This window comes from Lepisosteus oculatus, chromosome 12, assembly GCF_040954835.1.
Source record: "Lepisosteus oculatus isolate fLepOcu1 chromosome 12, fLepOcu1.hap2, whole genome shotgun sequence".
Classification (NCBI taxonomy): domain Eukaryota; kingdom Metazoa; phylum Chordata; class Actinopteri; order Semionotiformes; family Lepisosteidae; genus Lepisosteus; species Lepisosteus oculatus.
In genome coordinates, this window is record NC_090707.1 from 37,454,754 (window position 1) to 37,696,561 (window position 241,808).

Sequence of the window (241,808 nt, forward strand, 5' to 3'; positions counted from 1 at the left end):
CCAGAGCTCTTCCTGCTGTGGAGGTGAGCTGCCCAGCTCAGGGACGTGACCAACACCTGCAAGAGCTCAGCGACTACAGGCTCTGTAAAGGATTATACAGACTGGGCTGGAGCTGACCGGCTCTATGCTACCTCTTCAGAGAAAGAGAGGGGTAATCTGGGTTTGTCCAGACCCTTCCCAGTACCTGGGCCAGCGTGTGTTTTTCCACACCTTGACATAGCCTTTTTTTCTGAGCTTATAAAAGCACATCTTGTAAGGCTGTTAGGTGTGGGACACCTGCATGCTGTCCAGAAGAGGTCAGTCCGATGGCCACAGTCTGAACAGCCTCCTCCCTCTCTCGCTCTCTCTATCTCTTCCTCCTCTCCCTCTGCCCTCGTTCCTTCTCTTCCCTGCCCTCTCCCCCCCCACCTCTCTTTCCAGTTCAGATCACTGTCCTGGCTCGGCTAGCGCCCACCATTTACAAGCTACAACAGGCTCTGGAGAGGCTGGGTCTCCTGTTGGGACAGGAGATCACTGCCTGGGCTGCAGCTCTGCCGCGTTTCCTCCCCCAGTGGGACCGACGGCTGTTCTGATTCTAGTTTTTTATTAATTTGGAGCCCGTTCTGGCGGGCCTTGTGTGTTCCGGCGTGAATTCTAAACAGGTGCAGTCACTTAAGCAGCCTGATTTCTAAATGACACTTCCTGTATATACTGTATATTCTCTTAAGGCGTTTTTCCGGTTGATTGCACGAGATATTTACTATGTTAAACGTAGCTGCCCATAAATCACCTCGGAGACGGTTCAGAAGTATTGCAATTACGTAGCTAATTAAATTGCCAATTATGATCAGCGACGCAGCTGAGAACGTGGGTGGAACAGACGCTACAGAGCCCAGGCGCTGCAGGAGCTGGGCGGCGAGGGAGAATCCCCGACTGTCGCAGAGCAGGTTCGGGCTGTGTCTCTGTGCTCCTGCCCGCGGGCTTGGGGGAGGTACCTGCAGCTTCCGCGTGTCGCCGCCGAAACCGCCGAGCGGAAGGAGAGAGGGGGCGCGCGCCCCCGGCCCCCGGCCCCCCGGCGCGCAAACATCCTGCAGCGGGTTCGAGGCAAAGAATCGCGCGCGTCTCTGGATTTAAGGTACAGAGAGGAATCCGACTCGCACCCTCGACTAACCTCCAGGCAGAAGGCCTGCAAAGACCCCTCCTACCTGATTGCAAATATTTTTTTGGGGGGGGGAGTTCGGGCTTGAAACTAGACAAAAGCCCAGAATTCATTTTGGTCGGCTGTCCTAGAAGACCTGAGAGAATAAGGTGAGGCGATGGCGCCCCCTTGTGGGCAGCGATAACGGCGCGGGTCACAAAAGTCGAAGGGCCGAAATGCGTTGAAAAACAACGGTTTGCTTTTTCGAAACCTCCAACGATCGGAGTCCAGCAGGTCCCTGCCGGCGGCAGCGGGCGGACAGGAGGGTTAGAAACCGGCTGCCGCCGTGGCGAGGGCCCGGGCTGCCGGGGGGGGAGGCGTGTCATCCCCGTGTTGTGAGAAATGTGTCCTCTTGAAGATGTGTGTGTAAACTCTGCTTTTCTCGCTCGAAGCGGGTCGTTAACACCAGCCCGGAGCGCACGTTGCACCGTCAGGCAAATTAATGCAGCGTTTGGAGCTCGAAACGGGGTAAAACAGCGCGTGTGTCATCGGTGGGTGTGTGAGCCTGCCTTCTGGTGCACCCCGCCTCCTGGTGCACCCCGCTTCGTGCATGTAAACTGATCGTTTCGGAAACTAGAACTTTTTCAAAAGAAGTTACATGTATGGTGAAACTTGTACCCAGAGGCTATTTTAAAATAGATCACACAGTGGAAAAGAGAACTGGGACTTCTTTTTTTTTTTTGCAGTGTGACAGGGAGACTGTGCCAAGTTAGGTGGGCGAAGGGGCGCCAGGGAACACATCCTCTAGGGGAGTTGTTGGGGGTGTCAAGCAGAAGTGAGTTGCCTGGCTTTATCAAACAGGAGTGAACATGGTGGGGTGGGTGGGGACCATGCAGACTCCACACAGAAGGTGCCCCCATGAGGCTGGCTGTGGCGCACAGAGAGGTCCACACTGCAGGTGAGCAGGCCCCTGGTGGCTTTGTACTGTACCCCAACCCCCCCCGGCAAACCCGATTCGATTCCCGGATTCTTTGCGGCCTGCAAGAGTGGGGCCGCAGGCCTCTGGGTAAGCACGAAGCCTCTGGCCTGGGGGCGTGTTCTCCTGCCCCTCTCCCTGGGCTCCTCCCTGGGCCCAGGGCGCCTCTCTCCTGACCTGCCCCGCGTGCACTCCTTGCGTGCAGGGAGGGGGAGGAGGGAGACGCCAGGGGGCGAGGGAAGCAGAGGGGGTCTCTGTGGGGGTGGTCCCAGCCTGCAGTCGTGCTTCCTCTGAGTGCTGAACGGAAGGGAAAGCAGAGGGCAGCCTGAGGCCCCTGCCCTCTGCACGAACGTGCCGCTGAGGAACGGGCACTTGGTACCAAGATGCTTACTGCAGTTTTTTTTTTGAAGGCGACGTTGCTCCTGCTTACACTTGACGAAGCTGGAGAACCCTACAGCTAGAGTACACACTCGCCAGGTGTTGGAGACACCGCCCTGTATCTCACAATTTAATACAGCATATCCTAACTGTCCCGGGGAGCAGCAGGGTGGCCCAGTGATCATTGCTGCCTCGCCGCGCTGGTGCTCCAGGCTCAATTCCCAAACCTGGGGGGGGGGGGGCTGTCTGTGTGGAGTTTGCATGGTCTTCCCTGCTTTTTTTTTCCCCCCGTGGGTGTTCCCCTTTCCTCCCGCAGTCCAAAGCCCTTCTGGTACTGTGGGTGAACTAGCATTCTGGGAAGACTGGCCCTGGCGCGAGTTGGTGTTTGTGCCCTGCGGCGGACTGCCGTTCCGTCTGGGTTGTATCCTGCCTTGTTCCCGCTGCTTGCTGGGATAGACTCCCGTTTTCCGCCACGACCACCCTGACTCGGAAGAAGCAGATAGAAAATGGATAGAGGGGCGTGCCTGTCTTGAGGGACGTGATCATATCCGCAGTACATCAGAAACCACCAGTAACCAAGGTACCTTTGCACTTTGTTCTTAATGGACTAACCAGGAAAAATGAAAGAATAAATGTCCCGATTAATTTAAGAACTTTCATTCATTTCTTTACTTTCATCCATAGTCATTTTTTCATAAATATGAATGAATAACAACCGCATTACTTCAAAATTCCATTTTTTTGCATGTTTTGCAGCAGAACGATCATGTACAGTGTAATCCACTAGTAAGCTTGGTGTTTCCATCTCTGTTCTATTGCATACATTTGAAAATAAATATAGTGATAAAGATTTTTATGTACAATGGAAATTATTATATCTTTCTGTACTTTAATGCCTATCTACACAGAAAAAAAACAGAGCTTAGAAACTTCTGAAAGTCAGGGCTTCATGGACAAGGGCTTCATCCTGACAGGAAAGAGTTCTGGACAGTATGTCCTGATGCCTGCTTTCTTTTTTTGTAAGAATGTTTTTCAAACATGTCTTCCAGTCGTGTGTGGACTGGCTGTGGACAAGGTCTTTCAGAATTGTCTGGCCAAAATACTCTCTTTGGTAAAACCTCAACATGATCTCTGGGCTGTAGAGACTCATCCTGGACTGGGACCCTGGCTGTGATCTCCGGGCTGTAGGGGCTCATCCTGGACTGGGACCCTGGCTGTGATCTCCGGGCTGTAGGGGCTCATCCTGGACTGGGACCCTGGCTGTGATCTCCGGGCTGTAGGGGCTCATCCTGGACTGGGACCCTGGCTGTGATCTCCAGGCTGTAGGGGCTCATCCTGGACGGACCCTGGCTGTGATCTCCAGAGCAGATGACTCGATTGCTCAAGGAGACGATGTAAAACAGTGGTTTTCACAGTTTAGCACCATGAACAAGAGCTGATTCCTCTGGGCAAGTTTCCTGCCAAGACGGGTTTTGTTTCTTAAGCCCAACAGCAGAAAACAACATTGCGAGAAAGTACAACGAGAGGGAAGAGTCTAGAGGTTATGCTACATTTTTTACAGCCCCTGCTCTCCTATGTCCTGTATAGTATAGTCTCTGTACAGTGACAGTGTGAGAGAGACATACTGTACAGGAGTCCAGTCTAGTCCCACAGTGCCAGTCCAGTGGAGGTTCACAGCCCCTGCTGTCCTCTGTCCTCTACAGTATAGTCCCTGTACAGTGACAGTGTGAGAGAGATGCAGACAGCCCAGGTCGGTCCCGCGGCGCTCGGCGAGGGGAGACGCGCACGCCTCAGTCTCCAGCCACCTGATTGATCACTTTCTTCTTGCGGACCGACACCAGGTCGTAGAAGGGGTCCTTAGAAATACTGGCCCTGGGAAGGAGATGGAAGGATCACGTGTTAGGAAGAGGGCGAGAGTGAAGTGGGGTGGGGGGGGGCTTTTTGGAGGCTGAGCAAACGCCTGACTGGAAGAGGAAAGGAAGTTGTTGGTGTTGCACAGCCTAAATAAGCAAAACCTTTTTTTAAAACGGAGAATTGAGTCATGGTTTTAAAAAGGGCTCTCTTTTATTTTTATGTCCTGAACATATTGGCCAAGACTATTGTTTGTCGGGGAGAGAGATTTTCCAGACGTACCAGAGGCTCAGTTCTCTGCTATAACAGCATCGTGCCGCCACCTCCTTACAGAGTCTGGCCAGCTGTCCTAGCCTGATGAAAACGATGCAAAGCCGAGAGCGAGGTCTCGGCAGACGGCCCCGTTTTCCAGCGCCAAGACAAGGCGAGAGCCAGCAGCCGCGTATCCCACGAGTCATTGCTACAGCTGAAGAAGATGGCCGCCTGGGGAGGAGGAAGAGGGGAAGGGCGCTGGCGGCGAGGAGAGCTGCAGTGCTCTCGCTCTCTCTCTCTCTCACCTGATGGCCTTGATCCAGTCGTCCCTCTCCTCGGCGGAGGCGGCAGAGATCTTGTAGGACTGGTGCTTCCCCTCCACCACCCGGCCGTCCGTCTCCGTCTTGCAGGCCTTGATCTTCTGGCCCTTGCTGTTGGGGTTGTAGAGCTCCAGGCAGTACTGCGGACAGAGCAGAGGAGCCACTCAGAGCCGGCTCACCGGGCAGGGCGAGAGACCCGGTCACACCCCCCCCCCACAAGACCCGGCTCACCGGGCCAGGGCGAGAGACCCGGTCACACCCCCCCCCCACAAGACCCGGCTCACCGGGCAGGGCGAGAAGCCCAATCACACACACCCCCCACCCACCCCCCAACAGGACCCAGCTCACTGGACAGGACGAACAGTCCGATCACAACCCCCCAACAAGACCTGGCTCACTGGACAGGACAAGCAGCCTGGTCACCCCCCCCCCAACAAGACCTGGCTCACTGGACAGGACAAGCAGTCCGATCACACACCCCCCAACAAGACCTGGCTCACTGGACAGGACAAGCAGTCCGATCACACACCCCCCAACAAGACCTGGCTCACTGGACAGGACAAGCAGTCCGATCACACACCCCCCAACAAGACCTGGCTCACTAGACAGGACAAGCAGTCCGATCACACCCCCCCCAACAAGACCCGGCTCACTGGACAGGACGAGCAGTCAGATCACAACCCCCAAACAAGACCCGGCTCACTGGACAGGACGAGCAGTCCGATCACAACCCCCCAACAAGACCTGGCTCACTGGACAGGACAAGCAGCCTGGTCACCCCCCCCCAACAAGACCTGGCTCACTGGACAGGACGAGCAGTCCGATCACACCCCCCCCCACAAGACCCGGCTCAGCGGCCAGGACAAACAGCCCGGTCACACACCCCCCAACAAGGGTTAACCTGATGGGCTACCCTATAAGCTATTTAAAAGCACAGGAAGGCTCTCCCCAGGCCACTCCCCTGACCCGAATCCCAGCAAGGGGCTCTGGTCTGGAGCTGGAGCTGTTAGGGACTGGTAGACAGTGGGACAGTGCTAAGGACTGGACTGGACTTGGACTTGCTCTGTCGAATTATTGAGAAGACGGGCTACAGAGCCCAACCCGAGACCATGCCCGCGGTCCTGAACAGAACATACCGGCTTCCTGGGTTCCGCCACCTCTCTGACACACAGGTTCTCAAGTGGAATGATCCCTCTGGGCTCCTTATCCTGGGGGAAAAAAAAACAGTGTGTCATGAGATCATTCCCGAGACACGCCTAAACCAAGGTGCCTGTGCAGGTCTGAATTTGAGCAGACACTGAGAAGGAAGCAGTGTGGACCCATGCACTAGGGACAGACAGAGACAGCTGCAGGTGCATTACAGCTTAGCTGTCAGAACAGAACTACACTGTGCATTAGACTGGGGAAGTACAGCAGCGCAGGACCAGGCCCACAGAAAGAGAGAAAGAAGTTAACACTCACTGTGGTGTATTCAAAGTAGTAGAGGCAGTTGTCAGTTAAAATAAACCATCTTCGCTTCCAGGTTTTCACTCTTCCGCCTTCAAGAAATCAAGAAAAACAACTCTTTTAGATTGCTGACGTACTCTTAGCAACCTGAAAAGAAGAATTGCAAGTAATCCAGTCAACGTTTGCAGATTAAAAATAGCCATCTATTCAGAAAGTTCCTTCGTAGGGGTCTTCCAAAATGAATGATATAATACAATACTCCAAAGGACAGGGTGAGCCCCTACAGGCTAGAGATCACAGCCAGGGTCCCAGTCCAGGATGAGCCCCTACAGCCCAGAGATCACAGCCAGGGTCCCAGTCCAGGATGAGCCCCTACAGCCCAGAGATCACAGCCAGGGTCCCAGTCCAGGATGAGCCCCTACAGCCCAGAGATCACAGCCAGGGTCCCAGTGCAGGATGAGCCCCTACAGGCCAGAGATCACAGCCAGGGTCCCAGTCCAGGATGAGCCCCTACAGGCTGGAGATCACAGCCAGGGTCCCAGTCCGGGATGAGCCCCTACAGCCTAGAGATCACAGCCAGGGTCCCAGTCCGGGATGAGCCCCTACAGCCTAGAGATCACAGCCAGGGTCCCAGTCCAGGATGAGCCCCTACAGCCTGGAGATCACAGTGAGGTTCCCATGCAAGTATATCACATCCTTGGGCAGAAACATTCCACTGAGCTCTGATCTGCTCGGATCTAGACATCGGGATCAGTTGGGAATCTGCTTGGCCCAATCAGTTTACAGCCCAGCACTGGAGAGGGTAGTGGTGATAGCAAGTGGGAGCAGGGACTGCTTGTCTCACCCAGTTTCCACAGCCAGCCCTCGCGGTCGGGGTTGAAGAAGGTGTGTGTGACGTCATCCCCGTCGTCCTCTGGGATTTTGAAGGGCTCGTTCCGGATGCCCTCGTACAGCTTCTGCTCAGACAGACGGAGAGAGGCAGAAATAGGTCCACATGCCTAACAACTGTGTTTTCCCATCAGCCTGCGCGGGGAAGGGCACAAATACCGCCAAGCCGGAGTAGGGAGATCCCAGGGCATGTTGACTAAGGCTATCTTAAGGAGATTCTTGTCTGGACCACATTCCCCAGGAAGGCTGTGGTCCTGCTCTCCCAGGCTCCCGGCCGCGAGGGGCCAGCTCTTGACACAGCGCGGTCCATGGGGGCGAGGTGCTGCTCTTCCTGTCTGCGGGGGGGCGAGTGGGGCTTACCGACAGCAGCTCCTCGGGCAGGTCCCCTCCGTTGTTGATGCCCCTGTTCATGATGATGAACCTCTCCACTGTCATCTTGTCCTTGACGTTGGGGTTGTGCAGGCTGGTGTTCAACATGATGACGGCGAAAGACAGGATGTAGCAGGTGTCTGAAATTATAGGGGGGCATAATCTTAGCTGGGGCAGTTTGTACTCGAGAAACCTTAGTTTAAAGTGGCATGGAGGGGCGGGTGATTATTAAAAACCTGGTGAGGGTCAGAGGCAGGCTACTTCACACCACCTACATCCTGGTCCTGGACAGTCCTGTGTCTGCAGGTTTTTATTCCAGCTCAGTTCTGATTGACAAAAATCAGCACATAATTGGCTTTACGAGATAAATTCTAGCACCGTCTCCCAGCTCTGCAGGTGCAGCTGCTTTAAGGAGACTTGGAAAAGTTTTTAGTGCAGCACGGTGTCAATCAATTAAGTCATGTCTGAGACCCTGAGAGGGCAATGGGTCCAGATCGGTTGGGGATTCTTGTCTGGACCACATTCCCCAGAATGCCGTGTGGACTGAGCGGCTGCCCTCTGTCACCTGACTGCTTGGAGCAAGACGATTGGTCAGGCATCAATTTAAAAGGCAGGAAGCTCAGAGGTCCTATAGTCAGTTACCATTTTGCCCTGAGGACAGAGGGCAGATGCATCTCTGGATATGAGGAAAGTAAGTCGGAGACTGGCTGAGCACCTATAAGCTGGAATCGTTGAAGAAGTGCACCTGAGGAGGCCCAGAGCTAGACCAAAGTATTGAAGAGTCTCAAAGAGTAACTGAATGCTTTCAGGTTGGTAATAGGTGTCCAATAGGTGAGTCAGGGACATTCAAGTAGTCTAGCAAGAAACTCAAAAGGAGCTCTGGGCTTTTGTTTGGTTTGTGTCAATTTTGTTTCTATGCACTGTAAACAAAAGACCGCTTCTTAAACGATTCCAGTGCGCAACAAAATCATAGATCACCGTAAAGCCTATTACAAAACCCTTTAAAGTACGCCATACTGCCCCCTGGTGTTACGGAGGTTAGCATGCAAACCTGTAGACTGGAAGACACTAGAGTTGCATTCACAGTAGCGTGTGGCAAAGGCCTCCATCATCCTGTCAATTTTCTGCGCCTCTCCAGGGAGCCGGAAACTCCACAGGAACTGCCTGAAATGAGCAAACGTACAGGCAGGTTAGCTGGAGGCTGACACCGATACGACGGGTATGACGACATCTATTCCCATTCCTGGGACACATCGGGGCCACACTGATTACTCAAACCACCGCCCGCACTGCTACTGCAGGGGCTCCTCATTATTCCTGGTGGATGACTGACAGGAAAAAACAGTATAATGAACTTATTTCCCATTAGAATTGACGAGTATACAGATTCAGCATGATAAATATTTAGAATAACCTCGCCGTGTCTCTTCACAAAGACGAGAGGGTCGAGAGGGGAAACGCTAGGCATTGTGGGAAAAGAGCTGGCGTGATGTCACGTCCCCCACAACCGAAAACGGAGCAAAGACTTTTGGGAGCGCTCTGACCGTGCAACACGACAGTGCGTGCGGTTGTCGGCAAACCCCCCCCCAAATCCGCAGGGATCAAAGGGTGTTGAAAATTGTTCCTTAATGGAGGATGGGCTTATACAATAAAGAACACAAAAAGGGACATGACTAACGAGTGCCGCCTGTACCACTATACTGTGACTGCTCCACTTAGTTCCACAGGGATAAATACCACTATCCCTCAGATAATTATGTATCTGATTGTCAGAGTGTTTGTGATCTTACAGAATTTCTAGTTCTGTAAAAGTACCTCTTCTGACGTATCTGTTTGCGTGTGCCGTGTGCGCGATGACCCACCTCAGTGCCTGCACTAAGTTGAGGTCTGCAAACTCGTGGAGCTCCACAAAGGCCTTTAAGATTTTGAGATGCATTTCCTCCCTGTGAAGAAAGCAGAAAGGAGACCATAGGAGTGGTTTCTGCTGGGAGGAGCCCCAGCCAGTGCTGAATCACGGATTTAATCCCTCCGTGTGCCATCAGATCCCAGTTTCGGCTTCAACAACATGGTGCAATGGGTTCTCCCAGGAGCTCCTGGCTGACGTCAAGGAAACCCCCCCATTTACAGTGCTACATGCACCTGTTCTCAAATTCCTCACTGGGAACTTCATTCCCTTTCTGATCTAGGAGCAGTCCCCCGAGATGATTTTTGTCCACGCCTTAATAATAATAATACCGGGGACATTTGGAATGCAAGAATGAATACTGGTGAACCCCTGCTCTGCTCAGTTTTGCAGAGGTCCAGTTCCTGTAACGTCTCTGTGTTAAAGGTGGAAACGCATATAAGATGCAGAGAAGATGAATTGGGGTGCTGCTGTTAATGGTGTTGATGGTCCAGTAGGTGGTGCTCTTGTCTCTAGGCTACAGCTTCCAATCCAATTGGACAGTAAGGTGACAGGTCATAAATAAAACCCATAAATTAATCAGGGTGTTAATCCCAGTGTCCTGACTAAAGTCCAGTTGGATCCTACTCAATGTGCCCAACTTAAATTTCCTCCTAAATTGAACTAGTGAAGTCATTTCCTCAATCCACCAGTTGATCTGCTGCGCTGTGGGACTGCTGAGGCAGAACATGTGCTTCCATTTCCAGCTGGCTCTTCCAAGAGGAGAATGAGCCCTGGCCTATAGACCACCTAGGGTGTGCCCCAGCACTATAGCACGTTGTCATGGTTACCTCTCTCCCAGGAAGTCCCCGATGGCTGTCTTGTTCAGCCCTTCCTCCCTGTACAGGAAGTCAGCCACTGTCTGCGGATTCCACTCCAGGAGTTTGTTATTGATCAAGTACTGGATGCCCTGGACAGAGGGAGAGAGAAGAGAGAAAACAGGGGGACATATTTCGTAAGTCAAGCTCTCTGCCTGCAGCCTGAGACAAATCAAACCTGTGCCTGCCCAGTGTAACTCCGCAAGCCCTAGGAAAGGTATCGCTCTGGTTTAAATCGATGATTCCCAGTTTCGTTGGGTGTTCCAGCAATATTCTGGCTTTCCTTCCAACAGAGCTCTTAATTTAATGTAATGAACCTTTTATTAAACCAAATAATGGCTTAACGGTTTTCTGGACTCAGGGCTTAGTCTGACACTGGATCTTCCATGACTGTCATTACCACCATGCAGTGAAACAGCAGCTCCCAGCTTGACAGATCTCTGCACAGCCCCACCTGTTCAGCAGTGAATGTAGTGCAAACACACACACATGTGCACGCGCGCAGACACACACACACAGGTGGGAGAGATGCTGTCAGACGCTCTCAGTGCTGTGGGGCCCCACTGGTACTGTTCAGCCCCCTCACTGAGCCAGCCAGCCTGGGAGAGAGGTGAGCAGAGTCCCAGCGCCTGGCTCACCGCTGCAGCTCGGGGGCCTGATGGGCTCAACTGAGAGAGCTCCGCTGGACTGAAAGCCAGAAGACACAGGACTGGAGGAGACGGGTGTAAAAGACGAGGCCTTCTCCACTTGGATCCTCACCCTGGACTCCGAACCTGCACAATGACCTTTCTCTTGCCAGGAGACACACCTCCCACAGGGTGCATGACTTCTCGATACAGCACCTCTCCTGAGAAGGCAGATTCACTGGCAACCACACGTCAAACAAATGAAATACGAGCCCGGCATGGAAAAAAAAAGATTTGGTTTTGTTTTGTTTTCCCCCTAAACTGTCTAAATGAATGCACAGCCGGTGGGGGGAAGAGAAAGGAAGAAATCTCTGTGTGGGAAGCATGGGCAGGCTACCCTTTAGTTACGTAACGCTGCTGTCGAGCACAAGCCTGCTCTGCGTCAGGTCTGCTCCGTGTGTTTTACCATCTGTCCAGCGTGCTTGTCGAAACGCAGGGCGTCTGCCTGTGAGCAGCTGAATATCTGCCTCTGCTCCTTCACCGCAGTCCCACACTGAGTCAGAGCGCTTCCGAGTGTCAGTCAGCAGTCACTTCCTATCCAGCAGAGCAGGACTGATCAGACGTGATCCTCAGGCTTCCCGGTGTCAGTCTCCACGTGGGCGAAGATCTTTGATTTCGCAGGCGACGCTCGAAAAAGAAATCTCTTCTTCGAGGGTTGTGGCGCGAAGCAGCAGGAAAGCGGTTTAGTCTCCCAAAAACACAGCCCAGTGAGAGAGAACCGGGCCGGACCCAGAACCCGAAGAACCCGCATTCAGCCTTTGTGGCTGGGGGAGGCAGAGTGTCATGTCGCCCGCCAGCCCACAATGCACAGTGCCAGGAAGTTCTCTGTTTCTGAAATAACAAGTGGCTGGCGTGCCTGCTGTCCTGCCGACGAAACCACAGCGCCTCAGGCCCGCGGGCCCGTTCATGCAGAGCGAGGTGATGTGCATCTTCCTTTCTTCTTAGGCAAGACCCCCGCAGGGGCAGAGAGAAACCGAGGCACAGGGCGCCGCTCCACTGCCCTTCACCCTGCGGCGGCATCGCTGCACAGAACCCACACACCAAGCCCTGCGGCACCCTGCCACCTCAAGAGCAAGACGACAGCACGTAAAACCCGCTTATCAAACCAAATCTGAAGCACTCGGCAGAAGCTTCGCTTGGCGTTCGTGACAAGATGACACACAACTAACAGACATCACAAATAACATCCAGGAATAAAACCTCTGGGCTTTCGGAAGGTTGGAAATGACCGAAATTGTTTTAGGAACGTCTCTCTCTTCCCAGGACCGCCTGACCTGGGTCACGTACTGCGACCCTGAGCTCGAGCGGAACGAGGGAGGAGCCCGGAGCATCGTGGGAAGACACGTGCAGGGAGCAGCGACATCCCTCCGGAGGGAAATAAGAGCAGGCGGAACGAAAGGACAGGAATACCCCCGCTCCCAGTGCAGGACAAACCGCCCCCCCCCCGACCAGGGGGAACTGTGGGACCGGACCTCAGGGGAGGAAGGCAGAAACAGCAGGAGGAAGACCGAGGAAGCAGGGCCAGACGGCTGTGTGGAAGAAGCTGGGGCCGCCCCCCCCCCCCCAGCGGTTTATCGATAAAGGCAGAAACGGGCGGGAGAGATGGGCGGCTCGCCCGACACACGAGCGGACAGGTGTCTGGCTGGGGAACTGGAAGGGCAGACAGACTCTACAAACGTGGTTACTGGGCTCGCCCTCCCCTCTGCTGGGGCGCAGCTTCCTCTCGCTCTGAGCAGGAAGGATGTGGCTCGGCGCTGACAAAGCAGGTGAAGTCCTCGCCTGCCGTTTGCTGACAGCGGCACAGCGAGAGGCTCGTTTCGCTCGAAGATGCAGCCCGTTGCGCTCACCCGCCCCCACCTCACACACACACCCACGTCCACACAGATAGGTCACGTAAAGGTCTTGGTGCTAGCACCCTGCCACCGGGACAAGAGCTAACCGGACAGGCCATCCGCTCAGCCCGGAGGTTTCCGGAAGTCAGGGGAAAAGTGCGGGACTCGGAAAGCACAGGCGCGAAGAGGGAGCACGGTCGGAACGCGAGCTGACCTTCTTCGGGTCCATGTTGAACTTTTTCTTTCCGATTGCCACTTGCTTCTCCCTCTCGATCGTTTTGCTGGAAACAAAGAGAAGCAGGTGAGCAAGTGAACAGACCAGCGGGCAGGTGTAGGGAGGGACAGACAGGTGTACAGACCAGCGGGCAGGTGTAGGGAGGGACAGACAGGTGTACAGACCAGCGGGCAGGTGTAGGGAGGGACAGACAGGTGTACAGACCAGCGGGCAGGTGTAGGGAGGGACAGACAGGTGTACAGACCAGCGGGCAGGTGTAGGGAGGGGCAGACAGGTGTGCAGACCAGCGGGCAGGTGTAGGGAGGGACAGACAGGTGTGCAGACCAGCGGGCAGGTGTAGGGAGGGGCAGACAGGTGTGCAGACCAGCGGGCAGGTGTAGGGAGGGGCAGACAGGTGTGCAGACCAGCGGGCAGGTGTAGGGAGGGACAGACAGGTGTGCAGACCAGCGGGCAGGTGTAGGGAGGGGCAGACAGGTGTGCAGACCAGCGGGCAGGTGTAGGGAGGGGCAGACAGGTGTGCAGACCAGCGGGCAGGTGTAGGGAGGGGCAGACAGGTGTGCAGACCAGCGGGCAGGTGTAGGGAGGGACAGACAGGTGTGCAGACCAGCGGGCAGGTGTAGGGAGGGACAGACAGGTGTGCAGACCAGCGGGCAGGTGTAGGGAGGGACAGACAGGTGTGCAGACCAGCGGGCAGGTGTAGGGAGGGGCAGACAGGTGTGCAGACCAGCGGGCAGGTGTAGGGAGGGGCAGACAGGTGTGCAGACCAGCGGGCAGGTGTAGGGAGGGGCAGACAGGTGTGCAGACCAGCGGGCAGGTGTAGGGAGGGACAGACAGGTGTGCAGACCAGCGGGCAGGTGTAGGGAGGGGCAGACAGGTGTGCAGACCAGCGGGCAGGTGTAGGGAGGGGCAGACAGGTGTGCAGACCAGCGGGCAGGTGTAGGGAGGGGCAGACAGGTGTGCAGACCAGCGGGCAGGTGTAGGGAGGGGCAGACAGGTGTGCAGACCAGCGGGCAGGTGTAGGGAGGGGCAGACAGGTGTGCAGACCAGCGGGCAGGTGTAGGGAGGGGCAGACAGGTGTGCAGACCAGCGGGCAGGTGTAGGGAGGGACAGACAGGTGTGCAGACCAGCGGGCAGGTGTAGGGAGGGACAGACAGGTGTGCAGACCAGCGGGCAGGTGTAGGGAGGGGCAGACAGGTGTGCAGACCAGCGGGCAGGTGTAGGGAGGGGCAGACAGGTGTGCAGACCAGCGGGCAGGTGTAGGGAGGGGCAGACAGGTGTGCAGACCAGCGGGCAGGTGTAGGGAGGGGCAGACAGGTGTGCAGACCAGCGGGCAGGTGTAGGGAGGGGCAGACAGGTGTGCAGACCAGCGGGCAGGTGTAGGGAGGGACAGACAGGTGTGCAGACCAGCGGGCAGGTGTAGGGAGGGACAGACAGGTGTACAGACCAGCGGGCAGGTGTAGGGAGGGGCAGACAGGTGTACGGACCAGCGGGCAGGTGTAGGGAGGGGCAGACAGGTGTAGGGAGGGACAGACAGGTGTACAGATGAGTGGGCAGGTGTAGGGAGGAGTAGATTGTAGGTATATACAGTAGAGGAGTTGGTGGGTGTATACTGTAGGTGGGTAGACTGTAGATATACTGTATACAGTAGATGGGTAGGCAGGTGTACGGAGGGGTAGATACTGCAGTCGCATGGATGGGTGGGTTAAATTTATTATTCTATGATTTCAAACAAGTATATCACATCACATTAGTTCACAACCCATATTTTCACAAAAAAGAATAACCGTTCGCAACTGTTACTCAACTAATGCATCTATCACAGCCTCATCATCTATTCCAGAACTTCAGACTAGAAGGCTAGAAGACCTCTATCCACATCAGCTAGAAGCTAGATAGCTGGCACCACTGCCTTCCACTTGGTAGTGTTATCATAAGAGCCAACCAGAAGAGTTATCAGTACAAATTGTGCCGTTGTGACTTTGCGAAATCACATAACGTTTTCTCTTTGAAAACCGGCACAAGTTCAGTCACTTCCAGCAGAAATGCGAAGACTCGAGACAGAGTCTTCCCCGCAATCAAGCCTTGAATCTGAAGCCTGTCCAGACAGCTGCGCCTGTTCCTCTTTTTCTGCCCGATTGTGACACACTGGGAAGACTTAGTAAAAATAACTAGAGATCTTACTAGCAGTTTCCGTCACCTATTTAAAGAACCGCAGTGGTCATGGGCATTTCTCAGAGACAGCATGACTGCTGGGTTAGTGCATCTATGTTTCAGTCTTACGCACTGATCTACACCAGTTCCTCAGCACTGTTAATTGGAATTAGCCTCTTGATAGCAATGCAGATAGGGAGAAAAAAAATCTTATTACGTCATCAGGATGTATTTCAAAAGCCTTGCACATCTCCTGCTAAGGAGCCGATACATGACGCTCAACACAGGCCCTCCTAGAGCATTCTGGGAAGTCACGTCCAGGAGGTCGTTGTCTCCAATGACCCAGCCTCCTGACCGCAGGGCTGGGGCTGTGAGCCTCATTTCGCTGTTCTTTTCAAATTTAGCAAAATTGAGGCGTCCTGCACCACGCAAGTTAAATTCACATCAAACCGCCTTGAAATCCGTGCATAAAACAAACGTAACTTGAACCGCCTGGGTACTGTCTTCCTGAACACAATTTCCAGCAATTTAAATTGCTTTTAATGCTTTATGTGGTGTAATGTCACCTTCAAGTACTTACTGTTCACCCAGCCTGACACTTCCTGAATTATTTTTTCTACCGGCCGTGCCATCTCACAGATTTTGTCATTTGTTGTTTCAAAAGTCATAATGCAGCAGTTAATGTCAATTTGATATGTAACTCCATATCTGGTTTTAGATGACATTTTACCACATAAATCAGGAGTGGATTGCCTGACCTCCGTGCTGTGACTTTCTCAGGATGCACTTGTCCGCCAGGGAGTCACGCTAAGCATCTGAGCAGCAGGAACAGGAAGTCCCGCTTGGTCTGCACCCAGATGAGCTCATTTCTTAATTCGGTCCCTTACGACACCCTACTCACTTCTCCTCCTCCTGCTCAAAGCCCTCGATCTCCGCGATGACGTTGGCGATCTCCATCTTCAGCTTCTGCAAACAGACGGGAGGCAGGAACATCAATGTCAGCCGCTGTCAATGTCAGCCCCCCCCCGCCAGCTCCTCACCCCTCTGTCCCGACAGAACCAGAAGCCCCAGAGTGGAAGACGGGCACCTCGTTCTTCACACCGAGGAGACACCTCCCGGCGCGAGGCCTCTGCTAAGTTTCGGAAGGTCAGGTGGAGGCCACACGCTGGATGAGTCAGCCCCTCCTGCCACGAAGCCCCGGTGCTGGCCAGAGGGTCACGTGACTCAGGGACTGTGGCTTTGGCAGGCAGAAACACAAGCGAATCTCTGCCCATTTAAGCCTGGCTGCTTCTCTTTTTCTAAAGATTTCGGGCTGTCAGCATCCTTTACTCTGGGGACCAGATGTCTCGCGGTGTGACATGAATTCCAAGAAGCCTCCAGCCCACACTGTCCATCCCAAGTGAAAAAACAGCTCCCCACAACCTACCCAGCAGAGTGGGAATCGGAGCACTTTTTCCCCCAGAGCTTTATCGCACGTGTGCGCAGGGGTCAGCATTCCTTCCTAGCATAGCTTGTTCAATTCCAGACCCGGGCGTGCAGCGCGTGCTGTTGCTATGCTCTCCCCGTGTTTGCATGGTTTTCCTCCCGCAGTCCAAAGACATGCTGGTGGGTTCATTGGCCCCGGGGTGAGTGTGTGTCTGTGTGTGGGCCCTGCGGTGGACTGGCGTCCCGTCCAGGGTGTGCCCTGCCCTGCGGTTGTGCTTGCAGTGATGGGCTCCCCCACGGCCCTGAACTGGAGGGAGCAGTTAGAAAATGGATGGATGGGTAAAGGAAGTGAGCATGGGTTATTAATGGGGGTGCCCCAAGGATCAGTCTGAGGTCCTCCTCTCAGGGCCGCAATGAAAAGCTGCAGAAACACTGGCCTGCCAGGAGCACGATGGGACATCCTGGACTTAATTGCAGAGAATACTAAACTAGAAAGGTGAACATGTGGCAAATTACATGTTAAGCAGGGAACTGCATAAGTATGACAGGAAGGAAACGAGAGTGTAAGATATGAATATCACCCTGAAAACAGAGAGGATCTGTGAACGGGGATCTAGGTTATGGGGTCTATGGGGTTGACTCATTGTTGCCCTCTCCTCATCGAGACCGATGTGGAACTGGTAATAACTGCTCGCAGCCCATCCCTGCGCACCAGCACGCTACGAGCAGCTGAAAGCTCCCAGCAGCCCTTGCAGTTGCACAGCGGGACCTGCATGTTACCTGGATGTCCTCCAACAGGTCGTGTTTGTGCACCTTGATGTTTTCGATCTCCGACCTCTCATCTGCCGTCAGTGTCAGGGGAACTGCAAGAGATCCGATGACAAAACCAAAGGAATGAATTAAAAAAAAACCACAGGTACGACTAAGGAACTCAATCGGTACAACACAGAGCACTAGTTGAGCTCTATAGCTTGCAGCTGGTTACTGGTGCACAAGTAGCACTGGTTTTGGGATTCATTAGCACTACGAGGGCCCGCGGCAGTGCTCGATGAGAGCTGCAGCAGTCCTCTGACAGATACTTCAGCCAAGCTGCTGGTACACTGGGGCTCTCCAGCATGCCAACGAAAGAAGTGACAACAGCGCACTCGTGGTTGTCCTAGTTTCCACTCCGTTTACTAATTAATGAACTTAATTGCCTGTTCCAAAACTCACAGCGGGGAGGGGGTGAGGTTGGGAATAATTGAAAGTTGGAAATTACGGAAAGGGCAAATTCACAATCGAGCCGCGATATGGAGGTCCTGTCTTCAGTCGGCCGCAATCTGCAACAAACTCGAGCTTGGCTCTGCAAAACACAGACACTGGCCACCCCTGCTGGAGAAAATGGCCTGGCTTCGGTTCCCTTTATCGCTGCAGATGCAGCTGGAAAAACACAGACGATACTCCGCGTCTGACCGGACACAATGTGAGACATCAAGGGCCCTCATTCAGCGAAGAAGCACTGGAGCCGAACCCCCAGCCCTGTTGCTGAGGGCGACGTCCCCCACTAAGGACCTGGAGGAGGAGATTCTCCTGCGGCAGGAGACTGGCACCTTTGGCTGGGCTGGGATGTGGCACGGAAGCCAGCGTCGGCAAAACCAGAGCTGGGCCACAGCCATTACTGTGTGAGCACTCGTGTAGACTCTATTCTTTCACACGTCTAGATTAGAGCCCGGGCAGTATGTGCACATTAAGTTTAAACCGTTTAATTAAAGTTTGTGTTGTTTAGAATAGACAAGATCAAAAATACTACAGATGCAAGTGTTCTGTATCTGACATCAACGTACAGTATGTGTGTCTTTCAGATCCTGAAACAGGTCATTACTGTTCATTTAAAGAAATCCCAGGTAGCACTGAGGGATAGTTCTGTTTTCTCTTCTGCTTGAGTATGTAAAGCACGGGCTTTGTGACCTCTGTTTTGTCCTGTTACTGGGTCAGGAGATAGGGGCACGGAGCGTCTCTCCATCAGCTGCTCTCCAGTTTGCAGCTCTTAGAGCAGAGCGGGGTTCTGTTCATGGGAGACGCCTCGTGGACCCCCTGTGGCGTTGCGATCCACAGCAGCTCCAGACGAGGGTGCCTAGGGGAACGTCTGCACCCCCTTTCTAGAGTCACGCATTCTGTGGCCTCACAGCCCGAACTCCAGATGCATTCAATCTGAACTGGTTTTCCCTTTACGCGTGGTGAGACGCAGTCTCCTCCAAGCCACGGACAAACGCTCAAACATTTGGAAATGTTTTTTTTTTAAATAAAAATCTACATAAATGGGTTGGATAAGCATGCTCCCCCACTTAGTAACAGCACTTGCAAATGAGCTCTTGTGTAACCAGTTGTCTTCCAAATCACACAAGGGGCTAAGGAGCCTCCATCTGTGTTAAACTGTAGTGCTTCTGAGGACTCCAGCATGCAATCCACTGTTCCTATAGGTCCCCTCTGCTGCGGACTGCATCTCAAAATAATCAACAAGCAGCTATCGAAAGACTATAGGTACGGGTGTAAAGCAATGTTATTAATATCCTCCCACATCCTGCCTGCCCTGTTCCCCTCTCTGGCAACCTGTCTCATGGTCTATCGCCCTCCTGCCTCTTAAAAGCTGCAGAGCGCAGCCCCCCCTCCCACACACACACACCCCCACACCCCTCTGAAATGTATAGGCAGCGCTTGTGGGTTTCACAGCAAAGAGCGACGAGCTTCGCAGCAGCTCATCTGTTCCCCTTGGCCAGCCCGCATGACACTAACCCATCCCCCTCTCGGATCTGCTCCGAGCCGCGTCTGGCCCGTCGGGCCCCGTTTCGCTGCGAGCCCGTTCCCTCTCTTTCCTTGCCTCCACCTGCGAGCGGCTCGCGGTAGAGGTGGTCTCTGGCTCAGAGTGGGTTTCAGCTGTTGATTAGCGGAGCACAGTGCACGACAGTGAACCAGGCTGAGCTAGTGGATGACACCTGGGAGCCTATTCCAGGAGCACTGGACACGAGGGGGGGCCTACACCTTCGGCTGCACGCCAGTCTGTCAGGGACAATTTAGATGAACCCAGCCAGTGGGCCTTTGGGAGGCGGGAGGAAAGCACTGGGGTGAAAACCCAGACATTAGGAGGGGAACATGCAAACTCCACGCAGAAGGTACTCCAGTCTTGTATTGAACCCAGCACCCAAGAGCTAATCGGCTGCTACAGTGCAACAGACTAGTAAAGCAGAGAAGCAATATTTAATCTCTACTCCCACCTCCTAGCTTTCAATCGCCCTGTAAAGAAACAAAATGGCCAAAAGCATATGGGTGCAGTGTTTCAAGTGTCATGTCCACCATCGTGGAACAAAAACCAGAAGCCAAGATTCAAAATGCAGATTTTCCGGCTATGCCAGGCAGGATCACCCTGAATGCGTTATTCAAGAGTTTCCGTTCTCGATATCACCCTCCTACGGGATTCTCTTCACTCTCCCTCCGACCTCAGCAGGTCAGACTTTCCAGTGAGCGATGACAACTTACAGGAAGACGCGCTCGCACCACGGGCCTAAAAACGATTACCCAGAAGTGAACAAAACCTCCACCACAGCCCCCGCTTCTACGCGCTGTAGCTTAGAACTGGAATCGCGCTGGTCAGCTGCGCCGAGCTGCAAATAAACGCACTTCTCCATTGCTGTGCAAGCTCTGCACAGCTAGAATTGCACCACAGAGCTCCAGTCAAAGACGACAGCTACTTCCTCTTCATTGTGCAGGGGCCCCACACGGCGGTCGCAGATACAGATCGGGCCTAGCCCTCGCTCTCTGACCTGCTGCAGTTCTCTTTCTCCTGCACCTGTGGGTCTCAGCCCTGCAGGGCCCCAGTTTCACAAGCCCCAGAGAGCACTGCTACTCCAGCCCAGGGCCAGGCCTAGACTTCGGCTTGGCTGACGGTGTCTGTGCAGGCGTGACTCCTTCCATCTCGTGACCCAGGGTCCTCAGGTCATTGCTGAACGCACGTCTTTAAACCCCCGTGTGGTTTGTTTTTTTCCCATAAGGTGCTGCTTCTGTGCTTTTCATTGCATTGGTAATGCAGGTTCAGGAGGGATGACCCCCCCCCCCCAGGTCCCCCTTGATGATGATGGTTGTTATCATCATCATCGTCATCTTCATTTTATATGGGCCCCTTTAAAAGTAACTTCTCAAAAGTGAACCGAGAGGTAACAAAATTAGCCCATTCGGTTTAGAAAGCAGAAGAAGAGCCAGGGGGCAGATTAATGAAAGCCCTTCTGAAGAAGAAGGCTTGGAGGCTGGATTAGAAAGTGCTTGGGGGAAGGTGGCTCCAGTTTCCTCCCACAGTCCAAAGAGATGCTTCGGATTCATGGGTATCTTGGCCCTGGTGTGAGTGTGCGTCTGTGTGTGTGTCTGCCCTCTGATGGACTGGTGTGCTGTCCAGGGTGTGTGAGTGTGTGTGTCTGTGTCTGCCCTCTGATGGACTGGTGTCCTGTCCAGGGTGTGTGAGTGTGTGCGTCTGTGTCTGCCCTCTGATGGACAGGTGTCCTGTCCAGGGTGTGCGAGTGTGTGTGTCTGTGTCTGCCCTCTGATGGACAGGTGTCCTGTCCAGGGTGTGTGCGTGTGTGTCTGTGTCTGCCCTCTGATGGACTGGTGTGCTGTCCAGGGTGTGTGCGTGTGTGTGTCTGTTTCTGCCCTCTGATGGACTGGTGTGCTGTCCAGGGTGTGTGAGTGTGTGTGTCTGTGTCTGCCCTCTGATGGACAGGTGTCCTGTCCAGGGTGTGTGAGTGTGTGTCTGCCCTCTGATGGACAGGTGTCCTGTCCAGGGTGTGTGAGTGTGTGTCTGCCCTCTGATGGACAGGTGTCCTGTCCAGGGTGTGTGAATGTGTGTGTCTGTGTCTGCCCTCTGATGGACAGGTGTCCTGTCCAGGGTGTGTGAATGTGTGTGTCTGTGTCTGCCCTCTGATGGACAGGTGTCCTGTCCAGGGTGTGCATTATGCCCATTACTTGCTGGGACAGGTGACCCCAAATGGTTGAGTTGCTTAGAAGATGGATGGATGTTCTCTGTGCATTGAGTTGGTTCTCCTTTGCACCCCTCAATCAAAGAACTGGACCCTCTTTTTTATCCTCACACACACATGTTGCAAAACAGGAAACCAAAGTCAGCTAAAAACGTGAGCAGATCCTGCCTCGCACGCAACACCATGACTCATGGGATGACAGGATGATGTCAGATTGATTTATTTTTTATCCAGGACAGGAGAACTTCTGCAATTTCTGGGGACATCCCCATTCTGCAAAATTAGCTCAATCTGGGGTAGAGGGGCAATGGGATAAGCGCTCTGCACGCATAAGTCCCACATTACAGTCATGCTTTCCCTACGGTACGTCTTAAACACCCTTCTGCATGAGCATCTGGTCATGCTTCTCGCAGAACAAGGAACAAGTTACCCTAGATCCAGCTGTGTTGGTGTGTGCTCCATTTTGTGCACAGTGTTGTGTCACACTCATCTTACCCCTTGGTCAGCGCTCCACATGAGCGATGTGTGTGGCAGCCCTCTAAAGAGATGCACTTCTTTCCCCGATGCTTTTCCTTTAAGGAAAGGGGTTTTTATTTTGTGCATGGCTGATTTTGACTCAGGGGAAACACTCTTGACTTTGGGCGCCAGCGGTGATTGTTCTGAATGCAGTTCTGTCTGCTCATTACATCAATATGACTGGACACCCTGTTGTCCTTGTCTCTAGGAGAGACGGGAGGTTGGGGGTGGGTCCTTCTTGTGTTTGCTGCAGGAACGTCCTGTGTTAATAGCACATTTGACGTCTGAGCTTGAGGTAGCTCTTTTCAGGACTTTTAAGATCTGAGTCAAAACTCCCACAAGTCTCTCCTATAACTGGTTAAGAGGTCACATTCCCTTTACTGGCTGGAGTATAGATATAGGCTGACGCACATTGAGAATGTATCCGTTTTCACCCTGCTGAGCTTTTTCCAGTGAAGCAACACCTTTTTTTTGGGGCAATGATCATGCACAAAATAGAGGTTTCATATGTCACCTTTGGCACAAAGATAATGCAAACGAGAGAAAACACCAAGCTCATTAGAGAGCACACTGAAACATGCTTGCACAGGGTATTAGGTAGTAGCCTTGGACATTTTGCATCAGCAGGACCTGATGCACCCAAGGGCTAATACATTTCAGCATGTGCATTCAAGCCATGCCTGCAACAGAAATATTGTGGGCAGTTCCAGTTCGGGGTTTAGTTTGAACCTTGCCTCCTGTGGCAGTTTCACAGGCCACAGCTTCCGAACTCAAGCACTAACTTTGCGTGTTTAAAACCCCTCCTCCCAAAAGAGCACAAGGTCATCTTTAGCACCTACAAGCCTACAGAGCAGAGTACCGAAATAAATGCAGGCGAGCTCGTCAGTAACAGTTCAGTTCAAGGTCTGTCTGCACCGCACATCGCAGAAGCCCAGGCTAGCCGATGCGCTGTATAGATCAGATCAGATAAGTTCTCTGGAGGGCCAACTGAAACTCAAGTCTAACACATGCAGGCAACTTCAAACACTATCATCCGCTCGGTGTAATTCTGAAAGTCTGGCTCACTGAGAACTCAACACGCGCTGCCCCAGTTCAGCAAAGAGCTGGACGCCTACACTCCACTGCTGTATCCAGACAGCCAAGGGGAAGAATAGTCAAATCACTTGAGCTTCGTGCATCACTTCAACTGACCTCTCTGTGTGTACATCTTTCATCCTGCTCTATCAGCTGCAGCTCCCAGCTGGCAGCCCCACTGGAGCCCAGCAGGGTGAGCCTGGCCAGGACCTGGAGGGGAGACTCCTGGGATCAACTGAGGCTGCTGCTGGGAGAGGTGTGAGTGGGGCCAGCAGGGGGCGCTCACCCTGCGGTCTGTGTGGGTCCCAATGCCCCATTATAGAGATGGGGGACACTACACTGTAAAAAAAGGCACCGTCCTTTGGCTGAGACGTAAAACCGAGGTCCTGACTCTCTGTGGTCATTAAAAATCCCAGGGTGTTTCTCAAAAAGAGTAGGGGTGTTACCTCTGTGTCCTGGCCAAATCTCCCCCTGACCTTTACCGGTCATGGCCTCCTAATTGTGTTCCCTTCCCCAGTGCGTTGTGTGTATTGTATTATTTATTTGCACTATCTGCCCTTTTGTGCATCCATAGTGTATCCTGTCTACAATGTCTATGTCAGTGTCCTGTCTGTCCTGCCTGTATTTGCACTGTGGACGAGAAAGAAGGATATTTTGTTCCACTGTATACTTGTATATGGCTGAAGTGACAAATAAACATGAACTTGAACTAATAACCCCCCTCTCTGAACTGGCTTCATCACTCTGCTCGCAAACAGCACTGCTCTGGCTCGGCGACTCCAGAACTCTCCAGCGCAGCGCATGGGAAACACTCCGCTTCCCAGTGGCTCCCAGTGCCGAAGGACCGAGAGACCCGAACCCGAGACCGTGGGCCTCGATCGAAGCCGTCCCGACAAGCAAAAAAAAAGAGAGAAGCGCAGACGGACGGACCGAGGAAACCCACAGAAGACCAGGGCGAGGTGAGGAAAGAGGAGGGGTACGGTGCGGCCACCTCACCGACTCCTTCCTCTCGACTCTCGGCAGGATTTGAGCACGGAGGAAGGCGCGAGTGAGCTGGCCCCAGCGATGACAGACACCTCGTTGCTTGCTAAACGGAGGATTTTCGCCTCTCTTGGCAGTACGCGGCGTTGACACGCACACACACACCTACGGGGCTGCTGCGTGGAGCAGAAGGTCACAGCGCCCCGAATATTTCGCATTCGCGCCCGGTGTCTTATTCAATCGCGCTCATATATCGGTTACCCGTATCGTGAAGCTCGCCTTGCGCCTCTGTGGGGTCGTCCATCCTGACTCTTCCGAAGATGCCGGCTCAGACCATCTGACCTCTGGAAGCTTTGAATGACACACACACAAAGAAAGAATAAAAATCAGCGATATCACTTCCCAGACTTGACGTGTTTCATTTGTTACGGTCGTGAGGTAACTAGTGACCGGTCCAGGGTTAGTTTTAAGGTCGTGAGCAGCCAGGACTGATGACCGGGATACGATAGGGGTGCCGCAGGAGCCTTCAGGTGAGTCTTGTGTTACAGGCAGGTGTTAAAGACCCAGATCGGACCGTTACCGGCAGATTTGGATCAGCTTTCTCCCAGCTGCTCAAGCGCTAAAGCTTCCAAGCGACCCAGGAGCACCGCGGACGCAACGGGCCAGCCGGAGAGGTAACAACTTCAAATCGGTGTCTAACGTGACTTAGGTCAGTGGCAAACCCTGCGTGGACAACGTCGTTTTCAGAGAGCAGGGTGCTCTTATCTCGCCGAGCGCGAAGGCAGCAGGAACAAAGCTAGAAATATATGTCAAAACACCCCCCCCAACAAAAACGCAAACGCCTGTCAGTTCATTACAACCGCTACCAAACTTGGTTCGTTTGTTTTTCCTGACAAACCCAGGGTCTTGTACACGCGGAGGGCAATAAAAAGATCACTGCCGGGGAGGGCGGCGGGGGGGACTCGGCATGGAGGACCGTAGAGAATATTCTTCTACCCCGTCCCCCCAAAAGAAATAATACAACGTAAAGCGACTCCAGAGATGCGCCTGTAAATGTATCTAAACAGAAAGACAACTTACCCGGGAGGCAGAATTCCGTCATTTACGCGCGTTCCTGCAGCGATTTTATCGCGTGTCCGGCGAATTAGCAAATAAAAGTACAAATAATCGTTACCGCTCTGTCTCTTTACAGGACGAAGCTCTCCGTCACAGCGCTCCGCGAGCGCCCGCCCCCTCTCTCGCATTGGGCCCCCGCGTAATTCTCAGTTACCAGCTATCAGTGCCAAAAGCAGAAGCAGGCTCACTTCCCCAAACCGAGCGAGCTGGAAACGTCGACAAGTCCTTCGCTCGCTGCCTCGCCTTTAATTTTCGGGACCCGGTCGCTGAAACGGTGGTTCTCAAGACTGCGCGCCTGCAGATGTTGGCAGGAAAGGAGAGATTTTCCCCCCACACAGGTGGAAATCACCAGGGATCCACGCAATAGGTTTTTGGGGCTGGCCGCTTGCTTAGTTTTTCATGTTTGCATGCTTGTTTATGAAATGCACGGGGTGTGGCGGCCCCGGCTCCGTGAGGACCACACTTGACCAGACCTGAGGAGAACCGACACGGTGTTATCCTTCATTGTCGAAAAACAAACGGGGCGTCTTCTTTTAAATGTAAAAGCAGGCGCAGCACCTGGGCAAAGCACTCAACGCGCGCACTTAATACAAGACTGAACTCAACCGGGGCGATTTGGAAGGAGGGGTGTCATCATAATTAAGTCCCGACACTTATACAGTATAGCGCTTTTTCTGGACACCCCACTCACAGCGCCTGGACCCTGGACAGGTCATGGGGATCCCCTCCACCCCCACCTGGATGATGCTCCAGTCCGCTCCCCACACACCAGCTCTCAGTGGGGAGGAGAGCAGAGTGATGGAGCCAGTTCAGAGAGGGGGGTTATTAGGAGGCCATGACTGGTAAAGGCCAGGGGGAGATTTGGCCAGGACACTATTCTTTTTTAGAAACACTCTGGGATTTTTAACGACCACAGAGAGTCAGGACCTCAGTTTTACATCTCATCTGAAGGACGGTGCCTTTTTTACAGTGTAGTGGCCCCCTCACTATACTGGGGCATTAGGACCCACACAGACCGCAGGGTGAGCGCCCCCTGCTGGCCCCACTAACACCTCTCCCAGCAGCAGCCTCAGTTTTTCCCAGGAGTCTCCCCTCCAGGTACTGGCCAGGCTCACACCTGCTGTAATTAAGCATGTTCAGTGCTCAGACTGTACCGTCAAACTCAGCATCGCTGCCGTACAATTTTCACGGGAGTGTTACAAAACGTGTGCTTTTTAATTTCAGCGCTTACCAGGTTAATTTAATAAGGGCTGTAGCACCAATATGTGTCTTTATTAGGACTGAAGTATATAAGCTCGCAACGACGATTGCACAGAAGACGTGGTGACTTAAAACATACACTGGGTTGACTTTATGACGCATATAACCTCACGATTGAAATATCCAGCAATCCTATTCATTTTCTAACCACATTATCCAACACTGGATCATGGAAGAGTCGGAGTCTATCCTGGCAAACAAGGTGGGATACACTCTGGGTGGGATGCCAGTCCATTGCAGGGCACGCACAGATACACACACTCACACCTGGACCAGTTTTCCCAGAAGCCAAACAACCTACCAGAATGCTTTTTGGACTGTGGGAATAACCCATGCAAACCTCGGGGGAACATGCAAGCTCGCCATAGACAGTGCTCCAGGTCTGGAATTGAACCCCTGCGCCACCGTGCCTCCCCGTTGAAATATCAGCCCCTTGTTTAGCACGGGCTCTGTCTCCCCCGTGTGGCCATTCTGTGTCTGTGCCCCAGGCCCTCGCGTGCTCGGCGCACAGTATCGGAATTAATAATAATAATAATAATTGCTTACACTTATATACCGCTTTTCTGTACACTCCACTCAAAGCGCTTTTACAGGTAATGGGGATCCCCTCCACCACCACCAATGTGCAGCCCCACCTGGATGATGCGACGGCAGCCATAGTGCGCCAGAACGCTCACCACACATCAGATATCAGTGGGGAGGAGAGCAGAGTGATGAAGCCAGTTCATAGATGGGGATTATTAGGAGGCCATGATTGGTAAGGGCCAATGGGAAATGTGGCCAGGACGCCGGGGTTACACCCCTACTCTTTTCGAGATTTTTAATGACCACAGAGAGTCAGGACCTCAGTTTTACGTCTCATCCGAAGGACGGCGCCTGTTTTACAGTGTAGTGTCCCCGTCACTATACTGGGGCATTAGGATCCACATGGACCGCAGGGTGAGCGCCCCCTGCTGGCCCCACTAACACCTCTTCCAGCAGCAACCTTCCCAGGAGGTCTCCCATCCAGGTACTGACCAGGCTCACACCTGCTGAGCTTCAGTGGGTTGCCAGTTGTGAGTTGCAGGGTGATATGGCTGCTGGAATCGGTACCGAGAGCCGAACAGGAACACATCTACCCGCCTGCTCACCCGGTCACGCACTGTGTGCGCGTCCAGCCGGAGACGCTGCCCATGTCCTTGCCGTCTCTCGCCTTTCAGAATCGTCTCTTCATGCTTCATGGTAGTGCCCAGCACACAGGCGGGAGACGGGGAGGTCCTGGCAGTAACACCAGGGGTGTGTACACCCGTATACCCTGTTGTTCTGGCTAAATTCCGCGGCTCTGGGCTTGAACTGTCTGAGCTCCCTGAAGTCCCCTCTTATTCCAAAGGCTGACCAGTTCACCAGTCCGCCTGCTGTGCTGTGCAGTGGGGCTTCTGGTGCAGAATGATCACTGTGGGTCTCCCAGGAGGGGCTGCTGGTGCAGAATGATGACTGTGTGTCTCCCAGGAGGGGCTGCTGGTGCAGAATGATGACTGTGTGTCTCCCAGGAGGGGCTGCTGGTGCAGAATGATCACTGTGCGTCTCCCAGGAGGGGCTGCTGGTGCAGAATGATCACTGTGCGTCTCCCAGGTGGGGTTACTGGTGCAGTTCCCTCCTATATGTCTATTTCTTTGTGATCCCCCGGGAGATGTAAATCATTCTAATTACCTGTGGTTATTAACAAACCCTGACACGTTTGCTCCTGTAAAAAGGTGGAGTTGACGCAATTCGAGACCGAGACCGAGAACAGAAGTGGAGGAGAGAGAGAGAGAAACAGAGCGAGAGAAACGCCACCCCGCACGAGAAAAAAAAACTGTTAACTTATTTCCTGTATCTTGTGCTCAGCTCGCTCGCTGCCTTTCTACATTCGCCTCGGATCTGGAGGTTTGTCAAAAGCCCGAGAAAGCGAAATTGAGACAGCGAGATGCAGGCGATCAAATGCGTCGTAGTAGGCGATGGGTAAGTGGCTTTTAAATCTTGTTGGTGGAGTTGATCACTGAGACTCCCGTGCCGTGCCGTGCCCCGGACGATGCGGATCAATTCAGAGACGGCAGCTCCTTCGAAAACTTTTCATCCCTCATTGAAAAAGCGCCCTTCCTTCGGGTCGCGGGTGATGCGGCGCCCAGGCCGGCGCTGAAAGACACCGGTCAAAACGTGGTTAAGTCGGCGCCGCGGGCTACACGGTAGTGTGTGAAGTTCACCTAGGACAGTCGACCTACTGTAGCTTCCTGTGAAAAGCGCAGATGTCCTGTACAAGAAAGCGGCGCTCATAGCGAGAGAGGACGGAGCCAAGCGAGCGGTAAACCTAATTTACCGGGCATAATTAGGTTTTTGTATTGCGGACCGAGCTCGCTGCCCTGCTGTAAAACGTGTAGCGCACCCCAAGAGTGGGAGACGGCCTTCCCTTTTAAACTGCGCTGGTTTCTGAGTACAGAAGTTACTTTTCGCCGGAGGAAGGGTGGAAGAGGAGGAGGTGGGGTGGGAGTATCGGTTGTAATAACGTTTTTTTTTTAGCGCTCGCTTTCAAAGCCGGTGATTAAACAAAACAAACTTTGAAATCCACGCGAAACGAGGGAAAGAGCGCGGCGCGCAGCGACCTGCACACGCGTGCTGTCGGAGAGGGGCACAGATACAGTGGCAGGTCCCGCAAAGGAACATGAAGCCGGCTGGTCCTGTGCAGCTGGACTCCTCCGGATCAGAAACAGACTCCATTAACCCGATCGATAGATCGAAAGGCAAGCGGTGTAGATCAGATACAGCATCACGCCAAACCTTTAAAACGATAATGTTTATCGGGGAACGGTCAATATTTGTGCCGAGATTGCCGGCGCGACTTAATTAAGTCTGTCTCAGAGCGACATTGTCAGTACAGTTGCTGGCTCAGTTTTTCGTCACGTATTTACTTCCTGATGGCAACGGAACGGATATATCATGTACCCTGAGAAAGCCCTGTTTTTAAAACTCAAACGGCACAGAACCTGGGTGTTCAGAAGCGTGTTCCCTTGCGCCAGGGCTGTATTCTCTATCGTGGTCGAAGGAGGAGTGAATTGGCGATTTCGGTAGTGTCCTGGCTCTTGGGTTTTACGAGGCCCGGCAGGTCAGCGTGTCTTGCTGAAATGCTCTTTTAAACGAGTAGCGAACGATCGAGGAGAACACAGATCTGGCTGTGCCTCCGGACATCACCACAGGCCTTTCAGACCCAGAAAGCGCTGCTGGAGCCAATCTGTAACTTTCCGAATCGGTACAGTGCATTCTCTCCATTTCTCCTTGCTTTGACTGGCTCCACAAGAGAATCATAAAGGTTACTTGGCCCATCCACCTGTCTGGTCGCTAGTAGCCCACCCAGCTGTCCTGAGAGAAAGCAAGGTATTGGCTTCAACAACACAGCTCCATACTCCCACCACTCTTTGTGCAAAGCAGTGCCTCCTGTTCTGACTTGAGGGTCTCATCCAGCTGTGCCTTTAAAGAAGCCAGGGTATCGGCTTCGACAACATGGCTTGGCAGCTTGTCCCACACCCCCACCATCCTCTGGGTAAGCAAGTGCCTCCTGTCCTCAGTTTTAAATGCATTTCCCCCTAGTTCCTACTGGTGCTCTCTGGTTTGTGTTTCACTAGTAATTGTGCCTTTTGAGAACCGTGAATAGTTTAATCAGGTACCCTCACACAATCTTCTCTGGCCAGACAAGGACAGAAGAGAAAAGGGTCCAGATGAGAGAGGTCATTCAGAACATCTGGCCCGCACTGGTAGCTCCTTCACGGTCCACTTCTTGTAGAATCCCAGCAACTCGGCCACAGCGGCATGGCTGGGGATGTCTGTTCCAGACACCCACAACTCTCTGTGCAAAGAGTGTCCAGCTGATCCCTCTCCTTAATGCACCTGGCTGTCCACGTTCCACTCATCTTCCCAGTGCCCTGTTCAATTGCTCGCATTCTCGACAGTAATAATTTACCTGCCCTTTATCTAAGGTGACTCGTATTTTATTACATTAATTTATCATGAGAGTAGTGCGGTGCTGCAGAGAATTTATTTAGTGCACTGTTATGCACGTTGTTCTAAGATAAAGGTCAGATGCAACATTCAGCTTATTCTCTACAGTTACACAATGAAGCAAAACGTCACTGAGAGGTGGGGTAACTGTGTCCGGTGAGGTGCATGGTTACAAGACGGCTCTCCTGCAGCAGAGCAGAGATCCGGGCTCCTGAAACTAGAGCATGACGTCGTACAGTTCAGCTCATTGCATTTTGCAAGGCATAAAGGCATAAGCAGGAGTGTCACTGACACGCCAGTGATATCAGTGGATATGATCCGAGAGGACTGCAGTCCCAGTCAGTCCTAGGTAACTTAAAAGTCCTCAATAAGAGTGTAAAAACCTGGAAGCAGTGGGAATAAGGACTGGTCAGGTGAACAGCTGATCCAAATCAAGTCATCAAGAGTCCAGGGTGGAGTGAAGACCAGGAGACATGGCGCCCCCTACAGGGCTAGGAGAGAACATCACCTCCTGCCACCTTATTGCTCCTGTTCCACCAGCCCATCGTTGCCCCGGCAGCGTCTTGTGAGCTGGAAATAGTGTAAGGCTTACTGTGCACACTTACACCCAGGAAGGTTCAGGGATGTTGCTTGTGAAGCAAGGAAATGACAACGTTTCATCCACCCAGCTGTTGCTAAATGTCTTGCTAAATATGGTGCTTCTGGCAATGGGACCTCAGGACCTCAGTGAGGTGACATGATGGAGGTGGCCTGTGGCAAGTACTGCTCTCTCAGTGGAAGAGCAACCTGGCTTTAGGAAAGCAGGCAAGACTGGCAAGGAAGATCCCCTCGCCCACACTTAACTGCTCAAACTGATGGATCGTGGTTCTGCTGAACTGGATCTGTTCACCCCTGGTCCCGGCCCAGATATGGCCCGGTTCTGACCCCGGAGCTCAGTGGCGGGAAAGCCTCCCTACTCTCTCTGCTGTGCCTCATCAGCGCTGACCATACCGTTAGCCCGGTGCCAGGCCTGGATCGCTGCTCCGCTGTGCGCACACACCCAGTATCATGGCGAAGGGCTGCAGGGACTCGTGCATCACATTCGAATGCTTCCCGAGAGCGTGAGAAACAGGCACTAGGCTCCAGAGGCGAGCGGCATCCGAGAGGCGTTGAGCAATTTGACATTAGTGGCGTGGAACTCCTCTCGCCCACCCGCGTGTCCAGAAGCACAGCGGCCCTCTGCCGAACAAGGCGTCTGCAACAGGGGCAGGCAGCGCTGGCGAGAGGGAGACCCCTGCCCCGGAGAGAGGGGGCGGCCCGACTCGGAACTCAGAACCGGGGCCGGCCAGGGAGTCCTGGAGACGGACCCGGAGCCGGGCGGGAATGAGACCTGAATGGGAGGCTGGTTCGTCAAGGCCACACCAGTGCCACCGGCTTACAGAAATCAGACTGCTGCAGGGGACAGGCCAGAAACGGGACAGAAGACACGAGATGGCGCCTTATCGCGCGCAACAGCGCGATCTTATCTGCGTGCCTGAGATGGAGACGGAGCGAGGAGGGGGCGGCGGCGGCGGTGAGCTAGATCGTTTTGAAAAGCGCTTCCTGTTTTTTTGACACGCGTTTGCGAAACTCTTCAGTTACACTTCCTCTTCACCCTCTGCTAGCTCGCCGGGCTCTGCAAGTTCCCCTTCTGCGTCTCGGCAGCACCCTCCTCCTCTCCCGGGGGGGGGGACAGCGTGTTCACAAAGCAGACCAGCAGACCTGTCCAGGAGAGGGGTGGTGGGGGGTTTTATGATTCACTGCAACTCAGAAGCACTGAGAACAGGAACATGGCCAACGCGTTAGTGGAGGAGGCTGGGAGTGTCTCATGATTTGCACAAGAGTCACGACGCTATTCATGAGAGAAAGAGTGGATGTGTGATTAACCATGGCAAGGGTTCCACAGAGGACTAGCCAGGAGGGAGGCAGGGAGAGCCAAGTCTCAGACCCTTGTTTATACACTGTCAGTTGGTTGCTGCGCACTGCCTGGACTGGGACCCTGGCTGTGATCTCCAGGCTGTAGGGACTCATCCTGGACTGGGACCCTGGCTGTGATCTCCAGGCTGTAGGGGCTCATCCTGCACTGGGACCCTGGCTGTGATCTCCGGGCTGTAGGGGCTCATCCTGGACTGGGACCCTGGCTGTGATCTGGGCTGTAGGGGCTCATCCTGGACTGGGACCCTGGCTGTGATCCGGGCTGTAGGGGCTTATGTTGGACTTAGAACCTCCGAGTGGTCCTGAGAATGGCATTTTTGCATTTGGTTCTGTGAAACTGAGAATGGATGGAAGTTAAAGATGTAGCCTATTTACTGGGAACGGTGAGACAGGTTCTGCTTTTTTCTCACTTGACTGGCCAGATCTTTACCAGCAGGTAGTATCGGACGCAGACGAGTGGAAAAGGTTTATTATTAACTACACAGTGTGGGGAGTTCCCACTTTGCGGAACCACACAGTGACACAATGTTTACTCCTAATCTTAAACTCTTCTCTAAAAGCTATTCTATATGGACACTTTTCCCAGAAGAAAAGAGGAGAGCGGTTTCCTTCTTGGAAGCATTGGAAGAACTCGGGCAGTGTCCTGACAGTCCACGCCGGGAAGGGCGCCCTCAAGAAACAAGAAATCCCTCAAGATTGGATGACATCCTCCAATCAGGGCAGCAGATACTTCTTTACGCAAAGAGTGGTGGGAGCCTGGGACAAAGCTTTTTTCAGGGAACAGCTAGATGAGATCCCCCAGTCAGGACGGGAGGCACTTCTGTACACAAAGGGCGGTGGGGGTGTGGAACAGAGGGCTCCCTGGCTCAAGGCAGAGCTGGTTCCTCTCCCAGGGCAGGGATTCTCCTCAGAGGCTGGGCAGAGCCACTGCCACTGCTGGGGGATCCCCTTACGCCAAAGTCCCTCGGAATAAGAACTCCCCGATTAAACTGGAAGTGAAGCCAAAGTCCACGGTCAGGACAAACAAGGCTGGTGGGAAGAGATGAGGAATTTAGCCGAGAGCAGGAGATCAGGGGGTCCCCTGCGTGTCACAGTGTCAAACTCCCACACAGCTGGGAAGCAAGTGAACTGGTTTTCCTTCATTTCGGGGATCCCCTCGGGTCGTCTCACAGGACCGCCCCAAGGGTCCTGGGACCACCGACCCCCACCGATCAGGTGGGCCAATAAGCGATCACCAGGGAAAATGTGCCGTTGTGGTGGTGGCCAATACTCTGGCTTCTTTCGGGGAACAAGCTGGAGGAGATCCTCCAGTCAGAACAGTGGATACTCCCTTACACAAAGGTTTGTAGGAGTGTGGAACGAGCTGCCCAGCTATGTCGTTGTTGAGGCCAGTACCCCGGTTTCCTTCAAGAAACAGCAGGAGGAGATCCTCCAATCAGGACGGCAGATACTTCTTTATGCAAAGAGTGGCGGGGGTGTGGAACGAGCTACCCAGCTATAGGCTTAATGTCTGCCTCACATCTGTAAGTGACCTGTATCTCTGTCTCTTACCTTCCCTGTCCCCAGGGAAACCAATCTGGTTCCACTCGTCATGCAGGGAACTCAGTTCCTTGTACAGATGGAAACGGCAAGCAGCCCTTTAGGCAAATGTTGTACTGCTTCCCTGTAGCTCAGCAGGAGTGCGAGCTGGCGTGACACTCCTGCTCTGAATCAGGGGTGGTAACGGATATGGCTGTGTGGCTTCCTGGCTGCTGAACGCCACGATCATGACGCTCAGAGATTCGGTTTTGAAAACGAGCTTGTGTGCTCGCCTAGTTTAAACCCAGCGAGCAGCGCAAGCAAGCGCTTTTGCCGAGGGAACTGAAGGTGCCTCTCACACTTTCCAGAACACAACGTGAGCGTTATCTGCAGTCCCCGCTGAGGGCCAAGCAGGACAGCTCAGCTGCTCTAGTTAGTGATCAATCTTCTGTCATCGTTAAGTCCCTAGCTCTGTTGTGAGGGGAAACTAGAGCACCTAGAGGGAGCCCACACAAACCCCGGGAGAACATGCAAGCTCCACACAGACAGCTCCCAAAACCCCTGCGAGGAGGTCGCCGTCACGCCCTGTCGTCTGTCCGCCCTGACACATCTTCTCGCCTGCGTCTCGGTTTGGTTTTGTTTTTTTTTTGAAGAGGAAATGCAAAACCCCCAGCCTGGCTTCCTGCAAGTCACGTGGGCCCGCCTGTTGCCACGGTTACCTTGGCGGCCGGGGGGGTGGCAGGGGCCGAGAGACAGCGGGGGGGGCCGACCGGCAGCGCCTGTGCCTCCGGCGCCGGTCCAGCTCCGACCCGCGGCAAAGCAGAACCGCCTCAGGCCCGGATTTAGCTCGGCGGCTCCTCTGCTCCGGTTCTGCTTTTTTGTTTTGTTTTGTGGGTTAAGAAAAACACTCCACGTCACGCCCTTAGACAACCACCCCCTCTGGGAATTCTGTCGCTGGCATGTGTGCCAACCTGGGGCACAACGAAGACGGGCCCCGTTGGAGCCCCTGAGCTCGGTGGTGCCACCCAGGACAGCCAGTGCTGTCTCTCTCGCTCCCAGTGCAGCGAGGCTGTGGGCGTCCAGTGAGCTGCCTGACTGGTCAGCGGTCACACACACACACACACAGTACAGCCGACAACACCACACGATGTCGACAGGTCATCACACACACATCATCAATATGTAAATATGCTCAAGCAGGGAGCTGCATCAGGCTGCAATGGCAAAGGGTTCACACCTGAAGAAGGCTCCACGGCTGAAACGTTGAGCTTCTTCTCCTTTAAAGCATGACTTCAAACCTGTACTTGTTCCATCGTGCGAGTATGCGTCGGTAGAAGGTAGGAGGCGGTGGTGCCAGTCCCAGGGGCAGCAGGGCAGCAGAGCTGCGGGCTTATTGCCCCCAGACATGAACGGGTGTGTAGCAGAGGGGGGGCTGTTCGCGCTCACAACGCCACATGAATAGCAGAGCGCTGTGAAGGCACGGTTAACGCGGGGGGGAGAGAGAGAGACACACACAACAGCTCGCAGCTGCAGGAAGTGAACACGGGGGGCGGGGGAACCCTCTACCTCTCGCGCACGGCACCTGATGTTCCGCCAGGCGAAATTCCTCTCGCGTCACGAGCTCGACGCCACCCGGCAGGAATGCGTCCCGAGGCGCCGCATTCCGCCGCGGCGTGTCCGCGCAGGCCGGCCGGTCTCTTGACCCGCGGGGAGTCCTCCCCACGAACAGGAGAGAGCTGCAACAGGTAACGGAAAGTCCCTGCCCCCCCCAACGCCATCTTCCTTATTTCTGGTGTCCGGGTTTAACCCTTCAGAGGCCGAAGTTCTGTTTTTGTTACTAAAGAGTTTCTCAATAAAACGATAATTACGAGAAGTTAGAAGTTCTGCATTCGTGTTGAATATCGTGATAACAGGCGGTTAAAGGAATGTTTTAATCAAGGTGTGCAAATACTTTTCCCAGATTGCTAAAATTATCGGGTTTTTTTACGTTTTGCAAGGATGATAAGTGAGATGCATTCACAGACGATACAGCTAGAAACAACGACTCGAGTCAGACGGGAAAAAAAAACACATTTAGGTGTGGAGAGGCTGCAAAAAGCTTTCTTCTTTCATTCGCTCATGGGAGAACTTGGCGGAGAGCGCAGCGTGAATGCGGCCGAGATTCGGCGTTTTTAAATGGCCCACAGTCCACACCTGCTCTGCGGGAGACGAACTGACCAGGGTCAGTCTCGCCTCTGTAGCGATGCCTACATTCACAGCTCCTGGACTCTTGGCCACTCCGGGCCGGACGTTCTCGGTCCCGCGTAGAACGTTAAAGCCGAGCCGAACCAAAACCGAACCACGTCTTCCAGTTCCAAGTCTATAACGTCCGCAGTGGTCTTTCTCGCCCCGAGCAAGCCCTGCAAGCGCCGGTGGTATAAATCTGTGACACTCACTTTCAGGACGTCCTCTTGAATTTCATCCAGCAGAGCTGTGTCCTGAGGGCGGCTGTCCCGTCTCTCGCTTACAGACGTTGGATGGGTGCGCTCCCCCGACTTCTTAACACGCCGAAAAGTGGCTTTTAAGCGATCGATAACGAAGCTTCCGGTACATAAAAGTCAGCCTTCCGGTTACCGGGGACTCCCTATACAGACGCGACTTAAACATGCTAAAGGTCTTAATTTTAACCTCAGACACAGAGACCAGAGCTCAAAGCCAGTAGCCGGGGGCTGTACCAATAGTAAAAGACTGTGTTTAAAGTTTTAAACTTTTTTTTTTTCCCTTTCAGAGCTGTGGGGAAAACTTGTCTTCTCATCAGCTACACTACAAATGCCTTCCCCGGAGAGTACATCCCCACTGTGTGAGTATCTGATCGTTCAGTTTTGATTTGGCTGAAGCTTGTATCCGAGCCAAGTCACGTTTAACAATCGGCCCTCTGACTGGAGGGACCAGTCTGACGCATGCAGTGATCTGCTCAGGGGCACGGCAGCAGGTCCCTCTCCTGGGATTTGAACCCACAGCCTTCCAGAGGGGCCTGGACTCCGATCGCTGCTGACAGCCCGGACCTCAGCGTCGCCCGCTTGCTCTGACTGAGAGCAAGACGCCCTCTGTTCTAATTGGATAATTGGCATTCAGGGGGAGTGAGACTCTGCACTCAGGAAGAGGAGCAAATCTAATGAATCTAGTGGATTTGGTCACTCTCTTGACCTCATGGGGTGGGGTGGAAGAGCAGTCGGGGGGCAGGAGTCTGGGCAGGGCAGGAATCAGGGAGCGAGCCTCGAAGCGAGGGCGGGCAGTCTCGGTAGAACAGCTCAAGTCTCATCAGCAGGCGGGAATGTGGCCTCGGGCTCAGAGAGGCCTGACGTGTACCAGCGTCGCTGGCCAAACAGGATCAGCTGGCGCAGACAAGAAAGAAGAGCCGGGGCATTTTGCAAGGGAAGCGAGGAGAGATTTGTCCTGTAGGGTCTCCCAGGCAGGGGGATCTGGTGTCTCATCGTGACGCATGAAAGTGCAGATTGAAAACTGTTTTTTTTTTAAAGCAGCAGGTCACAGGTGAGTCTGGGGACAGCCCTTCCCCGTACTGGGAAACTCCAGCTTGAAATAAGACACCTTTTCACTCAGGTGCTAGTGGCGGGGGACGTGTTCAGCGGCTCTGCTCAAGGACACGCAGGAGGGGAGAGCGTCACCCCCGAGAGGTCACGACCCCCCGGGAGGCGTGGCTGACTGAGGCTTCCTCCCTGCAGGTTTGATAACTACTCCGCCAACGTGATGGTGGACAGCAAGCCGGTGAACCTGGGGCTGTGGGATACGGCCGGACAGGAGGACTACGACCGACTGAGGCCCCTCTCGTACCCGCAGACGGTAGGGCCCGCGGGCTCCCCGTGCAGCACAGCGCACTGACCGAGACGGGCTGGCCCCCCGCGCACACGCCCCGGCCACATCTGGACCCACAGCTACCCCGTCTCAACCATCCCCTCTGCCCCAGTCTTGTAATACACCACTGACCCTACCACACTGCAGTCTGTATCACCTCGGGTCCATATCCCTTACTGGACGTGCTCCACCCTGGAGACAAGATCGCTACAGCCTAGCTCCCAGTTCCTTCTCTACCCTGCTGTTCCTATAGGATTTATATACTGTGCTCCCAATGCCCAATTCCCTCTCTACCCTGCTGTTCCTATAGGATTTATATACTGTGCTCCCAATGCCCAATTCCCTTTCTACCCTGCTGTTCCTATAGGATTTATATACTGTGCTCCCAATGCCCAATTCCCTCTCTACCCTGCTGTTCCTATAGGATTTATATACTGTGCTCCCAGTGCCCAATTCCCTCTCTACCCTGCTGTTCCTATAGGATTTATATACTGTGCTCCCAATGCCCAATTCCCTTTCTACCCTGCTGTTCCTATAGGATTTATATACTGTGCTCCCAATGCCCAATTCCCTTTCTACCCTGCTGTTCCTATAGGATTTATATACTGTGCTCCCAATGCCAAATTCCCTTTCTACCCTGCTGTTCCTATAGGATTTATATACTGTGCTCCCAATGCCCAATTCCCTTTCTACCCTGCTGTTCCTATAGGATTTATAAACTGTGCTCCCAATGCCCAATTCCCTTTCTACCCTGCTGTTCCTATAGGATTTATATACTGTGCTCCCAATGCCCAATTCCCTCTCTACCCTGCTGTTCCTATAGGATTTATATACTGTGCTCCCAATGCCCAATTCCCTTTCCAGAGATTCCCCATGTCTGTGTATTGTCAGCCTGGGTGCGCTGCCATTTCACGTAGAGAAGGTCTGTACTGTTTTATATGACAGTGCAGCGATCACCACCTGTACTTTTTCCTGCGTCCCGTAGGGGGCACCAAAGCTATCGCTGCCCAACTTATTGAGAAGCCCGAGGGCCGGGTCAGATTGGAAAAAGCAGAATCCCATTCACTCGGCGCGACCTGCTGATCAGCTGCACGGCTCCAGTGCAGTGGCGCCCCCTGGTGCCTGAGTCTTCTTTCATTCTCTCCCTCAGGACGTGTTCCTCATCTGCTTCTCCCTGGTGAGCCCGGCCTCCTACGAGAACGTCCGGGCCAAGGTGAGTGACCGGCGTGCCCTCGGCGGCGGCTGCATCTCCTCCTCCTCCTCCTCTTCTTCCTCTCCGCGGGTCCGTCCTCCACCCAGCCCTGTGTGCTGGAGCTTCTCCCCGTCTTCGAGAGATCCCCCTGGCAGACCAGTAGCTGACTGACCGGACGGTCTGGTGAGGCCGGCAGAGAGCTTCAGCAGCACAGCTGGGCAGCTGGTTCCACGCTCCTGCCCGTTCCTGTGCCACTGTTCAATCTGAGGAGGGTCTTGACTTTGTGAGCACCTCGGAGCATTATGGATATAGGCATCAGGTCCCTTCTCTTTTCAAGACTAAAGAGACTCAGTTCCTTCAGCCCAGAAGCGTATGACACTCCTATTAGACTAAAGAGACTCAGTTCCTTCAGCCTGTCAGTGTGGGACACTCCCTTCAGACTAAAGAGACTCAGTTCCTTCAGTCAGTCAGTCAGTGTGGGACACGCCCTTCAGACTAAAAAGACTCAGTTCCTTCAGCCTGGCAGTGTGGGACACTCCCTTCGGACTGAAGAGACTCAGTTCCTTCAGTCTGGTGGTGTGGGACACTCCCTTCGGACTGAAGAGACTCAGTTCCTTCAGTCTGGTGGTGTAGTTCATTCCCAAGAGCCCTGAAATGTACAGTTTCTGGTTGCTCCTCTCTGGACGGATTCTAGCACAGCCATATCCTTTGTCACATGATCAAATGTGTACACAATATTTTATACCAGGTCCTATTAATGCATTATAGGCTACAATCATCTTTATCACACAACAGATCATATCAGCAGCCTGAATTCCGATAGTTCTATTGCCTCACAGGAGAGGGCAAACGAAGGCAGACTTTTAGACTCAAAACTGCCTTCAAGTAAATATGCCCCGGTGGGTCTGGATTGGAAGAGTCCCTGGTGCAGTGCGCTTCCCGAGTTTGTCACTGGTGTGGAACAGGTGGAAATATTTGGTAGTACTTGTGCTAGACACTAGGTGGCAGTGTGTGCACACTCCAACTACTGACGATGAGCTACGCCTTGGTCCGCGCCGAGGAGCTGGCAGTGCGCTCCGTGAGCAGGCACGCACACACTGCCTAGATCACGGGCTGGACGGACCGACAAACCGCCTGACGTGAGCGACGCGGCGGCTGGGTGACGTGTGGAATCGAACTCTGCTGGGAGAAGTCGCGCAACTAACAGACGTTTCACAAAACCACAACTTAGACTCAAGTCGTGCAAGTAGGGAGCTGCGTCAGGCCGCGAGGGGACCCGTACAGGTTTATTCCGCGCTGAAAAGAGAAGAAAAGAAACGCAACGTTTCGGCTGTGGAGCCTTCTTCGGGTGCCCAAACAGCCGAAACGTTGCGTTTTTTTTCTTTTTTCAACGCGGAATAAACCTTTTAACTTGTTCCGTGGAATAACGTCTACGTTAAAAAAGTTTACCTGAGAACAATTGATCAAGAGCTAGTGAATGCGCAATAAACACTTGTTCACGGTTTAGCTTTTCCTGAACCAGACTCCAGTATTGTAATACACGCGTCACTCCGGAAACACGGATCTATAGTGGATATGAGACCTCTACCCACCCTTATGGAAGTGGCAGGTTTTTGTGATGTAAGGCCAGAGACATTATTCATCTTGCTTTCTGGCTTCACATCACAAAAACCTGCCATTTCCATACGGGTGGGCAGACGTTTTATATCCACAGCACGTAAACGTCCCGGAGCAGAGTTTTACTCGAAAGGTCCGAGTGAAACGACTTGCGTGAGGGCAAATACCACCACCACCGTCTCGGCTAGGAGGCTGGGTGAAGGAGCGAGGGGCGCCCCTCCTTTTTTTTTACCGGTTTGACCGATTTCAACCAGCCCCTCGACACCACGCGTGTCCGCGGCGTGAAGCGCTCCACTCGCGCCACCGCGACCAGCTCCTGGCCGCCCGGGACTGAGCCAGAGGGCGCGGGACGGGGTGTAAATAAATAATAATAAAAAAAACTTAAAACCTTGAAATCCAAATGAATGCGGATACCGGGGCAGCCGGCACAATCGCTCGACGCGTGAACTGAAGCTGCCAGTTCACTGATTCGCGGTGGACACGGCGGGGCACGTTTTCGCCTCCGATGGGATGCGCAGCGAGCAGAACGAGTAAATTGCAAAGCGCGCTCTCTCTCTCGGAAGGTGGGAAACGAGACCTAACCTCTGTGCTCCCCCTGGAAGACGAACCGCCCCGGAGCGACGTGACAATTTCACACTGCCGCTGGTTAGATCTCCCTCTGCTGACGCTCGCTGTGCCGTTGCGTGACCCGAGCGGCGTCAGGCCACCCGGGTATTCAGCGCCTGCGAGCGCCGTGCAACTCTTCACCTCCCGCACACGCGATGCTGCAAGATTCATTTTTAAATTAGATTCGCTCCTTTGACTAAAATCTCTTGATAACTGCCCAGGTCCAAGCAGAACATAAAAAAGCTTATAAATGAGAGGAGGTCATTCTAGACTCGTTTAGCCCTGTTTGTGAGTCAGTAGCTAATTGATGTGAGGCTCTCAACCAGCTGCTCTTGAAAGAAGCCAGGGTTAGGCCTCAACAGCAGGGCTGGGCAGCTTGTTCCACACCCCCACCACCCTTTGTGTAAGGGGTCCGTCCGTTTCGTATCCGGAATCCAGAGTACCGTGTCCTCAACATAGCTGAGCAGCTCGTTCCACGCTCCCACCACTCTTGATGTAAAGCTGGGTTGTCCCCTATTTAAATGCGTGTCCCCCTTTGCCCAGTAGTTTACGTGTCACTGTTCATTCTGAACTGATGAATGGGGGGGGGAAATAAGTTAATGCAGGACGCACCTAGATACAATTAAACTCTCGCCGACAAAAGGCCAGTCAGTTGTTAGAAAAGGAGACCATTCGGTTCGTCTCTCAAGGTCTTCAGCCCGTCCAACAGGCTGAGAGGTACCCCGCGGCTCGCAGGCCTGCCAACAGCACCTGACTGACAGAACTGCACCCATGCTGAGCCAGAGGATCCAGTCCTGTCTCTTCAACGTCAGCCACGCAAATCAGTCCGGCCCAGTTTTTCACAGCCAGACGGCCCCTGAGAGCAGAGGGGGAAAAAAAAGACGTTTTCAAAAGTCCAAACGATAGCTGCTGCCCTCATGCGAAGTCATCCCTCTTTCCGCCCCCCAGATAAAAGCGCAAGTAGCCTTTTCCATTGTAAAAAGAAATTCCGTAGCGTCAGACGTGCAGAGATGGAAATGGAGTATCCATGGTAACCTTTCCAAGGCGCGGATCTGGTCCCGATGGTCATACCTCCGAAGACGCGGAGCTTCGTGGGAAAAGCAGGCCGTGCTGAAACAGCTGTCGATATCGGTGGTTTCATCCACTTTTAATCAGTAGTAGTGATGAGTGATGATGGTGATTAGTCTGATAATCGCCATCAGAAAGAGGAGACCCTTGTCCATGTAATTACTTACAGAGTAATTAATTACAGAGTATCGCAAAAGCATTGTGGGTTGCTTTGCTCCTTATTTATGCTTTGTATTTTGCCTGCAGTGCTCTGCCCTTATGGGGCAAAACTGAACAACACACACGACCCGAGTGGTCATCCTTGACACCTGGCTCATAGGCCATTGAAGGTCTTCTCTCCAACCAGTCCTTAAGTATCAGAGTGCGTCAAAGTAGCGCCTGGGTTCGTTAAGCAATTAAGGACCAATTCAGGTTCAAAGTCCTGCAATGGCAGAGATTCCGGGTGCCCAGCCTTGCCACGCCCGCAGTAACCGGGGGCAAACTCACGAAACCTTCAGATGTAAATGATGGCTCTCCAGTCTTAAGAGTAATTAATATAGATATCAACAAGTGGCTAATTACAAAACACCCCCTGGTCATGCTTAAAGATTATGGCCATCCTACATTTGATGCTAGTAGTATTATTGGTTTGACGCAGCTGGCAACAGAAGAGGAGGTTTCCCGGATGTTTGTTTAAAACAGCAAGAGGGGCCCTCATTAAGGTCTAAATTGGATGCCTTTTTTTTTCCTGCTGCTGCTGCTCCTCCTCATCAGGATTTAAATCGGCTCGGGCAAGCCTGGCAGAACAAACAATCGAGCTTCAGTTTTTTCTCAAGAGGCCGCAAGAGCTCAGCGTGCTCACTGGAATGCGCACATCAACGCGGGAAGGAAGACTGAGAGCCGAACTGAATCGGCCCTCCAGGCGGTGGGGCTTTTTCTTGTAAGGAAAACGGGCATTTGTGAAGGTCAGCGATGATCAAGACAGGAGCTGCGCAGCGGTACGCGGCCCAGTGTGTGTGTGTGTGTGAGTGAGTGAGTGAGTGAGTGAGTGAAGCCCAAGGTCCGTCCGTCCTCAAGGCTCTCCGGTCTTTGTTCTGGCTGACGTTGGCCTTCCTCCGCAGCAGGCTAAGAAAGGACAGAGACGTGTTTGGCTGTGAAAAAGAAATCGCGCGGCGAGATGCACTTGTGGCCAAACAGAGCCGCTGTTGCCATTGGTTTCAGCCTCTGCAAGAGCAACAGAGCTGACAAACGGCAGCGCTGTCTTCGCTAAATGACTTCATTCTGCAAAAACAGACACAGCGGCTTCGTGACAGGCTAGATCATTGCTCTGCTGTAGCTGCTTCATTACTCTCTTCTCAGAGCTTTGTTCCTCTAGTGTAACAGCACCACTCCTCTGGTCCAACAGCACCATTCCTCTGGTCTAACAGCTTCATTCCTCTGGTCCAACAGCACCACTCCTCTGGTCCAACAGCACCATTCCTCTGGTCTAACAGCACCACTCCTCTGGTCTAACATCATTCCTCTATTCTAACAGCACCACCCCTCTGGTCCAACAGCATCATTCCTCTATTCTAACAGCACCATTCCTCTGGTCTAACAACACCGCTCCTCTATTCTAACAGCACCATTCCTCTGGTCTAACAGCACCACTCCTCTGGTCTAACATCATTCCTCTATTCTAACAGCACCACCCCTCTGGTCCAACAGCATCATTCCTCTATTCTAACAGCACCATTCCTCTGGTCCAACAGCACCACTCCTCTGGTCTAACAGCACCATTCCTCTGGTCCAACAGCACCACTCCTCTGGTCTAACAGCACCACTCCTCTGGTCCAACAGCACCACTCCTCTGGTCTAACAGCACCACTCCTCTATTCTAACAGCACCACCCCTCTGGTCCAACAGCACCATTCCTCTATTCTAACAGCACCACCCCTCTGGTCCAACAGCATCATTCCTCTATTCTAACAGCACCACTCCTCTGGTCCAACAGCACCACTCCTCTGGTCCAACAGCATCATTCCTCTATTCTAACAGCACCATTCCTCTGGTCCAACAGCACCACTCCTCTGGTCCAACAGCACCACCCCTCTGGTCTAACAGCACCACTCCTCTGGTCCAACAGCACCACTCCTCTGGTCTAACAGCATCAGTTGTCTGTTCCATGCCCTGCCATCCCCCTCCCCCCCCACATCCTATCGACCTTCTTTGCATTTTGGTCCTTGGCCCAAAAAACAAGTAACACGTTTTCTCAAGCCGACTGTGTGTGTAGTGACTCACTTGCAGCAGTTAGAAAAAAAAAAACGGTTTTCTGAATTTCACCGACAGCTCCCCAACCCCCCGCCCCCCTTGCATAAAAGAATCTTTCTTTGCTAAACTCGCTGACAAAGAGAAAGAGCTGATAGGGGGAAGAAAAGGCTGTATAGATGACACTCTGTTTGTCAGAAAGCATGCCGCGGTGCTGCTGGGGACAGCATTAATGAGATGAGGCTCTGAGGGGAGAATTGCTAGATGCTGAAATTTCAAACAATGGGAGCTAAATATAGGATAGGAAAATTGTGCCATATCACTGTTGGCATTAGTGCATTTTTGTCTCCTCGTGGTGCTTTAACTCAAAAACAAGGCGTTTTCTTGTAACTTCCTCTCTGCCGGTTGCCATAGTGCCTCACTAACTAACTTAACTAGCGGGGCCTCTTTAGCTGATGGGGCTCACCCCAGTGTAGGCTGGGCTGTAATAAACAGGCATCGTGGGTCTGAGCCTGGTTCCTGGCCTGTGGTTGATTATCGAAGTAGCTCCTGGGTTCATTAAGGAATTCTAAGAACCAATTCAGCACTTGTTGGAAGGTTCAAAGTCTGTAATGGCAGAGATTACTGTGGCAGAAAAGCACTACATTAGTGTAAGGAATTATGATTATTTCTAGTAGTTCAGGTGGGGAGCTGCATCAGTGTGCGTAGGCTGCAAAGGAACAAGTTAGAGGTTTATTCCCTGCTGAAAAGAGAAGGGAGAAAACACAACTATCAGCTGTGGAGCCTTCTTCGGGTGTAAGAAAGATAGGGCGGTCAGCAAAGATAATATAGCAGGGACAAATATAGGGAGAAAATAAATTTGACCCTAGTTGTTTTGGAGGCATTTCAACCAGCAATTTGGGATGCCGTAAATGGGAGTCTTGTCCAAGTAGATTGTGCATCAATACCAGAAAAAGCTTTCCTTCCTGCACAGATAATTACTAATGCACAGATTGCATCGCCAATACATGTTACAGAGACCAGGACAATGGGAAATGACAAGACTCGGCTCAGTGCTTTGAGAGAGAGCCACTTCGATCGGCCCTTTTCTTTTATCTCCAGGACGCGTCCACGTCCAGTTGACTGAAAGAGGCTGTAAAACGCACAATTGCAAATCTAGTCAGAAACAGCACGGCCAAGAGGAATTAAACGATTTTCTTCTTTCTGCTGCTCTCAGACGTGTGCGAGAAAAACCAGCCAGGGGGTTTATGGGGAGTTCGATAACAAGGGGCCAATTCTGAGAGCCGGGGCTGGGAGTTGGACTGGTCTGCTCCGTTCACACCCTGTCCTTGGGTTCTGTCGCCCCCTAGTGGTACCCGGAGGTGCGGCACCACTGCCCCTCCACCCCCATCATCCTGGTGGGCACCAAGCTGGATCTGAGGGACGAGAAGGACACTATCGAGAAGCTGAAGGAGAAGAAGCTGGCGCCCATCACGTACCCCCAGGGCCTGGCCCTGGCCAAGGAGATAGGTGGGCATCTTCCCGTGTGTGCGTCGGGCGACCAGGAGGGGGCGACGTGGGGCTCGCGTAGCTGTGAAATCGGGCACCCTGTCCTCCGCTGCCAGGTTTGATGGGATTCCGTTTAGGATCCGTTGGGATGTTCTGTTGGGAAGTACCGTGCCGCAGAGCAACGGCAGGGCCTGTCAGACACAGGGGGTCCACGGCGGCCGGTGGGCAGTGCCCGCGGCGATCGGCGGTCACACTGCAGGGCTCCCGTGAGGTCAGGAGGCCACAGGGGGGGGCGCTTGGGCAAGACGGCTAGCCAGAGCCCCCCCAGCGCCCCTCCCCGTTAGCAGGAGACAATTCTGCCAGCCGGGGGGCGGGAGAGAGCCGGGGACACAGCTCAGGTCGGACTGGCCCGCTCCGTTCACGCCCTGTCCTTGGGTTCTGTCGCCCCCTAGTGGCACCCAGAGGTGCGGCACCACTGCCCTCCCACCCCCAGAGTTTTGCGCCGCTGCTTCGGCGATCACTTTTACCCCCTGACCTCCGGCATGACCCAGACCTGGGCCAGTGCTGTCTTAACCCTTTCAGGGGCCTGTTCAGTGAGTGTATGTGGCCCGCAGAAAGATCACAGGTTTTCTCCCGGACCTGAGAGAGTAGGATGCACTGAACTGCCTGAGTCTGTGGCTGACATAGGGGCTTTGAAGATGCCATCTTTCTTCATGCCTCCCGGTGTGTGACTCGTGTCGCCACCAGATGGCGCCGCGGCTTCGAGTGGCTCCTCGGTTTGGGACGTCTGCACGTAGGTAAATAGCCCTGGCAGGCTAAATCTTTAAAAAAAAAAAAAAAAAAGCTTTTCCCTCAGCAGAGAGCGATTGCCTTTTCATAGTTGAGACATTACAGCAAACAGACTGATACTAATTTGATTTATTTAATTAGATAGTTGATCTGAGCTCTGAACCAGCAGCTTTACTGATTGGCCGATCCTGAAGCCTGCGTGGTGACTAATTTCTAATTTTCCAGTTAATGCTCAGGCTTGAGGGATGTTGTATAAACATTTTTTTTAGAAACCAGCTCCTAAATTGATCAGTTTTACAGCATTATGAACAGATGACAAGCCACCCATTGCGAGCCACAGTATTTGCATTTTGAAGATAGTTTTCAAAATATTTTTTTTCTCCATTTCTTATGCTCAAAAGCACACGACACTGCCACGTGAGCTCTTGGGGTCCTGGGTTCAAGTCTGGCCGGGGGGCACCTTTCGGGTGGAGTTTACACGTTCTTCCTACAGCCACAGGGGGGTCTGCTGGGCTTGCTCTTTCGAACCCCAAAGACTGACCGATGTCTCTAAACTCATCTCGTCCAGCTGTCCCCTGAAAGAGGCTGGGGCGCCGGCTCCCACAACATGGCCGCACAGCTCGTTCCCCACCCCCACCACCCTTTGTGTAACAGCTGTCCTGCCGACCTCGGTTCTGAAGGCACCTTCCTGTCGTTCTGGCCTTTAGTGTCTTTTGGTGGGCATTTCCTTCTTCTTGCTGGAGAAGTCGGCAGGGCTGACGGAATACTCGGATCAGTTCCCCTGGGAGTCTCCTCTGTCCGTGGCTGAAGGGCCTCAGTCAGGAATAAGGGGCTTTCAGATGCTAGAGGGGTGGGAGGGTGGCGATCCTATTCCGAGAGAGCCCTATAAGCAGAAGAACGTCAGACCAAGTCCAGCAGAGCAGGGAACAGTCCGGTGGGCAGGAGGCGCTGGACGGTGACGCTGTTGTGCCCCGCAGATGCGGTGAAGTACCTCGAGTGCTCTGCCCTGACGCAGCGAGGGCTGAAGACCGTGTTCGACGAGGCCATCCGTGCCGTCCTCTGCCCCCAGCCCGCCAAGGTCAAGAAACGGGGCTGCATGCTGCTCTGAAGGTAAGAGGGAGCAGGGGCAGAGGGCAAGACAGGGGAAGAGAGAGAGGAGAGAGACGAGGGGGAAAGGAGAGAGGAGAGAGACGGGGGGAGAAGAAGAGAAATGAGAGAGACGGGTGAGAGGAGATAGACGGGGAAAGGAGAGAGGGAGAGGAGAGACACAGGGGGAGAGGAGAGACAGGGGGAGAAGAGAGAGGAGAGAGATGGGGAAGAAGAGAGGAGAGACAAGAGGAGAAGAAAAATGGGGGGAGAGGAGAGAGATGAGAGAGGTGAAAGTCAGGAGGAGTGGGGGAGCGGAGAGAGAGAGAGACAGGGAAAACAAGAATGAGAGAGACAGGGAAGAGGGGAGAGAGACAGGGTGAGAGGAGAAAGATGGAGAGAGGCAGGAGGAGAGCGATGGGAGAGACAGGTTGAGGAGAGAGGAGGAGAAAGAAAGAGGGGGAGCCTGGAAGAGGGGGAGACCGCGGGAGGAAGAGGAGGCACAGACGAGAGGCCGAAAGAGAGGGACCAGTTGTGTGCTCTGGGAGGGTGACAGGAGTTTTGTAACTCTGAGTGAAAAGAGGAAAAACATTTAGATGGGGGGGCGGGGCGGGGGGGGGGAACTAATGATCAATTCATTTTCTTTTAAAAAAACCGGCTACAAAAACCCATCAGCGAGGCGGGTTACATTCTGCGGCCCGTTTTAATGAACCTCGGCCGACACATTCTGCCGACGCCTGCGGAGAATGTCGATAAGGAAACTAATTATCTGCGACAGGGCTAGAGCTCGGCCTGTTGCCGGTGTAATCAAGAGGCAGGGAATGCACTGGATTTAAGGCCTGTCCTGGACTTAGCCAGTACGAATACATTAAAAAAATAGACCACTTGCCCTGTTTTCTAATATAAAGGGGGGAGGGGGGGAGGGCCCTTCACCCCCATAAACGTTGTGTGAGGAGAGGAGAGGAAACAAGCTGTGTCACCTCACCGCCTGAAAAGCAAGGGACGTTGTTTCTGGCTTGGGGACAGTCAGCCACCCACTAGGGGGCAGTGTCTGCGAGTCAGCCCTCTTTCTCCCCCCGCCCAACAGGCACGTGGAGCCCCCCTGTGAGGACCAAGCCCATCGCCTCCCCGGGAGTCTGCTCTCTCTTCTCCACTGCAGTTACCTTTCTCATTATCATCTGTCTACTTTTCCTAAAAACAAATTAGTGTTTAAAAATTCAATTTATTTAAACATTTACTAATAACTAGTAGTAAGTAGCTAGAGAACAAGGAAACGGTGTCTTCTTGACATGAGCCAGTATCCTACTGTTAATGTACAGTCCGCATAGCCCTTGGACTGTAACCCACTAAACCCGACACCGAGTAATTATCAGACTGGTGTGTGCTGATCCATTTGTATTATAAGGCTGTACAAGAGAATGTACTGTAAAGTCATTAAAGTATGGAAGCATTGTTTTTACGATCATATCTGGTTAAGATGCTATTTGGCGAGAGATGCACAGTGTGTTTACGCATTTTAAATTGCAATAAAACTTGCTCTTTATACGTTTCGTTTCCTGCCCTGGCTCAAATCCACTCTGAGTTTCTTTGGGTACATTCTTACGAGGGTTAGCGGATCTGAACGGATGGCGATCAGGGACCTTGAACTGAAGGCCCCCAGGGTCCAGGTGTGTGTGTAACAGGTATGAAATGTGTTAGGCTTTGTCACTGGCAGATTTATTTAGATTTAGGCTTTATAGGAAACTTCAGCACCTACTGGAAGTGGGAGAGGTTCTTGAGGGGAGTTCGGTCACCTGGAGCTCAACAGGAGTGAAAAGGCAGGGGCTCTCCGGAGCAGTGAGCTGTAGCTACAAGATACAAGATACAAGCTACAAGACCAGGGATCTCTGACCCTAGTCCTGGGGAGCCCCACTCCAGTCAGTCTGCCAGGTCTCCCTAACTCGGGGGTCCCCAACCTCGGTCCTAAGGAGCCCCAAACCAGTTCGTCTTATAGGTCACCCTATATCAGGAGTCTCCAACTTTGTTCCTGTGGAGCCCCAGTCCAGTTCTTCTTACAGGTCACCCCTAAATCGGGGGGTCCCCCCACCCTGGTTCTCTGGAGCCCAGTCCAGGTATAGTTGGTATCATTTATTTTGACTCAACAACACGCCTTTCCCTAGGACATAGAGACGGGTGGAATATGTACTGTATATAGCACAATGATCACAAGTACAAAACTGTACATTATAATGACTCATGGAAAAACATGGAACCCCCAGGAGAGGAAGGAATACCCTTCGCTAAACAGGGATCTAAGGGAGGTCATGAATGCCCGCTGCCCTTGAAAGGGAGGGGGATCCTGTTGTGACGCAAGACACACATTCTGCTGTTCCTCATTTCTGTTTTGCCTACAATACAAAATAATTTAAAACCGTTAAACAGACACACACCAACATAGTATTCCTGAAAAATCACAGGGATCGACGAATATTTCCCGTCGAAACCTCCAGTGTCACAGTGAAGAGCCTGTAGAAACAGGAGAGGCTTCCTGGAGTCAAGCTGGATAGCTGGGAACGCTGCTGGATTTCTCCGATGAGACGCCTTCTGACCGTGGCAGGTGTCTTAATTATTCTTAAGCGGGGAAGACTGGCGCTTTAACAATTAATCACGACAATATTGCTATCTTTCGTGTTAACCCCTGTGGCTGCCAACGTCAGATTGTTTTTAAAAGACCCAGACCATACAGCAGGTTTACAGGCAAGAGGAGCCCGCCCAGCTCATTTAGTATTTAGCACCTCGTTGCTGTGCTCCTCTGAGGATCTCCTCCAAATGTGTCTTGAAAGAAGCCAGGGTGTCAGCTCCCACAGCATGGCTGGGCAGCTTGTTCCACACCCCCACCACTCTTTGGGTTAAGAAGCGCCTCCTCCAGCTGCGTCCTGAAAGATGATAGGGCAGCTTGTTCCAAGCCCCTACCACCCTTTGTGTACAGTAATGCTTGCTCTTTGAAACCTTTTAAAGGTTCTAGTCCACCTAGTAGACTAACGTTGGCTATTTTATTCAAAAAGTGTAGACCCCTGGTATCTGTAACCTGTTCCTGGCGAAGTGCTGGCACTGACTCACTCTCAACAACCACATGCAGATCTACAGAGCTTGTGCACTACTGCCCTGTGTCCACTGCTTGTCCAGCTCCCATTAGTCTCACTGTGTCATTAATTTACCTGTTGCACCTTTTAATGACCCGAGTGCCCACCTGAGTGCCCACTCTGCTTCTCTCCTGCTCCCGCCTCTTCTCCACTCCCAGCTTTGTCTCCCTCCTGCTTTGTCAGCTGCTGGCTTTCCTCTCGTCCTCACGTCCGAAGAAGGCTCCGCAGCCCGAACGCGTTTCTTTTCTTCTCTTTCCAGCCCGGGATAAACCTTTACTTGTTCCTTTCGCAGCCTGACGCAGCTCCCTGCTCGAGCCCCCTTTTAATCCTACCTCATTCCTTGACCTCAACGCTTCATGCAAATGGTCTGTAAGTCAGCTCAGCTAACCGGATCGATTGGTGAATTGACCGCGTGGTTGATTGGCTGAGACCGAGCTGGCCTGCAGACCCAGCTGGCAGGGCAGGTCATGAAATAGGAGCCTGCGGGCTGCAGCTCGTTCCCCGGGGGCATGTGGGAGTAACCCCTGCCTTCTCTTCAGCCGGGAGGCTCACGGCCGGGGCAGACAGGAGCGTCTCTCCAGCCGAGAGACGGAGACTTCAAAACCCCCTGACCCCCGCCTTCAAAGACCCCCCGCACGCCCGCCTTTCAACTCTCCTCCCGCCCCCCGCGGCGCGGCCATCGGGCGCTGGGCTCCAGCCGCTGCTGAGTCACGGGCTCCGATTCCCTGGGACGCAGCCAGGGGGATGTGCCGCCCGGAATGGGAATGTGGTGGCCAGAACTGGGAACCGTACTGTTGTGTTTACAAACAGCAAGCCCTGGGGTACAGGAATGCATTTCTAAACATCATCGAACCCTGAACCTCCTGCTCCTGCACAGCCCCACCCCCACCACTCTTTGTACAGCTGCGCCAGGGCAGCCCCCCAGCGGCATTGTGGGAAGGACGCGGACAGCAGCCGCGGGCCGGCGCCGGATGTCAGGACAGCGCAGGCGGCAGGGGTGACACGAGCAGGCGACAGTCATGCCCGCGCTGCCAGGGAGGGGGGCAGCTCGACTGAAGCCCCCCCCCACCCCCTCCCCGAGTCCTCTTCCTGACACCCGGCCTCTCCGCGCGACAAGGACAGCGGCGGAGGAGAGAGAGCGGTCCTGGCCTTTCCAGTGAGCGTCTCCACGGCGACGCGGCCGGGCTGCCATCGTTTTTCCTCCCCCCCCCAACTGGGGAGACGGCCGCCGCATCTCACCTGGCCTGCACACCCCCCCAAACGTGCCAGACCCTCCCCGTGGAAACAATCAGAAAAGGCACGGCCACTATAGTATGATTCTAGGATTATAGATAACAGAGTAGTCAGCATTGTTGCCTTACTGCCAGCGCCGGGTTTGATTCCAGAACTGGGGTGCTGTCCGTGTGGAGTCCGCATGTTCTCCACCGCGCGCCCTCGCGAGTTTCCCCTGGGTGCTCCACTGTCCGAAGGCCTGCTGGTAGGTGGACTGGCTGCTGGGAAAACTGGCCCTGGTGTGCGCGTGCATATGTGTCTGTGATGAACTAACGTCCCGCCCAGGGGGTATCCTGCCCGTTGCATGCTGGGATAGCCACAGGCTCCCCCCACGACCCTGAATTGGAAGGGACGGTTAGAAAATGGGTGTCTAATCCGAAATAATGACATATAAAGCAATGGGCCAGTTCTCGTTCTGCTTCTTCCTCTGGGCCCTGAAAGGACAGCATCTATCTCCTCTCCCCCTGTACACGGACTAACTGTAGCATACGAGACAGATAAGGAAATAAGACCCCTAATCTGTAGCAGACTGATCTAGTCCAGGGTTTGTTTTATGAACTGCAGGCTTTTGGGTTCTCGGATTCGATCAACTAAGTAGAAAAGCAAACAGACAGACTCGGTTCTTTATCTCTCACACCTCTCTATGCAAATGCAATCAAACGTTAGATCAGAAGCATAAATCTCCAGCAACTGACACTGACGTACTCGCAAGAGTCACCCACAGATGGTAAAGCTCGAAATGGATCAAACGCCAGGAGGAGACTTCCTGCTACTGTAGGCGGAGATTTGTTTTAAGCATGATCTCATATAAAAAAGTGCAGTTTGTGTGCTGAAATCTGGGTTCTTAATGCCTGAAAAATCAAAGTTCCTGGATTTTTGATCCAGGATGAGCCCCTACAGCCCAGAGATCACAGCCAGGGTCCCAGTCCAGGATGAGCCCCAGCAGCCTGGAGATCACAGCCAGGGTCCCAGTCCAGGATGAGCCCCTATAGCCCAGAGATCACAGCCAGGGTCCCAGTCCAGGATGAGCCCCAGCAGCCTGGAGATCACAGCCAGGGTCCCAGTCCAGGATGAGTCTCTACAGCCTGGAGATCACAGCCAGGGTCCCAGTCCAGGATGAACCCTTAAAGCTTTTTACCAACAATTGCCCTCTGCCTTTTCTTCCTCTGTCATGGCTTCTACCCGCCCCTCCTCGGTGCTCTCAGCTCCGCCGGGGGGCTGTTGGATGGAGTGCTCTTCCCACGTTCCCAGCGCCTGACTGCTGCTGCGTGCTCTTCTGTGCAGACTGCAAATCGAGCTCTATTATGGAGTTCGCGGTGGAGGACTCTGATTCAGAAGAGGCTGCCTACCTCCGTCCTTCGTCTTAATGCTCCTGAAGTGGCTCCGAGTGCGCGAGGGAGAAGGATGAATCAGCCAGGCTGAGACAGCGCGTGGCAGGGGGGGAGGAGGGGCAGGAAGGAGATCTGGGTCTCCAGGAGGTCAGAAAATCCTTCATCTGAGGGGGGAAGGGGTAGATGATGGGATGAGGGAGGGAGGGATCATTAATAAGAATAATAGAAGCGTTTTCTCCCCGAAGGTCGACCGTTAATTCTAGGGTCCCTTGCAGGTCTGATCCGAGCTCCGTGGTTTCACACTACATTTTAAACAACAGTTCTAGTCTTCAATGTCTTGAGAGGTTTAAAGTGGGCTCCTGTTTTGAAAATTGGGAACCACTCTTCCTCCCTGAAAGGCCTGCCATCCCCCTCTCTCTTTCCTCTTGCTCTCTTTTTCTCCCCCTCTTTACGAGGCCCTCTCAGGAACGACGGGAGGGACCCCAATAACCCAGTCAACAGTCAACCCGTGCTCAGACACGACTGGTCAATGGCTGAGCTAATACAAGTCCAGTCAATCACTGAACAGACACTAAACGGTCAACCTCAGAGCCGACATGAACGGTCAATCTCAGAGTGGACATTAAAGTCAATATTAGAATAGACATGAACAGTCAATCTCAGAGTGGACATTAGAGTCAATATTTGAATAGACATGAATAGTCAATCTCAGAGTGGACATTAGAGTCAATATTTGAATAGACATGAACATGAGTGGACATGAACGCAATCTTTTTTTGTCGATTTCAGCAGTAACAGCAGTCGTAGGTACTGTATTTAACCCAGGGTCAAAAGAGGCTAATAGATGTATTTAACATATCCGTCCCTACAGCAGCATTCTAAGCTGTGGGGCAATACACTAATTTAGTATTAAAAATACTAAAAATGCGATAAAACGACCACAGAGGCTAGAAAACAAGATTGCCTGACATTTCAAAGACAACGATTTCCTCTTTGCAAATACTCTACAAAACAACTTCTTTGTAAACAAGTCGCCCATGATAAAGCACCACTGAAAGACTAGCCGTTTCCACGGGCAGCTGCAGACCTGATCCTCCTGGTGTGGGCGGCACACCAGCACCCACTGGTGACATCGCGCTTGATCTGTTTTGCCAACAGGCTGACTGCCTAAAGTTCAACCTAATAATGTTGACGTGTTCTTCGCTGCCCCGGGAAATTGAGAAAATTATAGCATTCAGCGAGCAGTGTAAATCAGAGGAAACAGCCGTAATGAGGCTCACCAGAGGACAGAAATAGCTTTTGCAATGGCCCGCTTGGCCTAGTTCTACAGCACTGTGCGAATGCGTTAGAACAGCCGGTCTGATTTGCTGCGCACAGGAAGTCCAGCTACTGGCGCCCCAAAACCCCAGACTAACGCGGGCTGGCTAGAGCACTCCGTACTCAACTCCCAGCAGCCCCACGCGCAGCTTGGTCAATATGGCCCAGAAGATCATCGGCTGCGGTCTCACCGAGATTAAACAGCTCTATGAGGACCGCTGCCGTGGTAGAATTCTGGCCATCAGAGAGGACAGTCACTACCCTGGGCATGAGCTCTTCACCCCACTGCCCTCAGGCAAGAGATATAAGAGCATACGGACACTTACCACTAGATTCTTCAATAGCTTCTATCCACAAGCAGTGAGACTGGCGAACACATTTAGCCATCCCCCTCGGACCACACCTACACCATCACCATACACCATTCAAACTGTCTACATGTTTACTTGCACATTGTGTATTGTTTGTTTGTATATTGTCTTGACGCACTGTTTGCACTTTGTTTTGTTTTTTACACTTGTTTTACAATCGAGAGACTTTCTGTCAGTAAGAATTCCATTGTACCAGTACCGGTTACATATGGCAATAAAGTTCAAGTTCAAGTTCAAGCTCAGCTCCCTTCCAACAGCGAGGGGCGAGGGCCCAGGGAACCACATGGGCAGAATAAGCTGCTGGCTCAGTGGAAGGGCGCTGGTGGTCACCTGAACCGCTGCAACGGAAAAAACCAAGGCTCAGAATCGGCACGCGGATCAGGGGTCGACCCCAAAGCCATCGCAGTACCCCGTCTCGGCAGGCGCCGCCCGAGACGAGCCGATGAGCCGATGAGCAGCCCACACTTCCAGGAGATAGCTGGCTGCCATGTGCTCATTTCGCGTCACAGGGTTGCGGTAATTACCCACCGATATGCATCAGACATATGTTCACTCGCATGGCGAACCTCCAAGCTCTCGTAATAACCGAGAAGAGGGAGACATCGGAAAAACTTGGCAGCACGAGGCAAGAGACGTCAGGACTGCACTGGGCTGGCTCCTCACCAGCGGCTGTCTGTCTCCAGAACCAGGCGATAAATCACTCTGTACACCTTGTCTACCTAGATAAGACCTGCACACTTCCTAGATCCTAAGACACTGACATCTGGCATTTTGGCCACATTTTTCCACTATAATTGAATTGCTTTCACTGTGCTTCTCCCTGGGATTTCACTACACACCTAGGAGACAGACAGCTGACAACCCCAGTGTTAAAATAGAGGTCCTTCCATGATAACAGGCTCGCTAATCCATTTGTTTAGGGATATCCCCAGTATGGTTTAGGGTTTTCTTATGCATGCCCAAGGAGAAAATATTAACAAGCAGTAAATAAAATAAGGATTGTCTATGCAAAGATCGCCAAGTGACAAGTCTCCTGTTTTTCAAAAGCACACACTTGCCAATATGTCAGACTGAAGTGACCAGCCTATGAAGTATCGAATGTGTCCCGTCCAGGCAGACAGTTTCCGATGAAGTGACCAGTCAGGCAGCCTGGAAAATAGACACTGGGTGATTAAGTGTCCTATTGCAAAGATAGTAACTTCAGAAACAGGACACTAAGCCCCTAATTAAGCCTGCCTATGAGTTAATATACTCAGCTTCTCTGTCTGATCAGAATATTCTACACACACATATCTGCCTGCCTTCATAAAGCGAGTGTACCCAAACTACAGAGCACAACGCAGTTCTCAATGCAACGCTTCCGCAGCAATGCAGAGCGATACGGCTTTCTGCAACACTTCTGCACCCAGAAACGACGAAGCAGAACGAAGCAGGTCTCCACAACGCCCCCGCAACAAGATCACCTTCTCCAGCGGACGATGGCACAGTGATTTCGATACTTCGGCCCGGGTTTTCCCAGAACCCAGGCTTCTTTCTTGAGTCCGGCCCGGCCGACAGCCTGTGAACTTTTGTCGGAGGAGGACAAGTCTGCGTGCCTGCCTGCCTGCCTGCCTGCCTTCCTTACAAGGTCAGGCTCGGGGGAGGGAAACACGGTACAGCACGTGAGAGTTTGCCGTTTGGGAGGTTTTGATTCACACGGCCTGCACGCCACACGTCCACGCGGCGGGGGGGTCTTTCACTAACTACGGGACCCCAGCGGGCCCAAACGTGCCTTTCAGATCACACTGCAGCGGCCCCGTGTTTTCACCTCGCTGTCCCCGGGGGGTTTCTCGGGGGCAGGGTCACGCCCGTTGTGGCGGGTGGCTTTTACCTGCGGAGCGAAACTGCTCGTTTCCATACCAGGTCCCCCCCTCCACCCCCGCCTTGGGCAACCGGCTCCCGGAGCCGGATCCGCGTCTGCGATAAGCGCCGGGAGCGCCAGTCGGCAGGGCGGGAGAGTCTCTGATCGAATAATGAGTTATTGATCTCGCCTCGCCTGAAGCCGCGGTGTTGTCTGCCGTCACGATGGCCGAAGGATTACGCCACTCTCTTCCTCTTATCTGAAGCCTCTATAGTTCACACATCGAGCGGGATAAAGAACGGCGTAATAGCGCCAGCGCTCACGCTGCGTGCGTGTCTGCGGCGGGGGAGCAGAGGACGGAAGGAAGACCCGCCAACGTGCCATTTTTTAATTAGTGAGCTGCTATTATTTCTGTTGTTTTCTGTTGATCCCCAGGGAGTGATCTGTCACGTCGCTAGCTCCAAACCTAGTAATCATACCCCTTTATCTCTGTGAATACAGTACTTAATCTGTCTCTCGACAGGCGCTGTCAGGAAGGGAAGGGGGGGTCAGTCTGTTATTGAATAATAACCTCCTTTCAGTCAGACACTGTTCTGCTCTCTGTGGTTGTTGTTTGTTTGTTTGTTTGTTTTGGGGTTTGTTTTTCTCCACTGAGATGGCTGGGGAATGGATGGGAAGAAGAGGCGAGATTATGTCCACAGAGGCAACGAACCAGGGGACAGACACATAAAACCGGAGGCCGCGAGCGGACCCACTGTGGAAGTGCACTCTCTAAACCAGGAACGCGGGGGGGGGGGGGGGTTCTTTACGCAAAGGGTTGCAGGAGTGCGGAACAATTTAAAGATCCGTAGTTTGCCATAGCCTTGTGCCTGGGCACTGCGCTCTAAAGACGCATTGGGGGTAGAAGGTGTTCCTCCTCCAGAACAATGAACACTAAAACACTGAACACTGAACACTGAACACTGTTCAAACACGCGAGGAAGACGCGTCTCTCGGCGGCCAGTGCTCTCAGACACCCTGCAGCCCTGCGGCCCGGCGCTGTCCGAGATGAGTGGGGTTTTTAAATGTGGACTTTGAAGCCTGCACACATTTTCCTTTTTCAAAAGACTCGTTTCTATTCTTATAAAGCCGTAAAAAAACAACAACAGATATTTAACAAAATATCCTTCGACGAAGGACGGTCCACAAGCGACAATAATGTACAGTATTCCTAGTGACTAATCAGATCACGTTTTTAGCTCGGTAAACGCAGAGACCACCGCTACTGAGGGGGCTAGGAATCACCCCCGGCGTAAAGGAGTTGTTTTTTTTCCCCCCACTGCTTTCAAATATCGTCTTTTGTATCGTCCTCTTGAAGGTCTTATGGTTACCATTTGAGAAAAAAAATAAAATTGGTGACTTAGGTCACAGTTTCCATGGTTATTTCTGCGCGGAAATTGTCGACGAGCTGAGCGACGGGTCTACACGGCCGCTCCCGAGACCGGCGCGTGTCTGCAGGGATTCTGGTCTCTTCCGGAGGACCTGTGTGATATGGGGGTGCGCTGATATAGGGGTGCGCTGGGTCCCGAGATCTGCGCTGCTTTACGCTGTTAAAAGCCGAGTTGGAATGGATCCCCGCTCTCACACCCTGGCCCAGAACTGGATCAGGACTGTCCAGAATTTAAAAAAAAAAAGATTTAAAGGGCTTCGCCTCGAGAAAAGCAGCTCCGTCACCCTGCAGCCCCCCGCTGGCAGCCCCACTGGAGCCCAGCAGGGTGAGCCTGGCCAGTACCTGGAGGGGAGACTCCTGGGATCAACTGAGGCTGCTGCTGGGAGAGGTGTGAGCGGGGCCAGCAGGGGGCGCTCACCCTGCGGTCTGTGTGGGCCCTAATGCCCCATTATAGAGATGGGGGACACTACAGTGTAAAAAAGGCGCCGTCCTTCGCATGAGACCTAAACCCGAGGCCCTGACTCTCTGTGGTCATTAAAAATCCCATGGCGTTTCTCGAAAAGAGTAGGGGTGTTACCTAGGTGTCCTGGCCAAATTCCCATCGGCTTTTACCCATCATGACCTCCTAATAATCCCCATCCCTCTGCTCTCCTCCCCACTGAGAGCTGGTGTGTGGGGAGAGTACTGGAGCATCATCCAGGTGGGGCTGCGCACTGGTGGGGGTGGAGGGGATCCCCCTAAGCTGCACGGCGCTGTGAGTGGCGTGTCCAGAAAGGCGCTATATAAGTCTAAGGAATTCGCTGGGCGCGCGATTCCCCGAGAGGCCCCGGGGGAGGTCGCGGCGCGGCGCAAAGCCAGGCGAGTTTTCAAGCTCGTTTTCCTCCGCTGTCACAAGTAATTAAGGCCGCCGCGAGGATGCAGATACCTTATTATTAAGCAGCAAACGAGAGGGCGACTCCGCAGAAGTGGGGGGCTCGTTTCCGGAACTGACCCGTTGCCTTTCGCCCAGAACCCGAGGGCGCCGGAGAAGCGCCTCTGCTCGCCAGTCTAACGATTTCCTGCCGTGGTTTTCAGAGCCACCGCTGTCTCCTTACGCGCGTAAAGGGAAACGACAGCTGGGCTCAGTCTTTATCAGTATTATGGGGAAATCATTGCCGTTTGAGAAACTGCATCAGTGTCCATCAGTACAGGGACGGGCTCTCTGGAATCTGTCCACACCTCCCCGGCAGGGGCTGTAACTCAGATCATGACCCTGAAACCATCCTTTCCTCTCGACTGGGGGACAGTGTAACTGCGGCCGATCGGGCGGGTATTCGCAATGCTAAGCCACTCGGGAATCGATCTGGACGGAAGATCTGAAGACAGTGCTCACTCGATCGGGCGACCGAACTGCTTAGTGGATCAGGAGTTTGACAAGTATCCCCCAGACCGGACCGGGGCTCTCCGGGAATTTTAGGATGGGGGACTCCGGCTCCAGAGGCTGCCTCGTGCCCTGAAGACCCCACCACCACCACGCTCACACACACACACACACACGCGCTTCCCCGCGCGACGTCGCGTCTCGAGCCCCTGCCCCTGCACTGACGCCGAACCGCCTGGGCTGATGAAGGAGAGCGAGCGCGCACACGCACGCACACACACACACACAAGCAGGGAGGGAGGGAGAGAGAGAGAAGTCTAAAGTGATTTATCCACACCTCCCACGGCACACAGCGCCAGCACTCGGCGAGCGAGAGAGTGGTTACCTGGATACGGCCAACTTATTCCCGCCCGTTAATGGACACGGGCTCAGTCGAGCGGGCGCAGCAGCTGGCGAAAGCACCGCGCGTGTTTGTGTGTCTATTAACACATGTATTAATTAATTACTCACGCCGCGAGCTCCAAGGCGCTCCGCACGGCGACTCCCTCTTTATTTCCTGCCTCCTCCCCCCTCCTTGACAGCTATTCCGCCGGTCCTCAGCTCCCTCAGACCCTCCTTTCTGGATACAAGCCGGGCAGCTTTTCCCGAAGTCCAACAACTTCCGACAAGATCCCACAGGGCGGACAGGTAAGCCCGTGTTTCTCCTTGGCTGTGTGCGCGTCTCCCTCCCGGGGAAATTAACGTTGGACACATAAAAAAAAAACGCCTGGTTCTACTCTGCCGTAACGCGCGGCGTCGCTTGCCTGGGAGTAATGCTGTTTTATATCTTTTTAGCTTCCCAAGTGAAAACGGTGTTCGCGTACGCCTGTTTTTTTATATATTTTTTTGTTGGTTTGTATTTATTTTCTGAGCGGTACCAAGTTTATCTGCGCTCTCTTTGAAGGTGTGTGTGGCGGTGGTGGGGGTGTCTCTTGCAATGTGCGCAAATACCGGCGGAAGGTGCCAACAGCCGCCAGACTGCACACGCAATTCCGCCTCCCGACGCGTCCACGCAGAAGTGGCTTTTTACCGTCCGACATTCCTGAAGGCTAGGGGTTCCCGAGGGGAGGGTCCGAAATCGGCCTGCGGGGATGTTCCCAGCCGGGGTTGGGTCTGTGGTCAGCCTCAGTGGGGTGCAGACCCGTTTCCCCCGCAGTCTACCGCTTTAATTCAAGGGGTTCCCAGCCCCACCCGTGCCGAAGAACACGCGTGTCCTCCAGTTTGCCGATTTCCAGTTTTTCCTCTCTGGAAAAACTGGAAATCTTTTACCTCTCTTTTCCTCTCCTTTCCAGTTTTTCCTTTCCTCCTTTTTCCGATCGGCCCGGCTCAGGCACGTCAGCCGGGAGGAGAGCAGACGGACGGGGTGGGCGGGGGGCGCATCGTCCTTCCCACCCGTCTGCGCGTAGCAGCCGTTTCGCCCCCAACCAGGGGGACGAGGGCTTTGGAAATGGTCCGTTTTTAGCTGGGGAACCCGGGTCCGAGCGCGGCGAAAAGAAAGTCAAAACCAGCAGGCAGGCAGATCAGTTAACACGAGCTCTGGCGATAAAAGGGCAGGGCTGGCCTTAGGGGAGAGCGGGGCGCCCCTGCGGGCTGGGGCCTCCGACCACCAGGGGGCGCCCTGCCAAAACCCCTGACTGTCGAGGGCGGCCGATTCCCCGAGCGCACACGTCTCGGCACACGAGAGGGGGGGTGGGATGGCACTTGGCAAATCCGGCTCGGACTTGGGGGCACCCCGGGTGGTTTGCGCCACCCCCGATGTAGAGCCCAGCGGGAACGAACACCAGGCGATACCGGGGTCCCTCCGGGCACAGGAGTGGGGAGGGCGTTCGACCCAGCGCCCGGCGCCGGGAGGAAGGGATTCCTGCGCACCGCCGTGAGCTCTGTGTGGCGCCAGGGGCTGCCCTGTCCTCTCGAGCTCAGCGCCGTGCTCGGCCCGCCATCGGGGGAACACCGCGGGCTCCCCGGCGAATGGTGACCGGTGCCGAGCTCTCCCAGGGGCGGCGGAGACAGAGGGGCCCGTCTTCCCCGGGAGGAGGACTGCTCGTCCCCAATCCTGCGACCACTGGACCCCGAGCTCCGGGATCAAGATCCACTGGGAGTCTCTGGGTCCTGCCGGGCCGAGGGGGGAGACCTCAAGAGGCGGCGGAGCCCCCCCCCCACTGCAGAGGCTCGAGACCCGGGACATGAGTCCGTGTTGGGTCCGACTCAACCACGTGCTCTTCACTGGCCTCCACAGCCTCTGACGCCACCGGAGAAGAGCTCTCTCTCCCCATCAGCGCCGCTCCGGGATCTGGGAGACGTCTGGAAAGCAGCCCAATGGGCAGATTTCGCCGACCCACCCCCCTCTGTTTGCTCTCCTGTAAGTGCTCGTTTAGCGAGTTCGCTCACTTCAGCCTAGCGGGAAAATCGCCGCTCACTTCCCAGAGCCCCCAGCTCCCCGCCGACGACCTGCGTCCAGGAAACCCTTCTGCTCCTGCCCCTGCCCAAGAGCTGCGTTCAGGAACTCGAGCGGTACGATCTTCCGCTTCGACAGACCAGGACGGATGACGCCCGGGGGGCTCCCACCCGTTTCTCGGAATAGGAGCGACTCCAGGCGCCCGGCCGTGAAAAAGGACCCCCGTTCGGTTCTGCCCCCCCTGCCCGGGACGCCGCGTTTGCAGGGCGTCCGAGACGGGCTGACGTACTTTTCACATCTTCCCCCACTGTCGAGCGCGCAGGCTGAAGGATCGAGGGCTGGGCTGTGCAGTTTTCAGAAACCTTTCAAACAAATCCAGTGTCCCTGACCCCCTGTCTTGGGTCCTGGGTTCGAATTTGATTTCTGGTGGGGGGGGGCATGTTCTCTATATGAGTTTCTTCCCACAGTCCAAAGACCTGCGGTAAGATTGTTCTCCAGTATGTGCGTGTCCTGCCCAGTGTGCATGGGCACGTGTGCGTGTCTGTGTGAGTGTGGGGCTCCAGCGTGCCTCAGGTGTCCCTGAGAGTAGATAAAACACAATGTCGAGGTCGAAATCACTCCTGTGACATTCCTCTAGACGGCCAACACATATACTTGGCTACACTGAGAGGTCTGTAACATCGCAGGCTGCTGCAGTAGTTGATTCGCTCTCAGACGGGGGGCAGGTGTCTGTGTCTGCGGCTTACTAATGCAGTGGGACCAGATCAAGAGCTTTTCCAGGCGTTGAAGTACAGACTATGATCCCTGGAGCCTTTTGAGCTGCAACCCATCCTGTACAGCGGTGCTTTCAATGACATGCTGGCCGGAGACGAGGCAGGGTTAAAGACACATTGAGCTCGGACATCTGGCAGCAAAATGTATTTGACGTAAGGTTACAGGTGAGCAAAAACCAAGTATGGCCTCCTTTGGTTTGGTCACCTTTTCTAAGGCTCTTGTTCTTCACTTAAACTGACGGAACTGCGGATTACTAGTAGATCTTGAAAAAGCACTGTTAACAAGTAGCTGAGCAGCATGCCATTGTTTTCCTATGATCCAGATAGATGTGGTCCAGTCGTGCAGTTTAAGCCATTTGGCAGTGGGGTGCGAATATTTGCACGCAGGTAGGTAGGTAAGCAGACCTGCCTGTCTCTGTTATGCAGCTATGCCAAGACTCTGACACACCATCTCAGGTAATACGCAGTTTGTATGATCTCTCCCTGCCTGGGGAGTGTATTTCCTTGAGTGGCACACAGTAGGAGGCGTGTCTGTCGGGGATGTATGCAGCTGTCCCTTACCAGAGAGAGCCCCCCCAATGTTCACGACACTCAGGGGTTGACTGCACAGACACGTGACGGTCCGCACCCCCCCACTACCTTTCAACACCAGAAGCCAGCGGGCGCGTTCCTGAAAGCGGCCCCATTAGTGTGAGAGCCGATTAAAAAGGCATTCGTCGTGTGCATCTGTTTGCGAGGTCGCAGCTCTCGGCGCGCGGAGAAAAGCAAAAACAACATCTGTGATAAATGCGTGCTTCACCATAAGCACAATTAGCGGTGCTTTTGCAAAACGCGCTCCGCACTCCAGCTGACAATCTGCCTCTTAGGATAAGCAGCATCACTTGACAAAAGAGGCTTTTATGTCCCCTGTACACCTGCCCCCTATGAACCTGCGACGGCCTTGATCTGCATTTGCACGATTCGCGATTTGTCAGTACCGTTCATTCAGAGGCGTTCCGCTCTCTCCCGCGAATGGGCTCCACGCGGCGGGTGGGGATCTCACGCCTTCAGCTCTATAATCTCGGCTGAAAGACGTTTATTGGGGAGGGCGGATTGCAAGCTCTTGATCGTCGAAAAACATAATAAAAAAGAGTTTGAACAGCCTGCTCAACCACCAGAGCCGTCGTACAGCGCGTCGCCCTGCGCCTCTCCCGGATCGCATTCCGTCTTTTAACAGGTGCACAAGCGCTTTAACGTCTCTTACAATTACGCAGGGTGCCTGCAGAAAGCAAAGGACGAGAATCTTCTGCGCAATTCACTTTAAAAAACCCTCATTTTCCTATTATTATGAACAGGGACTATTTAAAGACCTTCGTAAGAGCAATTGATTCACCACCTTACTGGTGGGCACTAAACTCTGAAAATATCTTGTGAGTTTAATGCTCTCCTTATGATGTCTTTCTCTTCTCTGGCCCTCCGGTCTCGCTCCAGTTTTGCGTGGTGACTTGATTGACTGAGACCTGCTTTTCGCGTCCTTCATCTTTCTTTCCCCAGCTGGACCGCACCGGGCGCTAAAAACCAGAACGACGTTCCACTGCATCAGCTCTCGATCGGACACACGCTCAGGGTGCCCGAGGGGGCGTGGGGAGAGGACTGGGGTTCCCCGCTCTTTAGCAACAGAAAGGCTTCAGAAACTGGGGCGCCCCTGGAGCAAAACTGGTTGAAGGTGGCTCTGTATGTAAACTGACATCTCCGATAGCTCTGCCAGCCTAGTGGAATCTGACGTGACCTTACCCAGCAGCAGGTCGAGCTGGGGGCACAATTCCCCGTCCAGCATTTCCACAGCTCAGTCGGGTCCTGTCCCCAGATTTCAAAACCGGGCCGCCGGCGCTGGGATTTCAAAACCCAGAAACCAGCCGACCTTTTGTGAACCTGGATCTTCCTTTGTCTCCGGTGAATCCGGTTCCCATCGTCAAGATCCTGAGCTTTTTAGGGCTCGTTTCCACTTGCCCAGACACATAAGCCGAAAGCAAAAGCGCCGACCCAGGACCCCCAATAGGGTCTGGCCCTGGAACGGGCCGCCCTGCAAGGGTTCTGGCCAGCAAGAGCTGCTGCCAGGCTATCTCATCTCGCCTTCTCGGGGGGCGGCTGCTAGGCCGAGGGGCAGCAGGAGAGGCACGCCCCCCGCGGGCTGCAGGGAGAATCACCAGGGCGCTGGCCCTGCCGGGCTGATCAGACCGGGTTTCGACACGGAGGGTGATGTGTTTTTGATTGGGTTTCTGGCCCAGTGCACTGCTGCCTCTCGCTGCTGGTTCCATTCCCCACCCACCTGCCGCCTTCCATCAGTGCAGTGCTGGACTCAGCTGGTTCTTACTGAACTCATCACCCCCCCCCCGTCAGCGCCCTGACCGGGGGTCCGCCTGCTCTGTTCAGGCGACAGAGACCCAGATCGCCGCCGGTGGAGGAAGAAGCCGCGAGAGCCGTCCCCCCGGAGCGGCTCGGAGAAGAGGGGGGCTGCTTTTATTTATTTTTTTCCCCCCTGTTGCTGCTCGACCCCCGCCTGGAGTGCCGAACCTCCCTCCCCGGGGAAGATCGCACAGGTGGCGGGCGAGACGAGGCGCGCGGCCGTCCGCTCGTTAGCGTTAGGGGTCCCTCCTCGATCTGCCTCTTGGAAATTCGCCCTCATCTGTCATCCGCCGAGAGGCCTGGTAATCGGTTCTGTTTGCACCCTCTCCACCCCCCCCCAGCTTCTCCAGAAGGGCCTCCTTCACTGCCGGGCCTCGGTGCTCTGAGCCCCCATCTCCTGATAAGGCTCTGGAGCCGCAGGGCCTGTTGGCTTTTCCACTCTGCCGATAAGAAGAGCCGTATCTGATCAACAGGGCTTTCAGGCGCGGGCTGCTGTGGGATTATTCTTATCAAGCCTGGCGGCCGGAGAGCTGCTCGGCGGTCTTGTACTCGTTTCTCCATTCTCCTCTGCTGCTGGGGGGCGTTTCTCTCCTCTCGCCTGAGGCCCTTCCGCTGTGGTGTTTCCACAGCGGGTGGAGCACGGCCCGGCCGGGGCATCCTGATTGATGGAGCACAATCAGAGAAGGGGGGAGGGGGGCTCTGGCCCCCCGAGAGGGGTCACGGGTTCACGTCCTCTGGGAAGCACAGCGCCACATCCGCGTGCCATAGGTCGAGCTGGGCGCGCACTCGCCCTGCTCCGAAAAGTCGTTTTATTAGAATCTGTCAACGTTCCAGCGAATGAAGGCTGTGCCTGGGTGCCAGGCGGGGCACACCCCTGGATGGGACGCCACACACAGATACACACACACACGCGCTCACACCAGGGCCAGTTTTCCCAGAGTCCACGACCTACCAGCTGGTCTTTGGGCTGTAGGAGGAAAACCGGAGCGCCCGGAGAAAACCCACGAAAACCTGAGGAGAACGTGCAAGCTCCACACAGACAGTACCCTAGGTCTGGAATCGAACCCAGGGCCCCAGCACGTCGAGGCTGGAATGCTGACCACTGCCCCACCATCCCACCACAACGACTAGCTCTAAATGTCCAGTTCCTTGTGCCGATCGTGTTCGAGCACGACCCTGCTGTCCCGCTGCTCCACGGCTCGACGACAATCCCTCGCTCCAGGGAGAGGGTGCTCGGGGGCGGTGGTGATGTGGAATAAAGACCCCCCTGTCCGGGAGCCGGGCGAGGCGAAGGCAGCCGGGACTCGGAGGCCGAAGCAGAACCGCACTCAAGCTTGTTCGAGAAGAAAGGAGGCGCCGTCAGGTGCGACGGAACAGCGCTCCCCCCTGGCCCGGTGAACTGTCCCGGGAGGCTGACGCCATCTGATCGCGCCGCTCTTCGATTCGCTCGGCGGCACAAGATGTATTTAGCAGCGGGGAGAGGGATGAATGTGGCACGCTGGCAGCTCCGCGGCTCTCTTCTAAGAGCTGGATTAACAGCAGCCATATCACCCTGCAACTCACAACTGGTAACCCACTGAAGCTCAGCAGGTGTGAGCCTGGTCGGTACCTGGATGGGAGACCTCCTGGGAAAAACTAAGGTTGCTGCTGGAAGAGGTGTTAGTGGGGCCAGCAGGGGGCGCTCACCCTGTGGTCTGTGTGGGTCCTGATGCCCCAGTATAGTGATGGGGACACTATACTGTAAACAGGCGCCGTCCTTCGGATGAGACGTAAAACCGAGGTCCTGACTCTCTGTGGTCATTAAAAATCCCAGGGTGTTTCTTGAAAAGAGTAGGGGTGTAACCCCGGCGTCCTGGCCAAATTCCCCCATCGGCTGTTATCAATCATGGCCTCCTAACAATCCCCCTCTGTGAGTTGGCTTCATTACTCTGCTCTCCTCCCCACTGAGAGCTGGTGTGTGGGGAGCGTTCTGGCGCACTATGGCTGCCGTCGCATCATCCAGGTGGGGCTGCACACTGGTGGTGGTGGAGGGGATCCCCATTACCTGTAAAGCGCTTTGAAAAAGCGCTATATAAGTGTGAGAAATTATTATTATTATTATTATTATTATTATTATTAACGGGGGGGCAGCCAGCGCTGGGGCCACGGATGGTGTTGAAGGGCAAAGGGGCAGTGTGGGGGCTTGTCCCCGCACCCCTCCCCCCAAAAAGAAAATATTTTTCTGTACAGAGGAATGAAAAGCAGACAGCCTTTTCCCCAAGAACGGGGCTGTGCACCCCTGGTTTATTTCATGCCATTTGATCAATCCTGTTCCGTTTCCGTCCCGTTCAGGTTCAGTTCTCAGCTCAGCCCCCCGCTCTGATCTTGCACGGGTGCGAAGTGGGTGGTCCCACCTCCCTTTTCCCCTCCCCCCCCCCCATCCTTCTCCTTCGCAAGCTCCCCGTGGGATGTACCTTCATTTGCAGGCGCTCCTTAATTGAATGAGCCTAAACAAACACAACAGACTAAGAAATGGACTGGTGTCCTGTCCAGGGTGTACCCTGCCATGTGCCCGTTGCTTGCTGGGATAGGCTCCAGCTCCACGAAGACACTGAACTGGAAGAAGCAGTTAGATAATGGCCGGAAGCATTAATAAAAATTGAGGTGGTGCAGGAGATAGTGGGTTAAACTGGACAATGTAATCCAAATCGTGACCTGTCAGAGAAAGAGTGAAGGGGTACCGTGAGACCCCGACAGAGAAGAGAAACAAGTATTCATGAGGTCACGGGTCAGGCCAGAGAAACAAACTAAATAGCTTATGTCCTCACCTTATCATATAACGTAGGCAGCAGTGGGCACCAGAAGGTGGCAGGTTCAAATCCTGGGTGGCACAGCTGTTGCACTTCGCTCTGATTGCCTTCAGTAAAAATGCTCATCTGCATAAGCTGTATAAAAAAGTGGACTGGGCAAACGCGTCGGCCAGATCAAGAAAGTAATATTACAGATTGCTAAGAGCTGTAGTTTGTATTCTGTAGGGTTCGTGCTGTAGTGACACCAAAAGTATTGGAAATCTTTCATGTTTGGAGGTAGTAGTGCTAAGTACTAATTACTCCAACAAATAATGCCAGTAATCTATGTTTACATTGGCTACAGTGAATAAAGTCTGGCCAGAAACTTATCTTCCCTTTTACAAAATAAGATAGGAAAATTACAAGTGGGCATGAAACGCAGGAAAAAACATGTCATTATTTTTTTTATATCTGTAAGGCACTACCTTGTTCGGCGCAAAGCTATTTCCTGGTAATGTTGTGAAAAACCAAACCAGCAAAATCAACTTTCAATACACACTGTACCTTCCTCGGTTTCAGAAAGGGAGGGGTAACCTTAAAAGCCTGCCCTCTCCCGGCATCACGCAGTCAGGTGGGACCCCAAAAGAAAGGTGGAAAACTCCTCCTCACAGCTCCAGGAAACGAATCTGTAAAGAGGTCTGGTGTTGACTGGAAACGGATGAAAACGTTTCCACGTGCAAAGCTGAGGAAATGACTAGTTCTGACGAAGTTCAGTGAATCTGCGCACTGCTGGACCCAGACCAGAGCAGTTCAGCCAGAAACAGCCAGAGCATGACTGAAACATGCTTTTGAAAATGGATTCGAGAGCACGCCTGCGCCTTCTTAATTCTGCTCAATGCATACATCAATTAAAGGGACAAATTGAGACAACAAAGCAATCTCTACCCACCAGGCATTTGGCTGCAGCGTGCGGAGACCAGGTGGATGAAACAGGCGGCTCTGTCGCTTTGCGAGGCTCTGTCTTCTGGGAAGAGGGAGCCGAGCTGTTAAAGCCTTGATTAATGTCGCACATTAGTCTTGAAATCTATTTGGCTGGAGCACCACCAGTTGGGGCTGCCGAACGAGGGCGACTATTTTAGCTTCGCCACCTCCTACATCCGTGACAGCAAAGGGCAAACTCCAGGGTTTGTGACACACACACAGTGCTTTGGTTTCAGACGCGGACGAAATCGAGACCTCAGAGGTAAGGGCGTTTTTTTCATCTATATTAGATACACGCTCAGATTCATAAGCTTTGAAGGCTTTTAAAAACACTATATACAGGGTCAAAATGTACAAAGCGCTGCACATGGAGAATATCCGCAAGTCCTGTAGGTAAGCTAGCAATACTGCTGCACTCCAGTGGAAACACACTGCCATCCTTGTAAGATAGGAAAAGCCTTTTGTCCTGCCTTTCCCAGAGGCACACGCAGTGGACTTCTCTTAATTGCCCCTGAGGAGTTTCTGTCATGCACTTGAGCTGTGTTTGCGATAAGGACCTTAAATACCCTTCTGCTGGAAAAAGACCCACAGGCAGCGAGACAGTGCTGCTGCTGCCCCTGATCAGATCAATACATGCAGATGGAGCGCACGGCCATTCGAAAAGAGCAGAGCTGGAGAAATACCCCAGATCAAAAGGATCGATCCCTCACCGCCTTGATGAAAACCCACAGATCGATTCCCCGGCTTCTCTACAGCGCCGAGCCCCTCGTCGCCTGCGCGGGCGCCTCTCCCCCGGGCCGGGCCGGAGCGTGGAACCGGGCCTCTGGGGTCGCTCGGCCGCATTCGGCGCTCCGTCGCATCTTCATCCCGAAGGATGAAGGGCTGGGCCGTAGCGGATGGGTTACAGTCCAGTGACTGGCATTTGGAAGATAAGCAGAACAATATCGCAGAATTCAGCGCCCCCCCCCGCCCCCCCACAGACACGCAATTCACTCAGCCCTGTCGGGTCTGACACTTCTTTTCACCTGGAAACGGCTCTTTCCACGTGTGTGACTGGCTGTGTCAACTCGAGGCGTAAGCATTAAACTACAACATGCCAGGGGTTAGACTCAGTCTTACCCTTAAACCTTCCCTAACGTTGTTAGGCTCTATTTAATTAGCAATTGCATTACCAACCGTAAATTCTCTCACACAAAGGCACAGGACCAACTTATTCCACTCAGTGATCCTCCCCCAGCCTACAGAATGAACCCGTGCCTCACTTTGCTCTCTGGACCGTTCTAGGTTACATCTTCCCAACACGTAAAGCGTTCGTCTCTCACGTTACTTCCCCTTGGGAAAGAGGCTCGCTGCTCCTGGTATGGGGTTCATCCTTCCTCAGCCGATGCCTCACACTGTCCTTCCTTTCAGACTAGCAGGCATTCTGGCTGTTGTCAAAGCCCGCCCCGGGCCTGTCCTGTACAGTATGTGCATCTGACATCAGAGAGCCTTGGGAAACAACATGGTGGCAACATCCTGTTGTGCTGTCTTTGTCTGGCCTTGATAAAAGCTTGATAAAGCTACATTTCTTTTCACATAGTTTGTGGGGTGTGTGTTTGTGCACTAAACCCTTGGGTCAGCAGCTCCACCACCCTGCAGCTCCCAGCTGGCAGCCCCACTGGAGCCCAGCAGGGTGAGCCTGGCCAGGACCTGGAGGGGAGACTCCTGGGATCAACTGAGGCTGCTGCCGGGAGAGGTGTGAGTGGGGCCAGCAGGGGGCGCTCACCCTGCGGTCTGTGTGGGTCCTAATGGCCCAGTATAGAGACAGTGACACTACACTGTAAAAAGGCGCCGTCCTTCGGATGAGACGTAAAACCGAGGTCCTGACTCTCTGTGGTCATTAAAAATCCCAGGGTGTTTCTCAAAAAGAGTTGGGGTGTAACCCCGGCGTCCAGGCCAAAGCTCCCCCTAGCCCTTACCCATGATGGCCTCCTAATAACCCCCCTCTCTGAACTGGCTTCATCACTCTGCTCTCCTCCCCACTGGGAGCTGGTGTGCAGGAAGCGGACTGGAGCATCATCCAGGTGGGGGTACACACTGGTGGGGGTGGAGGGGATCCCCGTGACCTGTACAACGCTGTGAGTGGGGTGTCCAGAAAAGCGCTGTATAAGAGTCAGGAATTCTTATTATTAGAGTCCATCGTCTATCACACTCAACCTGCAAACGGCTACGCAATAATGGGGAGCACAGCAGCCTGGACTCCTGCAGCTTCTCTGCTTGGACCAGCAGCAAGAGGAGCAGCGACGGGATCCCTGGACACCTCCTTTTATATTCCAGTCATTCCTGCCCCGCCCCCCCACTCCAGGAAGGCGAGCGCTCGTGATTAATGTGTGCCGCCTCTGTGATAAAGAGATTGAACATGTGTGCTCAGCTGTAGCGTCGCATGACCCCTCGCGGCTCATTCTCACCCCTGATCGCACTCAAGCGCAGCGGGACTGCTTATCTCTCCACCGGCCCCCTCCCCCTGTCTCCGACGTCGGAGCACGCCCCTTCCCACGCCCCCTCCTCGACTTTCTAAGGATCTGGAGCGCCTTTTGAGTGCTTCCTCCGCGAAAAGAATTCAACGCCAATGGAACTGAAAGCCCAACACCAGCTGGGGGGATTCAGAAGGCTCCTCATGGAGAACAAGGTCATGCACGGTCTCTGTTAAGGCCGTTACCCTTTTTTGCAAAAGTCTGGAGGGTGTCTCCAGGTCGGGAATCTGACATTTTTCCAACTGGGAAAAGACTGCTGTGGGTAGAAGTCATGACAGAGGGAGAAAAGGCAGAGGGCAATTGTTGGTAAAAAGCTTTAAGGGTTCATCCTGGACTGGGACCCTGGCTGTGATCTCTGGGCTGTAGGGGCTCATCCTGGACTGGGACCCTGGCTGTGATCTCTGGGCTGTAGGGGCTCATCCTGGACTGGGACCCTGGCTGTGATCTCTGGGCTGTAGGGGCTCATCCTGGACTGGGACCCTGGACTGTGATCTCCAGGCTGTAGGGGCTGAGAAAGTACTATTGAGTGCTCATGGGGGAAAAAAAAAAGCATCGCTCTTGAAATACAGCATAAAGAAATGAAGGCGAGCCAGGTGGCCTGTGTTCTTGAGCCTGATTTTAAACCTGGACCCACTGCCACACAGATGCTGCTCTAGTTTGTCCATTATTGTTGCTTCTCTCAGCCGGGCTGTGCTGATCACCAGGCTGCTGCAGCGGTCGCAGTCTGGGGCTCTCCTGTCACCCTGCCCCCCAGCCCCCTCCAGGCTGCAGAAGGGCAAGTTAAAAATACCTGCTGCAAGATCTGAGCACGCCGACCCCAGGGGCGCTGGGCCTCAGAGGCTTCTATAGGATGCAACTGATTTCTGTGTGGGGCTGGCCTAAGGCTCTGGAGCACTGGAGCACCCTGGAACACAGGGGTCCCCAATCTTGGGCCCTGGGCCCTGGGCACCCCCACCCACACAAACCACCCCACAGCGGCCTGTTTCTGCTCCAGCGGAGCTCTCGGCCACACAGCTGAGCTGAGCCCTTCACTGACTGCACAGCCGGTCTCGGCTCATTAACTGGTGCGTTCCATCCGTCTGGTAACCTCCCCAACGCCTGAGCAGAAAGGGAAGCATTCAGATATTCCAGTCCAACGACTTAATTCTTAGTTTAATTAAGGCTTTAATGGAACTAAGCAATGAAATCCCTGCAGGTGTGTGTCTGGATCTCCAGTCCTCTCTGATCTGGGATCCTGGGCACGTCTTTACTGACTTGAATCAATAGTCCACTCAGCTGGTCCATAATGCCACCATTCCTAGTTCTCAGTACGATACTATTAATTCTCAATGAGGATGATCATTTCCCTATATAACCGGATGAAGCAGGGTTGAATCATACTGCCCTACCTAAGGAATGGTCCTTGTATCTGCTGTATGCTTCCAGACCTTTTGTCCAGTTTAAGCTGTGTCCAGTTGAGCCATCCAGGGAGTCACCAGGCAGCAGGCCTGACACAGGGAAAGCACCCGCGAGGCAGATTGTCAGGCAGAGTGCTGTTGGGGGAAATGATAGACTGGCTTCAGCTGGTATCAGCTGGTGCTAATGGGCGCTCAGATCCGCTGGCCCAAATTAAATTCTTCCGCCACTTGTACGGAACACTGGTCATGCTCCGCAAACAGCGGCAGAGGGCTTTTCTGTGAAATGAGCCGCGCTTTTTTCACGTGTTCAGGCAAATTAATCGGGAATCGTGCCCTAGGACTTTTAAACCCAGGCAATTTGTAAAGCTGCTCTATAAAATAATAGATGATTATGACATCTGTTATTCATTAATAATAATAATAATAATAATAATAATAATAATAATAATAATAATAATAATAATAACACTTTAATAATGATAAATAATTAATTCTAATAAGTAGTGGTGATAAAAATAACAAACCTCATCCAGAACAGGACCTGGCCTATGGTCTTCCACTTTGACGTCGCTGGGATTGTGGCTGGGGTTCGAAGACGCTCGGCCCCCCACCCAGCCAGCTCTGGGGAACTGGGGAACGCCACACCCGCCATTCCTGCCAGAGCGAAGGTCTGTAACACAAGCCTGCTGCAGCCTGTGAGGCTGGCTTTAGAAAGACTCGGATGGTATGCGCGCACTGTTTGGGCGGTTAGTGGAGAAATCTGCCAACTGCCAGACGCGAATTCGTCGGGGGGGACCTGAGCCTGAGGGACGCTTGCGCCGAGTGAATTAGATTTAGAGGAAACGAAGCACTTCATTAGGAGGTCGCTGGCCGCTGGTCTGGAGCATTAGCAACACGCCTCGGGCTCGGTCCCGGCTTGGCAACCCGTCTCCAGAGCACACAGCCGGCGGGGGCAGCAGAGCTGTGCCTTAGCGCGGTCACCCCCGCCGTGACGCGGGCAGCAGCAGCAGGGTGGTCTGCTCTAGCGCCTCGGGACGATGGATCTGCCGGCGCGAGGGGGAGCTGAAAGAGAGGAGGCTCTTTCCGCGCGCGCGGTCTGAACCGCGGCCACTCGGAACACAAAAACCCAGGCAGTCCCCTCCGAAGCCCTCTCCTCTGCACTGCGTTCCAGGAGCAGGGCTCCTCTCCTAGGTTACGGAGAAGATGTCAATTAGGGGCCATTAAGGCTGCAGTATTGGCCCAGGAACGGCTCTGTTTGACTTGGCTGGGGTGTCAACAGGCTCCAGGCAAGCGCCCAGACAGACACTCGCTCTTCCTCTCCCTTCCTCCCAGCTCCTCTGCTCTGCAGAACGGAATTGATAAACGTTTACTCCCTCCCCATGCCTTTTCTTCCTTGTAGATTATTGTCTTATGGAAGGGATTCCCAATCCTGGGTCTGAGTTGACTGGTGAGGGGAGGGGCGGGGGGTGCATTGTGGAAAAGCTCGTTACTTAATTGAATGATACTTAATTGGTTTAACGAGATGCTTGATCCACACCTTTCTTTTCCCCCCTCAAGGGCGTTTTTCCTCCTGGATCATTGAAGATTGCAATAATAATAAATAATAATTAAGTGGGGGGAAAGGTAGGCTGGCCCTGAAGACCTCTGACTCGTGCAGGGGGCCGACAGGCTGGAGGAGAACAGAGAGAGGAGGAGGAGGGGGAGGGAGAGGAGGGCAGGGCTGGCAGTGCAGCAGGGGAGAGGAAGGACTGAAACCACACAGGAACCGAGGGACCGGAGCCAGAGGAACAACATCCACCATGGTGTCAGACTCACGTCCTGGAGTGTCTGGCGTCTTCTGGGTTGTAGGCTATCCTGAGCAATCAACGAACTTAATCACTGTCTCAAAGAGACCTATATAGAACCTTTTCCTCAAGTTATAATCACAGTTTCAATTGATTGTGGGGAAAAATGCACTTCTGTCACAGTACAGTTACCAATACGAACACCTCCGAGTCTGGCAAGACATTTTAAGAACAGTGTAGTTAATGAAATAATTAGACCGATTATGTAGCAGACCTTTGATGCAAAAGACGTCAGACCGTGAGCTGAGCTTGACAGTCTGGACAACAGGACGAGCAGATTTCTGGATGAGCTGGCTTGGGGTGTGTGTGGTGGGAGTATGGCTTCACCCAAGTCTTTCCTGCTTGTGTCTCTGCAGAACAGGAGCCACCGAGATGGGCCGCTACTGAGAGAGGCTACTCCTGCGCCGCGGTTCGATGGAGAGCTTACCTGGACCACCACAGGCCACCTGGATGCCCCCGTCCCTGTCGGAGGCCCGGGCCAGCGTCCCGCCCTCCCTCCTGCCCCCACCCACGGGCGACGCCCTCCTCTCCGGCCTGGCCCTGGGCGAGCTCTTCCAGAACGGGAGCCTCCCCAACAGCACAGGGGAGGGGGAGGGGGAGGGGGCGGGGCCGGGCGTGGCCGGGGTGCTGATCCCCCTCATCTACTTCACGGTGTGCATCATCGGGCTGGGGGGCAACACGCTGGTCATCCACATCGTCCTGCGCTACTCCAAGACCGAGTCGGTGACCAACATCTACATCCTGAACCTGGCCATCGCCGATGAGCTCTTCATGCTGGGGCTGCCCTTCCTGGCCGTGCAGAACGCCCTCTCCTTCTGGCCCTTCGGCTCCTTCATGTGCCGGCTGGTGATGACCGTGGACGGCATCAACCAGTTCACCAGCATCTTCTGCCTGACGGTGATGAGCATCGACCGCTACCTGGCCGTGGTGCACCCCATCCGCTCCTGCAGGTGGCGGAAGCCCCAGGTGGCCAAGGCCGTCAACGGGACCGTGTGGGCCATCTCCTTCGTCGTGGTCCTGCCCGTCGTGATCTTCGCCGACGTGCCCCGGGGCGGCGGCATCTGCAACATCGACTGGCCCCAGCCGGCGGAGGTGTGGAGGGCCGCCTTCATCATCTACACCTCCACCCTGGGCTTCTTCGGACCCCTGCTGGTCATCTGCCTGTGCTACCTGCTGATCGTGGTGAAGGTGCGCAGCTCGGGCAAGAAGGTGCGGGCCACCTCCACCAAGCGCAAGAAGTCCGAGCGCAAGGTGACCCGCATGGTGGTCATCGTGGTGGCCGTCTTCGTCTTCTGCTGGCTGCCCTTCTACGCCCTGAACATCATCAACCTGGTGGTGGCCTTGCCCGAGGAGCCCAAGGGCGTCTACTTCTTCGTGGTGGTCCTCTCCTACGCCAACAGCTGCGCCAACCCCATCGTCTACGGCTTCCTGTCGGACAACTTCAAGAGGGGCTTCCGCAAGACCCTGTGCCGCTCCTCCCGGAAAGTCGAGAGCCAGGAGCAGCTGGCGGCCCACCGGCTGCAGCCGGGGCAGCTGGGGCAGCCGGGGCAGCTGGGGCAGCAACAGCAGCCGCCGCCACCGCGGAGGCAGGGGCAGCAGGAGGAGGAGGAAGAGGAGAGGAAGAGGAGGAGGAGACAGCGGGCGCTGGAGCCCAGGGACGTCTTGAGGAGGAGGAGGGGGAGGGGGACCGAGGAGGAGGAGGAGGAGGACGATGACGACGACGACGAGGCGGAGGAGGAGGAGGACGGGGAGGCCACCGAGATGACCGAGATCTGCCACATTGCTCAGAACGGCAACGGGCAGCCCGAGGCGGCCCGGGCCCTCTTCCTGCCCAAAGGGCAGAGGTCGGGGACGTCCACCGTCTCCCCAACCTCCCGGAACCCCAGGAAAGCCGCCGAGCCCAACGGGAAGACGCCGGACTCGGGCACGGCGCCGGCTCCGGCCCCCTGCCTGCTCAACGGCGCCACCAACGGCAGCATGAAGCCCTTACCCGAGGAGCCTGGGGAGAAGAACACCTTGCTGGAGATCAGCTACCTGTGACCCTTAGGCAGCCGTGACAGAGACCTGGGGCCAGGATTCCCGCCGCGGTACAGCCTGCAGCGAGCAGAGGCTGGATCCCCACCCCGATCCGACCTCTTTTCCAACTAAATCCTCCATGAAGTACCCCGCGGGATTCCTGCGTCAGCCACCGCGGCACCAGGACACTGCCCGACGCAGCCCAGCGGCGGTCAGCTGCTGTCTAAAATCCACCTGTGCTTTCTCGTAGACCCCGAACGAAGTTTTCTCCAACCGTTACTACTGCAAGTGCCACCTCCATCTTGACATCCGCACAGCGTAGGCCACGTCTAAAAGACGCGGTCGAGGGAGGGAGGAGCTGCGGCCCGTGGTCCCGCGGTATGCGCGTTCATCGACGATGCAACGAGGGGAGCACCGAAGCAGGAATCCTCCGGGGGGAAAAGGATTACACCAGTGCAGACGGAAAACCCAGAGGAGGGCACGACTCCGCGGCGAGGTTTTGAAAATGGCAGAAGCTTGCGGGGCTCAGGTCCTGCCAATAATAGGGCACACGAGGAAAGAGTTGGAAAGAGCCTGCGAAGGGGACTGGGTTATTACAGAGCTGCCTCCTCAATACAGGTCCGCTCGCCTCCGGTTCATTACTTCATTGAATCAGTTACTCACCTAACGAACCGGCTGAACCAATTACTGCCTGAAGAGAAAACCAGATGCGTGGGGCTGCATGCTGGGAAGCCGGCCAGTGCTGCAGCCTCACGGCTCTGGTTTCCTGGGTTCGACTACAGTCAGGGGCGCCTCTTCCGTGCAGGAGTTTCCCCTGCATTTCTCTGGGGTCCCTCCTCCTGCCCGGGTGTCCCCCAGCTCCTCCAGATGGGCTGCCCAAGCTGATTGAGGTCTCCAAGTGCCCGTGAGAGAAGGGGATCCCATCCGAGGGATTTCAGACAGAAGCTTGTTTTCTGCGAAAAATGTGCTCCACCACGAGTAAACGAACTTCGGAACTGTAAAATATTCTGTTCCCACGCACAGCAACACCTGAGCCAATGTAGTCGTCCAGTCATCCAGGCAGGTGGAGGGACAGGTGCTGCGGTTTTTCCAACCTCCTGGAACTGAGCTGTGCAAGCCCCTGCTCCACAACAGTCAGCCTCCTCTTCGACCGATTCCACGGCGAATATCCCCATTGAAACAACTCGCCGTGCTCAATGAGCGCAGGCGGACAGCGCGACACATACCCACGATCCCAAGCTTGACTCTTCCCCCCCAAGTGGGCATTCGATTATAAAGGAACAAGTAATAGGTTTATTCCATGCTGAAAAAAAGAAGAAAGAGAACACAACGTTTCGGCCGTGGAGCCTTCTTCAGGTGTGGGTAGCGAGCTGCGAGAGAAACGGGTAGCGAAATCGTCAACTACAAAAACACACCCTAGAGCCACTCAGGACATACACTTGGACGAGTCAGCCCACAACCCGCAAACCAGTTCACAAGACTTAGTGGCTACAACAATTATTAAATTAATGGTCTCTCTATTAAAATCTATTTAAAAAAGGAGACTCCCCCCCCCCACCCCAATAAATGCATGAAAGGGGTGTAAGAAACGCCCCCATTTCTCACAGCAGGCAGGGGGTTGGCTGCCGAGTCTGGAGGGCTCACCTCCTCACCCTGCACCCTTGCGGAGGACAGCAAAACTGGAATCTGCAGATTCCAAACCAGCTGATCCTGGACGGTAACCTCCGGGAAGGTATCGGAGCAGGGGGGGGCGCGGGATCAACCCCCCGGCGAGTTCGACACTCTGCGCCAGGACGTTCCAGCTCCTGCCTCTTCCCCGAGCTCGACGCGGGTCTTCGGCTCACGGCTCGTTCGAAACCAACGGTCTCCTAGCAACGCTGTTTCCGACACCTGCCTCTGATCCCTGTTGAATCCATAGATCCGGACCCGGGGAATAGACCAGAAAAAAAAAAAGGAAAGTGGGGTCACACACGTGGGGTCTCTCAGATCAGTCATGACCTGGGCCACATGCACGCGGTGATCTCTCGGCGCCAGCGCTTGAACTGGGACGTACAGTACCGAGGCCAGGCTGTCGGACTCCCACTGCCACAGCCAGTTTGTGCATCGCGCCAACAGCAACAGAGCAGGCAGGATCAACTGAGCTTCTCATCTCATTGCAAGTGTGTCTGTGCAGACGAGGGTTATCCAGTTCTGGTCCTGGGGGGCTGCTTCTGCTTCGGTCGCTGGCTTGTCGTTCCAGCACCTCACTTAAGGAGCGAAGCAAGCTCTTTCTGGCTTAATTGGACTAATTAAGCAACTTTTCTGGCTTAATTGGACCAATTAAGCAGCTTCCCTCATCTCTCCAGATGCCGGCGCTTCAAAGAGACTTAGAAAAAGACGGACGCGAGGGAGGGAAGGGGATCGCGCCCAGTATGTCTTGGGGTTCAGGGGAGGAAGGGACGTCAGGATTGATCGCGAGTCACCGACAGCCGAGTCTGACTGAACTTGCCTTACAAACCCCATTAATCTCAAGACCCAGCCTGGGGACCCCCTGCCCTAGAGGTGCCACCAGAGTCTTTCACAGAGAAGCCGGGAGCCCGTTCATTTCTCTGGGAGCCAGGGGGGCTCTCCCTGACCCAGCGTTAGTTAGGGGAACATGAAAACCCTCAGACCGGAGGAGAGGGAGCTGAACACGAGGCCAGAGCAGGAATCAGGCGAGGAATTGAGGTTTTTTTTTATATATAATAATGCAAAAACCCCGTCTATAAATCACCAGCATGTTCCCTCCAAAGGAAAGAGCAATTTTGACAACAAAAAATCTCACCAGTCTCGCTGCAGTTTGTGTGTTCTTGACATTTCGGAAGGGACCGGGTTTATCGTGTGCCCCACGGTACGTCCTCTGTCTCTGCGTCTGCGTCAGGCCCTGCGCGACACACAAGGCCACTCTGCTCCAGTGGGCACCTTGTGGGCGATGCACTTCCTGCAGAGTGTGTGTGTGTGTGTGTGTGTGTGTGTGTGTGTGTGTGTGTGTGTGTGTGTGTTTACCAGCGCCTGAAAGTGCGTCGTGCGCGGGCTCTTAATTTAACAGGCGGGAGAGCTCTGCAGCTCAGCTTGATTGGAACTAAATTGCATTCATTTCAAAAAGCTGATAAAAAACCCAGGAGCAAACAGATTTCTTTAAACAGCTGCCTGTGAAGCCGCATTGAAATGGATTGAGCTGGTAGGGAACAGATTACCTTCCTTACCAGCAGCCACATCACCCTGCAGCTCCCAGCCAGCAGCCCCACTGGAGCCCAGCAGTGTGAGCCTGGCCAGGACCTGGAGGGGAGACTCCTGGGATCAACTGAGGCTGCTGCTGGGAGAGGTGTGAGTGGGGCCAGCAGGGGGCGCTCACCCTGCAGTCTGAGTGGGTCCTGATGCCCCAGTATAGTGACGGGGGACACTACACTGTAAAATGGTGCCGTCCTTCGGATGAGACGAAAAAACTGAGGTTGTGACTCTCTGTGGTCATTAAAAATCCCAGGGTGTTTCTCTAAAAGAGTAGGGGTGTACCTGCCATATCCGACCCTGGCCTTTACCCCTCATGGCCTCCTAATAACCCCCCTCTCTGAACTGGCTCCATCACTCTGCTCTCCTCCCCACTGAGAGCTGGTGTGTGGGGAGAGGACTGGAGCATCATCCAGGTGGGGTACACACTGGGGGGGTGGAGGGGATCCCCAGTACCTGTGCAGCACTTTAAGTGGAGTGTCCAGAAAAGCGCCATAGAAGTGTAAGCAATTATTATTATTATTATTATTAACTTAATTGGGCTCTTAACTAAGCCCATAGGTTTTTGCGGGGAGGGGTTCCTGATTTCACAGCTGTAGTAAGCAGAGAAACAACCCCTCAGCCCACCCCCAAATAAAAACTCATTTCCATTCCGTTTATTTATAAACCAGTAAAACAGCTGACTTTTGCCCCCGATGGTCTTGACGCAAGAGATACAGTACATCTGCTCGCTCCGAGCGCACGCAGGTTTCCCGCAAGCGGCCTGATGTCAATTTCATGAGCGCGCCGCTATGCAGAACTAAAGCGACACCGTCATCTCGATAAAAAAAAAAAAAAACAATTTATCCAGGTGGCAGCGAAGGTTCCTCCTCTGTCTCTTCGTGTAACAACCTTTTCCACCGGCTCTCCGACGGTGGCTGGGGGAAGGGAGGGGTGTATAGGCGGATGCTATCCAATTAACTTAGTGCATCATTTCTAATCAACTTTCCCGGGCGACAAAGAGGAGAGAGAGGGACAGGACACGGCCCTGCCGGCCTGTCGTCTTCCGAGAAGACAGCATCGTAACTCTTCAGGAATGAAGCGGTGTTTCCCCACTCTCCCTCTCTGTTTTTTTTAACCTGCAGAAATCCGTCTCCAGCGCCATCCCACGCGAGAGCCGGCGAGACCCGCTATCGACCGCGACCAGCGGCGTGGGGCGGCAGCCTCCCGGCTTGTAATTCACACCGGCGGAGGGGGGCGGATAGCACAGCTGGCAGGGGCTGTAAATTGCAGCGAGGGGGCGGCCAGCCCGATAAGCAGGCGGAGGCCAGCTGGTTCAATTCACTGCCCTTGGAGGAGGGCGGGGGTGGGAGCTGAAATAAGCGGCCATTCACGATGCCTCTCGCCCCCTCCAGCAGCGCGTCTGCAGGAGACGTTAACGCTGCTAACTTGTAGCTGGACAGGGCAGGCTTAGGTGAAATCAATAAAGTGTCCCCTCGCCGACAGAGCACCAGGTACACGGGCATCTTACCCAGCGCCGTGAAATGTCCTCTCACCACTGAAGACAAATCGTCTTTAACGGCGTCACTCGTCCCAGAGTAGGTCCGTTCACCTTTTTGTGTGTGTGTGTTTTTTCCTCTTGGGCTGTGATGTGATGTGGGCGAGTTTTATTGCGGCGTGGCCACAGGTGGGAGACTTGAGGTCCTGGGTGAAGCACACCTGCGAAACGAACTGGGTCCTGCTCCGCTAATTGATTTTTAAGTTGCTGTTTGGAGGGGCGGGCGTGTTTTTAAATTTTGCTTTTTGGCTCTATAAAAGGGGCACCGGGATGGGAGTTGAATTTGGAAACCCACCCAGAAACCATTTTTGAGTTTCAGATCTGCCTTCGTCCAGGTACGCTGCACGAAGTGTGATCAATTGGACCTCTTTTGGAAACGAAAAAACAACACACGCACGATGGGCGTGTCCCGTGTGGGACCCCGCCCAATAAGGGCGTGTACGGCACAGAATCACTTCCGCTGTGGGCGTGTCTCATGACATATCACCTCCCCTTGTTTGGGTGTGTCCGATGTGTAAAAGCTGGAGAACGATTGTGAGAGGGCTTTTGCTACTGTCCTGTTGCTAATAATAATACTTAGTGCTTTTGGACACTCCACTCACAGTGCTGGACAGGTACTGGGGATCCCCTCCACCACCACCAGTGTGCAGCCCCACCTGGATGATGCTCCAGTCCTCTCCCCACACACCAGCTCTCAGTGGGGAGGAGAGCAGAGTGATGAAGCCAGTTCAGAGAGGGGTTATTAGGAGGCCATGACTGGTAAAGGCCTTTTCACAGTATAGCGTCCCCATTTCTGTACTTGGGCATTAGGATCCACACAGCAGCACCCTTAGTTTTTCCCAGGAGTCTCCCCTCCAGGTATTGGCCAGGCTCACACCCGCTGAGCTCCAGTGGGGCTGCCAGCCGGGAGCTGCAGGGTGATATGACTGCTGGCATAATAAGACACCATCGTCGCCCCCTACACCCACAACTGAGTCCGCCCGCCTTCCACGGACCAGCAACGTTTAAAGATGGCCAGATATTCACAGCAGCCTTTTTTTAAACCTAGGAATTACGTCCTGCTGTTAAAAATCTCTCCGTCTGCCCTGCCAGCGCTCGGCATCGATTGCAGAAGTATTGTCGGAAGCCTGAAGGATCGCTCAGCCTTTAAACTGCCTGCCTGTCAATTCACTGAGTCCAGACGTCAGAGGAATGCTTCAACGCCTTCCTAGGCAAAGCCCAGGCTAGGTATGTGGTATGCGCTGCTGGTGTGTAAAAGTCAGGATAGCAAGGGGAATCATTTGGGATGACTCATGTCGTCCTGCTTTATTCGGGCAGAAGCAGATCAATACTGGAGGGCACGTCAAGCTCTGTGCCTGGAACCTCAAGAATTGTGCCTGTGGCTGGGGTTGGTTGAGTTATTTTGCGCAAGTGCTACCATCCGTTTCAATAGTAGCGTGCCCAACGGTAGCACGCACTGTCCTGTCTGCAGTACCCAGTATGGAGCAGACAGTCAGTGTGGAGTATAAACCTAGTATTGCAGACAGCTATCCAAATCGAGGTTTCGCATTGCATGCACTGTACAGTACAACACTTTCATCATCCTCAGCGCGGGGAAGTGCTTATCTCCAAACACCGTGAGAATTTAGTCCCAGTATTAACTGGAAACTGGAAATACCTGGCAGAGTACACTTCCCAGTAAACTGGCCAGCAGTCTATATATATTTAATTAGCCACCACATTTCTCAGAAATTGGCTGGGGGTGTGTGTATATTTAATAAGGAGCCATATTCCGAATCGATTGCCCTAGAGTCTGTAAATATTTAATAAGGTGCCACGCGCCTAAGAAATTGTCCAATTGTATGTACAGTATAAATCCTACAAGGCTGGAGTGGAAATTGCAGGTACTGTCCAAATAAATTAGGAAAATATAAATACAAACCATGGTCACCCCCTAACCACAAGGCATCTGTTTTCTAACTGCTCAATCCAATACAGGACTGCAGGGGAGCTATCCCAGCAAGCAAGAGGTGCAAGGCAGGGTACACCCTGGGCAGGACAACAGTCACAGACAGACACACTCATATCTGGGTCCATCTTCCCAGAAGCCAGTTAGCCCACCAGCATGTCTTTGAATTGTGGGAAGAAACAACTGAATTGAACTGAATTGTGGAGGAAACCATACAAACTCCACGCAGACGCTCCACATGTGTGTGCCTGAGAGTACCCCAATATCCAGACGTATGTGCCTCAGAGTACCCCAATACCCATACATGTGTGTACCTTAGAGTACCCCGATATTCAGACGTATGTGTCTCAGAGTACTCCAATACCCACACGTGTTTGTGCCTCAGAGTACCCCAACACCCCTACGAACAAGAGTTTAGCCCCTAGGTTCCATGTGCTCTGTCTTGGGGCTGGCCTGTAAGGGGTTAAGACATTGTTGCTAAATAATGCACGCACACACAGACTAAATGAACTCCCCCCACCACCCCCCAGCACACACACACACACACACACCCCAGCTTCAATCACTTTGAGGGAATGAGTCATGTTGCTAGGAGACTGTTCGCTGCTAGAAAGACAAAGAGGGAAAAAAGGAAAGGTATTGAGAGGAGTGAAAGGAGAGAGCAGACGCAGAAGGGAGGAATCATGAGGACAGAAGAAAGGTTCCCAAGGAGAGGCCTTTCGGCCCGTCTGCACCTCTTGTTAATGTGTGACTACCTGTTCTGAGCAGCTCGTCCAGCTGTCCCTTGCAACGTGCCTGGGCAGCTTGTTCCACGCTCCCACCTCCCTTTGTGTAAAGGTACGCCTCCCAAATGCACTTGAGAGAGCACAGTTCACACTTGCGCTCTCGGTCACAAGCAAATTGCAAGCCGGCCCGGCCTTCGCAAACCCTCTCAATTTCGCACTGCCCCGAGGTTGAATGAAGGGCGCGACTCCCCGGTCTGTAATTATTGCCTCCGCCACTCTCGCCCGGAATCAGACCGGCCTTCTCCTGGCCTCCAACAGCCTGCCTCAGAACAGGCTCTCGGCCCAAGCAAAGCGCAAAACCTCCCACACTGAAATGCAGGGAGGGTGTGGTCGTACTGGTCAAGCAGGTACGTCTGGCTGACGGGCAGGCAGGCTGTCTCTGCAGGAGCTACTGGAATCATGCGAGCCTCGTATAGAACAGCAGGCACAGCAGATGTCAGATCAAAATACATGTGCGCCTCCGTCATCACACATCGCAACACAACGTCGAGCGCCGTATACGGCAATTAAAATCAGGCTGGGAGCTCCTCTTAAACTGGCTCAAACTAAAACTTCAAATGCATCACTACTACGATGGACACTATACAGCGAATGCACACTTTAGTATTCTCTGGCTGTGTTTACTAGTGTCTAGCATGGACTGAAGTGCTGTTCTGTGAAACAAAAGAGCAAATCACCTTAATTGGACACAGAAAGGTGATGTAGAGTCCAGCCACGGAGAGCCCGTCACAGTGTATCTCGCGGTAATGAGAGGACAGGCTGGCATTTGTTGGCTTTGCACCCAGTTATCACGATCTGCGACGAAGGTGAGATAAAACGAATATCTGTCCGAGCTGTCCCTCCTGTGACGTGGTGTGAGCTCCACAGACATGCAGGAGGGGAGCCGCACTGCCGAAGCTGATGCCCTGGCCTCCTTCGAGACCTGGCTGGATTCGATCCTTGCACAGGCGAGATGGACTGAGTGGCCTCCTCTTCTTTCTATCTTTGCCTGTGTCCTTGTGTTTCATTTAGAGTTCAGCTCAGATGAAACGTGTCTGACGTTCTTAAAATATCTTAGAGATTGCCAACCGCCTGGAGCTGAGCTTCTTTCAATTCAGAGCCCTGTGTAATCTGAAATGAAACTCTGGCTGTGATCTCCAGGCTGTAGGGGCTCATCCTGGACTGGGACCCTGGCTGTGATCTCCAGGCTGTGGGGGCTCATTCTGGACTGGGACCCTGGACTGTGATCTCCAGGCTGTAGGGGCTGTAGATAAATGAAATACAAATAAATACCAAAATAAATAGAAAATCTGAAACCATTATGTTCAAAGCCCGCACGGCCCATAACTCAAATCAATACTTTTGATAGATGTTGTTTGTTTGAACTTTTGAGCCAGGCAGGAGCTGTCAGTAATCGAACATGATAAGGAGCTCTCAGTGAATTATGACTGCCTGGACCGATGAGCTGTTGGCTGTTATTGTCCCTCTGCAATGATTGATGAAGTAAAAAAAAAAAAAGGACCCTTTAATGTGAAGGATCAATCTCAAATCATTTCTGCATGTTATAGGTGTTTGCCTGCCTTTTTATTGCTTATTTATTTTGTATCTGGCTGCGCGATTCTCCAGAGTCGTCTTTTTTCTCCGTTTCGATTGCTCTTCGGAAATAAGGTCTAGGAAATGAAACATCTTTCCCAGCAGATGCCTCAAAGCAAACACTACACTGAGACCTGAAAAGCTGATTGTGAGCGAGGTAAAGAAGCAGAAAATCAGAGCCTTCAGAGAGACCAAAGGAGCAGGAGATAGCAAGGGGCTCCCTAGGTTCAGATCATTTATAGTAAACAGTGAGTTTCTACTATAAGACTGCGGGAGGCTTGCTGATAAACTGAAAACCCCAAGTGGATCTGGGGGGGAGGGGGAGCGGACCATTCAAGAGACAGGGGAAGAGCACAAGGCCGGGGGCACTTTTTTACAACATCAAATCATACCATAAGAAAAATGCCTTATATTAACAGCAACCCCGATTTCCTTGGAAATATCCCATCCTGACACCGACCATATCCAGCTTTTCCTTAGGTCCTGGGATGTGAAGGGATCAGGTTACAAGGTGGTAATACCGCCACCACATTTGCAAAGTCCAGCACACTGACACAGCCCAGTCACAGGGCTCTAGACTCTTCTAGTCCCTGTGGAGTCCAGCACACTGACACAGCCCAGTCACAGGCTCTAGACTCTTCTAGTCCCTGTGGAGTCCAGCACACTGACACAGCCCAGTCACAGGCTCTAGACTCTTCTAGTCCCTGTGGAGTCCAGCACACTGACACAGCCCAGTCACAGGCTCTAGACTCTTCTAGTCCCTGTGGAGTCCAGCACACTGACACAGCCCAGTCACAGGGCTCTAGACTCTTCTAGTCCCTGTGGAGTCCAGCACACTGACACAGCCCAGTCACAGGCTCTAGACTCTTCTAGTCCCTGTGGAGTCCAGCACACTGACACAGCCCAGTCACAGGCTCTAGACTCTTCTAGTCCCTGTGGAGTCCAGCACACTGACACAGCCCAGTCACAGGCTCTAGACTCTTCTAGTCCCTGTGGAGTCCAGCACACTGACACAGCCCAGTCACAGGGCTCTAGACTCTTCTAGTCCCTGTGGAGTCCAGGACACTGACACAGCCCAGTCACGGGGCTCTAGACTCTTCTAGTCCCTGTGGAGTCCAGCACACTGACACAGCCCAGTCACAGGGCTCTAGACTCTTCTAGTCCCTGTGGAGTCCAGCACACTGACACAGCCCAGTCACAGGCTCTAGACTCTTCTAGTCCCTGTGGAGTCCAGCACACTGACACAGCCCAGTCACAGGGCTCTGGACTCTTCCCTAGAGCCGTGCTTTTCCGAAACAATCCCACGTGGATGTGAAGCCGCACATTCCTCGCGCTGCCCTCCCCCGCCGGCCCAGCGCAGAGGCTCCTTGAAAACAGAAGGAAAATGTCAAAATCAGCCCCTCGGCAATTTCCTCTGCACACCTACGTCAACCTAGTTATTGAATTGCGAACGCCTACGGGCAGTCGGTTTATGCAATCTGAAATAACCCATATCCCCGGCCAGCCAGGAAGGGTTTCGCTAATGGCATTTCATTGTGTCCGCAGAATGAGGCCCAGCTGAGAGTCAATCTCGCTGATCGAAAAATGTAAATGAATGTCGCCGTTACTAGATCTGTCGGAATATTAAACAACTCACCCGGTGCTTCTAATCAAAACTCCCCTTGTCAGGCCCTTTAAACGAACTCCAAGGGACCCATTCCTGCGAAGACCCCCCACCCCCCAGGCCGGGCCAAGCCTCTGTTATCGTCAGATCGGCCTCCCTCGTCTTCGCTGCTCAATCATCACCGCCCGCGCGGGAGCCCGAAGCGAAATCCGTTCTCGCCCGTCCTTTCGCAAGGAACCCGAACTTCCCTCCAGACCGCAGAGCTAGGAAAGGACAGCTTTTCCGGTCCTGCCTTGCTCCCTTTGCAATCGAACCTGACCTTTGTGGAATACGTTGAGTCGATACATTTTCTGGCAGGGGGCTCAATATTTTTAATCAGGATATGAAAAGAGAAGTACCCCCGAGAGAGTGAGTGTACTGCTACGAGATACATTAATTCTTTACTGACTAGATGCCCGATAAGTGGGAGACAACAGTAAGGGTTTTTAGTCCATTATATAGTAATCCCTTCCATTCTGGAGATCACAGTCCAGGGTCCCAGTCCAGGATGAGCTCCTACAGCCTGGAGATCACAGCCAGGGTCCCAGTCCAGGATGAGCTCCTACAGCCTGGAGATCACAGTCCAGGGTCCCAGTCCAGGATGAGCCCCTACAGCCTGGAGATCCCAGCCAGGGTCCCAGTCCAGGATGAGCCCCTACAGCCTGGAGATCCCAGCCAGGGTCCCAGTCCTGGATGAGTGTTGCAACTTGCTACAGACAAGTCCCCTGTGTATTTTATTGTTGTTGTCTCCCTCCCTGTGTGAAATGATTTGCCTGATCTAACTGTAGCTGCAACACATATGTTTTTTAACTAAAAGGAAATAAATTAGTTTGACCCCATCTGTTATCTCTAAAAATGAGCTCACCTAACAGAGTGGAATGAGTGGAACTAGTTCTGCACAACACTCATTTTTTCATGAAGGGAATTATTCTTCATTCCAGGAAAATAATTACCAGGCCATGTTGTGGAGGCTGATATGCAAGGAGCTTATTAAAAAAAATGGTCAATGTAGAGGAACATGATGACCAGTTATAATCCAGTCAGTGTGTCTGCAGCAGGGCTGTCCAGTCCTGGAGGGGTCAGTGTGTCTGCAGCAGGGCTGTCCAGTCCTGGTCCTGGAGGGGTCAGTGTGTCTGCAGCAGGGCTGTCCAGTACTGGTCCTGGAGGGGCAGTGTGTCTGCAGCAGGGCTGTCCAGTCCTGGTCCTGGAAGGGTCAGTGTGTCTGCAGCAGAGCTGTCAAGTCCTGGATGGGTCAGTGTGTCTGCAGCAGGGCTGTCCAGTACTGGTCCCGGAGGGTCAGTGTGTCTGCAGCAGGGCTGTCCAGTCCTGGAGGGGTCAGTGTGTCTGCAGCAGGGCTGTCCAGTCCTGGTCCTGGAGGGGTCAGTGTGTCTGCAGCAGGGCTGTCCAGTCCTGGAGGGTTCAGTGTGTCTGCAGCAGGGCTGTCCAGTCCTGGTCCTGGAGGGTCAGTCAGACACACAGACCCTGCAGGACCAGGACTGGACACCCCTGAAATACAATACGCAATTGGCCGCACACAAAGAGCCACGCACATTCACTCAAAGATGTAGACACACAAAGAATGCAAGGACTGAATTAGCCTCACATATCGCCATGACGACAGCCAGAAGTTAATGCCTTGGCGATAAAAGTCAGATGTGGGGAGGAGGTAAAAAGCTTGTTATCTGTTTGGAAAATTTTTATATATTTTTTTCGATCAGTGGATTAACAGAGATACAAAGCACGGCGAAATGGACTTTGATTTTTTTTTTCTTTCCCCAGCCAATTATCCAGGCGAGCTTTCAGAGTGGTTCTATATATAAAATAAGACTTTCAATCTCAGATACAAGAACTGCAGCTGCCTCCAAAGCGTGCAGGGAGGCTGGGGCTTGACAGCCTCACCATACAGTGAACACAAGAGCATGAGAAATTGAACAGCCCAGCTGGGCAGCTTGCCCCACACTCCCACCACCCTTTGTGTAAAGACGTACTGACTGGAGGATGCCATCCAGCTGTTTCTTGAATGAAACCAACAGCATGGCTCAGTGGCTTGTTCCATACACCCACAAACCTATGTGTAAAGAAGCCCTTCCTGTACTCAGTTTTGAATACATCGTGCTTCATGATCCTGGAGGCTCAAACTATGTAAGACTCACATACATTGGATAGGTGCATCTTGCTAATAATTATGCCAATTATAAATAAATAACAGGGACTTTAATACACCTACATAGGGTTGTCTTGTCTTACACAGGTTAAAATAGTTTCAATGTAAGTTTTTTTAAGTTTTATGATGTGATCAGTTTTATATATTTTTTTTGTTCCAGTTTCAAAATGTCCGTTTTTCAGACTGGTGGTGGGGAATCATCCACACTTGGATTTAGATCTCAGAAAGTGAGTTGGGTGTACAGTGAGATTTAAACAGACGTATCATCACATCTGTGAGCACGGATATTGATACTGACACAATGGCACTACAACATCATTCCATTTTCTAAGCACTTCGTTTAATACAGGGTTATGGGGGAGACAGAGTCTATCCCAGCAAGCAATGGGCACAAGGCAGGACACATCCTTCATGGGTTACCAGTCCATCACAAAACACACACAGACGCACACACTCACACCAGGGCCGATTTTCCCAGAAGCCAATGAACCCGCCAGCGTGTCTTTGGAGTGTGGGAGGAACCCGGAGCTTCCAGAGGAAACCCACGCAAAGACAGGGAGAACGTGCAACGTCCACACCCCAGGTCTGGAATGGGGCGTGAGACAGCACTGCAAAACCCTGCACCACTGACTTTTAAAGATCCAGTTTACAGTCAAGTGTGAACTTGGCTTGTGTTTTATGGCAATGTCTCCATCTAGTGGGGAAAAAACATGTCAACACCAGCTAGACGAGCTCCGCTCCGGAGCACAACACTACACACCATGGCCACTCAGGGCTGGGCTCTACCGCACCTGATTCAGACCTACAGCCTTGCAACATGCTGTCTCTAACATCAGGACACATTAAACACCTTAGTCTTTGGACTACATCTGTGAGGTTTAATTTTACAGGACAATCGATTTCAAAGCAGAAAATCTGAACAGTACATTAGGCTCCTTCAGAAGGTTAGGTGGTCCACCATGCAGCCCCTGTTCCACCAGTGTTGTGCAGTGTGTTATCTTAGCTACAAAACCCCCCTGTCCTGTAGTGAAGACATCTAAAGGACTGACGGAGGCATGCTCAGAAAAATTAATTTAGTTACAGCACTGGTTAGTGTTGTGACTGTGCTTTTACTCCGAATGCCTGTGGGGGAGAAAAGCTGGGGAACAACCGGAGTGTCTGCACAGCCCTGCCTTTCCTGGGTACTGCTGGAGCAGTGGAGCTGTCCCTGGTTCTGAAAGAGCTCTGTGCCTGTCCAGGATAACTGTCCTGGGTACTGCTAGTGCAGTGGAGCTGTCCTTGGTTCTGAAACAGCTCTGTTTCTGTCCAGGATAACTGTCCTGGGTACTGAAGGAACTGTGGAGTTACTGAACCTCACACATAATCAGTGAAATGCCATGATGCACATAGAGCACTTCAGGCAAAAGACTGACTACAAACTGCCCAGAGGACCTTTAGCTGATTTAAAACAGGCCACTAGAGGGCGACACTGGCACATTCATAATTCACATATAGCAGCACACATGAACCAACAGCACATTTACCAATTAGAGAATTAAAAAAAACTATCACTAATACATGTGTATACAACATCGATCCAACTTTTCTCAGTTGAGCTGTGCAGAACGTTGTTGGTGAAACAAGGTCGCAGTTTCTTTCTTCTTTCTCCCTCTCCTACTGTCTCTTCGGCTCCCTCCCACGTCACAGAGGCTTCTGAACGTAAACCACAGGCTGGAGGAAGAACGGGGGACCTTGTCACGAAAACGTGGCTCCCAGACAAGTCCAGCGAGAGATGTGTTGAAACTGAACTCTGAGCCGTGACTTTGCTGCCAGTGTGCAGCAAGGTGTGTGGTGTGAGCAGCTCAGCCCGTGTCTGTCTGTGACCAGGAAGGAGGAGACATGCTGTTTTCAGCACGAGGGGCCCTGAAGTCCTGATGCTCAGCCCTTGCAGACTTGCGCACTCAATTCAAACGGCCGTTCAGAGGTTTTATAATAGGTGATGAGTCTCACCTTTAGCTCTTCCTATGGTTTATACACAGACTTCTCTTACAAAGGACACTGAGCTGCACCGATTGTATTGACTAAGGCATGAATCAGAACAGGGGGCATAAATTGTTGTTGTCACAAATCTGAGTATGGAGTGGGGTTATTAGTTCCGATGGGTGTGTTATTGTGCATTATGTTTGTACCACTGAAATAAAGGAATACCTTGTGTTGAATTGACACACAAGGACTAGTTCATCAGTAACTTCTATCCTCACACCCTGAACACCAGGAAGGAGCGTTAATTAATAATTAATTAATTAATTAATTAATTAATTAATTAATAATCGTGCACACAAAGGTTTGTTGTGTTGTAAAGTAAAACAATATATAGGACATAAATCCGCTGTCCTTGTTCATATAATGTCTCGGAATACAAAATTATTTAAGCACTCTTAGCTTGCTGCAGCCCAATGCCAAGGTTCAAACAATTTGTTCAGAATTACGTTTTGAAATAACACTGAATTGGACAGAGGGAGTGCAATGACACTCCTCAGTCTGTGCTGTGAGCTGTACAGCAGATGGGCCTCAGAGGATGGTCTCCTGTGAGACTGAGAGTTCAGCAGCACTTCAACAACCCATGCTCCTCTCTTCCTGTAGGCCGTGCACGGTCAGGGCTCTGGGATTGTGAGCAGGCTGTGTGTTAGAACACCCAGGTCCCTCCGAGTACTGTACCAGAACATTGTAGCGGCTCAGACACACGGCTATGCTCCCGAAACACAGGGACGTGATGGTCACAGACGCCTCCAGGAAATGAAGAACAGTGATGAATGACAATATTCCAGTTCCGATTGGCTAAGAGAAACAGCAAGAGCGATACTGAGTTTATACCTTTCGAGGAAGAGGAGTACAGTGATGAAAGTCACCAGCTTCCTTCTCTACTCTTCTCAAATGAGAAAGAAACGTGAGACCTCCTTATTTCTGCTGAATTGAGATATTGGTTTGACCTCTGTAAATCAAAGCCCTTCACACTGTAAGTGGGAGTGGATCCTGCACAGAGCTCACAAGAGCTGCTCACCCAACTGGACAACTGGCGACGCTTAAACCCCAGAGTGAACCCTGTGTCTCACAATCGTCCTGCTGTATTGTGGACTGAGGAGCATGACAGTGAAGGTAATGCCCTCGGAATAGGCTCACACCTGCACTCACTCAGCCTCAGACACAGAGGCAGATTCTTGGATTTGCAGTGTTGTTAATCAGTCACTGTAAACGAATGCAAATTATGTATTTTTCTTCATTTCTGCCCTATACCTCCATTGTCATAAAAAGGCACTATAATCTTTTTCATTTTTGGTTCATCTGTTTCTTGCTCACCCTGTCAAACCTGGTTTCCTCCCGGTGTGCTTTAGAACTTGCTCGCTTCGCTGGAGCCAGGAGGATTGGAGGAGTGAGGGTGTCCTGTGATCCTGGACAGCTCCCTTTGTAGAGCTCAGGAAACCCAGCTGCGCTTCAGCCCTGAAACACGAGAAGAGATAGAAGACGGAGCTCAGCTTGGATGGTCTCTGCCGGGTCTCGCTGGACACCTGCTCAGCTGGAGGAGGGGAGGGGGGCGAGACGCGTTGAGGTGTTTTCTGCTGAGGGCAGGAGAGGCTGGGTTTCTCTTTTATAATTTGTGTTTTCTGTATTAAGGTTTTATATTTTGTGAATCTACCAGTCTCAAAAGCTGGGATGAACCCTGTGGCCTCTCTCCAACAGAACCATGTGATTTAATAGAGACGGCAGCTGAAATTATTTTGTGATGTACTTTTGAGCAAAATCTCTTTTAGTGTGTCTGCAGCAGGGCTGTCCAGTCCTGGTCCTGGAGGGGTCAGTGTGTCTGCAGTAGGGCTGTCCAGTCCTGGTCCTGGAGGGGTCAGTGTGTCTGCAGCAGGGCTGTCCAGTCCTGGTCCTGGAGGGTCAGTCAGTGTGTCTGCAGCAGGGCTGTCCAGTCCTGGTCCTGGAGGGTCAGTCAGTGTGTCTGCAGCAGGGCTGTCCAGTCCTGGTCCTGGAGGGTCAGTCAGTGTGTCTGCAGCAGGGCTGTCCAGTCCTGGTCCTGGAGGGGTCAGTGTGTCTGCAGCAGGGCTGTCCAGTCCTGGCCCTGGAGGGGTCAATGTGTCTGCAGATTTGCAGTCTAGCTCAGTTGTTAATGTTCAAAATCTGTGCATATTTGTCTTAATTTAGACAAACTTAACAACTGTTCCTGGCTTGTCCAGAACTTGATCTTTACAGAGATCTGGAAACACAGACACAAGAAGCCCTCCAGGTTAAAAACATTACCGTTTTTTTTTAATGCAATTCAGATGCACCCTTTTTGTTTAAGAGTTTAAAGTAATTTGGTAAAACTTTCAAGAATAAAAACTAGAGGATAGATTAAAAAAAAAACACATGGGCACAGAGAGGTGAACACCTGATTCACCAGTAATGTGAGATAACTGGTTGATTTTTTATTTCTATGGCTATTTTCCTCTATGATCTATCTTAATACTGGATGTGGCTGTAAACACAAAATAAACTTTAATTGCCAAGTTAAAAAAATGTAATAGGTGTAACATTCCAAAAACATTTTTTTAAAAAAGGAATAAAGTCATTCCTGCTTCAGTAACCGGCTGGCCACTGTACTTGCAATTTAAAAAAAAACACGTGCTGGGTGGGCGAGGGTGTGTGGAGCCCGGAAGTGGGCTTTGTTTTTTCCTCCGGGAGAAGAGGCGAAGTCCAGGCGTGTTCCCTCAAGACAGGCTGGAAATGGCGAGCGGGTCCGAGCGTATCGGCCCCTACCTGTTCCGCCACAAAGGCTACAACTTCGCCCTCGGAGAGACGACCCCCGAGTACATCGACTCCCTCCAGGACTTCGAAATCCGGGACAGCGACGTCTTCCTGGTCACTTACCCCAAGTCAGGTAGGAGTGCAGCCCGGGCTCTCTCTTCCGGGACCCGGCGAATCCCGAGCCGTCGGGTGACGCAGGAGGGAGTATCAGCTCTCACCGGGGAGGGAAACAGGCAGAATTCAAGCAGGGGAAAAAAAAACAGGTATCCCGACTACAGTATTTGTAAAATTGTTTTATTTTTTGAGGGAGTGCCGCTCACTCTAAGCTGCTGCTCTCCAGCCTGACCTGTTATCTAACCCGGGTGCCCCTGTCCCCGTGTTCACTGCAACTCCGCCGGCCCGCTCCGCGGAGGAGTCAATTCTGGAACAAAGCCGCGATTGAATACGATGATGATGATGATGATGATGGATCTGCCCGTCCAACGCGAATGTTAAGTGGACCCCCAGCTTTTCTCCCCGTCTGTGTGTCTCATGGAGAGCAAGCTGTGGTATGCCCCTAATGCAATTCCTAATGCAAGAAATTGTATCTGGCCAATAAACTGATTTTATCCTAATCAGTATCTGAGCACACTGTAATTGTAACTGCAAAGGGGAGACCCCCCAGGCCATATGTAGTCTTCTAGAGGTTTGAGGTTCCCAATCCGGCCTTCGAGGATGTGCAAAGCGATGCAACTTGAACTTTTTCCCATCTTTGAACCTGGATCATGCGATGCTCAGCTGTAGAGGCTGTGGAGGGGTACAGAGGTGAGCCCCGCTGAGCACCCCCCTCCTCCTCCTCTCGCTGTCTCTGTGCCAGGCACAGTGTGGACCCAGCAGATCCTCTGTCGCCTGTTCGAGGACGAGTGTCCCGAGCCGTACCCCACCAACCTGGACCGCATGCCCTGGCTGGAGTACCGGGAGGGGCGCCCCGACTACAACCTCCGGCCCTCGCCCCGGCTCTTCGCCTCCCATCTCACCCCCGCCCTGCTGCCCCGGGGGCTGAGGGAGAAGAGGGCCAAGGTACGTGGGCGCCCCCTGCTGGAGGGGGCCCGGCTGAGCACAGCGCCGGCTCTCTCACACACTTTCTGCACTGATGGGCAGTGTGTGAACTTGTCCTCACCCTGTCATCAGCACTGCCGAAGGACAGCTGTAGGTTTGCAGGCTGGTTGGAGTCCTGTGTGGCTGTTGGACTGTGGAGACGATACTGCTGCTGTGGCACAAGATTATTCCACTACAGTATTTCTGTCTAAAATAACATTCCGCACGCTGACCCATTAAAGAGGGGGGCACATTTCCCATTTGCTGTGTAAGCAGAACCCAACAGCGTTGGAGTCACCAGTGTCTGTGGCAGACTGGTGATATATTTACAATCGCCTATAGAAATATAGGAAGATGAGCTGTCATGTTGCATTAGCTGGGACTGTATTGGTTCAGTCCGCCAACTACACTCGACACTATAGAGCTTGGAGAAGGGAAGAGAGACCGATCACTTAATGAATTATTAATTCATTTTCACGTCCCGCCGATGACTTTGACTTCTGAAAAGTACGAGCTGGAATCTGAAACAAAGGTCAATAGCCTGTGATATCCACTGAGCTAAAAGCACTGGTTCTAGATAGAGGACTTTGTCATGAGCAGATCTGTGGGCAGAGCTTTATGTAACATCCCTCTATTTACACTTGCATAACACTTGATAAGATATGAACTGTGCACCTGTTCCATGGAATAATATAGGCCACAGGTTCAGGACTGCAGACAGAGCACCTGTGGATAATTGTAGAAATAAGCACTTACAGAAAATCTCTTGCGTTTGAATGAGTTCAGTATAATCCTTCCAATGTCAGAGTATAGGATGAACACAAATAGCCTGCAGGTCATGAGCAGGTTTCCCATCTAGAACAAACCCAGAGATCTCCAGGCTGTCAGGGTTCATCCTGGACTGGGACCCTGGACTGTGATCTCCAGGCTGTAGGGGCTCATCCTGGACTGGGACCCTGGACTGTGATCTCCAGGCTGTCGGGGCTCATCCTGGACTGGGACCCTGGCTGTGATGTCCAGGATTTGTGGCGTTTCACCCCGGAACACTTGGTTGTCTTGCAGGTTGTGTATGTCATGCGGAACCCCAAAGATGCCATGGTGTCCTACTTCTACTTCTCCCACGTCTGGGCCAAGCTGGAGACTCCCAAGAGCTTTGAGGATTTCATGGAGAAGTACCTGAATGGAGATGGTATATGAGGGGAAACTGAGATCGGGTCCTATCTGGCATTGATGGGGTTTCCTGATTTAAGTGCAGAATGAGCCCTGTACGCAAGGCAGAGGCTCAAAGCCAAGCCATGCCTGCCGACTGGTTAGAAGTAGTATTCATCTAACACACGGTTTAGCATTGTGACGTCAACGCTGCAGCAGAGAGAAAAAAAAAGATTTTCTGCTTCCAAAATGACTTCCGGAAACAGAATTATTTTATTCTGCGGCAAAGAGATCTCATCGGTACGATAACACTGTCCGAAAACTTCAAGACCCGTGAATTGTATCTGCAGTAGCACTTTCCCATAAATTACAAAGGCTGTGCTACAGTACAGAAGGGCAGTCTGCTACACTCCACTGCACCAGTGTGTACAAATAAAATTCTGTCACTTCCTAATATTATTAGAAATCTAGTGTCACACACTACGTATTTAATACGGGTCTGATCACCTGCTCTGCCTCAGAGCTGGTAGCAGCAAGAACTGAGAAGGACAAGAATTAAAAACGGAGAAGTTGCTTTCTTATTGGAGTCTCTCTGAAAAGGTCAAAGGTCAGTCCAGTAGCACATTAGTTTCTGAAGGCAACAACCCCAGCCTTGAGGAAGAGGCGGGATGGGACAGCTTTGAGCTGTAGGAACAACGTTGCTGGTCCAGGACAACCGCAGGAACAAAACCTGAACCGTGGTGGCAAAACGAGGGAGAGTTAACTCGCTCCTCCTCTGTCGAGATCCACCCTGCGTCGGGGCGGGTCAGCGAGGGACGCGGCCTGAGTCTCGCGCCTCTTCTGTTCGCAGTGGGAGGCTCGTCCTGGTTCGGTCACGTCCGAGAGTGGCACGCCAGCCGGGGGCAGTTCGACATCCTCTTCCTGGCGTACGAGGACATGGTGCAGGTGAGAGCGTGGGCGCGCCGCGGGGTCAGGCAGGCAGGGAGCGCGCGCGCGGGCGAGAGAGTCGGGCTGTCGGTCCGCACGGGAGCCAGTCATTCAGTACCGGAGTTCACACCTCCGCTGACTGGGGAGCTGCCTGCGTTCTCTCGAGCTTCAACCAAATCCGTGTCGGTGGGGAAGGCACGGGCGATTCTGGATCGTGCAGCATGTACAAGTGGTCCTGCTCGTCCCACTGTGCGCCTCCCCCCTCCCTCCCCCAGGACCTGAAGTCGGCCGTGCGGAAGATCGGCGCCTTCCTGGGCAGGAGCCTGGACGACGCGGCCGTCGACAGGGTGGCGGAGAAGGCCGCCTTCAAAACCATGAGGGACGACCCCCGAGCGAACTACGAGTTCCTGCCCGCGGACCTCCTGCTCAGGGAGAAAGGCGGGTTCCTGCGCAAAGGTGAGACGTCCAGCATGGGGGCCGCCCACGGCCGACGGCCGCTGGAGGAAATCGGTCACCCTCTCCACCCGGACTGTGCGTCCTCAGGCTGGCCTCTCGTCTACAGCCGGTCGCGCGCCCTGTGGAAACGAGGGTCTGGGGAAAGCCCTCTTGCGTTCGGGGAAGTTCTCTTCTTTCGGCAAGAACCAAGGGAAGGGCCAGGCTATCCCAGCCCAAAAAGCAACGAGACGGTTTCCTTGCGTTGCCGAGGCTCTTGGGGCAGGGGAGGCGGGGGTGAACGGTTTTATCTGAGTTGAAGGCGAGGCAGGAGAGGCGGGGGTGGGGTTAAAAGCCCAGTGGGGTTTTCTTAGGCTTTGACTGGATCACTGGCGCTAGCCTTTGGGGACGCACACGGTGGGACAGGAAGCTAGGAGGGCCTCGAGGTCCCGTTCGGTCACCTCCCGGATTTGCAAGCCAGCCCACCACGCTCGTCTGTATTTCCGCAGGTACAGTCGGGGACTGGAAGAACGTGTTCACCGTCGCCCAGAGCGAGCGATTCGACCAGGTCTTTCAAGAGAGGATGAGTGACCTGCCTCTGAAGTTCACCTGGGAAATTAAGGAGCAACCTGTCCGTAATTAAGAACAGGCAGCATGATGGAAGGGGGGGGGATTCGAAGGAACGCTCGGACCCCGATGGCTGGGTTGGCTGTACCCCGCCTCACCCCAGTCAAACACAAAATACACAGTCAACGGTCTTCACTGGGTCTCCCAACAATAAGTTTCAGATCTGCTGCAGTGCTGTAATAATTAATAACTCCTAGCACTTCTATAGCACTTTTCTGGACTCTTCAGTCAAAAGTTTAACAGGTAATGGGGAATCCCACCCCCGCCACCAATGTCCACAGTCTAGTGGTTTCTGGCCATAAGCGTCTCAAACAGGATCTGATACAGATGTAAACAAGGGGTGTTTTGGGCTATTTTAAAATGATCTGAAAGTTCCTCTCCTATCAGAGACAAAATAATTCAAATGGCAACAAGGCTTGTATACCTAAACCTAACATGTCCTTGCGCCAGATTCGGCCTCTGACCAAATCTGAATGATCACACGTTTAATTCCAAGGAAGAAGGGAAAATATCCGTGATGTTTCAAAACATGAAGGATGCAACCATCCAGGACTTGGTTTTGCGCAAAAAGGACACATCATTATATCACCTGATCATTACCCATCTGCCTCAACTCAAGGCAATTAGGCAACATCTTGATTGGAGACAAATTAATTTGATCTACTGATTGATTAGTGTCTCTTTAGGGGAAATGTATTCTGCATATTTACAAGGTCAAGAAGGTATTCAATCCTGCTGATGACGTAATGATCTGCTGCTTGCGATTCACGAATAAACTCATACTGGTGTAAATGTAGTGTCAGTGAGTTTCACACGTTTACCCACAATGTCCTGAGTGCTCTTGGCGTTTCAGGAAAATGAACCCAACTGTAACTAACAACCATAACACCAATCCTTTCTGAGGATTTACGAGTGTAGTGCACCTACTTTTTACTGGACTTCCGCCAACGTGTCCAACAGCCGGAGCCGACTAATTTGCAAAACCCCGAGGCCAGTAAAGCTCTGAACGGACCAAAGTGCCATTCGTGCGTCTTCGGAAAAAGACCAGTCAGGAAACGGGCTCTTATTTCTGATCTTTATTGGTTTTGACTCCCCTCCGCCAGCGTACAGCGTGGTGTTGCAGTGGCCCAGGTACCCCTCAGATGTGACTTCTCAGTTTTCCTCATCTGGAGGAAGACATGGGGGGGAGAGAGAAGGAGAGTTTCCAGTTACCACAACAGCTTCGCTCCCACTCTGAATAGAAGCCACAGAAGGATGATGTTACGTGTCTGTTTTTTTTAAATAGACAATATTTCATCTCTGTGGTGCAGTGCGTGGCCTCAGAATTACATCACATTTTCATTTAATTAATAATTCCTTACACTTCTACAGCGCTTTTCTGGACACTCTACTCACAGCGCTGTACAGGTAATGGGGATCCCCTTCACCCCCCACCAGTGTGTACCCCCACCTGGATGATGCTCCAGTCCGCTCCCCACACACCAGCTCTCAGTGGGGAGGAGAGCAGAGTGATGGAGCCAGTTCAGAGAGGGAGGTTATTAGGTGGGTACCCCTCCAGGTACTGGCCAGGCTCACACTGCTGGGCTCCAGTGTGATAAGAGCTGCTGGCTAAGAGCTGCTTTACCTTTTGCTTCAGTTTTACTGGGCAAGAACCAGTTTCCACCACAAACGCAAAAAAAAAACACGTCGCTCCACCACCTCCACTTTGACCCACCCTGACCTTCATCCTCCTCGTCCTCCTCCTCCTCCTCCTCATCCTCGTCCTCGTCGGAGCTGAAGGTGCCGTCGGGGAGGCTGTAGATGCGGATCACTTGCTGTGGGCAGACAGGTCAGACACTGAACGCCGGCCCAGGGAGCCGGCCGCGAGCGGAGCAGGGACAGAGCCTTTACCGAGCAGAAGCACCGCCCTGCGGAGGCGCACCTGAACACGGGAGCCGCACCTGAACACGGGAGCTTCACGGTCTGGGACTACGCACGAATAAATAAGAGCGACAACAAGTGCGCCTCAACACAGAGAGATCTAAGAAGGTGGCACGCTCACACGGTGGATGAGCGCCTTAAAACCTCCGAATTAAACAGCCCCGTCCTGGCTGGGTGGTTGAGCACGGCTGCACACCTCCATCGTGAGCTCCGAACACCCCCCCCCACACCCCCAACCCTGCACCCCGGAATCAAACTACCAAGCACGCAGCAGGGCAGTATTTCTCAGGGCCAGTGACACTCGGGTGGTTTCAGGTCCCGGTGCAGCACTGCAGGACGGAAAACTGAGAAACGCAGTCGCGCTCCGGGCTCGGTCCCCACGGCGCCGGTGCCCCCCTCTCTCTCTCACCTTGTTGGGGTCCTTGAGGATGAGGTACTTGCCCTCGTCCAGCTTGCGGCAGATGTCGATGACGCAGCGCAGGATGCCCCAGGCGTTCTCCATGCTCAGGTTGATCTGGCTGGCGAACTCGTTGGGCTTGAACTGCTGGGTGCCCAGGATCACGTGCCGGGCGGAGTCCTTCACGTGGTACCGGGACACGTACCTTCGGAGAGCCGAGGTCAGAGAGAGGGAGAGGGGTCACGGGGAGGACAGGCTCCCTAATCCGAACTCGAATAAAAGCAGGGAGAGGTGGGAGGGAGGGAGGGAGGACGGGAGAATGCGGGTCTCCAGGTGAAGAGATCAGGAACACGGAGGATGGGATAAAAGCTGAAGGAAAGGGAGGCGTACGATCCCGGTCTCGCTCCAGTCCCGAGATCCTGCTAGTCCAGGGGTCTCCGACCCGGACCCTGGAGAGCCAGCCCCAGTCCCACAGGTTTCACAGGCAGCATTCACATCAGGCTATCAAGACCTGGAGCCACTTAATGGTGCTCAGTTACACAGGCCGGCGTGCCCAGTCACGTTACTTTATACATCACTTGGAACAAGAATCAATCAGAATTCCCTTCCCTGAAGCACCACTTGCTAAACTGGTCAATTGCTTAAAGAACTGTTCATAGGTCCATAGGTCTTTATATATCAGGTGGTTTAGGATGACCCCTCCCCAGGACCAGGACGAGACTCTTGTGTTTGGGTGACCTAGAAGACTACCTGGATTGGGGCTCACTGGGGCCCTGATTTAGGGTGACCTAGAAGACTACCTGGACTGGGGCTCTCCGGGACCCGGGCGGGTGACCCCTATGCTGGGGTGACCTATAAGACTACCTGAATTGGGGCTCTCCGGTACCAGGGCGGGAGACCCCTGCGCTCGTCAGTCATTGACGGAAAGAACAGAGGAGGTGAAGCAGGAATGTGGGAATAGGAAGCTTGTACGGTCCGGTCAATCCCGACAAAGTAGGACTCACCCCAGTTTGAGGTACTCGGACCCCGCCAGCATGGCGCAGCAGGTCCAGCGGGCCAGCTTGTAGCTGTTGTTCTTCAGCTCGGTGGCCAGAACCGCGCCCCTCTGGGAGTCCAGCTTCTGACGCCAGTCCACACCGTTGCAGTGCTGCGGGGGAGGGGGGAGAAAGGGGGAGACGCTCTCAGAGGAGGGCCACACGCGCCCAGAGTGGGAACACGGTCACGCACACTCCCCCTGCGGAGGGGGCCCCGTGCACGAGCCCGGGATAAAGCCCCCGACGGCAGCCGAGCGGGCAGGAGGGGACACGCGCTCACCCGGGAGTCCCACTCGTTCAGGGTCTTCACGTTGATGAAGGACACCTCCCCGTTGGCCCCCGTCATCACCCCGTCGTGCTCGCAGCGGACCATCAGGTCGATGTCGTCGCCCAGCTTCCACCGGCGGTACCTGCGGGGGATCAACCAGAGATGCTCACCAGTTAAGTACGCGTCCAACCGCAGCGACATCCACCGGGTGTGGGCAGCATGGGGCCCTGGGTTCAATCCTGGACCTGGGGTGCTGTCTGTGTGGAGCTTGCACGTTCTACCCACGTTGGTGTGGGTTCCCCCCCAGTCCAAAGACATGCTGGCAGCTTAACTGGTTTTGAGTGTGTGTGTGCCCTGTCAAGGACTAGCCTCCGGTCCAGGGTGTACCCTGCCTTGTGCCCGCTGCATGCTGGGATAGGCTCCGGTTTGCCGTGCAACTCTGACTTGCAAGAAGCACCTAGAAACTAGACGGGATGGATCTGCTGGGCTTTACTCCCTTTCCACAGCCTGGAGGTGGAGAAACTCCCAGGGCGGCTGGCTAAGCTGGTGCATGATGGCTTACAGAGGCCTGCTTCCTGTATAAGTGCAGCTGGTTCTGTTTTAAAGAGACGTCCGGTGTTTTTTTGCGTGTGTGGGCGTTTGTGGTGGAAACTGGCTCTTGCCCGGTAGAAATGAGGCAAAAGATAAAATGTACCTGGATGGGAGACCTCCTGGGAAAAACTAAGGTTGCTGCTGGAAGAGGTGTTAGTGGGGCCAGCAGGGGGCGCTCACCCTGCGGTCCATGTGGGTCCTAATGCCCCAGTATAGTGACGGGGACACTATACCGTAAACAGGCGCCGTCCTTCGGGTGAGACGTAAAACCGAGGTCCTGACTCTCTGTGGTCATTAAAAATCCCAGGGCGCTTCTCGAAAAGAGTTGGGGTGTAACCCCGGTGTCCTGGCCAAATTTCCAATTGGCCCTTACTAATCATGGCCTCCTAATAATCCCCCTCTATGAATTGGCTTCATCACTCTGCTCTCCTCCCCACTGATAGCTGGTGTGTGGTGAGCGTTCTGGCGCACTATGGCTGCCGTTGCATCATCCAGGTGGGGCTGCACATTGGTGGTGGTGGAGGGGATCCCCATTACCTGTAAAGCGCTTTGAGTGGAGTGTCCAGAAAAGCGCTATATAAGTGTAAGCAATTATTATTATAATTAAAAGGTAAAGCAGCTCTTAGCCAGCAGCTCCATCACCCTGCAGCCCACTGGAGCCCAGCAGCTGTGAGCCTGGCCGCTCTGCCCGTGGAAGCGGACTCACCTGTACGCTACAGAAGCCACCTCGCTCTTGTCCATGTCCTCCTCCACGAAGGGGTTGGGGTTGGGGAACTTGTACTTCTCCGATCCCTGACGCACAGAAGACACGAGAGAGAGAGTGTGAGCCATGCGCGGGCCCCCCACTGCCACCCCACCGCCCCGGGACCCCGGCGCTGCCGCCTGGAGCCAGTGCCAGCGTGGTAAACACCGCACGGCCGCAGGCTCTGCTCAGGAGCAGGACAGGGCAACCGAAACGGGAAGGCAGACCCGCAGGGGCCCGGCCACACGGCGGCAGAAACGCAGCAGCCGCCGAGGTCAGGAGTCCGCTGGTCGCCGGGCGAGGGACGAGTCAAGAGGCACTCTATCCCTCCTGCCCAGGCCCCCCCCCCCCCGCAAGACCGTTAAAACAAGCGGAGATCCCCTGCGGGGTAACAGGCCGCCGCGACCGGCATTCATAGGGAGAGATCCCGGGCTCCTCCCGGAACCACGGGTTCTAAGGAAGGAGAATCTACCGATTCCCCATCACAGTGTGTATCCAGAGGTGGGAGCCCGGGAAATGCGTGTGTGTGTGTGTGTGTGTGTGCGTGGCGTCGGTGATCCGGGGAGGGGTCCCCTACTCCTCACCATGCGCAGGCACTGCTGGGAGAAGTTGTGGTTGATGTAGGTGGCCTCCATGGCCAGGTTGCGGGGAGAGTTGAAGGAGTTGCCCTCGTCCTGGGGGGGCTCGTTCGCCGTCTCGCTCACTGTCAGCAGGTCTGGGATCGGGGGGGGAGAGAGAGAGAAAGGTCAAATTAGGGTCAGCGCAGTCCCCCCAAAACAAATGCCCCCTCTCCCCTTTACCGCGCTCCGGCGGAAGCCCCTCGGAGCTCACCGAAGTCGGAGTTGTCCCTCTTGTCGAAGAAGAGCTTGTTGCCCACCCTCTGGACGATGATGTCCCAGGAGTAGACGGAGCGGGTGCAGCACATCAGGGTGGCCAGGATGGCGTCCGTGGCGAAGACGTTGCCCTGCGTCTTCGCCAGCTGCAACGACACACACACACACACACACACACACGCGGGAGGTCACTGGCACAGCCGGCAGACTCGAACCCGCCAGCGGGCCTGGTCAGCTCACATGGGCTTGTACAAAATAACCTGCCAACCAAATTCCTATGAACCCTGTGTCACGGAACTCCTTATAATCGACCCCCTTTATTTTGAATTGGTACTCAGACTGTACTGTGTTTGTACAGCTCGCACGGGCTTGTAGAAAAACTTCGGCCCCTCTGCAGTGCAAGCTGTGCTGCAGGGATGCAAGGATATCAACAGGAAACTAAATATCAACAGGAAACATTTTCCACACTTGCTAAACTAATCGGAGGAACCTTGGAGAACGGGAGATGATTCGATCTCTGTACAAGTACAGGTTCACTCCGTGCTGAAGACGGAAGAAAAGAAACAACGTTTCGCACCCGAAGAAGGGTCCGCGGCTGAAAGGCTGTTTCTTGTCTTCTCTTCCCAGCGTTGAATGAACCTGTACTTGTTCCTAAAGTCATGTACTATGCCACATTACAAAGGGCCACCACTGCCCGCTGGACGATGGTACAGTATTCACTCCCCGTGTGTTCGTCCAGCGCAGTGACAACACCCCCCCACAGTGTCCGTGCCTGGGGGGTAACAGGCAGCCCGGGGTCACCTTGCGGATGACGGGGTCGTCGGTGGTGGTGACGGTGTGGAAGATCCTCTTGATGCTCTTCAGGGGCCTCTCGTTCCGGGTGGTGACGCGGTCGAACGCCTTGTCGTAGTACTCCAGGGCCCCGCAGCACTCGCTGAGGGGGAGAGAGGGGTAAATACAGGGGTATATACCCTGTCACAGCACTCGCTGAGGGGCAGAGAGGGGTAAATACAGGGGTACAGGGGTATATACCCTGTCACAGCACTCGCTGAGGGGCAGAGAGGGGTAAATACAGGGGTACAGGGGTATATACCCTGTCACAGCAGTTGCCAAGGGGCAGAGGGGGGTAAATACAGGGGTACAGGGGTATATACCCTGTCACAGCACTCGCTGAGGGGCAGAGAGGGGTAAATACAGGGGTACAGGGGTATATACCCTGTCACGGCGGTTGCCAAGGGGCAGAGAGGGGTAAATACAGGGGTAGACACCCTGTCACAGCACTCGCTGAGGGGCAGAGAGGGGTAAATACAGGGGTATATACCCTGTCACAGTGGTTGCCAAGGGCCAGAGAGGGGTAAATACAGGGGGTAGACACCCTGTCACAGCACTCGCTGAGGGGCAGAGAGGGGTAAATACAGGGGTACAGGGGTATATACCCTGTCACAGCACTCGCTGAGGGGCAGAGAGGGGTAAATACAGGGGGTAGACACCCTGTCACAGCACTCGCTGAGGGGCAGAGAGGGGTCACCGCAGTCGCCATGGGGACCGGAAGAGCCGGGTCCCTTACAAAACACCCATCATGCCGACGCTCCCATCTGGCTTCAGAGAGAACGCAAACACAGCAAGTTCACAGGGCACCACGCCCGTCACGACGGGCGCTGACTGCAACACGCCCTGCGGCCTTTCTCCTCGGTTAAGGAGCAGACATTCAGCTCCACCGAGCAGGACGAGGAGTGGTGTTCTTAAGGGGACCTATAATTTCCGTCACGGAACCAGAGTAAAACCTGTACTGCACCCTCCTCCGGGCTCCAAAACCCCACGTGGCTTCTGCATGTTCTCTGGGGGGGGGGGGGAGAGTTCTGAACGACCGACTGACGTGCAGAAAGAAAGGGAGGGGTCAAGAGAGGGGGTACTCACACGTCGACGGGGTCGGCCACCTCCATGTATCTCATCTTCATGAGGCGGGGGAAGTCCATCTCCTCCTTCACCTCCCAGTCGCTGCGGACCTCCACCGAGGAGTCACGGGGCTTCAGCTGTGCCTGCCGGAGCAGGGCAGCCTGAGCGCACATTCACCCAGAGAGGCCTCCACGCTCAGGCAAAAAACGAACCGGAAACACTCGGGATCGCTCTCAAGCGCAGCGGTCCCTTGCACCAGACTGATGGCAACCCCCCGTCTTAATCATTCCGTGGGCATCAAATACTACCCGGGATTGAAAAGACTACAACATCAAGAAGCTGTAAAAGAGAACTGGCAACCCCCCAGTGCACCCAAGCAACTTGCGGCAACTTATTTCAACTCTTAAAGCTCCGTTTCGCGTTCGCTTGGAAATAGCCTTGACAACTAACCTGCCGCATACGGTCGTAAAAGAAATGACCCTGCATGGGCGCACAATGTAATTCTATCAAGGCACGAGCCATTACAGGCCAAGCAGGGGGCGTCGGCTCTCGTGACGTCCCAAGGCCACAGCTGCAGAGGCAGATGGGAATCCCGCTGCAGGTCTGTCCAGGAGCTCCCCTTACCTGTGATTTCTGGTCCCATTTCTGCCGCACGCCGAACTGCTTCTGAAACTTCTTCTGCAGCCGCATGCGGTCCCTGACAAGGGGGGAGGGGGGTTACACAAGAGAGTCAGCTCTGGGCCCAGAACCCCCGGAGCCCCCCTGTAAATAACCTCATGACCATACCGGGCGCTGTCCTTCTGCTGAAGCCCAACACCCCCAATCCCGCCCCCCCCTTTCCCAAAAAACGCTCTTCCCTTTTCAAACCCGAAGGGGCACGCTCACCGAGGGTCCCGCCCCACCGTGCAACGCGGACGCTTAGAGGAGACGCAGGTTCCGAACCCTGCTCCCTGCCGAGCTCTGCACAGAAGAAATTGTCCAGAGGCCGCAGGAGCAGCTGTGGAGTCGTGGGGTTGCCCAGGGACTTGGCCTTCTGAACCGTCACGAAGGCTGAAAGCCATCAAGCAGCGCATGTCTGAGGCACCGTGCATCTGGCAAACCTTCCAGAAGGGCTGTCCAGTGCCAGTGGTGGCACAAGGCTCAATTTTAGCACTCGCATTTAGCAATATCCGTTTACAAGGGCCAATACCGCACTACTCCTCTCGCTGCACTGCAAATGGACTTGCAGCTGCTTGCAAGGGTAACCGTCTGCAGAAACCCTGCGGGGTTCAGCGTTTCGAACACCACCCCCTCCCTCCCCTGTCTCCAGCCAGCTCGGTCTCCTCTCACCTCTCCTTCTGCTTGGCGCTCTTGGGCAGGGTCTGCATGTTGAACTGCATCATGTTCCTGCGGTCCTTGTCACGGCGGAGATTCCTCTGCAACACAGACAGGCACAGACTGCATTAGGGACAGGAGCTCTGATCCTCAGGGACGGACAAGACAGGCACAGACTGCATTAGGGACAGGAGCTCTGATCCTCAGGGACGGACAGACAGACAGGCACAGACTGCATTAGGGACAAGACCACAGATTCTCAGAGACAGAAGCACAAGCTGTGAAAAAGCCAGACTGAAGTTTAAGGCCGACTTCAATCCTCTTTGACCAGAGGATGTTACTGAGTGACTCTCAAAGTTAGGGCGAGCCGCCTGCTCTGTACCCACCACGTGGAGCTTCTTCTCTGCTTGGCTTGTCTCAAAAGACGCTCCACGACAAAAAACACGATAACGGATACAAACGGAACAAGCATCTGCTTCCTGTACCGTCACCTCTTCCAGAGACGGACGCAGTCTGAAAGTTGTACTGAGCTACCCAGAGCCCCTCCGTTCCTGCACGCCCGGCAGAGACAGACAGACACACGGGGCCGGCCCCTCGTACCTGCGCGAACCTCATGCGGTTCCTCTGGTAGGCCGTCTTCTGCGTCTTGGCCGTGTCCACCAGCTGGAAGCTGGTCTCGTCCTCCTCGTGGAAGTAGGCGTACTGGCTGCCGCCGCCAAACTGCGACGAGTACTTATCTGGGACACGAGAAGACATGCGCTTCAGTATCCAACTCCGCTAGCCCGCTGCACTCGGGGGAAGCCGGGGAAACAAAAACACCACCAGACTCCCAGCTGCTCAGCATTCTTCATCCGTTTGAGGCTCCGCAGGCCGCAAACCCCCGTACTGTTTTCACTGCTGGAAGCCATGTCTGCGGCCGAGACGACCTCAAACTCCAGGACGCCCAGCAGGCCGAACCCGAAACAGCCCAGACTGCTCTGCTGTGGGAGTCCCGTCCTCCTCCCCACACTTCCAAAGTGAATCCACAATGGAAAAAAAAGATGCCAACGCTGGACAAGAAACTGAGTATTCCAGGTCCAGGTAACTCATTACAGATTCAATAAGTAACAATTAATATGTTGCTTTCAATATACGTAAACAAAGTGGCTCCAATGCATGCCCCTGCATCAGGTGCTCAAAGCTACCGACAGTAGACCGCAAACCCACTAAATAACTTCTCACACCTGAAGAAGGCTCCACGGCCGAAACGTTGTGTTTTCTTTCTTTTCAGCAGGGAATAAACCTCTTACTTGTTCCACTAAATACCTTCACACTACAGTCGCACCACTCACTTGTGTATCTTTTGTCTTGGTATGTCGCTCCTGTCCAGTCGGCGACCTGAAACACAGAGGAGGATGAGAGGGTGCAAGCCACACGCCTGCTCCCGGACCCTAAAACCAGGACGACAAGGGGAAAGTCGGGGCGTCCGCGGCGGCGCTCACCTTGCCCAGGCGGTCCCCCTTGCTGAAGGGCTGGTAGGGCATGTCCTTGAACTGGTCCGGCACTGCGCACGGACCCCACCCGCTCGGGTTATCCTGGATCACCGGGGCGTGGAACTTCGCCATGATCCCTGGAAAAGGGGGGGTGGGGAGAGAGAGAGAGGAGGCACCTACAGTCACGGCTCGGTGGGCTGCAGCTTGCACGCAAGATTCACCAGGCCACCCAGCACAGAAACACAGCTCGGGTAAGCAGACGCACAAGGGGGGAAAAAAAACACTCGATTGTGTGATCTCGGTATTACCCAGTTTAGGAGAAACCACAACACACCCACACCCACCCCCCACGGCCAGGCGCCAGGTCTCAGACTCTGTACAGCACTGTTTTCATCACTGGTCTCCAGGGACACTGTCAACCTGTCGGCTTGCGCAGTGGACTAGTCATCACCGACCTGACACCTGCAGTCGGCCCGATCGGGGACACGACGAGCTCAATGCGGCGATTCGGGGCTCAGGCAGGAGGAGACCGGGAATCCCCCCCGTCCCTCCAGGACTGCAGCTGCGCCCCCCTGCTTCATCTGGGACTTCAGCCCCATGACTGAGATGCCAAGAGACGGGGCAAGAAGACGAGCCAACACCCCCTCTCGGGTAGTAAAGTGTGAGGGTGTGAGCCTTCTTCAGCCTTCACACACCTGAAGAAGGCTCCACGGCCGAAATGTTGTGTTTTCTTTCTTCTTCTTTTTTTCCCCAACATGGAATAAACCCCATTAACTATTTCCCCACAGGCGAGGTGAATTACACGCCTCCCCAGTGGCGCTCGTAAACGCCAACAGGTCTGCCAGCAGGTACGACGCTGGCCGTGCCTAATGAATGGCGTGTTGTTTTTCCCTGCAGAACAGCTCGATTCCTGGTCTTCCCAGAAACACAAGACCTCAGCTGTTTCCGGCAGCGGCCTCGTCGACGGTGCCTGCTCCAATTCCTTTACAGCTCCTTTCTTTCTAACGTTAATAACGTCGCAGATCCAAACACCGGTCTGGCGGGGATTGCTGACAAGCGGACACTCCTGTTGCAAGCCTCTCCAACCGGCCCTGCTCCCCCAGGCGCGACCCGGCCAGTTTCCTGCCCGTGCGGAAAGCAGGGGACCCGCTGGATTTAAACCGCTACCCCACCTCAGACTGGACTGAGAGCCAAGAGCCCCTCGTATTCAATAACTGCAGGACGCCACACTTAACTATAGTTAGTACTGACACTGAATTCTTGCACAGACTTCCTGGGTGCGCTACCGCCCCTAGTTAATCTACATCGGCTCAATCCAACAGCGTTATTTGTATGAAGAACAACATCCATACCTTCAATACAGGCACCGACAAACGGGAAAACTCCCCTGTAACAGTTATTGGGGTTATTTACCTCCGTCTCGGTCTTTAACTCTTGGATGGTCTTGAGATTTTAGTCCCCGGTATCTCACAATTCAACACGAAGCTGTGGCGAAACGCCGGCGGAAGACAAGGGCCGTAAAGCGGATCGTACTTCCTGTCGTGGCCGGAAGCTGCTGCTGTCGAACCGACCAACTCCTTTACGACAGTTTCATGTATGTTATCGTACCGAAATATTGATGCAAGTAACGGATAAAAACATTCTTATTCTAGTGCCAAATGTAATCTTACAAAAATGTTTTTTTAAAACTCATTAAAGTTTCAGTATTTTGTTCAATGATTTCTTCTATTTTTTCCATGCACCTGTCTTTTATCAGTATTCAATATCAATATTCAATATCAGTATTTCTCGGGGAAATAACCAGTATTCTTTGGACATGGTGCTGAATACTAATCCCCAGTGACCACTTTTACCCTTAAAATTTGTCACAGATGCCTCCTTTTACGCTTTGTACGTAGTGGTTTAATGCTAAGTTAAGAATAAAACGCATCTAATCCTAAAACTAAAATTCAGTCATTGAGGACTAGAAATAAATAAAGCATAAAGCACTTGGGGGGCAAAATAAGAGGTTATTCACCAATGAATTGTAATAAACGTGCTTTCCTTTCTCTCACAAATATTCTACAAAGCCTTTACCTAAAGGCGGGGAAGAAATGTATAAAGTAGTAATTATTCATCGTTATTTCGAAATCAGTGGGATTCTTGTGACGAAGAACCGTTTTCAGCGACAAGGGAATGTTGTTGTTTTTTTTACTTTTAGTGCGCTTCTTGTTAAATAAAGTCAAAAGACACGAGATATATAGACCGCCGCTGGGCTGTCGGTCTTATCAGCGATGAGAGCTGAGGCGCCGCGACAGAACGTTTTGCTTTGCGGCACCCGTAGCAGAGTCGTGCAGGACCGGACTCCAGCAGGTAGAGGCAGCGCTCAGGACCCAGTCCAGAAACACGCTTTCAAGGGGTGGGGGGACGTACTTTTTCGGATGCAATTCCTAGTGTCTGCGCAGAATAAGCAGCGCTGGTCAGTGTTTAAAAAAAAAACTCGGCGCCAGAAGTAAATTAAAGGGGCTTCTGTAGATTTATGGTTGGCAGTACTTGCTTTAAGGCAAAGTCTTATCCCCGTGCTACTGCTCGGTAGCTGTTCTACCGCCTACATTGAGCGTGTGCTTTAAAAACATTGTTTTTTTTAAATCAGGCGGTAGTTTTATACGCAATTTAAAGAACGTCAAAAATAACGGCGGCAGTGAAGGAATGAAACGTTTATATAAACTAAGTTGCGTGTTGTTCTGTGGGTATTGTAGGTAATAGTTAAGCTCGCAGCACGCCAAACTACTGTACTGTAAATCTGACTTCTCTAGTTACAGACGCCAGAGCGAAGCTGGGACTGGCGCAGATTGCTCTATATGGGAGTCTTAACTGGTTTTGTCTGTCCGGCGCTGAGCTTGGTCTGGCTCAGGTTGCTCTGTAACTGGTCCGGTCTCTCCTGGGCAGGTGATGTTATTCGGACTCCGAGTTCTGGACGGATTGCAGAGCGGGTCAGCGGTCAGAAACACCTGTGCAGTGAGTATCCGAGAAGAGAACTAAATCCCCGCTCTCCCTTGTCAGCAAGCACTGTCTCTCCTGCGTGGCAGACCCTGGCGATGTCTGTCTGGATACTCAATCAGTAGACTGTGCCTGCTCTGGCACTCCTGGGCCTGTTGTATTTAGTTTTTATAGGTACAGGTCTTTAAACAGGTGTAGGAAGAGGTGTTCTTTCCACAGGTCTTTACACAGGTGTAGGAAGAGGTGTGTTCTGACACGCAGTGCAGTCTGTAAGTATTTGGACACAGACAACATTTGTTGTTTTGGCTCTGCACTCCAGCACACTGGATTTGAAATGAAACAAGGACTATGAGATTGAAGTGCAGAATGTCATCTTGAATTTGTCTGTATTGGGTGGACCGTATAGGAATCACAGCCCTTTTTATACAAAGTCCCCCCATGTCAGGGGACCAGAAGTAATTTAGGTATATAAATCGGTATAGGAAGAGGTATTCTTTCCATAGGTGTTTAAATAGGTATAGGAAAAAGTGCTCTTTATATGGGTATTTGAAGAACATACTGTACATGGGGTAGTGTCTTCTGTAAATACACATTTTAATGGGTATAGCAAAATGTGTTCTTTAAATGGGTATAGGGCAATGTGTTGCTTTAAACAGGTGTCTGATTAGGTATAGGGAAAGTCTTCTTTCTCTAGGCGTTGTAAGAGGAGGGGAATTAGCTGCCCGGACTGGCCAGGGGTTTGAGGACTGTGATTCAGAGTAACTTGTGGGCCTGCGTGTTAGTTTGAGGATGTGACCGGTTCTGAAGCTGGTCCTGGTGCTGTCTCTCTGTCGTCTCTGCCCCCAGGCTGTGCTGCTGAGCCTGTCGATGCTCGCGCTGCTGAGGCCTCTGGGACTGCGCACGTTCTCCATGGCGGCCGAATCGTACGTCTCGGGCACGCACTCCGCCGCCTTCGTCACCTGCCCCAACGAGCAGGTGGCCAAGGACCTGGCCAGGTGAGGGGCCGGCCCGCCCTCCCCCTGCGTCGCGTTTGCTAGTGTGACAGAGGAGGGCGCCGCACGTGCGGGGGGGGGGGGGCTGCTCTTTACTCACGCCCTGATAAGAAGGGCAGGGTCGCCACCTCTCTGCCGCAGCCCAGCCTAGAGCATGACGGCACCAAACTTGAGTGGCCTTATCCGAGTCCAGACAGCTGAACATACCCGCCATTGACCACTTTCCATCACAAACCACTGAATCCAACTGTGTCCTTGTATACATGTTTGGAACTGCGTATGAAATTGTAACAGGAATGTACACAAAGAGAGACGGCGATCTTCCCCCGAGCGTATTCAGCGCAGGACCCACCTATTTAACAGGCTCCACTAGTGTGGAGACAGATTGCCATTAATACCGTGGGGAGAGTGTCCGATGTCACCACCCGGGACATTACTAATTCGGCCAGTGCAAAATCTCACCCCATAAGTTCACTGCATCTAATTGATGTTGGAATCGGATTTCTGTGCCCCCCCGCCCCCCCCGGCGGTGAAGCTGCGTGGCGGGAGTGGGGTTGCTCTGCCGACAGCTGAGCCCCTGCTTGTTGTTGTCGTTGTCGTCCTCCCAGGGGGCTGGTGGAGAAGAAGCTGGCGGCCTGCGTCAACATCGTGCCCAAGATCACGTCGGTGTGAGTGCGCAGAGGGGGGTGGGGGACAGTGCTGGCGGGGGGCAGGCGTGTCCTCATCCCGGGCCAGAGCCTGTTCTAGCCCACCGTCACCGTGACTGGGACTGTTCCCCGAACGGCGCCCGACAGGGGGGCGAAGGGGTGATTCACCCGTGTAACGACCACAGTTCCCACCCCCCCGCACGGGGACTCGATCCCTAGACAGCTGATCGCTCCGTCCCGCCAGCAGACCGGTTTCCGGTCCGGATGTGGGGGGGGTCGGTGCTCGGTGCTGGCAGGGGCGCAGTGACATGGGGACACCACAGGGGGGCGCTGTGGAGAGTGGTGGTAAAAGGATGAAAGATTCGTGCTGGGCTGGCTTTTCTGGAGCTGCTGGCCGCGGAGTCTCGGGCAGCTTGGCAGTTCCGGAGGCCGCTGGAGTGCTTCCAGAGGAAATGTTATGTGGGGGGGGGCGGAGGCGGGGATCAGCACCTCAGTTTCCGAAAAGGCCTGGCTTTGATTGCTGTCTGTGCGTTCCAGGTACGAGTGGCAGGGGAAGATCGAAGAGGACAGCGAGGTCTTGTTGGTGAGGGTCCCTTCCTGCTCTCCTACTGTGGCGTCTAGTTCCTTGTTTCTAGGGGCGTCTACCGGGATCCAGCCGGGACTGTCCCATGTGACGCCAAAGCTTTCTGCTCCAAGCGACAGGCAGCGTGGTCCAATCAGAGCATTCTGCAACTCCAGGCACTGTTGTCCAATCACAGCGTAGCTCCAGGCAGCGTTATCCAATCAGAGCACTGTTGGGTGTCACATGACTTGGGTCAGTTGAGCTCAAGTGAGTGCCCCGTTAAAGGTGGACTCCGCAGAAAACAGTTACACGGCCTGAGGGATAGGGCAGCACTCTATATACAGCTTTGGGAAGATCGGTTATGCCCGGTATGCGTTTTCAGATTTGAAAGTGAATGAAAGCAGGAATAATCAGCAGGAGAATAGTTTTGAAAGACCAGTTTCGCTCAGATATTTATGTACTTTCCTAACTTATCAATGGCCACGTCTTGCTAATATAAAGAGAAACAGGTCATCCATATGCCTACGGTGCATAGTTTTGTAATGTTTTTTATTTTTAAGACTCAAGATGGGGTTGGCTGTTGCTGGGATTCAGGACAGTGTGTAGGAGTTGGGCACCTGGTGTAGCTGTGTCTCATGGCACCACCAGGGTGACTTTACTGCCAGCAGACTGCTGGCTCCCATCACTGGGTCACGAGTCGCTTCACGAGGACCGGTGACCGTTAGTCACAGAGGACAGTCCCGGGACGTCCCGACTGGTTTCCGTCTCGCCATGGATTCCTTGTGATTCCCTCTCGGCAGCGCCTCCCTGTGGTTAGCGAGAGCAGATTGGCAGCCCAGCCTGGTCCAGCCTCCTCCCAGCTCTTCGGGACCGTGTTCGGCGCCAGGGGCTCGTGGGAGGGGGGGGTGCGTCTCTCCTGGACGAGGACCTGAGGCAGCCGTCTGCTGGAACAGTGGGCAGGAACCCTCTGCTGTGCCTTCCCACGAGCCCTGGGGTCTCTCCTGCCCTCTCCTGTGTATACATAGCACGTTAAACCCCATTCTCCTGCTCCGGGTTTTCAAAAAAAAGAAACATCCCCTGTCTCTGGCGCGTGTTTCTCTCCCGGAGGATGTTCCCCTGACCGTTTCCTGTTCCTGCTTCGTTCCGCAGATGATTAAGACCAGGAGCTCCAAGGTCTCGGCCCTGGCAGACTACGTGCGGTGAGTCGGGTTCCGAATCGCAGAGCTGGGGCAGAGCCTTCTCCTCTGCCCTGAGCAGGGTCCCCCGCCTGCCACTGTTCCTGCAAGTTGAAAAACGGATTAATAATAATAATAATAATAATAAACTTTATTTTATATAGCGCCTTTAAAGGTGGCTTCTCAAAGCGCTTTACAGGATGACAATAACAATAGATAAGAAGACTACAACAATAAATAAGAAAATTTCACAAGACAGGACACAATTATAATTACAACAATAACAATAGAGGAGACCGTGGAAGGTGGTATTAAGAAGAGCAGAGGGGTGAAGAATGGAACCAGTTCAGTAAAGGGTTTTCTGAAGAAGAAGGTTTTGAGTCTGGATTTGAAGGAGTTTAGAGAAGGTGACTCTCTAATATCCTTGGGCAAAGAGTTCCAGAGCTTGGGGGCATAGCAGGAGAAGGATTAATACACGCAGTTGTGTGAATGGGGGCTCTTCGTCCATGTCTTGTAGGTCAGTCCACCCCTACGAAGTGGCCGAAGTCATCAGCCTCCCCATTGACCAGGGCAACCCCCCCTATCTGAAGTGGCTGGGAGAGGCTGTACCAGAGTGAGGCCGGCAGCTGCTGCCACCTGCTGGACAGAACGCCGAACTGCAGGATCCCGCAGCACTTCCGCAGTGCCCGTGCAGCACATTACACATGTGACAAACGGAAAATAAACTGGAGTCATTTGATAAGACATCCGAGTATTTCTTTCTGATTTCAAAGTTAGGTGGATGTAACACTTGAATCGTAGGCTGTGCTGGTCGTTCTTCAACAGGAGTATGTTGTCATGAATGAGTCTGAAGCCAGTGCCACACACCTATTTGATTAAGAGACCAGTTGGATCAGGATGGTTTCCTATGCCTGTACAGTTCCTTGGTAAGACTAGCGCATTTCAAGAAGAAACACGCAAAATTCTGACTCCTTTAAACCAACTTGTTACCATCCTCGTTCCTTAATAAAAAAAAAAACCCTGCGTGTTAATAAAAAACATGTTTTGAGTGTGAAGTACTGCAACTTGACGGAGTCTTCCTGTTCACGAGTCAGGACTGAACAGCGCGCTGGGCTCGTAGGTTGGACTTTTACTTTTTCGCTCCTTTCTCTACGGAGAGATACGGAATAGACGCTCAAGCTTCAACTGGAAGCGCTGTGATTGGAGAGAAGCAGGGAGACGAATGGAGCTCTGTGATTGGACAGGAGCAGGGAGACGAATGAAGCGATGTGATTGGACAGAAGCAGGGAGAGCGAGGGAGCGCTGTGATTGGACAGAAGCAGGGAGACGAATGGAGCGATGTGATTGGACAGAAGCAGGGAGACAAAGGGAGCGCTGTGATTGGACAGAAACAGGGAGACGAAGGGAGCGCTGTGATTGGACAGAAGCAGGGAAACGAATGGAGCGCTGTGATTGGACAGAAGCAGGGACACGGGGAAGCTCTGTGATTGGACAGAAGCAGCGGGTCTGAGGGTTGTGATTGGATGAAAAATCTCAGCCGCTGTCCGAGTGATTGTTTTGGCTGAGAAAACGCTTGAGGGATAAATTTTGCTGCATCGAAGGTAGAGAATCTCAGGTTTTCTGGTCTCGCAAGACAGTTGACTTTAGTTCTGTCTGAGTTCTGAATTAAAATAACAGGTCTCAGGTTTGTTGTAAAGGCGATATTTTTCTCCTAGTAGTTAACAAGTGTGAAAGGATTCGTAGTTGTTCCCACCTATGCCGGTTCCTCATAAAAATCTATATCGAGCTGCTTGGATAGGAACAGTGGAGCAACTCCACTCAACATTCAAATTAACGTTGGAAATGTAAATAATGTATGATTTTTACTGATTAAAGATGTTTACTCTTTTACTGCCCGTGTCACGCAATACCGCGGGCTGTAGTGATTACTCCTGCACATCTACAGCGAAGGGGTGACGCGCGAAGGCCGCCGGGATTGGAGAGCCGTGCCGTCGTCAGTTCCGGTGGGAACGCGCTCGTGCGACGATTCGGGGTGGGAAGCCGCGCGCGGAGGGCGGCGTGAGGCGCTCGAGGGCCGAGAGCGGGATCCGCCTGCGGTTCGTCAGAACTAAAAATCAGACCGTTAACGAGCTGTAAAAGATTAAAAAAAATAACAACAAGGCATCGGATCTCCAGCCCCCGAAGTGTCAAAACCGTACTTGAAAACCGGGAGGTTTAAGCGTTTTCCATTCCCACGGGGTCGGAAGACCAGTGTCGGTACAACAGGATCGCGAGTCTGATTATTCGCTTGTAAGCAACGACTTTAAACGAGCAGGTAATCTTTTATCAGCTTTTTTTTTTTCTCTGAAAGATGACTACGTTGTAGTCTCACTAAACGATGAAGTAAAGGAAACGTTTGGTTTGTGTTTTTTTTACTTGCTTACTGAAGACTACTCTGTCGAGTAAGCGCCCCTGTAGAGACACCCCGGGAGGTCTTTTCAACACGCTTTTCAAAAGAAGCGGGAAAAAAAAAGACCACGAACTACACAAGCTGGTCAGACGCTGTTAAATTCATCCCCCACCCTGTTTGTGTGAGTGTGCGCGGCTCTCGCCTCATGCTCTCCTGGGTTCAACAGGAGTAAGACAGTTTAAAAAGTAGTCGAAACCGTCTGTTCGCTGCAGAAGAGGAGTGAAATCTGATGCGTCTAAGACGACGGTTAGCTCAGATTCAACAAGAAGCCTCTTTTGGTTGGATACCTGCAGCCCTCCACCACCTTTATAGGTCACTCTTAATCCTCCGTGCCTGTAGGCCTGGCAGCTGCTGTAACAGAGACCAGAGGTCTGCAGCCTCCAGGTTTCACAGAATCACCTTCGAAAGTGGGGTGGCACATGTGGTCAGCTCTGCTGGCTCTCAGCGCTGGGGCCCTGGGTTCAATTCCTGGGGTGCTGTCGGTGGGGAGTCTGCATGTTCGCTGCGTTTTCACACAGGTTTCCTCCCACAGTCCAGAGACATGCTGGTGGGTTAATTGGCTTTTGGGAAAATTGGCCCTGGGGTGAGTGTGTGTCTGTGTGTGCCCTGCGATGGACTGGTGTCCCGTCCAGGGTGTGTGTCTGTGTGTGTCCTATGATGGACTGGTTTCCTGTCCAGGGTGTGTGTGTCCTGTGATGGACTGGTGTCCTGTCCAGGGTGTGTGTGATGGACTGGTGTCCTGTCCAGGGTGTGTGTGTTTGTGAGTGTCCTGTGATGGACTGGTGTCCTGTCCAGGGTGTGTGAGTGTGTGTGTGTGGCCTGTGATGGACTGGTGTCCTGTCCAGGGTGTGTGTCTCCTGTGATGGACTGGTGTCCTGTCCAGGGTGTGTGTGATGGACTGGTGTCCTGTCCAGGGTGTGTGTGTCTGTGAGTGTCCTGTGATGGACTGGTGTCCTGGCCAGGGTGTGTGACTGTGTGTGTCCTGGGATGGACTGGTGTCCTGTCCGGGGTGTGTCCTGCCTTGTGTCCGTTGCATGCTGGGACAGACAACGGCTCCCCCCCGGATAAAGAGGTTGGGAAACGGACTGAACCCCGGGGCAACAACGAGACGCTCAACTGTTCCGATCTCTCTGGGCCCCACGCAGGTCCGCATGGGCGTCACGCGGGCGAAGAGGAGGAGCCCGCGGTGGAGGGGGAGGAACGACTCGCCGCGGTGGGGGCGAGGCCGCTGGCCCGGCTCTGCGCCACGGAGGAGGGGTGAGGCCTCCGCCTGGGGTCGGGGGTCGGGGGTCGGGGGCTGCCATCCGGAAATTCCAGCCGTTTCGAGAACAGGCTCCTTTTTGTTCCGTTGTTCTCTCTGATCCTGTCCCGTTGTCCCGTGCGTCTGCATCGAACCAAGAGCCGGGTGATGTCACTGGGTCGCAGGCTTGATGCCGGCGTTGCCTGCAAAACGATTTGCAACCAAACATGGATTAATTGCTTTAATTGACTTGTCCTGATACTTTAATAAGGATCCCAATACTGGTCACCTGAAATGGAGGGAGGGAGGGGGGGTTGGGTTGAGCACAAAAAGTGCTGTTATTCTGAAAAAGTACAACATGTATTGGAAGCACAGAAATACATAAATAAGTTCAGTGTGAGAAAGTGTTTCTTTCTCCGTTTTCATATCCATCTTTTGTTTTCACATTCGAATTGCTTGAATACGCAGCAAAAACAGCAGTTTTGAATTTGCTGTCCCAACACCCACAGAGGGCACTGTTTGTATTTAGGAAAAGGTGACTCGGTGTTGTCCGGCTTGGACGTGCGTCCTTGTGTTTAGTCGTGAATGGGGGTGCGGAAAGGCTGATGGCCGAGACGTGTGGGGAAAGGAGAGTTAATTCCTCGCTGTCCTGCCCATTGTTCTGGGTCTCTGGGCAGGTCGGAAGGGGGTTTTCTGCGCGGCCCAGCAGGAAGCGAAGCAGAAACTGCAGCTCCCTCCCATCGACGAGTCGTCCTCCTCGCAGCAGGAGTGGGTATCTCTGTCCCTCGCCGTCTCTGAGTCTCTGTCCCTCGCCGTCTAGAGAATCCCTGCTAGAGCATAAAGAATTCACGTGCCTCCAATTATACCCACCGTATATCGGGTATACGGTTAGAAATCGCATACAAGTTGAATAATTATTTCACTAATTGGACTGCTCGGTCGAATACCGATGTTCACCAGTTTTTCGTAACCCCCCGATTTGTAACAGTATCATTTTTTCAGTTGCTTTCAACAAAAGGATCCTTAAACGTCCCTGTTGTGCTGTGTGAAGTGTAAATGCAGGCCCCAGTCATACAGTGTAAATTAACGCATTTGTAAATAATTCTCATTCTCCAGATTCCTCATCCAGCCAGAGAAATCCCGAGGGCTGTCCAGACCGTCTCCTCAAAAAGTAAGTGCCTTTTACTAATCAATCACTTAAAGTCCGGTCTTTTAACAAGGGGATATTCCGACTGTGATCTGCTGAGAGCCCCTGCGGTATCATTTTTGAGCCCCACCCATGTCGTTTCTATTACTTTGTTTCGTTTTTTATTTTTGCCCTTCCTCGTAAAAGATGATGCCGGTGGTGGTTTTGTCGCGTTTCAGGAATCGCCGGGCGACAGCTGTGCAAGTGGCTCTGTCAACAGCGACGGTGTCTCAGGTGAGCGCGTCGGGGGAGCGGGGGGTCACACACCTCGACGGGCACGCTCTGGGGCCAGGCTTCGTGCCTTCGTGCAGTCCTGCCTCTTCGACCACTCGCACGCTCAAGCTTGCGGTTTTTCACCTGCCCGTTTTAACTGTAAAGCTGGGTTCTTCTAGCCCTGGTCCTGGGGAGCCCCTATGTACTGAGTCTTACAGGTCCCCCTAAGTCAGGGGTCTCCCCAGCCCTGGTCATTGGGAGCCCCAGTCCAGTGAGTCTTATATTGTAGGTCGCCTGTTTGTAAAAACTGGCAACAACTTGTCAGCTATTGACGCAAGCAATCTGTCCAGTAAAGAGAACCCTGATTCTTGAGGGCCAGTTTCAGGAAGGCCTGCTGTCTTCTGGCTTTCATCCCCTGGAGCTCTGTTACATATTGACAGAGAGCTAATGATTTAAACGATCAATTTAATTAATTGCAGAGGTCTACTGCAACTATTCTAACCAGGCTCTGAAAGATATATTTAAACTCTCTATAAGCTATCTACTGTATATAAATATAGGTATCTGTGGCTTTACTGAAGAAAATGTTTTGAGTCATCAACTTTAAAAGAAAAATTCTTGCAAATGTTTTTATGAAATAATTGTCGATCTCTTGATGGGTTATTGAGGTTGGAGCAAAAATCAGTAGACAACAGGCACCGCAGGAATGGAGTTGAACTCCCCTGATTGAGATTTCAATCCTACGTGATCTCTGCATAGACAGATTACCTCTTTAATTGATCGCGGCTGAGTTGTTCCTGACCTTTAGAAGCCTGTGTTTTGAGGGTGAGCCGGAAAACCTGCTGGGTTTGGGCTCTCCAGGACCAGGGCGGCAGGGTCTTTCGAATAAAACGACAGGGTTTGTAACGTGCACGTATGTGTGTGGGTTTTCTCTTCGGCCGGGTGGCAGAAATGGTCTTGCCGTCGGGAGTTTCCACCTTCTTCCTGGCGTGCATGGATTCGGATTCTCCCGGCGCGCCGTCCCTCTCCCTGGTCTCGGAGAGCAGCCTGTCCTCTCCGGAAGTCTTCCGAAAAGCCGACGACCTGGGTATGTGTGGCACCTGGGCGTGGGGTGGGGGCAGAGAGGGAGAAATAAACTGCTGTGAAGACCGAGCTGAAAGCCCGTAGTTTGGTTCGGTGTCTTTTGGTCGAGGGAGGAAATCCTACAGCTTCTGCTGGGTTTTCCTGGCTTTGCCGCGGCTCCTTGCCTTTGTGGACAGATTGCAGGGGTGGCCAGCCCAGGCCCTGGAGGGAGACGGTCCAGCATACGGTCTCATACGGTGCTCTTAAATCGCCGCTGTGTTTGGAGTTCATGGGTAAGGTTCAGCGAGGCCCATGGCTCCTGAGAGCCAGAAGCCGTTGGGTGTTTTCATGTGGAGGGTCTTGACTTCAGTCGCCTCCTTACTTCTTGAACAGAACTAGAATCCCAGGCGTTTGGAAATTGATGACTTGCGGACCTGTAGGACCGGTGTTCACCGTCCCTTCACATTATACCACTGCCCCTTCTACAGTTCCTGTTTAAACAGCGCCCTCTGTGGGAAAGATATGGAAGGCACTGCCCCCTCCCTCTTCCTCCCCAGTGGGGCCATTTTGTTTTAAACCTGCAGGCCTTTGCGCTCCCGATCGATCCATCAATCGATCGATTGATCGATCGATCAGACACAGTCTTTGGAGATGCAGCCAGCGGTTGCCGGGGTTTGTAATGCGTCGCGCTGCCCTCGTGTTGATGTCAACAGGAGGCACGGCCGAGCTCACCGCGGGCGATGACGATCCCTGGGGGGGGTGCAGGAACTCCACCCTCCTGGACACCAGCCGGGCTGTCGCCATCAACATGAGGCAGCCCCCCAACGCCTCGGAGATTTTAGGTGAGCGTTTCCTCAACTCTCTTTTTCTTAAAAAAAAAACCAAAAACAACAAGAACTAAGGTGACAGAATCGATTCACTTTTACGGCAGATGTATTTTTAACCATCGTTAGGCACGAATTCAGGTTTTCTGCTTCACGTGAACTCGGACTACACCCGTAATCCCCTGTACAGCAGATCAAGTTTCGTCTGGCCGTGGTGTCTGTGTGCGCCCTCCAGTGGACTGGCATCCCATCTAGGGTGTATCCTAGATGCCTTGTGCCCAATGCATGCTGGGATAGGCCCCAGCTCCCCTGCGACTTGTGCCCAATGCATGCTGGGATAGGCCCCAGCTCCCCCGCGACCCTAAAGTGGATGAAGGGGGTAGAGAATGGGTGGAGAAAACACATAGATTGTGTTCGTGCTGCATCAGTGGTGCATCTCACAGTTAAATGCAGTTTAAAACTTACTGTGCACAGTCCGACCCGGAAGACTATTTCCATGACTATTGAGCCATGAACGCTGGCGGTAGCTGCTTCTTCAAGCGATGATGACCTTTTTTCTGTTGCTCTTTTTAGCCATTCCTGTGTTCTGTAACTTGACAAACCTTGATTTGCTTACATTTTATTCTTCAAGAGCTGTCAGCGGGGAGAGAGACTGGCCACTCTGACAACAGGTAATTGTTTTGTTGGTGGGGGAGGGGAGAGGTGGAAAACCATGTCATTAAAATCATTAGATCGTTTTACTCTTAAAAATACCCCGTACAGCTGGAGGTTTCCAGCAGTTGAGATACTGGAGTGTTGTTATTAAATTGACGGAGCCTGCCCCAATGAAAATGTGTGTTCTGCTATCATCTTTTTAGTAGGATAGTAAAATAATTTTGTGCTTTCCTTTGTTCCTGTCAGATGTTTTCCAAAAGCACATTTTTTTGTCTGAGTTGGCATCTGTGGTGCAAACTGTGATCACATTCAGTGGCTCTTTCCATAGTCCACATGCTCACATTCCCTTTCAGACAGGGGTGGTTGCTCCAGTCATTTGAAGCCAAGGCTGGTTGGTTTTTACATTTTGTAGTCCTTGTATACGTGTCATTTGAGGGAGACCTGAATGGACCAGTGGGTAATGATGTCACTGTGTCTGTCTGCTGGATGGGTTTCTGTAGGACTTTAGGTCCCGAGTGGCTCATTTTACCAGACAACAGGAAAAGTCCTCGTCTGGCACCCGTCTTGTTTGTCTGGGAAAACACAAATAATTTTTTTGTTTTTTGATGAAGCTTTGAAATACAATGGCTTTTATTTCTGCTGCGGCGAAGCGGTCGTGTAACAAATCCCTTGCTTACTAACTTCTCCACTTGTGTTTTTCTGATCCCCAAAACCCACCTTCTGAAAATCAACTGTCGGAAAACATCCAGAAGTTCAGTTCTTCCCACAGCTGCTGCTACAGTGTCAGGTATAAATACACGCGCAGCTGATCGCTGTATTAATACAGTATATCCTTGCGGTTGATCTGTTGGGTGAATTTGTTCCACACATCTTCTGTTCTCCTAATGGAAATCGAAATGGTAGCATGGTCTGATGTTTGATAGCTTTGTGAAATACGGTAATAAAAAGCTTAATTGAAGCATCGTCTGTATTTCTGAGACATTTGAGCACTTTATGTTTCAGATCATAAAAGCTAAATAAAACCATTGCAAATGTATTTTAAACGGATGTACCCCTGGGGTCTTTATATACATTTAGCTGTGGTCAATTTGTTTTTTGTTGTTGTTGTTGTTGTTGTTGTTTTTAGGGAAAAGGGTTTCGAAATTGCGCCGGCATCGAGACGGAGCTCTTCAGTCTCAAGTAGGCCCAGGTTTTGACGTCTGCCCCACTGAGCTGCAGCTATAAGTATGCTTAATGGGGGGGTGTCTGATATCAGGCAGCACAGTGGCATGGCAATTAGCACTGCTGCCACATGGCTCCTGGGTTCGGTTCTCAACGTCAGTGTGGTGTCTGCGTGTTCCCCCCACCCTTCCCTGGGTTTTCACCGGGTGGTCCGGTTTCCTTCCACCTCACGTAGACATGGTAAATTGTCCCCGTTTGTGTGTGAGTGTTAAGTACGATGGACTTGCTGCCCGTCCAGGTGTTGTCCTGCCCTGTGCTTCTGGGATAAGATCCAGACTGCAGCGACCCTGTTCCTAGTCAGCCAGTTCCTAACCTGGAGCCTGAGTGGTGAGGAATGCAATAGAGTCTCTGATTATTTAGCAGAGGGTGTACACACACCCTCTGTACCAGTGCCACTTACGTGAGGATCTGCGTGTTCCATCTAGTTTCTGAATCTTTTTATGGTGCTTTTTTTCCCCCAACAGTTCTCTCTTTTATTACGGGATCAAGTGAAATTTTGCTGGGCACGTATCCCGATTATCCGTCTTTCACGTTACGGCGTTAAACGGGGAGCGTGTCCGCGGTTGTCGAGGTTCCCACGCGCTCTCTGACTCCGCACTTCTCGCAGAACCGAGCCGCCCTGCCTTCCCTGCCTCGGAAGAAGGTCTCCTTCGAGGAATCGGTGAGCTGGAAAATGCCCGGAAGTGCGGCAGAGGCCCACAAGGCTCAAACCACAGCCCGGACCGAGGGGCCGGACGTCGACCGGCAGGCGAAACCCGCGCTCGCGCCGCAGAAGAGAGAGCTCCGGCCTGAGCCCGTCCCGGAGCGAGGCTCTGGCAGGTCGCGGAGGAGAGACCGCGGTGGCGACGCTAAGCGGGGGCGCAAGGGGAAAGTGGCGGGAAAGCCTGTCGGTTCCCGGGAGGAATCTGGGAGGCCCCCCCTCCCGTCTGCTCGACTGAGCCCCGGCCCTCCGGAAAACCACCCCAGGAGCTCCCGCAGGAGAGCAGCTGCGCCCCCGGTAGGCTGTCCTGCCGCACGCGCACCAGTACGTTACTGGGCACCGGCGACTGTGCCGTCGGCCCTGCTCACTCACTGGAGAGTTCCCAGTGACGAAACAGTGCAGATCTGAAGGACCTTGAGTGGGGGAGAGGCTCTAGGGGTGACAGCACTGTTTTGTGTGCTGAACCCTATAGCGTAGACCAAAGTCAAAGCTGGAAGAACATCCCACTCTCTCCCCCACCCCCTCCAGGTCCAGGCCTGCTGAGTTCGAGTCGTGTCGAACTCAGCAGGACAGTGTCCTTGGATCTGTACTGACCAGTAGGCAGGACACCAGGGTTAAACACTTCTCTGACGGACAGTGCCCTGGGGTCTGTACTGACCGGAGGGCAGGACACCAGGGTTAAACACTTCTCTGACGGACAGTGGCCTGGGGTCTGTACTGACCAGAGGGCAGGACACCAGGGTTAAACACTTCTCTGACGGACGGTGTCCTGGGATCTGTACTGACCAGAGGGCAGGACACCAGGGTTAAACACTTCTCTGACGGACGGTGTCCTGGGATCTGTACTGACCAGAGGGCAGGACACCAGGGTTAAACAGTTCTCTGATGGACAGTTTCCTTGGATCTGTACTGACCAGTAGGCAGGTCACCAGGGTTAAACACTTCTCTGATGGACAGTGGCCTGGGATCTGTACTGACCAGTAGGCAGGACACCAGGGTTAAACACTTCTCTAACGGACAGTGGGATTTTTAAGTAGTATAGTTGGGTACTGGAAGGCACTGTACTGTGAATGTCAGAGACGAGCTTCTTGAGAAAGCTCTGCTAGAGATGCCAGGTCTGAAAAGATACACATAAGCATCACAAAATACAGATCACAGACTCCACACATTTCCTGCTCTGTTCCTTCCTGCCAGGCCAGTTGTGCTTCAGCGAGTCAAGAAGAGCCTTCTGTCTCTGCGCCGAGGAAACTCAAGCGGATTCCTCCAGTTTACATGAAGGTCTGAAACCTTTTTTTTTTTAAAGGTTTAATTAATGTACCTGGACACACACACACACACACACACACACACACACACACACAGGCTGATGATTTGAAAAGACAATTAACCTACCAGCATGTTTGTGGACTGTGAGAGGAAACCCATGCGAACCGAACACAGCAGGATCACGCAGACTCCACACAGACAGCACCCCAGGTCCGGAATTTAACCCAGGACCCCCACGCTGCGAGGCAGAAATGCTGACCTTTGCATCGCTGTGCTGCCCCTAATTAGAGACCCTATGAAACCAAGTAACAGTACTCTGTAGCTGTACAAGCAGTGACTCACGGCTGGTCATTTTAAAGAGATTGTAGTGAAATGAAGTGACCAGATTTATCGATGCTCGCGTGTTCCAGGTCGTTACAGACTGATGACTGAGCCAGGGTGAGTGAAATCGCTGCTGGATGGCGTTTCTCTGGGGGCAGGCTTGGCCACTCTGGGCGTGGCGGGTAATTCAGGAGACGCGTGTTCTGTGTCTGGAACCGAGTGCGTGTTTATGTCCGTGAAGGTGCCCTTTCGGGAGGAGGCGGCTCAGGTGTGCTGGATCTTACTGGCTCCGGATCCGACCGAGTTCCTGGAACGGCAGGGAGTCGAGGATCCGGCCGGCGTGTGCGAGCGAGCTCTGGCCGCGGGCTGCGGTAGGTGCCGCGCCCGAAAAGGGTGAATTTCGGTCCAGCTTTTCAGACACGGCCCCCGCTTTGCAACACTTCACTGCCGACGAGGCCTAAACCATGAAAACTGAATTCAGTAGAATGACGAACCCTTTCAGCAGTCAGTGCAACATATTAAAAACTCAGAGTTAAAACAGACGCCCTTTCCTCCTGCCAACTGGCAAAGACCTGGGGCTGAACCGATGCCAGTTTTCACTGAACATGGTTTTGCTTTTTTTTTTCCTGGTTACATCCTGAATGCTGCTCAGTACAGCATGCTCTCTCTGAAATATTGGGACTCCTAATAACAGTTATGTGGTAACGGGATGGCCTGGCGTAGAGCACTTTCTAGAGCCCTGGGCCACCCTTGTACCTTTTAAAGAAGGCGTCTTCCCCTATTTCCTGCTGCCCAGGTCCCTGAGCTGGGTTTGCGTCCAGTTCCAGGGGGTGTTACAGGAGCCATTAGGGACCCCTTGCCAAACCAGTGGGGCTTCATACTACCACCAGCAGTCATTCAACTCCACAGGTCCAAGAAGCTCCCAGCTGCCCTCGTACAGACTCGCAGCACCCGTCACGCCTTCTCGCTGTGTTTCCGACAGGTGTGTACCTAGAGTACCAGGGCCCGCCCAGCCCCCCACTCGCCACGTGCTTTTTCCCCCACAAACCAGAGAAGCGCCGAGCTGGAAGGAACGACCTGTGAAGATCCGTCCTGTGAAGTGGAAAGGGGAAATGTGATGTGTAGCTTACTTCCCCCGCCCCCACCAACTCTTTTGTGTGTAAAAAAAACGCTTTCAAGACAATGTGGGGAAAAAAGTCGTCAATAAAATTTTTCGTGACATAAAGCTTTTTGTTTACTGTATCGCAGCATACAGGATCAGCATTTATGCAATAAAAATGAGCTTAAAGTAAGATTTCAACATTTAATTTCCACTACGTAACTCAAAGGCTTAATATTTTTTTAAGCGTTGCGCCTGATAAGTTTGTTTTCATTGTTTAGCAACAGTGTCAAGGTCTCGGTGCACCTCCTTAGGCTGTGGACAGAAGAATCTTGCGTGTAGTTTTTACATGAGGTTTTTCCCAGGTCGTTCCCAGCCCCCACGCCAAAATACCATCTGGGAAAGTCCCTTTCCTGAAAAACGCTAGGAGGTTGGCCACACCACAGCTGGGTGGCTTGTTCCACACTCCCACCGCCCTTTGTGTAAAGAAGTGCCTCCAGTTCTGACAGCAGGATTACCCAAGGGGCCGAATGGCGCCTCTTATTGGTAATTATTCTTCGGTTCTGCTGGGCCGCCAGGGTCCAGGAAGGGTTCACAGCCTACCTGCTGTGTGGCTGATGGGTGTGACCATGTTTGTGCTAAACCGAGCACAAGCTACCAGCCCCAGTGCTACCCCTGACTCGGTCTTCACCCATAATGCATTGCTCTGGGGTCTGGTGGGTTCAGTTCGGGACCTGGAGGGGGGGTGCTGGCTGTGCGGAGCTTGTCTGTTATCCTAATGTTCGTGTCAGTTTCCCTTGGCTGGTAGGTTAATTGGCTGCCAGAGAATTTGGCCCCAGTGTTTGTTTGCCCTGTGATGGGCTGGCGTCCTGTACTGCGCCTGTCGCTGGCTGACTTCTCTCCAGGTGAATATCCTTCCCTTGCCTCCACGCGGAGCAATTGAGCCACTCGGTGTTGAGTGACTGTCAGGTGTGCCCGAGACATCCAGGCTACTGAGGGAAGGATGTTGCTTACGAACGTCTTGCAGGTGCATCTGGTACCTGCAGACGGGCCAGCCCTCATCAGTTGTCTCTACCTGAGGGGTAGGGAAGGAGATCGCAGCTTTGCGCTGAGCTGTCAGACACAATTCAGCTAATTCTGAGAAACATGCGGGTGTCGTCTTTATTCAGGTGAAATAGGTGGTGGAATGATATAAAAGCGGAAACAGTTATGTGGTAGCTAGCTACGCTACAGATGTGACCTTCTACCGTATTCCGGGATGTCGACTGGAAGACCGTTCTTGTCGCGCCAGCGTATTGTCGACCTCCTGCCGTATTCTGTCGGCCACTGTCGCGAAACTACTTTTTGACCCATGTGAGTTGAGTTATTGAAGGGGGTTGTGTTTTTTTTTTGGTTCTACTTGTCTGGTTACTGTTGCGGGCTTCAGTCGGTGTCCGGAGAGGCAGCAGAAGGGTGGAAGATGGCGTCGGCCGACGGTGCAAGCAGCAGCAGCAGCAGCAAAGAGGACGAATTCATGAGGTATCGGTCGCCGCTGGTGTCGCGGTACGCCAGCAAGGAGATGGCTTACAACTTCAGCGACAGGAAGAAATTCACCACCTGGAGAAAACTGTGGATCTTTCTCGCCAAAGCGGAGAAGGTTTGTCTGCCCGTGTCCGTGCCGCTCTCTCTCTCTCTCTCTCGCAGCCAGCAGTACCCGTGCGGCAGTGGTACTGTAGCTCTCCTGTGCGGAAACAGCCCTGGCTGTCCGTGTGCCGTCCTGCATCCGACACTCGACCCTGTCTCACCCTCGCAGCCCGGAGTCTGTCATCTATAAACAGCTGCAGGACCGGAGCTCCGAGCCCCAGCCTTACGCCCCTGTACAGCTGTAAAGAGGGAGAGTGCCGGTCGCAGTTGTATCTTTGATCTATAAATACAAGTCGGTGACAGCTAACGGGAAAACGGATCGGTTCGCTTCGGCACGGTTCGGGGGACGGCGAGGCCGGTTCGGGTTTTACGAGGTGCAGCAGCAGCAGCAGGACTTCGGGTATATTCCCGTTTTAACTGTGCGTGCATATTTACTCAAAATAAGCAGACCTGCCGGAAATATCCAGTCCCAGGTATCTGAAAGAGCCTGCAGCTGGCAAGACGCGGGATGGATCTGCTGGGCAGAAACCCTGTTGCGTTGCCCTAACCCCGCTCCTGACGACCCCACATCCGGTCCGTCTTTTAGTACACAACAGGTCCACTGTTGGTGCAGCTCGGGATCACCTGGAAGCGATCGATACATTTTTCAAGGACACGGTCTTTTAAAGAGAACTCGCGACCCGCCGGGGTGGGGGTTGAACTATGCCTCAGATTTTGGCTCTCACGTGATCTCTCAACGAAAGAGGGCGGTAGATGGGGGGAGGGGGGCTCCCCAGGACTGGGGCTTGGAGACCCCTGTTCCAATCAGTCCAGCCTGCACAGCGAGGCTCATGAGGAGAGGAGTGTCGTGCCGTGGGCTGAGCAGTGTTCACAATAACGTCAGCCCAGGGTGCTCGGTATCTCAGTATCTCCTCCGTTCACGGTCTCTTCTCAGTCTTGATCTCCGGACCGGATTGGTTATTCGCCCACGACTCCAGAGCTGGGAACAACACCTCATTGCAGAGCACTTCCGATCCATCCCGGGTTTTACCAGCTACCCGGTCAACACCTGTTTCTGCCTATAGGCCCTGATGCCCTGTGTTTGCCCTGCAGGACACAGACATGCGGTAATATCATGTCACTGTGTAATGAACAGTGTGCATCGGTGCAGGTTGTTCTGAGGACAGACCGCTGAGGGGGCCTGCGGTCGTCAGGAGGTCTTGATTCGACTCCTAGAGCCCAGAGTGGTCGGTCACAGTCAATCAGTTCAGTGTTAATGTCCCCCACGCGGCCTGTCACATGAGCGCCCTCAGCTGATTTCAGGAGAGGGGGCGGGGGAGGAAGAGGAGGAGGGTAGAGCAGAGCTCGTTGTCCTTCGTGTGGCGCTGGGGGGTCACAGGTCCCCACATCACAGCTTGTCGACTCGCAGGCCCAAGGAGTATGGCACAACGCCGGGCACGCAATGGAGCACAGCCAACACCAGGCACGTCCTGTAACGGAGCATGCAGCCTGGCGGGGAGGAGCGGCCTGTCCGAAATAGCCTCTGTTCAGTGTCACGGTAACGGGAGAGCCTCGGGGTCTTCGTATCGGCTTTCCAGGGCCGACAGCAGCTGAAGGGAGTTTCCCTGTTGCGCTGTTTTTAAGAGGGAAGGGAGCCCTTTCTTGTGGGAAGACAGGCTATCGTCTTGCATTAATCCCGCTGTGCCCCTCTCTCTCCCTGGACCCCAGTCCTGTCCTGACCTGTGTTAATCCTGCTGTGTCCCTCTCTCCCTGGACCCCAGTCCTGTCCTGACCTGTGTTCATCCTGCTGTGTCCCTCTCTCCCTGGACCCCAGTCCTGTCCTGACCTGTGTTCATCCTGCTGTGTCCCTCTCTCCCTGGACCCCTGTCCTGTCCTGACCTGTGTTAATCCTGCTGTGTCCCTCTCTCTCCCTGTACCCCAGTGCTGTCCTGACCTGTGTTCATCCTGCTGTGTCCCTCTCTCTCCCTGGACCCCAGTCCTGTCCTGACCTGTGTTCATCCCGCTGTGTCCCTCTCTCTCCCTGTAGCCCAGTGCTGTCCTGACCTGTGTTCATCCTGCTGTGTCCCTCTCTCTCCCTGGACCCCAGTCCTGTCCTGACCTGTGTTCATCCCGCTGTGTCCCTCTCGCCCAGTGCTGTCCTGACCTGTGTTCATCCTGCTGTGTCCCTCTCTCTCCCTGGACCCCAGTCCTGTCCTGACCTGTGTTAATCCCTGGGTCCCCCCGTCTCCCCCAGGAGCTGGGGCTGGCCGTGACGGAGGAGCAGATCGCCGAGATGGAGAGCCAGGCGGAGGAGATCGACTTCCCGCGCGCGGCGGAGGAGGAGCGCCGCCTGCGGCACGACGTCATGGCGCACGTCCACACCTTCGCCCACGCCTGCCCCCGGGCCGCGCCCATCATCCACCTGGGCGCCACCTCCTGCTACGTGGGGGACAACACGGTGAGGGGGCCGCGCCCCAGATTTGTCCGGGGTTTTCCGGTCGGACTCGGAACCGGCTCCTGGAGGATTCGTGTAGGCTGTAGTTGTCCACGCTGGGTCCAGAAGTGTTCCGGTTCTGTCTTCTTCACTTCACTGGTTATCCAAAGGGACCTGCATTCCCCACATGAAACCTGGAAAAACACCCGGAGCAGGAGAAACCGGTAGCTCAGTACGAAGATTTGGAGACCAGGAATGGCGTCGGTTCCTGGGGGAAATCCGGGTCTTTAAAGCTGGGATTGAAGGAACGGAGGAGTTGGGGGGGTTGTTTCCTAGGGATTGGGGCTGCTCTCCCTTCCCGAGAGCTGTGTTAATAATCCTCTGTCCTCCCCCTGCCCCGACGTGTCTCTCTGTCTTTCAGGATCTGATTGTGCTGCGTGACGGTTTCGACATCCTCTTACCCAAGGTGAGGCAGGGAGAGTGGGGGAGAGGGTGAGGCAGGGAGAGGGGGGGAGGGAGGGAGGGAGCACTGGACTAAGGGCTGGCGCTGGATGTTTTTGTTTTGGGACATCTGGAACGGCCAGTGTTTGCTCCTGTCCGAGGCCACCGTTGCAAAGCTGCGCTAAAGGGCGACAAGGGCTGAAGCAGAACTGGAAGGGTTGAAGAAAAGTATGAAAAATAAAACCGGGAACGAAAAACTCGCTCGCCGATGAGAATCCCCTGACCCCCGACCCTCGACCCCTGACCTCCCCCGCTGGGGCTCTTCCTTCCCTGTTCTCCTCCCAGCTGGCGTGTGTGGTGAGCAGGCTGGCCGACTTCGCGGAGAAGCACGCTGACCTTCCCACGCTGGGGTTCACGCACTACCAGTGAGTACCCCGGCCTCCTCCTCCTCCTCCTCCTCCGCCGAGACCCCGGGCCGCGCGGGGTGCCCTCAGCCGTCTCGCTCTCCGCCAGGCCGGCCCAGCTGACCACGGTGGGGAAACGGGCCTGCCTGTGGCTGCAGGACCTGACCCTGGACATGCGGAACCTGCAGCGCGCCCGCGACGACCTCCGTTTCCGGGGGGCCAAGGGCACGACGGGCACACAGGCCAGCTTCCTGCAGCTCTTCGAGGGGGACCACGGCAAGGTGAGCGCGCCGCCGCCGTGGCGACCGGGGGAAGCCGTTTTTGAGGCCGAGGCGGTTCAGGGCGGCTTTGGGCTCGGGTCCCGGAGACCGACGCGGGGACACGGAGAGGGTGAAACCTGGAATTCAGGCCTTAACTTTGGTGTCCTGACGCTCTCGCAGGTGGAAGAGCTGGACAGGCTGGTGACGGAAATGGCCGGCTTCAAAAAGTAAGCGCTCCTCTTCGAGACAGCGGCTGTAACCTGGCGACGAAGCCCTGTTCTGGCTGAGCAAGACCGGTACTCCTTTTAACGGACCTAAGGGCAGAGTCGGAGAGAATCTCCCGGATTGTGCCTGGATAAGGGAGAAGACGACTCCAGCAGACAAATGGAGACTGTGTTTGTCCCCGTGTCCCGCAGGGCGTACCTGGTGACCGGACAGACGTACAGCCGCAAAGTGGACATAGACTCGCTGGCGGCGCTGGCCAGCCTAGGCGCCACTGTTCACAAGGTGAGGAGATTCTCCCATAGGGAACATCGCCACCCGCTGGTTGCTCCATGTAACTGCAGTGCCTCGAAGTTGTGCCCTTGAAAGGGGTAAAAGCTGGCAGGCCTGTTTCTTGGTTGAACCGCTCAGCAGTCCTGTCCTTTAATAAATGATGGCTGGGTCTCGTGTGGTCTTAGCCGGAGTTGAACTGAAGCTTTACTGTTCGCTTTTCCTCAGATTTGCACTGACATCCGTCTCCTCGCCAACCTGAAAGAGATCGAGGAGCCCTTTGAGAAGGAGCAGATCGGTGAGGCCCTGCAGCCGGGGGTGATGAGCTAGACTCCCATCGCATTGCAGCGGACGTCCGTTCCGGGGTTTGAGCAGCGCTAGAGAGGTGTCTGGATTCCGACTGTGTTCGGAGCGAGTTTCCCCAGACGGGGGAAATAACGATTGGTTCAGCTTCTCTTCCGAAGTCCGCTTGCACGAGAGCCCAGAACTGGTAGTGAAACTGGGGTGCAGAGGGTGTCTGATTTGCATCTGTGACCGTATCCAGGGTTGTCTACCTTGTTAGTGCATGTGTTTTCTGTGACCGTGTGGAGTTCTCATGTGTCTGTCTCCCTGTTCTCTCCATCTCTCCATCCTCTCTCTCCTCCCCCCAGGCTCCAGTGCCATGCCCTACAAGAGGAATCCCATGCGCAGCGAGCGCTGCTGCAGTCTGGCCCGACACCTCATGACCCTGCTGTCCGACCCCCTGCAGACCGCCGCCGTGCAGTGGCTGGAGAGGACACTGGACGACAGCGCCAACCGGTACGAGGAGGGGAGAGGGGAGAGGGCAGGGAGAGGAGAGGGGAGAGAGGGGAGAGGAGGGGAGGGCAGGGGAGAGAGGGGAGGGGAAAGAGAGAGAGGAGAGGAGGGGAGGAGGGAGGAGGTAGGGCACAGAGACAGGGCAGAGAGAGAGAGAGGGGAGAGGAGGGGGCAGTGTCTGACCCCCGCAGTCCGTAATCGTGGCCCAGCTTCAGGAGGGGCGGGTGTGGGCCCCTGTCCTCTCTCCTGCCCCTTTTCCGGCTAATTCTCCCCCCCCCCCCCCCCCCGCTCTGTCTCCCAGCCGGATCTGCCTGGCGGAGGCCTTCCTGACGGCTGACATCATCCTCAGCACGCTGCAGAACATCACCGAGGGGCTGGTGGTCTATCCCAAGGTAACGGCACCCCGGCTGCCCCCTGCGATGAGGAACAGCCCTGGGTGTATCGGCACACTGGGCGGGCGCGGCCGCCAGTGGTTCCTGGTTCGATTCTGGCCGGGAGGGTACCCTCTGTGTGGAGTTCGAATGTTTCCCCCTGCATCTGGGTGGGTTTTTTTCCCAGTGACACTCCGGTAACTCCGGTTAAATGTAGGGAAACAACAGCACTTCTTTCGGGGTTTGTTTTAGGAGCGCACACGTGGCCCGTGTTGTTGGGGGGTCTGCTGGACCCCTGCGTGCCGCAGGTCGCTGTAGACCGCTCCCACGCTGCCCCGTGAGAGTCGGGCTCGTGTGTCAGCTCAGCTGTCTCGTCCGCGGTGTCAAGCAGGGGTCACCCGTGTCGCTGGTGCAGAAATGTCCCCCCCCCACCAGATATAAAATCCTGGCCCTCACACCCCGTCTCCCTGCTCTGTTTCGCCCCCCCGCAGGTGATCGACAGGCACATCCGGCACGAGCTGCCCTTCATGGCGACGGAGAACATCATCATGGCCATGGTGAAGGCAGGGGGCAACCGGCAGGTAGGGCACCCCGACAGCAGGGGGCGCCGGTGAGACCGCAGAGCCTGCTGGGGGCTTGTACACAGAGAGAGATGGGGGTATGGGTATCCCCGACGTCTGGGGCAAGAGCCATGCTGGACGTTACGGTCTGGGATAGCGAGTGGCAGACGGACACGCTGAGGCTGTAGTAGACTGGGAGACACCAGTGAGAAACAGCGCTGGCTCACCCATCAGGGTGTCGGGCTGCCTGAGCGCCTTCAGTAGGCACAGGTGCCGGTTTCTTTCTCAGCCTGCGATTGCTCCGTGTGCAGCTGAGAACAGAGCCAGGAGGAGGAGCCGGTATCGCCTGGCCCCCAGGACCCTCTCCGCGTGAGGGGCACAGCTCTGAGACCCCCTCCTCCGCGCGGACTGCAGCAGTGCTGGTTTCACCCTTCAGCCACGTGTGAGAGGGCCAGGTGTCTGGAGAACAGGCCAGGCGCAGTCAGAGCTGACCTACACTCTCTCCTCTCTCCTCTCTCCTCTCTCCGTCTCCATGCTCTCTCCTCTCTCCCCTCTCCTCTCTGTCTCCATGCTGTCCCCTCATCTCTCTCCTCTCTCCTCTCTCCTCTCTCCGTCTCCATGCTTTCTCCTCTCTCCTCTCTCCGTCTCCATGCTCTCTCCTCTCTCCCCTCTCCTCTCTGTCTCCATGCTGTCCCCTCATCTCTCTCCTCTCTCCTCTCTCCTCTCTCCGTCTCCATGCTCTCTCCTCTCTCCCCTCTCCTCTCTCCTCTCTCCTCTCTCCTCTCTGTCTCCATGCTGTCCCCTCCTCTCTCCTCTCTCCTCTCTCCTCTCTCCTCTCTCCTCTCTCCTCTCTCCTCTCTGTCTCCATGCTGTCCCCTCCTCTCTCTCCTCTCTCCTCTCTCCTCTCTCCTCTCTGTCTCCATGCTGTCCCCTCCTCTCTCCTGTCTCCATGCTGTCCCCTCCTCACTCTCCTCTCTCCTCTCTCCTCTCTGTCTCCATGCTGTCCCCTCATCTCTCTCCTCTCTCCTCTCTCCTCTCTCCTCTCTCCTCTCTCCTCTCTCTCCCCTCCTCTCTCCAGGACTGCCATGAGAAGATCCGAGTGCTGTCCCAGCAGGCCGCCGCGGTCGTGAAACAGGAAGGGGGCGATAACGACCTCATGACCCGCATCCGCAACGACCCCTACTTCAGCCCCATCCTGGGCCAGCTGGATACCCTGCTGGACCCCCAGACCTTCATCGGGAGAGCCCCCCAGCAGGTAGGGCATTACAGAAACCCACAGGTGCACTCGCCTTGGACTGTGGCCTGGGGTCCCCAGGTCTGGACCTGGAGGGCGGGGGGAGTCTGTCTCGAGTCCAGCCGGGCTCGTTCCCCCCACGACTGGACCCGTGTGTCCTCAGAACCTCTCCTCTCCCCGCCTGCAGGTGGCGCGGTTCTTGTCCGAAGAGGTGCGCCCCCTGCTGGTGCCGTACCAGGGCAGGATGGGCGAGAAGGTGGAGCTGGAGCTGTGAGCACGCCCTGGGGTGGGGGTGGAGGGGGTCATCTCATCCCAGCGGGTGCCAGGAGGTCCGTCGGCTCAAACGGCGCCCCCAGCGGTCAAGGCTGCCCGGTCCGATCCGATCTGCTTGTCCCGCGGTCTGGGTCTTGCGCTGAGGGGGTGTCCCCGGATGTCTTTGTTTGTTTCGTCCAAACCCCAATAAACGAGAGCTGAGTTCAAACCCTCGCAGGCTGTTGTGACTCGGACGCCCCTCTGTGCGCGTCCTCCTCCATCACGGGACACACACCCGCCCTGGACAGGACACCAGTCCATCACAGGACACACACAGACACACACACACTGATTTTCCCAGAAGCCAGTTAACCCACCAGCATGTCTCTGGACTGTGGCAGGCAACCCACACAAACCAGGGGAGAACATGCAGACTCCACACAGACAGCACCCCGCAATCGAACCCAGGGCCCCAGCGCTGCTCCACTGTGCCTCACTGAGACCTTCAGGTTCGATCCTGAACAGCGGCAGGGCTGTTGTAGGCTGTCCAGCGACCCCCCCCCCCCGGATCCAATGGGGGAGACGTGGAGCCCCAAGCCGAGCAAGCACGCCCGAGACGCAGGACCCGATGGCCGTAGTGTCTCTAATACCGGATCCATAAATATTGAAGAAATACACCAAACGCTGCCGCGACAAAACAGAATACCGTAAAACAGCAAGAAACCCTTCGACTACCTCGGAAAGGTGCATACAAACAGCTTTGGACCGTGGGGTTTCATTGTATTATTTTTATTTTATCAAACAGAGGACGGTAATCCGATTCAGGGCGCAAAGTAAAAGCAGCTGCGCCCCGACTGGAAGCTTTACGGTAGGGGCGCGCGCGCGCGCGCGGCGGAAGGGCGGTGTTCCAGAAGCGGCCAATGACGACGCGGCCTTTCCAGGGTTTTTTTTAACTCGTCCGCCAATGAGGAGGCGCCTCCCCCCCCCAGGCGGGCCAATCAGGGACGCGGCAGATGTTTCAAAAACTTTGCCCGCCATGTTGTCCTGAGAGAAGTTGTTAGACGGGAAGGCGGCGGTTGGCGGTCTTCGTAAATATATCGGGTAGGTTACGAAAAATAACGAATTACTCTCTCGGACGTTTTAATGGGGGGGTCTTTAGGATAAACATTTGGAGGGGAACCACAACCGGGGACACGTCGAAATCCCTTTCCGGCCCTCTCAGTAACACAATTCCGATATTCGTTGCAGAAACACGGATTCTAGTGACGGCGGTTCACTTGAGTTTTTTCACGATGAGGGCAGCGCTTTCCTGAGGCGAATTTATAAACAACGGTACAAGTCCTCGGTTGAACGGAGGGCCGGTTTTCATCGAGTGAAAGATAACGATTACGCGTCTCCGGCTGGAAAACCAAAACAAGTGTTAGAGACTTGATTCACCCCGTGAGGGAAATCGCAGTGCAAACAAGCAGCCTGGCACGGTGTAACGCAAAGATACAATAATACACAATACAATAGCGCAAGTACAGTCAGTGAGAAGTGTTGTAGCGCTGTGTAAAATTTCTGGCCTCGGAAGTATTTTTATTTTTAATTGAGTTAGCTGTGCTGTGTGAATCCCAGCGGAGTCCCGTGTGTCCTGTGGGTTTTTGGTCCCGGGTTAGGGTTTGCGTTTTGCGTTGCGCCTGATGTGGGTCTGGTCCTGGTCTCCTGTCTCTGTCCCCCAAGCCCGTCTTGTGAAGGTGACAGGGCTTCTCCCGCTGCGCCCCAGATCTCTGCGGATCTGTCCCCCAGAGAGATCAGAGAGCCACCTTTCCCGAGCCCTTTCAAACCCGGCCCCAGAACCTTCTGCTTTATCGAACTGGGTCCGGGTCTGCCCGCTCGTTGTGATTGTGTTCATTCTGCTGCCTGCCCTCCTCGTTGTCATTTCTTTCACTTGATCGGCCGGATACAATTTCTTGCATTAGGAATTTGTCTTGTCGTAAACCCCAACTTGCTCTCCATGAGACACCCAGACGGGGAGAGAGAAGCTGGGGGTCAGAGTGCAGGGTCAGCCATTGTACAGCGCCCCCTGGAGCAGTTGGGGAGCCACTTTTGAAGGCGCTATATAAAATAGTTGATTATTGTGACAGTGAGACTCACCGTGAAGCTGCGTGGGGGGGCCTGCGTGCTGTTTTCGGTGGTGGTGATGTCTGTAATTTTAGACACGGGTCCTGCGGTGTCCAATGAGATGGTAGGTTGCTGGTGGGTTGATTGGCGTCTGAGAAAACTGGCCGAGCGTGTGTGTCTGCGTGTCCTGTGATGGACTGGCGTCCTGTCCAGGTTGTGAGTGTGTGTGTTCTGTGATGGACTGACGTCCTGTCCAGGTTGTGAGTGTGTGTGTCTGTGTGTGTCCTGTGATGGACTGGCGTCCTGTCCAGGTTGTGAGTGAGTGTGTGTGTCTGTGTGTGTCCTGTGATGGACTGACGTCCTGTCCAGGTTGTGAGTGTGTGTGTCTGTGTGTGTCCTGTGATGGACTGGCGTCCTGTCCAGGTTGTGAGTGAGTGTGTGTGTCTGTGAGTGTCCTGTGATGGACTGGCGTCCTGTCCAGGTTGTGAGTGTGTGTGTCTGTGCGTGTCCTGTGATGGACTGGCGTCCTGTCCAGGGTGTGAGTGAGTGTGTCCTGTGATGGACTGGCGTCCTGTCCAGGTTGTGAGTGTGTGTGTCTGTGCGTGTCCTGTGATGGACTGGCGTCCTGTCCAGGTTGTGAGTGTGTGTGTCTGTGCGTGTCCTGTGATGGACTGGCGTCCTGTCCAGGGTGTGTCTGTGCGTGTCCTGTGATGGACTGGCGTCCTGTCCAGGTTGTGAGTGAGTGTGTGTCTGTGTGCCCTGTGATGGACTGGCATCCTGTCCAGGTTGTGAGTGTGTGTGTCTGTGCGTGTCCTGTGATGGACTGGCATCCTGTCCAGGTTGTGAGTGTGTGTGTCTGTGTGTGTCCTGTGATGGACTGACGTCCTGTCCAGGTTGTGAGTGTGTGTGTCTGTGTGTGTCCTGTACAGGTAGCACACACACACACTGAGAACACCTGTTCAGGTAGCACACACACGCACACACACACACAACACACACACACACACACACACACACACACACACACTGAGAACACCTGTACAGGTAGCACACACACACTGAGGACACCTGTACAGGTAGCACACACACACTGAGGACACCTGTACAGATAGCACACGCACACACAAGGTAAGGATGAAGGAGGGAGGGGTACTTCAGTTCACGGTGGGTCACAAGGACAGTGCAGCAGACACTGACAGCTGTTTACAGTGGCTCCTCATGAGCCCTCTCCGCTATTGACGCTGCCAGGCTGGTCTCTGGTCACTCGCCGACCCCGGCCTGCCTTGTGCGGCCCCCACAATAGGTTGCTTGCTGGGGTGGGTGCCCCTGAATTGGGAGGAGCGGTGTGAAAATGGAAGGGTGAATTCCGACGGCATCCCCGAGAGGGGGCAGAATCCGAAGGCGGGGGCCCGGTTTTCCGGGGGGGGGCTGGTCTGATGTTGCCTCCGGTTCCCTGCAGCCATGGACGGGGACACAGGGGAATCGTCTCGCTTCGCCCGGCTGTACCGGCGCGACTCCAGCGCGTCTCTGCTGCGGGTCAAGATGGCGCGGCGCCGCTCGCAGTCCCAGAAGGAGAACCGGGAGCGGGCCTTCAGCCGGAACCGCGGCCTGGAGCCGGGCCTGGGGCCGCTGTCCGAGAAGGAGCTCTCGCTGCTGGACGGCCCGGAGGGCGGCGAGGACGGCCGGGCGCCGGCGCCGGCGCCGCAGGGCAGTGAGTCGCGCGTGAACGTCTGTCGGCCCGATTGCAGGGGCTTGATTGGCACGGCCCATGAGTGACACCGGTGTTGCCACAGCAAAACTAATTTCCAATTTTCAGACATTTCCAATGAAGACACAATCACAAGATGTTTCCATACAAACTTGTGGAGCGTTACTGGGAGACGGGCTCAGTGTTCCTCAGGCTGGGACAGGAGGTCACATACTGGGCTGCCAGTTCCACTGAGCTCCCTCCCCCCTCTCCCCTCCCCCCTCTCCCAGTAGGATTGGGAGTTGTTGTGATTCTGACAGGTGTGGGAATTCTGGGATTAGATGTGTAAATTTGGGGAAGACTGTTTCTCTAATCCCAGGATCTTTGTATCGGTGCAGTAGGAAGTGCACCTCATTCCAGTTTGTTCCAGTTTCTGTCCCTCTCACCCTCTGTGCCCGTCTCTCTCTGTCCCCTCTGTGCCCGTCTCTCTCGGTCTCTCTCTCTCTGTCCCTCGCGCCCCCTGTGCCCGTCTCTCTCTCTCTGTCCCTCTCTGTCCCCTCTGTGCCCGTCTCTCTCGGTCTCTCTCTCTGTCCCTCTCGCCCCCTGTGCCCGTCTCTCTCTCTCTGTCCCTCTCTGTCCCCTCTGTGCCCGTCTCTCTCGGTCTCTCTCTCTGTCCCTCTCGCCCCCTGTGCCCGTCTCTCTCGGCTCCTGTGTGACGGCTGTTTTCACCCCCTGGCCTGGCTCTCAGAGGGCGCGAGCAGCAGCAGCAGCACCAGCAGGGCCGTGGAGGAGCGGAAGAAGATGCTGGAGCGCTACAGGGAGGCCAAGCTGCTGCAGAAGGAGAAGGAGAGGCGGGAGAAGGAGGGCAAGGGGGTGTTCAAGGTGGGGCTGTACAAGCCCGACCCGGCCGGGTACCTGTCCCGAGCCTCCGCCCAGCCTGCGGCCCGGAGCAAGGTCAGTCCGAAGGGCCCTGCGGCCTTCCGTGTGTGCGGGGGCGCGCGTTGGGGTGCACTTGAAGCCAGGCAGTCAGCGGATGCCTTTGAAAGCTGGCCAGCCCAGTGCCCGATCACCTGGAGGGATCCTGTGGTGCGGCGCCGGCCGGGCGATCGTCTGTCCAGGCCCGCCCCGGCGGCCCGCCTCCAGGTGTGGGCTGGCAGGCGGGGATGTGGGCCTCGGTGACGTCCCCCTCTGTGTCCCCAGGCCCCCGCGGCCCCCGCGGCCCCCACTCGAGTGACGCGCTCCATGCGGCAGCAGCAGGAGGCCAGCCAGGTGAGCGCAGAGGGCAGGTCCAGCTGACCTGAACACCGTGAGGCACACTGACCTGAACACTGGGACTACACACACCGTGAGGCACACTGACCTGAACACTGGGACTACACGCACTCTGAGGCACACTGACCTGAACACTGGGACTACACACACACTAAGGCACACTGACCTGAACACTGAGACTTCACAGACTGAGATGTACTGACCTGAACACTGGGACTACACACACTCTGAGGCACACTGACCTGAACACTGAGACTTCACAGACTGAGATGTACTGACCTGAACACTGGGACTACACACACTCTGAGGCACACTGACCTGAACACTGGGACTACACACACTCTGAGGCACACTGACCTGAACACTGGGACTACACACACTCTGAGGCACACTGACCTGAACACTGGGACTACACACACTCTGAGGCACACTGACCTGAACACTGGGACTACACACACTGAGATATACTGACCTGAGCACTGGGACTACACACACACTGAGGCACACTGGCCTGAACACTGGGACTTCACACACTCTGAGGCACACTGACCTGAACACTGGGACTACACACACTCTGAGGCACACTGACCTGAACACTGGGACTACACACACTCTGAGGCACACTGACCTGAACACTGGGACTACACACACACTGAGGCACACTGGCCTGAACACTGGGACTACACACACTCTGAGGCACACTGACCTGAACACTGGGACTACACACACTCTGAGGCACACTGACCTGAACACTGGGACTACACACACTCTGAGGCACACTGACCTGAACACTGGGTCTACACACACTCTGAGGCACACTGACCTGAACACTGGGACTACACACACTCTGAGGCACACTGACCTGAACACTGGGACTACACGCACTCTGAGGCACACTGACCTGAACACTGGGACTACACGCACTCTGAGGCACACTGGCCTGAACACTGGGACTACACGCACTCTGAGGCACACTGACCTGAACACTGGGACTACACACACTCTGAGGCACACTGACCTGAACACTGGGACTACACGCACTCTGAGGCACACTGACCTGAACACTGGGACTACACGCACTCTGAGGCACACTGGCCTGAACACTGGGACTACACACACTCTGAGGCACACTGACCTGAACACTGGGACTACACGCACTCTGAGGCACACTGACCTGAACACTGGGACTACACGCACTCTGAGGCACACTGGCCTGAACACTGGGACTACACGCACTCTGAGGCACACTGACCTGAACACTGGGACTACACACACTGAGCTCGTGAACTCACTCTTGTGTCTGTGTCTCCAGGCTCAGTCCAGGCAGGCGGCTGGGGCGAATCCGCCTCAGACACGGGGGGACCCCTCCACCTCAGCCACAGCGCCCCGAAAAGGTGAGGTTCTGGGGCAATGGGGAGGGGGCTGTCTAGTCTGCTCGAACTACTGCAGCTGAGGGGTTTGGGGGTCCCCCGGGAGGGGGGGGCGTGGCTGCACCAGTGAGGGTGAGGTAGGAGACGCTGGGGTTTTCAAAACGCAGACCGCGGCACCCGACAGGTTAGTTCTGTCTTCCTCTTTCCCTTCATCCTCCCTCGTTCTCTCCCGTATCGGCCAGCAGACCAGGCAGCTGTCTCCAGCAGGGGTCCGCAGACCCGCGCGGCCAGCAGAGCGCAGGCAGCGCCCCCCGCAGGCCGGGCCAGAGCAGCGCCTGGTGAGTCTCCTGCTTTTGTTTTTCGTTTTGGCTGAAGTCTTCCCCCAAGATAAAGCACACAGTACAATACAAGTGCTGAGGTCATACATGCAGTGGAATATGTTGAACGCTCAGGGGGCTGGACGCATAATAATAATAATAATGTTTCTTTATTAGCCCTATACAATTTCTTGCTAGTTACTGACTGCTGAATAATTACAGGTCATTTTAATTTGGGCCAGCTAATCTTGGAACTGTTACCAGGTTTTTGCTAAGTGGCGGCTTGCTCTTCCCCTCAGTTTATGGATCGCAGGATCTTGCCCAGCTGTTTCTGAAAGGAGACCTGGGTTTTGCCTTCAGCAACATGGCAACTTGTTCCCCACTCCTCCAACCCTTTGTGCGCAGGCTTTCCTCCTGGTCTCGGCTTTCGTTCCCTTGATTCCGGCTTGTCCTTCCACCACCCTTGTGCTCTCATGCGCTTGTCTCTGTGTCTCCAAGCTTGCCTAGTCCCATGTTTCCACCACTAGGCTGCGCTCACCAAGTCTGTCTCTCTCTCTCTCTCTCTCTCTCTCTCTCTCTCTCTCTCTCTCTCTCTCTCTCTCTCTCTCTGGTGTTGACCCGCAGAGCCCGCAGGCAGCTCCAGCCGAGCCCCGCAAACCAGAGCTACCAGCAGGACCCAGACAGCGCCCCCCGCAGGCAGGGCCAGGGGTGCCCCCGGTAACTATCCTCACACACACGCGCACACACACACCCTTCTCTCAGTCCGCATCAGAGCTCTCTCTCTGAAGCTGTTGTGATGTGGCTTAGAATCCAGGTTTCAGGGGATAAATCTCGTCGCTGCGTTTTGCGCCATTCCTGTGCGCTTCACCTCGCGTTTTTCCCTTCGTTTCTATATTTTTATTTTTTTTCTTTCTTTATTTTTTCTTTCCTCCCAGGGAAGGAGCGGCCGAAGGAGGCCGAGGAGGAGAAGGTAAGTGTGAGGGGCTCCTGCTCCCGGTTTGGCGAGGGTGAGACGGAGACGCCGGCGTCTTCCTTGGGCTCTATCCCGGGGCTGGGGTTGTGTCGGGGGGGGCGTTCGAGTCTCGAGTCGCAGCGCAGGTCAGTGAAGGTTTGCGATGAGCTGAATTGTAGTGAAAATGGCCACCTCCCGGAGAACACTGCAGGAGACGCGCTCAGGGTGCGTTTCCCACAGTGCCCCGGATCGCAGGCGTGCCGCAGAGGGTCTTGTAGTCCTGTTCCCCCTGTGTTAATGCCGCCAATGGGGGTTTAAGGGTGCTCATTCCTGCAGTGGCCCCAGTGGCTGTTCCTCCGGGCTGCCAGCAGGGGTCGCTGTGTCAGGTTGCCTCGTGACCCCGGGCCGGAGTCGGTCAGCTGCCCCGCTCGCTCTCGTTGTCCGCAGAAGCCCGGCGAGCTGCCTGGGAGGAAACGGCAGGAAATAAGCCAGGACCCCCCCAGCCTGGGATCAGCGGAGGGGGAGACGGACAGTGGGGCGCCAGAGGGGACCCCGCCCTCCTCGGCCACGGACGCGGCCCCCGGCCAGGCGGAGAGTGTGAAGACGCCCCCGCCTTCCTTCGCCCCCCAGGACTTCGTGTTCCAGGCCCCCCAGGGCCTGGGCGCCTTCTCGCTGAACCCCATGACGCCCCGCAGCGCCGACGCCTTCCTCACGCCCACCTACCACTGGAGCCCCCGGATACACCCCGCCAGGTCTGAGGCGCGCCCTCGTCCTCTCTTTCTCTCCTTGTCGCTGTGCAGCTGCACGTCTGACAGGGAAGGTGGGGGGGGTGTCCCGTCGTCTTGTCTTGCTCTGCCTCCTTGAGAGCCTCAGCCGTTAAAGAGCACCGCGTTCCCCAAAACCACTGCAGGGGGGGAGAAGATGGGGCGCCACCCCATTGTCACCCAGTTGTCTGCAGCACCCCTGAAGAAGCACTGTTGTGAAGCCTGTCACAACTGGGGGTCTTGATTTCCCCCCAGACTTGTACGAGCTTCAGTCAAACTGACCCCTGGGGCGTTCATCCCTGTCTCCTCCTCTCTCTTTTTCAGCACGTCCTCTAGAAAGGAATTATTATTATTATTATTATTATTATTATTATTATTATTATTATCTCTGAGGATGACAGTCCGCTTCCTGTCCCGTGCAGGAAGCTGGCGTCTCATTTGAACGCCCTGACGTGCGTTTTCTCCTCCCGGTTCTGTCTCCCCGCAGCAACGGTCTGACCCCGGTGTCGCCGGCGGCCCCCGCCTCCCCCCGTCCCGCCGTCCCCAGCCCGGCCCCCGCCGGCGAGGAGCTGACCGCCCCGGAGCCCCTGGACCACCCCGTCCAGCCTGCGCCCCAGCACGATGTCCCCTACTTCAGGTGCGAGCTGGAGACCGAGCGGGTCTGGTCCCGGTCCCCCCCGGGAAACCAGTCCCTGAGAAAGATGCGTCTTGTAAGTGTCTGTGTAGCAGATTCCCTGCGGTCCTCCGCTGACCGGCTGGATCAGATCCTTGGATCAGCGAGCTCCTCGCAGGGTGATCGAGAGTCACTGCTGCAGAAACATCTCGTGGTGATTTAACACGTATCATAGAACAAACATCCCTCAGTGTAGCGGGTGTGGGAGGTGCACTCTCCCTCCCCCCCCCCGGACAGTAAGTTTTGTGTGTTGTCGAAAGCCAGACGACCCCGTTATTTGCTGGCGGGGGGGCGGAGGTGGTCCATGACACCCTGACGGCGCGTGCCTGTCTGTCCCCCAGGGCGGCGATGCGGAGCGAGGCGGACCGGCTGGCGGAGCTCTGTGAGCGGTGGGGCGGGCGGACGGAGGACCCCGCGGTCCCGGAGGAGGGTGAGTCTCGGCCGGGGGGCGGTCGATAGCAGCCGTCGTTTAGGGCTCGTCCGTGACCCGCACACGCGTGCGGCCTGTCGCCAGCTGCACACCAACGCGCTTGACGGAGCCTGCTGGCAGGACCTGTGCGTTACTCTGTACCCATATAGTGGTAGGAGCTGCTGAATTCACGTGCTAGACTCGAACCTTCACGCTTGCTTGAGCTCAGGTGCGTCTCCCTCCCTGGACCGAACTCCCATCTTCTGTGCTAAACTCCCTGACAAGGAAGGAATGTTTTAAGTGCTTTCTGAGTCCTGGAGTTTCTTGGGAAAGCTAGCTCAAAGACGGGAGGGGGAGGGTGTAGAGAAAAGTATGTATGAGCTGTGTAGAGTATCCCTGTTCCTCGGTTTCCCACAGCGTCCCGCCTGCCCGTAGTGCTGATCGTCTCTCTCCTCCCCCCCCCCCCCTCCAGTGCAGGACCTGATCCGGACCACCGTGGGCCAGGCCCACCTGCTGATGGCCGAGCGCTTCCAGCAGTTCGGGGGGCTGGTGGACGACTGCGAGTTCGGCCGCGGGGAGAAGGAGACCACCTGCACCGACCTGGAGGGCTTCTGGGACATGGTCTACTTCCAGGTCAGGACAACCCCCCTCTCTCTCTCTTAGTGCAGTGTTCATGTACTGGAGTGTCCAGTCAGTGTGTCTGTATGAACCCCTCTCTCTCTCAGTGCAGTGTTCATGTACTGGAGTGTCCAGTCAGTGTGTCTGTATGAACCCCCCTCTCTCTCAGTACAGTGTTCATGTACTGGAGTGTCCAGTCAGTGTGTCTGTATGAACCCCTCTCTCTCTCAGTGCAGTGTTCATGTACTGGAGTGTCCAGTCAGTGTGTCTGTATGAACCCCTCTCTCTCTCAGTGTAGTGTTCATGTACTGGAGTGTCCAGTCAGTGTGTGTATGAACCCCTCTCTCTCTCAGTGTAGTGTTCATGTACTGGAGTGTCCAGTCAGTGTGTCTGTGTGAACCCCTCTCTCTCTCAGTGCAGTGTTCATGTACTGGAGTGTCCAGTCAGGGTGTCTGTATGAACCCCTCTCTCTCTCAGTGCAGTGTTCATGTACTGGAGTGTCCAGTCAGTGTGTCTGTATGAACCCCTCTCTCTCTCAGTGCAGTGTTCATGTACTGGAGTGTCCAGTCAGTGTGTCTGTATGAACCCCTCTCTCTCTCAGTGCAGTGTTCATGTACTGGAGTGTCCAGTCAGTGTGTCTGTGTGAACCCCTCTCTCTCTCAGTGTAGTGTTCATGTACTGGAGTGTCCAGTCAGTGTGTCTGTGTGAACCCCTCTCTCTCTCAGTGTAGTGTTCATGTACTGGAGTGTCCAGTCAGTGTGTCTGTATGAACCCCTCTCTCTCTCAGTGCAGTGTTCATGTACTGGAGTGTCCAGTCAGTGTGTCTGTGTGAACCCCTCTCTCTCTCTCAGGTGGAGGACGTCAGTAGGAAGTTCAGCACTCTGACAGAGCTGGAACAGAACAGCTGGCAGCAGGTGCAGAAGCCGAAGCCCCGAGCGAAGAAGACGGCCAGAGTAAGGCAGCCCCCCCCGTCCTGCGCCGCGGCGCCTCCCTTGCTGTGCTCACTGCCGCGGGCCCTGCAGCTCTCGCTCCTCCTTGTCTCTGCTGCTCCCTCCAGAAGCCTGTTGCGGCCGCCCCCTCGAACCCTCCGGGCCCGTCCGGCTCCGCGGCGGCGGCCAAGAGCCGGCTGGCGGCGGCGAAGGCGGCGATGCGGGCCAGGAAGAACGCGCCGGCCGGCGGGGCCCAACTGGACGCCGCCGCCGCCCCCCCGGACGCCCCCACCGTGGTGTTCGACGCCGGCTTCTTCCGGGTGGAGAGCCCGGCCAAGCTGCACGGTGAGAGCCAGGGTGGGGGGGGGCCACTGTGTTTGTGTCTGCGGCCTCCTTTCCAACCCAGAATCCCCCAGGGTTCAGACAGCGGGGTGTATCCTGGGGAGGTGTTTGTCTTCCTCGGGCTCGTCCCTCTCCTTGGCCGTGTTCTGGGGTTCGGGGGCGAGGGGGTGGTGGGGGGGCTCGGCGCTCGTGGAAGTGAACTCTGGGCCGGGAGGAGGGATCAGAAGAAAACTGGAATCTCTCTCTCTCTCTCTCTCTCTCTCTCTCTCTCTCTCTCTCTCTCTCTCTCTCTCTCTGGACAGGCTCGGCGAGGAAGTCCTCGCGGCACGGCGCCATCACGGAGAGCTCGTCCGCCGCCGCGCCCTCTCGGCGCTCCCTCTTCCGCGCGCCGGCGGCCCCTCCCCCTGCCAGCCCCGCCCCGAGCGCTGGCGCCGGTGAGCCGGTCGGCCCCCCTCTCCCCCTCCCTGAAGATCAGCCTGCTGCCCTGGAGGCAGCCAGGGCCCCCCCTGTGGGTGGACAGGAAGCCAGCCCTGCCCCGGCTCCCTCCCTCTGTCCTGGGCCTGCAGACGTCCAGGACCCCCAGAACTGCCCCCAGAGACCCGAAGCCCCCCAGCCCTGCCTCCCCCCCAGTCTGGCTCTCCCTCTGCCCGCCTCCGGGGGCGCTGGGGCTTTGGCACGAGGGGGGGGTGCCCTTCCCGCGGACGCCAACGATCTGAGCTTCACGCTCTCCCCTGCCCCCGCGCCCCCCGGTCTCGGGGAGCCCGGCTGCCGGGGCGCCCCCGCCGCGGTGGACCGGCCCAGGCCCCCTTCCCCGCCCCGCCTGCCCGCCGCCCCGCCCCCTGCTGGGGAGACTCCTGCGGCCAGCCCCGCCCCGCTGCTGCTGGGGGACAGGACAGACAGGTGAGGCTCCACTCCCGCCCGCCCTCTGTGTCTCGCTGCTGTTCTCCCTTTCTGTCTCCGTGGGCTTCCTCATCACCCTGCGGGGCGCTGTCCCTGCCCCAGTGTCCGAACCCCTGTCCCTCCCTCGGCCCCCAGTGTCCGAACCCCTGTCCCTCCCTCGGCCCCCAGTGTCCGAACCCCTGTCCCTCCCTCGGCCCCCAGTGTCCGAACCCCTGTCCCTCCCTCGGCCCCCAGTGTCCGAACCCCTGTCCCTCCCTCGGCCTCCTGTGTCTGAACCCCTGTCCCTGCCCCAGTGTCCGAACCCCTGTCCCTCCCTCGGCCCCCAGTGTCCGAACCCCTGTCCCTCCCTCGGCCCCCAGTGTCCGAACCCCTGTCCCTCCCTCGGCCCCCAGTGTCCGAACCCCTGTCCCTCCCTCGGCCCCCAGTGTCCGAACCCCTGTCCCTCCCTCGGCCTCCTGTGTCTGAACCCCTGTCCCTGCCCCAGTGTCCGAACCCCTGTCCCTCCCTCGGCCCCCAGTGTCCGAACCCCTGTCCCTCCCTCGGCCTCCTGTGTCTGAACCCCTGTCCCTGCCCCAGTGTCCGAACCCCTGTCCCTCCCTCGGCCCCCAGTGTCCGAACCCCTGTCCCTCCCTCGGCCCCCAGTGTCCGAACCCCTGTCCCTCCCTCGGCCCCCAGTGTCCGAACCCCTGTCCCTCCCTCGGCCCCCAGTGTCCGAACCCCTGTCCCTCCCTCGGCCCCCTGTGTCCGAACCCCTGTCCCTCCCTCGGCCTCCTGTGTCCGAACCCCTGTCCCTGCCCCAGTGTCCGAACCCCTGTCCCTCCCTCGGCCTCCTGTGTCCGAACCCCTGTCCCTGCCCCAGTGTCCGAACCCCTGTCCCTCCCTCGGCCCCCAGTGTCCGAACCCCTGTCCCTCCCTCGGCCCCCAGTGTCCGAACCCCTGTCGCATTCCCTCTCTCTTTCCGCTCCCTCTCCTGTCCTCTTCCTGCTCTCTGCTTTTCTTCGGTCACTCCTGACCGGCGTCCTCACTGTTCTCTCTCTCCTTTCATCCACAGTCTCAGAGATCCAGCCAGCGCCCTGTTACCTGACTCCCCCAGCAGCCTGCAGTGCGAGGTGAGTGTTGAGCGAGAGACAGGGCAGTACTGGGGCTGTGTCTCACAGGAGAGAGAGGTCAGGCTGTCTGTCCTGAGCCTCGTGGTCTGACAGTGCAGTACTGGGGCTGTGTCTCACAGGAGAAAGAGGTCAGGCTGTCTGTCCTGAGCCTCGTGGTCTGACAGGGCAGTGCTGGGGCTGTGTCTCACAGGAGAGAGAGGTCAGGATGTCTGTCCTGAGCCTCGTGGTCTGACAGGGCAGTGCTGGGGCTGTGTCTCACAGGAGAGAGAGGTCAGGCTGTCTGTCCTGAGCCTCGTGGTCTGACAGTGCAGTACTGGGGCTGTGTCTCACAGGAGAGAGAGGTCAGGCTGTCTGTCCTGAGCCTCGTGGTCTGACAGGGCAGTACTGGGGCTGTGTCTCACAGGAGAGAGAGGTCAGGCTGTCTGTCCTGAGCCTCGTGGTCTGACAGTGCAGTACTGGGGCTGTGTCTCACAGGAGAGAGAGGTCAGGCTGTCTGTCCTGAGCCTCGTGGTCTGACAGTGCAGTACTGGGGCTGTGTCTCACAGGGGAGAGAGGTCAGGCTGTCTGTCCTGAGCCTCGTGGTCTGACAGTGCAGTACTGGGGCTGTGTCTCACAGGAGAGAGAGGTCAGGCTGTCTGTCCTGAGCCTCGTGGTCTGACAGGGCAGTGCTGGGGCTGTGTCTCACAGGAGAGAGAGGTCAGGATGTCTGTCCTGAGCCTCATGGTCTGACAGTGCAGTACTGGGGCTGTGTCTCACAGGAGAGGTCAGGCTGTCTGTCCTGAGCCTCGTGGTCTGACAGTGCAGTACTGGGGCTGTGTCTCACAGGAGAGAGAGGTCAGGCTGTCTGTCCTGAGCCTCGTGGTCTGACAGGGCAGTGCTGGGACTGTGTCTCACAGGAGAGAGAGGTCAGGATGTCTGTCCTGAGCCTCATGGTCTGACAGTGCAGTACTGGGGCTGTGTCTCACAGAAGAGGTCAGGCTGTCTGTCCTGAGCCTCGTGGTCTGACAGTGCAGTACTGGGGCTGTGTCTCACAGGAGAGAGAGGTCAGGCTGTCTGTCCTGAGCCTCATGGTCTGACAGTGCAGTACTGGGGCTGTGTCTCACAGGAGAGGTCAGGCTATCTGTCCTGAGCCTCGTGGTCTGACAGTGCAGTACTGGGGCTGTCTCTCACAGGAAACCAAGATGTGAACTACACTGAGTCTCCATTATCTGGATCTGACAGTGATGGGAGTGTTCATTGGATGAGCTAGCCTGAGTTTCTTAACAGGATTCCACTGATCAACCAGTGGAATATTTTAATATGAAGCTACAAATGATTTGGGCTGAGTTTGCTTTCCACAGATCCACAGCTATCTGGGCTTGCAGAGTCTTCACTGTAGTTCCACTAGTTATGCTTTTTGCTTGCAGCCATGTGTGCAGGACACTATCTCTTACACTGTGTGTAACGATGGTGTTTACGCAGGCTTTGTCGGGTCTGGATTTTGAGCGGTACCTACAGCCCACAGCGCGATGCAGCATGTCGCCACGAGAAACTGTTGCCATGGAAGTGTCATCCCCGGCCTTACTGCTGCCGATGGATGTGGAGATGGACAGTCCTGTGCCATCCCAGCTAGCCGGGGAGAGGGAGTCAGAAGAGCAGACGGATGCCCAGACCGAGGACACCTGTACAGGTACTGCACACACACACACACTGAGGACACCTGTACAGGTACTGCACACACACACACACTGAGGACACCTGTACAGGTACTGCACACACACACACACACTGAGGACACCTGTACAGGTACTGCACACACACACACACACTGAGGACACCTGTACAGGTACTGCACACACACACACACACACACACACACACACTGAGGACACCTGTACAGGTACTGCACACACACACACACTGAGGACACCTGTACAGGTACTGCACACACACTGAGGACACCTGTACAGGTACCGCACACACACACACTGAGGACACCTGTACAGGTACCGCACACACACACACTGAGGACACCTGTACAGGTACCGCACACACACACACTGAGGACACCTGTACAGGTACCGCACACACACACACTGAGGACACCTGTACAGGTACTGCACACACACACACACTGAGGACACCTGTACAGGTACCGCACACACACACACTGAGGACACCTGTACAGGTACTGCACACACACACACACTGAGGACACCTGTACAGGTACCGCACACACACACACTGAGGACACCTGTACAGGTACTGCACACACACTGAGAACACCTGTACAGGTACTGCACACACACACACTGAGGACACCTGTACAGGTACCGCGCACACACACACACACACACACACACACACACACACACACACACACACACACACACACACACACACACTGAGGACCCCTGCGCAGGGTGCTGATGGGTTCTCTTCAATCCACAGCCCCAGCCCTGCTGGCTGCAGTCCCCGCGCTGTTGCACAGCGTGACCCCCGTCTCCTCGGTGAGTACCGCCAGCCCTGCGCTGCAGTCCGCCTCTTGCCCTCCGGCTCCCCCTGCCTGTCGCAGCTCTGCGCGGCCGGCTGGCCCCTTGCTCTCCTGCAGTGTCTCCACCCCTCCTTTCCGGTCCCTCGCTTTGCTTCTCTCTGCCCGAGCGCTGAAGAGTGAAGGTGAGCCGCGCGTGAGTCTTAACCTCTCCCTCACCCCTCTCGCCCCCCTCCAGCCCAGGAGCAGTGATCCACTGTGCTTCACCCCGATGTACAGAGAGACCGTGCGTCAGTCGCTGGTCGCCCGAGACCTCATGACCTTCACCCCTCCCACGAGCAATTAGAGTCGCCCGCTGCCCCCCCAGCCTCCCTGTCTCCTGCGGTGAGGCCCTGCCAGGGTGAAATAATCCTGAGGCCCCCTAGTGGCCAGGAACCCCAGACGCTGTTGCTTTGGCATGAGTTCCTGCCTCAAGGCATCCTGGAGGGTGTTTGGGAGAACAGTGGATGGGATTTTCCTGGTGGAGGTGTGTGGGATCTCCGTATGGAGCCTGGTCTCTGGCCTGGGTTCGCTGGCTCCCCTCTTCATCTCGTACGGAGGCACCGATCTGGAAAGCGAACAGAGGAGGGGGGGGTACTGAGATTTATTTTTCGGCTGGAGGCCACATCGATACCTGTGTCTGGCCTGATGGTAATCTTTCCACGTGCTCGTTCCTCGTTCGTGTTGCTTTGTAACCCCTTAAAAGAAAGCGAACATCTGTAATAACCGTATTAAAGGACTGTGTTTACTTCAGTGTGTGGCGTGCTCTTTCCAGAAGGCTGCAGTTTTGTGGAGACTCCTTGTTTTCTCCAGGGACAGCAGGAGGCACACCCCTCGTGAGTATTTCAAGAATACTGCGTTTTTATGTGCTGGTAGGGGCTACAGTCCAAGTATAGTAGAACAGTCCTGTTGCACGAGGAGCTATAGGACAGGTACGGTAATGGGAGAGTAAGGGTCTGTCGTAAAATGATGTAGAATTGATGTTCACATCAGCGCGTCACGTGCACAAGACGACTCTTATCTCCTCCTCTGGACCTGCCCTCTGCCACCCTGGAGGTTTCGCTACATGTAATAAATGACTAAACGACTATGGTTCAGTGTGAGGAGCAGTTCATATTATCGGCAGAATCTTGCGCAAACAGCCCTAAATCACTCGGGGAGCAAGAATTATGGCCGAGTCCAGACTCCATCTGCTGTGCCGTAATGTCTGGAGTAGATGAGACCCAAGTCGTCACCTCGGTACGGTATATAGTGGTGGGGGGGGTAGGGAGTGGGGGCACACTTGTGTCTCTTTTCTCCACTGAAGGCGTGTGACGCGCGCAGGGCCCCGACGTGGATGCCCGCGCGACTGGACCTCAGCCGACGAGACCCGTTTCCGTAGCCGGGAACAAAGCCGCCGGGAAACCCCTTCAAGAAAAGCAGGCGAGATTCCCGAGCGGCTGAGCCGGGCTGTGAGCCGGTCCGTCTCGGGCTCTGGGGGGCGGTTTCTAATCTTCCTGGCTCAGCACGGCTTCCTCATTACCTTCATGGGTGGCTGACGACCTCTCCTCCTCCTGACGCACGCGGGGCTCCCTCGGATCGCGGTCACTGCCAGTAAGACGACAGCACTGCAGCGCCCAGGAAATCGCCAGCATTTCCAGTTCCTGGCAGGCGTGAATGTGGGTGTTTCCAGCCAATGATGTGAGCCTGCAGGGACGCCGAGCCCGAGCTCTTTGCCCAGGAAGCGACAGGTGTAGCCCCTCCGCTCCCCTCCATTCTGATCCACCCAGCCCCTGCTGATTGACAGCTCAACAATCAGCGGGGAACTTTAGGCGGTAAAGTTTGCTGACAGACCCTCCATCCAGCGGGTCCAGAACACCAGCCTGTCAGAACACCCAGAGACCCTCAGTCCAGAATATCGGCCTGTAAGTACACCCAGAGACCCTCCATCCAGCGGGTCCAGAACACCAGCCTGTAAGAACACCCAGAGACCCACAGTCCAGAATATCGGCCTGTAAGTACACCCAGAGACCCTCAGTCCAGCCGGTCCAGAACACCAGCCTGCAAGAACACCCAGAGACCCTCAGTCCAGCCAGTTCTGGAGCTGTAGGCTGACACGATGCCACCGGACAGGCGCGGCGCAGCCTATAGGCCAGGAAGTACGGTAAGAGAGGAGTGGCGCACTGTAGCGCTCAGTGAGTGAGAGAGAGCAAGGGGTTAGGAAAGAGTCCGGCTGGATATCACTCAGTCTGATCCCACTGCCGGAGGTGAGCTTTTCTCTCGTTTCACTGGTCCTGCAGCTGGATTCAGCCAAGCCAGTACTTCAGAAGCAGGTGTGTAGATTATTGTAGACTTCTAAAACGTTTAGGATAACAGTCATTTGTTTTGTTACTGGACTTTGGCTTTTATGGAAATATACTTAAATGTGAAACTTCCGCATCTACTGTTGTGATAATGAAGGCAATAGGACTGAATTTTGCTCGCTCTGTCTCTGTTCCTCTCTCATTCTCTCTCTCCCTCACTTCTCTCTCTCACTCTGTCTCCTCTCTCTGTCTGTCCTCCCTCTCTCTTCCTTCCCTCTCTGGTCTCTGTCTGTCCCTCGTTCGGTCTAAAATTGTTTTTCCGGGTTTAATTTGTGATGTCAGGGTGGCTGTTACTGAAAGAGGAATTGGATGGCATTGCACGCGAGTTTTGGTCTGGGTCTTTAACATAAGTGATGCAGGCCGTAGGTGGTCGTAGGTTCTGTGTTTGTGTTTTCCGCATCAGATCATCGCTCATGCCAACAAGCGCGTCTGAGCGGTCTATTGAGTTAAACGTCTGTGGTGCCGGGCAGACAGTGAGCTCAGCTCTGTTAGTGCTCAGGTCAGGCTGTGATGGTGGGTTTGAGCCGGACTGGGAGAGACATTCTGGACCTCGGGAGACGTCTGCCAGGGACGCGCAGGAAACAACTGGATCTTCTGTCACGGCCTGGCAGTTTCAGGGCCTTTCAACACCAGTGTTCCTGCCCTTGCGGCTATGAGGAACTATTGGCAAGCCATCGAAACTCCTTATCTCAGGAGGCCTACTGATAGTGCGGCTCTTGTGTTCAGTTGAGTTACCTGCTCTCTGGTTAGCTGAAGTCTTTTTATCCTTCGCTGGCTGCGCTCAACAGGATCTCCCCATCAGAAGGTCCTCTGTCCTTTAAACTGGGCAGAAAGGATTATTAGGGACAGCCAGTCCAAGCTGCATACAGACACATTAGCCTAGTCGCACCTAAGACGGGCACCGTTTATTCTGGGCGGCGTCTTCTCTGAGCTCAACGAGCAATCGATGCCTCAATATTCTCAATATTAGGGGTGTTACCCTGGTGTCCTGGCCAAATTCCCCCCTGGCCTTTACCAATGATGGCCTCCTAATAACCCCCCTCTCTGAACTGGCTCCATCACTCTGCAGCCATCTCCTCCCCACTGAGAGCTGGTGTGTGGGGAGCGGACTGGAGCATCATCCAGGTGGGGGTACACACTGGGGGGGGTGGAGGGGATCCCCGTGACCTGTCCAGCGCTGTGAGTGGGGTGTCCAGAAGGGTGCTGTAGAAGTGTGAGGAATCATTGCTCATTCTGAGTTCCCTGTTCTAAATGAGGCCTGACTCGTGGGCTAGTCTTCACATCCTCTCCCCTGACTGGGACTTGGGGAGCTGAGGTGCTGGTTGAAACGGGCTAAGCTGGGGTCGCAGGTAAGACAACACGGCGCCCCCGAGGGGCCCGAGGGGCCCGAGAGGCTGTCAGAACGATGAACACCCCTGTGGTTTCTGTTCCCGACACCGACAGCCCGTCTCCGCAGAGAACAGTGTCAGAGTGCTCCTCCCCAGCGACGCCGGACGGGCCTGTCGGATCGAGTCTGGAGTCTCGTGTCTTTTTTTCCCCCCACAGGGTTCCGATCGGGCCAGGATGTGGGCCTGGGCGCTGCTCCCAATCGCCATGGCAATGCTGGGGACTGTGGGATTCTGGGCGGTGTGAGTGAGTCTCTCCTCAGCCTTCGAACCCCGAGCCCTGCTCCCTTCTTCCCCATTCTCCGGCCTCCCGCGCTCCTCCCTCCCCCCCGTCGAGCCGTTTCCACTCGCGCCCTGTCCTCCGCGGTCTCTCTGCGCTGGGGTCTGTCAGAGGATGATGATGATGACGACGAGTCAGGCTTCGTCTCTCTGGCGGTCCTGCGGAGCTGATCTCCGCTGCCGGAGAGATGCCCGCAGGCTGGTGACCCTCTGCTGGTCTTTCCCAGGTTCGGGATGGCGGTGTCCAACGGGTCTGTCAATCTCACACGGGAGTTCCCCTACATCAGGTGAGGCTCGCTGGCTGTGACTCGCACTGTGGCCTGGCTGGGCTTCAGCAGAGTTTCGAGTCCTTTTTGTGAGGCCCTCTGGGCCCCTTCGGCCTCTGGAGATGCAGAACTGCATCAGCTCACTGAAACGTAGTGATGCATTCCGCATTCTTCCCTAAAAGAGCGAACCTGATCCCAGAATTCCTGCGTGTTCAGTAATCTGTTTGTACTGGAGATGTTGTGAGAATTGTTTCTGGTGTTTGGCAACACTGTCATGCTAGTGAAGCTCTCTGAATTTGCAGTTTGACTACAGTAATACTACAGCTCACTGAAACAATCTCTCTCTCTCTCTGCCCCTCCTTCTTATCTCTCTGCCCACACCGTTTGCCCCCTCTCCACCTTCCTGCCCTCCCCTCTCCTTCCTCTTCCTCTCTCCCAGTACGTGTGGCACCTACAATCCCCAGAGCTGCATCTTCGCACAGGTGCTCAACCTGGGCTCTCTCATGGGTGAGTCTCTGGGCACTCTTTATAGGTACAGTAGAGCTCCAGGTAGAGCAGTGTTCATGTACTGGAGTGTCCAGTCAGTGTGTCTGTATGAACCCCTCTCTCTCTCAGTGCAGTGTTCATGTACTGGAGTGTCCAGTCAGTGTGTCTGTATGAACCCCTCTCTCTCTCAGTGCAGTGTTCATGTACTGGAGTGTCCAGTCAGTGTGTGTGTATGAACCCCTCTCTCTCTCAGTGCAGTGTTCATGTACTGGAGTGTCCAGTCAGTGTGTCTGTATGAACCCCTCTCTCTCTCAGTGTAGTGTTCATGTACTGGAGTGTCCAGTCAGTGTGTCTGTATGAACCCCTCTCTCTCAGTGCAGTGTTCATGTACTGGAGTGTCCAGTCAGTGTGTCTGTATGAACCCCTCTCTCTCTCTCAGTGCAGTGTTCATGTACTGGAGTGTCCAGTCAGTGTGTGTGTATGAACCCCTCTCTCTCTCAGTGCAGTGTTCATGTACTGGAGTGTCCAGTCAGTGTGTGTGTATGAACCCCTCTCTCTCTCAGTGCAGTGTTAATGTGCTGGAGTGTCCAGTCAGTGTGTGTATGAACCCCTCTCTCTCTCAGTGCAGTGTTCGTGTACTGGAGTGTCCAGTCAGTGTGTCTGTATGAACCCCTCTCTCTCTCAGTGCAGTGTTCATGTACTGGAGTGTCCAGTCAGTGTGTCTGTATGAACCCCCCTCTCTCTCAGTGCAGTGTTCATGTACTGGAGTGTCCAGTCAGTGTGTCTGTATGAACCCCTCTCTCTCTCTCAGGGCCGTGTCCTGTGGATATATTGTGGATGTATGTCCTCTGTCTCTCTCCGCAGTGGTGTGGATAGTTCTGATCCGCTACCAGCAGATTAAGGACTATGGGCAGAGCTCCCGGGTCAACGTGGCCGGTCTGGTGCTGGGTTTCGGCTGCGCGCTGGGCTGCTCCTTCGTGGGCAACTTCCAGGTAGCCGGGACAGGGGAGGGGAAAAATGGGGGGTGGGGGGTGGAGAGTGGGGACCAGTGACTCCATCCTGCCTCTCTCTCCGCCAGCAATCCGTGCTGATGGGCGCCCACCTGTTCGGGGCCTTCCTGGCGTTCTTCGTGGGCCTGGCCTATTTCTGGGTGCAGGCGTACCTCACCTACACGGTGGCGCCCCGCCACGGGGGGCGCTGGATCGGCCCGGCCCGCGTCGGCCTCTGCAGCGCCTGCACCGTCCTCATCGTCGGCAGTATCCTTCCTCCCGCGAGCCCGCCTGCGCTCGCTGGGCTGTGGGCTTCCCGTTTCCCCCGTTCCGCACCCCCCTGCCGCGTGTGACCCTTGTGACCCTTGACCCCTGACCCCCCCCAGTGTCCGTGCTCCACAAGCAGCAGTACCGGTCCGCGGCGGCCGGGTGCGAGTGGGCGGCGGCCATGACCTTCTTCCTGCTCTTCGCGCTCTTCGCCGTGGAGTTCCGCCACGTCGACTGCCACCGGTACCACGTCCAGAAGCGGGCCGTGCCAGCGGGCGGCGCCAAGCCCGCGGAGGTGGCCTCCCAGGCCCAGGCACCCTGAGGAGGAAGGGGGATGGGGGGGCGTGGAGCTGCTCCACGCGCCGGCCATTCGGGTGCAGGGCTCCATTGTAACCCTGCGCTCGCGAGTTCTCCCTCACGCCTACAGGGGGCGCAGTTTCCACAGCACAGCGCCGGACGGGCGCGGAGCAGCCGAGAGACGCCAGCAGGGGGCGCCCCCACCCCCCCAGCCCCAAACGCGACTCCTCCCCTCGTCCGCCAGGCGCAACAAGATCCGGTTTGATGAAGTCTAACGAACAGCAGCCATCATGAAGATCGTTAACGGGAGCCGATGAGGTGCAGGGGCAGGGGGGTGGATTGGGGGCGTTGCTCCTGTGTATTTGACCTGTATTTTCTTGTCTAAGCTCCCCAGCGGACAGCTGGAGGCCGCGGGCTCGTGCAGTCAGGCGGTTTCACTGTCCCGGAGCTGTGCAGACTGTGACATGTTGACATGATCAACGCCCATTAAAAGAGATTCGTGAGGCTGAAGGGCAGTTGCTCTCGGGTGCTTTGGAGGCGCCGCAGTGCTGTGCATCGCCTGTCAAATACATCAACATCTTGTTTCTGATAACATATAGTCAGGCATTTAAAAACAAAACACATGTACTGGAACCAACAGCATGTCTTACAATCAAATGCCTTTTAATCTATATATATAAGCCCCCAGAATAAGAATTTGTATGCAAAATGGATCTTCAGGGTAGAGTTTGCACAGGTTTCGTATCGGTCTCAGGACGTCTGCATGGGCCCCCTGTGTGCGTCTTGTCCAGAGCATTGGCCGCCTTTGAGCCCTCTTCCTCTCAGCCAGATATGGTAGCAGGCTGGGACAGGATCAATGAGCCCCAGGCTCTATCACAATCCAGCCTGAGGTCTTCTTAAATCAACAGCATGGTTAATATTGAACCAGGGCTGACAGTGCCATTGCTGAGAAATTACTCCTCCGCGAAATTACTTTTACAGGAATCGACACACTGCAGTCCGGTACAGTGAGCACCCTCTAGTGGTGAAATGCTGTCATGACACAAGGAAAGTTGCAAGCGAGTGTACGCCCTGACTGGTTTCGCTTCTAGTCGCAAACTGGTTTGAGAGTCTCATCAAGTTTGTTTTTTTAAATAACCCAGGCTACTGGCTTCACGAACCTGGCTGGGTAGCTAGTTCCAGACTCCCACAACCCTTTGTGTACAGAAAAAGCCTCCTGGGCCGAGCACAGTGCCGTTTCCTTCACTGTAATCGGGTCTGAAAATAGTCCAGCTTCTCCATCGACCACACTTAGCATTTAAACCAAACTGTTGCAGGCTTGGTGTAGGCAAGGCCCTGGCAGCCCTCAGCCTCTTCAGGGGATTAAGGGGGAGGATTAGCTCCTTAGCCACCGGTCAGCTGGAGGTGATCTGTGATCGTGGTGGGGATCCGACAGATCCCCATCTGCCATTCATTGGTCCAAAATCCAGACAGCGGGAAGGACACAGAGCACACGCACAGGCTGTGTGAGACTACAAGGCCGTGATGTTCTTAAGGTATTGTTTTGGGATGTAATTTACCTGTATGTGGTAACAAAAATATCCAAAATTTACCACCGATGTTTAAGTGGCTCAAGCAGAGAGCTGCGTCAGGCTTCAGAGGAACAAGTAAAGGTTCACACTTGGCTTTTCAGCCTGGAATAAACCTTTACTTGTTCCACTGACATTTAAGACGTGTAAATGTTACTTTAGGACTGAGAAACACACACACACACACACACGTAACAGCAGGGGTTGTCTGCCATTATACATGAAAAGGCACAAGTTCCTTTAAGTTTTTTTATTTAAAAAAAATGCAATAAAAAGTTGACCTTCCTTCCATTTTGCATAAGTTAACATTTCATTTAAGCGATAACAATAATAAAAATAAAAATTCTCATCCTAACGTTCCTTGTTTTCAATATATTGCTCAAAGCTACGATATAATCAGCAAAAATATTCAAGAGCCTCTTGCCAGAAATACTGTCTATGTGTAGTCCAGTGTGGTGTGTGTGTCTGTGTGAGTCTAGTCCAGTGTGGTGTGTGTGTCTGTGTGTCTAGTCCAGTGTTGCTCTAGTCCACTGTGGTGTGCGTGTCTGTGTGTGTGTCTAGTCCACTGTGGTGTGCGTGTCTGTGTGTGTGGCTGTAGTCCACTGTGGTGTGCGTGTCTGTGTGTGTGTCTAGTCCACTGTGATGTGCGTGTCTGTGTGTGTGTCTAGTCCACTGTGATGTGCGTGTCTGTGTGTGTTTAGTCCACTGTGGTGTGTGTGTCTGTGTGTGTGTCTAGTCCACTGTGGTGTACGAGATCAGGGGGTATTTTCTGAGAGGAATCCGAGACGGACACAGGCTGCCCTCTGGCCACAGCTCTGACAGGAAGCCTTACAACAGGGACTGCGCTTCTGTTTGAACTCCAGCCCTCATCGCCAGCTTGCTCCTGGGATTTTTTTGTGTGCAATTTTAATTTCTTACAGTTTTGGCATAAGGTGAAAATTCTGCAGTTGACATCTGCAAAAACGAATCAAGTATTTGTTTTCAAGGCAGGTGTCTCGGATCCTTGCTCTGAAGAGCCCCAGTCCAGTTAATCTTATAGGTCACTGAATCTCCGTCTCTAAAAATGGCAAACATTACTCATTACTTACTGAGCAAATAGGCGGATAATTTGTTTAAGGAAATTTACTTCCATAAAACCTGTGGGACTGGGACTCTCCAGAGCTGGGTCAGGAAATTCCTGAAGTTACCAAAGGAAGAGGGATAATTCACTCTGGTGAGCTGGTACTTTTCTCTCGTCTCTGAACGCACACCCAGAAGTGGGGATGACTCAAGTACCCCAAAATGTACTTGAATAGTTTGGCACCATAAAAATGGGGTAAATGTGCTGCCATTAATCCCAGGGTGATACTGGTTAGGTCCAATGGAAAGAGCAACCCCCTACACCCCAGTACAACAGATTCAACTTGGGTATTAGCCAAATAGCTCCACAGTAAAAAAAGAAGTTTGTGCATCAGTCCTTGCACGTATGATGTTCTACTCTGGCCCAGCATCCTCACCACTGCTGCCCTGATTGCAGTCTTGAAGGATCGATTAGTGTGCCCATGCATCTGTCTCACCGGCCGAACCCAAGCACACCGGCCAGGAGGGAAGCACGCGTAGCTCGCAGTGTGCAGTGCGGCGCTCTGGGCAAGACACGGTCACTGTAACGGGACTGCGGCCATCCAGGGCACACAGCACCCCACAGAGGAAGAGGGGGGCGAGAGGCTGCAGGCAAGGGTGTTATAAAGACAGCATCGACACAAGCAAGGGGCCGTCACACTGACGCTGCACGGCACTCGCCAGTCCTCCAGAGCTGCAGTGCAGAACACAGCACTGTGCAAAAGCACTAGGAGCTGGGTTAACAGAGAACAGTGAGTACAAGCACTGACATTTAAACTCTTTCTCTACTGGGTAACTGTCTGACCTTTAACACTGATAGAATAGTTAAAATCACTTTCCGTACAAAACAAAGCACGTGTCGTCAGTTAGCTTCAAAGGGCAGGGCCGAACGACACCAAAAGTGCAATTCTGTGCAGTGACCCTGAACATTATTCTCACTGCTCATCGCAAAGCAACTCTCCGGTGAGACAACTTTTCTCCCGACAAGAAGCGTCTCCAACACCTGTATTGAAGGGCACTAACAGAGCCCCTGCAGGCAGCATAGAACACCCTTTAGAGTATGTGGCATTAGGAGTTAAGGACTCGTTTTTGCTCTAAATTGAAAAACAATTGCTCTCCATTTCCTGAAATAGTCAACATCCGACATGCAGCCCAGTGCAGGTGCAGCAGCAGGTCAGTGGGATGTCCTTCCCTTAACTGGGCTCTTTTAATCTCAAGATTACTAGTGTAGCTTCCGAGCCCTGAAAGAGAACTGTACAGGAGCCCCTGCCAAAACTCTGCGTAACGCTCACAAGCAGGGAGCAGAGTGAAACAGAGCTAATGGGCTGTGGGTTCAAGTCCCCACGCAGATAAGAGTACCTACAGTTTAACCGCAAGCAGACTGCGTCAAGCATCACAGACGGGTAACAGCAATATTTTTACGCTTAAGACCCAAAGTCATGGAGCAGAATTCTGCACCGACCCTTCATTCCGAGCCGAGCTGCTCAGCTGCGCAACGGGATTGTGCTTTTCTATCAAAGCCCAGTGCATCGGCAGAGCTTGTTCATAGCAACTCACTGTAGAGCTCTTGGACACGGTGCTCGCTAGTCAAAGGAGCTGCGCAACAGAATCCTCTCTCTTCATTAAGAAACAAATACAGTATCGCTGGCTTGCTGTCACTTTTGTACAAATCTAAAGCTAATCTAAAACAGGTTCTAATAAACTTGCCATCTACCAGTTCAGACGGGCCCTGACTGAGCAGCACGGCAGTGGACATCTTGTACACACTTACACAAACAAACAGCTGCACAGGGCTGAGCCGAAAGCAGCGTCAGCCATGAGAGAGCCCTTACGATTTACCGCAAACCGTTTCTACAATCTCAGACTCAATACTGGAAGAACGCTCCCAACGCTGTATTTCTATACACATCAACAAGTGTTCAAAAACAGTCCTGGCCAGGAGCTAGGCTGTCGGTGAGAGAACACAGCAGCCACAGCACAGCTCCGTATGAAGTTAGCTGGACGCCGTGGTATTTCTGACCAATTCCACTCTCTCTGCGCTCGGCGGGGCAGGAGGGGGTACCGGTGGCCCAGGAAACCTGTCAAGTGCATGGCCAGGCATTCATGCCCACTGGTCTCTGAACAGAGTCAACAGGCCTGTTCCCAGGCTTTAGGAATCATTTTAAAATTTTAAGGATGGCCTGTAACACCTGCTGGACTGCGGCTCCACCACTCGGGGGTAGACAGCCCAGGTACGGACCGTTCTGACAATTCAAACATTACTTTTAAACTTTCCTTCAGGGCTTAACGTACCTAAAAACTATCTACAAGCCCTTTGTTGTATGTACATAAAAGAACACAAGAGCAAAACAGAAAACAGAATCAAAGTGCAATATATACATGTCCACAGGTATCTACATAAATATAGAGTCCTGCCATCGTCAAATGAGCACGCCCACCCCACTCAAGAGACACGGTCCTCCCCAGTGCTCCCACAGTCCCACTGTGCTAAGACAAGGGTCTGCGTCAGGCCCTGTCTAATGGGCCTGAACCAAAACACCAGGCTGTGCCAGACCCCACTGGGTTTGTGTTCTCTCCGTTTCGTGCTTGGTGTTTGTCCTCTCACACAGAGAACAAAGGTGCTCAATGTACCACAGCCGGGCTCTGCAGCTCTTGCAAGCCAGACGGTGCCGACAGCCGCTCTGTGGAAAGAGGATTCTTAAGGATCAGGGGTCCCGTTGCATAGAACGCCTTTGGAATGAAACGCATTAGGTTTGTAAAACATTTTCTCTTGGCAAGATACCGACTTTGCCTGATTCGTGCGGCACGAGAGCTACCCGACCTGCAGAGCTGAACAGAGCCACGATACTCAACAGGGCAGATTAGAGAAACACAGTAGCGATCAGGGCAGGGCACGCTCTGGCTTGGCAGTGACCGATACCCTCTGCCACAGGTCTGTTCAGATGACCCCCTCCCCCCCGGCCGAAGTGTTAAGTGTACCGTACCGCCTGGCATTGTAAAACCGAAACTACCGCAGCCAGCAAAAGCCTGGAACTGAGAACCACAGTATCAGTCCTGCTCTGTGATACCAAAGAACAGCCCCCTATCCTGCCTTCAGAAAGACTTTTATTTATGCATAGAACTTTTTTTTTTAAAGCAAATCCTCATAACGTATCAGTGCAATTTGTCTGTGCCCAGTAACACCCCCCCCACCCCTCCCCAACCCTGCTCCTCCTCTCCTCTCTCTCCCCGTGCGCCCCAGTCCCCCAGTCCCAGGCTCTGCGGGCCCCGGGGCGGGCTCACGCGCTGGGGGCCTCTCCGTGAACCCGGAAGCGGTAGACGCAGGTGTACTCGGGGTGCCCCCAGTTGCTCAGGACACGCAGCTCCACCAGTGGGTAGGCCTCTGGCGCCGGGCCCTAGGGTCGAGAAGGACACAGGAGAGATGCCGGGAGTTCAGAGCAGATCCGAAAGAGGGTTATTTCTTCACGATGAGCCCTCCTGGAGATCAGACTGACAGAGTGATTCCCTTCCTGCCACTGTTCACAAGCACACTTGTATGCTTTTAAAAGCACCTCCTCCATGCACCCTACGTGACACTGGAGAAGCACCTATTTTAGGATCAGTTTATTTAGAGCCAGCCTCTGATCCTTCCTACAGAGAGAACAGGGTGCTTGTTCAGCCTGTCTGTCGGATTCTTTGTGACAACAACAGGTGTCTGTACAGCATGTGCTTCACCCCAGTAAATCCTGCACGCAGCAGATCTTACGCAGAGAAAATATCCTACAAGGGAACAGGGTGCAGGCAGCTGAAAGTCCACAGCAGGAGACCTCAGCCCTGGTCCGTTTACGCTTTTATTTTTGCACTCCGGCCTTGGGTGTAGAAAGAGAGGGGTCTCAGTCCAGGTCCTGAGAAACCTCTTTTTCTACAGCCAAGGTCTTAAAGGCAGGGTAATTTATTTCGGTTTTCTGTTTGAGGCATTTGTTTTTAAATGTGCTTTCAGCTCTTAAGAAGCGTTATGGATGTGAACCCGGGGCTGATGACTGGTGACGTCTGTAATCAGCCTATAATTGTGCTTGTCCCTGCAGTAAGACCGAGAGGATCCCCCTCTCTCCGAGGGCTCTGCTCATGTCCAGCAGGGGGGTGTCCTGCAGGCTGACAGCAGCTGGAGAAACGCCTGTCCTCCTGCTCAGACCAGATGGTGTCTCGAGTTTCTCTCCAGCACCAGGACTGAGACACTGAGTGCAGCAGACTTGGCACGTCTTAATCCCAGAACTCTGCAGGGAGACAGCTTCTAGACACCTTTCCTGTATTGGGCTAGCAGGATCAAGTTTTACTGTGGCACTAAACCACCCGATTCTTTGCACTGTCTTACCGGTAAGGTGAATGTCTGTATCGAGTCGCCATCTTGATCATACGTGAATTTTCCCAGCAGAGTCCCTTCCTCCTGCTTTTCATCATCCATTCCCTGAAAAAAGACATATCCTCTCCTCGCTACTGACACACCGCCTCCTCTCCCTCTCCAGCCCCCATTACTGACACACCGCCTCCTCTCCCTCTCCAGCCCCCATTACTGACACACCGCCTCCTCTCCTTCTCCAGCCCCCATTACTGTCACACGCCTCCTCTCCTCTCCCTCTCCTCTCCTCATGACTGACACACGCCTCCTCTCCTCTCCCTCTCCTGCCCCCGTTACTGACACACCGCCTCCTCTCCCTCTCCTCTCCTCATGACTGACACACCGCCTCCTCTCCCTCTCCTCCCCCCCAGTCCGAGCCTGCGAGCCGGTGAGGGTTCTTACGTAGACGGTGAAGTCTCGGGGCGCGCTGTCTATGCGGCCAGATGGGGACAGCACTTTGGGGATGTGCTCCAGGCTCACGGCAGTTGGGCGGATGGGCGTGGAGAGCTGAATCACCGCGAAGCCATGGGACCCCCGGAACGCCCAGCAATTCCCCGGATTCACATCCGGCTGGGAGAGAGAGGGAGGGAGAGAAGGAAGGAGAGAGTGCTAAGTCACATTCCCAGTGAAATACGGTTGAGAAAGGAAGGATTCAGTCCGTAAGAAGGCAGCAGTCTCCCATGCGCTACGCTCGCCAAGACACACTTCGGATGTGTCTTGTCTTGGTAATGTTCTCCGTACACTGATAATGGACTCACTCCATATATCACTGATCTGATTTTACAGCACTAGTGCAGAACGCACTCCTGACAGGTGTACCTCCAGTCCAAAGTTTAGGGCAATAACAGGCGTGTCAGCTGTTCTTTATGGGTCGAGCAGCTCAAGACTCGCCCTCCCCACACGTCACCTGCGGCCCCGTTTTGAGCTCGTTCTGACGCGGCAGGGCAGCCTCACCTGGATGATGGTGCGCGGACTCTGGGAGTGGTACCACATGGGGATCCCGAACAGGCTCAGCAGCGCCGTCTTGGTCTCGTACGTCTCAGAGCAGCGGGTATTGACCACACTGGCACCTACAGGCGCGTGTGGGCGCACACACACAGACACACACACACACCCGCTGGTTACTCACAAAACGTCTACTGCATGAAAAACAGAAAGTGCATCTGCATGCAGAGAGGAGAAGAGACTGCTGGACAATTACAAAGGATTTAGTCTTCTATTAAAACAGTATTCTTAGAAATTAGCATTGTACAGATCTGACGACAGGAGTGTAGGTCTAAAGTTACAGAGAAGACAGTCTCTTTCAGTGCTCCACAGATATGGATGACAGGAAGTGTAGATCTAACGTTACAGAGTGTCTTTTGGTGCTATACAGGAGTACAGATGATAATGATAATCATAATAATAATTCTTACTGTTCTACAGCGCTTTTCTAGACACTCCACTCAAAGCGCTTTACAGGTAATGGGGATCCCCACCACCACCAGTGTACAGCATCTACCGGGCCTAACATTACAGATGAGTGGGACGGCGCGCCTCTCATGACCCTACAGCTGTAGTGATGAGAGGATGCAGCAGTGTCGTTACCTGCAGATTCCAGGGCGTAGTCTGCGAGCCCGATGCCGTCCGCCCTGTACAGAGCCAGGGCCCTCCGCACGATCCTGTGAACATCCTGGCGAAACAAACACCGGCACCCTCACTCGCCATACACCCATCCCGATTTCAAACAGCAAGTCCGTTGTTCTGCCTCTGGCTGGGAACTAAAAGTGCATTTATCTACTCGCAAAACAAAAGCTCTCTGGGTATTTCTTGCGCGGACAGCTGCAGATGAAAGTGCTGGAGACGAGCTGTCGGCAGCTGTTACACACTCTTGGACAGTGCGGACGGTCACAGCCACTCAGAAACAGACAGATGGCAGATGGAAGGGAAGAAGGGTGACACCTTCAACTGGAGACGCGGTTTCAAAGAGAGAGAGACAGGGGGGAGAACAGAGCATTGAAAAACAGAGGGCAGAAGACAGCCAGAGACAAAAGTAAGAGTGGAATGGAGGTCACACTGACCTGCAGGGTGACCTCCCCGACGCCCTCTCCCTTGAGGGTCTCCCCAACGCTGGCCCAGGCCCCTTCGCCACCTCTGCCCTGGGACATCTTTGCCAGGATCTTCTCCTCCAGCCGCTGCAGGGCTTCCTGCAGCTCTGGTCGCAGGACCACGGGCACGGCGCCGTCCGGTGGGCTGGAGAGGTACTGCGCCAGCCACTCTGCCAGCTCGGAGCGCATCTGACCGAGAGGAGGAGGAGGAGAGGTGCGGAGTGAGAGGGAAGGAGATGGAGAGGTGGAGGCCGTAGGGAGTGAAAGAAGGGGAGGGCGAGAGAAGGAAGGAGAGAGAGTGAGAGGAGAAGAGGGGATCCACGGGGACAGGAGGAGGGAAGGAGAGAGGAACAGAATGAGCAGGACAGGAAGACGAGAACGATGCAATACTGAAATGCTGACCAAAGCGACTCGGGGTGCATCAGGGTGTCCCCGTTTTGAGACCGTCAATGTCTGCAGCCGTTTGTCAGTCTGCCCGTGTCTAGGTGTGTCTCAATGTCCCCGGGGTCCACCTGTGTTTCGAGGGTCCTGGCGTACCTGGGTTTTGAAGGCGTCCAGGTTGTCCAGCCGGTCTCTCAGCGTGCGCTGCTCTGTGTGCAGCGTGGTGAGGTCGGTCTGCAGGGCCGTCAGCTCCTGCTCCAGGCGGGCCAGCTTCTCCAGTGCCCGGGCACTATCCTCCGACTGCCAGCTAAGGGGCGACAGAGAGCACACTTCACACCGTGTAACAGGCCGGTCGTGTGACACACTGCCGCCCAGCATCCTCACTGCCCCCTCCGCCGCCCGACGCCGCCATCAGATGGACAGGCAGACACAGAAAGAAAAGGGAAAAAAAAAGAAGGTGCAGACGTCAGACATCTTACCTTTTAAGAGACGATTTGAGGTCGGACACTTCGGCCTGAACTCGCTGAGGGAGAAAACACAGACACCGTTAACTCACACAAGCAGACAGGAGCAGAGACACACACACACAAGAGACTGTGAGGGGGTCTGTCTTAAAGACCTTAAAATCCTCACAGGCTTGGACAGCTGTCAGCCTTAGGGACTGTACCCAGCGCCCAGCAATGACACGGCGAGCAGGGGGCACAAGCTCACACCAAGAACAGTTGTGTTAATGACAGAAAACAGGAGACACTACGTTACACAGAAAGCTGTGGGCATCTGGAACAACCAGTCCAGCCATACAGCTGAACCTGATCACATGGAATCATTCAAGAAACAGCTGGATGAGGCCTCTGGGATTGATGAGCTACTGAGCCACAGCTGGAGGTATATGGTTCTGCACGGGCTCTCACTCGCTTGAGTCCTTCTGATGCACGCTGCTGTGCTAATGCCGAAAAGATCTCTGGCACCATCACAAGCTGCAGTATACGCGTGTGGTTTCCACTGCTGTAACAGCTGTGTCTGGCTGTTATGAACAGTTTCGTTCGGGTGAGGAGGAACGAGCGTGTCCTTTATCTTTCGATTCACACTGATCAAAACAGCCCAAGCTGACATAAACATGCACGCTCATCCCATTCGGCAAACACACCGGACCGCTTGCAGGGGCTTCCTGATAGGTTTGTTCCTCTGTGTACATCTATAAAGCTAAACGGCTAGTTTGGGTACTACAAAATACAAATCCGTCATGGAGTGATAAGATGAAGAGAAAATATTGAGTGACAGGAGCAGAAAAGTACAAACTAAGTCTTAATAAAATGGATCAGACTACAGTTCACAGATTTGGTGCAAATCCTAATTTGGGGGAGGCGGGTGTTATAGTTTATTTCTGTTTTCTTACGAAGATGAGACTGCATCTTGAGCCGCACTCAAATATTCAGAACTCGATAAAACAACAACTCATACTTCATCAAACTGACATTTTCACTCGGGCTGAAAACTCTGCCACAGAAAAGCAGAAGGAACTGTATATTAAACTACTCTGTACCCGAATGACTGATGATAATGAGGATTCAATGCTTAAAATGGGTAAACACTTCATGATCACACACTACACACTGAAGACAGGTTGGGAACTCGAGCCGGCGTACCTCTGACAAGCGCTGCAGATTCCCCACGGTCTCTTTCCGTATGGTCTCTCCATCCTGTTTGAGTTGCGCGATCTCTTTCTGTGAGCGAACAGACAAAACAGGCGCTAAGGCGCAGAGCCAGTCAATCTCTCCGGTAGCCTCTCTCACTCTCTCCAGATCCCTCCCTGCCTCGGACACGGACACAGCCACACTTCCCTCCCTCTCTCACCTGCAGCCTCTCCCCAGCTCTGTCCGTGCTCTCGTGCGCACTCTCACTCTCACTCTCACACTCACACTCACACTCACACTCACACTCACACTCACACTCACACTCACACTCACACTCACACTCACACTCACACTCACTCTCACTCTCACTCTCACTCTCACACTCACACTCACACTCACCTGCACGCGCTCCCTCTCCTCCCTCCAGCTCTCCTCCCTCTCGGCCAGCGTACTCTGCAGGACTGCGGCGGAGATCTGCTGGGCTCCTCCCGCACCTCTCGGCCCCTCCCTCTCGCTCTCCCTCTTCATCACTTCCAGCTCCCCTTCCAGCGCGGACAGCCTTGCGAGAACGCCAGCGTCCTGGGACCGAGACCGACAGGGAGACGCCGTCACACACTCGCCCCCTCCCCCGTCGGACTGCATCAACTCCGACAGCCGACGCACAACATCCCTGTCGCTACTATTGCCTGGGTCTGAGCTTTGCAGTGTTGATGACACACGTCCAGCATCAGCGGCTTATGACTCTGAGCAAATGTAAATGAATGAAACGGCAGGCTGGAGTTTTTTCCCCATCCGAGAGCCTTAATCGAACCTCCCCGCCTCGATCCCAGGCGGAAGACCCCCCACGTGCGGCGACCCGTCCTCGGGCCCGGCACTGGCTCCGGGAGACACAACCCACCTGGATGGCGCCGACGCCGGCCGGAGAGTCCACGGGGTCCACAGGGCGAGGGCTGCGCAGAGCCGTGCCGCCCGAGGAGAGGGCCAGGAAGGGGTACCAGTACCACGCGCCTGGCGAGAGTGAGAGAGTGAGAGACGTGGCGTGGCGTGGCCCGCAGAGGGAGAGGGAGAGGCGTGGGGTGACCCACGGAGAGAGAGGGAGAGGGAGAGGGAGAGGGCGAGGGCAGGACACCTACCCAGAGCTAGCAGCACCAGCAGCAGCAGCAGGGCGATGGTCTTCTTCACCGTGCCCGTGTGCCTGCCGGGAGACAGAGCACACAGAGCTGTCAGCAGCGCCAGGGCCGGAGCACATGCTAACCCTGGGTCCTGTGACTGTTCCAGGCAAATACATCACCTCAAGTCTTCACCTAATAAAACTGTTTCAATTCTTAGCGTAGCCTTAATAAACGGCAACAGATCCTGTATAGCTAAGTGCCCTTGGACGAAATGTCAAACAGTATCTTTGAATTGGAACCAATAAAGAAACCAGTCCCTATCTGCCATTTCAGTATTTCTGCATTAATAGAGAGAGAGAGCCTTTATTATCCCCTAGGAGCTATAAATCCTGACAGCTGTATCTTAGGGGAAGTGTGCTGGTCTGCTGTGATGCAGTGATGTGAGGTTATGTGGTCTACAAGAACAGTTTGAGAACAGTGTTATTCCTGCTAATGTATGTTCATCAAGAAAAGACAATCCTGGAACAGACTTGATGCATTACAGAGCTTACACATTACACAGCTGAAACTGTGAAACACACAGACATTTTCCCTTAACTTGGGCAGAGTGACACCAGCAGCCCAGAGGCAGCTACTGAAATCAAGGTCATGCGGTTCAGAAGCAGGAGTCTCTAACACGATTATCGATTTTTAATCACACATCAGCACCACCTGGAATCGTCCTGAGTCACAGGGGTCAGGGGTCGTGGAAGTTCCACCGGGAGCTGAGACCGCCCAGGAAAACGAAGCCCAACCTCCCCACCCCCCCAGACAGTGACAGAGAAATACTCAGAGATTAGACACACATTCCTCTCACCAGTAACAAATCTAACCCCACACCTACCAGAATCAGGACAGCTTCTAGTCCCACTGCGGGAGGGTGGAAGAAACCCCATATAACCACAGACAAAAGAGAGCAAGGAGAAAAAACAACTGCTTCTCCGAGCGGAGACTGTTGCTATTTTAGGAATTTAATTGAGAAACTGGGATAAAGCTCTCTATCAGTTTAGAAACTGTGGCAGAGGACACATTGCTGCGTTGCTGGTGTTGGGACTATAGGCGATTAAGAAAGAGTGCCCTGTGTTTTCTGCATCAGGCTTGTTTGACTTCTGAACCAGCTGTCCTGTGGAGGACCTGCTGAAAATGCCCGCCCCCGGTCATCTTCATATCAGTGACCAGGGGCGCACGCAGCCGAGTCTCCGGGGGTCTCCGCCCCTCTCTGCCAGACCCCCGGCAGCGGCGGTCTGCAACTGACCTGGTCAGCAGGAACACGTCCAGCAGCGACGCTCCCGTGGTCAGGCTGTACCAGGCCGTGCCCAGCCACCAGTACAGCATCGCCAGAGCTCGGCCTGAGGGGCGCAGAGAGCAAGAGGGATTCAGACAGGCTGGACTGAGAAGACGTCCGAGTCTCAGTCCAGCCGCCGCTGGACAGATCTGATGATGATTCTGGCGACGACGGGAGGGTCAATTCACAGCTACAGGCACGACAGAACGAGTTTCTTTACGGTCAACTACCATTTAGGGAGGATTCTGACTTAGAGGCATTCAGTCAGGCATCTAAGTCACCAGCTGAGATCCGCAGATGGCTCCTCAGCCAGGCACAGACACCACACGCGGCTCCCCCTCTCGTACTGGGCAGGAGCCCCGCGGCAAACCCAGCCGCTGGTGGAGGGAAGCGGCGACCCCGACAAACAGAGGAGCGCGTGCCGTTCCGAGCCCCGGCGGTCGTGCGGCGGGCTTACCTGGCGACAGGAGGAGATCCTTGACCCCCAGCTGCGGCTCGGTGTCCGGGTGGGGCTGGGCTGGGCCTGAGACGACACAACACAACACGGCGTCAGGCACGGCCCCGATACTGGCTCTGCACGCCGGCCGCACGGCGGGAGAGCGCGTCCTAGAGCAGGGGGGCTATACCGATACATCCCTGTGGCGCTACAGGACAGCTCGTCCGGTCTGCGGCCGGGCTGTAGTAGTGATGACGCCGGCCTGTGTGCCGGCACTCCCTCGCCCTCTCATCACGAAGGTGGTTCCACGTGACGGACGGCTCTCTCCTACACTGTTACTCTACGCCCGGTCAAGAGGGCCTGGGAGCCTGCTGGCTTACCGCAGCAGCCCTCCTCCGAGGACGAGTAGCCCGAGGAGTTCCCGTGCCCGTCGGCAGCCGAGAAGCGGGAGCTGAAGCCGGGCTGGCTGTCGGGGCCGGGCGAGGAGAACTTGCTGCGAGAGCTCGCCCTGCTACTGCTGCTGAGAGCCCGCAGGCTGGGAGCAATGCCTGAGACAGGAGGAGCACAGGGGGAGAGAGAGGAGGGGAGAGGGTTGGAAAGGTGGACAGGGAGAGAGGAGGGGAGAGGGTTGGAAAGGAGGACAGGGAGAGAGGAGGGGAGAGGGAGGGAGAGAGGACAGAGGGAGGGACAGAGAGGACAGAGGACAGGGAGAGAGGAGAGGAGAGGTAGGGAGAGGAGGACAGGAAGAGAGGACAGAGGAAGGGACACAGAGGAGGGGAGAGGGAGAGAAGTGAGCAGAAAGAGGGAGAGGGGAGAGAAGAGGAAGGGGTGCAGGAGGGAGAAAGGAGAGAGGTGGGCAGTGGGGGAAAGGGAAGAAAAGGAGGGAGAGAGAGCAGGTAGCAAAGAGGGTGACGAGGATTGAGAGATGAGAAAGACATAGGGAGAGGGAGAAAGGGGGATAAAGACACAACAAGAGAGAGAAAGTTATCTCCCTGACTATCTCCTACTCCAGCTCAATAAAAAACATCAACACTATGATCACCATCAGGCACGGCCACACCCACCCCAGTACTCCTCGGCCCTGATTGGCTCCTCGCTTGCGTAGCTGCCCAGCGATTCGCTGGAGGCATTCTCATGGGCGAGGCAGCAGGAGGAACTGACCTGGCGCCGGCCGGCAACCTTCTTCTTAAAGATCCTGCGATAGAGGGCAGACACACGGGTCAGACGGAGGGGGGAGCCGTGCAGAACGGAGAGATTCGGGCCCAGAGCGGCGGCAGAGACAGAGACAGACACAGACAGAGACTCGAAGTGGCCGTCCAGGAGAGGACGCAAGCCGCGGGAGGCTGGGGCAGACCCGGGAGACAGGCGGGTACCTGACAGGACTCTCTCGGTAGGAGATCTGGCCGCCGTTCACGGAGCCGGTGGAGCTGGTGCTGGCCCCATCGTCCTCGGGCTGGTAGTACCCCCCGTCCACCAAGCGCCGACTGCGCCTGTTCATCCCTGCGGGGAGAGGGGCCCCGTGTTACCGAGGGACACGCAGGGAGGGCAGTGGCCAGACCCCAGCAGCTCACACAGTGATCAGTGCAGTGCTGGGTATGCAGCCTCGAACATGCCACTGGGCTATATCACCACACAAGATGCACAGGACCAACTAACCTAAACCTAAACCAGGAGGATTGTTTTTCACTTAATTCGTAAAAAAAAACAGACTGAAGCCCGAGTAAGTTTCCCCGCTTTCCCGCGGACACACAGCAAGAGCAGGGATAAGAACCGGAGGATGTCTCTTCTCCTCCCGGGCGACGCTGGCGCTGAATTACTGCGCGTGCCGGTGCCTTAGCTCCGTCGCGCGCACGCCCGGGTGCCAGCTGCAGCGAGGCACACCTTTGCCACACCAGCCCCGCTCCCTGTCGCCAGGACGGGGAACGATCCGGAGTCACTGGAGAGGCTGGTGGCCTCCTACTCTCGAAACCCACCCCCCCTAACAGCTCGAAAACCTCTCTAGGGTTAAGTAAAAGGTCTGGTCAACCAAACAAGAGAAGTTTAACACACAGCATTCACGCCCTTCAGAAATTAGTTCACGCCACGACATGTGGTTTAACTGGGCGTCATTCTCCCCCCCTGCATCCACCAATAAACCTGTAAAAAAAAATTCACACCCTCAAAAACGCCACACTGTACGCATGGAGATGCTTGCTTTTTGTTTTCTTAATCCTCCCTATCGGAAATGCACAAAATACAAGCGAGCGAGTGGCAGGGTTGGGTATGTGCCGAAAACCCAAGAGCTCTTGCACACTCCTCTACAGCTGGGCAGAGGGGGGGGGGGGGCAGGGGGGCTACTATTGCTTTTGCCCCTGCAGAAGACGGGCAAACAGATACAGGTGGGCAAGTTCGCAACATAAGTAAACCATTCCAAGCAGTCAAAAATCATGCCCCCTGCAGAAAAACCCATCCGCGCGACCTCAAGTGCTGCGTCCAGGGGTACGGGCGATTTCAGAGGCTTGTCTGTTGACGGGTTGCGACAGAGGCTTGCGATCTCTGCAAGGTTTCGGGGCCGGCCAGTCACGGAGACACCGCGTCAGCTGGCCCGCTGACCGTGGGAAAGCCCGCCCAGCTTCCTGCTGTTCGCAGCCAGAGCGTCGCTGCGTTTTCTCACCCAGGCCCCGCCGATCAAGATAAGAATCCGCCTTGCGAACGCACTGTCCTGCTCAAAAAAACCCACCACACTCGCTCTTCCCTGGGTTTGGAGCAGGACAGCAACATCGATTTACCCAGATCACCTGCAGCTCGATCCCGCAGAAGACGAGCCGTCTCACCTCAGCCTCCTCCTCAGCGTCTCGGGCAGGGCAGGGCACAGGCACGCAGAGCGAGGGCGCGGCCCGGAGAGACAACACCGCCCCCTGCTGCAAACCCTCCAGGAGTCTGAACCCGCGCCATTCCGGCGGCGCACGGTCGGTTCTGCACTGCCCCCCCCCCCTGAACGCCTGGACCCAGCGGGCTCGAGCTCTTGGACCCAGCTGTTCTCTGAACCGGAGGGACCAACATATGCCTCCTTGCAATGCTCTTACTTCTTCCCCGAGCACCGGCAGACTCACAGCCCTCGGGCTGCCTCACCCTGCCGCCTGACACGCAGGCCACTTCCCCTGTGAGGCCCCGAGATCACATCTACCGCGCCTGGGGACCGGAAAAGGAACTTCGCAATACGAGAAGCAGAAGGAACTACACCACGGCCTTCTTACTCTTGTGCAGCACAGGATACAGAAGCCCTAGACTGAGACATTGCAGACAGGGTCAGGGGTTACACTGCATCGGCATTACAAAACGTTCAAAGCACTCGACTCAAAGCCACTAGTCGCGTTTTTGTACTGCTGCAACAGATTTAGTCGCTTGCTTAGAAATCAAACTTGTCATTTAACATATCTGTATCATTCACATATCACTGCACAGCAGTGTGTGTGTGTGAGGGGTCTACATCTCGAGTCTGACACAGGGGGAAGGTCCACACAGCCCGGCTGTGTGTATCAAGCCCCAGCTCAAAGCTCCTTTCTTTGATTCTGTTTCTGCTCTATACTGTGCGCTGATACACAGGAACAGATGCTAAAAACCAGAACACAGTTTCCAAGGCAGGCCAGCCAGACTGCTCCAGCTGACTTCACATTTGCTCTCTGTCCTCAGGGAGAACCAGGAAAACGTGGTTTGGGGATTACAAGAGCTCAAGAGGTTTAATTGAGCTGATTACCGTCGATTCACGCGAGCTTGTTTACCCCCTCATAAGCTGAATTGATTTTTTTTTTGGGGGGGGGGGGGGACTCTTGAAACCACAGACCAGGGGTGTCGCTGGGATCCCCGCACTGTCTTTCTCGACTCGGGGTACAGCCGCTAGGGGGCTGTTGCTCCTGGGCGGGAGGGACGAGGGTTTGCAGGAGATCGGCGGATGCTGGGGTCACGCCTCCCTAGAGCACCTCTAACCCGCTGCCCCTGCGGGGCCTCTCGGGACACGAGGTGGGCCGGCTGCCTCGTTAGCTAATCGGCTCTAATTAGCAGTGAGGGCTGGCTAATCACTGCAGAGCCCTTTCCTTTCTGCTGCCCGGCTGGAGCTGCCAGAGTCCCAGGGAGAGGATCTGAGCTCTCTCTGAGCAACAGCAGGGGCCGCTGGTGCAGAATGATCACTGTGTGTCTCCCAGCAGGGGCCGCTGGTGCAGAATGATCACTGTGTGTCTCCCAGCAGGGGCTGTTGGTGCAGAATGATCACTGTGTGTCTCTCAGGAGGGGCCGCTGGTGCAGAATGATCACTGTGTGTCTCCCAGCAGGGGCTGTTGGTGCAGAATGATCACTGTGTGTCTCTCAGGAGGGGCCGCTGGTGCAGAATGATCACTGTGTCTCCCAGCAGGGGCTGCTGGTGCAGAATGATCACTGTGTGTCTCCCAGCAGGGGCTGTTGGTGCAGAATGATCACTGTGTATCTCCCAGCAGGGGCTGCTGGTGCAGAATGATCACTGTGTGTCTCCCAGCAGGGGCTGTTGGTGCAGAATGATCACTGTGTATCTCCCAGCAGGGGCTGCTGGTGCAGATTGATCACTGTGTGTCTCCCAGCAGGGGCCGCTGGTGCAGAATGATCACTGTGTGTCTGCCAGCAGGAGCTGCTGGTGCACAATGATCACTGTGTGTCTCCCAGGTGGAGTAACTGGTGCAGAAAGATCACTGTGTGTCTCCCAGGAGGGGTCGCTGGTGCAGAAAGATCACTGTGTGTCTCCCAGGAGGGGTCGCTGGTGCAGAAAGATCACTGTGTGTCTCCCAGGTGGGGTTACTGGTGTAGAAGAACTGCTGTGGGTCGCCCAGCTGGGGCTGCGGTTCAAAGGTGGGGGTGATGTGGGTCAAACACCTCGGAGTGAACTGGAACCCCGCCGGGGTGCAGCTCTTCGTGACAGCGAGGCACGCCGGCCCACTTCCGGGGCAGAGGCGCAAGCGTGGAGTGACAGCATCCTCCCGACTTGAAACCACGCCACCGCCGCAGACAGACAGAGCGCGCGGGGGGGGGGGGGGTGAGCGAGGGAGAAAGAAAGACGCAGGTGGAGAGAGAGAGAGAGAGGAGAACAGAGGAAAACCACTGAAAGGCTCCCCTTTTTCGATAAAACGAACACTTCACGGGTCCTCCCCCCCAAAAATAACCGGCCTGCTCCGTTTCCTTCTTCTGTCTCAGTGTTCGATGACAGCCGGAGCCCGGCCCGGGGCGGTGACGCTGCACCTCACCTGTCGGGGCGCCTCGACAGCGCAGGCCTGCCATCGGCTTGTGATCACCCTTCTCTCCATCCCCCGCCCACTCTCGGGGGCGATGCCTTCCTGCCGCCCCCTTGCGGGGAGGCCCGGCTGACGTGCTTTAACCTCACGTGCTGTAGCACCCTACGCACGGCGGTGTGGGAATGGAGCGGGCTATATGCGAGTGCGAGACTGTCCCCCTCGAACCCCCACACTGGCACGCTCGTCCGAGCCGCAGGGACAGCCCCCAACCCCCCCCCCCTCGCGAGCGGGCTGTCCCGGGACACGAGCTGGTCTGGCCACGTTCCTGCAAGACCAGGGACAGTCAGGCCCCTGGCCGAGCTCCGACCTGGACACGCGGGAGAGACGCACACCTGCAGCAGCTGGTGCGTAAAACGAGCCACCAGTCCAGGTTTGTTCCGCGCTGGGAAGAGAAGAAAGGAAAGGCAACGTTTCGGCCGCGGGTGAGTCACACCTGGAAGAAAGCTCCACAGCCGAAACACTGCATTTCCTTTCCTTCTCTATTCAGCGCGGAATAAACCTTTACCTGTTCCTTGGCAGCCTGCGCAGATACCTACTCGAACTACTTCTCAAACTACACCGGCTCCCAGTTTACAGGCAGGACACCAGAAGGCGGTTTTACCCTGTAATACTGTTTCAGTTCAGTCTCTCCCGCATTTCACTACCATGGACAGACAGACCTTAGCGAGCATCTCCAGTTAATATTCCTCAGTACAAACACAACACTGGCTACCGAGTCTCGCTTCGATCATACTCATCGCAGGAGGCTAAACAATCGAGCGCACAGCTTCAGTTTCACCCTGGCCTAGATTGATCGAAATCAATAATTGATTGATTGATTGAAAGATCCGGCTTTGTGACAGGGCTGCTACCTAGTTTCACCTCCTGGCTAATTAAGGTGGCAGATAACCAGACAGAGGGAGCGATGAGGTTCGAGTGGTTTCTTGTCAGGCACACCGATGGACAGGCTGGCGGAAGACACGAAGACCAGACAGGTAGTCTGACTGACTGACTGAAGGACAAAGACCGAGGCAGACACAAAGCCGAGCGTTTCAGCGGCCCCGTCATGCTGCAAGTCCGGTGCAGTCTGCACGTCCCGGCGGTCTCGCATCCACACGCCGGCGAAATACCGCAGGGCAGAGCCGACTCCGGCCGGATCTCGGGACTGCACGGTGGCCGAGGGCGTGGTGGTGGTGGGGGGGTGTCCGGAACAGGATTGGGGGGACACGGCGATGCCGCAAACTAGCGATACGCGTCTACCGAGCCCACCCCACGCGTGTCGGTGCGTGTCAGCGGGGGAGCCCGGCGCCCCAGCCCGCAGAGATGACTGGACCGTTAGCGGGCCGCGCCAGGGCTACAGCCCACCGCAGAGCTGCAGAGCCCCGCTTTTAGAACCAACACCCCCCCAGATAAACCCCCGCGGCTCCCGAAAGAGGTCCAGTTTAAAGAGGGGTCCTACCTCGTGTCGTGAGGAGCCTGTCTCACTTCTTGGAAGCAGGTCCCGCTCCTGAAGAGGCGACCGTTACTGTCGCACTCAGCCGCAGAAAAAAACAGACGGATTATACTTTTTAAAAAAAAAAAACGAAAACCAAACAAATACGGCAGCAAGTACACCAGACCCGCTAAGCTTGCGGGGATAGTGGTGTGCTGCTGCTCTTTTTAGCTTATACGCTTAAGCTCCGCAGGACTTTCTGATCATGCGTGGGAGCCCAGCCCACCGGGAGAGCGGGTGGCCCACAGCACGCAAGAAGCAGGTTCCTGGGGGGCCAGAAAGACACCACACGCTCTCGGTACGGAGGCGAGAGAGCCGCCTTCCTCTGTCGGAAAGGAAACGCAACACTACACGTCCGTGCCCGAGCTCCGCCGCGCGGCACTGACACGCCACTGCAGCTCCGCGCGGCCCGCAGTTCCGCTATTCCATTGCTTTGGCAACCGCCCTAGCAACGCCGGCACCGTCACAGGCGCGCTCCCGGGCGTCGCCGCGCCCGTCACAATGACCGGACCCTTTCAGGCCCGGCGCCCACCGCGCACAGCGACCTGCTCAAGCTCCGTGCCTGATTCATGGGAGGCGATATCTGTCAATATTCCAGCAGGCACTGCTTTCTGCCTCGATCGCTCCTGCTGAGCCAAGGAAAACACTAGCGAGGATGTTTCCTTTCCGTGCACACATTCCTCAGACCTCCTCTCTCGCCACTCTCATACCGGGATACAGGGGTTTCCAGTCCAGGGGCTCGGGACACACGCTCCTGAGCTCTCAGTCACAGAATCGAACCCCTGACCGGCCTGCTCGCAGGGCTAATATTGCTTCATCTCCTTCTGTGTTTGTCTCCTTGTCGCTGGGTCCTCTGTGTGTTTCTCCTGTACTGTACTGTGGGGCGGGGGGCAGTGGGACATCTGAAATTCCAAATTCCAGAAATCCAAAATTCACTCTAATGTGTGCAAATCTAAAATTGCGCTGACTTTGTCCCCTAGAGCGTTTAACCTGAACGCAGCATTCCCATCCGTCTGCTGTCCAACTGCTTGTTCCAGGACAGGACTGAGGGAGAGCCAGAGCCTATCCCAGCAAGCAACGGGCACAAGGCAGGGCACACCCTGGACAGGACGCCAGTCTCACAGGGCACACACACACACAGACAGACAGACAGACAGAGCAAGGCCAAAACCCATGAGAACACAGGGAGAACATACAGACTCCACACAGACAGCACCCCAGGGACTACTGCGCCACCCTGCTGACCTATCATATTTCCCTTCACGGTCAATTCACACTGTCTGCCGTATGTGCGCTCCTCACACAGAGCACAGAGCCAGGAATCCGGGCTCTGTGCTCGTACATCGGCATCCTTGCCCTGTACGTGTGCCGTGGCACGCTGCCATGAGCCCCTGCTGACGGGGCCGGGCCTGCAGCTGCTACAGAGCTACGCAGAGCGAGGTCACTTCCTCACCTGGTGGTCTCATAGCAGCACGCTGCTTCCGATTTCAAATCGCCTCACTGAAGAAAAAAAAGCACTCTGCAGGAAGGGGCTGAGAGGAGCCCTAGTGGACAGATAACAGGCTGCTCGTCGCACACCCTGACGAGCAACGCTCCGGCTGGGCGTCAAGGGTTCTGTTTTTCAGAAGGGCGAGGTGGGGGAGCTGTTTAACACCTGCACACCTGAACAGGTCGATTTCACCCCCCTGGTCACTAGATGTCACCCTGTGCTCAAGATTCAACGGTCTTGCACTTCCATTCCTGATCCACAGGGGGGGAGTATCGATACGCCTTCCGTACGTGGATGAACATTCGTGTCCCCGGCGCTGGTAATGAGCGTCCTCCGCATTTTTATTTGAGGCCCAGGGTGATGTAAATTTATCTTCCTGATAGTTCCTAAGGATCGGGCTTCTGCATCCGCACACACCTATGAAAGCTTTGTGATAAGAGGAAACTGCACGCCCGCCCAGTTCCAAAAGCACCGTGTTCGCTGCCTCTCTGGGCCATGTGAACACACGCTTGGGGAAGTCGCTGCAGCTCTGTATCTACATGCCTTTATTCCACACCATCCGTGCCCAGCAGCTTACTGCTGTGTTTTCTGCAGAAGCAGCACGAAGTCATGCACAGTCCGATTGTACACTACCGTTCAAGGATCGGGAATCCACACAGGCTGCGGCGTGGCTCTGTCAGTACCTACAGGTGAAACAGCTGAATTCTGTCCTTGCAAGCAGCTCCTACAGCTGTTTTGAACCAAAGGCGGCGAATACGGGTTTCATTAACCTCGCGCCGGTCCGCTATCCCAAAATATTAGTCAATATTAAAAAAGAAAAAATAGTCCCGCTATCTGAAAAATGTGATGATTGCTTGACACAGAAATGGGTCTGGGATGTAGAAATCGGATTAGAATCAAGGCACCAGGTAGGAAAAATAGGGGAGCCGGCCCTTGGGGGTCTCCCTTTCAAGCCCGTGTGGACAGGGCCCAGTGTGGAAAAGGACTCCCACATCCTGACGGGGACTGACTGAGCTCCGGGGGGCACACTATCCTCCTGCTCCTGTCCCACCTGAGCTCTCACCTACATATTTTCTTGAATTGTTTCACTACCCCACTGTAGAAGTTTTAAGATGGCTTCAAGGTGTGCCGCAGGTAACTGTGCAGTACAGGCTGCAAACTGTGTTTCTTTCAGCTGTCAGTTAGTTGACCAGGTACAGGCAGACACGGAAAGGCCCATACTGCATGTATGACAGCGTGCCTGGACGATCAGGGACCTTGCGCCTACGGTTTTCCGACGGCGTGTCTTCCAGGCTCCTTCGCAGGACCGCCTGTGACTGTGTGCCTCGGAGCGTGGCTGGCTTCTCCGGGAGGAAGACGGCGCGCGGGTTTCTCACCGCCGGGGACACAATGAGGGGCCGAGGCCCTTGGATCGTCTCGCGCCGCGCACCTGTCAGCTGTCCAGACAATGAGGTGAAGAGGAGGGGTGGGGGGAGGTAAAAAGATCGCAGGCCTGTGATCACGCCAAGGGCTCCTACAGTCCATGAGCATGGAGTTTGTGAAAAGCACTGCAATGTCGCCTCGCTCCCTGTCTCCCTCTCTCTGACCCCCCCATGCACGCTGCATGCTGCTCCTACATCTCTGCGCAGTAAGAGGACGGCTGGAGCTGTGTGGAACTGTTCTGGAGACCCCACTTCGGGGGCAAAGCCCACTCCCACTCCCACAGAAAACCAGTTCCCACGCTGGACAGCCTTGCCGCACGCCAGCAGGGTGCATCATGGGGGGCGTACCGGGCAGCAGGAAAGATGGTGATGTTTTCTTTGAGGGGATGTTGGGATACCACTACCAATATGGCAGACAGCTGGATCAGGGCACTGCTGGGGAGCCAGCGATGCCGAGTTCAAAGACAAAGCCAACGCCTGATCTGTAGGCTGCGCTGGAAATAAGCCACAATAACCCCCCCCCCACACACACACAAATACTCTCTTCCTGTCTATGGAAAAACGTTTTTAAAGTCTCACACGTACCATTTTCTCTGCTAGTGCACACAGTTAGGCACAGAGCTCTTCAAATCCAGCTCTTCAGAAAGTGCCCTGCGTTTTTCCTTCAAAGAGAGAAGCACATCAAACAAGGGGTGCCCGATATCAGAGAGGGTTTTTTTAATGGAGAACTTGCTCATTTCTTCCCTGTTTAAAACCCTAAATTAAAAGCTACATCTCCTAATTCCATCTGCTAATAACCTTGTTTAAAGACCACACAATTCGACCAAGTTCTAATTAAAACTCTCACCTCCCCTGCTCCGGGATCTTTCACCGGAAAGCGTGAAAACAAAACATGAAATAACCGTCAGTAAAGGAATTCTGTTTTCTGATTAACGGGCAGATCTGAGAGCCTATCTTTAATTTACATCCTTTTTAAAATAAAAAAAACGTATTCTCCATCAAAAGCCCTAATCAGATATCATTTGTCTCTCTGATGTCTTAAGTGATGTTTGCTTAAGGAGGAATGCAGATGAATTTGCTTTACTTCATGATTATGAATTACAATGCTCTAAGCATAATCTATTAAGACAATCAAGCTATAAATTCTTCTGGTCCCTGTGGAGTCCAGTACACTGACACAGCCCAGTCACAGGGCTCTAGAGTGTTACATTTCTAATTAGATTTGCTCATTATTTTGTTATTACCACCCCAATTGGAATAGCTAGCTGTGAATTTTGTACTCGCAGCAATGAACCCATGATTGCACACATCGGGGAAGAATGAGGAAGTGGAGGTGGACTTCTCAGAAGTGACCACCCTCGAGCCACTTGACGATGGAAACAGGAGGGGTGGAGGGACAGCACCGACGGCACCACGTGTCCGCAAGCACCCTTGAGGCTACGGGGGTCACGGGCCAGCCAATCCCACCCTCCCCTTGGCGGCTTTCAGCCAACTGGGAGCCACCAGCTGCGGACTCCAGGCCAGCGCCGGCCGGTGATGTCACCCCAGCTGGAACCCGTGATCGGTGAGCTCAAGCAGCAGCTGAGACAGCTGGGAGCCGTCAGGATCTTGAATCCGAACCGTGAGCTTGCGTCGTAGCCCTGATGCACGCGTTTCTCTGACAGGACTGGGCGGGTAGCGCATGGCTGTCCTGGAAGTACCTCTGTGACTGACGGCAGGCTGGCTTCCAGCTGAGGATCGTTCCCCTCTGCTGCTGTACAAGTCTGAGCAGCGCCCTGCTGTGCCCTCCTATCCCTGCCATGCAAAATGCGTTTTCACAAACCCAGGCTGTGTGCCTGAACAATGCAAACTTCGCAGCACTACAGAGTGCATGTTACTACAGTTGCAATCTGAACTTTAATACTGGAGAGCAAGTGAGATATTTCTATGTGCATTTGTGACCGTACTGTGTGGATAAAGAAACTGAAAAGCTTTAGGACGCGCACACTCTGAATTTAAAACGGTGCTCTGTGGTGTTCTGCTGCATCTTAAAAATCTCTCATTTGTAATTAAGGTGATGTGCTTCTCCACTTGCAGTTTGAACTTTAATACTGCACAGTCACTAAAGCATTTCTATTCCCACTTGATACTGTGACTCTGGTTTTTTCCAGGCATTACAATCGGAGCTTTAACCGATGGATGCGAGACTCATTTCGAGGAATCGAAGGCTCCGAGGTCGTTGTGTTTCTGGAGGCAGGGGGAAACCTGACAAGTCTCTGGTTCAGTGTTGAGCTGTAGATGACAGCTCGACAGCTGATCTCCCTGAAACATCGCAGTGAATCACTTTCCAAGCTCAGCAGCCCGGCTGGGATGTATGAGCCACACATCACACTCCTCTCCGTCGCACGCCTGCAGCGAACAGACCCAACTACTGCCCCTGTACTTCAAGACGTCCTCATGCTGACTTGCAGACAATTTAAAAGGCCGGGACAGAAGTGCTACGACTTCTCCAGGGTAGTTGGCCAGTCTAATTAAAGCAAAAGAAATGAAGGGAGTGAAATGACAACCAGATGACACGTCTGACCTCTGAGTTATACACCCGTGGCAAATGTGGTGCAGACCCGTGACTCAACACCAAGCTCACAAGGGAGCACGCACAAACACCGAGGGGTGTGGCACGGCCTGGCTCTGCGTGCAGTGACGCAGGGCCTGAGCCCAGGCAAAACAAGGAATAGCAAACACCCACTGGAGCTCCTACAGAGAGGCGCGTGCCCGTGGGGGCAGAGCAGGCCTGCGGTCAGGCAGTCTCTTCTTCCCACCCCGAGGCGCATACACGTTGGCGGGATTCGCGGTGCGAGAAAGCCTCCAGGCCTCAGGCCTGCGGTCTGCGCCGGGGGGGGGGGGGGCGTGTGTGTGTGTGTGTAAGCGAGAGAGGGCCTGGACAGCGCACCCCGTGGAAGATGACTGCACATCTCCCTTGCCGGGGGGGGGGTTGGTGTTGCAGGTTCAGTGGCTGGAGTCGGGGCGAGCGTCAGACAGAAAACAGAGAAGGCTCTGAGGCCGGGGGTCGAGGGTGGCCCCGCGTGTGGGCCGGAGGAGCCCAGTGGTCAGCAGAAACAGAAGTGTCTGCACGCGCCGAGCGCTTTCTAGTGCTCATGGGAAGTAAACCCAGGATATGGAAACCACCCCCCCCCCCCACAACGCTTGCAATTTCTTCCTCCCCCCCCGGATCTCTTTCTGAAGGCCCGTCTTGTTGTTGAATAATATGGTTTTCTGGGGGGACGTAATTGCCTGTGCGTGGGACTGCAGCTCTTCTGCAATGTGAATGGGGCCGCGCCAGGAGGGAGCGTGGGACCCGGAGCCGTGATCTCATGCAGCTGGCACCGGGCACGGCTGCCCTTTCAACGAAAACTGCGAATGCCGCTGAAATTCCAGGCGCAGAAAAGGCCCTCTTTTATACAATAAAAAAGATACAGTAAATGGCGCTCACACACAGAGGCACAGACAGATATATATACAACAATGGCCAGAGCCAGACCAGACCAGACCACACCAGAGAATGGCTGTGGGCCCTGTAATTAAAGGCCATGGCAGCTACTGCCTGACCTTTTTCAGTATTGTGTGCCAAACTATTTCTGGCCTTGGAAGGAAAAGGGAGCGGGAGAGACAGAGAGAGGGGGAAGGACAGGGTGCCAAGATTGTCCTTCATCTCCGACGAGCTCCGACGGGGAACGGAGAAACACACACACACACATACACTCACACGAAAGTTCTGTTCGCTGGTGAGAGCGGGAATCCGTGATGGGACAGTACCCAGTATCTACCGATCGGCGCTCAGTGATCTTGCACTGCCGGACCGGAACTTAAAACCCAGCCCGGCGAAACCAAAACGCATCAAACTGCTCTGCAAGGAGAGTCTCATCGCCACCCGTAACCGAGTTCGAGGCAGGTCAGCAAGGAAGAGGGGAAAAGACAAGAGAGGGAGATGAGGGGAGGGATGAATAAAATCAGTCAGGACACTGGTACTGGAAGAGTATTCTATGGCTGAGAGCGAGAAACAGACGGGCCGATAAAACCCACAGGACACACAGACAAGCAGAGCAATGAGCCCAAGGAAGAGAGAAGAACGCACCTCTGAGAGAGGCAGAGGGTGACTTAACTGAACTGGGTGCGGGCGTGTCCAGCACTGCGCTGAGCCCGAGACAGAGCCACCGAGCACGAGGGAGGACGACAGACAACGGACACTGGAAACAGATTGCAACGGCTGCTCAGAGTGTCCACTGTTACTGTACACTCACACCGACAGCTTGGCGAGAGAGAGAGACACCATCCCCTCCAGAGAAAGTCGAGGTGCCTAAATTGTATGCAAAGGAGCACTGATGCACCCTGCTTGTGGGGACAGTCCAAGCCCGGCTGCTGGGATCTGAAAATCTTCCTCTAACACCGCGAAAGGCTAAAAGAGGAGAGGGGGGTCACAGGGGAAGATCTGTGTTGGATTTCTGCGCCCGATCCGGCCTGAAAAAACGGAGCACTGTCCCACTTTTTTTGGACGCCTCCCAAAATATGAAAAGGTCCCGTCTGGGCAAGGGTGTGTCCCGCTTGCTCGGGACAGCATGAGAATAGGCCATTGTTGGAAAGAGAAGAGAGAGAAGACAGAGGCAGGAGGGGGGGGGGGGGCACTCTAAAATGTTTAAACAATGCAGCCCCCACACCCGGCTCTGAGGCAGAAGCCTGACGCACAAAACCCGGGGAAATCTGGCAGAGCTGGAGACACATTAACGATGGAAAAAACTATCACTGCGCGAAAGGGCAGCGGTGGGATCTGTAATCACTGCACTGGGGCAGCGAATTGTTCCGACACAATAGAACAGCTTCGGTGCGCCTGGAATAAGTCCCTCCAAGCATCGCTGTCCGGCGGTGTCCCTATCAGAAGAGGTGCGACTGGCTCAAGAAAGTCGGTTTCCGCTGTGGTCTCCCAGCAAAGCCACGCAGAAACGAGAGCAAAGCCCCCTGGACGCAAGACTGCAGGCTTCAAACCAGAGGAGGCCATGTGGCCAGTCTAGCTCATCTGGTGGATGGCAAGTTATTGAGCCATTTCTTCTAGGGATCCCAGTAACATAACTGGGCAGTTTGCTCCAGACCCCTACCACCCTTTGTGCAAAGAAGTGATTCCTGATTTCCCCCCTGCTCAAGCTGATAGAGATATTTTACCCTCTCTGTGGAAGGCATTCCACGGCCCAGGAATTTAACTTTTCTATTGTGCTTTTAACTGTTTCTAGAGCGGAAACGTCCCTTTTTTGTAACATGGCAATTTCCCTCAAATGACATTCTGCAATTTTCGAAAAAAAACTTAAGACTTTGCCGTCAGTCTAGAACAGCAGCAGTGTCCACTTCGACGTGAGACCATGACAAAGGTTAGAAATGAGAAGAGGCCATCTGGCTGACTGCAGCTTATTCTTCCCAAGGGTCCAGTCTAGTCACTTCCTAAAGGATCCCAGGGATTCTCCTTTAACACCGCTGTAGCGCAGTCGGTCCCAGATCTTTCGAATTGCCAGGTTTCATTTAGTGGCCAAAATAAGGGCCCTCAGGGATCCTCACAGTACCTCTTTCTCAAAAGTTATCAATTTTATGAGCACGTTTCCTCAGCTTCGGTCCTCACGGAGCTGCACACAGGCAGACACAAAGCAAGCTGAACAAGTGCCAGTTACAGGGCACCCTTACAAACAGCCCCAAGACAGAAAGAGACGTCTGGCCTGAAACACTGATTGCAGGAACACTTAAACTCAGTTCAAATTTCATGGATCTGCTGTTATTTTAGGAAGGGATTAGCAAAATGGGAAATGCTGTAGCCGATTTGAAGAGGTTCAGCCCGTACTCAGGACAGCTTTAAGTATTCATCCAGAATCAGACCTTAAAAGCATGTACATCTGTAACTCTGGTTCCCTCTTATCCTTAAGCAAATCACAATTGTAAATGAAGAATCTGAGATGTTTCTTAACAAAAAGATATAGATACATATGATTTGATGGCACGGACATAGATACATATTAGGATTCAGGCCTGAAACAATTTTCTACTTGGAAACATTTGAATATTTGAAACACTGTAATTAGATTACAGTCTCAGACCAGCTCAGCCCATATCAGAAGCAATTTCTCCTTATTCAAGGACATAGATTAGACTTCCCGTGTGCAGAGGTGTGATCCATTTTACCTGCTGTAGGCTTCTAATGAAACGGAGCTGTATGTGAATACAATATTGTATTTTTATCCTATTAGCTTTTATTTTTTTATCGTATTATTCACACCAACTGGGCAATTTCTTTGAGCTTAAAGTCAACAAGCTTGAAATGCAGCTGGGGATGACAGACTCCAGAATAATTATTATTCATCCAGAGCAGCAATGACAAACAGCTGGTAACCTTGGAATACCCATTCCATTCAGAAGAAGACACGTAGTGGTACAGGCTTTTCACACTCGAGTCCAGAACAGGAGGAACTACTTGCTCTAAAAATACTTTGCGTGTTAAACGTTGGTGTTGCACAGCAGCGTTCGTTTACTCTGCAACATACGAGCGAATCTGGGAAATCCTGGAAGGGCTCCAGCTGCCGTGCAGTAGGGGTAGGATTTGTCCCACCACCAATCCCCACCGAGAGCGTATTGTCCTTATCTCCCATCATCACGGAGGCAGGAAACAACAGGCCCAGGAGCTCGGGATCACAGCGGGGAAACGAAATACCATTATCAGTCAGCCCCGCGGGGATCAGCCAGCATTAGAAAACAACTTCTTGCTACATTTTTTGGATCACTTTATAAGAAGGGTTTGTGAGGGCAGAACGATTACACGTGAAGTAACACGTGGCAAAACACGCATGCGCTCCCGGCACACGCCCCACTGTCCCGTTTCAGTTCCTACTCATCCGGTGTCACAACACACGCAGTAGATATCCCGGGATGCGTGTAACCACCCCCGCCGCCTGCGAACACCCCCTTCTTCCCGAGATGGCAAGTGGCATCTCCACACCTGCGCAGGAACGCCACAGGGTGGGCAAAAGCCGGATTGTCCCTCCGGAAAGCCGCGTGGCTGTGGCTGACGGGAATGGCACGCCGTAGGGTGAAAGAGAAAGGGGCCCTGCCTGACCGTGACCTCACCCCGAATCCGACGATGTACCGTCCTCTGTGCAAAAGCACTCTCGGGAAATCGTGGTCCAGGACAAACGAGTGACACCTGGGCGACAGGGGGCCCGTCCCGGGCTCCGAACTGAGGCCACTCACTCGAACACAGGGGTGGGCAGGACAGCAGGGAGAGAGCACGGCCCTGGTCATCCCGCCCGTCAGGGCTGCACAGTCTTAGAAAGAGTCTGATTGAGACTGAGCCACTCGGTCTGTCAGTGGGGCATCCATCATTAAAGAGCCCGTTTCATCTCTCGCTCCCAGCTCCCAGCTCCCAGCTATTATCTTGTGAACAGTAATTACAGCCTGTACATCTACACAGCTGTTTTGCTATTTTTAAAACGTACACACGCATGAACGTTTTTTTTTTTAACTTCAAAAAACATCTTTCGAGGCTTCAGAAACGCCGGGAGGTGTTTTGGAAAGCCCTCCGGTAAAGCCCGGGATAATCTCGTCATGATTAGGGATCCTTCTCCTGTTTGTGCAAAACCATCATCCCCGCTGGAGCCCTGCCCACACTTTTCCAAACCTGTGCCAGGGACGGATCGTTTTTCCGGCCTGCTGCCAGAAGCAGGAACAAGACGATGACCACAAGCACGCGTCACCAGCCCAACCTCGTGGCTGAACCACCGCTGTTTGTGAAAACTAGTATAAACTGGGTGAGCGACTGAGTGCCTCACAGACAGAAAGAATCCGTAAGAATGAATAAACACCATGCAGGCGGTGTGGATACAGCGCACTGACGCACACACACGCACACACCCTGCAGGTACGTCTATCTTGTTTAGAGCAAACTAAGCAAACTACATTCCAAGTTTGAGAATTAAAAACATGAATGCGAGCTCGGATTCAAAATGCGATCACAAAAATCAATAAAAAGATACAGAGTGGAGATGCTTCATGTTGCAGAGTGCTAAACGGTTAGGTTTGGGCAACAGCAGAACGCAATAAGTTGTGCACATAGCACATTAAGTTACACCTATACACGATGATCACTCCAGTAGGTCCTTTGTGTCTTTGCTTACTTCTAACGCCCTGCTCACTTACTGTACGTGCTTGTCTTCTGCATTCGAGGATTCTGACCGCGTGAGAAAAAGCAGGCCGCACGGAGCACCGTGTCCGGTGTGGTAAGATAATGGGACAGACGGGATGCTGTTCTCCTGCCCAGCGGCTGCAGGAACCTCCTGCGCTTCTGTTTGTGTTGAATTACGTGCCCGTGTGATGTGCAAACTGTCGCCCTCAACTCTCTCCCGGAAACACGTGGAGCACCGAGGAGCATCGAGAACTCCTTGCAGAGGTCGCCACCCCTCCACACTCGCGCTGCCAAGCCCCCCCACTGGAACATCGGCCACATCAACAATACGCCTGACCCCAGAGTGGCCTGGTGGCCTGAGCCACTTACATTGTTTAAGAACGGCCAAGTTTGGAGTGTCGTTGTGATGAATTATGACCGTTGTAAACAGAAACAAAGTTGTTTACTTTAACTGTCAAAACCCATGAAATGCATCTTTTAAGTAGATTCTGCAAGGAATGCAGGAGTCTAGAGCCCTGTGACTGGGCTGTGTCAGTGTGCTGGACTCCACAGGGACTAGAGGAGTCTAGAGTCTGTGACTGGGCTGTGTCAGTGTGCTGGACTCCACAGGGACTAGAAGAGTCCAGAGCCTGTGACTGGGCTGTGTCAGTGTGCTGGACTCCACAGGGACTAGAGGAGTCTAGAGCCTGTGACTGGGCTGTGTCAGTGTGCTGGACTCCACAGGGACTAGAAGAGTCCAGAGCCTGTGACTGGGCTGTGTCAGTGTGCTGGACTCCACAGGGACTAGAAGAGTCCAGAGCCTGTGACTGGGCTGTGTCAGTGTGCTGGACTCCACAGGGACTAGAAGAGTCCAGAGCCTGTGACTGGGCTGTGTCAGTGTGCTGGACTCCACAGGGACTAGAAGAGTCTAGAGCCCTGTGACTGGGCTGTGTCATTGTGCTGGACTCCACAGGGACTAGAGGAGTCTAGAGCCCTGTGACTGGGCTGTGTCAGTGTGCTGGACTCCACAGGGACTAGAGGAGTCTAGAGCCTGTGACTGGGCTGTGTCAGTGTGCTGGACTCCACAGGAACTAGAAGAGTCCAGAGCCTGTGACTGGGCTGTGTCAGTGTGCTGGACTCCACAGGGACTAGAGGAGTCTAGAGCCTGTGACTGGGCTGTGTCAGTGTGCTGGACTCCACAGGGACTAGAAGAGTCCAGAGCCTGTGACTGGGCTGTGTCAGTGTGCTGGACTCCACAGGGACTAGAAGAGTCCAGAGCCTGTGACTGGGCTGTGTCAGTGTGCTGGACTCCACAGGGACTAGAAGAGTCCAGAGCCTGTGACTGGGCTGTGTCAGTGTGCTGGACTCCACAGGGACTAGAAGAGTCTAGAGCCCTGTGACTGGGCTGTGTCAGTGTGCTGGACTCCACAGGGACTAGAAGAGTCTAGAGCCTGTGACTGGGCTGTGTCAGTGTGCTGGACTCCACAGGGACTAGAAGAGTCTAGAGCCTGTGACTGGGCTGTGTCAGTGTGCTGGACTCCACAGGGACTAGAAGAGTCTAGAGCCTGTGACTGGGCTGTGTCAGTGTGCTGGACTCCACAGGGACTAGAAGAGTCCAGAGCCTGTGACTGGGCTGTGTCAGTGTACTGGGCACTATAGGGACTACAAGACTCTCGACCTGGGCTGTGCCATGAATAATAGAAACTAGAGCACTGTCAGTTGTACTCAGTTTTATAAATGAGTCTATACAGTACCTCACTGTGCAACTGCAGCCACTGACATTGAACCCAGAGGACAACTTCAACAAGGTAAATTAAGAGGGAGTGCAAGAGCAAGATGTTCTTCTTTACATCAAGGTTGTAAAGGGGTCTGGAACAAACTGCCCAGCTATGTTACTGGGATCCTTAGAAGAAATGGCTCAATAAGCTGCCACCACAGGAGCTAGACTGGCCACATGGCCTGCTCTTGTTCGGAGGTGATCAGGTGATCACTGCCCCAAGTCCAGGTGGCTTTGCTCTTGTTTCCGCGTGGCTTTGCCTCGCAGAGACGCTCAGGCCGAAGCTCGAGCTGTGAGATCAGATGTCAGAAACACTTTGTTGTTGTTTTTTTTTTTTTATAAGAGCGATTTTCAAAAAGAATTTGACCTTTTATGGGATGTCAAACCGTGGCATTTCCCCTCCCCCCCCCTTTTTAAGATTTCAAAAATAAAGCTATAATAATAATTATAATAATCACAATAATCATGAAAAAAAACCAAACAAAACAAAAACCAGGACCCGGGTGACCTTTGCAGTCTAATCTGGTGCTGGAGGGCTGGGAGTTACATGGGGTCTATTGTGCTGGAAGCTGTTATCAGCGGCCACAGCTTCCTCCTGCTCCGAGCCCGAGAGGTAGGGAAGAATTCCTCACTGGAAAGCCTGCGCTGTCTGGAGCTCGAGCACACACACACACACAGCCAGCTCTAACGTCACAGCTGGGCCTGAGCTCACTCTGCAGGAATGCAGCTTGAGAAAGGGAGAGAGAGGGAGGGAGAGAGAGGGAGAAAGGGAGAGAAGGAGCAGTATTTCTCAAAGGAAAGGGGGACGCAGTGAATCACGCGCCTTCGGCCACAGGCGGCGCTGCAAGCGCTGACAGAGAGGCCACAGCGCGGTGACGAAAGGGAGTGGAAAAAGCAGAGCCGACTACCAGCGGTGTCCCCCATGACTTGTGAAGGACACCAGAGCGACGAGCTCTGCAGAAGGGCAGGCCGCCACACTGCTGATAAAGCGCCGACGAGTCCAACGGGCTGCACAGAGGTCTCGCCGCAGGCCGGCCTTACACGGCGGGGCTCGCGGTGAAGCTGAAAGGGAGCGTGGGTGAGGTGTGGGCGCACGCTGTCGATAAGGTGCTTTGGCCACAGGTCCACCGGGATTCCGACCGGTGCGTTCGCACCTGCGCGACGCAGCAGGGGCGATTCGCGCGCGCGTGTGTGCGTGTGTGTCACACGCCATCCCACCGATTGCTGTCTTATTGCTGTCTGGGACCTCCGGTGCCAGTGATCTATGGGATGGCAAGGATGGGAGGACACTGCACGGTTCCCTGGGAATGTTCTCCAATCAGGTGTCCAGGTCGCATGAATTTACTAGAACACGCAATCCACCCTGAACTGTAGCAGGGGTAGGAGGATGTATGTGTTAACATGTTCTGAAACGTTTAAGCTGCAAAAATGTACTGGAGGGCGTCCTTGGGATCCTCATTCCAGAATATCATGCAGAGCAGCGCCCTTCCGAAAGACAGTGGCCACACAGCTCCGGGTTCGACACAAAGGACCTGCCAGGGGGTTTCTGAAACTACGGCTTCTCATAAACCTTTTACAGCACGGCTTGCAGAAGTTCTCAAAGGTGATCACTGTTCATGCGTTTGTCCTGTAAAAAGCTCAGCAAAGCTGTAAAAAAGTCACAGTAAAATTAGAGCAGAGTGAACCGTATACCCTGCCTTCACGATCCCGACGCAGAAACTTGAGCAAGAGCCACAGTTCAAATGGAACCAAACACAACAACTAAAACTAATCTCAGTTTTAGAAATAAAATATGATTACCTGGAAAACAGGCGGCAATGTGCTGACTCTGCCAACCACGGTTTTAAAAACTGTAGCTCTTGTCAGAGTAAATATTAATAAGAGTCTGCAAGTGAGAGGAGGCCATGCAGCCCATCATCCGTGTTTGCCTGCCAGGAGGTAGACAACCTGAGCGTCTCGCCCAAACGTTTCCTAATAAAATGATATGGCTACGGTTTCTGAAGAAGCGCAGGGCTATTTTGTTCTCTGCTTTGCGTGAACTCACTCTGGAGGAATGCGATTGGAAACACAACAAGCGCTGCGTGCGCGCTGAGGGAGAGGAGACGCGGCGTTGTTCACCCAGCGGTGGACTCCACGGTGACTCACGCGCCCAGACCCAGACAGAGGGAACCGGGACAGGGGCGTGGATGCACAGGAGTCTGATAAGGACATGAAAGAGACGGGATGAGCACACTTCAGCCTGGAGTGCAGAGGTGACTCGCACCTGAGCACAGCGAGAGAAGATGCAAGACAGAGCAGTCAGTCAGGGCCCAGCTGACACATGGCTGCTCACAGACAGCAATCGCACAGGCCAGCAAACGTGGTCAGATCCAAAAGTGAAAGGAGACACATGTACAGGGAATATGTCATAAAGAGCACACCTACTCTCACGCACAGACACACCACCCAGCCGAGGCCCCAACATTACACTAGGTATTCGACAAGGTGCTTTTCTTCACTTTCTCCATGGCAGCGACCTCCAGCCCTTCTCCAGCAGTTTCCAAAGACCGGGAACATTTCGGCCCTCAATCACACGGGTCATTTGTTTTAAATGAAGCACTTAGGAGTTCAAAAAAAAATATGGATCTGATCGGGATCTTTAAAGAGCAGGTGAATCAGGGCGACCGATAAGACGAGGTGGATGGCGCACAGAGGAGGTGTGGTCCGGAGGAACAGCTCCCTGACAGAAGGAAGAGAGAGGAGAGCTCTTTACACACAGAGAGCCCCAGGTTTCAGGTTTTAAGTGCTAGAAATGCACAACTGTCTAAGTAAAAGAATGATATTCTCTTGATTACATAATTAATTAGATTAATAAAAGAAAAGGCTCTCCTTCAACCTGTGACTCATTCAGTTTTATCTCCCCCTAGTTCACCCAGCAGGACCGGCTGGACGGTGATAGCAAACACCCTGGTATAAAGCATTTCAAAAAGAAACACACATATTCTCTAAAAACACTGCAGAAAAAAATAACCTGGCGCTACAGTAGCGAGCATATTAAGGCAATTTCCCAGTAAATCCTGCTTCGAGAAATGTAAAAATATTCTGGCATTAGAGATTTCCAAGATAAATCATGTTTTGATGAATGTAAGGTGATGGCAGATTATCATTTTTTACCTTAGACCAATCTCAACAGGAACAAACTTGCCCCTCTAATTTAACAAGAAATGAACTCGTCTGAAAGAGACTTCCTGAGCTGTTAAACCGTGGCTGGGAATTAACTCGGGGACGTACGCAGCTAAGGACAGGCAGACGGCTCTCACACCGCACACACAAACTCACACGGATGGAAGAGCCTTGTTCTGGCAGCTGTGTTGCCTGGAACAGGCTCAGCTCATGAGGCAGAAGAGGCATCTAAGCCCAGGCCGACCGCAGACAGCCACAAGGAACAGAAACAATGGGATTTGGAGATCTGACGGCGCAGCAGCACAATGCAGGTAGTGTGAACTGCGCTCCCTGGAAGGCACAGCTAAGACAGCACAGACAGGAGAACAAATAGAGCAGGGGCTTATCAAAGCCTTTCTTTTCTTGCACAAACTGTAGCTTAACAATTGAAGTGTTTACATCAAGACCCAGCACTTCTTACTTGCGACAATACAGTAAACACTGCCCTGCACCCAGCCAAGACTGGCTCGAACCGTCACAGTCCGCCCGGTTTTTGAAACACCCAGCCGCAGATACTGTATGCCCACGTTGGCACCCCTCACCTCCTGAGACGCCAACCTTGCCAACCCAATAAATGTAAAAAAAAAAGATTTTATTTCTTAAGCCACTCTTATCCGACTCTGAACTCTCTTCAGGTTTATTGACACCTCCTGGCATGTGATCGGCTTGGACGAGGGATCTAACCGGGGACGGGGGAGTGAACTCATATCACTGCAGCTCGCTGCAGCCGAACTCATATCACTGCAGCCACTGTGATACCTGGGATTAGTGGACTGACAGTGCCCTTCTGTGGCTTTAGTGCGGAAATCTTTGACAGACAGTTTTTGGTTCCTCGGGACAGACAGAGTCAGGGCTGTCCTCAGCCCTGTCAGGCCTTAAGCTCTTTTCCCCTGTTGCTGCAGGGGGGGGTTCCCTGTTAACCATTAACACAAGATTAAGACACTGGCATTCCCTTGCAGTGAACTCACAGATCAACAATACTTTTGCCAGGAAGCCCAGGAGACGACGCTTAACCCCCGCAGCCCTGTCAAGGACAGACACACACACACACACAGGCCCGTGTCTCCCCCTCACCTGCGTGACTCACGGAGACCGGGGGCAGACACGCTACCCAACACACAGACAGGAAACCACGCCGTGCTCCGCCGGCTGCAACACGTGAAGCTGAAATAACTCCGCGTGGAGTGGCGAACGCAGAGCTGTGCCGAGCGTTTCCCTGCTTTCCGCACAAGCGTAGGTATCACGAACAAGGCACCTCATAACTAGCACGTTTGTGCTTGGAAGTGTTATACATTCTGTTTAACCCCCCATCTATACACACACAATACCATTTTCTAAAAGTGTGATGGGAGAGACTCGTCACAATACAATGGCTGGTAGGTCGGTTATGGATCTGAACTACGTTTCCTCTGCTCAGACAAACAAGGTGGTCACACTTCCGTCACAGCGGCTGTCTGTGTCAGCTGTCTAACAGGGGAAAAGTTCACTGCTCCTTGCTCCCGGCCATCAATGACTCTTTATGCGGAGCCGAGCTTCAGTGCTATGGGGGACTCGCTGTGTGTTTTACTGCAGCAGGACTCCAGTGCCTAGCAACAGGCCTTTCTCCCTCATAAGTTGATCCCATTGTCCAGTGTCTGGAGAGTGAGTGGGAGACAGGGAGAGAGTGAGTCATCTGGATGCCACTGGGGGACAATAGCGCCCTACTGTGGAAGGGCAAGGAATGGCGGGGGGGTGGGGGGGGGTACAGGAGGTTGTGTGGGGATTGCATTGTACTGATGAAAAGGCACCGAGACATTACTTCATACATCCCACACTATGGCGGTATTAGTAACTCCTGCTTCACCAGGGGGCACAGCCCATTCGCAAGCTTCCCTGAACACCCACCGCAAAACACCTCCTGACCGGTTACACACCGGTTTGCACACCAGCCGACGTGACAAAGCGCAAAGCCCTCTGGAGCTGGGAGGCGAAGACGGCCCCGATGACACACATCCCTGCAGCTCGCCGGCCCTGCTGGCCGATTCAGGGTCTCCCGCGTGAGTGAGGTGTGACAGGGAGTCTGGCCGTGTTACACCGCATGGAAGGGAGCCGCCAGATGAGGGCCGGCCTGGCTGATTTCCTCAGGGAAAATAAAAACAAGGTTTTCTTTCTGAAATCCCAGGTTCCTGGTTGGATATGTATATATAACCCGTTTTGCTTTTGCAGCCTGCGTTTTTTGGGGTTCGTTTGGGACTTGCGGGTCGCTGAGGGATGGTGTGCAGGGTGGGGTTCAGGCGAGACTGCAGTGTGTCCCCTTGCTTTCCGCTGCAGGCCTGCCGTGTGAAAACCAAGGCACGCTCAAGTGGATGCCTGTCTGTTGCCTTCAGCTAAGCCGCGTAACAGCTGGGGCATTTTAAAGCGGCACACAGACACCTACAGTAGATATAGCTGAGCACACCCGTCTCCCAGTCCTCCCAGTTATCTTGGACTGGTGCTCCTTCCCACATCCAACACCACGGCGTCCCCGATCTCGCCGTAGGGCTCTCCAGGAGGAGCTCGGCAGGAGGCTCGCTTATACTCTGGTAAGCCCTTCCAACCTGCACAACCTCTCTTCCCCTCTCTTTAACTCTCTCTTTCCCAGACTGCATTCCTGCACAGTGAGTTCATCCGCCGAGGAGAGAAAAATACGGTACTGCAGCAGCTTAGCAGAAATTCAGAAGAAAAGCGCAAAGACAAAACGGGACATGCAGACAAGTCTATAGAGAAGAACCTACGTAACGACAGCTACATTTAAATAACACGTTGGTGTTCCTGAGACACCTGCATTGCACTTTCTACACCAGCACCACTACTGTACTTGTCTTTATTTCAGTTTTATTGTACTTGATCAGACTAATCACAGCTGCTGTACCCTGTTGAACCTGCCCGTACTGTAAAACTTTGGGAACTCTGCCGGACGCCCTGTGTCACACACGACTCTAAGCAACCTGCTATCCCAAAGCCAAGGTCTTCGAGACCAATCCTGAATTTAAAGTGCTCGTGTCTCTTACGACTTAAAAACTGACCTACTAGGGGCTCAAGCTGCGAATATAGCAAAGGTACAAGCTGCCGATCACAGCTCCTCGAATTAAGACGCTTCAACGTGGAGAACTCATCTCGGAGAGCCTGGTTTTGACTGGTTGCTGACGACACATCTTGCTTTGTAATGCGTCGTTCTAAGTCACATAAGCACACCCCGAGATGTTAATATCGGCCTTTTATGTGAGCGTCTGCATCAGGCTCTGAAGGAGGTACTCCAGGCCCTCTTGTTCGTGTCTGCTCCATATTGTGCCCGGTGGTGTGTCCCACACCAAACACATGATCAACGACTGTCGTTTCCGCTCAAAGGACAGATCTGTCACTCTCAAGTCCCTGTACATGACTCTTTCATGACGGAAGAGTGGGAAGAGAACGGATGAGTGGGAGAGGGGGGCAGAAAACGCGGGATGAGCCGTAACGTGCACACCAGGAGAGAGAAGTTCCCAGGAGCGCGATGCCTGTGTTGGCATGCGTGCCCAGTGCCCAGGGGATGGGAGCTCAGCTATTGTGCTCATTGGGAGTCTAATGGCCACAGTGCGTTAATCCCGGGGGTCCCAGTGCGCCTACTCTGTGGCCTGATGTGCTCAGCTCTCTGAAAAGTGTGGCTGGGCCTGAGCCAGTCAGCCAGGAACAGGACTGCATCAAAGCCACAGCTCCACTGTGTCCCATTGTTCCCAGCCCCTGCTCAGAGGAAACAGGGGCTGCGCTGTTATTGTTGGACTGCAGAAGGAGACACGGAGAGAACGTTTGGAAAAGCAATTTGTACCTGAGTCACTCCGGATGGGAATGATGCGGTTTTTTTTTCCGACGGGATCAGGAATTCCGAAGGACAGGGAGACACCTGGGACAGCGAGCAAACAAACAACAACAGGCTGGTAAAAACAAAAAACAGGATTCCGAAGCCTCAAGCCCTCCCTCACATTGCTGAGAGACTCATGTAATCTGGTCGGTCTTGTACAGCCCACCCCCATCAGTCCCGTCAAGAAACTAAAGTCAGTCTAACCACCCAGTGACAAATAAGGGGAAAAAGAACACTCTTAAGTGCTAACCTCAACTGCCCTCTTTCTGGAAGAACCAGATTTTAGAAACAGATGACTAAACATCCTGATCTACCGTACGCGTGCCCAGTACCCATGATGACCCAGGCTCGCGTCTCAAAGAAAAGGCGAAGATAAAAAAACACCCACACCAGTTTAGATTTCACTACACTATGGCGGGCAAAAGCCTTAACAGGAGGGTTTGCTGAGAATGGGAGCACCCTGCCCTGGAGCTGGAGTCAGAGCCTTCTAGCTTTCAGTCTGGCTGAGCTCTCAGGTTTACAGCTCAGTGTTCTGCATCCCCGTCACAGAGCACAGCCCAGGGGTCTGATCCAAGCGCTCCCTTCATAAGGACTTGACGCCTCTCTCCGTAAAGAGCCCTTAACTCTCTAACATGTGCTCACCTCTTTAAAATGAAAGCCTACGTATGATCCGCACACGCAATGCAGAGCAGAGCACCCTCTGGAGATAAACGGCCGGGGGCTATTTGCACCCCCTGGGGGAAAATGGGCAGCGGGGAGCGGTGCTGGTTCGGAAGTCTCTGACCCGGCTGTGAAAGGCACGCGGTGCTGATGGAGTTAATGGACCCCGCGCGGGGTTCTGGACGCTGGTCAGAGAAGACGTGAACCGGGAAAGCAATCGGTACGACCCAAGCCAAGCCGCTAGACGAGAGACGCAGTCGAGGACAGGTTCCGGATTCAAGGCCACTTGTAATATTAGGGAGAGCAAGAGAGGTAGTGCCAGGCAAGGCGTTCCTACGGAGCTACCAATACCGAGCATTGAGACGAGAGCGGGAGAGGGATGTCTGGACGTGGAGGGTGCGGTAGCCAGCGAGCTGTCCTGATTGGTTAACGGGTCTGATCTGGGGCGTTCGCGGGGACCGCCTCCGGCTGGTGCTTGATTGGGGCGAGACCGTGTGTGTGGAGGACCCCGGCGAGCAGCGGGGGGGCGACAGCTGAGCCCGGAGCGGTCCGAAAGGCCCCAGGCGATGGGGGGGGTGAGCTGGGGGAACGTCTTGGCTAGGGGGAGGTTGTGTCAGCCTGACAGTCGCAGACATGAGGCGGCCCGGTTAGTCATGAGGGAGCGTGTGGACTGGAATACGCCGCACAGCCCTGGAGCAGCCCTGTGGGTTTATTACACAACCAGCCCCTGCTCTCACACACCTGGCTCCTGCGCACGTCCGCCGGCTTCAGCGCCTGATGTCAGTGGAAAATACAGGCAGCCGAGGTCTCTGGCTCCTCAGGTACTTCTGAGCAGGGCTGGTATTCCCCTGCCTGAATCCCGAAGGTGGTGATGTAAATCCCTTCGCAGATCGGCAGGGTATTTCTCCCTAACCCCCGGGAAGCCCAGGGTCTCCGCCTGGAGCAGCAGCAGTGGGTCCGGACACCGCGGGTCCCCGGGGAAGCGGCGAAGGCCCGCGCAGCTGTCCTGGAGCGCTGCCGGAGCCAGGAGGGCTCGAGGACGCCTGCATCCTCCCCCCCCCCCCACCGTGGCTGGCTGGGGACCCCGCAGACCCGTGGCGCTGACCACTCGGTGACCAATGTGACACCAAGCAAGCCAGAGACCCGACCTTGAGTCTGCTCTGCCGCCCCTGTGGCTGTGTCTTCACATACGCAGGGGGGGCTTGTCTCGGATCGTGAGAGATTCCTCGGCACTGAGGAGGGAAATGTCCCCCTTTGCTTCCCTGCCCCAGACCTATTCCTTCCCCATATTTACTGTACAAATAAATTGGGGGCTCTTTATCGGGACTAAGCGGAGCAGCTTTTGGAATCGGACCTTTCGAGAAGGGCTCTGCGCTCCTCGGTGTGTTCGGCTGTAAAACTGTTACATTCTTCCACAGGGCGTGAGAGAGTGATACGAGAAAAGAGGGACTGAGAAAGTGGAGAAAGAAAGGGATGACTTCATGGTTTAGACAGATACACACAGAGCTCCTCCTACCTTCAGGCGCTACTCCACGAGGACCTGACAGCTCACCGAGAACCGTGCTGATTCACCAGTGGTACCCCAACACCGTCTTCAAGGCAGCTGGATTCGGGGGCTCTGGAACTCCTTCCCAGCCCATATCAGAAAGGCAATAAAAAAACAGCGGATTGTGGAAAACTTTATTTGTGACTTGTCTTTAATGTAACTCTGCAGGATTTACTTTTAGTTTTCTACATCACCCTGCATTGTCCAGGGATGTGTTAGTGAATCTGTATTTTCTACAACGTAATTTTTATTCCTCTACGACAGAAAAATAAAATTGGTTTGTATTGAGACTGAGAACTGACAGAGTAAAGAAACTAAAAGTTCCCGTGAATATTGCACTGACATCATTCAATGTCGTAACTTCTCTATCTGTTTATATTGCATAATACCTATGCATGTGGAAATCTCGGATTGTTACAGACTCTTAAGATATTTATACTCTTGATTCTCCATCATTGTGTGGTACAGGGCTACCCATCTTGTGGCTCCTCCAGTCTGCTCCACTGTTGGACTTCCATCTAACCAGCTCCATAACTGCTACACAGCTCCCTCTTAATGCCAATTAACTAATTAAGGAGCTGGCAGGAGCAGAATTCTGAGAGGGAGCGGACAGGGAGCCGCAAGCTGAGTAGCGCCTTTCGGCTTCTATCTCACGTGCCCAAGACGAAGAACGAGAGCTGCAACGATGAAAGACGGGGTTCATTCTAAAGCCCGCTGAAAAACATACCGCCGTAATGAGTACGGTATCATCGCGGGACGCGTCAGTATTATCGCTGGATTCGTGACACGCACCGGCAGTCAGTGGAGCCGGGAGCCGGTGACAGATGCGCTCTCTCCCGGCGGGACAGATCGAAACGGTCCGGCCCCGACAGCGGCGCGGGCCGCAGAGGGCTTGTAGAGCGGTCTGCGAGCGAGGCCAGGCGCCCCCCCCCGCCCCCCTCCCCTCCACCTCTCTCCCTCTGCCCGGGCCTGCCTCGTGGCCTGCGCTAATTGCCGGGTTGCAACATATACTTTTCCCCTCAGCAATGCAAATCTGCAGGTGTAGCACAAAGCACTCCCTGTCTCTCGGGCTGTGCGAGTGCCAGTTCGGGAAGCGTGTGTAAGTGTTCGAGACCCGAGGAAAAAAAAATACTACAGTTACTGCAAAAATTCTATAATAACAAGGCACGGCACCCCAAAAGCTATAGTTAATGCGCTTAGTTTTGCATCCAGTACGAATTGTTGTAATTACCTTATTCACGCGGAAGAAAAACAATTCAATTAAACTGTGAGCTTTTGTCCGCACATCGCATCGCAGGGAGAGAGAGACAGAACCCTGCAGAATCTTTTCGGGACACTCCACAGTTTCATCATTCCGATTTTTTTCAAATCTGAACCAGCAGTTTGTTTTTTTGTCTCTGGACTGCCCCTGTGTTGTGTCCTGTGTGCAGTGGACTGATGTCCTGAGTGGGGTGTAGCCCCAGCTCCCAGCCCAGAGCATCTTGGTCCGGTTCCAGGCGGGTTTTTCCCTCCCCAGGAAGAAGGAGGAGTCCGGAACAAGCTGCCCAGCCGTGTTGTCAAACCAGAACATCCATCAAGAAACAGTCGGATAACATCCTGGGATCAATTCACCAAACCGACTAGACAGGGCTCACGTTCCCCTCTTGTTTGTCAACTTTTATGTTCTTATGTGTCGTAACCAACAAAGCTTCACCAACAAGCCTTTGTACCTGCCCTGGCCTGCTCTCCCACGGGCCTTCAAGGCCTGATCCCCGAGTAGTCCTTCCCACAAAGCACTGTTAGAGACAGGGAACGCCGGCGAAGGTGGTCGAGACCTGAATTTCTTTCGGCTTTCATTCGTTGGGTTTAGAGACTGAAAAAAGTCTCCAGGCTGCAGAGGTAACATTCAGACACCTGAAGAGGTGAGTTTTCCAAGCGCTGGAGGCTCCCGAAAGACACAAGAGGCTGCGCCTGCACCCCGAAGTCTATGGCGAGGTGACCCGGTGAAACTAATAAGGGGGGGCGCCAGAGTTTCGCTTGGTTGTCTTCCGCGGGAACGGACGGGGGGCGTTCATTCGAAGAGCTGGAGGAGCTGGGGTGAGCACAGGGACTCGGGGGTTCGCCGTGACGCAGCCCTGCTGCTGAGGCGGCGCGCGGGTCTCAGGGGGCTTCGGAGAGGGGCCTTGATCTCCCCCTGGGCCTGGAGCGGCTGGGATTAATGGGATTGTTTCAGCAGCCCAGCTGCAGGGGCTGGGCATTGGCAGGACTTTAAAAGGCTGAGGGGAGAGAGGGAGAGGGAGAGGGGCAGAGCTGTCATACCTGCAGTGAAAACTCCCACTCCAACCACTACAAACACAGCGCACACAGATATGATCTTCCCACAGATCTGCCCTGCGGGCTCTGTACTCACAAAACCCCGGCAGGCGGCCTCAGCACTGTATTGCCTCAAACGCAGAAGGAACCCTCTCTCGAGACGACTAACGAGCTGGAAGCAGCACAATGGGAATCTCTTCAGTCATGACATCATTTTAATTACATCACTCCTGGGGAACAGAGTATCAATAAACAATACATATCTACTGCACTTCCTTCAGAACTGTATTAGGAAGAGAGAGCTAGCACCGAGCTCTGGAACTGTACGTACACCCACTGTAACCTGGCTTCACCTGTACCTAATAAACAAAACAGCAACCAGTCAGACATTAAAAACAACTGATAGGCAGACATCCACAGACACTGCCTGGCTGCTTTTAAAGGCTTTTGAAACTTGAAAGGCTACTTTCAGGGGGGATGACTGTACACATCACACGTGTCACCAGCGAACTTCAATGGGACCCGTACCTATTTATGTCAAATGTATATAAACACGGCTTTCATGTACAAGTATGTGCTGGGGGAGAGGGCTTCTCACTGTCGCCCTGTGAACACTGAAGACGCTGCAGGGCCTGTGGCTTTGTAGGCCCACTAGCTTGTTCCAACCTTTCTCTCGCACAAGAAGTGGCAGTTTTAGTCTGAGCAGACTCACGAAGCGCCACGGAAGCGTCAACGGTTCGATAGGCTACTCATGGCTGTTTTTCCCAGCCTGAATCCCATGTGAACGGGCATTGACTGGACTAAATCTGCCCCTGCAAGCATAAGCCTTCCAAGGCCGGAAGGCTTCCCCACGCACGACGCTGAAACGATCGCTGTCAGACGAAGCGGGGCGCTCCCAGCCTCCGGTTCGAAGGGGCAGTCTAGAAAAATGGAAACGAGTCCACCTGGAGAGCTACAGGCCGGGACGGCAGAAAGCCCGAGGTCACGGTGGGCCGAGTGTGCCCCAGCCCTCCCGCGCCGCTCGGTGAGTCGGCCCCGAACCACAGCGGGAGCGAGGCGCTGGGCATTTCCTCCGACGTTGCTCCGCAGTGATGCGCCTCCCCCAGCGTTCACATGGGCCTCTTCCGCAAGCTTCAAACCTCCCACAGACCCCAGCGTTTCTACTGCAAAAACGGGAACTGATCTGCACGTTTCAGTAACTGAGCTTCCTTAACTGACAGGCAAACCCAGCAAGAACCAGGGTCCCTCTAGCAAAAACACATGTCTCGTTTTTCTGTGGAGGGTTAGGGTTGGAGTTGGAGATCCTAGAGGCTCCCGGAAGAACTTGGGGGGCCGACTATAACCCCCACGAGCAGCAGATCCCGACGTCTCACCCTGGGATCCGCAGCCCGGAAGCAACGGGACAACAAGGAGAGGTGGAGGGACTTTCAGCAGAGGCCCAGGGTCGAGATGGGACCCACCTGCAGCTCCTGGTCTTCCCCTCTTCCTCAGCAGACGGGGGGGACTTCCACACGGCCGCGCGGTATTAATATCCGACGAGTCGCGGCCTGAGCTGTTTGTTCCGCAGCAGGGAAAGAATTACCTCACCTCTCCTCCGCAGAAAGACATCAGTAATACAGAGGCAAGGATGCAGAGGGGGGCAGGAACAGGCCGAGACACCGCGGGATGCTCCCAGGCTTGTATACAAGGACACATCCTCACGCTGTCTGGCTCCCGACAGCCCAGAGACAGAGAAAGACACAGTCACAGACTCAGAAAGATCGGCCTCAAGTGACAACACTAAAGGAAGGAGAGAAAGTCTCGTTTTGGCAGAACAGAAAGCTAGGGCCAGAACCGATTTATTTTTATTTAATTAAGTTACTCGCTTGACTGAGCCCTTTACCGAAGGCGGCAGCTAAATGCTTCTCTGGCATTATAATAATGCCACACTGGAAATTCACAGGTGACCTTTATAGGCTTCCTGGACTATAAAAAACGAACACAGGGCAGCATCACAAACTCCACATTCACACACTGCCGGACATAAATAAATCGAAGGCAGGGAGCTTTATAGTGAAGCAGAGGTGCAGTGCAAGCCGTCAGTAAATAAGATGCAGGATTAAGGCACACGAGCAGCACACACTGCAGGCAAGGGGCTTGAGAGGGGAGAGTAGGTTGGCTGCCAGACTGCCAGCTAGCTATCGAGGGCTTTAACTTGCTGGCCTCTGTGGCCTCTGACAGAAGCCTCCGGGGGCTCGGTCTTGCAGCCGCACACTGGAAGAGAACCCGAGCACAAGCAGGGACGACATCGGTGCCCGAGGGTGGTCGCCCAGCGGGGCCGGCTGCCGCCGTCGCCCACTCCCACACAAGCAAACGCCACCGCGAGCCGTGAAGCGTGCCCCCGAGCCGGGTGAAACCGAACCGGCTGATCCCGTAAAGAACAGGAGGAAGCCGGCGAGGATGTAAACTCGCCCTTGCGGTGCCAGGGTAGACATTCCCCGGGGCTGGGAGACAGTAATTGCTGGGTGCCTAAATCCAGGCCATCATTACCAGATCAGGAACAGGGACTCTGGCACACACCTCGAAACAATCGCACAGACGCGCGGGCTGGTGTGTGTGTGTGTCCAGGCAACCTGCAGCCGGGGCCTGCAAACTCTCCCTTCGGCCACAGCTGGGGCTCCTGCGTCAAGGGGCGTGCCCCAGCAGCGGCGCAGATGAGGCGCGCTTACGATGACGCACGGCGAGCATATGCACAGCTCCGTCGACGGACTGATCTGCTGGCGATAGCGCCACCCCCCCAAAAATTAAAGGGGGAACTTAAATCTAGCCACAAAGTTCTCACAGCTAACGCGCTCTAAAGAGACACTTGCCTTCTTCTCCTTTGGTCAAGTTACTCCTTATTCAAGGGCAAGTTCAGGAACTGACCTTACATGATGCGTGGTGATAAGATGGGGGATATCCTGCCTTTGACAGCTGGGCCAGCATCAGCCTGGAGGCCCTCTGGATTAGCAGGTGTCTGTGTCCTACTAATATTGCACCAGCAGGGACCTAAGTAGTTCCCGCAGAGCCCAGCTATGTTAAAAGAAACATCCCAAGGACAAGAGAGCATAAATACAGCAGCAGGAGGCAGAGAGCTGTCTTGTGCACCTAACGCAGGGCCTGATGTATACGATTATGCCATACTTTATAGCGTGAGTATTTATCTTCAGATAGATGATTTAAAGGTCTCTCTGTTCTCTTGAGTTTACTGTGGTTTAACTTGCTCAGAACGCACATGTGCCGAGGCGTGGTGATACAGTAGACACAAGAGGCACGGTGAAATCTGATCCATACCGTGGTAAACAGGGCGCGCTGCCAGACCCACAGGGGTTGCTCTGCAGCGATACTGGATCTTGCCAGGCTCTGCACTCAACGAGCTCTGGTCCCAGCCTCGTTAACCCTCGTTACACCTCAATTCCCAGCTGGGAAGACAGTCTGTGCCCATACGCTTTGGGGAAGGGAGCGATACTGTTACTCAGCTCTTTCTCTGTCTCAGCTGGGCTCCGGTCTCTAAACGCTGGCCACATTCCTGAGATTCCACTCCTTCTCACTCTCTCTCCCTGCGCTGTCGACAAGCCTGAGCCGAGACACGAGAGCACAGCCGCGCCGCAGTGCAGTGTGGGAGCGCTTCCTCTCCCTGCCTCGGCTGGCTGAATAGTGGGTTTTCTAAAGCACCTGTACGCCAGGTGGAAAAGCTGGAGACACAGATCTGTATCAGGGACAGCCAAAGCGGGTCCTAGAGAGCCCCATTCCAGCTCAGATTCGCAGGCCACCCCTGCGATCAGCCCTTCCACACGGACCACTTGAGCAGTTCATTGATTGAACTGATTAAATTTGCAACCACCTGGAACGAAAAGCTGTACAGCTACCCTGCAGACCCTCGGTCAACCCTCCTGTCATCGCAGAATGAACGGCCTCATTAACCGATCCACACGTTCAAAAATGTAACACGAAGGCAAACCTATAAAACTGGGTTTATAGGTCATCGATTTCTGGGACACGTCACCTGTGATCCCTGAAACAGGCAATTTTTACATCGTTTGGAACAAAAAGCTTAAGACCATGCAACCCTCAGGATGCAGAGACCTCGTAATTGAGCCAATCACGTGCTCTTTGGATCAACAGCTAACCAGTGTTCCTTGTAAGATATTCTAGGCCGCACTCTCATGCTGCCCACAGCACCACGCTGATCCCGCATGATGCGTCAGATTTGAACTCCGGGAGCCACAAGCCTGAAAGGAAGCAGTGAGGATGGGGGGGGGGGGTGGCACCTACCCACAGGAGGTCGAGGGAAAAAATTTGTGCTGTTTCATTCATTTTTGTTCATTTTAAGAGTCAAACGGCAAGGCGGCAGGGCCCGTCACGTGCCAGTGTGGAACGACCTGAGCGCTCACCTCCCTGGCCACCGCAGCTGTGCGCGGAGAGGATCTGGGGGGGGGGGGCGCACAAAGCCGGAGGGGGGGGGTAAGAGGGCGCAGGACACAGAAACGCCGGACCCGTCCTGTCTCCGCCGCCGCGGCCCCAGCGTGGGAGGAGGGCAGCGGCGAAAGGGGCCAGACAAACGCCCGCAATCAGCTGGGGGAACAACCACCAACAAAATGAAAACAACAGTAACTGGCGATGTGAGGTTTTAAGACAGAACAAAGAAGCCGAAGAACAGGAGGCGTGCAGGCGCACATGACCAAAGAGCCGTCATGGGGCTTAAGAGAAGGGGGAAGACAGTCCCCCGACAACGGTATCGCTAAGCAGTTTCCCTTACAGCTGGGGGTCTCTCGCCCCGGGGAGCCCCCATCCAGAGGGTCACCACTAAAACCGTTCATTTTCAAGGCCTGGAACAATTTCACTGCGATTTGCTCAACGAGCTAATTCACCCCTCACCTGGGACACACATATCAGAGGACTCCTCAGCCCTCAAAGACCAGAGCTCCTTCATGCGCACGCACGACCTGCTGTAAAGGAAAACCGGTCTTTCAAACAGCAGAGTGACCGATAGGACTAACAGGACGGAGGCACCGGGCTGCAGTGCAGAGTGGTGGTTAGGAGCTGTGGGTGCAGATGCTGGGTGGGGCAAGGGTGAATTCTCTAAGACTGCTCCAGTAAATGCCCCACTAGTTATCCAGGTTGTCCACGAGAATCTGTCAGCTGACTCATCTGCCTAAATAAAGGTTTGATGTCAAATAATTTCCTGTTATGAACGTTGAAGCCGCAGAGGAGGCATTTCTTAAAATTACCAAAAACACCCCCCCTCCTTTCTCCTGCACCTCCTTTCTTAGAAGGCTATGAAAAGAGCTGTGGTCATGGGGCGAAGTACCAATCCTGAGCGTGCTACCTTCAGGACGCCCACCCCTCCACCTCGCTGGCTCTCCAGCAGAGCTCCTTCTGAGAAGGCCTGCAGCAGGGCCTGGTCACTGCACTTCTGGAGAGTCCCCAGGAAACGGAAACACCACCCCCTCTTCCCCAGAAAAGAGGTAGTGTGACAGGGTTCTCACAGAGATGTTTGCTTTCACAACTGCGCAACAGAGTGCACGCTGGTCCATGTCTCAGTGAGTGGATCATCATAACGTTCTAGATAAGTCGACATTGGTGCAGAAAGCCTCAGTACAGAGGGAGATTATGGCAGTCGCCCGCACACCACGCCTGTTTTCGTTATTTAAGTTTTTCGTCTCCCGAAAGGACTCTGTCCTTTTCAAATTTCCCTTTTCAGGGGTGCAGAAAGTAGAGCAACAAGATGTTCAGCTTATGCGTACACTGTTTTTGTCGTTTTGTCGTTTTCAAGCACACCGGCGATCGATTCCCAGATTTGTGCCACTGATGCAAACAAACCAACTTGCTCTAAGAGGGTTGACGCCGAAAAGGCCACGAAAGTGCCAAACCTGCTGTTCTGAAACAGAAAGAGGCCAGCCCCTTTGTCATAGGGGATTTAAGACTTCTGAAAGACCTGAGGCAGTGACATCACTGCTCCCAGCACACAGTGAGACCAGTTACACGCGAGTCACACTTCATCAAGTCGGCTCAGGACAGAACACATCTCGGAAGTCACTGATGCAGAAAGGTCGCTATAATGAACACTCACACTTATAGAATCTGCCTGAATTCATCTTGATACACTGTTGCTCTGCACAAAGAAGCAAAACTGCGAAGTGTTCTCCATTCTGGAGTGCTATATGGTTTATACCTGTAGGGTTAAATGAGCAAAATGGCAACATATCTACATTTTAGAGAAAATGAAAACAGGAAATCCCTCTTATTATACACCCATTATAAAGATTAACCTAGTGAGTGCCATGGTAAAAGCACAGTAAAGTGTAGAATATTTCCAGTAACATCAGGATAAATCTTTGAGGTATGAAAAAGTCTGATACACTTTACGGGAAATCATGCTGAAGTTAGATATACATATAATTAAATCAATTCACAGTAAAATCAAAGGGATACATGGTTTTAACTTACTCCTCTAAACTGACATAAGGGCTTAGATCACTCCCCAATTCCTATTTTAATAATAAAGCCTCTTTCTTAACATGGGAATTCCAAAGATAATAACATTAAAGCCCGCGACTTGAACACTGTGCTCTCCACCGTCTCATCTTCACTGAAAAGGCTTACTAGAGATCAACTGTATGGAGGGCCCATTAATCACTTTCTCCAGTGTTTCTGAAAGGAAACCGCAAAGGGGCTGTTAAGAAGCACAAGATTCCTAACCCATGGGAGAGCTCCACACCCCCACTCCAGAAAGGGCTGGTGGTTGGGAGCCTAGGGAATCACATGGCTCCCCAGGTGTCTTACTCTACCAAACACAAATCCCTCGGACAAAAACCCTGAGGAACTCTTGCACTTTTCCGCCGGACTCCGTCAACAATCCCACAGGAAGCCGGTTCCATCTGTCTGAGCCCGCGGGTTCTGGACGTGTCCTGCAGGAATGTTCCTGCCGGTCTGTTGTGTGCGGGCCCAGCGCCAGGCTGAGGACCAGCGCAGGAACTGAGGGCCCCGCGAGGGGGACAATCAAGCACACACATCTTCCTTAGGGAGCTCATTGAGTCGCAGGGCAATGACCTGTTTCTGTCCCGCCGCAGTGTAATACCGGCCAGCATGTATCCGTTCCTGCTACTCTCATAACAACACCAGTCTTGTACATGATCCCTTCTGCATCTAGCCTGTCTTGCTCTTCTGTCCCACTGACACACAGTGGGCTCTACTCTTCCCTGAGAAGGCCCTAGTGCATCAGCCCCTTGTATGGTTTTTTTTCCCCCGATCATTGCAAACCTTGTCAAACAATTAACCAACCATTCAATCAGGGCTTCTTGTGCCTGCCCTTTCAAAGCAAACACCCCATTTACTGTATGTCGGTTGCAGAGACTGACCCCGCTGCATTCAACAGCCACGGCCTACTTCTGACAGCTGTTTCTGTGGGACGCCGGTGAAGAGATCTTTTGTGTTGCGTGGGCACAGTCCTGGGGTCAAGTCTGGTTTGAGCGTGCTTCGAGATTTTTCAGCCTCGTCCCCTCGCACGATGTGCCAGAATGCAACTCTCTCTCAGTCCTTCTCCTCCACCCCCTCTCTCTGTTTCTTCATCTTCTCTTGAGGCTCTGGAGAGACTGGCCGCACAGTTGAACAGCATCACCCTTGCATCCTCTCTGTCCTCTCCCCCTGCCTGTCTCTGACTCCTTCTCTCTCTCTCTCTATCCTGTCGACCCAGTGGGAATGCGTCAGTCTGACCCTGGGGACTCAGCACCAAATTGACTGAAAGTCGTGTTAAAGCGATCAGACTCCATGCTCCCTAGACAGACTGAGAACACAATTAGCTATTGCAGTAAATTCAGTTGTGAAAGGAAGTGTCCTGTTGCAGGAGTCAAACAAGCTCAGGCCTGAAGAAAAATGGCGTAGGTACCACTACAGCCTCTTTTTATTTTAAAATAAAATAAAAAGAGAACTTTTTTAGTACGGACACATTTTGTGGAGAGAGAAGGGGAAGCTTAATCACTTTGGCTTTCACAGAGAGAAAAGCCACTTCCTGCGATATGCAGCGCTCTAGATTACACCCCACCATCTCCCCGAAATAAAACTGTGACGTTTTATTTAAATTTAATTTACTTTAAGGTTAAGGACGAATAAGATCAGAAGCTGTCAAGCAAGGTTGGTTATTGTGTTCAAACTAAGGACTTTAATTTAGGATGTTAGGTCCCTAATGCACAACAAATGGTTTCACCACCAGTAAAGTCCCCCTCTCTAGTCCAGAGAGCAAGTTTTGTTTGCTGAGGTTCTATGGCTGGAGGTCAGTTCCTGTCCGGTTAACTGACCGCTTGGCCATGTAGTGTGGAACAGTTCGACTGCAGCATCGTGCTGGTCAGTCATTCATTCCACCTCCACATGAGCTCCAGCCTTTTCTCCATTCCGGACAGAGATGACCCTAGACTGGCCCAGTATGTTTCTAACATGCAGGCTCCTGGCCCGAGCTCTGCTGTGATGGTACTAGAAGACACACCGCAGTACCTGAATAAACAACGCGTTTTCATACCCGTCCTCTGCGAGGCAGATCAAACCGAGGTCCTGACTATTTGGTCATTAAGAATCCCGTGGCCCTAGTAAATGCAGTAGAGGTATTAACAATGGCTAAATCTCGCTGCAGGCCTGTACAACCCCGCCTTCCTGCAGATCCCTCTTGATTCAAATGCTGAAACAGTTTTTCCCTTCTCAGCCTGATCTGCCGATGCTCTTTCTCCTCTTGTGCATAAACTGATCTGGGTTCTTTGGGGACAAAATGTACCATACAGAGCCAAGGATATCTTATAATACAGTACATATTACACTACATATAATAATATGTTCCGGTCTTCAAACTGTTTCTTCTTCTTCTCTTTAGGCTCTGAATAGAATGACCACAGAGCTGAGCAGCACATGTAAAACCCATTGACAATTTGTTTCCCTGTGATAACCGGTATGTGTAAGCATTAATGCAAGAGGAAGGACAGCAGAGCTGCATTGTTTTGTCAACGGTACAGGAAGCTGAGACATAGCTCTATATATACACACGGGGGGGGGAAGAGAGGCGGTTGACAGGGAAAATTAATAATAATGGTATTAATAACATGTCATGATGCTGATAGATATAAATAACACAAAGATATAACAGTATATACAGATATAGACCCACAGATGGCTATTGCATGAAGTTGCAAGAAAGAAAAGTAATGTAAGCCTCAGGAAACTGGCTAAAATTTGAAGACCTGTATCTTAATGGACTTATAACATATTTTTATGAAGGAAGTCTTGAATTTACACACCTGACTGGGCTGTAGATACTGCTGTCCCTCTCCTCTCACACCCAACCTGAATTCACACACTGACACACTCCTGGCTGGACTGGAGACACTGCTAGAGACTCTGCTGTCCCTCTCCTCTCACACTGCCCCTGAATTCACACACTGACACACTCCTGACTGGACTGGAGACACTGCTGTCCCTCTCCTCTCACACTCCCCCTGAATTCACACACTGACACACTCCTGACTGGACTGGAGACACTGCTGTCCCTCTCCTCTCACACTCCCCCTGAATTCACACACTGACACACTCCTGACTGGACTGGAGACACTGCTGTCCCTCTCCTCTCACACTGCCCCTGAATTCACACACTGGCACACTCCTGACTGGACTGGAGACACTGCTGTCCCTCTCCTGTCCCACTCACCTTGAATTCACCCACACATACTGAGACACTAGTGTGTTCGTATACACACCAGCCAATTGTGAAATGCATCCTGCAGATCTACCACTGTCACCTCTTGGGGTAAAATATTTATTAATTTTATAAATACATTTATTACTGTAAAAAGGTGATTAATGAAAATGTAGGCTAGGTAATTATTTTAAGATTTTAAGAATGGAACCAAGATTTCCCTTCTGATAAACCCTTTCAATTGTCCCTTTCATGTGAGGAAATGGCGGGCAGGTTTTGAACAGAGCCAGACCCTACAGGGAATACACGTCTTACATGGTCCAAAAACAGGAAGCACTGTCAGAGGTTTTCCCTGTGCTGCTCTGATCTGCCATGACTTTATATGGCTATTCTTCTCCAGGCCTCTCCAAGCACTGTCAGGGGGACTGCTATAGCAGTGACAGAAAGGCGGTGCTGGTTAATGAGAGCCCGGAAGACGACTGAAACTGCACATGCGACCACATGTTTGGTGCCTGTTTCCTCAGAAGCCCAAGTGATGGATTTGGCACCTGTAATTTTTGGGCGGGTTGGGAGGCCACTAGCTCCTTGGGTAAAACGTCTGAGCCACTGCCCAGGACCTCTCGCTACATGCCAATCCCAATCAACAGACACAATGCCCTGAACACCTCCCTTGTCAAACAAGATGTTCAGACTAAAGCAATCCATTCAGCATGATGATCTATTAAAGAAATCCATTCAGCACTTTGATCCATTAAAGCAACAGCAGCAGCTGCTCAAGACCTCAAGGCAGAGGCACACTGTGTCGTGCTCATCCCCAGGCTGGGCCCGGAGTGCAGCTCACAAACTCACGGGCCTCCCTGGACCGACTCCTGCAGCTCATTGTGCAGAATACCGCACCTGTAAACCACACTGTGCATCTGGGGGCTGTCATATCACGGGCTTGAATTCCAGTTCAGCTCTCCCATGAGCTGAACGAGCTGGGTTTCTGGCTTAACTGGACCAACAGAGCAGAAAACCTGCAGACAGGGCAGCCCTCCAGGACCAGAACTGGACACTTCCTTTCGTACAAAGCTGTGTTTTTTTCCACCTGAGAAATACAGCCAGACAGCCCGTATCTGTGGAAGTCAAACTGTCTGAAGGATCTGCATGACTTGGCAGTAGCCAACCACATATCACCTGTTCACTCCCCCCCTCACAGCTTTCACACTGACCCTTCTGGGTTTCTGAGTGCCTCTGCTGCTCGTCTCCATTCTGGGGGCGACAGGGCCTGGGGTTGCTGTACCCCAGAGTTCTGGGACACCACCCCAGAAGAGGTCAGGGGCTCAGCGACATTGGGAGCTTCTAAATCTAGCCTAAAAACCGACTTTTCCACAAAGGCTTTTTGAAATTTCTTCATTTTCTGTATCAGCTTTGATATCTTGGCTTTGCAATTTCCTTTAGTTTTATTTTGCGCAATACGCTTTTTACATATTGCAAAGCGCCTTGAGATGACTGCTTTTTGAACCTTTTATTTTAGCGACAAAACAGTTTATGTGTAAAATATGTATATATTTTATATATCTTTTTTATTCTGTATATATATATTTTTTCTTCATCCACCTTCTTTCAGTGCTCAATGGCACTGTTTATAGAACCTTTAAGATCAGCCAGCAGAGATGTGACTTCTGTTAAATACAGAAATACAATTGGAGATGACTGCTTTGAAAGGCATGTTTATATAAACAGCACAGTTTAAAAAGGACCCATCTGCAAAACAAAAAAACTGCCACAGCTCAGCTTCAAGACTGAAAATTAACTTTGGAGCTCCAGCAACATATTCCCCTGCAGTATTTTCATACAATTATTCTCAGTTGATAGGTGAACCCTGCTAATTAACTACTGCTTTGAATTCAGAGACTCCAAACCCTGGTTGTAGGAGCCCAAATCCAGTTTTTAAAGATCAGGAAGAATTGGAAGGTGTTAATTAAAAAGTAATGCAGTATGTTGGAGGAGGTCTGTAAGGTGCTGTATTCTGAATTATATTCTAATTAATCTCTCAATTTCTTACTTTAACAAATATCCAGTTTATTGTATGGTGGGTTTTTTTTTTGTCTTTGGAAAATGAATGATAAACATTTAACAGTGAACTGACCAGGAACAGAGCTGCACAGGCGCTCTGAAGGAAAGGCAATGAATGGACCCAGGCTGGGTCGCTCTGCTGTGGTTGTTTTTTTTTTACATTCCCCTGACAAATGCGACAGGGGCATTGTGTAACTTGTTAATGAGGTGTAAGCCCTGTGCACACAGCGATTGTTCACACAATCTTTTTTTAACCACGCGCACTGGGGCCATTGTTGTAACCGAGTAGAGAACACAATGGAGGGTCATTTTCACTCCAGGTGATGTGTGCGGTACACGAGGACTCCAGGTTTTGTAACCAGCATGGGCGTGCAGAGAACGTGTGGCCAACTGTGCATCGGCACACGTACCTGCACTGCGGTGTCTGGACCAAGGCTGTGGGAATCATGGACTCAAGTCGTTACACAGAGGGTGGCGGGAGCGTGGAACAATTCGCCAGGCCACGCTGTGATACTCTTGGCTTCTTCCAAGAAACAGCTGGATGAGACCCTCGGATCAATAAGCTACTAGCAGCCATATCAGCTAAATGCGACGACTGGCCTGCTCTCATTTGCAAACTTGTTCATGTTCTTAAGAGTCATTAACATCAGGAACCCCAGCTTTAGGTCCAAATCCTAAAAAAAGGAAAAGGTTCAGGAATTTGCTGTCGGGCGCACAAGAACTCAGGAGCAGAGCCATCCACCCTTCAGCCGTAGCTTGCTTTTCATGTCCACGGCCAGGACCCCCACAGCAGAGCCACCCATCTCTAGCCTGTAGGTCTTCGCCTGTACTGCAGCAGCACCGCCCTGGTTCTCCAAATCTGTTTTCATACCCCAGATCAAAAATCGCTGAAGTAGGTCAGCTCTGTAAACCCAAGAGATACTAGAACTACAAAATGACCCAGACACGTCTATCTTAATTTCGCTGTATAATTGAGAATAATAATAATAGAAGAGTTGAGAATGAAAAATTACACTTTTTAAGTGTCATGTGTACCTTAAACATGCTCGTGCGTCTTTCTTAATTTGTGATTTAATTCATGTCTAAAGGAATCTGGGCTGTCTCGTACCCCCAGAAAAGGCATTTCATAGCCACAGGGGGCAGCTGCACCCCAGGTTGAAAACCACTGCCTGAAACACTGCAGCACTCAAGGTGAGCAAAGAATACCAAAGTCTGAAGTCTCTATGGTTACTGCTATCGCTATGTGTGTGTGTGTGGGATGAACCTAGAGCCCACAACTGTACTGGAGCTGTTTATAAAGATCCAGAAAATGCAATGGCAGATCAGCCAGGAAACTAAATCAGGAAAACACAAAGGCCTCATCTGAGCCTGTTACGGTGATGTAATCCTGGTTACGGTTACAAGGAAACTGGTTGCTCCCACAGCAGGGCAGCGTAGTGGAGTTCACCGCTGTCTGGGGCTGGCACCGTGACCCACGGAAACGCGATCGAATTCCAGCAGGGCAAAGACTGCACGCATTCTGGGCACAAGCAAAAATATAAGTGGTGTGGTGAGTTGGAGCACAGGCACAAAAGGGAAATACACAAGCAGGGCTGAGCCAAGCAAGCGAAGTTCATGACTCGGTAAAATACAGTTCAAGAGCTCGAAGGGCTTGTCTGGGAACAAGGTCAGAGCAAAGCCGGGCCGAGCACCAGAGCAGAGCACGAGACAGGGAAGTGGGGATCTAGAGAAGTGCAGGACTTGAGAAGAACCGAGCAAGCGCGACCGTGGGGTGGGGGGGTTTGGGGGGCACACCACCGGCTGGTGCGAAGGACAGGTGGAAAGAGCGGGTGAGAACCGAGCCAGCGCACAGCGGTCCGTTCTCAGAGCTAACCTATTAATCCTCCTGACACACCGGCCTCCAGAGGACTGATAGCCAACACTTTATCTTAATGGCTCCTGCTGCTGCGGCCTTATAAAGTCAAACCACTGCTGCACAACCACCCCTGCGCGAATGAAAAGCTTCATCTTAAGACATATAGCCGCAGAGGGACTGGCCTGGAGAGCAGCTCACACTTTTCTGACCTTGAAAGACCAGGCTGGGGAAAGGATGGAGGGGTAGGAAGGGGGTGGGGGATTGGTGGTGGTGGGGGGGGGGGATCCGTTTTCCATTTGGAAATGTTTGTGCGCTCTCCCGAACAACATCGCACCTGGCCGCTCCCTGGACACACAGGGGGAGAGAAAAAAAAAGTTTCCGTGAAAATATTGACGCAGCGCCTCCATGTTGAATTTCCATTTCCTCCGGCCCCGGGAGCGGTCCCGCCTCTCCCGGGGACGAAGGGCAGGCTGCGTTTCCTAGCCCCCCGCCCCCAGGCGGATTCTAGACCCCAGACTCCGCTCCACGGGGGTCTCCGGCACAGCGCACCACAACAGCGCCTCTGCCCACCAGCAGAAGGGACTCAACCCGCAGGCTGGGACTGGGGGGGTGGTGAGAGGGAGAGAGGTGATCTAGGGCATTAAACCGCTTCTCTTTGGGCCCGAAGAACAAAGCCGAAGCATGTGGGTGGGTTTCCTTTTCTCCCTGGGGAAGCTTTGACGAAGGCTCAGCAACCCGGGCAAAGCTCCGGGCACAACACGGAGCACGCACAAACACCGGCTCCGGACAGCCGCGGAGTCACTTTGCCCAGCAAAATCTATAAAGATTCAGACCGAGAGAGCAGCTACAATTATCCCAGCCATCTTCATTAAAATTCTTATACATAAAATGATTCATAGAGCCCCCTCCCCCCTGCTTAAAAAAACACTGTAAATCAGAGGTTTTTCTTTGCAATACAAACAAATAGATGTGAACCTTTTTAACACTGCATAGCAATACCTTTTGAGGTTTAAAGTCCTGTTCTTGGAACAGAATAATTAAATTGATATGGAAATGCAATCAGAATGCTGACCAGATGGTTGTTATATACAACTGATATACAGGCCGTTAAGGACAGTGGATATTAAATTGTGACAGTAGGTGAGACATATTTATAGTGTCATTAAGAATGTCTTCAATTCACCCCGTTTGTCTTGCATACATTAAGTCCTGGGAGTCCCCATTAGTTGTAAAGCGCTTTGAGTGGAGTGTCCAGAAAAGCGCTTTATAAGTGGAAGCAATTATTATTATTATTATTATTATTATTATTATTATTATTATTATTATTATTATTATTATTAAATACCACACCAGCACTGCGTGGGCCGGTTTCCACAGCAGACACATCATTCCCGAGTCTAATTCTGTTTAAATTTACCGAACCAATGCAAAACTCGCCTCTCCCCCAGCAATTAAATGAGTGAACCCCAGGACAGCGGAGTCAAGCACGCTGTTGGAAGAATACACGTCAAAACGCTTAAAATTAAGAAGATAAAAGATAGCAAATATGGCGCTTACCGGACGATTTTCGACGTTGACGGAACGGCGTACTTCGTCTTGTCGTGACTTCGATTTTGATACTCGGAAACGCTTGGTAACAGTTCATTGACAAGAATTTCATACTTGAAAGAGCTGTCCAAACTGTAAAGAGATAAAAACGTCCGATTTCAGCGGGATTCGTCACCAACGGACGCGGCTCGCACGGGATTGTGGGGCGATATCGTCTTGCCCGGGTTTTTTTTCCCGCTTAAAAAAAAAAATGTACCGGTAAATTTGCCGATAAAAAAAATACGATTTTCTGCACTGGAAATCGTTGAAACGCGTTTCGGCTGACGTTATCACGTCAAACGTGAAGCAACCGAGTTTTTTTTGTTGTTGTTGTTGTTGTTGTTGTTGTTGTTGTTGTTTTTGTTGTTGCTGCTGCTGTCATTTCACAGCGGGTAGAGTTTCTCCAACTAGCGAGTGAAGTCAGGCCGAGGAGGGGCTGGACTGCACTCACACAGACGGAGCTTTAGAAAATGGTGAACCTGGGTTTAAGGGACTTGTCAGGCGGCTACAGGTGTTTCTTCACCGGGAGGAAGGCGGCTGGATAACTGGACTTTGATGTGACGGGACGGGGCTGTGGTCCAGGGGGACATTCCCTTTTTCGGCTGAGCCGGTCCGGTCATTCCCCCCCTCCCTCTCCAGGTCAGTCCTCCTTCTTCCAACCCCGACTGGCCCGTCCCAAATAAAAACTCGCTTTCTGTGTCTACAGGAGCGGTCGAGCCGGGCTCGCAATCACAGCCCTCGTTCAGTAGCTTTTGTGTGAAACCTTGAGCAGGGGAGCCCTGCTATCCCAGCATGCGACGGCCACAAGGCGGGGTACACCCTGGACGGGACACCAGTCCATCACAGGGCACACACAGACACACCCTGGACGGGACACCAGTCTATCACAGGGCACACACACACCCTGGACGGGACACCAGTCTATCACAGGGCACACACACACCCTGGACGGGACACCAGTCTATCACAGGGCACACAGACACACCCTGGACGGGACACCAGTCCATCACAGGGCACACAGACACACACTGGACGGGACACCAGTCCATCACAGGGAACACACACACCCTGGACGGGACACCAGTCTATCACAGGGCACACACACACCCTGGACGGGACACCAGTCTATCACAGGGCACACACACACCCTGGACGGGACACCAGTCTATCACAGGGCACACACACACCCTGGACGGGACACCAGTCTATCACAGGGCACACAGACACACCCTGGACGGGACACCAGTCCATCACAGGGAACACACACACACTGGACGGGACACCAGTCCATCACAGGGCACACACACACACACCCTGGACGGGACACCAGTCCATCACAGGGAACACACACACACTGGACGGGACACCAGTCCATCACAGGGCACACACACACACACCCTGGACGGGACACCAGTCCACCACAGGGCACACACACACACTGGACGGGACACCAGTCCATCACAGGGCACACACACACACACCCTGGACGGGACACCAGTCCACCACAGGGCACACACACACACTGGACGGGACACCAGTCCATCACAGGGCACACACACACACACTGGACGGGACACCAGTCCATCACAGGGCACACACACACACTGGACGGGACACCAGTCCATCACAGGGCACACACACACACCCTGGACGGGACACCAGTCCATCACAGGGCACACACACACACACTGGACGGGACACCATTCCATCACAGGGCACACACACACACCCTGGACGGGACACCAGTCCATCACAGGGCACACACACACACACTGGACGGGACACCAGTCCATCACAGGGCACACACACACACCCTGGACGGGACACCAGTCCATCACAGGGCACACACACACACTGGACGGGACACCAGTCTATCACAGGGCACACACACACACCCTGGACGGGACACCAGTCCATCACAGGGCACACACACACACCCTGGACGGGACACCAGTCCATCACAGGGCACACAAAATAGAGGGTAGAAGATTACATCTCAAGAACCTCTGATATTGATCATCACATACAGGAACAAAATGGCATAGGTCGGTTTTTCTGGAAGTGCTTCAAACTGACCTGAACTCGTGCACCAGGGAAAAAAAGTACTAATTGTCATGTATCCGTTGCTTTTTTTAACCTGAACGAGATGTGTTCGTATATGCTGTTTTGGGTATATGTCTATATTAATGTGACGTGGTCTATTTTGTGATCCTCCGTGTTTATCCCGTGAAAAGAAGATTCAAGTTCTTGGAAGTGGAAATCGCTCTGCGCCGCTCCACCTGCCGGCGCTGCTCGCCCTTCCAAGACAATTACTCAGCGGGGCGGCGAGGGGAACTTCCCCTCCTCCTCCTCCTCCTCCGCCTCCTCGCCCCACCCCGCTCCCCAAAAAAGGAGCGGCCGCCCTCCCTCGAAGAGGTGGGCGCGCAACAAAACAAGCGCCGCGGCCGCGATGCACAACAACAGCGCAGCCCAGCACACGCGCTCACTCGCTCCCTCCCTCGCTCGCGATCAGGCCAGGCCGACAGGCACACGCGGCGGCGCGCAGGAGCCCGCGAGAGCTGGAAAACGGCGCAGCGCCGGACGGGGCAGCCGCGAGGCACCGGCTGGAGGAGCGCTCGGGCGCGTGCCGACGAGGACCGCCGGTTTCGGCTGTCGTTGCTGCTGTTGGGGTTTTTTTTTTTCCAAACTTTATGAAACTTTCTCTCCCGAGCTGGATGAATAACTGCGTTAAGGTCGGCGGGTCACATCTCTGAGCTTCGCAGGGGCTTGAAGCGTCCGAGCCACGATGACATTCGCCAGCTGTCAGCGGTAACACAAGTGGATATATAAATATATGTACTGTATACAATTACGTCCTGATTGCTTTTTTTTTTTTGCTTTTCCAACGGAGACCCCGCGCACCAGTGGTCGCCTGTGTCCGGGAGAGCTGTAAGAGGCGAATTGTACAGCACCAACACTGGATTTATTGACGCTCTCTTCGTGAGCGCCCCTGGATCAGCACATCTGAAGGAGGAGGAGAGCGCTGGGTGAATATAAACACGCTTCCCGAAACACAGAGACCAGAAGAAAACAAACCCTGTGATGCTGTCTTCTGACAACGCAGTTCGTTAAGGACAACGCTGGGGAGTAAAGCGCTCGAAACTAACAACACATCGCACTACCTATCTTTCTTCCTTCAACACCCCGGGACGTGTGTGTGCAGCCGGGCGGGCAGGGACCTCTGGACGACGCTGCTCTTGGATGCTCCTGATAAGGGATTAACAGAACGTACTCGCTTTTTTTTTGGAAAAAAACACACACGAAGGCGAGAGGAGAAGAGCGGTGTTTTGCCCCGCCGGTGACTCTCGCTCTGCTCCGCGCGCCGCCCCCCCGCGCGCCGCCGTCCCGAGCCCGGAGTCGCCGAGGAGCGGGTGGCTCGTGTCGCTCTCAATGCTCAGCCGGCTCTCGCGGCGACCGGCAGCTGGGCGGCACGATGCGCTCGTGGGGTGTGCTCCTGTTCCCGGCGTGCTGCTGGCTGCTGTGTGCTAGCGCCCAGGTGAGAGCCGCGTCGCCCGCGCCTGCTGTCTGTCTGCTGTCAACGTGTCACGGGAGAAGGAAATCACACACGGGGGGGGGGGGGGGGTGTTTTTCATCTCGACCTCCTGCGCACCGACTGCAGCAGGAGCGGCGTGCTCCCCAGTCCGGTCTCGCGGGGTGGCGGGTGCCCAGAGCACCTGTCCTCGCGCTGCCGTCCCGCGCGGCTCGGTCCCGCGGGGGGTTCGTGGCCCGGGTCCTCCGTCAAGACGCTGTGCAGACGGCGTGTCGGTGGCGTGTGTGTGTGTGTGTGTCTCGGGTGGGGGGGTGTATTTACAGAGCACCCCGCCGTCTGCCCCGCTGTACAAACACAGGGCTCCAGACGCCTCTCGCGCTCAAGTGCCGGGGACGGGGGGGGCTCCCACCGCAGCTCGGCCCGGAGACCCCGGAACAGGGGCCGGCGGGGGGGCGGACAGAATGACGTGTACGAGTAGGAGCTGCGGAGTGAGACCTGGCGTGTAGCTTGCAGGGGGCGAGGGGGGTGGAAGCGGGGCCGGCTGGGGACGCGGCGCGACAGGCGGCAGGTCTCTCTGCTCTCGAACCCGTGTCTCTCCGCGCTCTGGGCTCTGGGGTCCCGCACGCAGAGCCTGCAGGAGACCTGGCTGGCTCCGGCTGGGTCTGTGGGGGGAAGGACAGGACACCCCAATAGAGAGAGGGTGCACACCCATCAGGTGCTACTTCCTGGGAACACCCCCTCACACATCCCAAAAAAAAAAACAGGGAATCACCTTGCTTCCTGCAGGCTGTTCCATGCTGCAGAGATCCTAGCGTCTCCCTCAGGCAACTGCATGAGCTGCCAGGCTGTCAGGGCACACGGCTCAGGGTTCAGGGCACAGGGCACAAGGTTCAGGGCACAGGGCTCAGGGCTTAGGGCTCAGGGCACAGGGCACAAGGTTCAGGGCACAGGGCTCAGGGTTCAGGGTTCAGGGCTCAGGGCTCAGGGCTCAGGGCTCAGGGCTCAGGGTTCAGGGCTCAGGGCTCAAGGCACAAGGTTCAGGGCTCAGGGCTCAGGGCTCAGGGCTCAGGGTTCAGGGTTCAGGGCTCAGGGCACAAGGCACAAGGCACAAGGTTCAGGGCACAGGGCACAGGGCTCAGGGCTCAGGGCACAAGGTTCAGGGCTCAGGGCACAGGGCACAGGGCTCAGGGCTCAGGGCTCAGGGCTCAGGGCTCAGGGCACAGGGCACAAGGTTTAGGGCTCAGGGTTCAGTTAATTGACCATGTGCACAAGTGCAATGAGAGGCTTATTTGCATGTGTGCTCTAATGCAAACACATTAAAGAAACACAGCCTACACACACAACAACAGCAGCAACCACAACAAAGTTAAATAACACTCAACTTGCAAGGCAGCACACCAGACACCTCACCTGTGTCTCACTGTGACAGGGGCACACCAGACACCTCACCTGTGTCTCACTGTGACACTGGCACACCAGACACCTCACCTGTCTCTCACTGTGACAGCGACACACCAGACACCTCAGCTGTCTCTCACTGTGACAGCGGCACACCAGACACCTCACCTGTCTCTCACTGTGACAGCGACACACCTGACACCTCACCTGTCTCTCACTGTGACACTGGCACACCAAACACCTCACCTGTCTCTCACTGTGACAGCGACACACCAGACACCTCACCTGTGTCTCACTGTGACAGGGGGACACCAGACACCTCACCTGTCTCTCACTGTGACACTGGCACACCAGACACCTCACCTGTCTCTCACTGTGACAGCGAGACACCAGACACCTCACCTGTGTCTCACTGTGACAGCGGCACACCAGACACCTCACCTGTCTCTCACTGTGACAGGGGCACACCAGACACCTCACCTGTGTCTCACTGTGACAGCGACACACCAGACACCTCACCTGTCTCTCACTGTGACAGCGGCACACCAGACACCTCACCTGTCTCTCACTGTGACAGCGACACACCAGACACCTCACCTGTCTCTCACTGTGACAGGGGCACACCTGACACCTCACCTGTCTCTCACTGTGACAGCGACACACCAGACACCTCACCTGTCTCTCAGTGTGACAGCGGCACACCAGACACCTCACCTGTGTCTCACTGTGACAGGGGCACACCAGACACCTCACCTGTCTCTCACTGTGACAGCGGCACACCAGACACCTCACCTGTGTCTCACTGTGACAGCGACACACCAGACACCTCACCTGTCTCTCACTGTGACAGGGGCACACCTGACACCTCACCTGTCTCTCACTGTGACAGCGACACACCAGACACCTCACCTGTGTCTCACTGTGACAGGGGCACACCAGACACCTCACCTGTCTCTCACTGTGACAGCGACACACCAGACACCTCACCTGTCTCTCACTGTGACAGCGACACACCAGACACCTCACCTGTCTCTCACTGTGACACTGGCACACCAGACACCTCACCTGTCTCTCACTGTGACAGCGACACACCTGACACCTCACCTGTGTCTCACTGTGACAGCGACACACCAGACACCTCACCTGTCTCTCACTGTGACAGCGACACACCAGACACCTCACCTGTGTCTCACTGTGACAGGGGCACACCAGACACCTCACCTGTCTCTCACTGTGACAGCGACACACCTGACACCTCACCTGTGTCTCACTGTGACAGGGGCACACCAGACACCTCACCTGTGTCTCACTGTGACAGGGGCACACCAGACACCTCACCTGTCTCTCACTGTGACAGCGACACACCTGACACCTCACCTGTCTCTCACTGTGACAGCGACACACCAGACACCTCACCTGTGTCTCACTGTGACAGGGGCACACCAGACACCTCACCTGTCTCTCACTGTGACAGCGACACACCTGACACCTCACCTGTCTCTCACTGTGACAGCGACACACCAGACACCTCACCTGTGTCTCACTGTGACAGGGGCACACCAGACACCTCACCTGTCTCTCACTGTGACAGCGACACACCAGACACCTCACCTGTGTCTCATTGTGACAGGGGCACACCAGACACCTCACCTGTCTCTCACTGTGACAGGGGCACACCTGACACCTCAGCTGTCTCTCACTGTGACAGCTGCACACCAGACACCTCACCTGTCTCTCACTGTGACAGGGGCACACCAGACACCTCACCTGTCTCTCACTGTGACAGCGACACACCTGACACCTCACCTGTCTCTCACTGTGACAGCGGCACACCAGACACCTCACCTGTCTCTCACTGTGACAGGGGCACACCAGACACCTCACCTGTCTCTCACTGTGACAGCGGCACACCAGACACCTCACCTGTCTCTCACTGTGACAGCGACACACCAGACACCTCACCTGTCTCTCACTGTGACAGCGGCACACCTGATGACAACAGTCGCTACAAGGAAGGAAGGCAGGAACGTGCGTAATTTAAACAGCAAGCTTTTGTTTGATCAGAGGGGAAATCATGATTCAGCATTTCGTTTCTGCACGTCAGCTTCCTTGTGAAACGTGACGTTAAGGTCTGCAGGACGGGCGCTTTGACAAACACGACTTTGGTGTTAATTCTTGCAGGATGGTTGCCCTGTGCAACGTGGCTCGGCGTTTATTTTGGCGTTCGGCTCGGCGTTACTGTCTGTCCGGCCCCTGGCCCTCTGGCTGTGCCAACTCTCCTGCGGTGACCCCGAGGTGTGGCGCCCAGGGCGGGGAACCCCTACTTCCGAAGCAGGTCGTTCAGCAGTGGGGTGCGTGACAGGTGACAGGGATCCCCGATTCCTCCCCTTGTCTCTGCCCTGCACCTGCTGTGAGTGACAAAGCCCTGGTTCTGGGAATCCCATAACCCAGGGGTAGCAGGGCCGGATTCTGGTGTCCGTAGGCCCTAGGGACCTTCGCTCCGCAACGTGCAAAGCGAGGGGTGAACGCCAACTGAATGACGTCGATGGGCGTGACGCACTTGAGACCGTTCTAACGCTAAACCCCGAGACGAAGGGCACGAGCCGAGCACCTCTGGTGACACCTCTGGGTTCTGGACCAGCCGCTGGAGAGCGCGTGATGATTGATCTGGATCTCGAGTTGCAGCTCGTTTCTCGTGAGTCACCCGTGTCTCCCTCCTTCGTCGCCCCGTGGGAAACCCGGCACGGAGGGGTACCCAGCCATGGCTGTGGGGATCCCCCAGACCTGCTGGTTTTCATTGTGCCCGAGCTCTCGAGTTACGGGGCAGGTTTGAACACTGACAGGACACAGTGACCAACAGACTGACGAGACGCAGTGACTGGCAAACAGACTGACAGACATAGAGACAGACAGAGACAGAGACTGAGGAGACAGGGACCCACAGAAGGACAGACACAGAGACTGAGGAGACAGGGACCCACAGAAGGACAGACACAGAGACTGGGGAGACAGGGACCCACAGACGGACAGACACAGAGACTGGGGAGACAGTGAAAAGAAGGCGGAGAGAGAAACTAGGAGAGACAGGAAGAGAGGATCGTGTGTGTGGTCTGCGTGCCTGATTGCCGCGCTGTCTTTACTGTGGTGAGGTTTTTACAGGCAGCAGGGTCCCTCAGCGAGGGGAAGGCTGTCATTATGAGGTGTCCACCGCCTCCCAGAACAGGTGTCCAGTCCGACCGCTGCACAGGCAGCAAGCAAGTACCGACACATCCCGGGGGCCAGCGCCCCCATGCGGCATTGCCATTTCAGACGTGACACCTGACGCTGCGCACGCCCCCCTTGGGCATCACAGTCTACCTGGGATGTCCCGGCCCCGTGCTTGGAGAAACAGTCAGTCCCGGTCACTCCAGCGGTCAGTCAGGTCCCGATCAGTGAAAATGAGCGTTGCTCTGAGCTGGTCCGGGTGTCACGGGGTTTGGGGTGGTGGGGGGGGGTGAGAGGGGCGTGGGGGCAGTTCCTCTATTCGTGTTTGTGTGGCTTGTTTGGTGGTTGTCGTGGTGATGTGGGTGTCCCAGAGTCACGCACGCGCGCACACGCACACACACACACACACACAACAAGCGCTGCCGAAGACAACATCTAGAGACCAGGGAGGGGAAGGAGGGGGTGTCAAACGAGGCTTTCATCTTTTCAACAGTTTCTTTTTTTAAATAAAGCCGCAGAGCACGCATTCCATCTGGGTGCTCCCTGTTTTCATCGGTTTCTTCTGTTTTTTTTCCCTTCCCCTCTGGCCCCTGGCTACAATAATTCTGTCCCTTCTTCCCATCCAAACACAGGCCCTCTGTCTCTTTCCGCCCACCACACTGCACCCCCCTTCTGCCTCTGTCTGTCTCTCTCTCTCTTTCTCTGTCTCTGTCTCTCTCTGCAGCTGTGACAGTCTCTCCCAGGGTGTGTCTGTCTCTCTGTCTGTCTGTCTCTCTCTCTCTCTGCAGCTGTGACAGTCTCTCCCACGATGTGTCTGTCTCTCTGTCTGTCTCTGTCTCTCTCAGCAGCTGTGACAGATGTGTCTGCAAGGACCTCACTCCTCTGTTTCTGTCTCTCTCTCAGGGGGACCCCCTGCCCAGAGCTCTGGTCGAGCTGGTGCAGAGCAGCTCCATCAACTCCATCGAGGACCTGCGGCGCCTCCTACTGACTGACTCCGTAGGTAAATCTGCACTGTCCCCCTGATAGAGTCTCTGGCCAAAATAGTAGGACCCCTGCCACCACTCCCACCTAAACTCCCCCCCCACCCCGAAAAAAGACCCTCTGGGGAGGGTCCTGCATGGGTCTCCGGTTTCCTCCCCTGTCTCTGTCCCCCAACCCTGAGCCTGATGTCAAGGCTACTGCACAAGGCCACAGCATTGTTCTGTAGAGAACGCAGAGCATGGCACACCCCCTGTACACAACACCTACACACACACACCCTGCATACACAACCTACACACACACACACCCCACACTCTCCCTGCACACTCACTCTACACTCATTCCCCCCCCCTGTGGACACAAGATAGGTGTTCTCTCCCCCCGTCTCCTGCTCGGCCTGACTTTTCCACTCGCACACACATTCTCCAGAAAAAGACACGGATTAAAAATAGCCAGTTCCATTGTTCCTGCGGAACAATCTCCTTTGTGTTTGGGGAACAATGTTTTCTCTCTCTGGCACACGCGGGGCCGGGGGGCTGGAGGTGAGGGAGGCGGTCTGGGCAGCTTTTTATAGCTCAGGAGAGAGGGGTGAAGGCAGTACGGGCAAGAGGTTCGAGCTCAGAATGGGAGAGAGAGAGAGAGGCAGTGTGAGCTGAGAGAGGCAGGAGGAGGGAGAGAGGCAGGAGGAGGGAGGCAGTGTCAGCTGAGAGAGAGAGGCAGGGGGAGAGAGAGAGGCAGGAGGAGAGAGAGAGGCAGTGTGAGCTGAGAAACAGAGGCAGAGGGAGAGAGAGAGGCAGTGTGACCTGAGAGAGAGGCAGGGGAAGAGAGAGAGGCAGGAGGAGAGAGAGAGGCAGTGTGAGCTGAGAGAGAGAGGCAGAGGGAGAGAGAGAGGCAGTGTGACCTGAGAGAGAGGCAGGGGAAGAGAGAGAGGCAGGAGGAGAGAGAGAGGCAGTGTGAGCTGAGAGAGAGAGGCAGGGGGAGAGAGAGAGAGGCAGGAGGAGGGAGGCAGTGTGAGCTGAGAAACAGAGGCAGAGGGAGGGAGGCAGCCTTGGAGCCTGGGCGCCGTGAGTTGGAGGCAGGACCCCCGGGGGTCTCGGCCGGAGGGCTGTGGGGAGAGACTGTGGCCGTCCGCTCACCCTGCCCCCCCTCTCCCTCGCTCTCTTCCAGAGGACGACCCGGACAGCCCGGCCAGTGGGGGCGCCCTCTCCAACAGCACCTTCAGCCGCCTGCCGAGGAGCCTGAGTGAGTGCCCCCTCGCTGCCGCCGCGCCGGGCCCCGCCCCACCCCGTGCCCCCTCCCTCACCCTCACCCTCACCCTCTGCCCTCTGCCCTCTTGCTCTGCAGTGCTGGAGGCCGAGCCCGCGGTGCAGGCCCAGTGCAAGGTGCGGACGGAGGTCATGGCCATCACCCGCGGCATGGTGGACCGCAGGAACGCCAACTTCCTGGTCTGGCCGCCGTGCGTGGAGGTGCAGCGCTGCTCGGGCTGCTGCAGCCTGCGGGGGCAGCGCTGCCTGCCCACCGCGGTGCATCTGCGCCACCTGCAGGTCAGTCGGCGGTACTGCGTTATCTCGCTATCCCTCCCCGCTCTCGGCGGCGCTCGTACCGCCCTCTGCGTTGACCCCTGACCTCTGACCTCTGATCTCTGGGTGGGGCCAACAGGTGGTGAAGATCGAATACGTCAACAAGAAGACCAACTACGGCCGGGCGGTGGTGTCGGTGGAGGACCACCTGGCCTGCCGTTGTGCGTCCACCGCTGATGTGCCCCGAGCTGCCCCGAGGGAGCCCCAGCACCAAGCGCGGCCACGGCAACCAGAGTCACGGCAACCAGAGACACCGCAACCGCATCATCATCAGCAGCAGAAGCAGCAGCAAGAACAGACACAACCACAGCACCACGATCCTCATCACCCTCCAGAAGAAGCATATCGGCAGCCACCAGAGGAAGAGCAACACTTACACCGACAGCAGGCAGAGGAACATCACCGGCATCAGAAACTGCAACACAAAGAGCAACAGCAGCAACTGGAAGAAGAGCAACACTTACACCGACAGCAGCCAGAGGAACATCACCGGCATCAGAAACAGCAACACCAAGAGCAACAGCAGCAACTGGAAGAAGAGCAACACTTACACCGACAGCAGCCAGAGGAACATCACCGGCATCAGAAACAGCAACACCAGGAGCAACAGCAGCAGCCAGAGGAACATCACAAGCAACAGCGTCACCAAGACCAACAGCACCCCAGCAACAGAACTACAACACACAGGCCAGGTAACCCCCCACCACTGCCTCCACACACACACACACACGCCTCTTCAGTCTGCCTGTCTGACTCGGAGACAGGATAGAGGGAGCCCTATTTATAGAGAGCAGGAACATATCGCTGTGCTTGCGTCAGCCTCATGCGAGCCGGCCTGCCTCTGCGTCATCGAGCGTTTCCCGTCTGCCCTGGGCTTTCTGAGCACCTGTCTGGCCTCACCTCGCTCGGCCCACCTGTGCGGGGCTGTGTCTTTCCCCCCCCCGGGGGTTCCCGGTGCCAGCTTAGTGCCCTGGTACTGAACGCTCATCTTGCCCCACCCTCACACCCTGGCAGCCACACGAAATTCACCCGTCTCCCCTTCCTCTCTCTCTCTCTCTCTTTCTCTCTCTCCCCCCCCAGGGACAGCGGCCCCCCCGGCGACGCCCCCTCCCGCTCGGCAGCGGCCGCGGCGCCCCCACAGGAAGAGACAGCGCAAGACCCGGCACGGCCTGACCAAGGCAGCCATGCGGGCACTGCTGTTGTAGATCAACCTGGTGAGCCCCTCCCTGCACGGGGAAGACACACCGCACTCCCGCGGCACAGCAGGCCGATCCCGGTCCGGGTTCTCCGTACACGATCCAGGCTCTGGTGCCCACACGGCACTGCTCGTTGTTGCCTTCCAAGTACATCTGAAAAGGTGTATAAAGTGACAATGATCTGTGATGCTACTCTTCATCCACACTGCGCGCACAAGATTCTGCCGCTGCGGAAACCCGGAATGGCTCAGACCGCTATGCCCTGAGCAGTTTCCCAATCGTTTGTCTGCGTGTGTCCTATATCGGTATCGTCTGTGTCAACTCTGTCTCTTTCAAGAGTGTCTTTCAAGGCAGCTGCATGCTGGTTTTATTGCAGGGTCCTTTCTCATTCTCCCACTCTGTCTCCTGGGGAAAACCCTCTTCTAACGCCCCTGCTCCCCTCTTCCCTCCTCTCTCCCCCAGGACCTTGCAGAAACGGTTCCTGACGGCACATCTGTGAGAACAGGAGCAACCAGAGAGCTGCCTGAAAACGGGACCTCGTGGATGGACGATATTTTGAAACTTTCCGTCTCTGTTTTTAAATGACGTTATTATTTTTTTTTATTATTGCTGTTGTCAAGAGTATATTTTTATATTGGAAATGACTTGTAAAATGGTTTAATTTCTTAATATTATTATTATTATGATGATGATGATTTGCAGCGACAACAGCAGTAATAATACAAATAATAATCAGGCGAGTCGTTGCGACAAATGGTTCGCAATCCTTTCTTTTTCGAAAATGCACTGAACTACTGAAAATGATGCCAGCTGAAAGTATTTTCTCTCTCGGGAGTTGGAGAACTGCAAGTCCCATCAGGCACTGCAGCAGCGAAGGCCACGCCTCTTCCATAACAAGGAGTTATCTGATTGGGCTGGACACTGGATACGCACCAATGAGGAGGGGGAGGTGGGAGGGGCTTGCCGTGATGATGTCATGCCTTCTTTTCGAGAAAAGAGCTAATGACATGGAAGAGAAAAAAACATCCACTGGATTCCACTGGACCTCGGAGACTTTGGCTCCACCTGCCCAGGAATGTGGGTTAAAGGGATCCAACACAAACGCCTGCCATCTCCAGCACCGGGGTCAACTACGTCTTTAACCATTGATTAAACGTGCACTCGCTGGCCAAAATATTGGGGTCCCCCCCTCCCCTCCCTGAGTCAGACACACGTTGGACCTCTTGACACCTCGGAGGAGACAGGGCTTGTATTGCGAAAAGGTTTGGGAATTGGGGGGCCGAAGCCGTCCTGGATCCGGCGGGATGGACTCCAGCTGAAGCCGGCAGATGGGGGGGGTCAGCGAGTGGGATTGTTCCACCTGCTCCCAGTCCAAGGCGTGGTTCCGGCCGGCCAGGAGGGGGGGAGGGTCCCCGTTTCCAGCCGCGAGTGGATTAATCATTAGGAAGACCTCCTGCGAGGGAAGGGATGGGGAGGTCCCCCACCCCACCCCACGCTCTGCCTTCCCCTGTGATGGGGGGGCGGCCCATGCTGTGACCGGTCTGGCAGGAGGTGGGGGAGAGTGGCTACTGCGCCCCCTGCTGGAGAGGGTTTGAACCGCCGCCGGGTGAAACAGGAAAGGACATCTGCAGGGAGGTTCCTCCCGCCTCGTGGGCAGGCTCGATTGTTTTGTTTTTTTTTGGCAAAACAAGAAATGCGATGTCCTTGTGGGGACCCTGGGGTATGAAATCCAGGGGCTACTCTTCCCCCCAAGACCTGATCTGGAGGTACACGCAGACACCCCGTACCGATCGTTCGCCTCGACTGTAATGGATTCTGAATGTATATTCGAAAAACGTCACAGACACCAGCACAGAGAAAAGTCAAGGACGCAGGACGAAAGAGTTCTGTGACGTAAGACGATGGGTTGGGTTCCTAAGAATCCATTGCGCTTTCCTGGGGAAAAGACAAAGCATAAATAAGGAACAGATCAAACCTTGTGTATTTCGGCCGGGCTGCCACTCTCTGGGGCTTCCAGCGGTCTCAGGCTCACACCTTTCCCAGGAGGCCTTGCACACTGCAGGCTCAGCCTGCGATTGGCCTGCTGCCCTGCAGGAAGGGGCGGGGCAGGAAGTCCTGCCCGGGGACGCAGGGACCGCTTCTGGGCTCACCTTCAGGTGCTAGTCTGTCAAGTACTACTGACTCCACTCTCACTTATTGTATCGTCCTTAATTCTGTAAAAAAAAAACAAACCAAAACACTTTGCTTGCACAATGCGCAGTCAGTACTGCACAATGGGGATGACACTGGAAAATGCAAAAGATTTGCATAGGACTGGGACCAGCACGAAAACGGCATGGCTTGTGTGTGTGACAGAGGAGAAGCCCAGGCAATTCTGAGGAGCAGAGAGGTTCACATACACAGGGGCTCCAGTAAGAGTCTGTACTCCAGCTGTGTGTGTGTGTGTGTGTGTGTGTGTGTGTGTGTGTGTGTGTGTGTGTGTGTGTGTGTGTGTACACACAGGGGCTGCAATTCCATTTCCAAGCAGACTCCTACTGTCTCAGAACCACTGTGTCTGTGCATCTTGAAAGCTGTGTCATTTTTCTCAAGACTGCCCTTCGTTTTTCTTATGCACACGAAGCCACACGTCTCGTCCCGCCCCAGTCTCACGGCTGTCAAGCTCCCAGTCTGGGGCTGTGGGGACGCCCCTGTCCCCTGTCAGCACAGCAGGGCTGTGGGTCTGCAGAGGAAGGGGAGGAGCACCGAGATGCCTGTGTGTGTACCATGTCTTCACCTCCCTGTAGCTCACCTGCACACCACACTCTATTGTCATATTTAAGTTATTTAATAGGGGAGTTTTATATTAAATGTAATTAATTTTTATTATTGTTATTTTTATTATTAATGTTATTTTTTAATAAATATGTAACAATATGAAAAAGAAAGGAGTATGCTTATCTGGAGGGATGGGACATTGTTTCTGGGTTGGAGTCACACAACACACACTGGAGACATGCCTGTTCAGAGCAGCTGTGATCCATTCCAGGTTTGACCAGCCCCGCAGCCTCTTGTAGTATCTGGACTGACAAATAATAAGCATTCCTGCCACTTCTATAGTGGTATTCTGGACACCCCACTCACAGCACTGTACAGGTCATGGGGATCCCCTCCACCCCCACCAGTGTGTACCCCACCTGGATGATGCTCCAGTCCGCTCCCCACACACCAGCTCTCAGTGGGGAGGAGAGCAGGGGGATGAAACAAAGGCTTTAACATTATTCTAGCTCCATAGGTGCTGGAGTGGTTGTCTTGTACACAACAGCTGGCAGCTGGTGAAACCGGAGTGGATCAAAGGGCAGGCTGGATCTCCTGTACTCCCGGGCACGTAGACACCCTGCAGACATGCCCCCAGCCTCTTCCAGAGCCAGGACAGGGACAAGGGCAGGGGGTGGGGCTCTTTCACCGTGCCAATCCAGCCCCTGCAGAGAGGGATCGGGTGGGTCGGCAGGTCACCGCGGGGGGGCTGTCCGCAGGGTCAGGTCACACGTCCGCGGGAGAGCCACATGGCACCGCGGCGCCGCATTCGGCAGGGTGGCGCGACAGCTGCTCGGAGAGGGGGGGCCCGGGTGTCCAGCCCTCACCCGAACAAGCCAGGAAGCAGGGTGGGGAGGGGAGGGGAGGGGGTCCGCCTCTGTCCATTTCTCCTGGGGCCAGGGGCCAGGGGCCAGGGGCTGCCCCCCCCGCCTGCTGCTCGCCTCAGGAAACAGGGCAGCCTGATGGAGCCCCGGAGCTGCTCTTCCACAGGAAAAAAAAACCGGGATCCGAGGAGTTTCCACCTGGCATCGAGACGTATACGCCCGACCGCCGCCATCCTGGGAGTGGGGGAGCGCGCGGGTGCGCCCCCCAACCCCATCTCTCGGGCCCGGGCGAGGGGAGAGCGTGAAGACGCACAGCGGGCCGAGACGCTGCAGGGCCTGCAGACCCGGCGGGAGCCTGGGCTCGTGTCGTTTCAAAACGCCTCATTCCACAAGTCTCGAGGTCAGACCGGCGGCGGTATCCGGGGCTCCGATTCCCCGGCCACTTCTGCAAATCCCAGGAAGAGTTTCCCCGGCCTGACTTCCCCTGCGTGACGGCCGAGCAGCGAAATGCAGAAGCGAAACACACAGGACCCGCCTCACACACACACACACACACACAGACACACACACACACACACACACACACACACAGCACCCGCCACACACACACACACACACACAGCACCCGCCAGGCTGGAGGAGGGAGAGACCAGCCCCCACACACACACACACACACACACACACACACACACACACAGACAGCACCCGCCAGGCTGGAGGAGGGAGAGACCCGCCCCCCCGACAACACACACACACACACACACACACACAGCTCGCCCTCTGTCCATCGAGACGATCGCAAGAGCAAGAGCACGATAACGCGACCGCTGCCGGACGAGACACGAGGAAGCCCCGGGCCGCTGGCGTTTCGTGATCGCCCTTTCGCAATCGCCCCAGAGGAGCTGAGGCAAGGGGTTTCAGAACCTTTCCTCATTCGGAAGAACACGAGCGAGAGGGGGCCAACCTGCCACTCCACCCTCTCCCCCAGGGGGGTGTCCCGGCGCCAGACTGGGGGCCCCCGGTCCAGCAGGCTTTGACCACAACACCTTCGAGATCCATGGAGAGGTTGATCTGTTACAATAAGGAATTCGGTGATCGTTTAGGGCTGATATTAAAGTGCTCTTTGCCCCTCAGGGATCAGACTTCTCTTAACCGAGCAGATTGCTTTAAGACCTGTAAGACTGGGGCTCCCCAGGACCAGGGCTGGAGACCCCTGATTTAGGGTGACCTGTAAGACTCACTGGACTGGGGGAGCTGCAGATCACTTGGATCATGTAGGATTTGCTGGAGGATTTGTAGGATTTGTTTCTCCTGTGGAGTTGTTATTCCTCTGCGTCCACCTTCGTGGAACTTGGGGTGCTATGTTTTTTCTCCACTGGCCAACCCCCTCTTTCCCCCTCAGTCCGGTGAGCACACGACCAGCTTGTCCTGTGGTAAAGACTCATGAGATCGGGGCTCTCCAGGACCAGTGCTGGAGATCCGGAGGACACCCAATAAGACTGACTGGATTGGGGCTCCCCAGGACCAGGGCAGGAGACCCCCCTGCTCAACCTTCTCCCCCCTCCCTCTAGCTCCCTTCCAGTCTCCCTGACTCCCATCCCTTTCCCAATCTCTACCCCTTCCCTACCGTCCCTCCACGCCTCCTCTCAGTCCCCACCTCCCGTCCCTCTGCTCTCCCTCCCCCCACCCCGGAACCACGAGATCCGTCCTGCCCCAGCAGGAGCCGGTCCTGGGGGGGGCAGTTTTCCTGTGCGCGGGCTGCGCTTCTGCTTTCGGATTCCCTTCGGGGGGAGACTCTGGAGCACCAGCGCAAAGCCCCGCCCCGCCTGCGGCACATGAACTTCTCTCATTCCCCTGGAGAAAAGGGGGTTACTGAAGAGAGAACTCGGGGAGCTGAGTCATGCCGGGATGAGTCCATCACCCTCCTGAAGGCCAGGAGCTGGGCTTGACTCCAGAGGCTCTGCAGGGTCTGCTGATCCTTTTCAACATTCGCCAGCCGGCACATAATGCAAGAGGGGAATCCCCAGCCCTCCGTGCCGACTGGGTGGGCACTCGGTCCTCAGCCAGGTCCCAGGAAAATCGTCCAAGGTCACGCCAGACAAGCTGGTCACCTTGCACAATTTACACAGTTCTGTCCTGACTGACCGAGTGTGCGTGGCCTCGGGTCCGTTTCATCATCGAGCTTCGACTGCTTTCATCGGTTTCTCTTTGGACTCCCCTGATGACTGACAAAGGGATGAACTGGCTGGTGGCCTGAGGAGGTGACCAGTGGACTGTAGATCACCAGGTGTCAATGTTAGCAGGGGTGTGCAGGAGGTGACCAGTGGACTGTAGATCTCCAGGTGTCAGTGTGAACAGGAGTGTGCAGGAGGTGACCAGTGGACTGTAGATCTCCAGGTGTCAGTGTGAACAGGAGTGTGCAGGAGGTGATCAGTACTGTAGATCTCCAGGTGTCAGTGTGAGCAGGAGTGTGCAGGAGGTGATCCGTACTGTAGATCTCCAGGTGTCAGTGTGAACAGGAGTGTGGAGGAGGTTATCAGTTGGCTGTAGATCTCCAGGTGTCAGTGTGAACAGGAGTGTGGTGGAGGTGATCAGTAGTCTGTAGATCTCCAGGTGTCAGTGTGAACAGGGGTGTGGTGGAGGTGACCAGTGGACTGTAGATCTCCAGGTGTCAGTGTGAACAGGGGTGTGGAGGAGGTGATCAGTAGGCTGTAGATCTCCAGGTGTCAGTGTGAGCAGGGGTGTGGTGGAGGTGATCAGTAGTCTGTAGATCTCCAGGTGTCGGTGTGAACAGGAGTGTGCAGGAGGTGATCAGTAGACTGTAGATCTATAGGTAGATCTATATTGTGAAAAGTGCTGAAGATGCAATTCGTGGATTCTCCAGTCCTAATAAGACGTCACACAATTCAAGTAAAAAGTCTCGCCTGGCAATCTGCTACTTTCTTCACGGTACAGGAACGGGCAGCAGCAGGCCAGGCCGAATGTCACCCCACTGGAGAGCAGCGCGGCGCCCAGCCCGGGCTCCTCGCTGCCGCAGTGTGCTGTGTGGTGCGTGTTTTTCAGCACCGAAGCTGTTTACCAGGGGACCAGAGGACACACAGCCCAGAACAATGGTGCTGGAGTGAGTCAGAGCAGAGGAATGTCAGGCGGGCAGAGTGTCACTCACTCCACTGTGGAATGTCGACTGGACTCCTTATTTACTGCTGATAACGCATGCATGCCAAGGTCGCCCATTAACCTGCTTCTTTCGAACGCCAAAAAAACAAGGGAGCAAAAGAAAGCAAACTTGTTTGTTGCTCCCTGTCTCTCTCTCTGCACACTCACATCTAACATCCCCTTCCCACACATACCGCCTCGCGCTAAAAAAAAAAATGGATCACCTTGGCAATTCTTTGAAGCTCCTGCTCGGACAGGAAGTGGGTCCTAGCGACTGCTCCAAAACACAGGAAGTCGAGCTGCATGCCTGGAATTCCAACATTGTCTGTGGAGTGCGGGCTACTAACAATGAGTGCAAAGACACACACGGGGCTCGCAGCGGGCTCACAGCGGGCTCACACTGGAGATACACTGGGTGCACACACTTGGCACACACCAGAGACACATTGGAGACACACCAGGCACACACAGAGGCTACACACTGGAGATACACTGGGTGCACACACGGAGGCTACACACTGGAGATACACTGGGTGCACACACTTGGCACACACCAGAGACACATTGGAGACACAGCGGGCACACACAGAGGCTACACACTGGAGGTACACTGGGTGCACACACCAGGCACACACAGAGGCTACACACTGGAGGTACACTGGGTGCACACACTTGGCACACACCAGAGACACATTGGAGACACAGCAGGTACACACAGAGGCTACACACTGGAGATACACTGGGTGCACACACCAGGCACACACAGAGGCTACACACTGGAGATACACTGGGTGCACACACCAGGCACACACAGAGGCTACACACTGGAGATACACTGGGTGCACACACCAGGCACACACAGAGGTTACACACTGGAGATACACTGGGTGCACACACCAGGCACACACAGAGGCTACACACTGGAGATACACTGGGTGCACACACCAGGCACACACAGAGGCTACACACTGGAGATACACTGGGTGCACACACCAGGCACACACAGAGGCTACACACTGGAGATACACTGGGTGCACACACCAGGCACACACAGAGGCTACACACTGGAGATACACTGGGTGCACACACTTGGCACACACCAGAGACACATTGGAGACACACCAGGCACACACAGAGGCTACACACTGGAGATACACTGGGTGCACACACCAGGCACACACAGAGGCTACACACTGGAGATACACTGGGTGCACACACCAGGCACACACCAGAGACACATTGATGCGGGAGCTGCTGAAGTTCAGGGACATCCCTGCCGCCGTCCCCGGAGACCCTGTTCCCACAATCCCACCTGCCGGATCGAGCCAGGTTTGACCCCCCCCATCTCATTAAGAGCAACACCCCACCCTGGAGACAAACGCCGGGATACCGCTCGGCTTTGCACCCTCCTCCCCTCCTGCTCTCTCCCTGCCGTCTTGCCCGCCGGTCTCCCGGATTCAGACTCGGAGAGCTACAGTGCGTTCGTTGTATCTGCTTTGGCAACAACATGTACAGACGCTTGCAGAACTCTCTCCCTCTCTCTCGGTCTGCCTCAGCCCCGCCGGGACCAGCACCACCAGGCTGACTCCCCCGTTATCAGACTACAAAAACACAGTGATCCTCAGCCAGCAGCTCCACCACCTGCAGCTCCCAGCTGGCAGCCCCACTGGAGCCCAGCAGGGTGAGCCTGGCCAGGACCTGGAGGGGAGACTCCTGGGATCAACTGAGGCTGCTGCTGGGAGAGGTGTGAGTGGGGCCAGCAGGGGGCGCTCACCCTGCGGTCTGTGTGGGTCCTGATGTCCCAGTATAGTGACGGGGACACTATACTTTAAAAAGCTGTTGCCCTTTTGATGGGACATAAAACCGAGGTCCTGTCTCACTGTGGTCATTAAAAATCCCAGGGCGTTTCTCAAAAAGAGTAGGGGTCAAGTCTCCCCTGGCCTTTACCCCTCATGGCCTCCTAATAACCCCCCTCTCTGAACTGGCTCCATCCCTCTGCTCTCCTCCCCACTGAGAGCTGGTGTGTGGGGAGCGGACTGGAGCATCATCTAGGTGGGGGTACACACTGGTGGGGGTGGAGGGGATCCCCGTGACCTGTCCAGCTCTGTGAGTGGGGTGTAAAAGTGCTGTATAAGTGTAAGAATTATTATTAATTCTCCTGTCTTGTCCTGTCATTGCCCTGCCTCCCTCCTCCAGACCTTCAATGAAGCAATCATCCAATTAACATCGTCTAATTGACAACCCCTTGCATATCTGTGCGGGGCACAAACAGACGAAGCCGGCCATTCTATTTTTATTTTTTTTTAAAAACCCGAGCGAGGTACAGCTGATGAGAAACTCCTACAGTACAAGGAGCAAGGATCAGGCACAGCAGTGCGCACAGCCTGGCGGCATGGCGAAGGCTACAAGCCTTCTTAGCCTGGTCCACAAGAGTTGTTCAGAAGCCGACTGGTAGCCAGTGCGAGGAGCCAGGCTCCGGGGTAACGCGAAAGCCACTGTCCCGTGGCAGCGGGGGGACTGTGGGAGAGCTGTGGGGGGGACACTCCCGGCTCCGCCCGTTTTAACAAGTGAGGCGATAAATCTCCAGGACGGTTACGAGACACAGCTGTTACTTTTTGCCGCTCCAGATGTTGAGCAGCGGGGTGGGAGAACGCCGGTGTCAGGATCCCCATAAATCAGGCTTCCGCGCCGTCATTCCCTCTGCCTGTCAGCACAGGGGCTGGAAAACCCCCCGGGATGCCTGGAATACTCCTGGCTTTCAAGATTTGATTGCTCTGAGCTTTGAGGTTCAGCGGCCCAGGCGATGATTCTTCTCGACCGCCTGGGTGCGCGGAGCGTCTGTGCGCTGGGGCGCTCCAGCAGGAACAGGGGGGGCGAGACTGAAGACGGCCAGCCTCTCTGGACGGGACAGACTGGACGCCTGACGCTGCCTCAGTCCGCTTGGGCCTCTCAGAGCCTCGCAGGGAAGTCGCCGAAATGTGGTGCTGGGGGGAATCAAAACGTCAGGCTGTGAAGTCGGCACGGGGGGGGCTTGAGATGTCGAAGGTGGAACTGGACAATGTTATCGTACAGCAACGGTCACACCTGGGAACAAGGAGAAGAACTCGAGCCCCATCTGGTGGTCAGACTGCGGAATCGCCCCTCGATTGTCAGTCGTGTAGGTCCGACACCGCCACCTGCTGGCGACTGTTTGGTTGTTGTTTTGGGTTCAGTGCAAGTAGGTCGATGCCATTCTGTTGAGGACCTGAAGGACCACTTTAATCCAGACCACTAACTTCCTGTCGTATGGACTTTGGCCTTACAGCTGATGAGAAGTTTTGCGCCAGTTACAACACTGCAGCAGTTACAGCACAGTAAAAGTTGCAATATTATGCGATTTGAAAATAATCACGTTCTTTTCCCTAAACTCAGTTCCACAAAATCCGCAGGTAAATGTACAATACAGCCCCTTTTCTTCCGAAAGGTATTTAAATGATTCCCGCGCTGGTCCTGGTGAGCCCCAGTCCAGTCTCATAGGTTACCCTAAACCAATAAATAAATG

General features: G+C 54.2%; 12 protein-coding genes and 2 long non-coding RNA genes across 32 annotated transcripts; 10 read left to right on the forward strand and 4 right to left on the reverse strand.

Moving 5' to 3' along the window:
- Window positions 1-3,116: 3,116 nt before the first annotated feature.
- LOC102692357 (cytohesin-3-like) lies at window positions 3,117-25,480 on the reverse strand. Of its 2 annotated transcripts, XM_015359558.2 has the most exons (14): window positions 25,338-25,480; window positions 24,519-24,608; window positions 17,467-17,549; window positions 16,163-16,227; window positions 13,090-13,156; window positions 10,331-10,449; window positions 9,460-9,540; window positions 8,649-8,761; window positions 7,589-7,737; window positions 7,185-7,296; window positions 6,356-6,432; window positions 6,031-6,102; window positions 4,880-5,034; window positions 3,117-4,343 (listed from the first exon to the last, which is right to left on the reverse strand). In XM_015359558.2, the coding sequence occupies exons 2-14, from the start codon at window positions 24,559-24,561 to the stop codon at window positions 4,262-4,264; spliced, it is 1,218 nt and encodes a 405-aa protein (XP_015215044.1). In that variant the 5' UTR covers window positions 24,562-24,608; window positions 25,338-25,480; the 3' UTR covers window positions 3,117-4,261. The 2 variants fall into 2 exon arrangements, with proteins under 2 accessions (XP_015215044.1, XP_015215045.1); XM_015359559.2 differs by lacking the exons at window positions 17,467-17,549; window positions 25,338-25,480 and having other exon boundaries at window positions 24,519-24,592.
- A 2,982-nt stretch (window positions 25,481-28,462) lies between these two features.
- Window positions 28,463-49,581, forward strand: rac2 (Rac family small GTPase 2). 2 transcript variants are annotated; one of them, XM_069196908.1, is made up of 7 exons: window positions 28,463-28,613; window positions 36,880-36,951; window positions 37,835-37,952; window positions 39,115-39,177; window positions 46,023-46,182; window positions 47,928-48,060; window positions 49,124-49,581. In XM_069196908.1, exons 1-6 carry the CDS (start codon window positions 28,579-28,581, stop codon window positions 48,056-48,058), a joined length of 579 nt encoding a protein of 192 aa, XP_069053009.1. In that variant the 5' UTR covers window positions 28,463-28,578; the 3' UTR covers window positions 48,059-48,060; window positions 49,124-49,581. The 2 variants fall into 2 exon arrangements, with proteins under 2 accessions (XP_069053009.1, XP_069053008.1); XM_069196907.1 differs by lacking the exon at window positions 28,463-28,613 and adding an exon at window positions 35,739-35,857.
- A 10,813-nt stretch (window positions 49,582-60,394) lies between these two features.
- Window positions 60,395-78,461, forward strand: LOC102692768 (somatostatin receptor type 5). Its single transcript, XM_015359557.2, has 2 exons — window positions 60,395-60,765; window positions 75,530-78,461. The coding sequence occupies exon 2, from the start codon at window positions 75,588-75,590 to the stop codon at window positions 77,211-77,213; it is 1,626 nt and encodes a 541-aa protein (XP_015215043.2). The 5' UTR covers window positions 60,395-60,765; window positions 75,530-75,587; the 3' UTR covers window positions 77,214-78,461.
- A 13,026-nt stretch (window positions 78,462-91,487) lies between these two features.
- LOC138242053 (uncharacterized) lies at window positions 91,488-93,555 on the reverse strand. Its single transcript, XR_011191324.1, has 3 exons — window positions 93,420-93,555; window positions 92,781-92,900; window positions 91,488-91,793 (listed from the first exon to the last, which is right to left on the reverse strand). It is a non-coding gene; the product is annotated as an uncharacterized lncRNA (long non-coding RNA).
- Window positions 93,556-94,762: 1,207 nt separating this feature from the next.
- Window positions 94,763-99,845, forward strand: LOC138242048 (amine sulfotransferase-like). Its single transcript, XM_069196897.1, has 6 exons — window positions 94,763-94,980; window positions 95,704-95,906; window positions 96,987-97,113; window positions 97,924-98,018; window positions 98,276-98,456; window positions 98,942-99,845. Exons 1-6 carry the CDS (start codon window positions 94,827-94,829, stop codon window positions 99,073-99,075), a joined length of 894 nt encoding a protein of 297 aa, XP_069052998.1. The 5' UTR covers window positions 94,763-94,826; the 3' UTR covers window positions 99,076-99,845.
- Window positions 99,846-100,120: 275 nt separating this feature from the next.
- Window positions 100,121-111,030, reverse strand: eif3d (eukaryotic translation initiation factor 3, subunit D). Of its 4 annotated transcripts, none has more exons than XM_069196874.1 (16): window positions 110,940-111,030; window positions 109,536-109,663; window positions 109,386-109,431; window positions 108,655-108,791; window positions 108,070-108,155; window positions 107,365-107,437; window positions 106,762-106,877; window positions 105,646-105,778; window positions 104,843-104,990; window positions 104,596-104,726; window positions 103,976-104,061; window positions 102,691-102,820; window positions 102,381-102,523; window positions 101,389-101,581; window positions 100,774-100,873; window positions 100,121-100,225 (listed from the first exon to the last, which is right to left on the reverse strand). In XM_069196874.1, exons 2-16 carry the CDS (start codon window positions 109,656-109,658, stop codon window positions 100,212-100,214), a joined length of 1,659 nt encoding a protein of 552 aa, XP_069052975.1. In that variant the 5' UTR covers window positions 109,659-109,663; window positions 110,940-111,030; the 3' UTR covers window positions 100,121-100,211. The 4 variants fall into 4 exon arrangements, with proteins under 4 accessions (XP_069052975.1, XP_069052976.1, XP_069052973.1 ...); XM_069196875.1 differs by having other exon boundaries at window positions 100,780-100,873; window positions 106,762-106,883; XM_069196872.1 differs by having other exon boundaries at window positions 106,762-106,883.
- A 10-nt stretch (window positions 111,031-111,040) lies between these two features.
- Window positions 111,041-116,625, forward strand: LOC102684276 (protein CutA homolog). Of its 5 annotated transcripts, none has more exons than XM_069196912.1 (7): window positions 111,041-111,120; window positions 112,455-112,523; window positions 113,352-113,500; window positions 114,106-114,165; window positions 114,682-114,727; window positions 115,856-115,905; window positions 116,399-116,625. In XM_069196912.1, the coding sequence occupies exons 2-7, from the start codon at window positions 112,458-112,460 to the stop codon at window positions 116,496-116,498; spliced, it is 471 nt and encodes a 156-aa protein (XP_069053013.1). In that variant the 5' UTR covers window positions 111,041-111,120; window positions 112,455-112,457; the 3' UTR covers window positions 116,499-116,625. The 5 variants fall into 5 exon arrangements, with proteins under 5 accessions (XP_069053013.1, XP_069053010.1, XP_069053014.1 ...); XM_069196909.1 differs by lacking the exon at window positions 111,041-111,120 and adding an exon at window positions 111,794-111,878; XM_069196911.1 differs by lacking the exon at window positions 111,041-111,120 and adding an exon at window positions 111,846-111,924.
- A 752-nt stretch (window positions 116,626-117,377) lies between these two features.
- On the forward strand, window positions 117,378-128,309 carry LOC107078860 (uncharacterized). Of its 3 annotated transcripts, none has more exons than XM_069196880.1 (14): window positions 117,378-117,482; window positions 119,476-119,587; window positions 120,248-120,338; window positions 120,687-120,741; window positions 120,936-120,990; window positions 121,919-122,056; window positions 122,745-122,873; window positions 123,487-123,526; window positions 124,259-124,296; window positions 124,636-124,688; window positions 125,338-125,727; window positions 126,630-126,708; window positions 127,259-127,388; window positions 128,000-128,309. In XM_069196880.1, exons 2-14 carry the CDS (start codon window positions 119,482-119,484, stop codon window positions 128,133-128,135), a joined length of 1,440 nt encoding a protein of 479 aa, XP_069052981.1. In that variant the 5' UTR covers window positions 117,378-117,482; window positions 119,476-119,481; the 3' UTR covers window positions 128,136-128,309. The 3 variants fall into 3 exon arrangements, with proteins under 3 accessions (XP_069052981.1, XP_069052980.1, XP_069052982.1); XM_069196879.1 differs by lacking the exon at window positions 117,378-117,482 and adding an exon at window positions 117,855-118,195; XM_069196881.1 differs by lacking the exon at window positions 117,378-117,482 and adding an exon at window positions 117,858-118,195 and having other exon boundaries at window positions 126,625-126,708.
- A 1,114-nt stretch (window positions 128,310-129,423) lies between these two features.
- Window positions 129,424-137,190, forward strand: adsl (adenylosuccinate lyase). The gene is made up of 13 exons (XM_069196878.1): window positions 129,424-129,752; window positions 131,973-132,176; window positions 132,574-132,618; window positions 132,939-133,018; window positions 133,107-133,278; window positions 133,438-133,484; window positions 133,674-133,764; window positions 133,978-134,047; window positions 134,400-134,547; window positions 134,846-134,936; window positions 135,407-135,496; window positions 136,554-136,730; window positions 136,897-137,190. Exons 1-13 carry the CDS (start codon window positions 129,576-129,578, stop codon window positions 136,981-136,983), a joined length of 1,479 nt encoding a protein of 492 aa, XP_069052979.1. The 5' UTR covers window positions 129,424-129,575; the 3' UTR covers window positions 136,984-137,190.
- Window positions 137,191-137,272: 82 nt separating this feature from the next.
- dlgap5 (discs, large (Drosophila) homolog-associated protein 5) lies at window positions 137,273-153,663 on the forward strand. The gene is made up of 19 exons (XM_069196841.1): window positions 137,273-138,062; window positions 140,524-140,775; window positions 141,500-141,705; window positions 141,952-142,020; window positions 143,336-143,417; window positions 143,639-143,731; window positions 144,335-144,427; window positions 144,646-144,680; window positions 145,110-145,414; window positions 145,914-146,063; window positions 146,441-146,529; window positions 146,981-147,141; window positions 147,978-148,079; window positions 148,184-148,400; window positions 148,700-149,297; window positions 150,349-150,406; window positions 151,868-152,075; window positions 152,837-152,895; window positions 153,115-153,663. The coding sequence occupies exons 2-19, from the start codon at window positions 140,526-140,528 to the stop codon at window positions 153,220-153,222; spliced, it is 2,883 nt and encodes a 960-aa protein (XP_069052942.1). The 5' UTR covers window positions 137,273-138,062; window positions 140,524-140,525; the 3' UTR covers window positions 153,223-153,663.
- Window positions 153,664-153,730: 67 nt separating this feature from the next.
- On the forward strand, window positions 153,731-161,149 carry tmem150b (transmembrane protein 150B). 2 transcript variants are annotated; one of them, XM_015359576.2, is made up of 7 exons: window positions 153,731-155,058; window positions 156,803-156,885; window positions 157,149-157,208; window positions 157,627-157,694; window positions 158,538-158,665; window positions 158,752-158,929; window positions 159,049-161,149. In XM_015359576.2, exons 1-7 carry the CDS (start codon window positions 155,014-155,016, stop codon window positions 159,249-159,251), a joined length of 765 nt encoding a protein of 254 aa, XP_015215062.2. In that variant the 5' UTR covers window positions 153,731-155,013; the 3' UTR covers window positions 159,252-161,149. The 2 variants fall into 2 exon arrangements, with proteins under 2 accessions (XP_015215062.2, XP_015215063.2); XM_015359577.2 differs by lacking the exon at window positions 153,731-155,058 and adding an exon at window positions 155,081-155,227.
- LOC107078862 (SUN domain-containing protein 2-like) lies at window positions 161,030-219,751 on the reverse strand. 6 transcript variants are annotated; one of them, XM_069196856.1, is made up of 20 exons: window positions 219,577-219,751; window positions 202,091-202,201; window positions 199,882-199,956; window positions 174,615-174,741; window positions 174,306-174,436; window positions 173,622-173,789; window positions 173,263-173,328; window positions 172,776-172,905; window positions 171,503-171,564; window positions 171,268-171,377; window positions 170,769-170,948; window positions 170,382-170,459; window positions 169,215-169,258; window positions 168,892-169,042; window positions 168,328-168,543; window positions 167,855-167,939; window positions 167,222-167,337; window positions 166,670-166,837; window positions 166,244-166,336; window positions 161,030-165,287 (listed from the first exon to the last, which is right to left on the reverse strand). In XM_069196856.1, exons 4-20 carry the CDS (start codon window positions 174,737-174,739, stop codon window positions 165,171-165,173), a joined length of 2,040 nt encoding a protein of 679 aa, XP_069052957.1. In that variant the 5' UTR covers window positions 174,740-174,741; window positions 199,882-199,956; window positions 202,091-202,201; window positions 219,577-219,751; the 3' UTR covers window positions 161,030-165,170. The 6 variants fall into 6 exon arrangements, with proteins under 6 accessions (XP_069052957.1, XP_069052956.1, XP_069052958.1 ...); XM_069196855.1 differs by lacking the exon at window positions 199,882-199,956 and adding an exon at window positions 179,974-180,039 and having other exon boundaries at window positions 219,577-219,750; XM_069196857.1 differs by lacking the exon at window positions 199,882-199,956.
- On the forward strand, window positions 182,626-185,485 carry LOC107078873 (uncharacterized). The gene is made up of 3 exons (XR_001479831.2): window positions 182,626-182,947; window positions 184,203-184,480; window positions 185,067-185,485. It is a non-coding gene; the product is annotated as an uncharacterized lncRNA (long non-coding RNA).
- Window positions 219,752-222,044: 2,293 nt separating the features above from the next.
- Window positions 222,045-234,418, forward strand: LOC102693368 (platelet-derived growth factor subunit B-like). Of its 2 annotated transcripts, XM_015359564.2 has the most exons (7): window positions 222,045-223,141; window positions 228,641-228,737; window positions 229,886-229,960; window positions 230,063-230,262; window positions 230,378-230,990; window positions 231,379-231,512; window positions 231,957-234,418. In XM_015359564.2, the coding sequence occupies exons 1-6, from the start codon at window positions 223,079-223,081 to the stop codon at window positions 231,501-231,503; spliced, it is 1,173 nt and encodes a 390-aa protein (XP_015215050.2). In that variant the 5' UTR covers window positions 222,045-223,078; the 3' UTR covers window positions 231,504-231,512; window positions 231,957-234,418. The 2 variants fall into 2 exon arrangements, with proteins under 2 accessions (XP_015215050.2, XP_069052991.1); XM_069196890.1 differs by lacking the exon at window positions 222,045-223,141 and having other exon boundaries at window positions 228,718-228,733.
- Window positions 234,419-241,808: the final 7,390 nt, after the last annotated feature.

Bases quoted from the DNA above. Each gene is read 5' to 3' on its own strand.
- LOC102692357 (XM_015359558.2), bottom strand. From the start codon at position 24,561: ATGGACGACCCCACAGAGGCGCAAGGCGAGCTTCACGATACGG. The intron at 8,762-9,459 runs GTGGGTCATCGC...TGCTCATTTCAG, and splicing joins AACTTAGTGCAGGCACTGAG to GCAGTTCCTGTGGAGTTTCC. The intron at 4,344-4,879 runs GTGAGAGAGAGA...TCTCCTTCCCAG, and splicing joins GACTGGATCAAGGCCATCAG to GGCCAGTATTTCTAAGGACC.
- rac2 (XM_069196907.1), top strand. From the start codon at position 35,754: ATGCGTCCCGAGGCGCCGCATTCCGCCGCGGCGTGTCCGCGCAGGCCG. The intron at 37,953-39,114 runs GTAGGGCCCGCG...TCTCTCCCTCAG, and splicing joins CCCTCTCGTACCCGCAGACG to GACGTGTTCCTCATCTGCTT. The intron at 46,183-47,927 runs GTGGGCATCTTC...TGTGCCCCGCAG, and splicing joins GGCCCTGGCCAAGGAGATAG to ATGCGGTGAAGTACCTCGAG.
- LOC102692768 (XM_015359557.2), top strand. From the start codon at position 75,588: ATGGAGAGCTTACCTGGACCACCACAGGCCACCTGGATGCCCCCGTCC.
- LOC138242048 (XM_069196897.1), top strand. From the start codon at position 94,827: ATGGCGAGCGGGTCCGAGCGTATCGGCCCCTACCTGTTCCGCCACAAA. The intron at 97,114-97,923 runs GTATATGAGGGG...TTCTGTTCGCAG, and splicing joins GAAGTACCTGAATGGAGATG to TGGGAGGCTCGTCCTGGTTC. The intron at 98,457-98,941 runs GTGAGACGTCCA...GTATTTCCGCAG, and splicing joins AGGCGGGTTCCTGCGCAAAG to GTACAGTCGGGGACTGGAAG.
- eif3d (XM_069196872.1), bottom strand. From the start codon at position 109,658: ATGGCGAAGTTCCACGCCCCGGTGATCCAGGATAACCCGAGCGGGTGG. The intron at 102,821-103,975 runs GTGAGTCCGCTT...GATCCCCCGCAG, and splicing joins GTGGCTTCTGTAGCGTACAG to GTACCGCCGGTGGAAGCTGG. The intron at 100,874-101,388 runs GTGAGAGAGAGA...GTCTGCCCACAG, and splicing joins TCCTCAAGGACCCCAACAAG to CAAGTGATCCGCATCTACAG.
- LOC102684276 (XM_069196912.1), top strand. From the start codon at position 112,458: ATGTTATTCGGACTCCGAGTTCTGGACGGATTGCAGAGCGGGTCAGCG. The intron at 112,524-113,351 runs GTGAGTATCCGA...CTCTGCCCCCAG, and splicing joins CGGTCAGAAACACCTGTGCA to GCTGTGCTGCTGAGCCTGTC. The intron at 114,166-114,681 runs GTGAGTGCGCAG...TGTGCGTTCCAG, and splicing joins GTGCCCAAGATCACGTCGGT to GTACGAGTGGCAGGGGAAGA.
- LOC107078860 (XM_069196880.1), top strand. From the start codon at position 119,482: ATGGGCGTCACGCGGGCGAAGAGGAGGAGCCCGCGGTGGAGGGGGAGG. The intron at 122,057-122,744 runs GTATGTGTGGCA...TGATGTCAACAG, and splicing joins CCGAAAAGCCGACGACCTGG to GAGGCACGGCCGAGCTCACC. The intron at 126,709-127,258 runs GTCTGAAACCTT...ATGTCCGTGAAG, and splicing joins TTCCTCCAGTTTACATGAAG to GTGCCCTTTCGGGAGGAGGC.
- adsl (XM_069196878.1), top strand. From the start codon at position 129,576: ATGGCGTCGGCCGACGGTGCAAGCAGCAGCAGCAGCAGCAAAGAGGAC. The intron at 132,619-132,938 runs GTGAGGCAGGGA...TTCTCCTCCCAG, and splicing joins TCGACATCCTCTTACCCAAG to CTGGCGTGTGTGGTGAGCAG. The intron at 133,765-133,977 runs GTGAGGAGATTC...GCTTTTCCTCAG, and splicing joins TAGGCGCCACTGTTCACAAG to ATTTGCACTGACATCCGTCT.
- dlgap5 (XM_069196841.1), top strand. From the start codon at position 140,526: ATGGACGGGGACACAGGGGAATCGTCTCGCTTCGCCCGGCTGTACCGG. The intron at 144,681-145,109 runs GTAAGTGTGAGG...CGTTGTCCGCAG, and splicing joins AGGAGGCCGAGGAGGAGAAG to AAGCCCGGCGAGCTGCCTGG. The intron at 146,064-146,440 runs GTGCGAGCTGGA...TCTGTCCCCCAG, and splicing joins CACGATGTCCCCTACTTCAG to GGCGGCGATGCGGAGCGAGG.
- tmem150b (XM_015359576.2), top strand. From the start codon at position 155,014: ATGCCACCGGACAGGCGCGGCGCAGCCTATAGGCCAGGAAGTACG. The intron at 155,059-156,802 runs GTAAGAGAGGAG...TTCCCCCCACAG, and splicing joins CCTATAGGCCAGGAAGTACG to GGTTCCGATCGGGCCAGGAT. The intron at 158,930-159,048 runs GTATCCTTCCTC...GACCCCCCCCAG, and splicing joins CACCGTCCTCATCGTCGGCA to TGTCCGTGCTCCACAAGCAG.
- LOC107078862 (XM_069196857.1), bottom strand. From the start codon at position 174,739: ATGAACAGGCGCAGTCGGCGCTTGGTGGACGGGGGGTACTACCAGCCC. The intron at 172,906-173,262 runs GTAAGCCCGCCG...TTCTCAGTCCAG, and splicing joins GGATCTCCTCCTGTCGCCAG to CCTGTCTGAATCCCTCTTGC. The intron at 167,338-167,854 runs GTAACGACACTG...ACGCGCCTGTAG, and splicing joins CTACGCCCTGGAATCTGCAG to GTGCCAGTGTGGTCAATACC.
- LOC102693368 (XM_015359564.2), top strand. From the start codon at position 223,079: ATGCGCTCGTGGGGTGTGCTCCTGTTCCCGGCGTGCTGCTGGCTGCTG. The intron at 228,738-229,885 runs GTAAATCTGCAC...GCTCTCTTCCAG, and splicing joins CCTACTGACTGACTCCGTAG to AGGACGACCCGGACAGCCCG. The intron at 230,263-230,377 runs GTCAGTCGGCGG...TGGGGCCAACAG, and splicing joins TGCATCTGCGCCACCTGCAG to GTGGTGAAGATCGAATACGT.